The sequence below is a fragment of the Amphibalanus amphitrite genome, unplaced genomic scaffold (assembly GCF_019059575.1).
Source record: "Amphibalanus amphitrite isolate SeventyFive unplaced genomic scaffold, NRLGWU_Aamphi_draft 000046F_arrow, whole genome shotgun sequence".
Lineage (NCBI taxonomy): Eukaryota > Metazoa > Arthropoda > Thecostraca > Balanomorpha > Balanidae > Amphibalanus > Amphibalanus amphitrite.
The window spans coordinates 306,966-586,623 of NW_024881542.1; the positions used below are offsets into that span (position 1 = coordinate 306,966).

The 279,658-nt window shown below is 51.4% G+C and overlaps 10 protein-coding genes, 1 long non-coding RNA gene and 1 other non-coding gene across 36 annotated transcripts; 6 read left to right on the plus strand and 6 right to left on the minus strand.

The window, feature by feature from the left end:
• Window positions 1–4,858: 4,858 nt before the first annotated feature.
• On the plus strand, window positions 4,859–12,884 carry LOC122377501. Of its 3 annotated transcripts, none has more exons than XR_006255886.1 (3): window positions 4,859–5,389; window positions 5,507–12,650; window positions 12,768–12,884. XR_006255886.1 is itself a non-coding variant. In XM_043357567.1 (3 exons), the coding sequence occupies exons 2-3, from the start codon at window positions 6,322–6,324 to the stop codon at window positions 12,067–12,069; spliced, it is 5,148 nt and encodes a 1,715-aa protein (XP_043213502.1). In that variant the 5' UTR covers window positions 4,859–5,389; window positions 5,507–6,321; the 3' UTR covers window positions 12,070–12,884. The 3 variants fall into 3 exon arrangements, 2 of the variants coding, with proteins under 2 accessions (XP_043213502.1, XP_043213501.1); XM_043357567.1 differs by having other exon boundaries at window positions 5,507–8,956; window positions 9,557–12,884; XM_043357566.1 differs by having other exon boundaries at window positions 5,507–12,884.
• Window positions 12,885–12,946: 62 nt separating this feature from the next.
• On the minus strand, window positions 12,947–66,799 carry LOC122377503 (sodium-dependent phosphate transporter 2-like). Of its 5 annotated transcripts, none has more exons than XM_043357571.1 (13): window positions 66,491–66,799; window positions 53,401–53,917; window positions 50,107–50,205; window positions 40,991–41,134; window positions 33,289–33,471; window positions 31,000–31,119; window positions 27,138–27,197; window positions 17,698–17,891; window positions 17,342–17,482; window positions 16,121–16,342; window positions 15,709–15,794; window positions 14,930–15,082; window positions 12,947–14,555 (listed from the first exon to the last, which is right to left on the minus strand). In XM_043357571.1, exons 2-13 carry the CDS (start codon window positions 53,591–53,593, stop codon window positions 14,465–14,467), a joined length of 1,686 nt encoding a protein of 561 aa, XP_043213506.1. In that variant the 5' UTR covers window positions 53,594–53,917; window positions 66,491–66,799; the 3' UTR covers window positions 12,947–14,464. The 5 variants fall into 5 exon arrangements, with proteins under 5 accessions (XP_043213506.1, XP_043213505.1, XP_043213508.1 ...); XM_043357570.1 differs by lacking the exon at window positions 66,491–66,799 and adding an exon at window positions 63,448–63,528; XM_043357573.1 differs by lacking the exon at window positions 27,138–27,197.
• LOC122377504 (deoxynucleoside kinase-like) lies at window positions 63,643–72,755 on the plus strand. Of its 5 annotated transcripts, XM_043357574.1 has the most exons (6): window positions 67,236–67,344; window positions 68,496–68,513; window positions 69,097–69,308; window positions 69,621–69,799; window positions 70,380–71,307; window positions 72,486–72,755. In XM_043357574.1, exons 1-5 carry the CDS (start codon window positions 67,338–67,340, stop codon window positions 70,738–70,740), a joined length of 777 nt encoding a protein of 258 aa, XP_043213509.1. In that variant the 5' UTR covers window positions 67,236–67,337; the 3' UTR covers window positions 70,741–71,307; window positions 72,486–72,755. The 5 variants fall into 5 exon arrangements, with proteins under 5 accessions (XP_043213510.1, XP_043213512.1, XP_043213513.1 ...); XM_043357575.1 differs by lacking the exons at window positions 67,236–67,344; window positions 68,496–68,513 and adding an exon at window positions 63,643–63,746; XM_043357577.1 differs by lacking the exons at window positions 67,236–67,344; window positions 68,496–68,513 and adding an exon at window positions 66,969–67,034.
• Window positions 72,756–73,280: 525 nt separating this feature from the next.
• Window positions 73,281–101,881, plus strand: LOC122377506 (ras-specific guanine nucleotide-releasing factor RalGPS2-like). 12 transcript variants are annotated; one of them, XM_043357581.1, is made up of 14 exons: window positions 73,289–73,356; window positions 76,827–76,952; window positions 77,304–77,448; window positions 82,788–82,878; window positions 85,596–85,812; window positions 86,899–87,062; window positions 88,044–88,186; window positions 94,813–95,038; window positions 95,612–95,773; window positions 97,607–97,690; window positions 98,635–98,784; window positions 99,275–99,457; window positions 99,768–99,889; window positions 100,734–101,881. In XM_043357581.1, exons 2-14 carry the CDS (start codon window positions 76,887–76,889, stop codon window positions 100,856–100,858), a joined length of 1,878 nt encoding a protein of 625 aa, XP_043213516.1. In that variant the 5' UTR covers window positions 73,289–73,356; window positions 76,827–76,886; the 3' UTR covers window positions 100,859–101,881. The 12 variants fall into 12 exon arrangements, with proteins under 12 accessions (XP_043213526.1, XP_043213519.1, XP_043213516.1 ...); XM_043357579.1 differs by having other exon boundaries at window positions 73,295–73,356; window positions 85,566–85,812; XM_043357580.1 differs by lacking the exon at window positions 73,289–73,356 and adding an exon at window positions 74,844–74,916 and having other exon boundaries at window positions 85,566–85,812.
• On the minus strand, window positions 87,949–94,243 carry LOC122377507. Its single transcript, XM_043357592.1, has 3 exons — window positions 93,517–94,243; window positions 90,586–90,675; window positions 87,949–89,813 (listed from the first exon to the last, which is right to left on the minus strand). Exons 1-3 carry the CDS (start codon window positions 93,918–93,920, stop codon window positions 89,702–89,704), a joined length of 606 nt encoding a protein of 201 aa, XP_043213527.1. The 5' UTR covers window positions 93,921–94,243; the 3' UTR covers window positions 87,949–89,701.
• Window positions 99,029–99,101, minus strand: Trnav-cac. The gene has a single exon. It is a non-coding gene; the product is annotated as a tRNA-Val (tRNA).
• Window positions 101,882–102,010: 129 nt separating the features above from the next.
• On the minus strand, window positions 102,011–116,448 carry LOC122377508 (E3 ubiquitin-protein ligase LRSAM1-like). Its single transcript, XM_043357594.1, has 19 exons — window positions 116,416–116,448; window positions 113,888–114,017; window positions 113,510–113,623; window positions 113,225–113,353; window positions 112,801–112,994; window positions 112,374–112,477; window positions 111,945–112,045; window positions 111,021–111,050; window positions 110,237–110,338; window positions 109,708–109,977; window positions 109,394–109,500; window positions 108,307–108,439; window positions 107,961–108,071; window positions 106,934–107,083; window positions 105,958–105,995; window positions 105,611–105,749; window positions 105,079–105,300; window positions 104,776–104,853; window positions 102,011–104,567 (listed from the first exon to the last, which is right to left on the minus strand). The coding sequence occupies exons 2-19, from the start codon at window positions 113,972–113,974 to the stop codon at window positions 104,442–104,444; spliced, it is 2,235 nt and encodes a 744-aa protein (XP_043213529.1). The 5' UTR covers window positions 113,975–114,017; window positions 116,416–116,448; the 3' UTR covers window positions 102,011–104,441.
• A 2,126-nt stretch (window positions 116,449–118,574) lies between these two features.
• LOC122377509 lies at window positions 118,575–121,051 on the plus strand. Its single transcript, XR_006255887.1, has 2 exons — window positions 118,575–119,815; window positions 120,632–121,051. It is a non-coding gene; the product is annotated as an uncharacterized LOC122377509 (long non-coding RNA).
• Window positions 121,052–129,000: 7,949 nt separating this feature from the next.
• On the minus strand, window positions 129,001–221,993 carry LOC122377511 (hormone receptor 4-like). Of its 4 annotated transcripts, none has more exons than XM_043357597.1 (15): window positions 221,823–221,993; window positions 191,207–191,337; window positions 145,739–145,829; window positions 142,072–142,200; window positions 140,976–141,864; window positions 138,887–139,041; window positions 138,367–138,515; window positions 137,608–137,669; window positions 137,124–137,273; window positions 136,261–136,383; window positions 134,659–134,787; window positions 134,258–134,392; window positions 131,196–131,388; window positions 130,576–130,703; window positions 129,001–130,219 (listed from the first exon to the last, which is right to left on the minus strand). In XM_043357597.1, exons 1-15 carry the CDS (start codon window positions 221,849–221,851, stop codon window positions 130,139–130,141), a joined length of 2,574 nt encoding a protein of 857 aa, XP_043213532.1. In that variant the 5' UTR covers window positions 221,852–221,993; the 3' UTR covers window positions 129,001–130,138. The 4 variants fall into 4 exon arrangements, with proteins under 4 accessions (XP_043213532.1, XP_043213531.1, XP_043213533.1 ...); XM_043357596.1 differs by having other exon boundaries at window positions 136,255–136,383; XM_043357598.1 differs by lacking the exons at window positions 191,207–191,337; window positions 221,823–221,993 and adding an exon at window positions 172,337–172,611 and having other exon boundaries at window positions 136,255–136,383.
• LOC122377513 (piggyBac transposable element-derived protein 3-like) lies at window positions 210,813–213,336 on the plus strand. The gene is made up of 2 exons (XM_043357602.1): window positions 210,813–210,892; window positions 211,102–213,336. The coding sequence occupies exons 1-2, from the start codon at window positions 210,876–210,878 to the stop codon at window positions 212,828–212,830; spliced, it is 1,746 nt and encodes a 581-aa protein (XP_043213537.1). The 5' UTR covers window positions 210,813–210,875; the 3' UTR covers window positions 212,831–213,336.
• A 940-nt stretch (window positions 221,994–222,933) lies between the features above and the next one.
• Window positions 222,934–241,469, minus strand: LOC122377510 (mucin-17-like). The gene is made up of 14 exons (XM_043357595.1): window positions 241,367–241,469; window positions 239,452–239,565; window positions 237,660–237,828; window positions 233,995–236,514; window positions 233,392–233,580; window positions 232,871–233,057; window positions 232,501–232,649; window positions 230,026–230,162; window positions 229,536–229,732; window positions 228,933–229,146; window positions 228,540–228,634; window positions 227,338–227,416; window positions 225,479–225,589; window positions 222,934–224,235 (listed from the first exon to the last, which is right to left on the minus strand). The coding sequence occupies exons 1-14, from the start codon at window positions 241,467–241,469 to the stop codon at window positions 224,114–224,116; spliced, it is 4,386 nt and encodes a 1,461-aa protein (XP_043213530.1). The 3' UTR covers window positions 222,934–224,113.
• A 7,562-nt stretch (window positions 241,470–249,031) lies between these two features.
• Window positions 249,032–250,021, plus strand: LOC122377534 (retinol dehydrogenase 5-like). The gene is made up of 2 exons (XM_043357646.1): window positions 249,032–249,448; window positions 249,542–250,021. Exons 1-2 carry the CDS (start codon window positions 249,032–249,034, stop codon window positions 250,019–250,021), a joined length of 897 nt encoding a protein of 298 aa, XP_043213581.1.
• The last annotated feature ends 29,637 nt before the right edge of the window (window positions 250,022–279,658 follow it).

Genomic DNA, 279,658 nt, shown 5'->3' on the forward strand with positions numbered 1-279,658 from the left:
CTTAGACTTTGTAGTTTTCCACTCCCCGTACCTACTCATGCATAAAGTACCTACGAATTATTTTCGCATGATCAATTATGTATATCTTTTCGAACATCGAAATGCATTGAATCATAAAATCGTTGATAATGCTACCTACCTACCTATAAATCAGTGGTCGGCAGGTCCTCCGGGGTCGTGCCCCCTTTTTTGGCGCCAGGCAGGGCCATTACCCCCACCTACCAGACCCCATTGGTGATACAACCAAGGTTACTGAAATTCCATACTTTTCCGTGACTCTTTGGGTACCATATCTACGAGAAACCGCAGGCCCCCTCCCCTGCGGTTCTCGCAAATATCTCAAAAACGTTGGCACGGAGCGCCACCATTTTGGAACATTTTATCATACATCGTTTCTGCACATGTTGTGAATATTTCAGACCAGAGTCACTCAAGGTCAGGTCACCAGATCACTTCAAGTGACCTCACCTCACCTCAGTAAGGACTGCAACGCCTGCTTTAGCTGCATTGAGTGACAGATCTCTTTCAAGCTTTCAGGAATTGATAAAGGCAATAACATGTACAAAATTTGTATCTCGGAGATTTGATGTCGGTGACCAAAGTTCAGGTCAATTTCACGCCCTCTCCCATTATCAATGGGAGAGGGCGCAAGCCGCAAAGTCAATGGTAGAAAATTGAAAGGCGCCTCCTTTGGACCAGTGTCATTCCTAACACTGTGACACTCTTATTTACAAGTAAACATGACCGCTGAACCGGAATATTGCACCCGTAACCCCACTGTATGTCCCTGAGGTCATTTCAGGTCATGAATGGTATCTAACAGCTATTCGCTAATAACTTTGATAAAGGCATCTCAGAGCGATGAAAATGCCTTAGATGTGTTCAGCTCGACGATACGGATCGACTGATGTGCAACAAAACCTTCGATGCTTCTCGACGGGAGGATAACGATGCTGATAAAAGTGAGCTCTTGCAAGTTTTGAGTGAAAAGTTATTTAAGAAAAACTATCAGCAAGCAACGTACATTTTGGCAGTTTTTGTCTCCTGCAGGCTAAACCATCTTCGGTTGAATCTGAGGGCAGGCATCAGAAAAAAAAAAACGTTAAGAGAGCTATCGAATGCGTTTTTCCGCAGCGGTGTAGCTCTATCCTTTCCTGAGCTATAGGCCAGTTTATCGAAAATTGTCAAAGGTTGACCTGGAAATTGGCGAAATTTTACGTTCGATGACCTCTGGTGACCTGACCTTTGATTTGACCTAAAAGGTGACCATAGATTTTCTTCATCATTTCTTATGCTCTTTCGATCGCCGACTACGGCGTTTCGCTAGTGACCCAGGAGCCAAGTTAATAGGGGGTGTTCAACCTCCATCTCCAGCAGGGCGTGGAAATCCAGGAGCCCCAGCGGGGCGCGGGTTAACCCCCATACGTATAGGTGTAGCGGGTATTTTTCGAGAATAGATCACATTAAAAGGGTCGGATCACGAAAAAAACTGTACCATCGAGCCGATCATTTTTATCTGTCCTGAAAATGGCATGACCTTAACCCGAATAACCGTTGATTTGTGAGATCTTTCTTGAGATCATGGCAGGCCACAAAATCTCACCTCAAGAAGTTACAGCAGGACCCGATTAACTCGGCAGTTGTTATTGACCTATGGAAGGTCACCCAATGACCAACGACCTTTAAATTGGGTAGCAGCGGCTGCTTATCTTCACGGGCAACACGCTCAATTTTCTGCAAAGCTCCAGCTCAGAGACCGAGATGCTCAGGTCAAGGTGCAATGGACGACTCCCCTCCCTTGCGTTAGTGACTGTGAAAACGCCAATAGACGAGCGCCGGCTAGTACATGACAGTTACTTTCCACGACTGTACGGAATGGTGAGCAGCTACATGAAAATTGGCATGCGCCAGCTAATCAGTTCATGCTTTGTGCGTTTGACCTCGACTAATCTTTGATTCCTGGGGCACAATAGTTGCGATGTTTGTCCCATCAAGGGAGCCATTAATTCTAAAAAAGATGAGGCTTTCTCAGAGGCCCTCATTACCCCCCGCCGAAGGGCGCCATTACCCCCAAAGGGGGCATGCCCCACCATTTGCCGACCCCTGCTATAAATTGTCCCTAAAAACATTGTGCTACAAGTGCAGCTAAAGCTCTATCATCGTGTTCCTTGCACACTGATCGGCGCTGCTAGCGCTCATTTATCTGCACCCGGCACGATAGGGACCTAAACCGCCTCGCCGTATATCTTCAACCATCAATAGCACGTCACTCTCAACCACTCAGAGTTCCAATAAAGCTGACATCCTTCGCAGCCTTGGCGACATGTCTGGAGCACTTGGCCGGGCATAATATGATCTCCGATAGGTGATCCTCTAGACGAGGGCAGTGGTGGAGAAACAAAGGCGTGTGCGGCGCGTATTCGGCGCTCCTGCGGCGATCGTGACGCAAGTGACCGATGGTGCGGCCACACCTGCGCCGCTGCCGCGAGCTATGGGGCAGGCGGAGCCAGGTGAAGCTATTAGGAACCAGGAGGAACCAGGTGGGAGCCAGTTGGTCTGCTAAGGGGCTGGTGGACCAGCTAAAGCTATTTAGAGCCAAGGGGAGGAGCAAGGTGGGACCCGCGAGAGCCAGGGGAGCTAAGACTAAGAGCCAGGAGGAGTAGAAAGGACTGCCATGCAGTGGGAGTCAGTGGGAGCCAGACGGATCCAAGTGGGAGCTAATATGACACAATGCGAGCCAATTGGGAGCCAGGTGGAGCCAAATGAAGCCATATAGAGCAATTAGAAGCCAGGGGTCATGTGGATTCAGGTGGAGCCAGATGGAGCTATAATGAGCTAGGAGGAGCCAGTGGAAGCCAGAAGGAGCCAAAGAGCCAGGAGGAGCCAGGAGCTACGGTGGTCCTAATAAGGACCGGTTGGAATTATAACAAGTTGTGCGACTTGATCGTCTTCGGTGTCCTACGGGCACAATTTAGGCACTGGCTCCTGCATAAAATATCCTACACCTAAGCAGGATATTCGACACACGATCGGAATTTTTGGCTGCAACATAATTACATTACCTGGGTATATAGGTACCACAATGAATGAAGCTTTTTACATACATCATGCATCACATATTATCCCAGACCTGCCGAAGTTAAAACACATCCTAAATGTATGCACACTGCACAGTGCATATCGTGCCCCGTGGCGTGGAACCAGTTAAATCATCTACTTAAACCACATGAGACGGCATCCCGTGCTGGTGCACTGTACAGTCGGCTTACTTACTGCTCTACGCCTCTCCTCCCGGGCACGTGGGACGGCGCTAATGAAGTACGTTTGTACGGTAGTCACGGCCGTGGGAATAACCAGGGCGAGCCTTATTGTAACTCACGCCCAGACCCGTGACCTTGACATGTCAGCGCAGGCCGAATTCGGGACGGACGTGCAGCAGCTACTGAAACAGAGGCAGTCAGCGCACACCTGGCTCCGAAAGGTACCCAGTGAGTGGCGTGTATTGCCTCGGCAGCCGTGGGAACGTGTCGGCACTCGGGATTGGGAACGAATGAGACGAAGGCTGATTATGTTGTCAAAGTCGGTAAATTGGGCTCGGCGACGGAACAATAGATGGCCATCGATGTCTGTGTGATCAATGATTTTGATTGACTATCGGTGATCGGTAGGTAATGATTTATACGATTAGCTCACTTTTACTTTTAAATTAAGTAGGAAAAAGTGGGTGCTGCTTGATGAGTGCTTACCGTCTTACTATAAAATATCATGCAGCTAAGTACTTATGAAAATGACGCGTCATTATGGAAGTTACAAATACAATAAATAAGGAGACTCGAGCCCCCTGCCCTCCCGGAAGCAAAATTGCGTTCCAGCATCACCGAAGGCCTTCGCTGGGTGTGTTTCGCACTGTGAATAATGTAATTATATAATTCGCGAATGTCTCTCACGACGCAAATAGCCCAGGAAGCGTTTCAGTTTAGGCGCGCTCGGCGCGTATCCTGCGGCCTTGGGGCCAGGTGTGGTTGGGAGCTGGCGACACTTGTGACGTGGGCGGCGCCGGATATACCTAGCTATACGGACACGGATGAAAGGCTGCTGTGAGAGTGTCCGGTTATACGAGGGACGCTGTAAATGAAGGAATGGCTGGGTGGGACGGCTGGATTGGATGGAGCCAAGGCGAGAGGACTAGTCATACAGAGTGGGTATACTATTTCAGTTCGCAGTGATATAGGTGTGATGTTCCGTACATCGTATTCCTTAGGATATGAGAGTGAACTGATTGTGTAGAGATGAACTGGCGATTCAGTACGAATCAGTGTCTCAATAGCTGCCCTCGCCCCTCACAGAAGAATAACATCACGAAAAAAATCAAGATATCAGCCGCACCACACAATGCGGTCATTTCACGTCTGATCGCCCTGCTATTCAGACACATTTCGTAAATTCACAGACGACATGTCTCGGATTCCAAGTTCGGCATCGGCATTTGTCCCCGACGGTGAGCTATTACCACAGCCCAGCCGGGCTTGTGACACATTGTCCCGTCTCGAACCCTCCGAGACGGGAGCTGCCAGAGGGGACAGCCGTACTACTCTGTCCTCGTATGAACCGTCCCCGGACTAGAGGCGCTGTCCCCAAACCACCCCCCGATGATAACCCAGATAGGATCCCAGGCATCACTAGAATTCAGGCGTCACAGTGATATACTCAGTTCGCGGTATCTATAGTAGTCTGTGTGTGACACGTGCAACTCCCCGGACAGGCGACTGAACCGTGTCAACAGGTGACCACAAGGTGATCTTATCTGTCCCCGGTGACCCGCCGTAGCCCGAGGCAGCTACATAGCTCAGGTTGTTGATGCCTGCCACTTGACGGAGCGGTCACGCTACCTTAGCGACACCTGCGCCGAGCGGTTACCGGCGCGGGATGGTGAGGCGGAGGAAGGCACACTTGAGTTCGCGCGGATGACTGCTAGATGGCGCAAGCGTCCTCTTCATTCCTTTACCTTATGCTGGCTCTGCGCGGCGGTAATTTAGTGGCCGCCTCTTTTTCGGGTAGTTTGTTGTCAGCGGGCAGATCAGCTGATTGGTACTTGAGCAGCTCTAGTGCGGTATTTACTTGTTACGCTCGGTTTATGTATGTTTTCTATTTGTACTTAGTTTCGCTGGATTAGGCTAGTACTGGGCTAATATTTCTGTTATCCGTATATCCATTGCTAACGATTACGTGTAAGGGATATGTTCATGCATTGCCTTTTATTTTGCGCGTCCTTAAGTACTTGCGCGTAGCCTCGATTGGCGACCTCTAGGAAGCGGCCATGATCGCTCTTTTGACCGTGATCCTCCGTCGAGGATGGAGCTGTGACGCCTGAGCAGAGGCGATATCGTCGGTAAGGGTTCGATTGTATGCATTTTGGCGATTCTTATGACGATTCGTTGCAAATACGTTGTCGTGTCATTTTCGTGTTATATTTTTCGTGTCGTTATTTTATATTTTGTATTCGCAGAAACCGCTACGTTTCGCATCGTTTCGAGGCAGTGGGATGACCTTGACCTTGGGTCATGCGTTGGTCATGATCTGGATCCCCGCGGCCTAAAGTCCAATACAAGAGAGACGGTGCCAACAGCGCGTTTACGGCAGTCACCCAGAGTGAAGCTCAGGCAGCAATAGTTTCGACGTCGCCTTCCTGGTGGCTTCGGCTCAGCTGATCGTCGATTATTCTCGTCGCCGGGAGCTACGAATTGCGATGCTGGTGTGTGGCCGCCAATGCGGACGCGGTTGCCTGCCGCCGTGGGGACTGGTTCCAGGACGGAGGTTCCAGCATCCTAATGTCCCTGCGGCGGCGGAGGTCCGCGTCTGCTGGCGCCTGCTGTCTGGAGGCAGCTGCTGCTGATGGCAGCCCTTCGTGCTGGATCTGGCAGCCTCAATCATCAGTGAAGAGGTGCCCAGCTGGAGCTGCCACTCACAGTGCAGCAGTGTGATCCGGCCCAGCTCACCCAGCAGTATGAACAGTATGTACCTGGGGCTTGTGTTCGTGGAGTAATGTGCATTGCAGGGAGGCTCTCAGGCTCAGTGCTCAGACAGTTGCATAGGATAGTTGACAACCTCAGACGGGTGAACTTAGTTAGTAAGAATGTGTGCCCTCATATGTGTTATGCTATGTGTAGCAATGAGAGATGATTGATGCTGCGGAGTGCTATATTAAGTGAGGTACACGTTTGCTCAGTGTTACTGGCTGTTTGTAGGTTAAGATAAGCAGAGCCTGCATTTATTTGAATATCCTGTGTTTCCCATACCCTCTGCCTCACGCCTGATCAAGTAATGGATCTTGACAAGCTGTCGAAAGAGGAGCTGGTCAGTGAGCTGAGTAGACGAGGGGAGGATGTGAGAGGAAGGAAGCCAGTCCTGCTGGAGAGGTTGCGTGAGATCTTGAAAGAGGAGCAATACCAGAGTCAGGGAGCCATGAGTCAAGCCAAAGAAGAGAAAGACAACCTACAGGAAGAACATGAGCCAAAGAAGGTAGATGACGACAAGGGTGTTGAGACACAATCAGGATTTGAAGGTGGAGATGCCACAAGTGACAGGCCTGCCTCAAGTGTCAGAACGGCAGCCAGCATGGCCTCTGCCCGGGCCATGGAAAGAGCGAAGCTGGCTGGGCTCTCTGCGAAGAGGCAAGCTCTGAAAAAGAAGCACCTACTTGAAGCACAGGAAGCCGAGCTTCGTCGAATGAGGGAAGAGGTTGAGCTTCAAGCTGAGATTGAGGAGTGTGAAGCCCGAGAGAAGGTGTTTGAAGAAATGATGACTGAAGCACAGATGGAGCAGATGATGTTGCAGCCACTTGAAACCTCGTCTCATCCGTTGGAGAAGGAGCCCAAGGCTGTACTTCAGCTACAGGAAGTTGCAACAAAGCCGCAAGTAACTGTGCAAACAGGGCTAAAAGAAGTTGCAGCAAAGCCGCAAGTAACTGTGAAAACAGGGCAAAAAGAAGTTGCAACAAAGCCGCAAGTAACTGTGCAAGCAGGGCAAAAGGAAGTTGTAGCAAAGCTGATGGAAGTAACTGTGCCAAAGTTGCAAGGAGCTGCAGCTCAACGACAAGAAAAGAAGTCAAATGCTGCATCTCTGTTGCAGGAAGTTGCAGAAAGGCCACAAGATGCGGCACAAGCAAGGACTGCATCACACAAGCAAGAGGTGATTGCAAGGTCACAAGAATCTGCCTATTCACATGAAGCAACAGAGCCCATGAGACATGACATCAGAATGGCAAGAAGGCTCCAGCTGCCTGCACTTGACCTGACTGTGTTCAAGGGAGATTCTTCAAAGTACAAGCCATTCTTGAAAGCCTTCGAGGCGAACATTGCAAGTAATGTGGATTCGGAGGCAGAGAAGCTGTTGTACCTGCTCAAGTTCACGCAAGGAAAACCACATGATATTGTGCAGACATGTGTCCACCTGCCAGAAGAAAGGGGCTACTTGCAAGCAGTCGAACTGCTGAACAGCAGGTACGACACTGGGGTTTATGCAGTGACCAGTCTGATCACCCAGATGCAGAACCTGCCAGCTCTTCGGGCAGATGATGCGGAAGCTCTGGATGACCTCAGCATTTTCCTGAGAGGATGTTTGAATGCCCTTGAGACCCAGCCTCATGGCTTGCGCTCGGTTGATCCTAAAACCATCTGCAAGCTGCTTGAGAAGCTGCCCCACCACATGATTGAGAAGTGGAGACGACTGGTGGATGACATCGAGCACGTGGAGAGACGCCAGGCGAACTTCAGAGACCTGGTTGGGTACATTGAGAAGGAGGCTAGGATAGCCATGAACCCATCCTATGGACGACAGGTCCTGGGATCAAGTGGAAGGCCCAGACTTCATGAAGCCAGGAAGACAGAGCCACGGGCTGTCAGGAAGACAGCTGTGGGCAAGACCCTAGCTGGGAGCATCCAGTCTGTGGGCAATCCAATGAAGTGCTACTTCTGTGAGGGAATGCACAAGACCGAATCCTGCAAGAAACTCCAACAGAAGACACCAGAGGAAAGAACCACATTTGTTAAGCAGAATGGCCTCTGCTTTGCTTGTTTGCAGCATGGGCATCGATCCAGATTCTGCAAAGAAAGAAGAAACTGTGAGAAGTGTGGAAGAAGCCATCCGACAGTGCTCCACATTGACAAGCCAGAGAGCCCTACAGTGACTTCGGGCCACCTGGCACCCAGCAGGACAGGAGGCGGCAAGCTGCAGGTTCTCAAGGTACAGGTATGCTTTGGTGACCTCAAAGTGACCACAAATGCCTTTCTCGACAGCGGAAGCACGCACTCCTTCATATCGAGTCATCTGCTGGATGAGCTGGGATTGAAGCAGCAGAAGAGGACCTCGCTCAAGGTGTCTACCATCAGTGGAGAGCAGACAATGAACAGCAGCATCATCCCTGGACTGCTCATTGAAGACCTGGACCAAGGCAATGTTATGGAGCTGCCCCCGTTGTATGTTCTGAGCCGCATCCCTGTCGTGACTGATGATGTGCCTTCCCAGGAAGACATGCAGAGATGGACGTATCTGCAAGAAGCCGGTGTGACCCTGAGGACGATGGACGCTGGAGAAGAGGTCGGTCTCCTGATTGGAGGCAATGCAGGCGGCGTGATGGAACCGCTGCAAGTCTGCCCCAGCCAACACGGAGGACCGCACGCGATCCTGACCAGGTTCGGCTGGATCCTGGGCGGACTGAAGAACGAGAGAGGCAGATGTCAAGTGAATCGCATCAAAGTAGACATGAATGACCAGATGTCTGAAGAATGGTTTGAAAACAGAGCTGAGACAAGAAAAGGGCTTTCAATAGAAGATCTCAGGTGGTGCAACCAAATGGAAAACGGCTGTATCAAGAAAGAGAAGTACGAGATCACACTGCCATTTCGGGACCAGACGCCTCCTCTCGAGAACAACCGAAGTGTGGCAGAGGGGCGCCTGGAACTGCTGAAGAGGAAGTTGAACAAGGACGAGAAGTACGCGGAGGAGTACATCGCTCGTATGAACAAACTTCTCGAAGATGGGCATGCTGAAGTGGCACCTGAGGCTGCAGACGACTCAAGGAGGTGGTACCTTCCCCACTTTGCGGTGAGGCACCCGACGAAGGACAATCTTCGCGTCGTCTTCGATTGTGCAAGCAAGTATCGAGGCACCAGTCTCAACGATACGCTGCTCCAGGGCCCCGACCTGACCACCCCGTTGGTGGACGTTCTGATTCGTTTTCGTCTTAACCCTTGCGCATTCACCGGAGACATTGAAGCCATGTTTCTGCAGGTCTCCGTTCCAGAAAGTCAGAGGGATTACCTGAGGTTCCTGTGGTGGCCGGAAGGAGTTACCAGCAAGCCTGCTCGCGAGTACCGGATGAAGGTCCACCTGTTCGGAGCGACATCATCGCCCAGCTGCGCCAACCTCGCGCTCCACCGCGCAGCGGAAGACAACAAGTCCCTGTCAAAGGAAGCAAGCAAGACGATACGAAGTAACTTTTATGTTGACGACGTCCTTAAGTCTGTGCAGGACGACGAAGCTGCCATCAAGCTGCTGAAAGAGCTGAAGGAAATGTGTGCTCTTGGGGGATTTAAGCTGACGAAGTTCAACAGCAACAGTGTCAAAGTCCTTCAATCGGTTCCTCAACCGGAGAGAAGCAAGCAGGTGAAGGATCTGGTCCTCGGCTCTGACCCCTTACCGACAGAGCGCGCACTTGGAGTTGTATGGGATCCGAACACAGACACCATCGGCTTCAGCGTGGACATGAAGAAGCTGAATCAGAAGCCGGCCACGAGGAGAGGATATCTGTCTGCTGCAGCTTCTTGCTACGATCCTCTCGGGCTGGTCGCTCCCTGCGTTGTCAGGGCTCGGATGGTCGTCCAGAAGCTGCATCGACTTGGCGGGAGCTGGGATGAAGAAGTCCCGGAGAGTCTGAGAAGGGAGTGGGAAGAATGGCTGCGGGACCTGAGCCACCTGTCGCTCCTGAAGATCCCAAGATGTCTCTCACCTCTGGGGCTCGACGCGGCGCTTGCTGCCGGAGACAAGATCCAGCTTCATCTCTTCGCTGATGCCAGTACGTCAGCGTACGGGGTTGTGACCTATGTATGTTGTGTCGACGAGGAGACTGACCACGCCAGTTGCAGGATTCTGTTTAGCCGGGCGCGACTGGCGCCGATGAGACAGCTCAGCGTTCCCCGTCTGGAGCTAGCTGCGGCGACGCTCGCCGTGAGGAGCAGCGTGGACCTGCGGAGAGCTTTGGACGTGGACGTGGACGTGCACTTCTGGACGGATAGCACAACCGTCCTCAAATACATCAGAAATGAGAAGACAAGGTTTCCTGTGTTCGTCGCGAACCGCCTCTCAGTGATTCACGATGGCTCGACGGTCGAACAGTGGCACTATGTGCCGAGTGAGTTGAACCCAGCGGACCTCGTGTCACGCGGGATGAAGGCCTCATCTCTCATCAACAGCGACCTCTGGAAGTTCGGGCCCAGTTTCCTGAAAGAGGCACAGTGGCCTGTAAACCCCGATGATGAAGAATGTGTGCACGATGCCGATCAGGAGGACGTAAGGGTTGCTGCGATGAAGACGGGCGAGGAGTCGTCACCCATGGAGAAGCTGACTCGGCACTACTCGTCCTGGAGACGCCTGGTCAGGGCCGTTGCCCTGCTTCGTCGGTTGGTTCGTCGGTGGAAGAATGCTACTCGCGGTGCGACACTCAAAGCGTGCCTGACTGTTGCGGAGCTGAAGGCAGCTGAGAGTGCCATCATCCGAGACATACAAGCTCGGCACTTCAGTGAGGAGCTCTGTGACCTGAAGACAGGGAAACCTGTGCGCAAGTCGAGCAAGCTGGCGCGTCTGGATCCATGGCTGGACGGAGACATGATTCGAGTTGGTGGTCGACTGAGCCAGAGTGCTCTCCCATTCGATTCGAAGCATCCTAAGATTCTTCCAAAACGAGATCCTGCGGTGGATTTGATCGTCACTGCAGCCCACGAACAAGCGGGACATGAAGGGAGACAGCATGTTCTGTCGGACCTCAGGGCATCCTACTGGATACTGGGAGCCAACGCGGCGGTGCGTCGCTGCCTCAGTCGCTGCGTCAGCTGCAAGAAACGCTTGAAGCAGCCGGAGCATCAGAAGATGGCAGATCTTCCTGAAGAGCGAACGGAAGTTGGCGGGAAAGCGTTCGCCCACACTGGAGTGGATTACTTCGGTCCTTTTTTCGTGAAGCATGGTCGATCTCAGGTTAAGAAGTATGGCGTCGTGTTCACCTGCTTGACAATACGCGCCGTTCACTTGGAAGTCGCTGACAGTTTGTCTACAGATTCCTTCCTCTGTGCCCTCCGACGTTTTGTGGCACGTCGCGGAGGCGTGCAGTCTCTTCGATCGGATCAGGGGACAAACTTTATCGGAGCGGAGAAGGAACTTAAGGAAGAACTCAAGAAGCTGAAAGAGCGTGACGGTGAGATCCGGGAAGCAGCCCTCCATCTGGGCATCGACTGGCGCTTTCATCCGCCTCACGCCTCTCACTTCGGTGGCGTGTGGGAGCGCCAGATCCGCACCATTAGGAAGATTCTCACCAGTCTACTCACTCAACAGACCTTTTCACATGAGACTCTGCAGACCATGCTGTGCGAGGTGGAGGCGATAATCAATAACCGCCCGCTGACACCCTTTTCAACTGACGCCTTTGACCAGCCGCCTCTAACCCCGAACCACCTCCTGCTTCTCCGGAGTGTCGTGTTTCCTCCGTCGTCTGCAGAGTGGGACCACCGGAGAAGTTGGAAGCAGGCTGGTTACCTCGCGGAGCAGTTCTGGCGGAGGTGGAGAACTGAATATCTCCCTCTGCTGCAAGAGCGAGGCGGACGGACAACGAGAAGTCGTGTCAACATCAAGAAGGGAGATATCGTCCTGATGGTAGACGACACTGTGCCTCGTGGAGTGTGGCCACTGGGCCGCATAGAAGACGCCTTCACGAGCGCTGATGGACGGGTGCGCTCTGTCAGGATTCGCGCCCGCGGCTCCTTCTACGTGAGGCCGGTCACCAAGGTGGTGAAGATTGTTTGAAGAAGTTTAAGTTTGTTTTGACTGAGACGTCAAAAAGGGGCGGGTGTTGATGCCTGCCACTTGACGGAGCGGTCACGCTACCTTAGCGACACCTGCGCCGAGCGGTTACCGGCGCGGGATGGTGAGGCGGAGGAAGGCACACTTGAGTTCGCGCGGATGACTGCTAGATGGCGCAAGCGTCCTCTTCATTCCTTTACCTTATGCTGGCTCTGCGCGGCGGTAATTTAGTGGCCGCCTCTTTTTCGGGTAGTTTGTTGTCAGCGGGCAGATCAGCTGATTGGTACTTGAGCAGCTCTAGTGCGGTATTTACTTGTTACGCTCGGTTTATGTATGTTTTCTATTTGTACTTAGTTTCGCTGGATTAGGCTAGTACTGGGCTAATATTTCTGTTATCCGTATATCCATTGCTAACGATTACGTGTAAGGGATATGTTCATGCATTGCCTTTTATTTTGCGCGTCCTTAAGTACTTGCGCGTAGCCTCGATTGGCGACCTCTAGGAAGCGGCCATGATCGCTCTTTTGACCGTGATCCTCCGTCGAGGATGGAGCTGTGACGCCTGAGCAGAGGCGATATCGTCGGTAAGGGTTCGATTGTATGCATTTTGGCGATTCTTATGACGATTCATTGCAAATACGTTGTCGTGTCATTTTCGTGTTATATTTTTCGTGTCGTTATTTTATATTTTGTATTCGCAGAAACCGCTACGTTTCGCATCGTTTCGAGGCAGTGGGATGACCTTGACCTTGGGTCATGCGTTGGTCATGATCTGGATCCCCGCGGCCTAAAGTCCAATACAAGAGAGACGGTGCCAACAGCGCGTTTACGGCAGTCACCCAGAGTGAAGCTCAGGCAGCAATACAGGTATTCACGCGAAAACGAACGAAATGCTGTATTTTAGCACTCACTTTCCGAAATAAAAACATCGGAACATGTTCAAGAATACACAGACATTGCACCATTGCCCGCAACCGGATTCAGTGACATTTCAGATGAGTCCCTGCGCACTGCCTAAAACGCCAGTAGGTGTCGCGTCGCGAGCAAACTATCATAGAGGTCAGCACCAGCGACCGACCCTTGCGGTACCCAGTTGAGCTGACGGACTACCGAGAGTACCGAGACAGCGTTAGACTGCCGGTCCCAGCGGGACTGGGCCAGTCATTGACAGATCACATGAAGACATTTGACAGGCTGGATGAAGTTACAACTCTATTGTAAGATTGTCGCTCTCAAAGAAAAAGACATAGTCCTGCTTTATCGACGGATTGAACATCAAACGTTTGTGGAGTGGTCCACAATATTAGAATGCGTTGCGAGACCACAATCGTGAAACCATAATTTGATGTGAAACTAGACAAAAAATAAAACGAATTCCAGATTTAGGTACACTCCAGACCACGAATACCTACCGCAACCCACCTCCTGAAAATATTTTTCAACTTCGTTTAGAGATAAGTAAAAAACGCAAGAAAAATAAACCGAAAGGAGACAGGCTCAAACGAGCTACCGATAACATTGAATTGAACCTTTTCATAGTTTTCAAAGTCGACACTCAACGCCAAACTGTCACAGGTGGGTCGCTCAATGTATGTATCTCAGCAGAAAATTAGCTTTCTCGGTCAACACAGCCCACGCCATAAAGTCGCCGGATCCAAACATGTCGGTCCGAACGGTGAGATGCGAGTCTCCATTCAGTCCTCAGTCGGCGATTGTCTGAACAGACACGACCTCTGGCCCACGGCGGACGAGTCGTCTCCCGATACTACGGTCTCTAAGACAGTAACAAACGGTGGCGGCCGGCGGCGAGGGCCGGACAGACACCAGTCACAGCTCTCCGGCCTGGTCGGTCAGCCGCGCGCCCCTCCAGCCGGCCCCTCAGAGACCAGCGCTGGTCCGGGACGTGGCCGCGCGCCCCTCCAGCCGGTCCCTCAGAGACCGGCGCCGGCCCGGGACGCGGCCAGCCCAGCCCAGCACGGCGCAGCAACAACCACCATCGGGTGCTGCCGGACTGACACGGCCCGCGGCACAAACACATGGCGGCGGTAACTCGGAACACAGTCCCAGTCAGAAACGTTGAGCTTTACTACGGACACTGCTGTGGGCGGGCCGGTTCTGTGGGTCGGATGTCTACTCGATGCACGAAAAGTGGAAATTATTGCTGCGCGCGCGCAGGTTTGGGCGTCACTCTCTACAGACCGCGTGTGGGGCGGCCGGCGGCCTCTGTCGCCGGAGGGAGCGGCCTCTCTCGCCGGCCGAGACGGCAGCCGGCGACACTGCTCCGGCCGCGGCCGCGTATCCTTACGAAAATAGTTCATATGCGTGGCGGCGGCGCGGCGCGGCGTCGTTTCTGGTCCTGCCAGCACCGGTGGCGACCGTGACGCCGCCTATACGGCGACTAGAGCGCCACCGCGCGGAAGAGGGCCATCAGAGCGGCGCTGGCAGCCGCCGCGAAAGGCACCGTCACCAGCCAGGCAATGATGATATTTCTGAAACGGAGGAGATACACCGTGAAACGGAATTCCTCCAGCTGACTGACAAGGAAGAAGTGATTTGAATGGTTATGCTTCTGTTTCATTCGATAATACACAATGTTGTTATTTCTGCAGGACCAAATGTGCCTGAGTTTAGTTACGACATAAAATCGCCGTACCAATGACGATACAATTGCCGATAAATCGAACAAGAAACCGAATTAAAGCAAAGCGAATCCCTTTTTTACAATGCTATCATAAAAGCCTCGTGTATCTAAGGAGACACTGGAAACAACTGAAATCCCAGCGCAAATGACAACCCAGGGCTACCAAACTTCAATCTATCGCCTCCCCCAGTCTCCCATCCATCAGGGCACAAACGTACGTACCTGAACACCTTCCAGTCGACGCCGGCGCGTGTGCTGCGCGCCCAGCCGACAAACACCACGCTGCCCACCTTACAGTGGGTGGTGGAGACGGGCAGGCCGATCTTGGAGGCGAACAGCACCGTGAACGCGGCGCCCAGCTCGATCGTGAAACCGCTGCGGGGAAAAACGACAAGTGTCAATTATAGTGAGGACAGAGACAGAGTGAGTGAGCGTTTGATGAGTCGGGTTAATTCAGACAGCAGGTTTATCGCTTACATAAAGCGAACACGGAGCCTGAATAAAGCACAATTCTGCTGAAAAATTTACGCACTGGTAACAAATGCAAGAGCTGCTGCAGCGCAGGTAGAGAAATTCTATTCAGTTACAGAACATGGTCGATCCATCGCTCTAAAACAGTGCGGGCACCAAGCAGTCGGTGATGCTTCAAATACCATTTCCGTATGTGTCCTACGTGTGGCTAGCGACAGTGTGTGCGGAGGGGGAGAGAAGAGGCCACTGGGTGCAGAGCGTCAGCGGTCACTCACCTAGACGGAGTCAGCTGGGTGAGGTCACGGGGGCAGAGGGTCACTCACCTAGACGGAGTCAGCTGGGTGGGGTCAGTGGTCACGGGGCAGAGTGTCACAACTCACCTAGACGGAGTCAGCTGGGTGAGATCACGGGGCAGAGAGTCACAACTCACCTAGACGGAGTCAGCTGGGTGAGATCACGGGGCAGAGAGTCACAACTCACCTAGACGGAGTCAGCTGGGTGAGATCACGGGGCAGAGAGTCACAACTCACCTAGACGGAGTCAGCTGGGTGAGGTCCTCGCCGATCGTCTTGATGACGCGCCGTCCCCAGACCCACAGGCCGACTGAGATGCCCACCTGCCGAACACAGAGAAGCACTGGTCACCGGACTGCAGGTAAAGCATCTTGGTTAAAACGTCCGAAACTCACCATCGGAGGCTGACTTGACAAAGAGGATGTGACAATGCAACCACCGGATGCTGTTACCTGAAGAACTAATCAGAAATAACGTTACAAGCAAGACAAAAAAAAAGTTTTTACAAACCCGTTACAACCATTTCACTCATTTTCCCATCACAAGTCCCTACTTAAGTTCGAAGCCTCTCCTCCGCTGTTCCGCCTTCTCCACCTTAAGTTTCCATCTAAACCCCCACGCCTCCCACCGTGCCAGGCGGACCACTCACGCCTCCGTAGAACAGAATGTAGACGGGCGTCTCGGCCTTCTGCGCCACAGAGCCCTCCATGAAGATGAGCCACACGGCAATCAGCGGCCCGATGGCGTTGCTGACGTCGTTGCCGCCGTGCGCGAAGCTGCCGAACGAGGCCGTCATCACCTGCAGAGCGGCGAACAGGCGCGCCACCTCGGGCGGCTCCGGACGGGAGAGCTCGCGCAGCTCCCGCGCCGCCTGCCGGAGAGAGGGGGAGGGGTTAGAGGGGCGGAGGGAGGAGGTGCCAGGTCACAGCAGGGTTGAGAGAGAAGAGTAGGTCACATTGGGTTCAGGGCACACTCTAAAGTCTATTGCCACATATAACAGTAGTACTACTGTTATCTGTGCTATTGCAGATGATACAGAATACCTACATAGTATACAAGTGCCATCACCAAGACATTGAACTCAATAGACCACCGAACAGATGCAAGCAACTAAACTCTCAGAATTGTGACACTATTCCGAAACATCAGATTAGATACGCCATTCAGTAACGTGTCGAGGTCACTCAGCAATGGTGGCTCACCATGTCCGAAATAGCTCATTATGTAATGTTTCAACCGTAACTGACGCCGCCTGCCAACGGCCGCTTATCTGTCTCCTGTCAATTCACAGCTCGTGTAGCTATTTCTGTGCTGTCAGTAGCGCGCGATACAGGACATTGACAGCAATCGATACCGAAACGCTGGCGATTTAGACATTTCACGGCCAATCAATCACATTACCTCAGTGAAGGCATCTGTCAGCTAGCATCACTCAATATTGGAATTTCACCGTACCGAGTCATCCTTTCACTCAAAAGAAATTCACCAAAGTGCTTCAAAAGAGGGAATGCGAAGCAGACCAGTGTCTGATAGAGCTCAACGGCTAATTGGGTTGGCAATATCGAAAATATGATCAGTTATCACCCACCGGGGAGTCATCCTAGTGACGAATAGCGTGCCAATACGTGCCTGAAGACTACCGACTCTGACAGCTCAGAGCAAAGACTTTTGACAGTTCAATAGCCCAGAATGCCGGCGTCACGTTCTTTTTTACACCTACAGCACATCGCACCTGACAACCGACCATGGTAACAAAAATGACAGTTCTATCCTGACAGAAAACTCGAGTCGACACCACCGATATATCCCTCCACGACCACTGACAGCCGACAGAGAGTGCTCACGGCGGCGGCGCTGGGCGCTGACTCACGGCTATCGGCAGGACGTTGGAGTTTTTCCGGGCGTCCACACCTCCGCCCACCAGAGGTAGCTGGCTGGCGTTGCCCGGGATCGAGCCGCCGTTCTTCACGGGCGCCGAGCCGTTCTCACTGGATACAGCCGACTGGATCGACTGAAAAGGTGTGAGAGGCGAGGGTAGGCGAGGTGAAGCATCTGGGAGGGAGCTGAAGATGACCAGCCGCAGCGAGGCAATTAACATCACGAATCTCGATAAACTGACAGCATATTCAGTCTCTAGGGTCCATCCACATACACCCTTAAACCACTCTTCCCGAAGTACGATCCATCCATCTGGAACCCACCTATCATCCCCCTCCGTCTCCTTACCGGCACCTGTAGAGTGGTGGCCGCGATGTAACCGTTGTTGGCCGCCGTCTCTCCGTTGAAGGCGTAGGTGGCGGCGGCGCCCTGCGGCCGCGCGGCCGCCTCCTCAGAGGGACTCAGTGTCTGACTCAGCTTCTCCATAGAGATGGTCGGCGTCGGACCCTTGGACACGTCCGGGCTGGGCAGCCGAGACGTCTCTGCCGGAACGACCACGGTGGAGTTACGAACTCTGCGTACATAACGATCGTTATAAGAGTCGTACAAGGTCCGGTGTGCTGAATGGGTTCAATGCATAATCACGCCACGCTTTGACAAGCTGTCTTTACGCTGGTTTTGTAACCATAACAACACGCTTTTTGTCGATACCAGGCTTCACACTAGTCAAAGGACCGTATCATAAAAACTACGCCAATGCGGCTGTATAAAAAGCTCATCACCGGACTCAATCTGAGAACAATGTGACGTGAACACACAAAAACGTGTTGAAAAACCACACGGGCTATCGCGCCATCCATTACCGTTTCTCCATATCATCAATCCCAGTCTCCGAACAATTTCCACAACCTGTCACCCTGCCGTCAAACGAGCAAACTGTGGACGCGGATCGCATCAGCCTGGGTCGAACCACGCAGCACGTTGCCATGGCGATACGCTGACACCGGAGACCGACAGACCGGGGCCCCTATACCAGACCGGCCACGTGAGGCGGATAGGGTGACCGCGGTGCCGACGCCGATACCGGCAGACTCGCCGAATGGGGACGACAGGGGCAGATGGCATAGGGTAAGGTGCCTAATTAGCGACCCCCTTAATTTGAACCGTCATTGCTCACGCTCTGTAGGTGCCACTGTGTTACTGGCTTGATTTTTGGAGAGATCGTTCATTTTTCTATTGAAATATAGTCATTTTCTGCCCCAATATTCACTAACTTATTTGTAGTGAGCATTTTGGCAAACCATTGCAAAAAACGCTAATAGGGAACTCTTCCCGATTAGCGACCGGGGAGGGTCGCTAATAAGTCTATGGGTTTCCCCATATTAAAAATGGCTAAAAATGCGACGCCTGAAAAGATGAAATATGATCTCAAAAAAGGTAACCTATACGCAAAGCAATCAATCACTCGAACAGGAACGTTTATCCAACACATTTACGTAAGTAAAAACTGATCACGTGATGCACCGAAGGCGAAAAGAAGGCGGAAACCCAAATTTTGGGGCTATCTTGTATGATATTCGAGATCCGCGCTGAATTCGGCACCCCTGCAGTCGGTGACGACATTTGGCATCCCCTGCCACACATTGTAAGCTTCAGCAACACCTCGTTTTCATTTCTCTCTTTTCCCCTTTCTTTCCCTTCTTGAGCTATTTGCGACCATGTCAGGCGCAAATAGGAAATATGAGTTGCGACACATTTTTAGCCGCCATGCTGTGCACAGTTGAGCGATTCACTATGGGAAAACGGCATATTTACGTCTGGACAACGAGTTGCGTTGGAGAGGCCGGAAATAGTGGCGATTTCAGGACCGCAAGAATGGACCGTCATTGGAATGATTCTTTTTTAAACCGTGCGCTGTTTTCGGCCGGAATTTAATAGTTACTACAAAATATTTTGTAATTACGTTTCCACCAAGAGTGAATGCCATCAGGGCTAAATTTTTAATACTATTGCATTTTGTCAAGAAGCATATAGTGCTGTTATATTGCAGTTTTAGCGCTTTTGTTACAAAATATGAAGCGATTAAGCGTCAGTGTAATTCATCAACAGTGCCAGAAGTTAATTTGAGGGAAAGCTATGCTAATTGCCCTTGTCCATCCACTAAAATTTATAAAATATTTTGCTTTGTGTATTCCAAAAGGAGAGGGAACTATTTCATTTGTGTCTTCATGTCAGAATTGAAGGTGGATCATTAAATTTTCAACGCAGTTTACAAACAAGCATTTCAATTTGGTCTTTCTCGTTTATAAGCAGTGGCTAAGAAAAGGTTGATCAATCCTGAAGTTCAGTCATCGTACCTCAACTTGGCAGCAAGATCCCCCAAGGACAGAGGATTTATTGTATACATGTCCTGTAAATCAAAACAAACAAGCTGAAGCATTTGGTCTTTCTTGTATATAAGCAGTGGCTAAGAAAAGGTTGATCAATCCTGAAGTTCAGTCATCATACCTCACCTTGGCAGCAAGATCCCCCAAGGACAGAGGATATATTGTAAACCTGTCCTGTTAATCAAAACATTTTTGTGCCTGCAAAGGCTTAAGTTATCTGTGGTGTGTTCGGAGTAAGGCTATAAGGCCGTTTTTATTGTATGTTTATATGTGGAGATTGAATATAACTGTGATCCTGTGCTTGTTTGTATACTTACGGTCAAACAGGGAACAGCACATTCACATAACATACTCACCTAGCACCTAACTCATAGCTGTACCGTGCAGGATCTGTACTTGTTCATGTCTCGAGCATTAACAAAGCACTTAAGTAGCTTAGTAATCATTTCCCACATTTTCTGAGCATCTAACATGACATACAGCAGTGCAGAACAGCTTCAGAGAAGAAACACTTTAAATGCACAGACTCGCACCAGCCACCCAATGAGCCAGTTCCTCAGTTGACTGTTTCCCTGGACGCAGCTTGGCAATGTGAGCTAACTTTTGGCAAGTTGAAGGTTAGCAGGTAAGTATAATTAGATAAATAAAAAAGTTAGCAGGTAAGATTGAGTTAGGGTGAGTACCTTCCTATAACTGGGTGCTACTGCCATGCAGGTCTTGGGTAGGCTGCAAATATGTGTGATGATTGAGGTTAGGTCAGCTGTCAGGTTAGTCAGGTTCAGGTATGCTCATTGCTCAGGTCACATTTTTATGGACATTTGGCAAATTAAAAAACTAACAATCTAATCTAAGCTAATCCAACTAAACATACACAACTACTGACTATAGGAACTGAGCACCTACCTACTTGTGCCTACATCTCATACCTGCAAGTCAAAGTAGAGTTCCTTGGTGGAAGATTACCCTCAGTACTTTTTATCCCAGCCCTGTGAAGAAAACTAATACTTCTAAGCTCTGAGTCACTGCTGGCCATGCACATGAAGAAACGCTGAGACTGAGAGCTTTGCCATTGTATATTGGACCAATAATGACTATCACAAATGACTATGAACACATAATATGATCACATCGTTGCATGGATTGTCACATTGACAATTTTACTACAATCCTTTTTTCAAGAAATACAGTGATGATGATTAACATCAAAATCAACATAAAGTGGATTTAGTGATCCAAGCTTTGCTGCTTTCTCCTCCAGTAGCAATGGAACGATCGCATGTTTCATTTGCCAGACACTGAGTACCTGATGCACATTACAATCTGCATAGCATCTAAGCATAGTAAAACTGCCCAAGTCCATTCATTCTAGATTTTAACTTGATAGTTAGCACTAATTTATCTTGCTGTTGTAAGTTATCATTCAATATTCATACCAATACATCAATATGCGCTCATCAGTCAACATTTTCTCATTCTGGCATGATCCTGCTCAGCATGCTCTTCAGTATTGCTCCAAGGTCTGCAATATTATAGCTTGCTTTTGGACAATAAGCTCTTTTAATTTTACTTTTTCTTGCTGATATATGAGCCCGATCAACTAGCGTTTATCAACCAAAATTTCATAACTTGTTCAACTTTGACTTGATATTGATATTGCTCAGTAGTCAGGACCTCTGTCAGCCTCCTGGATACTTCAGATTGTTTTCAGTCAACATGCTTCTTAAATATGATATAAGTCAATCTTAAGGGATTCAAAACATACAACAAAACGACGTACAAGAGCAAGAAAACCACCAGATAAACTAAAAAATGGCCTTGGAACAGAGCCAAGTGGTGCTCCATTTGTTTGTTTACAATGATTGTAGTGCTGATGTATTTTTAGGACTCTGAACGTCGGCTTATAAAAAATGAAACGTTTTTACAAAAGTTGTAAGGCAAGTAATATTTATCTGAAAGAACTAAAATATTCAAAAGCCAAACACTATGACATACATGAATCGGAACGAAAAAGTAACCCAAAAATCCAGCCTAATCACCGGCTCCTAAAACTGCAACACAATCAGCACTTTTCCCCGCAACTCGTTGTCCAGACGTAAATATGCGGGAAAACGGCAATCAATTAAAAAAGGAATGTCGATTAAGAATAAAAAAGGTGCATCATCCTAATGTGCATCACTTTTCGTCAGAGAGGGCCCAAACACACACGTTTTGGATAAGAAACTCGTCATTTTTATTTAAACTCATCTGAAACGCCCCACCAGAAACATCGACGACCGGAAAATAATTTAATTCGATAACCAAAGTATGGCTGACCTTTTGACGATGTTTTTACCCCGTTTTCTCATGCCAGTTTTTCTGTAGGGAGGTAGGTCGCAAATCGGAAAGGGTCGCTAATTAGGCACCTTACCCTATAGTACCGAGTACGGCGGACATATTGACACCAGACGGCTGGGTTCGTCAGCCCATGTGACCAGCTGGGGTAGATGGTGGTTGTTACTAGGCTGGTGCAATACTGGTGCAGCGCTGGCGCTGTTCCACTAATTGAGCGACACTGTTCCATTCACGGTTAATTAACTCGTACGTGTTTTTTCTCCTTTTTTAGTCCCGGCACTCTCGGCGTAGTCGCCGCCAATTCGTTGACGGAGCTCCGTCGGCGATCAAACGATTCAACTCCGATCGAATTAACGAATTGACGTGCCTTGAATTGGGAATTAGATAGGACGGTACTACAATAAAGACTAATGCATATGCGTCACGTCATCTACGAACACCTCGGAGCAGACGACTAACTAAACTTTAAACTGAATGACAATCTGTTTTAGTCATCATTGAAGCTGTCTTCAAGTACATCAGTTCTTTGTGCGTAACGGGCATATCGATCCTTTTCGACCCTGATGCTGTCGAACTGAATAAACCGAGTCCCGAAGATTGTCAATTAATAAATAACGTCCTGTAATGAAGCGTCTAAATTCATTTCTAAAGAAAGCAGCGAGTACTTTTCCGACATGATGAGGCGATTAAAATGATAAATGGCGTGTTAAAACCGGAATCTTCCGTTGCTTATTTATAGAGTGTCGTTCATTCACTCTCTGACGGAAAAGTTTCAGCAGCTCCGTATCTATTGATTCCACGTGCTGACCGCTGACTCAACCCATCCTGTAATTCCATACCGACGCGGACCTCATTCATACCCCCACCTCCTCCCCCATCACTATCGGTCGTCGACAGCACTCTACCACCGCTGACCGCCGAACTGCGACGCATACCAAATCACCCTCGCCGGCCCAGGGCGGATCCACGGCGGCACGGCCCGACGGCCCGACAGGATATTAGCGTCGACACGAACACGACCCGTGTCGCCGGTAATTCAGCCACCGAGCTGAACAAGCATTAGTGGGGACAGACACAGCTGCCGGAAGGGGACCCATGTCAGTCCCACGCACAAGGGGGAAAAGCTCAAATTATTGAGCGCTCAAAAAATTGAGCGGGCCCCATTATGAAGGAATAGGCGAAACGATGGTATTTTACAATGCCTCTAGCGTCACACTACGGCAAATATCGTATCCAAATAAGGTATCAATGGCAAGAGAGAGCAACAAGGTTTCTTCTCGAACACTCGCCGTGATAATTTATATCGGTGTTTTTGGAAAGAAAATGCCCTAAAGACGCTCAACTTTTTGAGCGCCACTTGTCGTTCGGGACCGCGATACTCAATAAATTGAGCGCCACGACAGACGACAGTCAGCTGGCGCTAAAAAAATTGAGTGGCGGCCAGCATCTACACTCAATTTATTGAGCCTTCTCCGTGACAGGTGAAGCCGGTACTGGCTGCCATTTCTGATGTTATGTTCGTTGAAATACGCTGAACTGAGTTGAAACAGAAATGCAGGAAGTTGAATGCTACGTGGTACCTAAACTTTTCACAAACCCATGGCATCATATCACATTTTCCGCTAGTAGTTTTATCGGTCGCCTTTCGGATTCGGCACACCTCAAATAATTATACAGGGCTTGAATAATCCGTATGAATACTGTATTGATATTTTCTGACTGTACTGGGAGAAGGGAATACGTGATTACAGAAAGATATCCACCCACGCTTGAATATTGGAGAATTATACAGGAAAAACTGTATTGCCACGGTTACAACTTACAAGGCCGTTCGGCCGCAAACAAACAAAAATACTATACAATGTGGGTTAGATTCACAAACATCATCAAGTGTGGAACACAGAGACGAGCAAAACAACATCACATTATCGCATGCCAGCCCGACCACATTGGAACCGGGTGACCTGCGACCGGAACCTGCGTCTTGCCAGCATACATCACAAAAGCAGGAGGCAGTGTCGTACTGCTTTGATCCAAAATATGCCATATAACAAATGATATAAACGACCTAAGCTCGGACTAAGCTTATCATTATCAAATCCTTAACATGTAAAAGACGAATGGAAACATCGAGTCTCAGACCAGCAGTAGCAACCATCACAGTAGCAACATCACAAAGAACACGCGGCATTATCAGACAGCCGTTTTGTTATCGGGCTACAGGCGGCGACGGCGTGGTTGCAGGCCAGCTGCGAGGTAGCGGCGTGCGGGCAAAAGGCGCGGGTACACCTCCATGTGGCCGTGCGGACAGTGCGCGGTCGGCGTCGCATAGTGGGCGGCATCGAGCTGTCCCGGGGCCGTCGAAGCCGCACAGGTTGTCGGCGCATGTGGGCGCGCGCGGTCACCACGGCCAGCTGCTCACCGCCAGCAGACTGCGCAGCGTCGCCGCTCCGCCGGCCAGAACACGCAGACAACCCTTCTTGCAGTCGCACAACACGTCGCCAAACTCATTCACCTGCTCCACCATGTTGTTGATGTCACCGAGTCGTTCAAGTTGTGGCTCGTGCCGTCGAGCATGACCTGCCCGATCGGACACGGGTCAGCGGCTTCTGCTCCAGCGAAGTCTTCATCTTGGTGACGTCTTGCTGATCTCCACAAAGGCTGAGCAGATGACCTTACCCACAGGGACGGCCGACGTCCTCGCCAGCGACCGCTTGGTTGTGCAGACCTGCCAGAAAAAGAAAAGCTGTTTGGTGATCTCAAACGATTTTTTTTTTCTTTATGCAGTGGAACAAAATGGAAAACATGTCATACAACAGGAACTAAAAAAAGATGCAGCCTAGGTCGTCTAAGAAATGGGTGCAACATTGATAAAATTCTTCCTTGAATGAATTCTACAAATGCTTTTGATAAAATGTGTGGTGATTATAAGGAGACCACTTTACTATAAAATTGCTCAGGATTCCCTATCTGGACCTGTCAAAAAATCCTGACTGCACACCAAAAATGAGCATTAAATCCGAAACCTCTACCAGGTACCTAGGGATAAATAAATTCTGATTCAGGAAAATATTTCACATCATACAAATAAAAACCTTTACTATATTGAAACTGAAAATGTGATGCCGATCCAGTGACCTAAGGGTCTCAAAGTATAATAATGAATTAATCTATTATAAATTTGGTGGTGACTGCCAACTGGCGTCTGGCAGCCTAGACCTTGAGGCTTGAAAGTGGCCTTCCTTTTCCGTTGACTCCGATCCTCCAGATGGAAATGATGTAAAGGATCATTTTTATCTTATTTCAAATGAGCCAGTCAGCAAAGTGGCTATCCTGTTTCAGCATTCACACACACACACTAGTTGACTGTCAGTCTGTCATGCTGTCAGTGTTGTGAAGTAACGAAGGAGTTGAGTTTTGTTGATTATAAATTGTGATGTTATGTAAAGGACTGGAAAATGAATGTGAAAACTATGGAAACATATTGGCAGAGTATTGTCACTTACTATCAGGACATATGGATAGAGAATACATTCAAATTAATAAGAAATGCCAAATATCAAGGTATTCAATCACTGATAGTGCAGTGGACTATCATATGTTTTAATGTCAATTGTATGAAAGTTAAGACTGAAACTACCTTTTACTTCATCATACCTAATGAAAAATTGTGTGAAGAAAACATTCACAGCCTCTTTGAAGCACTTAGACCACTAAAAAACAAAAATTTTCACGTAAATATGTTGTGTCTCTTTCCCTCAAAACATCATATCGGATGGCGCCACTTTCGTCGACAGTTACTTATCTGCACGCAAATCGAGGAAAACGTGAATTGATTGACGTTTACGTGTTTCCAAATTTAAAATCACAGCATATTCAAACTTTTCAGTGTACCTTTTAACATCTAAATATAACTAAAACGATAAAAACTTACCTTCAACACAAGGACGACGACAACCACGCGACCGGAGACGTCGCGACGAAATAAACAAACGGCGCCGCCAAATGAAAAATATTCTCCGGTATGGGTGATGTGAAATTGAGTCGCAATCATTTTGGGTAGTATGAAAAATGCTCTTTCCAACAGAACCCCAGTAAAAAACGTGAATGGACAAAAAATAACTTTTATTTCGACATAAATATTGGCCTGTTTTTAAGGCATCCTGGTATGCCGTAAGATTTCGACCTAGAAATTGGTGTTCCCCCAATCATTGAAGCTTGAGCAGTGAAAAATATGAAAGCATAATCTGTTTTGCATCATTAGTGATTCTCCTAGGGTGTTGCCATTTCTCCCTAGGTGTTGCGAGTTGCTTTTGCAAAACGTGTTCCTGAAACGGCTCAATTTTTTTAGCCCTCAGCATTACGCCTATGGGAGCCTCTGACGTCACACGCTCAATATTTTGAGCGCTCAATAATTTGAGCTTTTCCCCCTTGTGCGTGGGACTGATGTTAGAAGAGTTGGAGCCAAATTTGGATGGTGAGTGGTGTCCGGGCTGCATTGGAACACAGCATGATTTGGTGATCGTTCTGGGATCCATGCGTTTTTAGTCAGAGGCCCTAACACCAATGCATTATTTACACCAACAGGCCCCGTCACCACCAGCACCACATAATGAACAAGCACCAACTGCAGCGGCCTCTGCCACTGTCGGGTCACTGTCGGCACTGGAATAGGCAGGCCTCCGTTGGGACGTGCACAGTGCACAACATGGGAGAGAGATACACTACTACCAGTCTGTCGGGCGTTTGAAGATCATGAAACCCTTCATAGACGGGAAAGGAATTCGTCCGGTAAGCCTCGATCAGACAGTCAAGCCAGATCATGTAACTTAGATCAGTTCAGAAAGAAGTCAGTGTCGCGTCAGACCTCCTGCCCGACTTCCGGTCACACCCCAAACATCAATATCTCAGAGCAGAGCAGACCGAGCAGCCTACGCTGCGCTGACTAAGCCAGTCCTCGACCAGTACCAACTGAAATTCACGGACGTAAGCGCACACACGCATGCAGAAGTGAGTTAGCAAGCTCCCGGTGTTAGAGAAAGGGCTGAGGGAGTTAGTCCCGCCACCTACCGGGCGAACCCAGCATGAACTGAGCCTCGCGACGCATATCGGCCGTCGACGTCACCGCCGCTGCAACAACAGACACCCTCAGATAACAGTACCGGAACACCTTCACTTCAGTCACCGTAACAACAGACACCCTCAGAAACAGTACCGGAACACCTTCAGTCACCACAACAACAGACACCCTCAGATAGCAGTAACAGAACACCCTCAGTCACCACAACAACAGACGTCCTCAGAGAACAGTGACAGAACACCTTCAGTCACCGTAACAGATCACCCTCAGAACGCAGCTCCGGACAGAGACAGGGACAACATACATCCTCAGATAGCAGCTCCGGACAGCGTGGGGCAGTGATAGCGACAGTAGCAGTGACAGAACAGTGACAGCGGCAGGTCAGGGTCACGGGCGCAGGTAAGGATAGACGCAGTCACCAGACAGGTTACCAATACCCTAAGAGACAGAAATGAGAGGCTAAGGAGTGACGACAGGCATATGACGGCAAAGAATCAACAGGCATGACAGAACGCAGACATCGAATATACAGCGCTGAAAGGAACCAATTTGTAGAAACGGCTTGGTATAGCATAAGTATTGGCTGTCGCAGAAGAGAAACACAACAGAGGCAACATATCATTCCGCTAAGTAACTCGCAAAATACGTTCAATAAGACAGGCAACGTCTCGGCCCGGCCAGCGCCATGATAGACACTTTGTGGCTTCTGCTTGCTCCACACTCATCCGCACAAAAAAAGTTAAGGCTTGCTCCTGCGGCCTCTATAAAATAGGAGCAGGGCTTCATTCGAGCGACGTCAGTCCACTCTTAAAAACATTACACAACTTAACACGAGTCACGAGAAGAGCGAGCATGATCAGCAATTCAGGACCAAAGGAATGTTATATTTACAGACGTAACTATAACCGAACCTAACGCTCAATATTCGGCTCACACACCGACACGCTTCAGGTTTCCAATTAATGACATCGTTATTCCAGAGACATGCTTATTATTCCGGGCGACAAACGGCCCTAAAATGGAAGGGGAATCCCCGCTATCGTACCACCAAATCTGAAATGGGATCTAGTCCTAAATTTAATATTCTGGCCATCCAAAACCAGAACCAGTGGAAGAGGGGCAGCGGCCTCAACATGGGAGATAGTGAGGGCGGTCACCGGTCAGACCCCTGCCAACGGAATCCGACCCCGGCGGCCCCACTGCTCCGCCCGCCCAGCCCCGGCTATCGCCATGTATCGGCTGGCGCGGCCCCCGTCAGCACTGCTGGCAGGGGCGGGGCCGGACAGAGCCTCCCCAGTGACACGGAGCCGCCAGGCAGCTTCCTGCGGAGCGGGGCGCTCAGTCGCCGGGCCGCCGGCGCCTCAGCCGGCCCGATCCGGAACGAACTGGATCCGTGACGTCACCGCATGACGTCATTGTCGGGCAGCCGACGCCGCGGTCGTTGCGAACCGCGAAACAAGTCCGGGAACCAGTGGCGGCCGACGGAGCAGAAACTGGCGAGCGTCGATCGGGGGAAGATCAAACGACGGTGCGCGCCGGGCTCAGGTCGGCCGCCGCTCCTCCGCTGTGTGCCAGCGCGCCGCCGCTCGGTCCAGATGACGTCATCATTACGTCACAAGCCCAGAGGTCACGTCTTCAGTAATCCTCAATCTACGCGAACCGAGCGATCCCAAGCCGTCGGCTCCGGTAAACAATCCCTCCCGTCGCAGCGGTCAAAACAGCCACCTAGTAGTTTATCCCAAAGATCCAGCGGCCGTAGAAACACCAAGTAACATCAATTCGTACTTGGAAATTCGAACAAAGTAACTCCCTTTCAGATTGGTCACTATCGGTTTCCTGTTGGTCGAGTTGAAACGTCACACATGAAAGACGTAGTTCCTGCAGAGACGGACAACCTGGAGGGCGAAGCCGTCTGCGCTGTTGATGACTTCTGCTGACTGCTGCAAGAACATCAGACGTTGGTCGCAGTGACCATTCAGACTGATAAGGCGGATAACGGCATCGAGGAGTGACGGATAAAACAGCGGTGAACAGACTGCGTAGGTAGCGGCCGCGGAGACACACAGACGCAACACCGCTGGTGGTAAAGGTCACAGCCTCTGACCGGGCTCCGTTAGCCGAGACGGCGGCTGCTGACGGAGCTCACGGTGCTGACAGCGCTCACAGTACTGATCCTGCTCACGATGCTGATGTTGCTGACGGTTGTAGTTCCGGTTCATCCGAGGACCGCGGGCCCCCGGAAACCAGTCAGATAACCCGACCAGTCCAGTAACCGAGCCGATCGCAATAGACCAAACAGTCGAGTTGGGCTGGGTGACGCCGGAAACGGGATGTGTTTCTGCCCCTAAACAGTACTGAAACGACGGCGTGCAATGTTCGCTGATGAATAATTCATTGTAGAAACGTTACATAGCACGGACGGGAAGAAGAGTAACTATTAATAGATCGGCTTCCGGAACGCAAACCAAGAAAAGAGCGGTCTTAGAGTCTTAGCGACGGATCAAAAAGTGTCTAGACGCCTAGACTTGGAAAACAAGTTCGGTGCGCCTGTACTGTATATCTTGCATGCAGTCGTGGTCAAAAGGGCAGTCCAAGAAGTGAGGAACATATACACCGTGCGAATACATAATTTTGACTTTTGAACTTCCATATTTCCTGATGATATTCAACTACGTAACTATCTAAGTGGCATGTGTTGCAGAAAAGACCGACAAACTCTGGCTACCGCTAAACTCGTCAGAAAGGGCACATTCTTGTTGCCACATGTCTCATTCTAGCGATACATCCGGGGCTCCTCGGCATTCAGTCAGCGTCAAGGGTCAGATAATATTGACTGCACTATATCCTCCATTCGGGTGCAAATTGAAAGCCACGGAAGAATGACGAGATCACCATTTGACCAGACCACCAAAATTTACCGACTCTCATCTCGGACACAAGAGATAGCTTCATAATAGCCTGATCATGGTCACAAAGCGAGGACCGACCCCGGCGCACAGCCGTATACTGGCGATCGACCGGGTGATTTTCCGCCAACAATACCGGTCAGAGGGCACAGCGTGGTCATCTCCCTCGGGCCGGCGGACACTGGGTGCTCTATTGACCACACACGGACAGTGGGGCAGCCATTGTCGGCAATCAGTGTCAGCAGCCAGAGTAAACAGTCGGTGACATCCAGTCTGTACCGAGCAGCGTAAACGGCGCAGGGTGCCAGTATTGCGGATGGCCAGAGATGTTAAACATTGACATTCGGGATTAAGCATTATTTCAAAGTACGCTTAAGTGAATCAAGTATGCGACGAAGCTTATTTCGAAAAAAATAGAAATATCCGAAATCGATTCCTTTACGGTGACCTTTACCTACTACTATGGTTACTTTCTTGAAAAACCGATAATAACAGGATGAGCGTCAAGCAAACAGCATCGATCCAGCATCACAAGCTGGCGCACGCCTAAACTTCAAACACTTCATTTTGCTGAGTGGCACTATCGAAACACATTACCAAGTGCCCTCAGTACCACGAAAACATTGGTGCATATCATAAATGTGAAAAGCGCACGGCGACCAAAACAGTCCTGCATTTTCATCACATAAAGCAATAGGTACCATGGGAACACAAGCACCACCAAACAGCTCAACAATCACAATCAAAAGCACAACAATCACAACAGTGTGGTGTGTAGCACTCCGTCCTGCCCTGTAATGCCCCGAGTCATCAGCCACTGGATGTAATACAAACAGACACCTCACGGCCCCAGTGTCCCTGGGCGTCTCTCTACCAACCTCCAATCATTCAGCGTCCCAGAGTGTCCCTCTCCCGTCCTCCGACCCTTCCGCGTCCCTCCACCCACCTTTGATTTGTCTCCGGAGTCGCGGCACGAGCAGCAGCTGGACCCCGATAGCCACGATCAGACCGGCAGCTACCGAGATCAGCACCACCGCCCACACGGGCAGCTTGTCCAGGTACAGCACTGCCAACACGCAGACACACGCGCGGTGAGAGGGAGACGGGACTCAGTGGCACTGGCACTGTGACACTCAGTGACACTGGGAGTTTCGTGCGGGAGGAGGTACTGGATCAGGGGGCATCAGACATCAGCTTCAATATTCATATCCCCGTAGGTTTTGGGTAATGGGTAAACAAGTAAAATAAATGCGGCTTTCCTATAGCAAAATTAATCGTACAATCGACAACCAGACATATACACGTTGCACTCCTCCTCAACGCCACTTCTGAACACGACTTCAGTGACGTTCTGAAAAGACACTTAGGCTACATACAGGGTGATTTTTTTTAACTGTTAAAAAGTAAACGTCAATGGTGGTCCCTAAATCGAAAAATCTTGTGCAAAAAAGCAATGCACGTGATAGATAAATCTGGGACATTTTGTATTGTGTCATGATTTGTCCCTTTTAACCGAAGGCCTCGGCCCCAGTGGAGCCTGAAAATGTCCCACCAATCGGGCACGCATGGTCCACCGCCGTTCAGTAAGGAACGACACAAAACGATGATATTGAAGCATTGAGGCAGTTCGAAGCATACGATCATCAAGGGGATACCTCAGAAAGACGTTAAACAATGCACTAACAAGCTTGTAGTCATAAATAACCTTCAAACGGTCCATCTGGCGTATGTGCATCCTCTGAAGAATCAGTCTTCAGGGAGAAACAAAAACAGCGAATCAGACACCACCAGGGCCGCCAGTAGCAAAATCCTCGACCTGCCCTTTCTAGACTTCTAGTTTTTGGACCCAGGTATGGCAGATATAACAAGAAAACATTGGAAATATCTGGCAGAGCTGAAAATGGGTGATAGGAACCTTTTCAGTCCGCCTAATGAGCATGGGAGTCCATGGTGCTGTTCAACACGTGCTCAGGCGGGCTGATTCGTGTCGGTGAGAGAGGGGGGTAACTTCAAGCACAAGTAAAATACACGATGGACGTTCCTTCACATCGTGTCTGCATGAAATCAAAATGTCCCAGAATGCTCGTCATGCTGGTATATAATTTTACAATATATATTTGCATTTTGACGCCACTAAACCTCATTACTTTTTAACAAGTAAAAAAAATCACCCTGTACTTCTAAGCTCGACAGCCAGACACATTTCGTCAACCCCCCATCACGTGACATCCATGTGATCGCCCGATAACAAACAGCTAATCCAGACTGACTGCCGGATCTGCGACGCAAACATCCATGAAGGACATGAACTGCGGAGCCGGGTAACGAGGCAGAGGACAGGAGGAATAGAGAGGGAGGGAGGGACGGTGATAAAATCGGCCTCCCCTGTTCTGGACTGGCCGCCCGTCTGATAACCACTGATAACTGGGGATAACGGTTTGATAACGGCTGATAACGGGGATGGCTGCGTCCAGAGTGGCGCAATTCCAGATCCGGTCGGTTCGGGGCATTATATCGCTACCAGGAACCCCAATAACCTGAGTTTTGTTCCAACAGCCGTGAGGACGCATACACCCACCTAGTGCGCCATCAGCCACTTCCAATAAATACGCGCAGTGCGCAGTGCGCATTTCCAATCCAATAAAACCTCACAGTCTAGGTTACGCAATTAAATTCTGAGGCCGACTAAAGCACTCATTAATCGGTCGAGTGTGAAATACTATCCCCATTGGAACGCAGAAGTCCAGGCAGGTCTCAGCCAGTGGAGCGGACAACACGAGAACGTCGGACTATTTCTGACCGGACAACGAAATCAGTGACTGCCGGCGATCCCAGCCGGAGTCGATATTCACACCGGCTCGGAGGCAGCGAGGCAGGGGTAGGCCAATAACAGGAATAAGTTACCCAATTTGGACGAGTTGATACGATCTACTCAATTACAGCACAATAATGGGTCACACACCTCCAGGCAACGAGGTGTCTGGCATTGAGTTACCATCGATCCTATCCTACGTCTCCCATCCCATCCTATCCTAGGTCGCCCTACCCTAGTCAATCAAGGGGTAGCCAGCCACCAGGCACCAAGACTAATAAACGATCAAAAGCTATGAAAATCCCATCAGTCTTTTTATCACACGATTGGTTGGTTTGGATTGTGAAATCCTGCATCCCTCCCATTGTTCCACCGCCTAGCTGCTGGTCCGTCAGTACGCCCACCCTCTCCTCTAAAACTCACGTGACGGTCCGTCGTGCACCACGCTGAACACGTTGATCAGGATGGTGAAGCCATAGAAGAAGGGCAGCGAGCGCAGGCCAGGCTCGACCGGCTCGGGTCGGCGGAGCACCAGCGTCCGCACGATCAGGAACAGGCAGATGGAGATGATACCCGAGAGAACCGGCGACAGGAACCACGAGGCCACTGAAACAGAGAGACGGCGGTGTCAGGACCCCACGGAAACACAGACAGCAGGGTCACACCACACAGCACCGGAGGCACGGACCAGGCAGCCACTGGAATACAGAGCCACGACGAGGTCAGCATGACGCGGGTGGACACAACACGATGTCCCATCCATGGGCAGGGGGAAAACCCTGGAAAGGCGTAACATGCAGCAGCAGGGGACGCAATATGTAAGTTGATGTAATATGTATTCTACATGACAAAAAGAAGCGAAGGCTTCTAGTCCGTGTTCGGTGTTATATATCCCGAGGAATGCCCTAAAAAAGGTTATCGCCAGTTCCCTGGCAAAGAAAAAACGCTGGTCGGCTGGGCGTTATGAGATATGGCAGGCAATACGCTGAACTGCTATTTCTCACATGCCGGAAAGTTGCCTACAATGCCTATCGATCCTGTCTAATTCCTTTTAGCTAAGGTAAAACAAGCATCGGCGCCACTCCTCACTCCCCAGCCGTCAAGGCTCCTAAGTGAACGGCGAATGCAACGAAAACCCAATGCAATGCAAGAATGCAAAGCACGCAATATATCGGTTGTGACTTAAAGGGAGATTATGACCTTTTTCCACAAAATCTGAGTTAGGACCATTTTCTGACAAAACACAACAAGTTATAATGTAAATTAAAACCATTTTGCTCAATTCGGTACCTTGCCGCAAATATCTCAACTTGAAGTCACGCTAGCGGGGAGCGCTGAAAATGACCGTTGAATAAGTACTTACATCACTTTTTGGTACTTGCATGTAATTTTGTAAAATGAGCGTATTCATTACATTTGATCTTCATCACATCTAGTTAGTTAATGGTCGTCTATAGTGCCTTCAAAAGATATTCATGGTTTGGGGGTGGTTTATGTCTAAATTTACGCAACTATTTTTCCTGTTCATCATCTGTCGCCATATGCTGCTATTTTAGTAGCAACGACTCAATTTTGAATCGGTCCCGCCGACTGCACAATAAAAGAAGATAGATACAACACTTTTGCGGCATCACTGAAAAACTTATGCAGTACTGTTATCAAAATTCACATAACACCGTTCGACAAACCTGAAGTCTTTTTGAAATAAATATGCTTGTATTTTTCGCTTCAGGCTCTGAGGCCAAAATAATGAATTTCGTAGTCGCAATCGCAAGATTTGGCTGCGTTTCTGGCGCTTGCCGTTCATTTGCGGCGCAAAATAATACTTGGAAACAAAGAAGAGTAGGCGCTATGTACCCCCGAATTAGAATCTAATTAATTCTAAACCGAATTAACTCTAATTCAAATTAGAATCCTTACAACCAAGCAACGACAAGGCGATAACATAAACAAAAACCCAAGCGTCGCTGTTTGAAACAAAAGCGCCATATACTGCGACTTTTTTATAGAGAAGGACAACGCATTTCGGTGGGTGTTACAAGTACTGCAAGTACTGCTTCTTTTTTGCAAAAATGAAAAGCTTTTTCACATACGAAAATGTGCTAGGAAATTTTCATATTTTATAGAAACTACAGTAGAAATAGTATAGATGTCGAGTAATTTTTATTTAAGAAAAAAGAAAGCTCATTATCTCCCTTTAATGCATAAACAATAAAGAAAATCAACGCTAAATGACCAATGATTGTGCGTAAGAGACGGTCCGGTCTCATTACTTTCCTCCGCGGGAGACAGCTGCCAGACCAGGACCCATTTGGACGGTTTGTGTAGCGGCGGTTACCACTGCCAACTGACTGATCAGTCAATCGTCTCCAACGAATCCGGATGCATTAGTCAGGCCTCCCCAGACTCAGTGATGGCGTTTGATCTGTGCGAATGTGAGACGCCGGAAACGGACCATAAACCTACTACTACCCGGGTCAATATTATTACCTCAGCTGTACAACGCAAAGTAAATATGTACCGAAGCTTAGGCAATAGTCATTTCGTTTTGTTTTTTCACGGTCACGAGATTTTTCGTCGACCGTCTGGCTTCTTGTGTCCTACGGTTTTTACATTCACCTGTCGTGTCAAGGAAAAGGGTGCAATGCGTGCTCCTGTCGGTACACCTCAATATTTCTACTAAGACAGGCAGACGACAGTCCACACGTAACCCATGAATCACCCCCCACCCCCCCCCCCCGACCTGCGTGGCTCAGTTGGCTCGGGGTCAGCCTCGGCTGGCCAGCAGCCAACTCGAGCGATCGGCCGCGCCGGTACCGGCAAACGGATCAGCCCAGTCGGCCAGGGGGGCTAATTCGCGCATTAGCCGGGCCATTTGGACCAGTGCGACTGAATTGGAACAAGTGTGTCGGTGTGAGCAGGCCTTCACACAGCTGCGGGGCGTGCCGCTACATCTGAGCAGTGATGGGTATTGAGCGTTCGCTGAAGGATGCAGTTTCCGACTAAAGACTTGAATTCATTTAGTTTTAATTACCATCAATTTACCTACGCATCAACTGGAACAAGGTCGATAATCGACAGTCGCTGACTCGCTACCCTTCATTAGCAGAGCTAATATACGCTCAGTAATTCACTGAAGGACTGGGAGTCTGGGACAGGGCAAATAAAAGAGTTCAATTCCGACGTCTGTAACACGTATCTCGGCCAATCTTTTTTACTCCGCCGGCAATAAATCTCACGAAGAATTATGTCATGCTGATGAAGAATTACCTAATCTCTATTTTTACTCTCGCCCTGTTGCCCCTCTGATCGGCTGCCCTTGAGGTCCACTTCGGATCGGGAGTCAAGGGGTCAGGGGGCCAGGGACAGGGACAGATGGTGGTCCGATGGCTGTGACCGCATTCCGACCGACTGCCAGCCCTGTCAGTGATCCCGCCACGTCTGATACTTCTGTCAGACGGTGGCACTATGGAGCGGCTCCGGCAGAGCGAGTCAGATTGTGACAATGTCGCGTTTGCAGTGATTTTTAAGTGTGACAAAATGGACTGTCTCTGCTATCCTTCTGGGAAAACGACGCACTCCCCGGCCCATACGTTGAAATGATGACCCTTGTGCGGCACCAGAGATACATGAATGACATCGAACGAAAATACCTAGGTAACCCACATAAATGTAATATAATTTAGCCTGATAAGAAAGACACCGACACCCGACGGTCACTCACACGAGTCACCTAACTTGGCAGCGAAGTCTCGTCCTTACCGGCCCATCAAATACCAAGGCATTCAACTCGGTCAGTAAGAGGAGTCGTGATATGAACTTCGCTCCATCTTCTCAGTGCGCTGTTCTGGCCAATCACGACTTGTTCTGTTCTTGTCCAGGTCCACGCCAGCCACGCCTTATGGACATGTTGAACGCTGTGATGGACGGTGCCGTTGGCGGTGACGCAGGCGGCGTCGGCACCCCACACGACCTCGTGACCTTCGGAAGGCCACATTCTGGGCATTGGCTGTCGCTCCTGTCAGCCCGGTGCCAGACATTGTCAGTGGGCCCGGCCGACCGTCACCACACCCTGGTGACAGCCTGTCTGCCTTTGGCGGTTAATCCTCTTCGTCTCTCTCCCTCTCCCCTCTCTCTCTCTCTCTCTCTCTCTCTCTCTCTCTCTCTCTCTTCTTCCTCTTAATTTAGTATCTTCACTGCATTCATGCCAAACCACCCCAGGGACCCGTCGCGACTCAACCACTATCAGACGAGCCCCCCCCCCCCATCTCTCAGCTCGAGCACGCCCCTCCCAGTCACCAGACGACCGGCCGGCCTGGGCTCTCGGATCCAGCACGTGGCTGTTGCTGTTGGCACCCGTCGCTGCAGTTCGCGCCCCGGCGTCGGATCCGACGAACAGACCCGCCGAGTGACGCAATAACGGCGACAGACGCCGTGAAGGCTCCCGACGCAACGACACCGACCGACGCAGAGCCGTGAGGGCTCGGGAGCTGCGGCGATTGCAATGACCTCTGCCGCCGCCGACACAGACGACTATGGGACAGGCTGTGACACGGGCCGCGGAGAAAAGTGATCGAAGGTCGGTATGCCGTGGATTCATGAAGACGATCTTACCAGGGGCGGATTTAGACACACTCACTGCCAGACAGCGCACGGGGAATCGAAAAATGAAGAGTACCAATTTTCTTCTTAAAGCTACGCCTTAATCCTCCGCCTCGTCAAAAAAAAAGACCCACCTGTCGCCTTATGTCCATCAAATGTCTATCACTCTATCGGATACATCTACCTCTCTAGCCCTGCAGGGCTAGGCAGGCCAGGGCCCTGGCCGGCTCGGTCTGTCACGCCGTGCACGGCGGTACAGTATGCCAGCGATAGCCAGGCGGCAGGGCGTATAACGGGCCTCGCGATAGAGCCGAGGCGCCCGTGTAATGCGGCACAGCATCAATTCCCGTCGCAGGCGGCTGCTCTGAGGGCATCGGGGATTGGCGTCGAAAGGCCATCGCATTGAGGAGACAACAAGCTCCAAGACAGTCTCAAATAAGTGTCGAACGGAGCGGAATGCAGTCTCAAGTCTGCATTATTATTACATGATGACATTAAGCACCTACCAACTCAGGTATCGCGTAGAATAAGAGGAGACCCGGAGACTCCCCCGAACGAACGGCTGCGTCATCACTGATCCCATTCCGCCCACAGGGAGGAAGGGGCCATCCACACTCCAATGCATACCATCCATATTCCAGACACCAATCTGTCCTATCGCCCCCGACAAGGAGTCCCCTGCTCCCAGTCCAGCCTTTCGTCATCTGGATCAGCGTCGTGTTCCGCGGTCGATTTGCGTGACGCGATGGAGGCTCGGCCCTGTCCGACGGCCGCTCTGATTCTATCACACATGTTTATGTAGAGCGCCGGCACCCCTTCCCGGCGCAGAGTGCGCGTCGTGAGCCGGTCAGCGGCCGCGCCGGCCGATCATCATGCAAAACATGGGTGTTTGACGTCGTTGGCGTCCCTGTCACATTGGCGAGTGTGCCTCAAAGGGGCCGTGGCTAGCACCGAGTGCAGATCTGTCAGCGCAATGCGACCGTTTACAGATGGCGGAGAGTGCTGGCGCTCCATCACTCGGAGAGCGGGGTCGGTCGGTGGATGGACCTGCCGGACAGCGCACGTGCCGAACGACCGTGTGCTGTTTACGGGGCAGACGTAATCGATAGGTACAGGAGCTCCGGTTACCATAATTACAAGTGATAAAGGAGGGCTAATTTACGTAACTATTTGTAAATGATGCATCATGTCTGAAGGGCTTTAGCTCAGAATCATTTAATTTATGATCAACATCACTCATTTATGGCCGGCTGAAGATACAAGTGCAAAAGAAGGGCGATAAATGAAGAGGATAATGAAAAGAATTGCAAGGGACGGGAAAATGGAGACAGCGAAAGTTAAAGATGAAAGAGGGAGCTTCATGAACATCAGGACGCATGGGATGAGCAGAAAAAACACCGTCCTCAGTCGTCCATGACGGCAGCGGCCCCGGGGCGACACGGCGGTGTCGGTAGGCCCCCCGCGCCGCCCTATTCATAGCCCCGGGCGTGTCACCGCCGGAGGCGCAGAGCGGGCGGGTCTCGTCAATAGCCCCGGGCGGTCCGGTCACAGACGGGCGGAGACGAGCCGTCAGTGACCCGTCACCAGCAGACGGATATACGGGATACAGGTGCTGTATGAATGGCCCCGTGCTCAGCGCGCACGTCTGGGCGGTACAGGTAATATTGGCCGGTATTTGGACGATGCCGGCTCCGCAGGGCCCACTGGGAGGCATTGATGTATTGCGATAAGGCCGTTCGCGATGCGACGGACACGTTGATGCAGGGCTGCGGAGTCGGAGTCGGAGTCGGAGTCGGAGTCGGTCGGAGTCGACAGTTGTGACCGGAGTCGGAGTCGGAGTCGGAGTCGATTTTAGAAACCCGAGCCGGAGTCGGAGTCGGAGTCACCGAAAATCTGTCGACTCCGCAGCCCTGCTAGGTCTGCGGAGTCGGAGTTGGGAGTTGGAGTCGGTCGGAGTCGACAATTCTGCCCGGAGTCGGAGTCGGAGTCGGAGCTGGTTTTTGAAAGCCGGAGTCGGAGTCGGAGTCGGAGTCGCCGAAAATCCATCGACTCCGCAGCCCTGCGTTGATGTATGCTAATTTGGACTGGAGCTCGCCAGCTTGATCCCTGATCGATCTACCGAAATGAGCAGTATTCTGCCAATGGGTTCAGCGGGGTTGAACAAGTTACGTTAGCCTTTCATTGGAATGTTACCGTAAAACGGTCGTAAGCGCATACTCCTCGTATAGGGTATTGCCTCGATGCACAAATATGTCCCCCGTCGATAGCATGAGAGTGTGTGAGGAGACATGCCTGCGTAAGCCTGGAGAATCAGGGAACGGACCCGACATGGAGGCCAGTCTATATTTACGAGACTGTCTGGGATATAGAGGATTCTTCATGGCTCCGAGTGGAAGATAAGGATATCTTTTCCAAGCGGGTTACTGAAAAACCGAGCGACGAAGGAGCGAGGTTTTTCTGTAACACGCGAGGAAAAGATATCCGATCTTCCACGAGTGAGCCATGAGGAATCCTATATCTTTCTATGTTGAGGTTTATTCTTAATCAATTAAATATTATATTTAAATGCATTCATCGATGTAAAATAGATTCAGAGGAGTTTGTTCTTATTTCATAAGTTTCATCCATAAACAACCATTGAAAATGTCGTTCGGTTATTGACCCATCATCACATGAACTCTTGATTTTTCGCTATGAACCCTCGAGACCTTATCTTTGCATCTCAGAGGGATGCAGATATAACAAATTCTTATCTTTGCATCTCAGAGGAGTGCGAGATAGAAATATCCCTGCACTGTAGACCCAATGGCAAATAAACCTCAACTAGAAAGATATATAAGGAATACTCCGAACGAAATTACCGTCTGCCTCACTGAATACGATACCTATATAGGGCATGTGCGTCGTAAATGACGCAGGCTGATAAGGGGTAAAATGGACAAGACATCCTTGCCGCTAGCTAACATCGTAGACAGGCAATGCATTAGGTGCGTTGGCCGTCATGGAATTACAATGCGATGGTATACCTCTGAACATGACCTTCACACAGTCAAATACGTTTTATCTCGCCTCATTAGAACGCGTATCAATTATTGAACAAGGTCACTGTCCTGCATAAGTCGCTTAAACATGGATTAACAGTTCATAGCAATAGTTTTTCATGTCCTCGGGACAGTTGTTAATATTAATGCAGTGTAATATCCATGCTTACAGCTAGAGTAAATACGAGGTCATCGCTGCTTGGCCATGATCTATGCGGGTACGTGATTTGCAACGCACAGGCGCACGATAGGGACGATAGTAATGCGCATAGCATCCTGCGATAGCGCGTCCCTAGGTCCGATAGTCTATTGAGCTGTTCAGTCCACCGATATGGTCACGGGTTTATGCAGGTATCCAACAGATGAGCCAGATAGTCACGCATTCCTTCAAACGGACCTGCCTAAGACACATGCTCGCCCTGGCCAGAGCACTCGGGTGCGGCCGGCAGGGGCCACCCTACCTTCAAGCTAAGAGCACTCACCGATTTTGCCGAATGTGCGCCAGTTGACGCCGTCGGCGCCGCGAGCAACCAGCGAGAAGCCGATGGTGGCTCCGACGATGGTGTGTGTGCCCGAGATGGGCAGACGCAGGAACGTGGCCAGCAGGTTCCAGATGGCCGAGCCGCCTGCGGGGCGGGGAGGGAGGAGGTGTCAGAGACGGGAGGTGAAGAGGGGAGACGCTGCGGGCCTTATAAAGAAACATTTACAGAGATGTTTGTAATGAGTCTGAAAAAACAGCAACAGAACACCGTGATTAAAGAGACAGAATGGATGTAAAAATGCATTGAACGAAAACACCCGTGAAAAATCAGGCTGCAGAACAACTACGCAATTCGCATGTCCCTTGCCTCCAACCACCCCGAAAAAAATATATAAATAACGAATAAAAATGACACAGTCACCGACTCATATCAAATGTATAAAAACGACAGCTGGGCTGTCGTTATATCGTGTTCATCAGACAGTCGAACGACACGGCATTTAGCAGCTGATTGGCCGATAGCTGGCTGACTCGGCACATGTATCAGCCTGCGGGCAGGGCGGAACAGACTGACACGCAGACAGATACTGGCCTCGTGTCGGGTTAACACCGAATTCATCAGCGTTCGATCTATGACGTCCGATTCATGAGAGCCGGGCCAAAACTCGGCCGTTGCTAGGCCGTCTCGGAGGCCGTTTTGGCCAGCGATGAAAAGTCTGAGGCCGGTTTTACGTAACCACCAGCTGGTGCCTAGTCCTACTCATCGTAAAGGAACACTCGAACGAGTAGAAACAAACGAGCGAGATTTCAAGAAACTAGAATGATTATTTGAGGAAATAATAGCACCATCTACTATAATCCAACATGACTTGAAGATGCAACATTTACGAGCGAAGACTTAAAAGGCTGGGGAAGACCGCTAAGACAATAAAGTTGGCCCACAACACGGCATGCGCTCGTCACACCGGCTAAATTTGCTCCCATTACGGGTAGATCATGCCAGCTGTAGACTCACACCACGACCCGGCTGAAGTCAGCGGGTCCAGACGTGATGAAACGCCACCCAAACTATTAACCCGCGCCCGGCTGGGGGTCCTGGATTTCCACGCCCTGCTGGGGGGGGGGTGTTTGAACACCCCCCCTTCTAACTCGGCTCCTGGGCCACGTAGCGATACGCGGAAGGCGGCGTTCGAAAGAGCGTCAAAAATAATGAGGAAATCACTTCGGTCAATTTTTTGGTCAGGTCAAAGGTCAGGTCACCAGAGGTCATTGAAGGCAAATTTTCGCCGATTTCCAGGTCGAATGTCGAAAATTTCCAAGAAGCCAACGCATAACTCGGGAACCAATAGAGCTACAGCGCGGCGGAAAAGCGCATTCGATAGCCCTATTAACGCCCTTTCTGAGTAGTTCTCTCAGATTTGACCTAACGTCAACGGTTTTGCCTGCAGGGGGCAAAAACTGCAAAAATAGCCGATTTTTTCGGAAACAGTTTTTCTGCAATAACTTTTGACCCAAGCATTGTACGAGCTTACTTTTACCGGCATCGTGTTCCTCTCGTCAAGACGCATCGAACGAACTATAATTTGACCTTGAAAGGTCAACTTGAAAATTTGACCTCAGGTCAAGGTCATGACCTGACCGGAAAGGGTCATGTTGCATATCAGTCGATCCGTATCGTCGAGCTGAACACATCTAAGGCGTTTTCATCGCTCTAGCATGCCTCTATCAAAAGTTATTTGCGAAAAACTGTTAGATACCATTCGTGACCTAAGATGACCTCAGGGCATAAACAGGGGTCACAGACACCATTTTCATGTTCAGTGTGTCTAAACCACTTGTAATTCAGTGTTTGGGAGTGTTTATAATGTCTTTCGTCCAAAACAGGCGCATTTCAATTTTCTCCCATTGACTTATAATGGTGAGGTCGCAAAATTGACCTGACCTTAGGTCATCGATATCAAAATTCTGAGATAAACATTTTGTACATGCTAATGCTCTTAGCAATCGCTGAAAGTTTCAAAGCGATCGGTCACTCGGTGTAGCTATGACAGACATTGAAACTTTTTATGAGGTGAGGTCACTTCGAGTGACCTGGTGACCTGACCTTGAATGACCTTGGTCTGAAATTTTTACAACATGTGTAGAATTGATGTATGATAAGGTGTACCAAAAACGGCGGCGCCGTTTTTGAGTTATTCGCGAAAAACCTCAGGGGGGGGTGTTCAAACACCCCCCCCCCCCCCCCCAGCAGGGCGCGGGTTAATGTGTCGCCACCCGGGCTATTAAAAGCAGGGGATAAACTAATTAAATAAGACCAACGTGAGCCTTGCGGACCGTAATGACAATTTAGCCACAGCAGATGGGCGGTTGAGACCGGCTTCAATGCGGCGACCATATTCAGGCAGCTGAACTTCAATTTCACGTGAGTCCAGGTTATTGTAATAGTTTTCTTTCACTGCATACACAAAGAAGATGCATTGGAATCCTCACTCAAAAAGATAATTATATCACTTATTGCGTGCGAACTTGAACAATTACTATCGGTAGGCAATAGGCATTATAAAAAGCACGGCACTGATGCAAGTGCATTAGATCTCAATCAAATACAGTCTAGCTCGACATCACTATATGTAGGCGACAGTCGACAGCGTATCTGGGCTGGATATTGAGCATCCACGGGTTCGGGAAGCCTGCACTTTATCAAATACAGCAGGCAGGTCACATGAGCTGCATTGGAGACACGATGTGGGGAAATTTACGGCACCAATCAAACCTAATGACACATCGGAGCTTATGCAAGATGCGAAATGCAGTCAAATACTCTAATCAAAGATAAGAAACAGATCACAATTACCGGGGATTAGATGTGGCTGTCATTCGAGGTAGGCGTGCTGCCTGGATGCATTTCAAACAATTAGCCTAAACAACCAATAACTTGTTCGAATCAATTGCTACGTGACGGTGCACATTAGTCAATTAGCAGAGGCCATTCAGCGGCTAAAATTTCCGATCATGTTCATTGGTCAGTTGGAGATTTCCACTACTGTTGCACGAGCGAGTAGTTTTCCGATTACTCACGCCTTTTTATATTTGATTATCATGTAACACACATTTTATCTAGCAAAACAATAAATTTAACCTATCAGCTATTGTCTTTACTTCTCTTAACAAAAATGGAGCACGATACACTAAACCCGGGACCTTTTAAGTAAATCTGGGGACAACGAATTCCGTAACACCTACCTCACAATAACTCCCCATAAAGAAACACGTCAAGCCTTTTATCAGCTCTCACCAGCCCCTTCATTGTATGTGCTAATTCCTAGAATCTCGTACCCCTATAATGGAATTAGCGTGTAAGTCGGGATGTTTCGTGGGCGTCGATTTGTTTCCCAGTCCCAGCCAGGTGTCTCAATCCCCTTCCCTCGCGTCGAGCCCTACCATCGCCCGGCCGATCAAACGCCCCAAGTTTCTGGCCAGAATGTCAATAAGGATGACCCGTGCTCCGATCGGTCAGTGATCTGTAAGTGATAACGAAGTAGCGGCCCACTCCACACGGAGATCTGAGCGAGACTAAGGAATAAGAGCGTCCCCGCATTCTTCTGAACTCAGAGAACGGGTCAAACTGACGCAAATATCAGATGTTGACCTTTAGACTATCCCAGACTTCCGCGCTGTAGATTTCGAGTGAGCACGAGACTAGCAATTTAATCTCCCAGCCAGGAGCCTGAAACACCTTCCACCCTGCGCCGGGTGTGCCTGTCCACGTGACATCGAGTTGGAGCCGGCGTGAGGAGCACGAGACCGGCGACGGACCACCGCCAGAACACGAGGCCGGCGACTGACCGCCGCCAGATGACAGCCGATGACGGCACTGGATGCCGCGCCCTGGGCCGGCTGGCAGGTGGAGGTCAGAGGCGCCGAATGGGGTGACGCAGGCGGGGACCACCTATTCCGCTGCGCTCGCCGCTTATAGAAATGCTGAGTGGTGGGAGCGGACAGGTGTAGCCACGGACAATGAATAAGGGTGTCCGACAACAAAAGGCTCGGGTCAGTAAGCGTGTGTTATGTGGAGCAACCGTTACCATGGGTTGCTGGCGCTCGCCTCTGGCAGTTCGGTAATTGCGTAGCGACCGACTTCAACGACAATGACTTCCATGTTTTACCGTCATCTTGTTACCAACCGGTTTTGATGAAAGACGGCCGTGAAAGAAGAAACTCCGTGAGGCGATTAGCGTAGTGTAAAAAGCCCTCGTAACCCGTCGTTATTCTTGATGAATGGTGGAGCTACACAAGGTCGATTCAAAAGCCGTGTGGCTTCTTGTTGCCATCCCTTGGCTAGGCCAGGAACATCATTACAGGAAAAGGTGTAGATCTCAATAACACACCTAGTTGTTTAGATAATGTGATAGCTATGATCTAGATGTGATAACATCAGGGATGCGGAGCCGGAGCCGGAGCCGGAGCCGGAGCCGGAGCCGGAGCCGGAGCCGCCGGAGCCGGCATATTTTGCCCGGAGCCGGAGCCGGAGCCGTGAAACAATATAGCCCGGAGCCGGAGCCGGAGCCGGAGCCGCCAAAAAGGGGGCGACTCCGGCTCCTTTTTATTTTTTGAAGAGGAAAAAAATAATTGAACTAGTTCGGTTTGACAGTACAAGGCAGTAAAACATATCGTACTATTGGTCTCAATATAAGTGCCCAGGCGACCTGTAGTTTTGATGCGGTGAATACCCTCACCCTCGCCACAATGCGAGTGGGGGTGGCGCTGGCTGGGAGGAGGGGTGCACTCGGCCCGAGTTGTGGCGAGGGTAAGGGTATTCACCGCATCAAAACTACAGGTCGCCTGGGCCCTTATCTTGAGACCAATAGTACGTCATGGGCCATCAAGTGCATGAAAAAGCCGAATATCCCCAGTATCCCACAGTACGCAATCAACTTCCTGTCTGCTCCTCCCACCCCCCCCCCCCCTCACGTCTACTGCATCCCCAGAACATGAGGACCGGTCATCAGGTGACGGCCATTGTTTTGAAGCCAGTGCAGTGGACTGCGACTCCCAGCACCGTCTCTTCCCACCCACCCCCCCCCCCCACCCCCCAATGCAGCCGAGATGGGTGTCAGCTTACGATGGTTCAGTGAACTCCGATTCGCGGCGACTGCGTTTCCAATGCCATCGCTTCCTAGTCCTTTGTTCTGCCAGTTCTCTCCGAGGTGCGTTTGCGCGGGGACGCGGTGAGCCGGTCATGGCAAGAGTAGGTAACGCGTATAACCAATCCAATTTTTCTTCCACCCGTATTTAATTGATTGCATAGGGGATGTACTGAGTCGGAGCCGGAGCCGCCGGAGCCGGACCATTTTACTCGGAGCCGGAGCCGGAGCCGGAGCCGCCATAACATTTCACCCGGAGCCGGAGCCGGAGCCGATTTTTTTCTCCGGAGCCGGAGCCGGAGCCGGAGCCGTTTGAAATTTCCACGGCTCCGCATCCCTGGATAACATACATAATAATAATGTGGTATTCAAATAAACTAAGACGAAGAATAACCATCAACCTCGAGCAAAGCCAGAATTGAGTGAAATAGCGATATTATAGCAGCCTTTTGGTCCGACGAGTAAATGTGTGGTTATGCGTAGACGTGTGTAATTCTTAGTGCTCTGTTTTTCCTGTGATAAATGGTACACCAAAGTAGACTCCCGCTAACAGAAGAGCTAGTACGTGCACGCAGGTCACCGGAAGGCTAATCTTGGACGGCCTAATCAGGAAGGACGTGGGACGCGTGTCCATTAAGCCGGTTATAGAAACCGAAGGGCCGATTACGTGTAATTCTGGTAGAAGCCGGACATCGCAAGAAGACTACGGGAAATCTGTCCACTACGAACAATACCTATACATATTTCTGCACACATGCATGCATATGTTTGCAGATAAGATGTCCGCTAAATATTTTATCGGAGCATTCAATCACATTCAGCCAAGCTCTACCCGGCCCCGCCAGTAGCGGCGGAGCACCTTCAATTAGGTGTGTGTGTGTGGGGGGGGGGGGGGCACTGCCGACTTTTGGTCCCATTCTTTTCATGCAACGCCCATAGGGATAATGTTAAAATGCCAAAATCAAAGGGGGCACGGTGCCCTCCCCGTTCCGCCGCCTATGGGCCCCGCGGGTGGAAAAACGCATAACCCACAAGTGAAGCGTGTGAACAATATGTATTATCAATAAAACAGGCATCAGGTTGGTTCTGTCAACGCCAGTAGCGCGTTTATATAAGAACATGGTGCAGACTGGATTTTTCTAGCAATGTCCTGCCAAATCTGACAGACCCCATGCCGACGCATGCCGATGAACCAGAGCTGATCGGATCAGGCAGCTCTGGGAAAAGCAAAACTAGGTATAGTTCCTAATTGGTGACGTTTGTCACCGCGTGGTGACGTATAGCGATTAACTGCGGCCACGTCGACTGTTGAAGATTTCCTTGAAATATTTGCCGGTCCAAAAAGATTCGGAAAGCAATTTAATTTGTCAAGCAAGAAATCCCAATGTTAGGTACAAAAAAAAACTTAAAGTACGTTACGAAATCACTAACAAACGAGAAAAAAGAAAGAACAAAAGAAAGGGGGAAGTCGCAAACTGAAGAGAGACAATAAGTGTTCATGAACGAATGGTTTTGAGCTGCGTGAGCTTCTATTATCCGAATGGTATCTTGAAACCCCTTCCCACATCTCAATGCGCTCTGCGGGGGACACCTGATACCCGCCACCCACTAGTGACGTCACACCCACTACCCACTGTCCACCAGTGACGTCACGACAGTCCACCAGTGGCGTCACGACAGTCCACCAGTGACGTCACCACCGTCCACCAGCGCGGCGGCGCAGTTCAGTTGTTATTGACACGGCGCCTGGCACCGCTCCCGGCGTCTGTGCGACAGCCTATCTCACACCACACGCCGCGGAGAAACCGAATATGTCGCCCGAGCCGGGGTCTGGATATACAGAGCGGGTGCTGGCGAGACCAGATGAATGGCAGGTGTGCCCGGCTGCAATGTTGCATGTAAACAGAACGCTCGTCCGATAGGGCGCCGGCGGCAGACGCGCCGGGGTACGGGGAGGGGGGGCAGAGGAGGGGCTGAAGGGTTACTCCCACCGTGCCCGTGCCGCCCCCCCCCCCCTATCCGGGGTTCGTTAGCTAGACACTGACAGGAGACAGCGCCGGTGCCATTGATGCTCTTGGGTGTCGGAAAATACGCAACTCTAACTTTGTAAGTTTATTAACCCGCGCCCGGCTGGGGGTCCTGGATTTCCACGCCCTGCTGGGGGGGGGGGGTGTTTGAACACCCCCCCTTCTAACTCGGCTCCTGGGCCACGTAGCGATACGCGGAAGGCGGCGTTCGAAAGAGCGTCAAAAATAATGACGAAATCACTTCGGTCAATTTTTTGGTCAGGTCAAAGGTCAGGTCACCAGAGGTCATTGAAGGCAAAATTTCGCCGATTTCCAGGTCGAATGTCGACAATTTCCAAGAACCCAACGCATAACTCGGGAACCAATAGAGCTACAGCGCGGCGGAAAAGCGCATTCGATAGCCCTATTAACGCCCTTTCTGAGTAATTCTCTCAGATTTCGTCTAACGTCAACGGTTTTGCCTGCAGGGGGCAAAAACTGCAAAAATAGCCGATTTTTTTCGGAAACAGTTTTTCTGCAATAACTTTTGACCCAAGCCTTGTACGAGCTTACTTTTACCGGCATCGTGTTCCTCTTGTCAAGACGCATCGAATGAACTATAACTTGACCTTGAAAGGTCAACTTGAAAATTTGACCTCAGGTCAAGGTCATGACCTGACCGGAAAGGGTCATGTTGCATATCAGTCGATCCGTATCGTCGAGCTGAACACATCTAAGGCGTTTTCATCGCTCTAGCATGCCTCTATCAAAAGTTATTTGCGAAAAACTGTTAGATACCATTCGTGACCTAAGATGACCTCAGGGCATAAACAGGGGTCACGGACACCATTTTCATGTTCAGTGTGTCTAAACCACTTGTAATTCAGTGTTTGGGAGTGTTTATAATGTCTTTCGTTCAAAGGAGGCGCATTTCAATTTTCTCCCATTGACTTATAATGGGGAGGTCGCAAAATTGACCTGACCTTAGGTCATCGATATCAAAATTCTGAGATATACATTTTGTACATGCTATTGCTCTTAGCAATCGCTGAAAGTTTCAAAGCGATCGGTCACTCGGTGTAGCTATGACAGGCATTGAAACTTTTTATGAGGTGAGGTCACTTCAAGTGACCTGGTGACCTGACCTTGAATGACCTTGGTCTGAAATTTTCACAACATGTGTAGAATTGATGTATGATAAGGTGTACCAAAAACGGCGGCGCTCCGCGCCGCCGTTTTTGAGATATTCGCGAAAAACCACAAGGGGGGGTGTTCAAACACCCCCCCCCCCCCAGCAGGGCGCGGGTTAAAGGGACCCTCCCACCTTCAAAAAAGTTTATGAATTGGCATGAAAGTGATGTCGCTCGGTTCAGAAAGAGCGAAAACGAATATCTACCAAATTTCACCGAAAAATATTCACCGGTTTACAAGATATTAGACTTTTACTTTTGTTTACTTTTTGGGATCTCCGCTGTTCCTAGCGACTTTATTTGGAAGCAATAGTTTGGCAGCTGAAAGTGCGGCACTTGTTGCGCGCAAAGCAGCATATACCACCGCGTGCTACAAAACGTTTTAGTCAAACATTCAAAAATCGTTAGATTTCTGAGCTGACGTCACACATTCAGAGGGGTATTCCTATGCATTAGCCCCTCTGAATCAAAATGCTGCAATTTTGAAATTCAATATTTCCGATTTAAGGCATTTCTCGACGTTGTGAGTGCCGAAACCGGTAATTGTGAGCCAGGGACCCCATTTCGGCTATCTCAACTCAAATCTAATGTTAAGGTGGGAGGGTCCCTTTAAGTGCTGCATCGTAGTCGTTCTTGCTTCTTATTAATCTTACCGTGGGACAGACAGACCAAATAGCATATCTCGGACAAGCGCAGATAAATTTCCTATGAGCTACATCAAGCCCATTCATCGGTAACTTCAAAAGATCGTCCGTAACGTAGCATCGAACGACTTACCTAGAGCAGCCAGTGAGCCCAGCATCAGTTCCTTCTCGTTGTTCTGGTACAGACCGACGTCCAGGATTCCTTTCCTCATTGTTTCCGACACTTTGTACCCTGCGGACAGACAAACAGGTTAGAAACACATCGACCGAGAGAGCGGTCGGAAACTTTTATTGACGGGAACTATGCTAATTGGAGCTCAAACGACCGGGAAGGTCACGCCAAGGTAAAATACTAAGATGGCTATGGAACCAAAACAGTCTATTTAGCGTACAAGTGAGACGACATCCATTGCTAGAAAAGAATCCAAGGTCAACACATTAGCACCAGCTTGAATGAATTTAAAGGTATATGACATACACGCAAGCTAAAATTCAAGTCATTGATAATAACTCGCAATCAATCACCAAATAACAACAGTTTACAAATCGCCATCCAGAACAAAAAGAGAAAAACAATAGAATTGCTATCATTCGTTAAAACGAAAAGAAAAACATTACCATTTACCGCGCCATACAATCTCACATAAAAAACAATCTGGCGCATGTCACTTAGCGCCAGTTTTATGGCGCGCCACCTTTCACCATGCCTTCTAACCTGACCCGTGCCTACCGCCTGGGGCGACAGAAGGTCGGTGCCGCGGTTAGAACAAACGATCGGGAGACTGGGAGCCGGGGTGACGGGGTACGACACGGCTCTCCTGCCCGGCTGGGCGCGAGCCAACAGACGCATCCGCCCGACACCACAGACGGTCTTCTTACGTTCAACATCGGTATGTACGGCAGATTTACGATGGAATGTCAGCGGTGAACTAAAGCAGAGTTCACCTGGGGTAGTGGCGCAACGTTTTCCCGTTTTTTTTTTTTTTTGGCAAGCGCTCCGAAAGGTTTCAGCTAGAAAAAAATACATCTTTTTTAATTCATAAGGTTTCAGGAAGGTCTAATACAATTTCAAAGTCGTTATGACATAAGAAAATCAATCGATCACGCCGAAATCCAAGATCATGTTTCAAAAACGGGATGAACATCTCGCTAAGCATGAGCGACGCATGCATGTCGACACTAGTTTATATCAACAGAGGCTTTCCAGCGTAGCACGACATTGATTTCGACATAAACCAGAGGCTACAGGCGCTTTAAAGAACTGAATTTGTGCATCAGCAAACTCAGATATTTGCAATACAGACTTATTGGAATCGGAGCTTAGGGGTCGAATTATGCAATCAAATTGTGTTTCGCATATTCATGTACCTACTTTTTTTCTTTTTACCAGAGCCCAACTCATGAAGGTAACAACAAGCAAAGTGACAAAAAAAAAATGCGTTTTGATTTGAACGCTTTGGCATCCAAATCGTGAGCATTTCTTTGAATAATCCACGCAGAGCCTTTGGGTACGGGCAGACCCAGTTTGTCCAGCCTTAGCGCTGATGCTCTCAAACCCGTGGCAGTCATGTTGTACTCTGGACTACACCGCCCATGACCTCACTGATTCATAAACAGGGAAGAAGGCTTCACACAGGAATGCAACATGTGCTCAGCTACACGTGGCAGAGTACAAGCTCGACTAAGAACAAAATGACGCAAATTGTGTGCAATTTCTAACGCTGGTAAATCGAAAATAGTTTACCGAGCTGGACCTTGACGAGAATTCGACATTCGGGCAGGTTATGAAGATAGCTTTCAGAAGTCCATGTAAACGGTCCGCACTTACCGAGAAGCCAGCCACGTTCCGGGCTCGGAGTATGCTGGGTCCTTCACAGGTTTATGGGAACTTGGGTATTCAGTACGAGGTCTCCGGCTTTCGGCCAAGGGGCACGGTCCTCGGCTCATACGGCGCCTAATTGGTTCGGGCACTTAGGGTCGGAGATCACTACAGCCATAGTAAATTGGACTGGATGGTATATTATTTAGGCCATCATTACATTTAGGCATATTTAGGCCTATTCACCATAAGCGGCGGTTTAATTTGGCACGCCTAATAAGATTAAAATTCTCAAGACTTGGAAATCAGTGTGATGCAATTTTCAAAAACGGTAACACTTCAGCAGAAGGAGTTGTGAAGAAATCGAAAACAATAATATCAGGGGGCAGTAATCGCCACGCCATGTGTGGATCGCCCACGATCGTAAATACAATATTATACAATCAAATACAAAAACCAGTAAAACGCCTTATGGGCGAAGAACGAGCGAGCGAGATAGTGAGCCCTGCACGTGCGGAAAGGCGAGAGGGTACTTCCAACGGGCTTGTGCAAAGCACCCTTCTAACCGGTCGCTAGCGGTGTGCCAAATTTGAACGCAATCGGCCCAGCCGTTCCTGAGATCTGGAAGCGGCATTCTGCACGTGCGCACGTGCAAAGGGGGTCCAAACTGACTTTTGCACGGCACCCTACTAACTGGTCCCCAACCGTGTACCAAATTTGAGCGCAATCGGCCCAGCCGTTCTCGAGATCTGGGAGCGCCCCCTGCACGTGCGCACGTGCAGTAGCACCCTAACCGCAGCACATGGGAATTCATTGCCTGGTGAGTGCCGACCTGTATGCCAAGTTTCAGCGAAATCGCCCCAGCAATTACCGAGTTATTGAAATGGGAACAAATTTGGCACCTCTTCTTTTTGCATTTTGCACGTGCAGTGGGGGTCACTCACATAGATCAAGAGTATCCGACCTTTGGTAGAAGGGATGCAGCTACCCTATAAAAATTACCGCAAGACAATCGTCCAAGCGGCTGCTGAGACATGAGCCTCTCAAAATCACTACTTTTGCAAAACAGCTTGAACACCCTTGGCTTTTCACGTGGCACGTGCCACGACGGTCACTGAGATGTGTCAAGAGTAGTCAATTACGGGGTAGAAGGGATGGGGCTACCCAGCAAAAAAGACCGCAGGCCAATCGGTTCAGCGGTTGCTGAGATATAAGCCTCTCAAAAGCGTTACAGGCCGGGCCGGGCCGGGCCGGGCCGCTCATACTGAGATTTTTCCGTAATATTGAAAAGACTCGCTTCGCTCGCTGCGCTCGCTCGCTCGTAATAAAGACGCATGTCTGTCCCAAACTTATCACTTTACCGATCAATTTGAAGGACTGCAACGTTTAGAAACGCCTGCTCTTTGAGCACCGGTCTCAAGTTCACTGATGTGACAAAAAGGCCACCATTAAGCTACCTCACGTCCGTGCTAAAAACAAACTGACCTTTACGACGTCCCCTAAGTGCAGCTGTCTACTGTCATTAGTCACGGTCTTCATTCTCCAAATACTCACGCAGTATCCTCCAACTGCCTGGTCAGAAGGTCTGACCCGCGGGGACTGACTGACCTATTAGTATGGCGCCGGCCACTTCGAAAATTGTCGCCAGGATGCAGGCCGTCCTCAGGGAGAGCGCCCGCGAGCCCACCGACGTGCCGAAGCTGTTGGCCACATCGTTGGCTCCGACGCCGAACGCCAGCAGGAACGAGACGACGAAGGCGACGACGACGATCCAGATCACCTCGGACGACCACGGCTCCATGGCGGTGACTTCAGAGACAGGCGCGGAGAGAGGACAGACGGTGAGCCGGGCTCGGTGTTCAGCTACAGGTGACCGCTGGCGGCGCAGGGTGTATCAGAGACTCGCGGTCTGCTGCAGCGGGCGGGTCTCGGTGGTCACGGCACAGCTCTGCATCGTCAGGTCCTAGGCAGTTCCCCACCGCCTTCCCCCAGATCAGCGCTGAGGTGTGGCTGCAGCGATCTCGCGGAGATGAGATCTTCTGAGGACGATTGTCGGCTGATGACGCCGAAGACGGCTGGGTCCTGGCCTGGGCTGGGTTCTGTAGGCTGGGCTCGCTCTAGCCACCTGGAACAGAAGACGGGGAGGGGACACCTGAGCAACCCCCGGCACTCACCGATCAGCATCGCTCCCAGCATCTCTCCGATGGTCGCTATGATGCACGCGTTCCGCAGCGTGATGGCCTTGGCGCCCACGCTCGTGCCGAACACGTTGGCCACATCATTGGCGCCGATGCCGAAGGCAAGGGTGAACGCCACAAGGAACGACGTCACCACCAGCCAGACGAGGCTCGGGTCGTACGGAACGACATCGGACGTGACGTCCGGCGCCACCGAGGGTAGTGCGGAGGTGACGGTCGTCACGGCCTCGGTGACGGCCTCTGTGACGACCTCAGTGACGGCGCTGACAGCCTGTGTCACGGCGGAGGCCATGGCGGCGTGCGCGGGTCGGCGGCAAGTGCGGGTCTCCGGCGGCCGCGCCGGCCGCGCGAGACACCATCCCGAGCGGCCCGTGACGTCAGCAGCCTGTAGCCGGCGGCGGGAGGGCCGGCCTACCGCGGGCGGCACAGGGTATCGGTCTGGGTGGTTCAAAGGGCCGGGTACTGGACTGGGTGGTTCAAAGGACCGGGTACTGGACTGGGCGGCACAAAGGATATAAGCAAGGTCAACCCTAACTGAGAAACGAGTCTTAACTCTATGTAAGGCTCACGCATTGAAGCATTGTAATGTGCTCAATCCATAACCAATATTCAATCATATCCAAACTGATTCCAATCCATACCCATACCGACCAGTGCGTACCTACATACATCCAAGCAGATTGCACAGTCCACACTTATTGACCATGCAGGATAAGCGAAACCCACGCAGGATAGGCGAAAAGCGACCTGCCTGCGCAACTTCCTTCCCTTATCGCATTTAATCAACGCAGCCTGGCGTGGGAGCAGATATTGAAAATTTGCCGGCCAGCCCTGCAGGACGGCAGAAGCGAACTGCTGGTCGGCGCAGAACGCTCATGAAAACGGCCATTCAATAGCAATGGCAGCCGCATGGCCTGCAGACGAGCTTCGTGTGAGACAGCAATGTTTAAACCACACAAACCGTATGAGAGAAAATGAAGTGTCCAGAATACAGTTCTTTAAAATGAAATTAGTGTTTCAATAAAATCCCACTCCACAAAAGCCAAACGCCACTAAAAGCGAGGCATGTTTCCTTGAGCCACTCTCAGGCCTAAATTAACTACATACTACATAGCTGTATAAATTAGCGTAATTTAAGAGGGGGCTTCATTAGGGCCCATGCTGGATCTAAAATTAGAGCCAGAAACCAGCCAGAAAGCAGAAAACAGAAGCCAGAAAGCAACGTCGCGAATGTATGATTTACCTGAGAGAATAATGGGCTTGCGTTTACCATCCGCGAAGCCACTGGGAGTCAATTCCGTAACTTAAAGATTGCTACTGATCAAAGGAAACCCTGCACGCACTTCGGATTTCAGAACAAGTAGAACAGGCGGCCCGAACTCCGAGGCACAGTGAATGGCATCAACCAATATCATTCGACGATCTCAAAAGTCTGATTCCACTTCACGACTGAAGTGTAGAATGTGGATCAAGAACCAAGGTCAACAGCATGTCTTCATTAACTCCCATGTCTCACATAGCTGCATAGCTAACTACACATATCTGTCCTAATTGTGATATCTCGGCGGCGCGGTCGGCGGCTACACGACCGAGCAATGTCATCCGTCATGAGTGGCTGCCTCCCTGACACATCATCGCTGGGCGCCGCGCCGGTCGCCGGGCCCAGTTTACCTTGGCAGTGACACCCAGGTCACGTGACCGGCCACGTCACCGTCCGGCCGCAATGGTCCGACCTTGATCGCCGTCGCCGACGACCCAGGGGCCGGCTGGCGTGAGCTGCGGATGACCCGTGATTGATTCGTGCACGGCCCACGGCCATTCAGAGCGAGCCTCAAGTTAGAACATGGCAAAATGAGTTCGAGCTATAGCCTATAGGTAGGTCTAGAAACTGCACCACTCCTGTATAAAAGTCAACAGGGCTTCTATGAAAAATGTCGGAAAATTGAAGAAAAAATTAAATAGGGCAAGTCAGAAAGTAAAAGGTAGATCGGAAAACAATCATGGGTCCTTCGAATACGTAGCACTGGCAAAGTGCAGCCTTCGGAAAAACTAATGCAAGTAAATTAAAGGCGACACACGAGACCGTACACCTATTACTAATAGTCCGCCAAGCGAGCAGCTTCGGAGACCTTGGGCTCTCGAGCACGTTTCAGCGACGGCGGTCGCTTCTAATCTGGTCTGTTCTCGTCAATGGCAGCACAGAATCAATACACTGTTCACTGACCGCGACAGGAACTGAACCGTACTGTGACACTTATCTCATCAGTTCCCGAATTTAACGGCCTTTTCTCAACCCTGGAGACACGACTGCAGAGCCATCTGAGCAGTAGCGACAAATCGATCCTCCAGGGTCCTCCTCCGCATACTCGTTATTTACAGACCATCCAGCCTACCTTCCCTACTGTGACGGCACCGTCACGAGGCTGCAGAAGAAGGTGTGACTCGTGACAGACGAATGGCGTGATGTAACATGTGACTGTGACGAGTGGGATGTGTCACAGGACACCAGCGCAGAGTGATGTCCTAACATCTGGCTGGCTCGGCATGTGCGGCCTGAACAGAGCCGTGCACATGAAGCAATGATGTCAGGCGGTTTGAACGCGATTCGAGCAACTGGCCCGGGTGACAGAGAAAAAATATACGGACTGGCTGACGGATTGGATGTTTTAGCGAGCGGGTTAAACAGTTAAGAGTCCGGCCAATTAATAAGTGATTCCGAGGCAAGGGTTATCTCATAGCGAGTGATTTCGTAGACCTTTTAGGATCCCATTTCCAGACTTCCCAGACCAAAGGAGCGGAAGAGTTCCAGCCCAGTTTGTAACAGGCCACGAATAGAAAATCAGAACGGGCAGAGGAATCACCTCTCGCCATCCATCTGTTCGCGGTCACGTGGGTCATTCCGGCCCAGCCCCACCCCTCCCCTCCCAGAGCCACGCCACCCTGCCCGCAGTGCAGGGCCTGTTTAGTTCGGCATCACGCCGGGCCGCGGAGCCAGTGTCACGTGCTATAGGGGTCGCGCCTGCGCAGTCCAGCGCCAGCGCGACCCACACCCGTCGCGCCGGCTGCCAGGGGCGGGGAAGGGGAGGAGAGGGGTTGGCTGGGCGCCCGTCACATGGTGTCGGCGTGGCGCGCCCCGCCCCCGCCCCTCCCAGTTTATCATACCCCTGACAGAAAGGCGCTACCGGCAGAGGGGATAGATACGCCAGTCGCCCATTGCCAATATTTTTGCCTTCTAAGCTCGTGAAGTGTGACCTCCTTCGAGCAAAAATGACCCCCTAATTTGATCATAGTTGGACTTCAACCATCTTTATACCTGTTCGCAATGACAAATTCACAAATACAAAATGGACAAAATCATAAGCAAATGTAGGACTGTCCGGTGATTTCAAGTTACTGCCTTGCAATCACTGAAATGCCATAATTTAAATAAATGTTCAGAGGGTCACCAGCCAACCAGCACGTATCTATGGGTCAGAGCCGCACACACCCTGGATTGATGGCAGCGAATCACGCGTAATATTGCTGCAACACCGGCAAATGGACATGTGGGCGGAAAACGCGCACGTACTGCCCACTATTCTGCATTAGCTGCAGCACCCAGTGCAGCGGACGTGCGAGCCAGAGTATCTCTATTTATACTGGCCACCACCGCTGAACGAAAATCAGGCTACGAGTTACGACTGGACAAGCCTCCAGACCTTCGCCTCTACCATTTGAGCACATGCACCTCTATCCCCGAGTCGTTAGACAGCATGCTCCCAGACGCCAACACCTGGGGAGAACTTTAACAGCCCAGCCACCAGCTGTTATGGAGGTCGGAGCCCGGAACAGGGCCTGTCCCCAGCCGACGATCGACCGTGACACTTGGACACAGCCGAGTAGCAGGCGGCTTTGCTTCGGGTTCAACGAACACGTAGAGAGCTCCCAAGGCAAGGTGACGACGCTGTCGCTGCCGGCCTCTGGTGTATAAAGAGGAAGTTGTGAACAAATCACAAGTGGTCTATGCACCATGAGCTGAGAGGCCTATTTACGGAACCAGTGAGAAGTTGAGCCAGCGTTGCGCCACTCCGATCAGAAGTGTTGATGCTAACTCGATGTGACGACTCAGTGCCGGCTCAGCGCGGCGGCGATCACCCGCAACTCCGATTTCACTCCATAGATGGCACTAGTGGTCGGCGCCTGAACGCATACTGCACCGCATAACCTGACCGAATCGACGGCGCGGCAGGAGACCCAAGGACGCTGAACGTCGCGACTTTCGCGACTTTCTGCGAGTGAGGCGGAATGTGCGGTGTTGGGTGGATACGGGAAAGGGCATCAACGACTGAAAATGCACTGTTAGTTAGTTGTGGCCGCAATAGCCAGCATTCTCCACTTACAGCAATGCTGAGAAACAAGTGCTAGGGCCACAATGTTGTACGATTACATAAAGAATATATTTCCAAAATAAAACTGCACAGTGTTTTACTATCGACACCGTGTCCGCCCTAACATACCAGCCGATGCGTCATTCCAACTACCGAGAGAAGCTGCCTGGTGGCGATAAGGCAATGACGGGTTGTAGCGGCGCCCGTCCATCCAAACAGGGTACTTTATCCCGGCAGGACTGGCGGGCCTCTGAGCGCCGAGCACTCCAAACACCCGTGCACGGGGGCAGACGGGGCGGGGTGAGGGGTGGGCGAGGGGCGGGGCGGTCCCGTGAACCCGACCCCGCCCCTCCCGGCTGGACAGAGGAGCGCCCGTCCCAGACCAGACTCCTTCCACTGTCACTGGCCCTAGACCCACTGCGTCCCCCTGTGAGCTGTGCTCATATGTGACCAGACATAGCCCGGGAAATCAGCGGTGCTAGTTGTCCGGGGAGGCAGAGAGAGCTTTGGAGCGTTAAGGGGCATTGTTCCTCATCTGAAAATTGATCTAAGTCTCCTTAATTTGAGGAGACGTTTAAGTCGTATACACCATACATAGTTGAGTAATCGTTCGAGTGTACACCTGCCTGATACTTTTTTGCTTAACTTCGCATCGCAAGCATTTCTTTCATCCCACTTTGCCAAAGCAATTCAAGTTTCAACCAATTTCCGCTTCCTGGCAATGTACAAGCAATAGTTGGTATTGAGTCGCGGCGTTCAACTATTCAAATATCAACCATTGCGCAGGAAACCCAATCCAGTCTGACAAGTGTTAGCTTTGCAATGAAAAGGGGTGGTGCGACTACAAACTGTCTTATCAAAGGTGTCCCATGACGTGTGAAAATCTGTCACATACCAACTGTGACAAGGTCACACTGAGCCAGCATCGGAAAGACCAACCCTCTCCAGGGGGAGTAGAACGCCCCTTTTAACTCGCTGGCTCAGCTCTGTGGCAGGATAAAGTTATCACAACATGGGAGTTGAATCAGTTTACACATGTCTGTCACCGCAGTCCGACCCGGGTTTGCACTGTGGCGTGCAGACGCGAGCACGTGAGACGATAGAGAGACCGCCGGTAACGGTCCAGGGACGATATGGGAGAAGAATGCGACTCCAGTTCGGCGGAGACCCGACTTCCTCGTCACGACCATACCACCCGATCCCGCCCGCTCCGGCTTCTCTACAAGTGCCGAGCCTGCAGATGGTGGGTTCAGGCCCAAAACACGCCCATACACTGTGCACGCCCCAAAGCCGAGCACATGTCTCCTAAATCGAGCTATTAGAGATCGAACCGGATTGCGTTTATCATTTTCAGCTTAGCGTCCGCCCAAAAGTAAGCGATACACAGAACAGCACGAAAGAATCTCAAGTATCCATCACTCGGCCAATTAGAAAGCATAACACATGTCTGTCATGGTTCCTGTCTGGCCATGTTCTGCAAAGTAATTCGCTCAAATAAACAGTCCCCCGGGTACTCGGCTCCGATTCTTCACAGCCACCGCCAGCCGGAGCCGGAGCAGGCAGGCACCTCCTCACGCCACCTTCTACCGCGCCAGACAACGCCGGTCACTGGTCAGCAATGACGTAAGGAGGGTCAGTGAAATGCGCCACGCCATGAGGTCGGCAGGACACATAACCGGTGTCAGACACGTAACTCCACACTGCAGCCACATGGTGGTAGTAGAACATGACAGTGCAGGGCGCTGCGGAAGCAGCAGCAGCGGTGGCGGAGTGTCCCCAGTCGCGCATATGCGCCGTGTCACCCAGCGTTACACTGAGGACACGTCTGTGGCTGCCGCCTGTCATCACTTCCTGGACTGAGTACCCCAGCGCCCATCCCCGCGGGCCCACGGCCGGCCACGGGAGCTGCACGTGATAGTTGAGACCCTGCCGTATGACAGGGATCGCTTCGCCGCCGGGCCGGAAGGGAGTGCCGGGGCGCCGGGCTACCATCGGGGGGTTGAACTGGTGCACGGAACCAAACCGGACCGTACCGGACACAGAGGACGAGACTTTAGCCTGAAACTGAAATGAGCGCCAGGGGGAAGACGCTGCGTGATGTCGAACGCAACAGCCTTCTAAGGGCGTGGGCGCTGGCGCCTGGACACGCTGTGACATTCCGTTTCCCCAGACCCTATTTCCCCTCATATCACGCCCCCGTCGCGTGCGCCGCCGGAAGAGGCGCTACTCGACCCCTGCCGCCCCGAGAGTACAGACCGTGTCACCCCGTCCAGCGTGTGGGGGTGACGCGGTCCTTCCCAGACCAGCAGGGGTTAATGGATACTGTGAATGCACCGACTGCACAAAATACTGCGTCCTCAGACGTAGCTGCCGTATAGGGGAGGAGGGAGAGGCTTGGGGAGAGAGGAAAATGAGGAAGGAAAGAGATGGGGACGGAAGGGGGATTGAAGCGGAAAAGAGATAAAGAAATCGAAATAACTAGAAACGTCCACCGCTAGTTGTATATAATACAAAACGAAAAGAAGGGAAAGGCGCGAGAGTTGTAGCGGAAGGCAATGAAAAAGCGGATGAAAAGATAAAAGAAAGAATCAAGAAAATGAGAAACAAGAGAAGACCATGAATCGGGGACAGAGAGCACAAGGAAGATATGCAACTTCAGACAAGTTCCGAGACGTAGACGTTCCGGCTGCAAAACACCGATACCGGCTTTACCGCTGCCGACGGGGTCTTCACGTCTGAAGACGCGGCGGATCGGGAACAGCGGAATCCCCGCCGGGCCATTCTCCGTCAAACCGTGTCGAGCTGACACAACCGGGGGAGAGCTCGCCGGGGGAGAGCTCACCGGGGGAGAGCTCGCCGGGGGAGAGCTCGCCGGCCGCCCGAGAGAACTGGCGGCGGGGTGTAAAACCCGGCCCGGGGCAGCTGAACTGCTGACCGACCGGGGTGCTCCTCACGTTCCTCGGGGTGTCGGTGACACTTCGAGGAACGCGAGGGGAGTGTCGAGAGAGACCCCAGCGACTATCTGAGGCGCTGACATTCCCCGGCGGGAAACACGCTGTGACACCGATGTCAGTGCAAAACCATCGCACCAGCGACTGGTCCCGATCCGGCAGAAATAACCAAATTAGATCTGCACAGATTTGTCCGTATTTCTAGTCACGTGAAAATATGAGCTTCTCCCCAGCAGACAGGCCTCTACCTATGTCGCTGCAATGGCAAAATAATCCTCAGTGAGGCATTTGTTTGCCTTTGAAGAGGGGCGTAGCAGATTCCAAAGACAAAACGTAGTGATGTCATTGGCGCCGTTACCCATTACAATATGTACACAAAGTGTCGCTTGTTGACCTAAAGCTGAGTGCAACCACTCGGCACTGAGTTATTTCATTGGCCCAATTGCTGTTAGGCCGGCGAGACAATGACGACACTTTGCTTTAATTAATACCATTGCTAAAAATGCATGAAAAATGGTAATCGTGTCCATTAGTTGATATGCAAAGCGGGTAATTTTGTAACCGACGTTTACGCATTTAGCATTACGCATGGGGCAAAGCGAACGACAACATGAAATGCAAAAGTGGAATATTTCCAAGCTTCGATAACGGAACGTGCTCTCTATGTACTTACAATCGTGTGGATGAACATTTTTTTCCAGGGTAAATAGCCCTTTGAAATTATGTTGAATGAATCCAATGAAATATACAAAGTGATTGTGTTTAAAATTCAAAGTTCGTAACAAACACGATGCAAATTTGCATATAATTAAAAAAGACCACAAAGTCATAAATTCAAATTCAGGGGATCTGGTGGCAGATGCGGTATAACCTATGCCAGCGTAGTTTATAGAAAAAAAAACACAATCATACAATATACCAACCTGAACATCAAATATCCACAAATGCATCCATACAAAATACGGAAATGTGATAAGAAATTGTCCACTATGCGCTGCATTGACACGTAGCAGCACTAAGAACCAGTCCAACACTTCGATCTGACACAGGTCAGATCGGGAAGCAACGACAACGCACATTAGACAGGCACCAGAATTGCGTGGTAGTCTGACACCCAATCAGCGGGAGGCAGCACCGTCGCGTCGGCACCAGGACCCCGCCGCGGTGCTGGCAGACGGCCGTCGAATACTGAGGTGAGCCAACTCGGTACTGGGTCAGCACGCCAGGAATGAACGGACGAGCTCCGAGCCACCGCGGCGCACCGCACCGAGGGCAGTGCGCGCGGCATAGAAAACGGCCGCAGGTGCGTCACAGAACGGAACCAATTAGTGACAATCGGTTGAGTTTTAGCTTGATTCACAATCACGACACCAATCCATACAAGTGCTATGGATAAGCAATGCATCAGACGGCATCGTGTATCGAATCACAACCGATCACCCTTTTTGCGACATACCCCTCCCTCCATCAGCCACAGGCATTCCCGATAGACCACCGCGCGGCGACCCGCGCTCAGCACAGGTCAGACGAGACCGGCCACGTGGGCGCTCGACGCATCGATCCCGACACCGCGCCCCGGGCCGACCGGGCGGCACGGAGCGCGTGGCCGCGTGCCACCGCCGCCGCCACCGCCACCGGCCCGCGTCGGGAGCAGCCAGCAATCGGCAGCGACGGCCGTGAGGAGCAGGGAGACGCGGGCACAGGTGCTGGTTTAAACCAGTGAGAGCCGGTATATAGGGGGTCAGATCGATGAGCCATGGGGTCGGCTAAAAGCTGCCATTTGGATGCCGAAGACGGACCATGAAGTCGGTCGCATGAAGAGTCGCACCGGCTCACCCCACGCTATTTTCAGACTAGCTCATGGTCCAACCAAAGACCTTCATGACAAGCGGACATGATGCATTCCACAGAAGCCCGTGAAATTCAAAGACCTAAGGAATCACAAAATGGAAGGAGCGCCACCCGGCGCTGAACCGGCTCCCACGTGGCACCACCCAGCCGGAAGGCCAGATCGAAGGATCGAAACTACCGTTCGAGCAACGGCAACAACAACATACAGGAACATCAGAGCGGCAGCACAGTCACGGAAGTTCCACTAGCACACCGAACTCCCACCCCTGCCGGCCGCCGGCAACTCACCTGATCCCGGCGCGTGTGGTGCTGACCTGACCCGCTGACCGCGCCAGGACCGCGAGTGCCGCCGGCTCCGGCGCACGGCCCCGGCCGCCGGCGCGCGCCTCCCCGCCCCCCACATCGATACCGGCATCCGACGGCGCCTGCGCCGGAGCCGGCCGGCGCGCGCCGCCGGAGAGGGAGGGGCTGATGCAAGGGGGTTACGCCCCGTCTAGGTCGGCGGCGCAGCGGCTGGCGGCGATGGCGGCGGGTCACGACGGGTCGCGGCGCCGCGCCGGTCGGGATGGCAGGCGGCCGAGTGCCAGGTAAGTGGGAGCACAGGTGAGCACCGCCTGATTGGAGTCAGGTGCGGCGGGGGCGGGAGGCAGATCCGTCCGGCAGCCCGGCACGGCGGCCGGTACTTGTGCTTTGTACTTGTGTTACAGCTGAAGCTACGGCCCACGCACACAACAAAATGGACGATAGAATCTGGCCTTCAGAAGAGTGTGTCACTGCAGTCTGGCAAACGCAAGAAAATAGAACGGATTGAAAGCGCAACACTTTATCGATGCATATGACTGACTACACAATTACCTACTCGTCCCAAGAATTCCTTCGCCCAGGAACATTCATCTTGATCTAAAAACGTAAGCGATATACACCTTATATTCAATCACTATATACATATTACAATTTAGTTGACGTGTGCTTCCAAGCGCCTTACCTACTTTCTTCCTTTTTTTCTTCCATTTGCCAGACTATGGTTGCATGAATATGGGACAAAAATCGTTATGAGCTGTTTTCGTCAATAGACGTAATTTTAAATACAGAATTGTTTAACAATCAATGGACGTAAACAGTAAACACCCCTGCTACGAGTGGCATCACAAAGCGCCACTGATGTAAACGCCATATAAATGTGTACTGCGGCACGGCATAGTTTCAGGCGCTGAATTTCACTGCCATCTATCGGCAGTTATAAAAGTACGGGTAGGCTTATGTGGCAGGCGGCAGTGCAGAGTCTCAATAAAATTAACTTATTTGTAGCTTTGTCAACCATCGACACTGGCGAATCCAGAAAGGCGGTCTTTGACGCCGCGTTGGTGGGGCATACCCCCAAAATTGTGCCTCCTAATTCCAAAAAAATTATCGGATTTGAATTCCTTAATCCTTTCACACTACTGCGCAATTTAAACCATTATTATCTTCTGATAAAAGTTGTTAGGTTTTAGCTTTATCCTAGGAAAACCTAAATTTTTCGTCGATTTCGGGCGCCTGAGTTCGCCAGTGACCGTCGAAGCGTAGTTTTAGGCCTTGCTCGAAGTTAAATAGGTATGACCATTTTAACAGGCATGGGTAGTCCGGGGCTGCGGAGTCTATGGACTTTTTTGGTGACTCCGACTCCGACTCCGTCTTAAAAAATCGACTCCGACTCCGACTCCAGCTCCGACTACGGATAACCTATAAGTCCATATGATAAGTAAAGTATGGTAAAGTTCATGTCGGAGATCTTTTTATTTGTCTCGGAGATCTTTTTATTTGTCTGAAACGATCCTCTCGTTTCACCGCCTTACTTTGCAAATATTATTTTAAATAACATGCAGAACTAAAAGCAGATTCTATCGCAGCCGCGACCTTCCGCTTTTTTTCTTTTTGCTGAAAACGCTCGTCCAGAACAGAAGCATCCTTAGCTTCTACAAAATATGCTGTGGAAAGGTCAAAGAACGAGAACAGGTGTAGGACATGGCTTTGGACCATGAGGTGTTAACTCCGACCCCGGAGTCGGAGTCGGTAAGATTCTGGTGACCCCGACACCGACTCCGACTCCGCAGCCCTGGTGGGCACTAAATTGTCAGCAATTGGCATGAGGGCACACGATTGACGGTCAGATAAGGCAGTTGGCACTAAATGTCTTGAGCCATTGACTACCTTCACAGGAATCCTCAGCAGGTCAGGGCCTCAGGCAGGTGCCCAGTGCAATTTTCATGTCTGTTTGACTCGACAGGCCTGGGTCATTCTGAACTCGCTCAAGCACAGTTCCCCTCGGCCCTCGCCACACCGAGGCTATATATTTATGGAAATATAAGTGCTACGGACAAAAGTACGCATCGCAAATGTCACTAATGGCGAATGTACGTCCGCAAGTGTACGCAGGCCAGAAGTACCTATCGCTTTGTTTTGTTTTGTTGCATAGGCGGCGGAACGGGGAGGGCACCGGGGCACCGTGCCCCCCTTTGACTTTGGCATTTTAACACTAGCCCTATGGGTGTTGCATGGAAAGAATGGGACCAAAAGTCGGCAGTGCCCCCCTTTGATTGAAGGTGTTCCGCCGCTACTGTTTTGTTGAGTTAGGCCCTTTCGGTCTGACAAGACCATTTCAGAGGGATGAGAGGAATTAGGGGGAGACATTGGTCTGGACAGGCACCCTGGTGAGTCACCGGGGCTGAGCCGTCCCAAAGGACATGCCGACCAGCACCCCCCCCCCCCCCCCCAGTACTCACTGCACCCGGCTACAGGCCTTGGCTACGGGTGTGCTCCCTTGGGACTTGGGAGCAGCGGTGCCGCTCCAAGGGAGCAGCCCGCATGAGATAAAGTTGCCAGTCCAGCCCGGACCGGAGGTTGCGGCGTGGAGGAGGATTTCAGTATCCTGAGGATAGATACGACGGAACGGGTATGACCTATCGCAAATGCTCGCACCGCGCACGGTATTACAGAAGTAGGAATGGGACAAGGAAGGAATGGGCAACTAAGTAAAGGACCCTAGTTCTTAGCGCCACCTGTCTCATCAATAGGTATATCTTTTGCAGCGCCATCTGTGTACGTAGCAGAGAAGCATCGGCAATCGACCCGAAACATCAAGCCGGCGGGGTGGGAAAGCCCGGATAAGGAGTGTTTTGCCAGAAACGAGAATGATTTATCCTTCCAAAAGTCCATCAATGCAAATTCTCAAGGCCATTTTCTGGGCTCTTGAAATAATAATAATCGTTGCCCCTATCTATTTATACAGAATGATGGAGGCTGAATGTCTGCATTACAACAAATTGAACATAACTCATACAGGAACACTTACCTGAGATGTCAATCTCGTTAAGTCTTGCAGCGTATTCCGGTCATAACTCAAGCCTAGTTTGAGTTCGAGTTGAAGTAAAGCAATGCTGATGCCGCAACAGCAATGCAGAGGCTAAAAGATTGAGATGTTCATATTTCAGTTCCTGGTAGTCACATCCCGATAACTTCGTGTTTTTAAATGTTTTCGTTGCTCGAAAGTTGCAGTATCCCACAAAAGTAACGCTGGTAGAATAATTTATCAACATATCGGCAACAATTTTCGTGAATAATTCGCACGTGTACTTATCCGAATCCGAATCCAACAATAATTAAATATTTACATTACATAAGATACCTGTTCTCACAACAAAGCTACGATTATGGCTCTTAAAAGTTTAGCCAATGAAATCATTGTATATGAATGAATTGAAATTTTGGTCCCTTACGATTGGTCAATCCTAAAATTAGATACCAGATTTTCTGCATTTGAACAGGCTGCTCCTGCGTCACATATGAGATTTTGGCGCCAAAGACCTTAAGGTTGAAGAAATCACGGTGGATGGTGGGTAGGTACAAAAAGAAATATTATTCAGATAAAGTAATCAAGATCTGGATCAAAAAGAAGTGTCGATTTATTCAGAGTTGCATATATGATCATAGCATATTGATGAACAATGGTAAATTTATATGATGGAATTGAAACAAGGTGAAATTGAAATGGCACTGTGGTTCTTGAAATTTCAATTCATCGTTATTTTGAAACAAATTTGAATTTTGTTTTTGTTCAGGAATTATTTATGCATTATTCTTTTCCTGGCTAGTGTCAGCACTCGGCTCACCTGGTTATAAACTCACATGGTTGGGTTCCCATGCCCATTCTCAGTCGGGGAAACTGTGGTCAAATCTTCCATTTTTAGAAAGCCTTCCATTTTTGGAAGGATTTTCTATATATGGGTACGCACCTTCCAAAAATGGGTACGCTGACGACGTCATCGTACCCAAATATAGAAAATGTTGCGCATATGTTGGAACTTACCGATTTCCGCCGAACATGAGGCAAATGCGACTATCGCCCCTGGTCGCTTTCTATTCGCCATAGTGAAGTGTCCATAATCTAGCGTGGATGCCTAAATCCTAGCGTGGATGTATTTTAGGTAATTTTTCAAAGTAATGAGTCGTGGAAAATTGACAAAAATTTACCGACAAACGATGGTTTTATAAGACTTTATCAAACATTTTGTAAGCAAAAAGCATCAAAAACGAAAAGTAAATATCCTTTAAAGTACTTTAGTGACGGGCCATGCTTGTTCGATACCGCCGACTTTATTTACAGTGCGGAATTGTCTGGACAGAGTGCGGCGGTTTCGGGAGTGTAGTGGCGAGTAAAACTTGTATTTGTTGCCGTTTTCTGCATTTATTAGCATATTGTGTGGTTGATTTCAATTTTTTAAGGCTTTTGCCAAACATTTGGGTGGAGGTCTCGTCATTTTTCAATGTTTTTTCCGGAATATGGGACGAATTAAATAGGCGTTGCTGCGCCGTTTTTCGTGTTACTTTCTATCGAAGGAGCATGAATCTTCAATTTATATGAGGAATAGTAAGTTTAATTTAAACCATTTTTTGTCAGGGCTATAGCTGTGTTCCTCCTGGTTGGTTATTGACCAGCTGTTTTCTCTTCTGAATTTCTATGTGTCCTCTAGAAGTAGAAAAAGAGAGCAGTGCGCCAGGACACCATGCTATTATATCACTATGTACATTGACATAGCATGCCTGTATTACCAACACTAGCACTGCTGCTTCTCCTTATATCAATGATCATAAATGGCAAAATCAACTATTAATGTTACACATTTAAAAAGGCCGTAACTTAAATCAAAGAATGTGAATCACAGTTGGGAACACTGAGATTAGACCTTCCAATTTTGGAAGCCTTCCATTTTTGGAAAATGCATACCCATTTATGGAAGGTCCTTCCAAAAATGGAAGGCTTCCAAAAATAGAAGATTTGACCACAGTTTCCCCCACTGTTCTGATCCCAAGACAAGGTTAGGAAATATCGAAGGATGTGCAGCAACCCTGATCAAAGGACACCCAGATAGAAACAGCTCGCATGATTACATTGCGTATTGTGGCTGGAACTAGGCATCTTCAATGTTGCATTCTTGCTCTCTGTAACTTTTATGGTAACTTCAAAAAGTTACCTCTTAGTTGTAAGTACGGAGGTACCTACCTACCTACCGGCAAGAGTATTACCAAGTACTTTGCACCACCAAAGGTACACAGGTACCTACGTAGCAACTTACAACTTAGGGCCCTTGATGGGCCCTTCACAGCTTGATGTAACCTGATGCTATGGCACTGCAGGAGCTGATGTGTGACTTAGGCCCAACCAGGGCTTTTTACTAGCTCTCCAATAGCATTAACTTTAACTACTAGTTTGATGTCACTCAGTGCCAGAACATCTGAGTTTGTTAATGTTTCTATTGGAACCCAATACCATGATATGATACCAGTAGTACCAGGTAGTCATGCTGTGGAGGTACCCAGGAGATGGGCACCTTATCCACCAGGTCATGTGGAGGACTTGAGTTCCCTTCTCCCCCCTCCCCCCCCCCCCACACTCCACAGAGGTGCTGAGGTGGCTGGTGCCCCTGGTTCGCTGGTTTGCCAAGATGCCTGCCCTGCAGCATCCACTAGCTCTAGCACCAAGCAGCAAAAAGGAGCTCATGCTGGACACTGGTCCAAGACCTTTCACAGTTTCAGTGGAGGGAAATGTTGGCAGTGGCAAGTCCACCTTCCTGAAACACTTCAAAGGATTGGAGGGTGTCAATGTTATAGAGGTGGGTCATTGTAACATGATTTTGAGTGTAGTGTTGTTCATATGGCATTGTCTAACAACATCTACTCAGTACTTGACTTCCTTGTGGCTGGCATATACTAAAACACCAGTGCTCATATTTATTCTTAATATAGTTTCAAGACTAAAGAAATGCAAATGGAAGTGAATGTGATAAAGTATTGTGCATTGAATATTCTTTTATACCTTTCGCTTCATGTTCCTTTTGTTTTCAAACTAGAAAATCACACCGTTTTTGCATGCTTCAGATAACAGCAATCGCCAATGACAAAATATGGAGTGCTGGTTTTTACAGGAGCCACTGGAGAAGTGGTGCAACGTAGATGGTCACAACCTGCTGGACAAGCTGTACAAGGACCCAGAGAGATGGAGCTTCCTGTTCCAGTCTTACATTCAGCTCACCAGGCTGCAGATTCATCTGGACAAAACTCCGTGCCGGGTCAAAATCATTGAACGCTCGCTGCCCAACAACAGGTAGGCCGAAGCAATGAAACAACAATCGATTGTATTATATTGTATTGAACAATGATCATGAGCGATCCACATTCTGAAAGTGCGTGGCGATTACTGCTCAGAATCCGTATCCGCGGTTACTAATATAAACATTCCAATGTGATGATCGTCGTGCTACGCATGAGGTATACCTACTCTGAAGTAATATTACATGCTGATTTGGTTGTAATATCAACATCAATAGTATTAAGCTGACAAGTTTTTATTTGGACGTCTATCATCAGTCATCACGTTGACTAATTGCGTTGTTATCAGCCATTGTACTGTGGCTCGGGCCTCGATAGTCCCCTTTATTTAGTTATTATCCAGCGGCCACTGTATTGCCAACACTGAGCGGCGAGCGCTGTATGTTTTATGTACGCAAAAAAATTGAATATGTTAGAAGATCGCATTTTTTATTTCACCGCCCGAGAACGGGTAGTGAACCAAGTGAAACACCCATCGTCGCCGAAATCGTGTTCAGTCACGCTCAGTGATGACTCATCCCCCTCCCCCCCCCCCCACCCACCCCACCCCATCCTGACCGTTCTCCGTCTCGCAGATACTGTTTCGTGGAGAACGCGCTGGATAGTGGCGCCATCTCGGCGGCCGAGCACACCGTACTCGCCGAGTACTACTCGCTGATGGAGCGGCGGCTCGACATCGGCGTCGACCTGATCGTCTACCTGCGCACCACGCCCGAGGTGGTGTTTGAGCGGATGCGGCAGCGCGGCCGCGCAGAGGAGGCGGCCGTGCCGCTCGACTACCTGCGCCGCGTGCACCGCAGCCACGAGCGATGGCTGACGGGCGCGCGGCCGGCCCACTGGCCGCCTGTGCTCTGTATTGACGCCGACCAGGAACTGAAGGAGCTGCTGGCGCTCTACGACAAGAACAAGGAGCGCATCACCGGCGGAAAAGTGTAACGGTCGTGGGGGAGGGGACTGTTTGAGGGCTGTTGACGGTAGGCTGTGGGAGGATGAGCTGCTCGGGGCTGGGTGGGGCGGTAGGGTATGCGAGCGATGTGACTGCTGGAGGGATGGGTGGGAGGACGTGGGCGGGAAACTGAGCGAGTGCCTTGTGCGTGGTGGGAGAGAGGAACCAGAGAGGCAGATTGAAAGGGTTAGACTGGCTTTGTAGAATGTTAAATGCCCGTTATAGAGATGAGACCGAATTAATCGAAGCTTTTTGCTCAAGTTAAGCGTGTGTTTGTGACTTTTCTGGCTTGTGCTTAAGCCACTGTGCCTTGGTGTGTCTTCATAGTGCCGCAGTTCATATCCGAAGTCTGGATGAACGATGCGATAGGGATGGTCCGTTGTCATTGAAACCAGTTCACGATATCCGCTCCCATTTGGCCACTGTGCTTTAGCTTTAAGCTGCTTTTCCTGAGCCGATTGACTTGCGGTTGATTTGAAGAATAGCGCGTTGTGAGGGCCAGATAATCGGCCAGGTCGCACTTTTCCACCGCATTTATGTTATTTCCTCATGTCCTAGTTTAACCCGCGCCCCGTTGGGCTCTGCCGAGCAACGCGCCCGGTTGGGGGGGGGCCATTTTGGCCCCCCCCTAAGATCTCGAGAACCACGCAACATAGCGACAAGCGGTAAACGGCGTTGGATAGCCCCAACGGGGAACTACCTTGTGACCCAATTTTATTGACCTAGGTCAAACCGATGACGTCACAGGTCAGGTCAAAGGTCCAATTTTCACCGTTTACAGGCACTTCAAGAAATGCGTTGTAAAATCGAGTAAAATGCATTTCATTGAAAATCATCGATGGGGAAATGTTCTTCAAACACATATTTTGCTATTTGAGGTCACTGATACCAGGTCAGGTCACAGAGGTCAGGTCACGGGGGGGTCACAATATGAAAGTGTCGTGTGATACATGTTTTATGGTCCATTTTACATGACAAATGCGATTATATGGGTCAGGCAGCCTTTGGGGCCAGCTTAGATCACGTTTTGGCCAAGGTCAGGTCAAGGTCAGGTCAAGGTCAGGTCAAATTAGGTCAAATTTCAAAGTTAATATTTTTGCATAAAATGGGTATCGAATCGATGCAGCTCGTCACGGGGAGTTCAATGGTGGTCTTTGTTTTGCCGTACGTGGTCTAGAATTGCTAAAAATTGAGTTCAAAAATTTGACGTCATCATTTTTGAACAGTTTTTTTCGCTATAACTTGGCCAAAAAACGAGATATCGATCTGAAATTTGGTATGTATATAGAAGAGCGCTGGGACTACCACATATATTCCGGTTTTTTCGAAATTCGAAAAATTTTTGGATTTTTTCCAAGTTTTTCTAAAAAAATCAATTTTTTGAATTTTTTTTGATCAAAAACCAAAAATTTTGAAAATCCGAGATAGCAGTTTTGTAGCGCCGCTTTTTGTCTACTAGACCATATAAAGAACTTTGAAATTGCTTGATAACTGTAGATTTGGTGAGCGTTTCAAGATTGCATGTTTTTTGCCCATTTTTGCTCGAACATGACCTCAGTTTGACCTCAATAACTCCTGACCTAAGGTGACCTAAGACTTGAAATTTGGTGTGAAGGTGTCAAATTGATGCCCGGGAAGGTACTGAAAATTTGGCGGCGCTGCGCGCCGCCGTTTTCTTGCTATTCAGGAAAAACCACAGGGGGGGGCCAAAATGGCCCCCCCCCAACGGGGCGAGGGTTAAGTCAAATAGAGAAGCTTTCTTGATTAGGTTGTTTGTGATTGAATTCGTCATTTAGTGATGAACTGCATTTCTATTTTTTAATCGAATCTTAATCGTTGAACCATGAGCAAAGTTGAACCATGAAATTTGCTCATGGTTGTTTCATAACTCGATATTTGTGAATGCTGTGAGTTCATCGGATTGCGTATAATCAATGGCATGCCTTTATCCTTGAATGCAAATGACATTTTCGTAAATAAAAACAAAAAAGTGCGATTGATCGAAGGACGGTTTCTGTCTCGTTTATGCATGGAATCTTCATGCCACCGCACGGAAGGAAGCTGACGAATCACCAGCCGTCTCAAATATGTTTCTCGTATCGGGCGGCTATCTTTTTGCCGTAATGTTTAACTTTTCTTTATTAGGTTGACTCCCATTTTGTTTAAAGTTTAACCCTGGCGTTGTAAAATCCTAACTGATGGTATTCTTGTTTCAATGATGAGATATGCTACGAGTACGAACTACGAATGCGACATTAGGTGAACCCTCAAACAATTCCTGGAATAGTTGTGCTAGTTTAGATCATATTCGATTCGAGGCAAGATAGCACCATTGGGAGTTGGGAGGCACATTACATTATTCTTGCCATTTGCCAATGAACGTATGCATGCAGTGACTGCGGACGTTATTCGCGTGATGCATGCGATGAAGGAATCCTTAGAGACCGAAGAAGTTTTTCTTGTAGATTTGGTAGCCGAGATGGAATACAATCCTGACGCCAATATTTTGTGGAGACATTTACAACGCAGGCTGCGCGCGTCTCTTGTGTTTGGGGGGTTCGGTTTCAGCGGTTTCAGTTTATGCGCTTGATCACTGGAAAATATTGGTATGTGCGTTAGATTATCACAAATTATTTTTCAATGACTGTTTTGGTGTGTAACTGCTCTCGTTCAGTAGCTTCAAGCTTTATTGCAGCCATGAGCTAGCTGCAGAAGCGTTGCTTTTTTTGTGCACCGACAAGGCCACAGTTCAAGTGCAAGTTCTTACCTCTTCCCTTTTTGTTTGGATATGTACTTGAGTTGAAGGGTGGTTCTGGACAATGCAGGTGGCAGGGGTTGGGGTGGGTGGGTTGGGGTGGGTTGGGCCATTTGGGAGGGGCGGAAGAGGTGCCCTCACTCACGGGGCTCTTAGCAGTTAGCACTTAGCAGTGCGCACATCACTTAATTACTCATGAATAAATAATTGAAATTAAAAAGTTATTGCCTACAGAGCCTTATAATTCATAAGCTACAGGAATTCAAAATAACATAATTTACAAGAGTCACCAATTGTGTTGGGATTGCCAGATACATGCTGTCAGGCCACCTTGACCTGCCCAGAATTGGAATAGCCACCGTGGCAGGGGCATGTACGACAAGGCCATATAATGCCAATCAGAAGTTGGATCAAGTACCTCGAAATGGGCTGCATTGGATAGACCAATGACTGTAATAGACTGTAACATCAGTTGCATGAATAACACACTTTTGGTGAAAAGAAATGTGTAGTTTTATAATTTTTGTTTATCTCAAGAAGCCTGGATGTGTATTATTATTTTTGGGTTTGTTACTTTTCTAACTTTCAAATGGATGAGTTTGCGACTAGCATGCCTACTTGTTTACGTCTCCCCCCCCCCCCCCCCAGTAAGGTGAAGGCAACCAACTTATCATGAGGTGTTTGCCTAGTATCCCAGCATGTTCACTGTTCTTCCATGATCCATCCTGAGCCTTGTTGCTGTCAGCTCTTCCTTTCAAAGAAGAATGCTTGTTTCTTTTTTTTGTAAAAAAATAAGCATTTGTTTGAACATTGGCTAAGGTTCATATGCCCCGAACTAATAAATTCTGAAGCTTGTTGGTATTTTTTTCCAACAAACTTGTAAAAAGTAGATTTTTCATTTGTACTTCCTTCACTCCTCATATAAATTGGTGATCATGTGCAGAATTTTCCCTTTTTCATTAATAGGTACATTACAGTCCAGTCAGTCCAACTCTCACATAGGTAGCAAATGTTGGTTGATATTTGGTGTTGTGTGCTAAGAATCCTAAGAAATTTTCACTTTTTGGTATTTGCTTACAGAGCTTATCTAATATTTTATATGGATACAGTTTATGTAGCTTATTTTGCTTATATTTTTACCTTTAATATTCAGTACTCATATTTGATAATATAGATGCCTACACAAAGTACACAGTACACAAACAAATGCACCATTATGTATTTTACATTCACAAACATTGCTTTGGAGCTGCATTCTTCTTTCTTTAGGGATGGTCAGTGCAATCCGATTTTAACATTTTTATAGCAGCATTTTCAGGTGGCACTGCAATACATCTCTATGACAATTTCTTGAAAACACTGGTATGAATAGAAAAGTACTATCTTTAACTAATGATTATGAGAATAAAGGGTAAGTAGGACATAACTAATGCTTCAGTGGTTACTGAGATAAGGAAATATTTTGAAAGTACTCTAGGCTTTTTATTTAATTGACATTTGTGTTTTATGATGTTAAGGTTTTTTAGGTCAAGACATCTATTGCTTCACTTTGATTCAAACCAGCAATTTATTTAACCTCTATGCATATTTTTTCAACTATTATGTTATCTGCTCCCCAGCCCATACAGGACCCACCATGTGGGCCCAAGATTATTTAACTAATTAATACAGTGGGCCAAGACCCCGGACCCCTTCCTCCCTCCCTGCTCTGATAGCGACCCCTCCTCTGGAGCGGATGTGGCCGCGCCGGGACTACACCGTCGGTCACCGCCGTCTCCGTCCGCGGCTCATATCGGGGTGAAGACTGGGGGGTGAAGCATATCGGGGTGAAGCATCTGCGCAGGTCGAGTGGCCTCACCCCCTCTGACCTCCTCCTCTTGGCGACTGCATCGCCCGATAGTGAGGGATGTGGTGACGGCCGGTAACGGGGAGCGGGCTGGGGTGGGTTGATAGTGGGGTCATGTGACCTTCTGCTGCCTTGGTACGGGAAGGCGTGAGTGATACAAGTGCAACAGCAGCACTGGTCATTTGTTTGTACATGTAGCGGGATTTACCATGCCTTGCGGGTTTTGAAAAATGTCGACGCGCCGAAGTATCGTTATGGTAAGATGAATTGCTCACATAAACTGATGAATTTCCCTCGTGCGTTAAATTGGTCATCTCTTTACAGTGGGCTTATTTTTATATTTGTTTATTGGCTGCAGGAAATAGCAAGCTGGCAGCGATGCCTCGCTAAGACGGACTTGGGATATTTTGTATCGCAACATTGTCATTTCCCGATCATCCACTAGGTGCTACAAAAATAGGGTGGGAAACAGCATGTGCTGAGTCCATTTCAAATGGTCATCTTACATAACATCGGGCCAGCTCCAGAAATGGCACCACTTATGTTGCAAATGGTGGCGTCTCGGGACTTCCGCTAGCCTCTCTGGCGGGAGCTTTGTGCGGAAATGACGATGTTCGTGCCTGGCGCCAGTCAGCGGCCCAGCCTCCGGCAGCCGGAGAGGCAGCGCTCCTCGGAAGTAGTCGATTGGCGGCACTTGCCTCCATTAGCTCTCCATCCGCCGCGGGGCCGGTGACCTTTTCCCTGTCCTGGATGGTGTGGTGTTATTCATTCGCCTGTGGCACGAACCGAGTGCTTCGGATTGTTGATCGTGGTGATGGATCTTCATCGTTATTAATGCTGCCACGTGCGTGTTATCGTTGGCGAGTTGTTGAAAGAGCAGTGTTTTGGGGCGGTAGCTCATCGGACATATGTAGGTCATTTTTCACTCATCCCTGGCTACCGTCACGTGACTGTGATTTCCCCAATAGCTGTCGCCCTCCAAACAGTCGGCTAATACCGCCCCCTGTCAAATCCGGCATCCCATCACGGTCGCCACGATCCTTTACGACCTTCATTTACCTGAGTGGCGGCGGCGGCGGCCCCGCCCGGGCAGTGCCGCTGTCTGTTGCAGTCGGTATCACGGCCGCACATCAGTCTCTAAAGGTCGCCGCGGCCGCCCCGGTCCCGTGACTGTCAACAGGGCCGGGGCGTGGTGCCGGCCGCGCCGCGCGCCGCACACGGCCGGCCGTCAGTAGGTGTCACTGCGCTGGCCGTGTGACTGTGGGACTGGCGCCCTGCGCTCGGACCGCAGGGAGGTGCTGTAGGTAACTGGACAGCGAGGCTTGGTGGTGTCTGGTTGGTGTACGATACCTCGATTTGCGCCTCTCAGTGGTTTCATATGAAGTGTGGAGACTTCTAAAACTGTTCAATAGCCTGACTCTGCTCTCATGTGTCCGACAAAATCAGTCTAACTCGGCCCCTCCGCTCCCCCGCAGGGTGATGGCGGTGCACCTGCGGCAGACCTGAGCCGATGCTGAGAGGGGCGCGCCCTCGGCATGTGGCACTCGGACTTTGCCCGCGAACCGTCCTGCGACAGCCTAGCTACGCTCAAACTATGCGAGGTATGTACTCCTACTCCTAGCATAATTTACTTTTGCGGCACTGTCCTTTCTGGCTAAGCTTAGCTCACCTTTTTCTGAAACGTTTACACTGATCATACCGGTGGCAAGGATACACAGTACATGTTGATAAAGTAGCATTAGGGTGTGGGTTGGGCTAACCTATAATCAATGTCAGCTCTTCTCTCGCGCTTGCCACCCTCCGCTGCCGCTGTAAGCCGTCCACTGTGCGCCGGCGGCTGCGGTGGCTTCTGACGCGCGCCGCTCTCCGCTCTCTGTCTGTCCGCTGCTGGCTGCAACTGGTGACGGGTCTCGGTGTGTGAGAGCTCTCTGTGTGTGTGACCGCGGCGGCAGAGGGATGAGGAGCCCCAACTGGCCGCCGGAGCGCCCGGCTACTCCCAGACTCTGCCGACGCCGCGGCACCGGCAGGCGCGGCAGGCGCTCCAGGGGGCGGAGGAGAGCCGGCACAGTCCCCCGGCAGACCCGGCGCAGAACCAGGGTGAGTGACGGACTGACAGGCCTCCCCGGCCGACCACGACTCAGCTTAGAACCAGGGTAAGTGAGGGTTGCTTCAGCCCCTGGCCGGCCCCGCCGCCGCGGAGAACCAGGGTGAGTGAGCAGCGGCCGCACGTGCGTGCTCGATGGTTCACTCAGGCTGCAAGCTACAACACCTGGTGCGGGCCAGTAAGAGGCTACACTGTATGAAACACTCGGTCTCTTCTTCGCTTCGAACACTCGCCTAATCTCTGATACTGGTCTTCAGGATACCCCAGCTCCCGTCCCCTTGCTGCACACTCGGCTGCCCTACGGCTTATACGTTATGTATGAGTGACGCCTCCGATTAGCCATCGACCCTAGGACAGGCTTCCACCCCCACATCCCTACCCCCCCCCCCCCACTTCCCTACCCCTAAACGTTTCGTGTGTGTGGGTCTGAACGCATACAACGTTCGTCCGACTCCCGACGCGTCCTCTGCTCATTTAATACTTTCCGGCTCCTGGAATTTTAAAGCCTGGGTCGAGCTTTTACCTTCACCTTGGTTAACGCCCATCATGGTCCCACGGTGTCAGCAGGTCAGTGTGCGATGGGTACTGCCGTGTCCCGAGCGGCGGCCTTGTCAATATCACGCTCCCGGAAGTCCAATTTACACAATGTCTCCACGGCGAACCTTCCTTTACGCTTCACGGAAGGCGAGCAAATGACGAGTCTGTCGCGCCAATAACGAGCTCATATCTGCTGACGCGTGTAGCTACTGCTTAGTGCTTATGCGGCGTCGAACACAGCGAATGTCTTATTCCCCGTAGCTTCAGCATGCAGTAGCTGCTTTGTGTGGACATTATCAGCTGTCACCTACGCTCCATCCACATATTTCGTCGGTTAGCTGACCTCACAGCCATTCACACTTCACATGACAGCTCCATTACGCACTCCCCCTGAGCGGTGACTGCGCCTGTTCCCCCCCCCCCCTTCACCTGACCCCACCCGGTGCACGGTGGTCCGACCGATCATTGATCGCGCCAGTGGCCGTGAAACTATCGGTCTCTGTGTGTCACTGACACGGCAAGGCCAGCTCTCCCTCCGGTCTGACACTGAGCAGTCATGGTCAGTGTCGGCGCCTGCGGCCACGGCCAGGCCTGACTGCTGTCATCGTGACTGCTGAGCTACCGTGGCGTGATATATATCAAGCTGACTGCTGAGTGCTGACACTTGACAGTGGTAGCGTGCTTTGAGAGACTAGAGAGTCTGCCTGCATGGTGCTGTATTTGTGGAGTGTAGTGTTATCAGTGTCAGTAGTGATGGTGACTGAAGTATGGGCATGGTATGGGGGTAGGTCTTTATTGCTGGTTGATCTTTATTGCTGGTTGATGGGTACCTACTGATTAGAAGTGTATCGCTTATCGAGTGCAGACATGCGGCTTGAAATGTTCTGGGCTGTCGCTTACGAGGTTGAGTTAGGGTAGAATTACTCTGCTTTCATTGATGTTGCATATTGTTGCTTTTAAGCTGGTTTAGCAATTCTTGAATTGCTGCGAGTGAAAAAAGTAATTCCTATGAGGGTATTTCGTTTTGCGTTTTCCGTTGGAATCATGACGAAGTGTACGAATTTAAACAATTGGGATAGTGCTAAATTTTACCAAGCCTCGAAATTCAAACTGAAGATCGCATGGCACCCCATTTTCAGAGTGTCGACGCCCATTTCTGGGCGACGCAGAGCCATTCTCGTTGTAATATCGTAAATATCTCGGTGACTGAGTTCCGTCGTTGGAACAGTTATCTCTGATCAATTGTTGTCATATCAATATTTTACTTCGAGAGCTCAGTATCATAAACTCGGCTGCGAGAGGAAGCTGTCCAGTCTGCAGTGAACGGCGGTGGTGCTCCGCTGGTGTAGCTAGAAGTTTGTTGAGGTCTCGTAGGTACCTATGCTTAAATGCAATTATTTAAACCCACATGTTGCAAGATTGTGCACCAAGGGTCACACATGTGCGGGTTACATGATTAGTTGTATACCTAAATATCCCAGTTCACACTTCAATCAAGACCTAAAAGGCACATGAACTATAAAAAGCACAAATGACAGCATGCATACCCTCTTGCCAAACGTAAGGTCGTTGGCCAATATACATTCACATAATCAGATGCATTAACTCGTGACATTCAAGCTGCGTTGAACATGGTTGAACCCATTTCCTCACCTTTAGATTCGCTTACGAAATCATGGCTCCCAATCTGGCGTTACAAGCCCACCCTCCACCTACGGGTCAATCCCGTGCAACTCCCGGCGGCAAAGGTCAGCCCGCCGCCCCCGCCTGGCTGCCGGGCGCGATGACCGGTGAAGGCCCTGCCGCCGCCGCCGCCGCCCGCCCGCCAGCCGCGGCGCCCCTCTCAAGGTCTCGTGACGCGTGCCGACGGCGGCACCGAGCCGCCCGGTGCCGCCCCACCAGTCAGTGGAGCTCGCGGCGTCGGCGAGGAGAGACGTGTGTCGGGCGGTGGACGGACGCACGTGCATACGGTGGATACACGGGCGGAGACGGAGACCGGCGGACGTGGAGACGGGAGACGGGGAGGATGATTGTCGACCTGCTGGCCGTGGCACCCGGTGAGCGAGCGGAGAGTCTGGTGGGGCGGTTTGTGGGTGGCTGATTGTGAGCCTGGTGGGCGTAGTTGGATGACTTTGATTCACACTTGGTGGCTTGGCTATGCTTACCTGCTGAGAATTCGTGACTGGGGATGCTTGCGCAGGGATTGGAACGCCAAGCGTTTCCTGCCGGAGCCCGGAGGTAGCACATTTGTACATTTTGCCGGTTTATGGCTGGCGTGGAGTGCAGACAGTGATTTAAACCCAGCGCGCGTGACAGCCGGACCAGTGGCTGTTTTATGGCGGAATATAAATTGCACGACTTGATTGATGCACCGGGACACTCGGCTTCCGAATCACAGCGGCCAAACATCGCGTGAAACTATTCGCCGGCGAGTGGTCATGCAAAGATCGCGTCCTTGAAACTAATGCCAGACACACATATGTCTAGCGGAACGGATGTTGTGTTGGTTTTAAGTCGATTATGCGATGCTCGGCTTGGAAAGCCTCTTTCTGATAGCATGAACTATCGGGTCTAACACGAGGATCCATGAAGTATTTGCGCTGGACGCCATAGTTAGACACAAGTAGATGCCGTCGCGTTTTTGGTTCGGGTTCCCGACTCTAGAGCACGACTTTGCCCCAATTTACGTCATATGAAAACATTGCACGGTTCTGCATTCTCCCTGTATCCCTGTATGGTCATACACGGATGCTCGTGTATTTCCGTGACATGTGAATGATGGCGCGGGGCAGCCGTGCAGACCACTAACTAGCCTCCGAACCGGACTGCGTGGTGCTCGGTTTTTGTTCGCGATTCTTATCGGGCTGTTCGCGGAGGCGATCCGTGGCCCTGTTTACCTGAAGCGTCTGTCGTGCCAAGTAATCGTGCGGTCATCAGAACCAAACTCAGCACTGCTATCAGACTTTTCAGAGAGCGGCACACAATGGAACCTGTGCGGCGCCCGGGCCCGATATGCCTCGATAACCTGTAGGCCACAGAGCATGACGACTTGCGAAAACGTCGGTGGTCGGTTCCTATATAATACCGACGGTGAGCCTTTCTCTGACCTTTGTTATCGTTGTCAATTGTCTGCCTAGGCGTGCGTTTGAAACATGTGATATCAGTCGTAGTCAATTGTCTGCCTGGGCGTGTGTTTGAAACATGTTGTATCAGACTTTGTAACTTAGTAACTCTGTTGACACCCACTAAATTCCGCACGGCGGGCTCATTTTGCAGCAGGACATAGTTCTCTGCTCATTTTCAACAGTATTCGATTACACCGGCTCTCAAGGTCGACGGGAGTGATTCTGCCGTGCCTATTTTTACTCCCCCTGACTGGTGAGCCTTTTCCTGGTAGTGAGCTCCCCTAGTTAACCGCGGTACAGTCGTCATCTTGGCTCGACAGATGCGTGGGCGGTGTGCGGTTCGGTTTCTTCCTCACCCGGCCTGGTTCTGGCCTGTTCGCCCCAGTCATAACCGGGCGGACCAGGTGCTGACTGGCTCGCGGTCTGGCTCCTGCTCCGTGTTTGCACGTGTCTCGGGTAGCCTCTAAAGGGTTAGTCTTTAGCACTCCTCTTTGTTAGCACGTGTCTGGGGTAGTCTCTAACAGGGTGTGTCAATTGTCGCCAGTTGAACACAACGGGTGACGTGCTGACTCTGATTGTGACAATTGTCATCAATTGAGCGGACAAAAACGGCAATTGTGCTGTCAAGCGAGAAAAAGCGTCCTGTCGCCACGTACCCTCTCACCCCTCCGAGGAAAAACTCGAGTAACCATTTCTCCAACCCTACCACTTGCTGTTGCCGCCGCCCCCACGCCGCCCCCGCTGCCCCATCGCCGTTGTCGCGGCTTGTCAATCTCCTGATCAGCCGCCGACTTCGGTGGCCGGCCCCGTCCGTGCGCTCCGCCACATACCGGTCAGCCGACAGACAGAGTGATAGACGGACGGACAGACCGCGCACACGGCGCTAACCGTACCCACTCGCCCGCCGCTCCCTGTCGTCCGATCACAGCCCGCTCCTCTGCAGACGGTGCGGTGAATCACACTGCACCCCGTCCGTTGTCTGTGGCTGCAGAGGAGCCCACACGTGCCTCTTGACTGCCTCCCTGTCCGTCTAACCGACCGCGCGCGGCCCGTGTTCGCTCGTGTTCGCCATCACTCTGCTGCCGATTTGTGCGGCGCAGAGCGCGTGCAGTGGTAGTTGCAACAGGCGAATCGGGTTTGCACAGAAGCGCGCGGTGTGATCAGAGGGATTGCGGGGATTTTGGTGCGGTATTACACGGTTGCTGCTGTATATGGGGTCAGTACGAATGTGGGTGAAGTATCAGGGACGACAGTCTGAATCCGGAGACTTTCGGAGCAGTTTCACCGCGAAGTGTCGATGATTGCAACAACCGTCTGGGAATAATGGGAGTGAGGCGTCCAATGTGATTTGACCATCATCTGATTATGGTCGTCTCGCGATGAAATTCTCAAGTCACGATGACACTGATGTGGCCATGACTGCGATGAACTGGTTATGATAAACACTGCATGCACTGCCTGTGATGATCATATCTGTCACTTGTAAGCCATAATTCGGTCTAGATTTCTCAGACCAAGCCCATGTGAGTCAGGTCGCATTATTCTGTGATTTGCGCTGTCTTACTGCATGTGTCTGGCTTATGAAAGATGCACCCAAGCACAGCTCTCAACCCATGCCGCGTCATCCTAGGTGCGACTTTTGACTTTATCGTTGTTTTTCTGTGTTTCAGGCGGCCGCTATGGGCTGTCTCGGAACAACTCTCGGCGAGGCAGCTGCCGACAGTCGCCTGACGAAAAGGTCACCACCTGCTTCAGCGCTAGGTCAGTCAGGTCGCCGGGTCAGCTCAGTCGGGTCGGTTGGTCAGGTCGGCTATGTGGCCCGGTCAGGTCAGGGCTGTGACCTCCAAGGACAGGCCGCGCTTTCGGGTCAGCTTGAAGGCAGGGTTGGATTATTGAGCTTGATCGCTCATCCAGCGATGTTCATCCTGTTCTTGACATTCCGTGACACCTCATTAATAACATTGGTAACATAAGGTATGGAATATTATCAAGTCCCGATGGCATCATGGAACCTCTCAGCCAGCGACACGGCCTGTTGGGATCTCCGGCTGGCCACCCTATCTGCCGGAACAGACAGGTCTCGGGTCGCCTCGCTCGGCGCGGCGCCCGGTGAGGCCGTGAGCCGCCGTGAGCCGCCGCCCGGCCGTCCAGGCGTCGGGAGGGCGCAGTAACGGCCAGCCGGTCACGGGGAGCGGTGGAACGGTGCCAAACGTCACACTCCGGGTGGAGCCGGCAGAGCTTTCATTGGAGTTTGAACATACTGCAGGGTTTGGAGGATATTGGTAGGATCTGAGCCAGATGGGTGAGAGGAGGTCATGGTTTGTGTAAGGTCAGCGGCCTGGGGGTCATGCTGTGAGGTCGTGAAGGTACTTCACAGAGTATTCGGGTTCGCTGTGATACGGCAATGCAAGTCTGTTTGTTATCAGTCATTAGTTATCGGGTATTTGGCGGCACTCGGTTCATCGCGGTGGTCTTGTTATCACACAAAGTACGTCACCAAGGTCTCGATTGAAGTGGCAAGGCCGTATTCCGACTCCTATCGGCCCACAAAGACCGCGGCGATCACACGCTATCGGGTATTGGCTCATATACCTGACAGGTGTCCTATGGTCTTCGCCTTGGGCCTAGTTACTGATCACTTCATGACGCCACATGACCTTGATATGCGGTGAGCGAGGGACGAAACACACAGGTGTGTTATAACCCTCAGAAGACCCCGCCTCCGCCGCCGAATCGCCCCTGTGCCCTCCGTTCGAACCGATTGGCTTCTGCTTAACGACTGGAACCGATAGGAGTCGTTACGCTTTACGGAGCCCCAGTTACGCTTTACGGAATCTGTGCCGGTCGTAACTGTGTTTTATCAGCCGTTCTGGCCCGGGCTGCTGCGTCGACGGCGCGGTATTCCCTATGAAACATCTGGCAGCACTCAGAGCCACCTGAGCCCGTATTTGGCACGAAAGATGCTTCCGTTGGAAAGGCGTCTGCGAGAGTGTCTTTGAAAGTAGTTCGATATTTACTGTGTAGAGTGGTGAGCGATGAGTTGATCTTACTTCGAATACTTTTGCTCGTATGATTTGATAACTTAGAATCACCGTTCTTTTCCGCAAGTCGGTGTGTTTTCTCGTATTTATTCAAGAGCATCTGTAAAACAAAACTTTGAACTTTGAATAGTGCGGCTGAAGGCTACAAATCTCCAAGCTTCCAGGCTGCTGCATTTCACACACACACGCGGCGCGGGGGCGCAGCGGAATTCCTGGGAGATAAAGCTCCCTGTGTCTGTGGCCGCCGTGGTTTTCCGGCGTGGTTTTCCTGTGTCGGTGCTGGTGTGCCGAGTGGCCCCAGTGGTACTCGGTGCGGCGCCGCTTCCAGAACGAACTCTCCGTCTCTCTGTGGCTTTGGGCGGGGGCGATTTTCCAAGCTGCGGGCGCCTCGGAGCCGCGGATATCCGGCCGGTGACCGCGGCCGCGGAAGTGCGAGCGTCCTCGCGTGTGTGTGGGTGTGGAGTCTGTGCAGTTGAACCTCCCCCGTGGTGTGTAGTCAGTGGTTACAGTCCGCTACCCCAACCACCGCCCGGGGTGAACGGCCGAGGATGCTGCCCGTGCCGCCGACGCTGGCTCAGCGAGCAGCGGTAGCCCGCTCCGCCTCCGTACCCGGCTACTACCGGCCGCTGTCCGTCTGCTGTGACGACGGCACAGAGCCGCTGCTGACCATCACGTAAGCAGCTGGCCAGTGACGTCCGTACCGCGACCGTCGCGCTGGTCAGACCGGTCCGCACGTGATTTGGCTTGCATGCGAGCCGCGCCGGCGTGTCCTTGTACACGACGCGCTGTTGACGGGTTCGTGCTGGTCTTAGGAGGCGGAGGGCGATGCGAGTTATTGTGGGGAGAACGAGTGGTAGATGGCATAGGATGGTTTGATATGTTACCTACCATCGACCAGCTGGTGACTTGTGCCAGATCGTAGATTGTGGTTAATGTTTCGTCTGTGTACAAAGAAAGATGCTTACGATCAAAATCGGTGCATACCTAAACATGTTTGGATATGCACGACTGTCTGGGGCGTCTGTACAGTGCCTCCCAATACGTAGAAGCTTCCAGAAGCTCATTTCAAACCCCAGTTTACTTGCTTCAATCAGACAGCAGATGTCCATTGTAGATTGAGACCCAGGATGTGAGGGCTTGTCGTCTATGCTAACTGCTAGTCTGTGCCTTGTCAATGTGGCGCAAGCCAAATGATTGCGACAGGCTGATGCCGCTACCTAACTGCTGAAATTTGCCAACGAAGTGCATTTTGGATGCAGTTGTGCAGCTAGCCTGTGTTTTTCCCTGTGGTATGCAGATGCAGAAGTATTCGCTAACCCTGTTGTCTGACACACAAAGACCCGGCGTATAATCAAGAGTGCCACGTTATGTCGCGTTACGTTACGTCACGCCCGCCATGTGCCGCAGATCTGTGACGGCCGACCTCCTCTGCGGCAGCCTCCCGCGCGCGGTGGGCGGCGGCGGCGGCGGCAAGCCGGCCTTCCTCGAGGTGCTGACCATTCCGCCCGAGGAGTTCGCCTCCCAGATCACCCGCGCCGACTGGGAGGTCTTCAAACGCATCCAGCCCGACGAGCTGGCCTGCCTGGGCTGGAACCGGCGCGACAAACACATCCTGTCGCCCAACGTCGTCGCGTTCACCCGCCGCTTCAATCAGGTAGAGTTGCGCTGGGGAGTGTGTGTGTGTGGGGGGGGGGCTGGTACAGAGTGATTGGGATATTGGAAATTGGAAAGCAAATGTATGTAGGAAGTTGGGATTGGGTTGCATGGTAAGGAGGTCAGTGAAGCGAGGGTGTCGAGTTCGTGCCATGTTGTTTGCGATGAGACATGGGTCGGTGCGAGGGCTGGGTGCAGAGACCCTGTGCCGTGGGTTTTGAAACGCCAAGCCACTCAGTAACGATCCACCGACTCTCTCTGTGTCTCCAGTGGCCCGCTCCGTTCCGTTGGGCGGGTACCGGTTCACTGCACCCGTTCCTACCACCTAACCAGACCGTCCCATCAGCCCGATCACACCGTATCCCAGCACCTTACCCAGTTCCACCCAAAACCACCCGGCGACAGACTGTCGTACTGAGAACGAGTACCGGATCTACCCCTCCCCCTCCTCTCGTGACGTGAGCACGACCTTTCACACAGCGCCGCTCGTCACGGCGCGGGTTGAATAGGGAACGGTAGGTGTCTGTCGCCGCCAGCCGTCCTGGTTACGGCGGTAGTGTGCTTGGGACCGCTGTGAGCTGTCGGTGGTAATCTGTGGGCCATGAGCTGACCAGAGAGTCGGTGGACACGAGCGGACGGTGGAGGCTTTCGGGGAATTGACGGGTATGGTGCAGATGGGATGTAGTGAGGAGAACCGCAGCTGCAGAGAGGATGCCGGACTGGTGGGATTAGGCTCGCTGTTTCTTTGTGTTTTCTTATTTGGGTGTTGTACTGTATTGTCATCCAATTTAGGAGGATTTACTCTTTTTCTGTGGAGTTTGTGTCGTTTGTGGGCAGTAATAATACCTGCAACTGATGGCTTACTCGCCGTATTTGGTTGATACGACTTGGGTTTCCAATTAAAGAGTCTTTGTTCTTCATTTTCGCTTTCATTAGTGACCATTCCATCAGTCTTTGGTGGCCTGGTGGCCCCTTGTGCAACCACTGACCACTATCGTCTCCAGCTCCACTGATCTTGTATCGCCATGCCATTCTACCCCTTCGAGCTCTCCCTGACCGCCAATCTGACCCTAACTTGCCTCGCCAGGTGAGCTTCTGGACGGTGAAGGAGATCCTGAACGTGCGCAGCGTCAAGCAGCGGGCAGAGGTGCTGGGTCTGTTCATCCGCGTCGCCAAACGACTGCAGGAGCTCAACAACCTGCACGGCCAGTTCGCCATCATCTCGGCCCTGCAGACGGCGCCCATCTACCGGTGAGAGGGGACAGAGGGAGAGAGAGGGAGGGAGGAGGGCTTGCGGCGTACGTTTCTCCAATGGTATTTGTTTGTGTTAGTACTGGTTTAAATCGGTATCATGTGGGTCTGAAGTTGTTTTATATTGGTATTGGCACTCTGGAATCAGCACCTGTTGGATTGCTGGGGTGTTATGTAATGGATTAATTCAGTGTGTAAAGTGTTGTTTGTGGCACATTATTATATCATCATTAATTACCGATGATTCAGCGCTTAGTCCGGTCAGCTGATTTTCATAGTCTGTTGGCATTTTCCCCGTCTTTGTTGCGCCAGCCAGAGTCCTGCCGTCCAAAGGCAAAACCGCATATGTCGGGTCAGGTCATGACCCGACATATGCGTTTTTGCCTTTGGACGGCAGAGTCGGCGATTACACTAGATAAACCCGATTTATTAGGATAATCTCCATGTTAACACGACGGAAATAGGTCTACACGTGGCTTTTGCATGTGAAATCAGCTCCAGTTCTGTTAGTTTTACTGGTCCGCTGAGTGTTGTGCTAACACGAACAAAGCAAGGAAATATGTGAAGGTTATATATGTTTGTGCGTCATTTATAGAAACCTTGTAAGAAGTGGGCGCAATACATTGTACCTAGCGGCGAGCTGGTATCGGTAGCCAACTGAAGCCATAAATGGTGTTGTGTTTCGCGGCCCATTTCTTATGCCGACGTCTGGCTTCCGTTACACCGCGGCTCAGAAACCCAAAACGTCCTATTATTCTGGCACACACAGTTATTGGTAACGGACACCGACCAAGAACTGTGTTTTCGTGGTATATCTACACCAATAAGCTTATGAATTATTTCCTTTTGACCTCAGGTCAATTTTCCTTCTATATCGCACTCAATGGCATGTCGGATTGGTTATATTTATTTCGTAAATTTTCACGTCAATATGTAGTCAATACAATGTGCGTCTTAAAGCAACCTTTCTTTTCCTTTCAGGTTACAAAAGATGTGGGCACATTTGCCCAAGAATGTTCTGCAGAAGTTTGAGAAACAGCGCGAGTTGTTTCTGGATGTCAACAACTGGGAGAAACTCCGCGATCTCTTGTCTCGAGCGAAGCTGCCGTGTATACCTTACCTGGGTAAGTGAACACTCTGCTGTGCCTCTGTGTTGTGCACTAAATAATACACAGTTTGAGACGCGGGGCGAAGAGTCCGCAACCGATTTGAAATATGTTCTTACACTAAGCGTTGGGTGCTTTCAAAGAAACTGTAACCTGCCCATGATCGAATATCGGTGAAGGCAATGCCCAGATTGAGCTATTCAAGGTGCTATCGGTAGCTGTTATTACTGCAAATATCAACACTTCCCACTTTCATCTCCCAACAAATAACCAATCTCCGAAGGCTAGCATGAAACAGCATCAACATGTAGTCTGAATTAATCGATCGTTCCCAATATAGACCCACCTGACGTCTGGGCGACAGCATGATCAATATATCAGCCAATACAGCACGCAGTTTCCGGCCCGCGCCGACCTTTGGCGAACATTTCACTACCTATCGTCTGGGAACGCCCTTCTGCGCTGTACTAGCCAACAACCCTCAGCTCAGCCACGTGTCTGTGCCACCGGCCAACAGTCGGCTCTTACGGCGTCAATGTGTACGATTATTCGCCATCCGGTGGGCCACTTGCCAGCGGTGATTGGCTCAACAGGCCGGCGAGGCACACAGTGCAGCCGGCCGGACGAATTTGACCGTCTGGAGGTCGGCGCAGGCGCAGGGGGTTCATTAGCGTGCGTGGAGGCACGTGTTGGCTGTAAATCGAGCTACAAATTAAGCATCATATCAATTGGCTTGTCATAGTTGAGCCGTTGTGTCACAAATCAATGCATTGCCGTGTCACAACAGACGACATGCCGCGTGTCAGCTCGTTCGAGCACTGTGTCACCATCATTGTGTCAGTGTGTCACGCCCATCACGCCGCCGGCCACTGGGCCGCGCGGCGCGGCGCCGGTTCCCGCTGGTCGGCCGTGCGTTACCACCGCGCCGTGGCCCGGTCATTGTTGACTCGGCGCCGGAGGCCCCTGATGTAATCACTCTTCGCTCCGTGCTCCGCTGTGGTTCCGTGCCGTCGAGCGGTGAGCCGTCACGGGTGAGTGGGCTCACGGGCTGGGCTAACGAGCGGTGGGTGGCGAGAAGGATGGCACAGAGGCGGTGAGGTGTGAGAAGATGGCAGAGAGGCGATGAGGTGTGAGGAGGATGGCAGAGAGGCGGCGAGGTAAGAAGATGGCACCGATGCGCTGAGCTGAGAAGGAAGCCAGAGAGCCGGTGGGGCGTTCCGGCAGCGGCTCGGTAGATGAAGTGATGGGGTCAGTGGGCGACGGTAACTGGAAATCCCACTGATGATGGCTTGCTCAGGCTACTTTGCCTGCACTGAGGCGATGGCATTTCGTCCAGCCTGTCAGCAGCAGCAGCAGCAGCAGCAGCAGCAGCGGTGGTAGCTCGTTACAGCTGTTCCGTCACAGTCGTGTTGACTCACGCCCGTGTTGGCGGGCCGTCACGCCCGTGTTGACGGTCCGTCACGCCCGTGTTGACGGGCTGTCACAGTGGTCCTGCGCTCCGTGACGCCGCTGCTAACGGCCCGTCACAGACGGTCACGGCCGGGTCACGGCGAGCGGTAGCATCAGCAGCAGCGGGGCCGACGGCGCTCCCCACCGGCCCGCGGTGTTACACAGCGACTTGTCGCAGAAACACATCTGCACGTATCTGAAATGTGACGAAAGACGTCATCACTGGCCCGTCATCACTGGTTCTCGGCGTGGCAGTCTTGGAATGCGAGTTGGGGTGGACATTTGATACCAGGAAGAAGGTCGCGCCATAGTACGCAGGACTCTGAGACAAAACATAACAACTCTTGGGTCATGTGACATCAGACGTAAAGCGTAGGGCCGGCGTGGACTGTCCAGCACCAGCTACAGCCAGTCATGAACAGCCGGAGTGGAACAGTCATACACAAACAGCAGGATGAGAGGGAAGGGGCGGTGGTCGCGTCATTCAAAGTCGTACCCTCCGCCCCTCGCATTCCGCCGGCGCCAGACGGCTATCAAAACAGCCGACCGGGACAGTCCAGTCTCCTGCGCCGCCGTTTGTCTCGGTACCGGCGGCGGGCCCTGAACGGGGCGACGTACGACGTACGGCCCTGCTGACCTCTGGGTACAGTCAGCTGCGCACCAGAGCGGCTTTACGCGACTAATTCGGGTGTCTGGCGGTAGACAGAGGAGGACGGGTGGCACGGGGAACGCGGCCTGACTATCGGGCGGGGCGCGTGCGCTGCGGGCTGACTGATGAGATCAACTGGCGGGGTGATCTCAGCCCGCTGCGGAGAAGTTGCAACTGCAAGCTGTTCGCGGGACGATTAGGGCGATTTATGGGTGCCGTAAAGCAGTTGCAGCGCTGCCTATTATCAATCAGAGGAGGTGGATGGGTGATTGATTTGCGAGGTCCCTGTTCTATCTCCGAGTTGTCTCTGTCTACTCACGCGCCGGTGGCGGGGTTTTTGCGGAAATCGGTGCATCCGTTGGAGACGAGGAACTCCACTCCCGCGCCCTCTGGGTCGCCGCTCTGTTGGCTGGGAACAGACACCGGTGAATAGCCATCAGTCAGCTGTTCGGTCACGGCGGGGGACAGGTGATAACTGATGATGATGACTCCAGCTTCTGACGGGAGATTATTGACGCTCGCAAAATGAAGTCGTCATTAGCATTCATTCACCTTTGGTTCGGGCAGCTTTATTTACCAGGATTACTAGCTGCTAGGTCATTCATTCAGCCTGGAAAACGGAAGTTCTTTGACCTTGAGAAGTTCTGGAATGTGCTTTGGCTCCCCTGGGTGTGGAAAAGCGGTCCACATTTGATTACATATTAGCTTTGGGCTTCATTAACCATATTTAAGTCGGGTTAAGCCGTGCTATAACCTAGGCAACGTAACTTAGCTAAGCTCAATTAATACCAGACAGCAGGCTTATTCGATGAAATCCCGACTAAGGCAAGTTAAAACCAGCTTTTCATGGCTTGACCTAATCAGACCTTGTATACCATTGGTCGATGTGGGCCGCGCTAAGACGCGCGCGGCGCCACGTGGCTGTCCGCGACCACATGCATGCACACAGCACGTGTATGTATGGGTCTTCCCGCTGCTTTATAGCCCCGTACCCCCGTAATGTGTCCGTCTGGCGTCTGCCCGGTTCTCCTGCGACATACCACGCTAGCTACGTCGGCGCCGCAAAAACCCCGTGTTTTGGTCATCGCCCCGTGCCGCCGGCCTACGTACGCAGTTCTTGTGTTGTGTTTATAACGGCGGCGGGACCGACCACGTGACCGGTCCGTGCTTTCCGTGTCTGGTACCATCTCCGCCGCCCCCGCCCCCGCCCCCGCCGCGGGCCGCCCACGGTGGCTCCGAGATGTCCGATCGGTCTTCCCCGAGTCCGTTCCTCCCCGAGTGTGTCCCGTCATCACCCCAGCTATCAGAGTCTGGGCCAGCTGCGGCCGGCTGCAGCGGTGCCGTCAGAGACGGTAGGCGGGAAGAGTAGGCGGTGATAGGGGCCGTGGGACGTACCGGGGATGGACTGGGCTCCCAGCGCAGGATGCTGTGGTATGTGTTGTGACCGAGGCAGTTATAATGACGCGCTGGAGGCGTCGGGTGTCGCGCCGCGACACAAACCGATGTGATCTGACCGATACCTGGCACTGATCGTCGCCTGCGTCACAAACGGGCGTCACTGGCGGGCGTCAACCCGCCACCCCGTCACGGCCGGTCAGTGGGGTGTTTATACCGTGCCCAAACAGTGACGTGACGCCCCCGTGGCCCGTGCCGCCCCGTACCAGGCCGGGTTGGATGACCGGGCATCGCGAGCGGACTTCGGGCGCGAGGGCTTTTGTAGATGTGAACGCTCCAGAGATTGCATCGTTTGATGTGTGATGAGTTTCAGCGAGTAGTGTTAACTAAATATCGCTAAACACTAGTGTGATTTCGTCTGAGACTGGATATTGATGGGATTACCACCTTCTTGAATCAATGTTGTGGCCAAACATGCCTCGCCTTGACCTTTGGGTCTAAGGTGTTCACGTTTTTTTTTTAGGTCAAAAGTCAATGTTTTCTGGTGTGTGGGTTGATGCAGGAAGTTGTCTTAGAATCAGATCATGGCTCCGAATTTATTGGCCCAATATTGCTTTAACTCTAACTCAGATGTGAAAACGTGTAATTGCTAATCCTGTTGCTTCCTCCTGGGCATTGGAAAAGTCTGGGAACTTTTGGAAAACCCACACAGAAACGAACCCACGAGTGGGTTATCCCAGACCTAATGGCTTTTACTAATTACAGCCCACCTCAAAGAGGCGCGATGTGTTCCCACATGGCTCGATGGGCGTCGAATCAGTCCGCGCACTGCGACACCAATATTGATGGTCCCGAAATGGCGCTTACAGGACTTGTTTGATGCTAAACTTTTATTTCGTTGGAACATTGTTGAATGCTGCTTTTCGGTATATGAAGTTCATGAATAACGTAATGTTGCGCTTTATCTGTACCTAGTCATATGAGAGTAGAGAGTATGACACCTGGGTCTTGCTAAATTTGCCGATGTTTGATTTTATGCATTGATTTGGTCCCACAGAAGATCAGCATGACGTGATATTGAAGGAAGAGATGGCACCGTACAGTCCACAGCAGAAGTAATGTGCGACTTCAGTCATGGGTTTGTTCGGCTTCTGAAGCCGAAACAAACGATTACCCAGACTACAATTTAATTTGAATGTAGCTTATATGTATCGTCACCCTTGCAGCTGCAACTTTTTCTGTTGACGTCTTCTCTTCAATCACCCCGCATTAAAAAATCGCCGGTCAAAGCCATCCGTTTAGATTGGTAAAACCGCACATTACTTTAGCGGTGGACTGTACATCTAAAATGCGTCCTAGAGACCCGTCCTTGGGTCGCAGACTCGCATTCCACATTCCCAATCTGTATTTGCATTATGTGGCGTCAGTTGATGCATGGTTAGGTTAGGTATCTACGTGACATTCTTGAGTTCCAATGTCATTGATAAACAGACGATTTTTGCCTTGAATGTGACTGTTGCCGTGGGTACCGATGGTTTATATGTAAGATGGTCTGTTTCCTTGAAATAGCTCTGAGTACAGAGATTCTTTGCTGGTTTCGAAATGGCCATATTGCATGGCGTCTGTAAGCACTTAGAATGACGCCACATTCCATAATAAATTATCATGAGAAAGAAGACCGTTTAAGTGTAAGTCTCCCCCCCCCCCACACACACACACAACTGTTCATCGTTTTTCCGCTGTGGCCCCTCACCTGGTCCTGTTTTCCCCTTCTGTGGCCCCTCACCTGGTCCTGGTTTTCTCCTGTGTGCTCCCCTCACCTGGTTCTGGTTTCTCCTCCGCCCCGGTCCCTCACCTGGTCCTGGTTTTTCCGCTGCACCCTCTGCGCGTGCGGAACCTGTCGGCCACGCCGGGCCGGGTGCTCTCCCAGCGCTCGATGGTTTTCATGCAGAAGTCGTCCATGTGTCGCGGGCACAGGTAGCGGTAGTCGAGCCGCTGACCGCGCGGGATCGAGATCCAGCCGCTGTCCGTGCAGTGGTCGTCCGGATCGGTCGACTCGCCCGTGCACTGGAAACAGTGCAGGTTCTCCAGGCCGGGCTGCGTCTCCGAGGGCAGAGTGCCGTTACCGATCGGTGGGGACGGGGAGGTAGTGGGAGGTTCGGCAGAGGGGGTGGTCGGGACGGGGGAGGTGGGTTTTGTGAGGAGGCTCAGAAAGACGAGAAAGAGGATTGGGAATGAGAGGCAGAGGGCAGATCGCATCGTGGTGGCTTGGAATGTGGCTAAGGTGAACTATGGACGGACGCTGCACCGATGTGGGCTGTTATGATATTTACTGAGAAAGCTAAGGCACTCTTGCTGAGGAGTGCTCACTTCTAATGCAGAAAACTCTTCTTAAAAGTGTTTAATTTTACGGTCTAGCTAAGTGAGTGTAGTCGACTGCTTGATGGCGTCACTTTTGTCTCTTCTATTTATTTTCAATAAGCATTGCTGTTACAGAACATGATTTTTATTCTACGAAGCCTACACCATAAATATTCCTCACGTGTTTATCTTCCTCGCATGCTATGGCCTTCAACCATGCTCACGATTTCGTAGCCGGCTTCCAGAATGGCTGACGCGTGGAAAGACCCAGCGCCATAGCTGGTCCGCCGTGCAGAAATGCCACAGTGTGTTATATAAACATTAAACAAAGTGTGTGTGTCCTGTGGGTTGTTCTGGACCAGCGTCTGTTTTATGGGTGGATTTCCATCTTGCGGTGCCGCATACCGCAATTGAGCCTGACTCGGCTTCAATTACATGGAATGGCGATTATATGGCTACTGAGCATAATTACTAATCAAGCTCATCCGTATATGTTTTAGCTTTACGTAGAATCATTCTTTATATAATCATCTTTATATATGATGGGCCCTGCAGGTCTGTACGTGACTTGGATCGCGTACAATCACCTCACTGCATTGAGTTTGTTTGACGCCTTCTATCCTCTTCTCTCTGATCCACAGGCCTGTACCTGACGGACCTGGTGTATTATCACCCCCAGTTATAGACTAACCCCTCCCCCTTCCCCCCACAGGTTTGTACCTGACCGACCTGGTGTACGTGGACATGGCGTCCTCCCACTTATAGAATAACACCCTCCTTCTCCCCACAGGTCTGTACCTGACCGACCTGGTGTACGTGGACATGGCGCACCCGCAGTCGGGCGGACTCGAGTCGTCTCAGCGGCGGAACCTGATGAACAACATCCTGCGCACGATCTCCGAGTTCCAGCAGTCGGACTTTTCGCACCTGCCGTTCAACCCCCGTGTCAGCAGCTACCTGGCCTCCATACGCTACATCGACGAACTGCAGAAGTTCATCGACGAGGACAACTACAAGTGAGTGGGAACGGCGATAGAGGCTGTTGGAAAGTTTTGTTTGCTTAAAATGTTGAGATATTTCGTGGCGTTGTAAGATTATATGTTGGCTAGCTGCAATGCGTCATTAGAGGTTATTTCATATGTTGTTGACCGTTAGTCGTGCGTTGTTTTGAAATATACTCTACTCGTCTCTATAGGTGTTGAGCCGTAGAATATGTTTCGGGAGGTTTGCACGTCGAGCAGACGTCATTAAAGTGTTACAGTTCGGCTGCCAGCCACAAAGCGCTGTGATACCATCGGTCCGACATTTCCTGCTCGTTTCACCGAACGCGATGTGTTGCATCAGCATACGTCCGTCTACCAGCAGTATTTTCGCGCACGAACGTACACACATGAATAGCGCATTAGTTGAAAGTTTGTCTAAAAGTGAATTTTAAATCATTTGTTTCTGGCCTCATAGTATTAGACATGTTATTACACAAATGGAACAACCCTCACTCTGTGTACTCTCCTTAGACTCTCTCTCTCTGCAGCTGGAGCCGCAGGCCCAGTCCCCAGTGTCTCACTGACACTCCGTGTTACTCTCCACAGACTTTCCCTGCAGCTGGAGCCGCAGGCCCAGTCGCCGGCCCAGTCCAGCTCGAGCCGCGAGTCGGCTGAGGAGAGGGACCGGGTGGCGGCGGCCGTACCGCCCTCTCCGGCCCGGCAGACCGCCGTCCAGGCACACCGCAGGGCCTGCAGTCTCGGGGTGAAGTGAGTACAGGAGGGGCAGGGACAGGGGTGAGTCTGACAGGTGTGTTATGGGTGAGATAGGTGAGATAGGTGCGAAGGTGATTGAGGTGTTCAAGTGTGGTGACTTAGTGATGAAGATTTAAAGATAGGTGGTGACGACGCCAAAGGCCAGGACGTGCTGACGCGGTGTGCTGGTCGTTGTGTTGTTTTATGCGTGTCTTGTATGTATAAGTTTGTGAAACATTCAGAAATGCTGGTTCAAGCGGGATTGCCATTTTCAACAACTGAATGCTGCATACCAAATCCAATGTACACTATGGAGCTGACTGAAGGCAGCTAATCAGTATATGACCCGTAACCCGCGCATCTTAATCTCGCTGCCTGCAGCATAGGCCGCGATTTGCAGTATCTAGCCCTGGACACGGGCAGGTTTGTAATGAGTGGCACAGATGTTATTGCTGTTGCACAGTCTTCACCACCGCACCGAAGCCTCCAATGAGCAGTATGCAATTTGCATCTTGTGCAAATGCACGACGTGAGAAAAATTAGACAAATCCCTTTTTGCGAATGCCAAGAATCTAATGTGAGGAATTCGAGGCATGACCGGCCGCTATCTGGACTGAGTTGTATGTGCATTCCACCTGAGTCATTCCACTGGGAACAGTCACTGTTGTAACCGACTGGGAGCTGCACCAGCCAGCACTGCCGTGTCGCCTCGCACCTGGGTGTCAGAGCGTGAATGGGAGGCTGATATGAGGACCGGAAGTCGCCCGTGAGCTGGGGACCACGAGTCATCGAAGAACGGTGACTGGCCTGAGAGGATGTCTGAATATCTCTCGAACAATATAATCGGTGGAGCTTCTTGCCTTTGAGAGAAGATTGACGGTGCATTGTAAGAACAAAAGTTGAAGCGTAGGCCAAGTGCGTAAGACTTAAATGATGTTGTAGTTTGTTGCGTTGACCCAGCAAGTGCAGTGATCAGAGCGCCGCATCCCGACCCCAGCATCGATAAGTAATGCATCTATATTGAGATGCCAAGATCAGTGGACTTTTACTTCGAAACATACAGACTTACATGTCCGGTAGTCAGCACTCGCCGTTCGGTCTCCAGCGGTTTTGCCCGCCTGACATTTCCGGTTCACTCGGCTCCAGTCACGCCGTCTATTGTTATCCGAAGTCACCCTTTGTGTGAGTGGGTGGGGTGGAATAAACACGTAGCCAACAGTCGTGGCCACCGGTTATCCGTGCGTGCCTACTGTGGTGACGAGAGGGGCGCCTCCAGCAGCGGCGACCTCACAAACGGCGGCGGTTGTAAACGGTCGGACGGCGTATGATTCACTGTGACACCGGGGGTGCATAGAGTGAGCTGTTGGGGATGCTAGGGGATTTTCTGCAGCTCGTTCGAGGCCGTGTGTTTGGTGGGAGATTATAAACCTTTTTTGATCGGAAACTGTGTCGGTGAGATCGGATGACTAAATTGTGTGTCGGCTGTAGCGTCTGTTCGGACCGTCCAAAAGTACCATTTTCCTAACCGTATGTTTCTGTAACTGTAGAACTTCCCTAGCCCTCGTAATCTGTGCCGTACTTCTCGTGTCCTTAGTGCTGCAACTCTCGTGTCCCCTGTGCCGTAACCCCGGACTGCCCTGCTCCACAACTCCGACTGTCCACTGTCCCATGCCCCGTGTCTCCCGTGTCTTGTTTCCTGAAACATGTGCGGCAGTAATCCCCACGTCTCCCATGCCCCGTGTGCCGTCTAACCCGTGCTCCATGTGTCCTCTAACTGTGCCCCGTGTGTACTCTAACCCGTGTTCCGTGTGTAACCCGTGTGTAACACCGGTCCGCCGTCCGACGCAGAGCGCGCAGTATGAGTCTCCCTCGGAACAGTTCGCGCCACCTTCCGGCCTGCGTGTGCGGCCAAAACCACCACATGGGTCCCGGGTGAGTGGCGCCCCTCAGCTCTGCCCGCTCCGCCCCTCTGCCCCCCTCCGCCCCTCTGCTCGACTCTGTGCCATGCCAGGAACCCGCCAGTGGCCGCGGTGGCGGGCTGCGTAGAGGAAAACGGCGTGCAGTGCTCGGGTGGTACCCGAGAGAAGCTTGGTTTGCGGATTAGAGGCAGGCTGGCTCCGACTGATTTTATTTTGTACTGCTAGCGCGATCCTTTCCGTTGTTACGCTGCGTTACGTTATTTTTATGATGCGTTGCGTGGCTGGGAGACGTTTCGCTGCGATGTTGGTGTTGGTAGTTATGCAGATATGCCAAGGGACTGACTGAAATGCACGTGGCGACCTCTATCCGGCATGGATGGAAAATCTGAACAAATAGCGCTGTTTTGTAATTAAGCAGACATATCGATGAAAGATCAACAACTATGTGTACATGGGCTTTGTACATTATTCGCTGCACGCACCCACGCTATTTCCGATCTTTGTGTTCGTTTATTTGTTTGGTTTTTATTTGCAGTTGATGTTGTTCTTGACGTTAAAGTTTGCATTGCATCTACGCATGTTGACTTGCGAGCTCTTGCTCTGGTTCCGTAAATGTTTCAGAAATGTTTGCAGTTTCAATTTTGATTTTACCTGTGTGACTTACTCCCCACCATGTTTCCACTCATGTCCTTCCCAAACCCAAAATGCCACTTTTCTTAAATGATCCGTCAGCCAGAATCGCCGTTTCCGCTGTCATATCTCAAGCATTTTACTTTTTATCTATATTCGATTGATTAAAAAAACATCCATCTATAGCCAGGTCTCTCCTCAAATATCGAACAACCCAAGGCGAACAACCCACGACTCCCCTCCCCTCTACCCCACCTCCCACTCTCTCCCAGCACCCCCTGTCACCTCCCTCACGCACTAACTGTGGCCGGTGGCCGGTGGCGACAGTCTGCCGGACAGCACTGCGCGCGCCCAGCGACACCTGCTGGACGACTCCGTGCTCAGCACCGCTGACGGCATGTGCACCTCGCTCTACCTGCCCGACGGCGGCGCCGGAGGTACCGCAGACGACGACGTCACAGCCACGCTGCCCATGCTGTGAGTGGGTGATCGAGGCGTCCGGTGGGGACTGAAAGTGGGTGGGGTAATGGGCTCTTCCATAGTTGTTTGCGACCCAAGCATGCACCTGCTCTTTTTATTTTCTTCTTTCGCTTCAGTTATGTTACTCTACTTCAGTTACTAACTTATGTTGAGGGGGTAAGAGAGTCAGAGGGGCTGAAATGTGCTCTACGAAGTGTCAAAAACTCCTTGTTTGCGCCCACCTCAGCTGGGTGCAAGACATTGTTCCCGCCCGGGATCGAACCGGGGACCTTCCGCGTGTGAAGCGGACGTGATAACCACTACACTACGGAAACCACTGATGTTTGGCGGCTCAGCACAGCTTCATATACAAGGAGGTATGACGCTACGGACTACACTACAAAAACCACTACACTACGGAAAAAAAAAACTGATCGTTGGTGGCTCAGCACGGCTACATATACGAGGAGCTCTGATGACCTGACCCGACCCTGTGACCTGTTTCCAGGGACAGTGAGGAGGATGGGTGTCTGGGGATGGAGGCAGGCGCCGTCTGCACCCTGCAGGGCTGCCTGCGGCGCAAAACGCTGCTCAAATCGGGCCGCCGGCCGCCGGTGGCCACCTGGCAGCGATACTGGGTACAGCTCTGGTCCCAGAGTCTAGTCTACTTCAGCTGCAAAAAGATCAAATGGTGAGCGAGTGTCTTCCATCCCAACTCTGAGAGCTATGGTGGGGGTTTGTAGGAAATGGTCGCGAGTTGATTGTAAAACCATAAAACGAACTCTTTGTAGCGCGTGGAGGCGTGGCTTCTCGCGTTTTCTCGGTGCCCCTGGTCCCAAGCTCATGCAATATATTTTGGCGTCTGCGAATGCCACGCACTATTTCGCACTAGAGGGATTCGTCCAGTAGGAGTAAATGGGAGTGTCGCTTCGCTTATTGGGCCCGTGAGTTTCGTGGCATCGGGCGGCATTCTGACCTTCCACTCCCCTGTATGCCGCCAGTACGGAGCGCAGCGACTTCAAGTCGGAGCCGAGCAAGATGCACACGGTGCGCCACTGGTCTGTTCACGTGGACGACGTCTCGTGGCTGAGGGACACGTTCATCCTGCAGAACCCCGCCTCCGGTCAGTCAACTGTATGTCTGTCTGTCTGTCTGTCTGTCTGTCTGTCTGCAGTGTCCCAAAATATTTCGATTTGGGTGGGAAACGACATCCAAATAAAAATCATTTTGCACTCTCATCTCTAATATTTAAGAGCGATTTTCCACTCCCAGCTTTACTGAGAATAAGCATTTGCATTGGGCATTTTACATATTACATTTTACCTCATTATATAGAAATGTATGCCATTAATCTCTTTTCCACTCTTTTTGGGCCCTATTTGACTGGTGAATTTTCCACTCTTTTTGGGCCCTATTTGACTGGTGAATTTTCCACTCTTATCCCCCTTTTGGGAGAGGAATTTTCCCTCTGACACCCAAGCCGAAACACAATTTTGAGACACTGTCTGTCTGTCTGTCTGTCTGTCTGTCTGACTGACTGACTGACTGTTTGTGTTTTACGACTCTGTCAATATTGATCGTGCCTCGTTATTGCCTTTCGTCTATTTCTGTTATATCTTCCCCATCCTCTTCATTTGCTCGTTTGGCGCTACACCGCAGGCTGTCATTTCATTATCACCCACACAAACATCCAGTGTCAGTTAAGGTGATCCGGGGTAAGGCGGCTCGATTTTTCGATCATTCCGTGGTGAAGTCCCCGGGGTTCCAAGTTGGCGTACTATACAACGTACTTTGCTGTCCCCACTGACCGCCAGTGTTGTCTCCAATGAACACCTGCCTCCCTTATTGGATTGGCTTCAAGCGATTCAATCACACAGTTCATTAGTCGGTTCGTTGGATCACCACTCGTGAACAAACCCGACAGCGTGCCACAATTTTAACCTCTCTCTCCCTCTCTATCTCTCCAGGCGACATGTACAAATTCCGGGCGTGCAGCCAGTCCAAGGCCGAGGAGTGGGTCAAACACCTGCACGACGCGGCGGTCGGCGTGCGCGTCCAGCCGCTGCCCGCCAACCTGATGAGCTTCGAATGACCCGACGCCATGGCCCCGGCGTGGCCCGGCCGGCCGGCCGACCACGCCTGGTGGTGAGAGAAGAGACCGGAGACAGGGAGAGACGCCAGGAGAGACGGGAGACACCCGGGGAGAGACGGGAGACGTTAGGGAGAGATAGACGGCATACGAGGAGCGGCAGGCAACGAGCGGGCGCGGGCCCCCGGCACGGCTCGACGGGGTACGATATTCTAGTCCTTAGCAGCAATGCTCAAAGTAGCGAGAGGTGGATGCTAGAGACCTCTCTCGTGGTGAGAGGAACGCGAGCCGTGAGTGCGAGAGAGCGTGCGTTGTGCGAGGCCGCGAGTGGTGTGCGTTTTGTACGTGCGTCCGTGCCGCCGCCGCTGCTGCTGTGTTCGTCCGGTCGCTTGTTTTTTGTGCAGCGTTTCCGATGCCAATCGCAGATCAGGCCATGAGATTGTCCGCAATAAGCTGCCGTTCGCTGCCGCCGAGTTCGCTGGCTGAAGACTGCTGACGTCACACAGTGACGTCATACTGACGTTACGTTACGTCACGCGGGCGTTATGTGACGCCCCCGCCATCCAGCTGTAACGTGCCCAGTGGGTACCTCCTGTCCCAGTCCCCTGAGGTACTCTGGGATATCCCAGAGTACAGCTAACACCGGCCCCAGCCCTCTCAGTTTCCCTAAAGTGTTCACTAACTACCGCGCTGTTCTCACCAATTACGGCAGTGATCCCCCGCTCCCCCCCCCCCGTCCCCAACCCAAGTGTTCGTCTGGTATGTGACCGGCGATATTTGTATGATCTCATTTTACCAATGTGAAGCGTCTCTTGCCGATTGTTTGCTGTATATTGATGTGCCTTTGTAGCGACAGAGTGCTCTGCCGTCATTGATAACGCGAGTAGGTGACCGTGTGCGCTGATTACGTCATTGATGACGTCATATGACGTCACCGTCATGCTGACTGTAGTCCGCCGCCGCCCGCCCGCTGAACAGTGAACCGTGTGTTCTGGTTTCTACAGAATACATGTCCTGCTTGCCAGAGACCGCGGCGTTTGGGCTCGGCGACAGCAGTTAGAAGTGCAGTGAAGTGGCTGGGATTCGGAATATCAATGTTATAGGGTAAAAGGGCACACTGCCAATCGTCGTTCTGAGGTCCGAAAGTCTCGAGAATGAGAGTACGTGGCGAAGTGCCGTGTATTGAATCTGCAGCAATGTCGGAACACTCGGTAACATACCGGACGACGTACCGTCAGCGGTGGAACCGGTACGGAGCACTCGGTACTGCAGCATGAGTACCACGACACATAGTACAGAGTACTCGGTACCCCTCGTACCGCGCAGCACTTACCACACATAGTACCGCAGTACCAGTCGCAGGCAGCGAGCGAGTAGCGAGCACAAGGTCACTGCGCTGCACTCGGAGCACAACACTCGATACAAGTTACCGCCACTGAACCCCCGGCGTCCCAGACGTGATCACCAGGTGCCACCGCGCGCCCACGACAGTTCAAATCAACACCAGCCGCGCGGCACCACGCGGGCGGGCGGGCGGTAAACACCAGCACTAAATCACCACCCAGCAGTGAACGGGCGGGCAGCGATCGCTCCTCACGTGCTGAGCACGACTATGGCACACGCCAAATTGCACTGTGTGGAAATCGATGTGAAACACCCAACAAAGTTAGTCAAATCTGCACAACACGCGTATCCACCTCACCATTATGAGATATGGCAAATAGCTGAGTGGTATGGCAGCTGCTGCTACATGATAGCAACAAAGTTTATCGTCAGATGTCCGCGAAAAACGCGAAAAGCTAACCCATACGCTTTAGCCGATGAGAAGAGGCGGGACCTAACTCCTAACAGCTGTTCTGTTCATCGGCGCTATCACGCAGTCTTGCGTGCTATTGTGGTTGGATTAGGGGAGCTGAGTTTATGAGCACGCAGGGATGAATATTGAATATATCCGCTACTGGCAAGCAAAGATACTGGCTTCCATTCGGTTCAGGGCACACCATCATCACTTAATTCTGGACCTACGACACAGATAAGGCGGTAAGTGGACTGAATAGACTACGCTACTGCTACCAGAGTATATGGAACACTCTGCTACTACCTGCCCATGCATTGATCGGTCGAATCAGTCGTAGAAAAATAGGCACCGTGGGCAGCGCCAGTCCCCGTTCACAGAAAGGGAGACCAACCCAGTGGAAACGGCGATGACAATGAAAGTGACCTCAGCTGCACCTTCGGTCACAGGCTACTGATCCCGGCGAATCGCGTGCAAAAGACGTCGACAATGCAACAGACGTGCATGCTGCATGTGCACTGTGCATTTACCTAGCTAGGTGCAAAGTGCGGATAAGATAAATACCTATGAATTCATGCATGCAATATTGTATATTTCATGCAGCCCCCGCCGGATTTCTTCACTGTTGCCTAAGCTACTATACATAGTTCAGCAGCAGCCAGGCATGCAAACGCGCCAACCACAACAGCAGCTATATGCATTCAGAATCCCTAGACAAAGACTACTCGACTATGACTGGCATCGTAACTGCTCACTAATAAAACTACCGAGTACCGGCATTGGTACACATTTTCCCAGATACCAATCCCCTCTCATGCATCGCGCCCCGTTTAGCAATGGTCCCCGTGGCCACACCATGCGGATAGTTGTTTACAATGCCAGTTTCTCTATACATTCGCGACTAGAATATGATTCAACACAGGAGGAAATCTTTCAATTCCTCTGGACTTGGAAAAGCCGGGTGTGCCAAGCTTGTGGTAAAGTTAAAAAAGCAATAATATAACACGTGCCGCTATAGGGTGTTCAATGTCACTTTCAAAATCGCGCACCTAACGCTAAATCAAAATAATAACAATAATTATCATCTTTATCGATTAGTTTGGTATCACAGGGAACGGCAACATTCACAGTTTATTTAGTTACGGAATTATGCCATTGCGTTTAACGCTTGGTATTCTATCGTACTGTTAGCTAGGGGTAACATTATACCGTTCACTATTACAGTAAAACAAATTCAACATTATAAGGACTACGGAGTATTGAATAGTAAATGAGCCTGAACTCAAACGAGTCAAACTCGGCAATCGGTCTGGTTCAGGCTTCCTGGACCTACAGTCCTTCCATAGTCCCTGACTTAGATCACTGCATACACCACACAGAAACGATTACAAAAAGTATTCAGTCAAAACTGTGACGCCTATTGACTGATAACGGCCATTTATCAACTGGCATCCATCTGTGACTGTCTGTAGCAATAATCTCAACTATGTTGAGGTTAACTCCTTGACTTTCTCTAAATTATCATTCCTCTTGACAAGAACGGCGTTGCTCGCCACGCCGATTGTGGATTGCTCTTGATCGTCAATACATACATACATTGTTTTATGGGTGCCCAGCTTTACCGAGACTCGGCTCAAAAGCAAGGTCCTGGCCAATGCAAATAATCCGCTTTTCATCCTGCCATCCCTGTAATGCTGACTGGAACAGCTGTCTAGCCCCCCAGTATAGCCCCCGGTCGCTCAGTCCCCGCCCTGCCTACCCCTGGCCGCCGGCCGGCTCGTCCCCTGTCCGTCAGAGGACGGTGGTGATGACCAGTTTCTGCATCACCACCTGGCGACACATGGGACAGCTGCTCAGCGGCCCGGCGCACTGGCGACACACGCACAGGTGGCCGCAGTTGAGGAATATCACCTCCGTCTGCGAAGAGAGAGACAGGGAAGGGATGGTTAGAACCTCAGACGAAAGACAAGCAGTTGATATTACCTCAAGCGGCAACAGCGCATAAAATTATGTCCACTCCGTAGGCAATTTGACGGCACGGGCATCATTCTTTCTAAAAGTGAAACATCACAGACAGTTTATGCGGCTGAAGTGAGCGCAGTGGCCCATGACCGAACGATCTTACCTTGTGGTCCATACAGACGACACACTCTAGCTCTGTGTGCGTTGTCCGTGGCATGGATGAAGGTCCAGCCATGGCACCCTGCAATAAAATGGATCGATAGAAGTTACATAACAAAGATATCACGAAAAAAACAGCAAAGACACGATGAACATGTAGCAATCATCAGCAAGATGGACTTGTAACAACCATCCGTAAGAAAAACGACAATGAGTCGAATAGACCAATAACCCCTTCATGCAGCTCTGTATCCCATCCCTCACACTTCATCCCTCCGCTAGACCCACTCCGCCCTCTGCCCCTCACCTCCTCTGGCTCTGGCGCGGAGGGCGCCGGCCGCTCCGCCTCCCCCTCCTCTGCCAGTTTATCCTCGGGCTCCATCTCTGTCCCCCCGGCGGCGGCCGGCGCGGGCTGCAGGTCCCCGGCCGGCGCGGACGGCGGGCGGGGACTCATGTCCGCGCCCTCCTCCCTCACCAGCTCGGTCTGCCGTAGGATGGCCGCCCGAGTCGACAGGTCCGTCACACCCAGCTGAAACGGCAGGGGTCAGGCGGTCAGGGGAGGGGCATAAATTCGGTCATCGATAACATAGGTAACATCTTTCATGTAGTTGTGTAGCTATTCACGCATGATGTCATGTGATCCATGAATTAGTTTATTTACTACAATTCAGCTGATCGTTCAGCATGGGTAGGCCCGATCTACGATCATTGCAGGATCAAATATAAACAGGGAGGACGGACCATGTGGTTGGAGTTTGGGCATCAGACTTGAGTAGACACTAGACAATCCCCATAGATAGCTGCCTCCCACCCCGCCGATACGCCGCGTCCCCTCTCACCTCCAGCAGGTCTGTGTCGTCCATGTAGAGCACCTGCTTCAGCGTCAGGCCGCTGTTGGCGAACATGGTCAGGTACTCCTCGGCGCCGGCCGACTGCAGCAGCTTCTTCAGCGGCGGCTCCAGCTTGTCCTCCAGACGCCTGAATCAAGTCATGGAAAGGTTAGATGATTATGGGTGATAAATACGAGTAACTTTGATGTAATAGGAGACTAAAAAGCGAAGAATTCAAGGTCGTGTGTTCAGTATGGCGGTGTGGGCCTCTTCAAAGGTTCGAATCACAAGAAATGACGCAAGGCGCAGTAAAGTAATGTAAATGCACGTAAGGTATCGCAGTAGTAATGGCTCACCTGATGCGCTCAGGTTTACTGTCCAAAAGGCGCTGGTACTGTGAACAAGACAGAGTAAAATAGTCAACTTCTTATTTACTGCATGCTTGACGCACCGGGTAAATCAGTCAGGATTCAACAGCGGTTGGCAAGAGCTCCTTTGGCAGGTTTTAGACTTTTCCGTCGTCAACTGTCACGCCCCAGCTAAATGCTTAGCTCTAACGTCCCGCCCCACCCGAGACAAAATATGAAAATAAATCAATGCAGCGAACCATCGATTGGCTAAACATTACATCAAACGTCTCACTTACCTTTATCGTAATTGTGCTCATGCTCGTGTAACAACTGCTTCGCAAAGCTAACTGAATAAACTCGAAACAATCATGGATGATATTGAGGTGATCAGGCGGGTACCTGTCCTAGTCTGTTCGTCTGATATCAACATTCAACATATTTTGTGTACACAGCCGATACACCAATAACCAAGTCGCACTGCTATGAGTGACAACACATTGTTCACATCTACCTAGACGCGTCGTGTCAGCTTTCAGGCTGGGTAATGACGCTAATTCTAACACCCATACACTCGCGAGTCGAAACACCGAACATCCAACAGGTAAACAATCGCACTGACGACAGTATACAGAGTACCTGGACCAGCCAATAGACCTTCATTCCCGCCTGGAGGTAGGGTGAAACGGCGGAGCCGGGGAGGGAGGGTCAAACGGGAGGTAAAGCACTGAAAGCAGGGATGGAGCTACACGCTGATATAATAACTGACTCGCTGATGGCTGGAGCCTGGGGTACTGTCAGGGCAGCGCAAACAGCAGCTAGGGTCGGGCAAGAGTGAGCAATGAGCCAAGGGTAATCTGTCTCCGCGCGGTATTGCTGACCAAAACGTGAGCCCATGCAGTTGGGTAAAACGGATTTCTAGAGCATCTCGGGAAAATGGAACGATTCGAGCTCCAAACCATACAGAATAACATGCGGCGCGTACCTGCACGAGCCAGTAGTGTTCGACCTCTCCGAGCCGCTGTTCGTCCAGTTCGGCCAGCCGCTTCTGCAGCTCGCGCTCCCGGGCGGCCTGCTGCTCCAGCAGCTGAACCAGCAGTGTCGTCAGCTGGTGCCGCTTCTCAGACAGACGCGACTGGAGGTCAGAGGGGTCAGACGGGGTCAGCAAGGGTCAGAAGGATCAGCAGCTGGTGACGCTTCTCAGAGAGACGAAACTGGGGTCACAAAGGGGTCAGAGGTCACAGAGGTCACAGAGGGGTCACAGAGGGATCAGAGGGGTCAGCAGCTGGTGACGCTTCTCAGAGAGACGAGACTGGGGGGTAAGAGGTCACAGAGGTCAAAGAGGGGTCAGAGAGGTCACAGAGGTCACAGAGGGGTCAGACAGGGTCAGAGGGGTCAGCAGCTGGTGACGCTTCTCAGACAGACGAGACTGAGGGTCAGAAGGGTCAGCGGGATTCAGCAGGGGTCGCAAACGTCAGCGTATCTGTAATATCTCAGAAGAGGGTCGAATAAGGCATGCAGGCTAAAGGGCATAAAGGTGAACTGCTATTTGTCGGAAAGCTTTGAAGGTAAAACAATAAATGAAGGGAAGGCATGTGAGCTACTGCAGCACTTTGTAACCGACTTTCAGGGAACGCTTTCAGGGAACAAAAGAAGATCGTACAACAGTTCTTCGTTAGTATAAGGAGCACGATGTTCATGTCATCCCAAGTTTGCATTGCGGAGCACTTATGCCAAAACAGTGTTACACCAGTAAGACAGGCAATTCCTATTGTCCTGAGTGACACGCGTTAAGCGCTACAATGTTGTATGGACAGACCCACGGACTCATGACGTTTCACTTAGCCAATTGTGTCACGCGACCAACCACACTGGTACACCATACACCGCTATCTAATTAGTGACGATAGCCAATCCTCACCACGTTAATCAAAATGTCATGAAGCCCTATTAAACACTCCGGACCCATCCTTTCCGTACAATGACATGACAGCTCAGGTTACGCCACTGACCAGCTCGGACTCTTTGGTAGCGTCTCGCTGGTTGGCCTCCACCATGGTCAGTCGCATCAGCGCGTCCTCCGCCTCCGAGATCTGGTGCAGAATCTGCAGACGACTCGAGTCCTGAAAAACAACGGTACTCCATTGATAAATTGGAATTTGACGCTTTTTGTGTTATTTTCTTCTTCTTTTGTAACCGCTCCAAAATATATAAAATACGCGCGACACCGCAGCAAGTGAAATGAATCAGTGAACGCAGTAAAATGAATTAGTCTCAGCTCAAGTCGGATAAGACTGAAGACCAATTACATATTCATCATCCTCCCTTTTAGGCCGGGTTTAGTCGACCGTGTCGTACCTGTTGGAGGTAGAGGTTGAAGAAGGCCTGCCGCTGGAAGGTCTCGTCCTTGAGCAGCTGCTGGATGCGCGCCTCCTGCTCCGACCCCTTCACCTCTAGCAGCTGGCCCAGCTGCTCGTTCATCCGCTGGTCTCTGGCGAGACGGACGCGCGGAGCGGTGGTTATATACGGGCGAAATTACGACGGACCAAGGTTTGCTGTCGAGCAGCCAGCTTCACATTGGCTGTAGGGATTTGAGTTTGCCAAAACGATGTCTCAACTCCCAAGTTAGATTAGAGCACCACAATTTTTTTCAGCTATTTAGCACTGTGCTTTCCTAATTTAGCTTGTTTAGAGATGATACCTTACAGTCTATTCGGGTGTCAAAGCAAGCATCAGAGATCATCAGATATTGGTAAACATCAGGGCCCTGTTAGTGTTCATGAAGTCTGCGGTCGCTGCGGCCGGCCGCAGGTTCTAAGCCCCGCCCATTTTTGAAACGTCATCACCCACAGTCGGCCGCAGCAGCGTTCCATGAACAGCGTCTGCTGCCGAAATAGTTTCCGATAATTGTTTACGACTGACGTACACCGCTAGCTAATTTGTTTACAAAATCGTCTCCATGACAACACGGCTTGCGCCAATTTGACTTCAGTGCGCCAAGTTCAGTGCAATTAGTTTTCTTGCGGCTCGGCGGCCGCTGGATTGCGGCCGCAGAGATCGCAGGGGCCGCAGCATGGTGACGTCATACATTTGTCATACTACATGAGCCCCGCCCCTTTTCGTGACGTAACGACCCGGCTGACCGCAGCGACCGCCGGGGTTCATGAACAGGGCCCTGAGATGGGTCTGCTGACGAGCCACGAGTGTGCCTCCCCGGTCTCGCGACTCACTGCGAGAGGGCCTCCTAGATGGTCCTGCTGGTACTCACTGGGTACTCCTGATAGTACTCACTGCCAGAGGGCCTCCTGGATGGTCCTGTCCCAGCCCTGCTGGTACTCACTGGGGGAACGTCTCCTGCTGGTACTCACTGTGAGATGGCCTCCTGAATGGTCCTGTCCCAGCCCAGCTGGTACTCACTGGGGGAACGTCTCCTGCTGGTACTCACTGTGAGATCGCCTCCCGGATGGTCCTGTCGCGGCCCTGCTGATACTCGTGCAGCTGGTTCTCCATCGCCATTTTCTCTCTCATCATCTTCTCCATCGAGTCCATCACCTGAAACACAAACACGGGCGAGTGAGGTGAGCACTAAAGGCATCACAAGGTAGTCGTACGATCGAAACAGACACAAGTCTTATGGCAGCTTACGTATTTATGTCTCGGGTTGGTAAACTCGTTCAGTCATTCACTTGCATTTCCCTGCCACTCAAGCATCCCTCAGCCCTACCCCAACTCCAGCCGGTGTCTCCATCGTTCACTCACGTCGTGTTTTCGGAGCGCGTCGCACTCCTCCTGTCTGACGGTGACCAGCTGCTCGAGCTCCTTCCGGTCCATCTCGAGCCGGGCGAGCACGGCGGCCGGGTCGCGCAGCCGGGCCGCCGCCGCCGCCACCTCAGCCGTGCTGCGGTCCGCCTCGCTCTCCAGCTGCGCCACCGACTCGAGGATGCGCCGCTGGTCTCTGGTGCGCTGTTGGGCGGCGCGCGCCACGTCCGCGTCCAGCCGCGCCTGCTCCTCGACCAGCTCACCCAGCAGCTGAACGGGGCGGGGAGGGGTCAGCGGCAGAGCGGGGCGGGGAGGGGGTCAGCGGCACAGCGGGGCGGGGACGGGTCAGCGGCACGGGGGCGGGGACGGGTCAGCGGCACAGGGTCGGAATGGAACAGTCGGAAGCATTTGCGGCTTCAAACTCACGGCTCGTCCTAAAAAAAAATGCATAACATTTTCATTGAATCTTCAATCTCAACAGCCCACAGTCTTATACGAGATCCTGTGATCGCCAGCGTCCTATACCGACCTGTTTTTTGAACTCCTCCTGTTGTCCGATGCGGCGTCCCTCGCGCGATATGGACTCGTTCAGTTCCCGCTCCAGCGCCAGCAGCTCCAGACGCTTGTTCTCCTAACAGAGACCACCAGAGTCGGTGTGATTAAAAAATAAACGAGGCGTAACGTTAAAGCCAGGTTTATCGTCGTTGGTAAAGTGGTTTTTATCTTTTATCACCCTTGCAGAACATCTACCTTTTTCAATGATAGAGAAACTTAAAGGGACCCTCCCACCTTAACATTAGTTTTGAGTTGAGATAGCCAAGTTTGCGGCCAGGCTCAGAAACCACCATTTATCTTGGTCGCAACCCCCGCAGCTTTATGGTGTTCAAGAAATTTCTTCCCTTTACTTGCAGGGTGGGACCAGCGTGGTCCCTATCTCTTAACCATTACGGGAATCTGATGACGTCATCAGGCTTTCGAACGTCCGTTAAATGTTTGACTAAAACGTTTTGTAGCACGCGGTGGTATATGCTGCTTTGCGCGCAACAAATGCCGCACTTTCAAATAAAGTCGCTAGGAACAGCGGAGATCCCAAAAAGTAAACAAAAGTAAAAGTCTAATATCTTGAAAACTGGTGAATATTTTTCGATGAAATTTGGTAGATATTCGTTTTTGCTCTTTCTGAACCGAGCGACATCACTTTCATGCCAATTCATTAACTTTTTTGAAGGTGGGAGGGTCCCTTTAAGTACAAAATTGATGACCGATACGATTAGATTAATAAGAAATCTTTCTAAAACGGTACTTTATCTCACCTTTACTTTGTCATAGATATTCATCTTCTCCTGAAATAAACACAAAGGTTGGCCTTTATCATCTAGAAAACATAAAACCATGCATTCCTGCCTCAAAACACAACAAATGCATAAGCATCCAGCATCGTGACAATTTCCATTTCGGGCGCTCAGATTTCACGAGTCACCGGCGCCCGTGCATCCAGTATGCGTCACGATATTTCACAACAGACGTTCCTGACGCTGACGCATGTACATTCCTGACCAATGCCAAGCACGGCCCATTGATCCAACAGTACAACTCACACAATATTCACAATCACACTGTGCATCTGACGCTGATACAGCTTCACAGCTGAGCCTTGCTCATTCGTGGTGCGTGCAGACACTACGTGACAAACCCCCGGTGTTATAACAAACATCACATTACATCGTGATTGCGAGGTGTTTGGCCATGCCCAGCGCCCGTTCCATCGCCCAGGCAGCAGAGCTAAAGCCGCCTGTCCGGCCTGTCACAGTGCAGCTGTGCTCAACAAGTTAGTCACATGCAGTGCTAACCGGTTCACGCGACGCAAGATTTCCCTAGGAGGTGTTAGTTTGCAACTTTTCATCTTGGTGACGGATAAATCCGAAGAAGTGCTAAGAATTGTTTACGGGTTTATATATTCACCTTATCAGACCTGTCAGATCTCAGGCGGTACAGACTCTGTCTCACCTTTAAACTCGCCTCAGACCGTTCAGGCCGTCTGTAGAAGACCGTGGGCTGGCCGCACAGACTCCAGCTCACCTTTTAACTCACCTTCGGTCTCCGGACCATATTCTGTATGAGCCCATGAGCTGATGGGATGGACTCCACCGACTCCATTACACCATTACACTCACTTCCAGACCGTCCAGGCCGTCCGTGTAAGACTTTGAGCTGATCTATCTCACCATTACACTCACCTCCAGACCGTCCATGCCATCTGTATAGGACTGTGAGTTGGTCGGCGGCAGACTGGCGGCAGTGTCGTCGTCCACCGGACCCGTGTGCTCCACACCCGCCTCTGGATAGGAGAGACGAGACCGAACGGCCGGTCAGCTGAGCGGGCTCTCGTGTATGGTAACATGGTCAGACCTCGTTCCCACGGTGATTGTGTGATATTATATGATGCATGCTAGAAAATCACGCTACAAAAGCAGGATGTTGGTCATGATATCGACGATCGACGCATTAATTTCGACTGCATCACAAAAAAAATACTCACTAAATTCAAGACGCATTTCACAATTCGATAAAAACAGGTTACGTTTTCTTATCCGTCAATTACTGGGATGAGTAAAACAATAGCAAACATTGTCGGTAGTATCCCCTCCAGCCGACCACGTACCCACCTTTGCAGAGGAACTCGATGACTGCGTCTGAGCCCTGGGACACCACCTCCGGCGGGGGAGACGTCAGTGACTCGTTGTCCTCCACGTGCAGCTCGGACATGCGACTGTAATAAACAGACACGTATTTAACACAAACAAGTAACAACAAACGAACCCCCTGGGCAGCGCTATATTCCAGCTTTGAACATCGTCAAACACATACAGAAAGTCGCCAGGTACCTCAGTTCATCGCTCAACATAATAAAATCCCGTTACGCCATCGTCTAAATACCTGTGCCACGCCCTCGGTCGCAAAATCATTTCAGTATTCAGTTGTCTCCACCTTGAGACACCCAAAATAGTTCCCACCTTTACCAACCCAGACCATTCACGTATTCACGGCACAGTCTCCGCCCTCAAACATTACATGACAACCCGGACAACTCACGCTATGTTCCGCAGCGCCGGCAGTGTCTCCAGCTGGTTCTTCCTCAGGTCAAGCGCTGTGAGTAGCGGCAGCTGGCCGACCGCCTCCGGCACCCCGCGCAGAGCGTTATCGTGACAGATGAGCTGTCGCAGCTGCTGCAGCTGACCCAGCGCCGGCGGCAGGTGCTTCAGGGAGTTGTTCGACAGGTTCAGCACCTGAGAAGTCGAGCAGTGCTAGTTAGGTGATGATGCCAATGGATGGGATAACCTATCGTGACGTCCCTTGATTTAAAGATCGATGTTCCGCGATAATCGATGAAACGATGATAGGTATGATAATCAGTGGATCCTAGCCTTGCCCATCACAAGAAAAGCCAATCAGCTCGATTTTATCGCCCTGTTGATCTGAAAAGCAGACCTCATCTCTGGCTGAGTGACATGCCCACCTGGAGTCTGCCCAGTGACGCGATTCCGGGCGACAGCACGCTGAGGCAGTTGTTGTCCAGACGCAGGACCTGCAGCAGGACGAGATCCGCCAGCTGCCCGCCGCCCTCCAGCGATGTCAGCAGGTTGTCCTGGAAAGGGAATACAGGATCGTAATGATAGCAAATGCTAAAGACTAGCTTTTATAAGATGTGCACAAGATGTGTCCTGTGATCGTTATGTCATTTTCAGTGGCTACAAAGACGACATTGCACCCATGGACAAGTTCTCAGATGTGGTTAGCTTACCTGCAAGAGAAGCTGCTGTTTTCTGAGCACCTTGCATTTTGCATAGGTTCCTGATGGCACATTGCGCATCAGGCATGTGGAGAGATCGTAGACGGGCTCAGGAGTCTCATCGGCCTGTGGTGGGTGGCAGTGGGAGTTACATTTGTGTGATATGGACTGTGGGAGCTGGGGTATAATACTACACCCATCATTCATTCCTCTGATCTTATCTAGAAGTAGGTGATACCCTCTGAGCACTCTCATGGAAGATATGTCTCACCTGGACAGGGGAAAAACACTTAATGAATCAGTTCAAATATTAGATGAAGGCATTTGCAAGTAAACAACTTATATAAACAATGCACAAAGCAAGTTCAAGACCCAAGCAGGCATATTTACCACACATATCTTCCTCTGCAGCTTCGCACGGGCTTCACTGTCAGAGAGTGAAGACTTTCTCCTCTTCTTAGAGACATTACTGCCCATGTTATAAGGTATTGCACTTGGTCACAACTGCTGAATAACTATGCTGAAATGCAAACACTTAATTAGCTACAAACCACAACACTCCATCATTAGCATAACTGATAACAGGAAAACTGCATGTTAACAAATAAGCTTGGCACAATACCCCTTATGCAATGGTATGATGGTACCTACCTACCAAGACACAACAGCATGAATACAAACTCCTAGCATTTGGTCAACAAGTCAAGCAAGAGCAAACATCACATAAATTACATGTTAATTTTATCCACAGTGATAACTCAAGGAAAGGTTGGGTACCTAAGGTTAGCTTAGGTGAGCTTGGGTTGTTGGGTTCAGTCAGGTTAAGATAGGCTAGGTAAAATTTGGCTGGTTTTGTTACCAATTGTGGTAATCTCAATCTACAGCACAATCTACAGCATCTACAGCATATGATGGGTGGTTCTCCTTTTTGCACCATGCTGTGACATCTACTGAACTTTTTAGAAACAAGTGACTGTTTTGACAATTTTATACATCAATTTATTTTTCCTGAACATATGGCTTAATCTAAATCCAATAACGCGTTTTTCTGCAGTGTGCTTGAGGCAATTGTTACTCCAGCTTGTTTAAAGGAAATATACCACTTTTAACATGGGGTTTTGAGCTGGAATATCAAATTTGTAGCTTGAACTGAGACTAGCAAAATCAGGAGCTTTTATGGCCCAGCAATCTCCCTAGGCAGATATTTTATTTCTGGATCCAAAAAGAATGCCTTATGCAGAACTGCGGAGCCTTGTAGAAGAATGTCATGAATGCAGCCATCTACCGCAGATGCCAAGCTCAGCCAATCAGCGTTTAGTTTGTTTAGTTTGCTTTTCACTATCTACCTACGTAATATGATTGGTCAGCACTGATAAGCTTCTGCAACAAACACTATTTCAGTAGGCGGAACTATGGTCAAGCGTACCCATTTTCGGGAACGCATTTTCGTTCCCATGTTTGGGAACGATAAACCCAAATATGGGAACGCCATGTAGACATTATTTAAAACAAGAAAAAGAGCCGTTAAATGACGTCCAAAAAATATAAAACGATCGTGAACCGCCTGATATTTGTCTCAATATTGTTGGGAAAGAGTTTGATATTGTAAGGCCCATCGTAGTTTCAACTCGTTCCCCTATTTCTAATTAAGCAGTCCATCATCCGGGCCGCGAGTCCAAATTTGGGAACGCTCTCGTACACTGGCGCTGCAAGCGTTCCTTATTATGGGAACGGCGTACCCAATATTGGGAACGATTTCACCGACGCCTTTCAGGGGCTCTTTTCAGTAACAAGCATCACGTCCAACGCCGCAAATCATTGTTAACACAACAATCATCAGATGACCTTTCCGGAAAGACCGTCGCATGCTTCGCCCGGTCTTCTGCGCTTTTATTCCCGTCGATCTCGCAGCGGGCACGCCCCCCTCTGCAGGATTACGTAATTCACAACGCTCAGCGATGTTCAACAAGGTCTTCCATACCTATATCCACCGTCCGCGCCGAGGGTGGAGACATGTCAAGCACCTGTCTGTTTATCACCGATAGTTGACGAGCACAAGGAAGTATCCAAAAATGGGAACGCTGAATATGTTACACCCTCAAAACACCTAGTCCCAATGAAAATCTAGTTTTTTCCTTTCTTAATGAGTGTAAGTGGCAAAAGGCCTGGTAGGATGGGCACGAGGAATGATCAAAATCAGCATAAAAATTAGAAATAAGCCACACAGAGCGACCTATATAAGAGAAATCCCCCAAAACGATCATGCTTAGAAACACGGAAGACAAAAACCACGCTCATGACGCTCCTTATAAAACAACGCTAAACAGCTAGCATCTAAATAAAATATGTCTTTCCGGGCTGATAAAATACAGCTGAATAATTTTAAACCACTGAAACTGAGTTTACAACAGTAGTTCGGTAAAATCACTGACGTTCCACGCGGTCGTGCGCCCCGACACCAAAAGTCAACAATATTACCTCGGGACTGTCCGCGTGTTCGCTTGCATATGTCAGCATCTGGTGTCGCTAGTATGAAACTTCATAACCAGGCGAAAATTATTATACTTGACCTCAAAATGTAAAAACGCTTCATTTTCCTTAAAATTGCATGTTAAATGTAGTATAACCCATGTTTTCACCATTCCGTCATTTCAAAAAATCATTAAAAATATCATTCGACGGTCAATTTCCTTGTTCAACGGTCAGATTAAAGATAATTTTATAGAGATTCAGTAGATGCTTAAATTAGCGTGCACTTTTTTGAGACGTGGTGCACTTATGAGTTTTAGTGGGCGTAGGGCCGAAAAATTACCTTCCGTTCTCATAAATGGGAACGCCCGTTCCCATATTTGGGAAATCCGTTCCCAAAAATGGAAACGTTCCTATATTTGGGTACTAATGACCATAGTTCCACCTACTGATTTAGCCTCTTGGAAAAAAGATGAAATCAGTTGGGCAAACTACGGGGAGGTAATCACGAACTTGATTAAGGACGCCATTTAATTGCGTCCCAGAAAAGCTATTTCTGGCACCTAAAAGCTGACTCGCCCCAAAATTGGTCCTCAGCACCTATTTGGTGGATACCAGCACCAATCATGGAAAATGACCTTAATTAGCTGTTTCTGGCACCTATTCATCGGTACGCCTTACTCTTTTTCCTGAATCTGGCACCTAAATGCTGAGCGTAGCACCAATCTAGTAGAAAAATGAACTACTGGCTGGTAGAATCATGTTGTTCTGGTATAATGACCCCTGGAGTCTAGCCTAAAGGTTGCCAGTGCAGCTACACTCTAAGGCAGCCCCGTAGTGATCTCAGCATTGTATATGACGTTTAAGTAAGCAAATAATATTGATTTGTTTGAAAAAAACAATATCATTTAAATATTTAAAAGTATTTATTTGTAATGGTTCAAGGGAAACATTTTTGTGAGTAATTGTCTCGATTTTGACCATTAAAGGAAGGGTGCCACCTTCCGAAATTTTTGTTCTATGAATCTATTTTACTTATTTGAATTTTTAGACGTGGTTAGCGCGTCCACAATATACAAAAAACCGAAACATTGCATTTAATACATTGGCCAAAAAAAAGATCGTTGTTTATATCACCACTACAACTCAAGGTCGTTTGATGTGGCAGCTAGGACGGCTGGCATATCCTGTTGTCATGGCAACATATCATTCTGCCATTTGCATTGATGGCGCAACTGAGACAAAAAGATGAACAAATAAAAAGGAAGAAGATAACATGATTTGAACTAAGTTGTAGTAAGTAAGTTGAACTAAGTAAGATACGTCAAAAGAACATCAAATAAGTCGAGTAAAGGTTTTTCCTTTACAATGCTTAAGAGATCTATGGAACCCTTCACCCTTCATGCAACTTACTAGAAAAACTTCCCAATTAAAATTTTTAAACTTAAGTGTATACCATAAAGAAAAAATATACCCTTTCAAAATGATAAAACATGCTTCAAAAGTATAACTTTTATACATACCTTTGCTGATTTCATGTTTTATAAAATACCCTTAACACGACGAGGAAATAGTGCTGAAGATTTTTGCCTGCCCGAATGCTGGCAGCAAAACTCGGAAATGATAACTTCACGTGCGGATTCAATGCTGACCGTCTCGAGCATAGGTAAGTGAAGCCGGTTTTTAGGTTCATGTGAGGCTAATCTTGTAAAAACTGCGTTGTGTCCAAAAGGTGGCACCCTTCCTTTAAAACGGGTATTGTATTTTTTGACGTCATCAAATAGCTCCAAAAAAGAAATGTAATGTTTTCATTCCGTTCAAGGCCGCTGAAGAAACGCGGGATCTTGCACGTGGGACATTGTCCGTTGTTTGCCGCGCAGAGTTGTGCCGTGGTTGTGCCTTTTTCATCCGTTTCTTACTTATGTCATATGTGTGCATGAAGCTTTGATTTTGTTTTTGGTTATTGTGTGGCCGGTCAGTCAAACGCCCCTGTAGAAACCGGATGCTGCGTTTGATCGAGATGGGGTCAGACGATGATTGCAGAAAGCTAATAATATTGAAAAGAGGGCCGGTTGCGTGGCATGTCTGTTCAGAGTTGACATTTTGCTTTACTCCAGTTTATGACCTGAGAGCCTGGCTGGAAGTGACGGATCCAAACTTTTCACGAAAATGGCTGAGGGTGCAATAATCTCTAGTCTCTACATAGCGGGCTGGTATAGGAGCGTCTTGCTATGCTGCACCATAGCTGGCTAGTGATTCTCTTTTGGCTAGAAATGGCATTAATCATTATCTCCACTGGCGAAAATGGCACTTGACATCACCGAACGCAACGTTCATGTTGTTAGGATACATAAAATCAGGAAGGAAGATTACGCGAATTAGGTAGGCAAACGTGGAATAAAATAGGTGCTGGATGTTTTGGTTTTGGTGCTGAATCAGCAAACAGCAAATACGGAGTTCAACTAGACGATCTGGCAACTTTAGGCTGTGTGGAAGCAATTAGGTGCCAGATTCAGATATTAGGGTCGAATAAGCATTTTGGGGCTGATCAGCAATTAGGTGCCAGAAACAGCTTTTTAGGGACCAGAAACAAATATTCCCCCTTGATTAATCAAGTTCATGATTATGACGTCATGAAAATGGGGCGTGGCATGACCATATAAGGAGTTGTAATCAAGATTTTGATTACTTTTCGTGCACCGAACTATTCAAGTGTTTCGTTTCGATTGTTATAATGTCCATATCGACACGATTTTTTACCAGGTGAAACGCAATATTCTATTCTCCCGAAATGATATGGACCGGTAGCAGTGGGATATGTACTTTAGCTCATATGGCGAAAGATAAACTGCTAGCCTAACTTTTTCAGAAAAGTGATATTTTTTAAAGCCCTTTTTAGGCGGATATTATTCTTTTATCCACATTTTTACGTTTCTAATTTAAAAATAAATCATTGAACATTCATTTTACACACGTCTTAAATTGGTCGTAATAAAGATTTCTTCGAAAAGGCACCGTCGCCTATTAGCACGCCGCCATTTGTCGTGTTGTCGGTGTGTGGGTGAGGCCGGAAATTGGCGCCGAATTATTGGTAATTTGGTTCTTATAGGTAAAATTAGCATTTTTTAAATAATTTAGATCATGTTTGTAAATTTGAATAGCCTCAACCTTCATGTGCGTCGGTATAAATGTTGAAATATCGCGATAGAATTTATGATGATTTTGTAGGCTATCATGGCGCATGCTTTCCGCGGTATAATATTTTAATTATTTACGAAATGTATTGCTATTTACAGGGTTATAGTTTATTTTAAAGTAAATAATAGGCCTATTTTGTTGTTTGGGGCAATTGTTGATTAGAGAGGCACATTTAACTGCCCACAGTAGCTAGAAATGTTATGGCCTGGCAGGTTGTGCGAAAGTTTGCAGTGTGGCCATATCATTTATTCAGTCAATTGTCTGTGCAAGCAGGGACCAATAGGATATATCTTCTAGTTTTTAATGAAAAGTTAAATTTGGGCTTATGCTAGGTTATTCATACTTGCATTCTAAGTGGCTTTGTCATGGATTCATAGAACAATAATAGAAGTGGTGACTGCAAATGTGTCTGTTTTTCCACAGCTCATCAAAGCACCACCTCCTCGCTGTAGCAGTGGGCGTCGCCGTCACCACAGTATTGTTCAGGAAGCTCGTGATAATGGTACCTATGGTCTCACGTTGAGGAACGCTCAATCAAAAAATGATATGATGAATTTCTTTGGATTAAGCGGACTAAGTACAGCTACATTTGTATTATGTGCATCGCTCATGCAAGACAGCAGGCCAGGATGCAGGGACACACAGCTGCAGGTATGTATGAATTGTTTTTGCAATAGATGGTTGTAGTGTTTTGTTTTGTCGCTGGTGTGTCACGTTCAGTTTTGTGCATCACGTTCAGACACTACAGTGGTCCAGTCCAGTGTACATTTTGCACACTCAAGCTGGGCATGCTGAAAATAATTCGCTGGAGCTCCTTTAGTGTAATCTCATGAAGTTGCCTGGCACAACTTGAGAACTTTGCGAGCTCACATGACTCATCCCCAGTTTTGTCCTGACACAGCCCAATCTAATCCTTTTTCAAGATACAGGCATTGTCTAATGTTTTCAAAACAATTTATTCTAATCTAAATGCAGAAACTTCTTCACTAATGCATGTGTAATTTGTACCTACATTTTCCAAACTGCTGAGTCTGAGGCATTGTACATTATTTTCACATCATGTGCCAAAATGTAGTACCTATCAGTGCCCTGCGCCAACTCATCAGGTCCATGTCTTGTCTTGTTTGCCTTGTTACATCCGCCTACCTCTCCTCCATCATTTCTTCCTTCCATCTTTCCTTGCTTCCTTCCTCACTCCCTCCCCTCTCCTCTCCTCTCCTCTCCTCGTGTCTCCTCTCCTCTCTCCCCTCCCCTCCCCTCCCCTCCCTCCCTCCCTCCCTCTCTCCCTCCCTCCCTCCCTCCCTCCCTCCCTCCCTCTCTCTCTCTCTCTCTCTCTCTCTCTCTCTCTCTCTCTCTCTCTCTCTCTCTCCCCTTTACTCTTTCCCTCCTTCTCTCCTATTCTTTCTCCTCCATTTTCTCCCAAGCAATGTTAAGTGTACCTATAATTTGGTTATGAACATTTTGCAGGGGATGAGCTGGAGAACCTGCATCGCATTCTCCAAGAGACGACGGAAGCCAACGGAGGCCCGCAAAACTTTCCATCCCATAATCGTGAATGGAGAGCTGGGCGGGGAAGACGCGGTATTCGTCGAGGCCCAGGAGGTGGTATCGGCGCCACCAGACCAAGCATTCCTGCTGTGGCAGGCCACCTTTTGGATTTTTAACATCAAAACTCCTAAAGACATGGTCAATCTGAATTGGTTTCTGAGAACCAAAGTGTTTGGTGGGGTGAAGGCCGATGTGCCGCCATCAGCGGCGGCCATTGCGACCGTGAAGCAAGTGGAGTGAGATCCCCGTAGAGCATGCCGCTGCGGGGTGTCGGAAGCGTTTGCCAATTCTTTGAGCCTTCCACTGGCAGGACTATAAATACACATTTCTTGAAATATATCTTTGATCTGTGCTTGGTTACACGGGCTCTGGGTTGTGACGCTATTCGTCCAATATATGTGGTCGACGGTCGTATGCAGATTATCATTTGAGCTGACTTATGGTCAGGCCGCTTATCGCGGACAGCGGTGTTCTTGCTCGGGGTGGTCTTTTTTTCAGCTCCGTGTTCGGCAATGTGAGCGAGCAAGCGCGAGAAGAGGTGTGCTCGTGCACAAGTTCACATGTGTGTGCCACATCCCTAACTCGTCTAAAGCTTACAGCTATTGAGTCTCTAGCCACCCACCAAAATTGAAAAACAATCGGTGACGCCGTTCCGGAGATACAGAAATAAGGTGCGCGTGTGCAAATATATCCTATCCCCGATTCGTCCAAAGCTTATAGCTAATCCGCTTCCAGCCACACACAAAATTTGAACAGGCTCGGTCAAGTCATTCATGAGAAACATTAACTGCAACATAAATTCCATCCCACCAAAACTGATTGATTTTGTCTATTATATACACCATTACCATTGTATCTTTTAATTAGCTGCATTGTTCAACGGTCACCAGTAGCACGATCAGCGCGATCAAAATCGTGATTAGCCAGCTGAATGCGAAATCAAGATCATGATTAGCCAGCTGGCTGCGTAATCAAGAAGTTGATCATCGGACTCCCGGGACGACGCCTCGTAATCAAGTTGTTGATTACGTTTTGGTTGCAATCTACCGCCTCACGATTTTCAACTTGAATCATTCAAAGATTACACTTGTAGAGTGACTTCTTCTCTATCGGTCTTAAAATTTTCGTGCATCTCCGTAGACCCTGAATCGAGATTCGGCCGTTTTCGTGACGGGCTGCAAACATGACCAAATATGGGCATAAAATAATCATGAACTTGATTAATCAAGTTCTTGATTACCTCCCCGTAGTTTGCCCAACTGAAATATAGTTTATCCTGTGAAAATATTCTAAAAATTCACATTTGTAAATATAAAGTTGGTCGGAGAGGCCGACGTAGGTAACCTAGCGTTTTCATTGCAGTTAAAGGTATTATCAGGGTTTTTTCCGAAATTTCGGAGTTACTCAGTGAAACGTGTAGAAGAAGGTGGCTGAGGCCCCAATCCGAAGTCATTCGTCTCAAAATTGCCTAATTTCCAAATGGTGGGCCTCCAAAGTTGATCCGTCTGCCAGCCAGTACCTGGAGGAGGCAGTACCAAGTACTCGGATACATTTCCCTATAAGTCCATAGGCTTAACACTAGCTAGAGACTTCTAGAGATATTTTTTATGCCAGATAAGGCCGTCGCATACCAGATAAGGCCGCAACGGCCGTTCAACGTAGGTGAGACTAAATGCTTACTTCGAAATCTAAGCTGCGTTGCGGCATTGGCGGTTATGTGCGGCGTGTATGCCGCATGATTAGTAAGCGGCGACCACTAAATTAAAAACTCAATAGCTTTGACCTGTTTTTAATGGATAACACTGCATACCAAAAATGTCCATCGCTCTCGTCATAGGATATTTAGATTTAAATAACTAACTTATCTACATCATTGTTTTGAACCAAATTAATACTCAGCCGCGAACGTATAAGGTATAACCCCTTGCCGTTTCGCTCCTGATCAAGCTAGAGCTTCGCGGAAAAAACGAGCGTGTTGCCCGTGACGAGAGAAAGCCGATGATACCCAATTTTAAGGTCCTAGGTCATCGGTTGACCTTCCAGGTCAGGTCAATGACCCAAAAGGCGGGAAAATTGGGACCTGTTAGAACGTCGTAGTGTGGCTGCTATGGGGTTTTTCGGGGTGCTGATCACGAATATCATGCTAGTTTTGATCACAGATGATGGCTTCATTCATTTAGGCCAGGTCGGGTTAGGTCAGGTCAGGTCAACCAGTAGAGGTCCTGCCAGGTATTTGTAGTAGGTGTCAACCGCCTCTGACAGCCTCGTAACATGTTACGAAGGCACCAAAACTACTTTGTAAACGTTCATGTGGTTGCTTAATTCGAATTCAGCTCGAAAAAACTGACCTAGAAACATGTCAAACTCGAAAAAGTGAACCGAGGTCACCAAAGGTCAATGACCTGACCTGACCTTCAGGTGACCTTGACACCCACCCTAATGCATGGGGGCAACATCATATCACATGTTTGAACGCTTGAAACCACGAAAAGACTGCAAACGCGCTGCTAATGCGAGCCGACATACGCTGAATCGCGGTTCCGGCCAAACATGGTCTCGAAAAGTAGGTCACAGGTCAAAGGTCATTTGGGTCAGGGTCATGAAATTTTCAGGATGGGTGTTAAATTGATCAATGCGAGGGTACTGAAAGTTTCGTCGCGATCAGCCGCTTTTTAAGCGAGTTATTCGTGAAAAACCTTAGGGGGGTTGCATCAACCCCCCCCCCTGTGCGGGCGAGGTCATGTTTTGATAGCAAGACTGAAACAGACTTTTTTGGGTAGCCAGGAAATCGCATGCCAGAGCCTATTCAAATTCTTTTATCGGCCTTTATATGCACCAGTCGCATACAGGTACGGGATTTAGCATACGATTTCCAGACAATCGAAAGACTGTTTGGAGACAACAAAGGAAGGAATGAGTGAGTTAAGTTGAAAGTATTTATTTGGTTCAAAATGATGATGCAGATAACCTAGTTATTTAAAGCTAAATATCTTATGACGAGAGCGGTTGGCATTTTTGGTATGCAGTGTTATTCATTGAGAACCGGTCGGAGCGTTTGAGTCTTTAATTTAGTGGTCGCCGCTTACTAATCATGCGGCATACACGCCGCACATAAACGCCAATGCCGCAACGCAGCTTAGATTTCGAAGTAAGCATTTAGTCCCACCCTTCAACGTTACGTGGGGAAATGGGAGAAATCTAAAGACTTTTTTTCTCTGACGTCTCCACTCCAATATCTCTAGCGCAACTGGCAAGCGTTGTTAGCATTGGCTCGTGTCGTCGTAAATAAGATTTGTTTGACGGATATTCCGTAAGTTGAGTGTGTTGTTGTAATTTCTGAGTCTGTATGAGTTGGACGGAATGGCGCCATCCCGCCATGTGCGAAATCTGTGCGAAACAAAGCTGTTCCTATTCATATTTGAATGTTCAAGACTTGTGGGCTTTGTAGCCAGTGCGTGTAGCTTCTAGATATCCTGTGGGTTATCAAAATAATTAAAAAATTATGTTGTGTGCTTTCAAACTAAGCTCATCCCGAGTGTAATTCAAGAATGTCTTAGTTCAAGCAATTAAACTTGAAAGTGATATAGCTCCAGCAATGAAGAAGCTTGGATGGAACGTTGAATCAAAGTTACCTACCTATCATTTGTAATGTTAATGCTAAGTGCTGAACGTTACCAATTATTTGAGACATCCGTTGTAAGATGTATGACGCAGATCAACTTTGATCAAGTGAAGAAAATAGATTTCAGATGAAATAATGTCAATGTTCAAGGCTGAGCGACTGGCAGATTTCGGAGTGAGCACGAGTGGCCTTGAGACATTCTGTTTCTGTAGGTACTCAAAATAAATAAATTATCATGTTGTGTGCTTTGAGGTTAAGTGTTATCAGTGGAGCTTCATGGTTGTGCTTTGTTGTTGGTGTATGGGCATATTTTGAGCACATTGCAGCATGATATTGGTGGTGTGGTGTAAAGCAACTGATCTCCGCAGACTTTGCACTTACTTGCAAAGCCTGCGGACTGACTTTGCAGACTGGCTGACAATGAGCAATGCATTGCTAATGCATTGCTGACTGATATCATTTGTTCTGTGTTTGTAGCACAAAGTACAGAAGTGGCACATACATTGTTACTTTGAAAACCTGATGTGAATTTGATGTAGAAAATTGGTGGCTGACGTTGAGTCCTTACGTATTGTGAGTAGTGTACAGCTGGTGCATTGAGCACAGACTTGAGACCAGTGACGTTTGTATCAGTAGACTGTGTTTGAGTCTACTTATATGGGTAGTCATAAAGCAGGCGTCACACTTCTTTTTGCAACCAAGGAGAAGCGTTATACCCAGAGTTGCTTTGTCATCCAACCTTACCCAACCAAACCTAACCTAACCTACAGCGCCTCTCTTCGTTCGTTCATGGTTGCAAAAAAAAAACAAGTGTGACGCCTGCTATACTACTACCCTTATATGGCCTTGGTTTGAGTGTGGTGACCGAGTAAGCTGGTGTGTATAGCCATGCAATAAGTGTTTTGAAATATATTTTTGGGACAGTATTGAAATGGTGTGTTTTGGCCATCTGGCATGGATGATGGAAAGCCACTAACTCAACTTTAGGAACGCTTCTTCATTATGCTCATCTAAGGCACAATCATCTATTTTCTCTTCGCAAGGATTGATTACTAATTCACTGTCAATTATAACCTGGTCCAGAAGGTTTCGCTGGGCCACACGGTTCATACAGATTCATCCACAGTGCTCAGCAGTGCATGTTTTCAGATTTCAACAGACTGTAATTTTTTCTGTATGTACATATGCATCATGCAAGGGTACAACAGATGCGGTATTTGGTAAGCAGTTGGCAGCAAGGTGGTGTTTGTACTTATTGGCAGAACCAGTTGAGCAGGACTAAAACTATCCTAGTTTCTCTCCATTTTACTCAGATCCGTCTCAACACATTGAACATATTGAAAGCGTCCATCCATGAAGATGTCTGCATGTATACTTATTTCCGAGAAGGCACGCTCGTCGCTCATCCATTGCCGAGCACGCACGTGCGTGCCCATCGCCGGCGCGCATTAGCGCGCGTCCATGGCTGGGGCGCACGCGCGCGGCCATGGCCGGCATGCACGCGCGCGCGCCCATCGTCGGCACGCAAGCGCGCGCGCGTCCATAGCCGGCGCGCGCGCCGCGTCCTTACCCGGCGAGAACGCCGCGTCCGTACCCGGCGCGCACCCGCGCGCGTCCACAGCCGGCACTGACAGACCCTGACCGACGGGCGTGCTGCCGTCGGCGGTCCTGACAGATGGGCGGCGGGCCCGGCTCCCGCAGCTCCGGCAGCGGGCGGCAGCCATGGTCGGCATACACGCGCGCGCGCCCATCGGCGGTACGCAAGCGCGCGCGCGCGCCCATCGTCGGCACGCAAGCGCGCGCGCGTCCATAGCCGGCGCGCACCCGCGCGCGTCCATAGCCGGCGCGCACCCGCGCGCGTCCATAGCCGGCGCGCACCCGTACCTGGCGCGCACCCGCGCGCGTCTGTACCCGGCCCGCACCCGCGCGCGTCCACTGCCGGCACTGACAGACCCTGACAGACGGGCGTGCTGCCGTCGGCGGTCCTGACAGATGGGCGGCGGGCCCGGCTCCCGCAGCTCCGGCAGCGGGCGGCAGCTCCGGTGACTGTTCCGGCAGCTCCGGCAGCGAGCGGCGTCTCCGGCAGCGCTCAGCAGCGGCGCCAAGCAGCAGCAGCGGCTGAGCCAACAGGCGGCCGCGGAGGCACGCCCCCCCCGGCCCCCCTTTGCACATTGTTCGTCCATGGAGATGTCTGCAAGCACGACCATTGTTGAGAAGGCACGTGCATCCATGGCTGAGCACTGAGCAGGCACGTGCGACCCCTTTGCACATTGTTCATCCATACATATCAATATAATTTACCTTATTGATTAGTGTGAGTCTTGCAAAATCTTAAACTCAGAAATACCACAAGGCAGGCTGCCTGGGTGAGTTGCTAATATGAACATAATGAACATTATACATTAGTGCAGTACCTATAAGTATCCATGCTGTGTGAAGGACTTGGCCCTCATGTTCATTCGTTTGGTGATTGCACATGGTGGCATGTGTACCAATTGTTCTCCCTAACCCTTCTTACAACTTTGACTAGCAAGTAGAAGCTGGCAAAATGCAAGGAGCTTACAAAGCATGCTTATATGTAGATAACTGAGGATGATTCTCTCAATTGAAGCATGATCCACACTCAGCAGCTTCTTCTGTTCTGTTCCACAAACTAAAACTGAAATGACTCAATTTTCCTAAAAATATATTCATTTATCACTCATAAACAACAAAAATATACATTAAGTAGGTACCAGGGCAATAAAAAACATACAAGTTACATATTTTTTTCATGTACAGTCCTTTCACAGCAACAATATGTAGAAACGCACCAACACGTTCACGGAGAGCCCACCCATAACAAACTATAGTTGAAGCCGGGGCTCTGCTGCAGCAGCAGGGGTGACGTACAGGGCACAGAGGTCATGTCACATCATGTTGTACAACCTGTTGTTCGAAAAAAAACAGATCAACATTGATTTTGAAAAACTGTAGCGCTTTCTTCAGTCACTTAGGTAAGCTTTCTCGCAAGACGTCTTGCGAGAAAGCTTATACGTTACATTAGATTCACCACTCTTGACAAAATAATCAGATTGAAACTTAGCTCTTGTGCCTGATGCACTTACATTTCAATTTATTGAAATAAAACACTCAAATTTACCCTTGAAAATTGTTGACATTTAAATGATATTAACATCAAGATTTTGATGATCAGCAAACAAGCTATTCAAATCACACCCATATAATAATTTTGGCAATGTTGATAACTCTTGCTGTCTTATTGAAAAGCAAATCTTCAATTTGTTCATATCCAAATCCAATGCCAAGCACTGAAATCTTGTTGCAAGGCCCTAAAAACAACAGACAAAAACAAAACAGTCTTGTGGAAATCGCCAGTGCGGTGCGGCGGCCTTGGCGAAATTTCCCAAGGCTGCTCTTTGTTTACATTTTAGCGATGGGCCAACTTGGCCGCCCAAGTACTTGTTTTGCGTGAGTAAGTACAATTTTGTCAATTTTGAAACGGCTATATCTCGCAAATTTTGGTACCGATTTACATTTTATGCATATCTTTAGAATCGGCAGAGTCTGGGGAGTTCATTGATTGGAAATTTATGCCGATTCCTTTCAATTTTTAAACCCTGATAATCCCTTTAAAGTGGTATGATTTTTTGTAATCAGATTTTTCTAGCAGCCATATTGATATAAGATCAATGGTAATTGCTAAATGAATATCCAGTAAACAGAACAATAGAAAATACTTAAGTCTTAATTTCAACGAATAAAACCCAGTGCAACCAACTTATACAAAAAAGCAATTATGACTAATAATCGGAATTTAATTTACCTTTCATTAGCAAAAGGCATTGCATAACAAAGCCAATAAAGTAGTGTTCTATTTTTGGCACTACTGGAATTCAAGTAGCAGCTAGCGCAGATAGATAAATTAGAAGGGCGAACAGCTCTTTGTAATTAGATTGTTTTTAGGTATCTGGGGGTAAAAAATTAAAAAATGAACAAATCTGAACATAAAAAGAACGAAATAATAAGGATATATTAAAATACAAAATTTGCTGTTAGCGCATAAGCAGTTCATTTAATGTTTTTCAATCACGTATTGAACACATTAGTGCGCAGTAATTGAAACACTTATTGTGTCATCAATGACGCAAAAGGGACAAAACATTAACCGAAGTGGTAGCATAACGCCCGTAAATTAAAGATGGTGAGCAAGAATGTCAAACAAATCCATCAAAACGCAACAACGGGGATACAGGATAGGAAGGTTTAGTGAAAGGATGCTTCTAAAATACTTAACATACTCAACATTTTGACACTCAACACCCAAAAATTTGTGATGAACTGTCCAATAGCACCAAATGAGCATCCAACTTACCAGAGGTCGCAGAAGCCAAGATTGCAGAAGCATGTGGCCAAAATTACTTTATTAATAGGCAGCCGTCGTAATTATTACACCTAACCCAAGGCCGTACCTATATACCTATTACCTAACCGAAGGGCTACTAATGAGGCCAGCATGCATCGCATGACAAGAACTATAATGCATCCGATCCTGACCACCCGTTGCCTCCATGTCTTCCAACACACTAAATATCATTGATTCAAAAGCACTCAATTCGCCAAGTTCACATTTCCTTCATTATTCCCAGTGTCCAAAGGTCCAACGTCGTCAATATTTTTTAGTGGTATATTTCCTCTTTTGCGTAGGAACATACATAAATGCACACAATCATTGAATATAAACATACATCACGATGCTGTACAAAATTGTGTCGCGTCCACGTAACAATAAAAAGTTACAATCACCACAGCGAATGGGTACAAAATTAGAAAGAAATGATCGGATACTCGTAGAAAACGTGTTTGGCCCACCGACCTGGGCGCACTTGCAACCGCACACTGCCGCCGCCCTAGATTGTGGTAACTCAAACTTTGGTCTCGTCACACTGGTAACTAAAGTTGACGGCTGCCCACTCACATTCACTCGGAACACGCCCAAAACGCAGCCAAAACGCTACCGCCACGACCGTTGTACTTGAATAAGAATAAAGAATAAAAATAATGGGTGGCAAGCCACCGCTCGCCCCTCGGAGCGAGATGACCCCCAACACACACGGCACTTAGACAAGCCTAGTACACACGCTGTACACGCTAGGGGCGCCCGCACTCGGCACGGCGCCCCCTCTCGCTCCTCTAGACATAACACTCGTGATAAATACTCGATATTTCAGCTACTCCGGCGTGCTATGTACACTCCCGACCGTACCGGCAACAGAACGCAGATCAACCGGGAACAAACAACAACATAACCGAGCAACAATTTCCACACCCGACGCCTGGCAATTCGCGCGTGCGTCGGAGTCGGCGCCGGAGAGGGTTGGTAACGCGTCCACCGCGGGACAACTCAACACGAATTTCCGAGGCCGCTCCCGTGACTGGGGCGGCCGACTAGTATAAAACATGGCAGAGGACCACAGCGCGGTACGGTAACTCGTGAGGACATCCGCTCCACAATTGACTAGTCCGGCGGCGGCCGGGGCGGCGCCGTTTTGATTCGGAGCTGCGCGCCGCCCCGCTATTGCTGCCGGAGACCGGGGGCCGGGCGGCGCCACCTCCACCTCGGAGCGCCGCCGCCCGCGCCGCCCGTCCGTATGGAGACAGTCTTCATTCTGTGCGGTCAGCGGCGCGCTGTCGCCCCTTTCTCTCCCTCTCGCTCTGCTTTCGCTCCCTTTCGCTCGTTGCGTTCGCTCTCAGCGTGAGTGAGGCGGCGTGCTAGGCGCCAGTGTGTGTTCGGGGCCCGCCAACTACCGCTGGATGGTGGAGTTCAGCAGGAACGGAACGTAGAACATCTTGCTCTCCAGGAGCAGCGCCGCCGCCTCCCGAATCTGACGGAGAACACAGAGAGGTCCGTATCAGTCATCACATAGCCAGGTGGATTGGAGACAGACACAGCGAGGTCCCTTGGATTATTAACGTCGCATCTATCGGTGTGATAAGTGGATATTTAGGTACTATCCTATAACAGAACAAACAACCGGAAAATACTTAAGGAAATTTCTATATTCAAACCAATAGCAGTCACTCCTAGGCACCCAGTATGTCAAGGGCGAACGAATTAAAACAGTCACGTTTTTCACGTCGCTTTCCGACATCGTATAACAGGGTAAAACCTACTTCGATCCACCCGATGACCTTACTGACACTGGGCCACCACCAACCCCGTTATATCCGTCATTCTCACCTCCGGGAGACGGGCGAGCAGCTGCTGGAAGCGAGTCGGCTGTTCAGGAAACTCGTGCATCACGTACGAGCGCAGACAGTTGCGGTAGCGCTCCTCGATCCGCTCTGAGTTGGCGTATAAAGACGACGCTGTGGGGGAACGGGCCCGGTCAGAGGGGTAAAACAGGGACAGAGGGGCACGAAGGGGTAAACATGGGGTAAAAGGCTAGGAGTAAAGCAGCACGGATGGGAAAATGGGGCTAGAATATAGAGGACATGGAGCGCCGAAACAGGGGCTAGAGGGACATGGACGGCTCTAAATTTTAACAAGAGTGTCAGGTCCAGAGAAAACTGTGGTAGGTCGGGTAGGCGAACGCCTTTAATTGGATGGCTCCAAGCTCCAACGGTATACCGATTTAGACGGTTAGTTTCCGGAGGATTCCTCACAGATATTCTAGGAGATAGCTAAAATAGAGTTTGAACTGATGCAGCCATTTTTAGCCCCAGTTCCGACGGAGATAATGAGAATTTTCAGCCAAGTAAAGTGCAGCGGCGAACTGCAGCAAACTGCCAAACTAACGTCCCGACGCTAAGGTCAGAGCGCTACACCGGCATTCCCCCGGGCTCCGTCCGAATACTCACAGTCATTGAGCAGCGCGATGACCTTGAGACAGACGTACTCCTGCATGGTGATGCCGAGGCTGCGCAGCATCACCGTCACCAGGGTGATCTTCTCGATCATGACGCCCACCTCGCGCCGCAGCTGCTCCATCGAGATCGCTTCGTTCATCATGTTCGAGAGACAGGTCTGCAGCGTGCTCAGACTGGTGGCCACCTGGCGGTCGGAGGGAGAGACACTGGTCAGACACGGAAGCAGTGACCGTGTGAGACTCGGGGCGGCGCTGTGTGTCCCGGCCACAGCACTGCCGGGCGATCGTGACCGACGGCGGAAAACGCAGCAAAACAAACAGGCGCGCGCGGCAGAGTTCCTGTCGAATAGGGTGTCCCAAATTTCACGAAGTTTTCCAATTCACTTAGGATACACCGGGATCCCGTTCCTTGGTTCATTTGAACCTCACACACCAATTTATAGAGTAAACTACCGGTAAACAAGGTTGCCGCTAGTGCTCTGAAGTTTTATTTGCATTTTGGTGTTATATGATAGTGCAGCGTTGTAGTCTCCGAATGCAAAATGGGAAATATGTGTAAGCAACGTAGCAATATTACCTTCTTCGATGCTCAGTGATGCTCAGATCCCACGCACATTGCACAATGATGAAAATCCGGGTTTATGTACGCATACATACGTGTGAAACTGTGTGTGTGCGTGCCCGTATGCCTCTGTGCGTGTGTGTATATGTGTGTGTGTGTGTGCGCGCGCGCGCACGACTGCGTGCGTGCCTGCCGGATAGAAGGCAATGCCAGTTTTAATCTTGGTGTGGGTGATTTCATGTGCCGCTGATTTCGTTTAGGAGTAAGCGATCAAATAAAGGTCTTAGGTTAGTGCTTCAAATGTCTCGCTTCAGATCGAACCGTCTGCGGCAATGGCACACCACATAAACGCAGATTGAACAGAATCAAATTTACATTGCAGCTATGGGTATTAAGTTCACCATACCCTGTCCTGAGACCGTCCACGCGTAGTAACATCACCGTACCCTGCTCTGAGATCCGTCTAAACAAACATCATGCCTTGCTCTTAAAACCGTCTGAAACATCGTACCCTATTCTGAGCTGCGTCTAAAACATCGTACCCCATTCTGAGATCCGTCTTAAACATCGTACACTGCTCTGAGATCCGTAAACAGCGTCGTGCCCGGCTATGAGATCCGTCTAAAATATCGTACCCTGCTCTGAGATTCGTCTAAAACATCGTATCCTATTCTGAGATCCGTCTTAAACATCGTACACTGCTCTGAGGTCCGTCTAAAACATCCTACACTGTTCTAAGGCCCATCTACACTCTACAGTCTACACATAACGTCATCGCACCCTGTTTAATATCTGTCTACCACTACAGACCCATGTAACGTCCTTCTTCGTGTGACCGTAAAGCGACCTGTGCCATGCCACCACCTGGGCCAGCGCCTGCAGCTGGTCCTCATCTTTCGTTCTGTCCATCATCTCCTGTGCCAGCTTCACTCCGCGATCCGCTCCATCATTCACAACTGCCAGGCTGTTGACGTATTTGTGAACTGCGTTGTAACCTGAGATACTTTTGCATTTTTTGACAGGCTCTTGCAACCATTCGAGGGCGCACTCATTCTGGATGAGTGCGCCCTCGAATGGTTGCACCGGGCACCCGGCTATGAGAATCATAGGCACTCATCCATAATCCCTCAAATGGTTGCAAAAGCCTGTCAAAAATGGAAAAGTATCTCAGGTTACAACGCAGTTCACAAATACGTCAACAGCCTGGCAGTTGTGAATGATGGAGCGGATCGCGGAGTGAAGCTGGCACAGGAGATGATGGACAGAACGAAAGATGAGGACCAGCTGCAGGCGCTGGCCCAGGTGGTGGCATGGCACAGGTCGCTTTACGGTCACACGAAGAAGGACGTTACATGGGTCTGTAGTGGTAGACAGATATTAAACAGGGTGCGATGACGTTACGTGTAGACTGTAGAGTGTAAATGGACCTCAGAGCAGTGTACGATGTTTAAGACGGATCTCAGAATGGGGTACGATGTTTTAGACGCAGCTCAGAATAGGGTACGATGTTTCAGACGGTTTTCAGAGCAAGGCATGATGTTTGTTTAGACGGATCTCGGAGCAGGGTACGGTGATGTTACGCGTGGGCGGTCTCAGGACAGGGTGCGGTGAACTTAATACCCATAGCTGCAATGTAAATTTGATTCTGTCGAATCTGCGTTTATGTGGTGTGCCATTGCCGCAGACGGTTCGATCTGAAGCGAGACATTTGAAGCACTAACTTGAGACCTTTATTTGATCACTTACTCCTAAACGAAATCAGCGGCACATGAAATCACCCACACCAAGATTAAAACTGGCATTGCCTTCTATCCGGCAGGCACGCACGCAGTCGTGCGCGCGCGCGCACACACACATATACACACACGCACAGAGGCATATAGGGGCACGCACACACACAGTTTCACACGTATGCATGCGTACATAAACCCGGATTTTCATCATTGTGCAATGTGCGTGAGATCTGAGCATCACTGAGCATCGAAGAAGGTAATATTGCTACGTTGCTTACACATATTTCCCATTTTGCATTCGGAGAGTACAACGCTGCACTATCATATAACACCAAAATGCAAATAAAACTTCAGAGCACTAGCGGCAACCTTGTTTACCGGTAGTTTACTCTATAAATTGGTGTGTGAGGTTCAAATGAACCAGGGAACGGGATCCCGGTGTATCCTAAGTGAATTGGAAAGCTTCGTGAAATTTGGGACACCCTACTGTCGAAGGCATTCTACACTACCGGATAAAATGTGGATCATAGCTGACGGACAACGCTCGAGTAAGTCGCCAGAGACGACATGGAAACCACCCGGAAAATCGGCCGGTCATATTGTCACCGGGCGACGCGCCGAGGGTACGTTGACCTTTTGATCGGCTTATATAACCACGCAGAGCCGACTGCAGAAGCCGGGTCCGGCCGCCGCCGACTGTGTGAGCTCTGCCGCCGACTGTGTGAGCTCGGCGGTGAGTTTAAACTCGTCCTAACTCACCTCCTGCTGAAACTCGGTCTGAGTGTGGTCCGCGGTGATGGTGAGCGCCGGTCGCAGGCCGCGGATCGCCTGGTAGGAGCACGTCGTCAGCACCAGCAGCTCGTGCCACTTGCTCGTCAGAAGCTGAGTGTGAACCTGGTGAAAAGGCGGACCTTACGTCAGCCGGGCGGGGGCGAAATGGTTCAGCGAATCTCAGCTGATGCACGGATATGGACACCGGTCCCGTTCTAATGCGCCGTTTCATGTGGAAAGCTGAATTTGAGCGAAAGATGCACTTTCTGTCTTGGAAAATTGGCTGCATTTACTTATAGCGTGGCAATGCATCTGAATAATCGAAAGCAGCACTTCGACACGTGAATCGGAAATGGATGGGTTCGTCGAACTGGACGGCTGGTACTCACCTGCACGGGAATCTCTAAGTAAAAAGGCAACTGTTTCGTCCACTGCACCAGCTTGTAGACTATGGAGTCTCCGATATGACACAATTTCTGTGAGATGTCCGACTTGTTGTCGAAGATTTCGTTTAGGTTCTGCGGAAGAAGAGAAAACATTCGTCAGTTTCACTCGCGGAAACCATCTCTCCATCGCTCAGCATCGACTTCTCCAAACCCCACGCAGCTCCGTCTTCCCGCTAATTTTACGGGTGACCTGTTCTAGAAACTAATCGCCTTGCCCAGATACTCAGCTGCCGGATCTAGAAGCAGCGAGCGACATCGACAGGCCTCCTCCGCGCACACAGCAGTGACGTCATATCGACGTCACAGCTGCGTCAGAGGTGCGTCAGCGCTCCGACGACCGGCGGCGGCGGCGCACGCAACATCCGCTCCCCCCCCCCTCCTCCCCTCCTCCCCGGCGACTGCGTTTGTGGCCGGCCGGCCGGCACGTGTCGTGCGGCGCACAGAGACGACCACTGACCGCTACTGTGGCGCCGGTCACATGTGTGTTACCAGGCCGGTCGGAATACAGCCGGCCGCTCCGACCGGAACGTGAGAGACCCGACACGAACAAACGTCCGTAGTAACGGGCACTGAGTGCCACACGTGACATTGGCATTCGTCGGCGAACGAGAACGATGTAAATGCTTGATTCAATGGGAAAAGCAGCGCCTATTTGCACTGAAACTCGTGAGGAAACTTCCCGTCGAATAAGCTCAACACGAATTCAAGCACCGTAAACATCTAAACCAAACAATGTCAGAAAACATTCAAGGTTCCGCTCAGTCATGCTCTCACACAGCACAGAGACCTATAGGGCGCCGGCACCAAAGCACAGTGTGAACGGGCCCTTATCCGACACGGCGGCCGTATGTCGCCGGCCGTGCATACACCGTGTAAACCCACATGCCGCCGCGGCCACTCGGAGGTTAGTAGGCGTGCCGTGTTCAGGTAAAAGGGGGAGAGTCGTCCGCGCGGCTCCGGGGCCAGTGTGTGCCGGTGGGGAGGGCAGTTCACCGTACAGAACAAAGAAACTGACGCGATCGTCTTGGCAAAACGAACCACCCAAGTTAAAGATTTTTAATGCGAGCAATAAAGACGCATATGTACAATGGAATAATTTGAAATAAAGAAAATGAACTTTTCCATACAAAGAAGTGCAATTTCTAGCATACAGAAGCAATAACAACACTTATTTAACATTAAAAAACTTTTTCTTGGTGACCGGTTTTGAGTGTATTTTCTGGTAAACACACTCCACAATCACGATGAATTGAAACAGTTAACGAGCTAAATGTGCAACGAACTATATTACAAAATATGAACTAAAGGGATAACCGAAAGCAGTTGCAAAAGCAAAGTGTAAAGGTGTAAACCACCACCACCAAAGCAGCACCCAAGCACCGCAAGAGCCGGGGACGGGCAGGGGTCGGGGGGGGGGTCTAAACAGGGGTGCGTGGCCACAGGCGGCCCGCCGGGTCGGAGTGGGGGGGGGGGGTCGGGGTGGCTGGCTGCCCACTAACATAGCACGAGTACCGAGCGAAGCGTCTGGGTTTACAGTACCTTTACCGTGGCGATGTCCTCGAAGTTATCACAGTCGATGAGGGTGCGGACGAGCGACGCGGTGGCCTCGTAGGGCAGAGAGCGGGACGAGCTGACGGCGCTCTCCATCCGGTGTCGCAGGTGGTCCACCTGACGGGCGGGGTGGAACGTCAGCGGGGAGAACACAGAGGGCACAGACGGTCAGCAGGGCGAGCACATTGTCATAATGAGGGTTAGAGGAGATAGGACAGGGGGCACGCGGGGGCGCACAGGGTCAGCAGAGCGCAGAGGTGGCCCCCATGGTCATGGAAGGAGGGCACAGAGGTGGTAGGGTCGCGGAGGTTAAATGAAAGGTCTAATGCGAATCACGTGATGTTCCGGAAGCTATTGAATCTCGATTCAGGTTGCACAAGGTCTTAGTTTGAAATATGGAAGATTTCGTCATAGACTATCCAGCAGACATTAGATGTTGGTATAATAAATGGAAGATTCAGCGGAAACAGGAATGCTCCGATGAGCCTGTTCATCCATTTTCGCACGCAATGTGGGAGCCAGACTATAAATAATGGTAAAACTGGTCATCACGTGAATTTCGCCACCGACCCAGGTAAGGCGCAGATCCGGTTTGGCAACCGAAACTGCGCCCGAGTGGAAAAAGAACGAACGGATATCAGCCCCGATCAATAGCACAATAGCAGCGCACTGCAAGAAACTCGCCGATCCGATGAACTGACTGGGGAGAATGCATTCATGACGGATTACAGACACCGCTGCACAGGTGCGGGCACAAAGCTCCAAACAGGAAACGCTAGAAAACTCCCCGGGAACAGTTAGTGACCCGAATCCGGCCGGCCGGAGGTCACTGACCCCGCCGTGTCGCGGTCACTGACCTCTGTCGGGTTGGTGAGCGCCGTTTTTAGAATGTTGCCGGCAGCGAAAAGGCCGGGCGGCACGGAAGTTTGCATCTCTAACGCCTTGGGCTTGCAGTCAGTCTTCATTGTGCCGTTCAGCTGCTTCTTTTTATGTTTCTTGTACTTGACCTGGCGGCACATACAGGGAAACGGTCAGCGCGCCGTCACTAGAGCTGATGACCTGATACGGCAGGGTTCAATGCACTCACTCAGCCCGACGACTAGTGAAACATGAGAGATTAGCTGATATGGTCGGTGTCAAAAACCCGAGCGAGCTGTAGGACATGCCGCGTGAAGCAATGATCAGCCAATTCATCAGAACTACCGCGCCCGACGAACCTTAGTTTGGCTGACAAAGTACATTGTCTCGACTGATACAAAGCAACAGGCCGTGACTTTTATCCAGCTCGATAACAAGTGCGTGCTCCCTTCTTACACCAAACCGCGCAGATCCGTATCATACCTTGTAAAGGTTGTAGACGGCACCCGAGTTCCGTCCACCAGGCATTCGGTCCTCTCGAACCGCTGCAAAAATAAAAACACCAACCGCAGTCAGCCAACGCCATACCGGACCGGCCAGTCAGCCCCGCTCGACCAATTACACATGCGCTAATGCACTCTGCTGAATGCGGCCGCCCGCAAAAATCCCACCCGGATAACAGTGACTGGCCTGCCGGTCGGCCCGGCAGCGGGACCATACCGGCAGCATCAATGGCGGCGACCGCTTATTTAGGGCGGGCGGCAGCCGATCGGCGCCGCACAAAAGTCAAAGTCAAGGTTATCTGGGGAATCTCGCGTGTGAGACTGGGCCGGGCGGGCCGAACTCGACCGCAGCGATCAGCCGGCCCATCGGCGGGCCTTGTCGGGAGGGCTCGGGGCGCCGCCGGTCGCCGAATCGCTACCGAAATACACAGCGGCAGGGTTCAGCCACCGCGCCGCCGCCCCGGCTGGCCCAGTGAGGCCCAATCGCGGTGAACTTATCCAGACTGACGGTCCCGTATTGGTAAACGGAGTGGGTGAACTTCAGCTAATAGTATTGAGGAACGCCCAAGACAAGGCTCAGCGGACCTTCATTGCGTCAAAGCTGCCCTTGTGACGGCACCTCCACCTCCTTCCAGTACCAGCAAAAGCGGCCTACTAGAACCCCTATTATCTTCCTTATCCACCACATTCATTCAGAACCCAAGATGACTCAGCACGAACGTCCCAGTTCGACACTCACCTGCGAGAACCATGCCCATCTTGAGACACTTTTGGAAGCGGCAGAACTGACAGCGGTTGCGCTGCGCCTTGGTGATCTCACAGTTGCCGTCTGCCACACACGTGTACACCCGCTTGTTCTGCACGGTCCGCTTGAAGAAGCCCTTGCATCTGAAACGGAAGCACGCAGTCAGTGATGAACGCGTCAGAGCTGAGAGGAGCAGTGCAGGGTAGCTGCAAATTCCATCTCAGAAGCTGACGAATTCAGGGTCGATGGGTTCAAAAGATGACAAGGCGAACGACGCTCATCCGCCGATTGTTAGAAGTGACACAATCTTTCTGATGTTCAAGTCAAGGTGTTCCGCAGAAAGCCGCACAGCACTGGCGACGCAAAACACAAACAAAGCCGCTTATGCCGTCGCGCGGAGGCCACCGTCAGGGCCGCGGCGGCCCCTGAACTGCGCCCCCGGCGGCCCCTGAACTGCGCCCCCGGCGGCTCCCCGAGGCTCCCCAGCTCCGCCCCTGCGTCACCCCGCACTCACCCCTCGCAGGTGATGATACCGTAGTGCAGACCGGTGGCCTTGTCGTCACAGATCATGCAGATCATCGGGTGCTCGTCGTTGTCGTCGTAGTGCTGCATCGACGTCGACGGCTCCGGCGCGGAGCGCTGTGCCCAGCTGGTGGTCAGGTTTAACGCCTGCGGACGGCACGGTCGGGGTCAACATCAGCATATGGTCGGCGGTGAACACATTCTGCGGTCAGGCCGAGTAGACTAGTTGGGGAGGGAGTGTGGTCAGACAGGTGGACGCGACGGACCATCACGCAAGGCACTGGGATAATCCTCCGCCAGAGTTCAAGTGCATTGACTCGGGGTTGACCATGAAGACTACTCAGTGCCAGTCATACACTACGCTGCTCACTTTCTAGCAATCAAGTACGTTTCGTCAGTACTGCCCTGGCGTTTACGAGTGTATCGCGCACATCTGGTGGCGTCGCTGATCCGAATGCAGCGGCGCCGCGTCTGAGCGATCATCTCTGCCCAATGTCACCACTCGGCTCGTGCTGACCGGATCATCTCCAGCGAAGGTGCCGCGGTCGGTAGACCCAGCGTGTCCAGCTGTGGGCCAGCACCCGGCCAAGGTCTGCGGCGTTTTCCCAACACACCAAGGTCTGTGGGTGTTTCTCAACACGGCGGCGCGTCTTCGACCAGATAATCAAAGACACGTCGGAGAACCAAGGTGACCGTGTTGGCTAATGTGCCGTCGGTCCGGTACGATAGAGCGACGCTGCTGCAGCGGCCCACAGCACGGCCGGCCGGTCGGCGGCGGGGCGCCCGGCGCTAACCGGGTCACAGGTCGGGGCGAGCGGGCCGCGGCCGCGCGGCGCGGCTCTGCTAGCTCGCGCGCCGCCGCCGCCGCCGCCGCGGTCATTGACCTTTGCCGAGACAGGAATATAACCAGCGAGTCGGCAGCGCGGCCGCGGGCGGCGCGGAAGCTGCACAGACGGGCCGCGAAAGTGGGTCTGCCCGTCAGCATACAGCACGTGCCGAGTCGGCCGCGGAGAGGAGGGGAGGGGAGGGGAGCGGAGCGGAGTGCAGAGAAGGAGCGGGGAGGGCGAGAGGCCCGGCCGTGTGGGTGTGGGATTTTGTCGCGTTCGACTCCCCGCCGCGGTTAGGTGGCCTTCCCGTGCAGGCTGCGGTCTGTCGGCCTTGTTTGCACGCTGGAACGACAGCCGGTAATCCGCCACGGGAGCAGATGCCAGCAAACGAGCCACGAACGACCGAGATTGAAGTGGAGGGAGAGACGGGACGGAGACTGCGGGTCGCTTGAGCAACTGAGCCTTGACGAGACGCTTTTTACCTCGCGACTCGCTTAGGTCATGAGGATTGCCAGAGGCTGCTTGACGGCAGCTTAGTGAAAAAGCGTCAGACGAGTTGGCAGACTTTGACCGGAGATCCGTTATGACAGCTGTCGCCTCAGACGAGCGGCCATATGACAGCTGCGCCGTTTGCAGATTTCAGACGCACGCTTCGCGACAGGTGGTATGTTGGCTGTCGCGCCCGTCATTAGCATCCCTGCACCCACGGAGGGTCCCGCCCGAGCTCAGCCCGCCCCCGCGCACGTCAGTCCCATTTCGCCCATAGTGAGGTGACCGACCCCGGGTCGCGGCGGTAAAACAGCCGACAGGAGAGGAGAGAAACGCGCCGCCCGGCCGCAGTGCCGATCGCTTCCGCGTCCGCCCGTCGCCGGGCATGGGAAAATGAAAGTAGCCGGCCACGGCAGCCGACAGCCCTCGGACTGCACGACCCGCGCCGGAGAAACTCTGTGAAAGTTCGCGCCATGCGCACCGCACCGTGCCCCGGGTGGGGGTACCAGGGCCGCGCGTGACACTCGATATCATCGGACGGGTCAGGTCAGGTCGGCTACGTCACCTGCCGCGTCAACCGAACCCAAGTGACGGTCACTCCCCGAGCCAAGGGCAGTACCTCCCTAGTGAAAGTCGCTCTTCAGCGAAAGCCCTCCCGAAAGTTCCTCCCAAGGGAAAGTTGCGCGTTGCGAAAACCCCTCTCGCTCGCTCATGATCCCTCTCCCTCCCGATCCCCTCCCACTCTCTGCCGTGCAGCACACTCACCTGAGTCTGGCCCCAGAACTTGGACATGTCGAGCGCCTCGCTGGTCGGCTGGGACCGCGAGGGGGCCGCCGACGGCGACAGCTCGTGCGCCGCTGAGACGGTCGGCGCCGGCGCCGGCGGCGTCGGCGTGATGACGGACGGGTGGTATGGAGATCGGGGGGACGGCGACATGGTCACCGAGCTGGTGGGCGACAGGTGCGGCGGCGTGTGCGCCGACGAGGCCGAGGAGAGCCGGCGCTCCTGGCCCAGGCTGAGCAGGCTGTCCACAGAGAGGCGCACCATCTGCTCCTCGCTGTAGGAGAGCGGCACCGACGGCGCCGGCGCCGGCGCCGGCGGCGTGCTCGGCTCCGGGCACGTCCACACCATTGTCCGCACGCCGCCGTGCTCGCCCATGATCACCTGCGGCGTGCGCAGCCGCGGCTGCTCGCTGGCCGCCGGCGCCGGCGGCGGCGGCAGCGGCAGCGGCGGCGCGCCGTTGCTCGGTCGCAGGCCGTTGAGCCGGTAGGCGGTGGCCGCCATGTGGCTCCAGTAGGCGGCTGACACGGGCGCCTCGGCCGGGGACGGGGAGCTGGCCGGCCGCAGCGGCTCGGCCGGGAACCGGGCGTGCGCCGCCGGGTGGATGCGCGGGCTGGCCGCCGCCGGCTGCGGCCGCGGGCTCAGCTGGTGCGGCGACGGCGAGCCGGTGACGAAGCCGCGGCTGGCGGGCCGCTCGTCGGCGCCGGCGGGCCCGCGGCTGGCCGGCCGGCCGGCGCCGTTGGTCGGCTTGGTGCGGTGCTGGTCGGGCCGCGCCGTCATGCCCGGCTCGGGCAGCTCGGTCTGATCGGACGGCGCCGGCGCCAGACACGAGACGGGCGACGAGCGGGAGACGGCCGCCGGCTCCGGGGTCTCCCTGCAACAGCGCCGGCGCCGGTCAGCGCCGCTAGTTTCACTCCACCAGCACACACAGACACCGGCGGGAGCTCCGTACACAAGACGTCACACCGGTTCAAGAAATTCGACAAATGTTACACATGCTAATTCTTACACACTTATGCTTCAGCTCTTTACATCTCCCAACCCCTTCCATCCTCTTTGACGCCCAGTTCCACCGACTGACCTGTCTTTGGCCGGTGAGACGGGCGCGTCGCTGTGCAGGTGGGGCGAGGAGGCGCCGCCACCCGCCGAATGGCCGCTGTCGGGAGAGCTGGTCGACGTATCCGCCAGACTCTCGCCGTCGCTGCTACACCTGCACGAACAGATGTCAGGTCAGAGGCGGAATACGCTATAATTTCACATTTAACACGCATGAATCGATGAAATATCGGATAAATCAGAAGTGAGAGTCAAACATATCGACAAAACCATCAGAAAAGACGCACATTTGAGGATTATTCCACACTTACGACAGTGAACCTATCACTGGTGAAGCATACATGAGCTAATTCCGGCGCACGAGATACAATTGACGGTCAGACCACACAGGAACTCCCCAAATATGGCGCTGCACTGATCTCGCAACTCGCCCACAAGTCACGACACACGCAACACAGCCGTCCACGCAACGATGCACAGATCACCTTGAAAACCACAAATGGCCGCGACTGCTCTGCCGACTCACTACCGACTTGTACCCAACGCTGTTGCCACCCTGTGATAAGGCATCGACTGGAGACATTTTCGCCACGAGGAAGGGCAACACGAGGCTCCGGCGTTGCCTGTGAGGACGTCGCACGTGACGATGACACGGCCAGACCGCTAGGTCCGCTGTCATTCCCTGTCGAGTGCCGTGACAGGCCGGTGGCTCGTGAAAAAGTGCCGGCTGGCAGCCTTTTTACGCCGACAAAGGCAATAACCGATGGCATCGGTCGTCGCCCGCCAACGGTACCGGCTTTTTCAGCCGAGCGGCCCGCTGGCCAGCCGTTTTCCTCATTCCCACCCTACTTGCCGCGCAAAACTCTGCGGCGGGCTGCCCCAGCAAGGTCGACGGAGGGGCCGAGAGCGGCGCGAGGACAAACAGCCCAGACAGACGCTCGTCCCGGCTCGGTTTTCCGACATACTTGCAGTCGGTTATAAGTTAGGTACTCTTTTCCGGAGTGCGAGGCATTCCGTCCGACGGGCATTCGACTGGTTCCGGTGCCCTTGGAGCGTCGATGGTCGCCCCCAGACACGTGTTCTATTCAACTGACAACCGAGATCAGCTCACGCAAAGGTGGCCGCGGAGACCGGCCTCTGCCGCCCACCGCGGTCATCCTCGACCGGAGAGCCGGCACACACTGGGCGCCAGCAGCCGAGGTAGCACTGCAGGCAGGGCTCGATCGTGGCGCTGGGTACAGCGCTGCAGTGCATGAGTTTCCACTTATAACCAGACCATCTGGACAGCAGCAAACAACAGGCTACGCTCCAAACCTGCAGAGGGAAACAAATGTTTAAACGGAGAAGCAACAATCGGAACAGAGTCGGGTATAATCCCGGTGAGACTCCGTCTGTTGCAGCGTGGAGTCGCCGCTGCAGGAATCATTGTCCGCATGACGAGCTGTTAGCAGTATATCGACCGGGGGACGCGAGCCGCCACCCCGGAGTGACTCACAGCCCGTGACCCCTTTCTGGCTGGGCTCACTGTCTGAATACCACGGCGACTACGGCAGCCACGGAAAGACCACAGCCGTATTCCTGCGCCTATCAGTGCCGTGCTGCCGACCAGATCGACACCGTTCGTCATTGCAGTCGCTGATATACCTACGAGTATACCGCCTCCCACATTTCAGCGGCACGCTCCCACGCCGAGATAGTCTCTGAACATCTCTCAGCTCACTCCGACGCACCGACATTACCCCGTGCCGTCGCCCCGGAAGCACCACCAATCACCGTCGCAGTTCGCACGGACGTTCGGCGACCGCAGGCACCTGTGTGACCGACCGACCGGCGGCGCCCCGGGGAGCCCGCTGACGAATTGGGGACAAAGGTCGAGAGCCATTGAACTCGCGGCTGATTGAACAGCGGGTCTATGGGATCGAGCAGGCTCGCACAAAGACAGCTTCCAGGAAACCACACGCAAGATGTTCCCGGGATTTGTACAAAGAACCCATTTGGAGGGTTGAAATGAAGATTTAAATGTCAGATTGGACAAAGATGGCCATCATACCTGTCTAAAGATATGAAAAGCTTTATGAAACATTATGCAATTTGGGCATGCTGGGTTCAGATCACCCGTCCCTCGTTCTGAGGTGCAGGAACGCACAAAGCCCACACACAGACGACGGCATTGCAGTCAAGAAGCCGGCAGACAACCATTCACTCCGGAACTCTTTCATGCACTCGCATCAACGCTCAGGTCAACACTCACAAGGACCACGCACTCCCGTCACTTCAGCACCCACACACAGATACACATGCATCACTCACGCACACTAAGTGATCAGCACGGTTCAACTCACAGAGACACTCTCTCAGGCACCCGCACTCCACGGCACCCACTGGCACTCTGACCGGGACACTCACACCAGGGCACCCAGGCGCCACATCGCCGGCAGTGACCTCCCTGCAGCACGGCTGCACCTTGCAGGCGGAGGATGGCCTTCGGTCACTCACGCACAGTGCGCCAAATGGTACTGGTGACCTCTGGCGCACACCAGGGTCTGCTCTCCACCCAGCTCAGCACGGCACGGCACGGCACGGCACGGTGCACGTCCGCTGCGCGCGCCGGACAGCGCCGTTTTGGCACTGACCGCCGGCCGTGCGGCAGGCAGAGCGTCCCTGAGGCCTCACCCGAGCAGTCGGCCGGCCGCGACCCCCGGAACTGGGGCAACGACCGCCCCCGCCCCCGCCACCGCCCGCGCCCCCGCCCGCGGACACTCACATGAACATCGCCTCCGGCGCGCACGCGCAGTCGCCAGGCTCACGCACAGTCGGAACCGCCGCAACCGCCGCCGCCGCCGCGCCGGGCGCCGTCGCCGCTCCGACCGCCACGGCGCCGGTCATGAAAATGGCGAAGGTAAAAGTGAAACGGCGCCGCCGCGTTGCGTCACGGACCGTACGAAAGCGGCGCGGCCATCTGCAGGGGCTCTGCAGCGTGCAGCGTGCAGCAGCGCCGCCGGGTCGCAGCCCGGCAGACGCCGTCGGGACGGCTTAGAGGTCACGCCATCCCTGCGAGAGGGGCGCGCCCGGCGACTGGGCCGCAACGCCCCGAACCGAGGGGGGCGCTCACTTCCCGATCACCATCGTATCATTTGCATGTTGCCCGTCTCTTTCTGCGGCAGCTGCGCGGGTATCCCGAGCCTTCGGTCCATCCGGCGGCGCGCGCCAGACCCCTCGCCGTCTCCGCGCGGCCGCCCTCTGTCTCTCATCGGCTGGCGACGGCCCAGATCGCGGCGCGGCGCGGCGCACGCACGCGGAAGTCGGCCGGTGGCACGCGCTCTCGGCCCGCGCACACGCACGCCCAAGATAAACATAACGGCGCGCGGGCGGCGAGGGGCTGGATTCTGGGTCAGGCGCGCGCAGCGGCCGCTCCTCCGCGCCGCCCGGCCGCCGGTGTCATTGAACTTGCGGCCGTTGGCAGCGGCGGCGAGGCCGCACGAGCCCAGATCGACCGCGTCCGCAGCGCTATGCAAACTTCTGCATGGCCTGTGCGTGTGCGTGCGCCGACGGCGGCCAATGAGAGAGCTCGGAGGAGGTCAGGAGGGGGCCGGGGGAGGGGCCGGGCAGGAACTGCGCAGCTGGACCGCCGGCGGCGCCCAGGGACGTCTCCTTGGGCCGGCGCGGGTCACCGCCCGGGGGCAACGGCTCACCTTGAGTCCACCTTCCGGCGCTTCAGCTTGAGATCTTGGAAGAGGCTCATACGGCTGGCGTCGTACGGCAGCACGGGCACCGTCATCATGCCTGCAACAGCGGAGAGCGGGGCGTCAGCGGGCGCCGGCGGCTCCGAGAAACCGCGCCAGTTTCTCCGGGAGATGACCACAAGGAGGCGCTAGGAGCGCTGCCAAGTAACACCTCATACGGAGCAGCGACTCCATGAGTGGTGAGATTTTCCCACTACTCCCTTGCGGCGCCTGAAAGTCACTGTGAAAACATCCCCAACTTCCGTTGCGGGTGGGACGTGTGCTGGCCCTCTGGGGTGGGGAAGGGTTGGACGGGGAAGGAGGGAGGGTTGTGCGGCTCACAAGTCGCCCAGCGGCTGCAGACAGTAGCAGCTTGCTGGTGCATTACTCATGCAGCCGGCTGACGCGGGGCGGCGGAGCGCGACCCAGTTACCGGCTGTCGGGGCCCTCCCGCTGCCCGAGGCCACCAGATGGCGGCGCGGGTTCACTGTCCCGCCGCCAGTGGGACTGTCACCCTCCCGCAGTCCCCACCCTCAGCTCCCTCACTGCGGCGGCATTTGGATCGGAAACTGCGTACCCATGATACCATGACCCACTCACGGGTCAGCCGCGAGGGACATTGACATTCACCGGTGACTCAATTCACCGATGTCATCACCGCCCATCACCGCCCATCACCGGTCGTCGTCACCGAGCTTTTACCGAGCGGTGACCGGCGGCCGGCCGTCGCCGTCACATAAAACACGTCGCGGCCGCGCGGCGCTGCACTTTCTCTTTTAGTCGCCGTCAGTGGACCGGCCGGGCGGCGCGCGGCCACCGACCCCGGCGCCGCAGCCCTGACCCGAATCAGCGCCGTGGCGTACCCGCTCCTCCTGCGGTCGTCGACCATCCGATGACACCGCCGCGCCGCCGCGCCATGACAGTTGCGCGTCGGTCGGGCACAGACCGTGGTCGGGCGGGGAGCTTCGAGAAGCATCGGTCGGGGGGCAGCGAGGACCGCAAATGGGTGCAGGGACATTGGACAGTGTCCCGCGGTGCTGCTAGCATCTGAGGGCTAGAACTGTTGTGGGCCGGTGTAAAAAAGGGCGCTCGTACCGTTCGTTTGCCCCCGTGTTTTCCTTGTGAACGCTAGCGTGCAGACAAAGGGCGAATCTGTGGTTTAGTACAAGTGGATGATGTATGGCGGTGGCGCGGATTACGGCGCGGATTATTTGGCGGTAAATTTAGCCCGCTATGCACAACTATATTACATCAGTCTTTTAGATGAGACGTTTGTCGATATGCTATGCAACTTACGGTAAACGAACAACAAGAATACCAAACAATGCTAGGTCATCATAAAACACTTTTCAGCTGAAACTTTAGTAGGTATTGAGCAGGGCCTCGTCTAAGGAATTTTCACTGGGGGGGGGGGGCAGAGCCTGAAGGAGCCAAACCTAGGGTACCCCCAAATCCTGTTTTCTCACCGGATTTAGACCACTTGTTTTTCATCACAGCCCTGACACCATGATTTTTTTTTTAACTAAAGGAAAAAATAATAGGGCATCCGACCCATGGTGTTGAGCGTTTTTGAGTGGCAGTGCCTTGTCTAAGGAATTTACATGCCGAGCCTTATGTCGGGGGCCCACACGCATAGACTGAGCGCTTGACTCTGAGCTCTGCCGAGTTCTGAGGGCTAACACCAGCTTCTGGACCCACGCCGGCCTCTATGGTAGCCCACACTGGCTTTATATGATCCATACCAGGCTTTAAGGATCAAGCTGAGTGGAGACAGTATTTTCCCACTAGGGCCCCCTCAGACGAGTGTAATGCGTACGTATCAACTTGGAGACTGATGGCTTCTCAGGTGGATTCTCCGTAAGTCGTAATCGCCGTGGATCTCCGACACAACCTTAAGGTTGTCAGAGGCTATAAATTAAACAAAAAATGAAGATTTCCCCGTGTAGTAGTGCAATTTGAGGCCCGTTGGGACCCTACAGGCTGGTATTTGGCTGGCATTTGCCCACCGGGACTCCACGCCAACTTCTTTAGATAATCCAGCGACAGACCACCAATCTGCGCCTACGTACGACCACCACGGGATCCTGCTTCATTACGACTAGGAGCTACTCTAGCCGCACACCGGTGACCGTCCAGAAGAGGACGACGATAGGCAAAAACAAGAGATTGACGCCCCGAGGACAGAAACAACAGATTGATACGTAAAGGAGAATTTTTTGTCGGTAGAGCGTTGGACTCCGCGTGGTGAGGGCATGCGTCCCGGTTATAACAGTACGGGTTCGAAGCGCGACAGAGTCGCTTGATGTTTATGAGCCTCCTGACAGGTATGGTTGCGGTTGGTGGCAGGCCGTAACCAGTCGAAGTCAGTGAGGGGACCGGCCGTGCGCGGCTATGTGCATACGTAAAACTTTGGGCTCTAAATTCTGCCTTAGATCAGGAATTGCGCGATCGGAGGGTAGAGGGCAGGGCCAACGCAACAAGATCTGCTTAGCGGGGCTCTGTCCTTGTGAATCCTTCCATTCAAAAGGTTCGGACTAAATTTATAAAAAAGAATATCCGAGACACGGAGTTGGGCGCCTGAAAAGACGAAATGTAACGTATTGCTGAGCGAAAAAAAAAAAATGGTTAAGGTCAGATAAACAAAATAAACACTTGATAACAGTCCTAAGTAATCAGCTAGGTATCAATGTGCTCACATTGCATTCATGTTTCGTTTACACATTTGCTTTTATGTGCACTGACGCCTCGACCTAAAAATTCGTTTGCCTTTTGGCTATTGCCGGCCCCCCCAGTAGTGACTTTTTGCCCTGACTGGGGGGGCCAGGCCGATGACTGCGGGGGTTTGGCCCCCCCAGTTAACATGTTAGACGAGGCCTTGGTATTGAGAGCTGATACCTACCTACAAGAATGTTTATTCATAGAATAATTAGAACTACACAGACCAAGTGATCGAAGAATCAAATAGAATTATTACATTCGCTTACCTTGTGTACTTGGCAATATTCAGTAATAAAAGCGGACGAAATTCCACACTAAACAAATAACATTTTACCAGCATTTTACGGCCATGAAACTCAAAACTGATTCTGCTTCGGCGACATTTTAGGCCGAGCACTTTTGATAACTTGCAAGATCGTAAAATTGTACCAGATGTTAACACAAAGCCAAGTCACTAAGCCCATTATGATCTAAATTTAGCAGTCGTCCCATTTAGTCTTCATTTCGTCCACCAACAGCCGAGGCCGCCGAGGCTTGGCCGAGGCTAAGCAAATCTTCACTAGACCTGCGCGCCTCTGGCGGTTACTCAGTGAACCAAAGCTGTTGAACTCTGCCGTTAGGTGGCAGGAGTGTGCCGTTGCACTGTGGCACGGGTGAACGGGCGATCACTGACCCCGGGTGTGGAGTAACGCTGAAGCAACACCGCCGGGCAACAGAGCACGGCCTTAGAAACGTGTTGAGACGGGTGGAATGACTAAGGGACAATGGGTAATTTAGACTGAAATGAAGACCCGCAGCTCAAAAGCACTGATGTTTCGGCAAGCCAGGCAGCAACGTTTAGGTAGGTGCTCGCACGACACATTACGGCATCGATATTGACGATCAGCATTCAGTAAACGGACCGATTGAACAGCTAGTGACAGATAATGTTTGGTTACCGTTGAATGCTTTTGCTCAATGTAAACCGTAAGCTCGAGAGGAGACGTGGGAACTGCAGGAATGTCTCCCGATTGTTCCTGGCCGAACCGTTGGGACGGCAGCCGTAACCCTCATTATCTGCCAACAAACAGCGGCCAAACGGCGCGCCGGCGGAGCATCCGTTACCTACCGCGCCCGGCAGCCGGGCTGGCGGCGCGTCCCACGAGCCAACGCACCATGACCGACGGCCGCGCTAAACGGTCAGGGCCGGCGGACCGGTGCACCGGGCCGCGGTCACTGACCGCTGGCGACCCTGACATTGACACCGCGCGGCCACTGCCGGCTCCGAGCCCGGCCGGTCCTCACTCCGCTACTGCGCACTGCTCAGGATTGGGAAATCACCCCCAGAGGTTTGCCAATCTATTATGCGCCGGTGCATTGGCCCCAATGCACGAATATTGAAACAATTTTGTCGGGTTGAACTTATATCGGTCAATCGCATACCACTTGTAGGCGAATCGTGATTGAGAACAAAACTACGCAGTACCTATGCATACCGCGGAGAATATGACATAAACGAAACTGGCATCGTTCAATGTTTGTTTCCGCATTCTGACCTCTATCAGACCCTCCAGCCAGCGGCGTTTAACATGTCATCAGCTGACAGCCCGTGACATACCTGACAGATCCAGCGGCTGCATGAACACTCGTTTTCCACACAGCGCCAGGGCTGCTCACTTTGGCACACAGTTTGACGGCTAAATCTCGCCACACACCTCACAGCCTCCGGCTATCACCTCCGGGTCCGATCACAACCCGGGTAACTCCGCGCGGGCACTCAGTGAAGGCACTCTGTGCGGACACTCTGCGGTCACTCCGGCGCAGGTCGGGTCACTCCTCCGCGTCTCGGCGTGGCCGCTCTGAGCTCGCCGCGGCCGCCACGCACGTCCGTCCAGCACGGCCGCCCGGCACTGACGGAGCGCTCCGAGTCCGGCCGCGACCGTGGCGCCGACGGCCCGCGGGTCAACGGCCCGGTCGGCCGGCCGGCCAGCGCAGCGGTCCGACCGGCGACACCTGAGCCACTGCAGCCCCGCCCCGCGGCGCCGCGCCGGCCACAGGGGGACAACCCCCGAGCACAGGGTCCCAGACACGTGCGGGAGAGGAGGGTGGAGTGTTCCAATCCAGCTCGTGCGTCTGATGGTCACCGGCGAGAGGTCACGGATAAGATCGTAGTTGGTATCCACTCGGCGCGCTGGTGACTCGCTATTTCAACACGCCTGTTCGAAAACTATCGAACTTGAACTTCAAGCGTCGGAGCCCCACAGTGGCGTGGTGTGGGGTCATGACCAACTGATAGGGCTACCACCTGGCCGAGAGCGCCCCTCCCGCACCCCTCCCCTACATGATATGCACCTCGGTACACCCACCCACGGATAGAGCCACGCCCGGGGACCTCATACCGTGTGTGAACGCCCGGCCCGGCCCGGTGGCGGGTATAGTCGGTGGGCATGGCGGAAAATTACGCCAGGCCAGAGGTCGACAGCGGGCCTGTTGCCAGGTCCCTTGACGGAATGTCAGACATCTGACATCATGGGTCACATCGGACGGACGACGTCCACCGCCGCTGTCCGGCATAGTCCGAACGATACAAATATGCAAGTAATGCACGCAAATGAGTCATTTGATATGAGCAGTAGCCTACTACTCATATTGATCATCCTATACTGCCAGTGGGAGATCAAATATTTACCTAAGTAATTAGATGCCAGAAATGAATAAGCCGGCAACCCAGCTCAAAGCTAGAAGCAGGCTAAAATTATAGCAGCCTTAAAACTAAATCCAAAAGTGCAAAAGATCATTTGTATGTATAGTCAGAAAAGGTATCTGCATATTGTTTTGGCCCTGACATCAAAGTTATCAAAAAGTTAATGAAAATAATCATTCTTATACCTAATTCTAAGGGTGCATCTGATTTTCATTAGCGATCACCGTAAGTGAAGCACAAAACCTTTTTAGGCACCAAATTCAAAACTTCGTAAATTAGGGGATTGAATTTTAACGGATGGTGGATGGATCACAAATAATTGATCATGTGGATTATCATTCGCATTTTTCCTTGGAACCAAGCTGTAGGTACATTACAACTGGCGAAACATTATTAGCGTGTACATTGAACACGAAAGGACCTTTTTTCGTTCTCGGATAAAAAATTTTGTTTGAAATCGTTTGATAAACTAACAATTTAATAATCCATGAAACACTTCTGACGATTACACCTAGGTATGAAACGATGCTCGATTTGAAACCGACTGGTAGTTTTTACAAACAATGAAATGAGTACAACAAAAATATCGACATTTCTTTTATGAATTCGGATGGAATTAGGTTTATATACAATATGCTTTGCGCATAATTATTTTCCCACAAGGACCACGCCTTATTCGTTAGCCCTTTTGCTGCCTTTCAAACAAACGCCTGAAGGTATACTGTATCGCACGACAATTCTAGTTCTAAAGCTGCCGCTAGATGTCAGAAGTATAAACGCCTAAAGGTATGCTGTGCCGCATAGCCCTCTTCCAGTTCTAAATCATGCCGCTAGATGGCAGATGTCAAACGCCTGAATGTAGGCTGTGCCGCACGATAACGTGCGGAACAGGAAATCTATTGAACGTCTGGAAAGCATTGATGATTGTTGATTCGTAAGGGCATAGGTAATTCGGGCGTTATTGATCAATTCCAATATGTGCTCGCAACATTTTTGCTCAGTCAGGATCAAGGCCGTGGAGAGTCGGGGTCGAGGCCGTAGGTAGGTATAGGATAAGCCTAGAGGCAAGCGCACCGAAGGGTTAGATTTATAATTTTAGCACAGGTACTAATTTTAGCCACGAATTGGTTCTGTTCGTTAATAGGAAACTGGAAAGTCTTTAGAGCATTTGGAGTGATTGAAAATAGCTTAATGATTTCGAATCGTGGGCCAGATAGGTATGAAAAACCAGCTCACTGCAGTCTCGCAACCTCCGACGCGAATAGCCTCCGCGGCTCCTTCCTTCACCTTCACCGCTCAGCGGTGCCCTTCAATAAGATCCGAGTGTCGTAAGAGCCTGTCCAGATTGCGCCGTTCTCGGGCTGACCGGCCGACCTTCCGACCGCTACGCACTGCGCGTGCCACGCTCAGTGACCCTGCCACGTGCGGCGCGAGTCACACGTGCGTCCAGCCGAGATGGTCCCCGCCGCACGTTACCACCCGGCGAATGGTCGATTGCGCCGCACGGTCCGACTCCGAGTCAGTTCAGTTCGCCGCCACCAGGCCGGCGGCGGCGCGGCGCCGTCACCCCGCCGCCAAAGGTCAAGTTCAGCGGTCGGCGGCGGCGGCCCCGGCCCCGGCCCCGGCCCCGGTCCCGTTACATTCGCTGCTGGCGGAGTGGGGAGCGCGCCGGCCGCGCCGCCGCGGTCGGTCGTTGACCCCGCAGTGCCGGTCGCGATCGACCGTCGTCGTCCGGCGCGGACGGCCGGCAGGGGCGGCGGAGGCGGGTCCGGGGCGGTCCGCCAGGCCCACCAGCGGACAACGTCTTCAGAATACTCCCCTGGGAACGGTATATCGAACGCTGAAGCGCCCCAGACGAGTTGAGCTGTGCCCACCGGGGCCGGGCCGCTGGCGCCGCCGCCGGCCGCTCGGTTACGGCGCGGCGGCGCGGCTGGCCGCCCGTCAGCGTGACGTAGCGCTGACGTCACTGTGACGTCACCAGTCGGCCGGGAGCGTAGCTCTTCCTCTCAGGGTCAGTGACACACACGCGCTTCCGTGCGCCCGGCAACACAACAAGGGGAGAGGGCCGGGCGCGGAAGTAAACACGCCAAAGTAACGGTACCCGCGCGCCGAGGGGAGAGGGTGTGTCATGGTCGGGGAGAGCGATAGGGGCGAGCTACCCTTCCGCGCGCCGGCCGGCCCGCTAGCCGACCCGCTTACTGGCGCGCAAACAAACAACAGGGAGCGGGCGGCGGGCTGCGGGGCCGGGCGCCGACCCGTTCACCGGTCCCCAGTCGCTCCCGACGAGACATGCAGACCGTCGTGTCGTGGCCGACGCTCTCCATGATCCCGCCCGGCAACGTCGGTCGTCGGCCGGCCGGGGTCGATGACACGGCCGGCTGTGCCGTGCCGCTGCACGCCGGTGTCCCCACGGCCGGCCGGACGGAGTGCCGGAGCAATCACAGCTGTGCACGGCCATGTGGGGCGCGGCCGATCGAGAAGATACGACTGCCCCCGCACCCCACCCCGCCCCGCCCCACCCGCCCCCGCCCCTGCCCCCGCCCCCGCCGTTGGTCTGTGACTCTGCAGCCAGTGTGTTTGACCTCAGCAAAGCGCACCGACCCCAGCGCTCGATCGTTTCACCATAAAGGCCACAATGGCTCATGGCGAGGGGAGTTAGGGTGGAGGCCGACATATCTAGGTTAACGAGCCGACAGAAATATTTCCATGTTTGGTGCGAACTATAGAGTATGAAAGGGTGCGGAATACGAGAACAAGAACGGTTCCCGTGTTCCATCAGCTGCAAAGACCATTTAATTGATAATAGACTTAATCGTATGCATAACGACTGTTGCGATATGAGGGCGCGGACCATTTGAGGCTGAGGGCCATTGTAGGTAAGTATATACCAAGTATATAACATCTACCAAGTACATAACGTAAGTATATAACATCAACTTGGATACCTATATAATTTACATAGAAGCGAGCATTAAGCTATTCTGAAAGTATCGCGTACTGTTTCGCGCGAAAACCATAATATTAGTAACTTGCATTTCAACATGACGACTATGACGACTATAATTCATTCGGTCTTCTCGAATAGAAAGGCGCTGCAAATCAGTTTACCGTTATAACGTAACATCCGTCTCATGTTCCACCGATCTCGTTTTCACCACCCATGGCAACACATACCACGTCATTGATGTGTGAAAAGGAAAAGAAACCTGGAAGTAGTGGCATACCAGTCGGCTGCAGGTTCCACGTTTCCACGCGGCGCGCCGGCTCAGGTGTTGGGGGCAACGACCCGGGAAGTCACTCGGAAAACGTCCCGGCCATGTGGCGATACGGCGACAGAAAGAAACGCTGCCAGTTCAGCCGGGTGACTGTGGCGCTTTAGGAGGCTCACGCGGCAGCTAGAGATAGATGGGATTAGCGTCTGTGCAGAAGGTATGACTCTGAGGTCACGGACCACGGTTCGCGGCTCACGGTTAACGGGTTTACATCACGGAGACGGGGGCAGGGTAGTGGGAATTTAGCCGTCACCGAGCTGGTAGACCAGTGGCGTTTGGACGGGGATGGTTAGGAGAGTCGTGTTGGACATGGCTTGTGAAACCAGTAGGAGTCGTTGACACCGATTTTAGCATATGGCGTTGGCCGGGCTGAGTGGCCTGACTGATCCGGCGGTGAGCTGACCGGCTGACCCGCGGGCCTCCGGACCCGGACCGGAGCCCCCGGAGCCGGCCCGGAGCCTCCGGAGGTCGGTATACCCGCCGAGCGCCGGTCCGGTTACACCGGTTCACGGCTCTGGGTCAGCAGTGCGACCTCGGACCGGCGCCGACCGGTACTCGGTGCTGTTTACCCGAGTCGGGCGCGCCTTCCAGCGCCACCGCGTAATAGACCGGCCAAATCGGCCCAAACCAGTCCCGCCGCCCGCGGCGGATCGCCAGCGAGCGCTCAGCGCAGCCTGCCCGGCCGCCCGGCCAGTTCCGTTTCACCACGCGCCCCCGGGGTATGTGGATTCAGGGTTGGGGCCATGGCGTCGGCTCCAAAAGAAAGCCATGTCAGGGACAATAAAACGTTGAACCCGGCCCCAATGGCGCGCGGCTTTCACCGAGACGCAGCAGGAAGAGCCGTATTGGCGCCGGTGAAAGTAGTCGCGCCGCTAGTTTTTCCGGGCCTGCGCAGCTGGACAAAACGAAGCGCGTCTGGGGGCGGCGGCGGCGGCTCCCGGCCACCCTGGCGGGCCCGAGGACCCACCGAGCCCGTCAGCGTCTCAGACGAACCCCGTGGGGTCCGGCGAGGGTCGCGCCCGGTCCGCGGCGCCCCAGACGCCGCAGCTGCCGGCGCCGCGCTGCGGGATGGTCCACCGATATGTAGGCCACTCATGGCGCGCCGGTCATAAAAACTGGTCCCGGTCCCGACCCACGTGGACCGCGGACCATCGCCGGGGGAGGGGGGAGGGTGACCTACAACCGGACACACCTTGACAGGAGCGGCAGAGCTGGGGTCACACTGCCGCCCGCCGCCGGGTCAGAGCGCAGCGCTCCGCGAAACGATCACAGGGGAGGCTCGCACCGGCTCATGATTCACCCCGTGTCCCGTGAGTAGGCGCGGAGGTCAGTGTCCTATTTCGCCACGGATTTCGAGGAAAGTGGCCAGCGAGTGTCCGTAGGAGCCATATTGTATGTCGCGTTGCAGAAATAAGTGTGTCACATGTGACATGCGTTATGTAATTTTCGATGGCGCACGTCATGAATGCGTGTATCAAGCAATAGAAAGTTGTCCGGTTGCACCTGGTTAATGCATAGGATTTGCCAATTAGCACCGCTGCCAGTGTGCCAGCTATGTTTGGACATGACTGCAGTGTGCAGGAAGAGAGGCGGCCCGACAAAAGTCCGGCAGGCGAATGGCTGAGTCACAACGGTGGTTTATATAACTGCACTTTGACAGTGGGTGAGAGTCGGCGTCTCACTTCATGGAAATGTTTCGTGCGTAATTGCGCCGTAAAATAGAATGTGGAGCAGGTAGGCAAAATGTGCACGTAACAATTCCTTTGATCAGACTTTTAAATTACCTTTAATAGGTTTGTGCAAAAAGACAGATCTAAGTAACAAAATGAAAATAGGTAGCCAATGGGTCGCATTTTAGTCAAGAAATAGGTATGTAGAAGCGTTATGAGCATTCATCAATGGGTGAATTCTACTAAATGACTAATAGGTACAACCCACACAAATTTCAAAAGCCGCTCAATTCTCTTACAAACTATACAAGCCTTCATGTTTGAATAAAGGAATCTTTCGGACCAAGTCACGGCCAAGGGTGCAGTTTTGTCTCGTCAAACAAACACCTTCTTTCTATGAGTCACCACGGTCGTGTTTATGCGAAAACGGCGGGCGACAGACAACTCACAGCTCAGGATGAGTCAGCGATCGGCCAGTCATCTTAGCCTCTCCCCAACCCACCTGTATGACCCACTCCACCGCGCCCACTCCTGAGGAGCTATTAAAGCGGAGGTTCCACCTGCAATCTGCATACAATCTCCAATTTCCCATCCCCACCCCTCACTACCCACCCCTGGGAATCTGCTGGAGCCGGACCGTTGTCCGTGAAACCCTCCCCTCCCCTCGCCCGACAGTGTTCCAGGCGAGCTCCTCCGCCCATGACCGGAGGGGAGGCGGGCCGACCGCGGCGGCCGCGGCCGCGTGCGCCGTTAGTTCCTGGCGCCGCCGGCGACGGCCGCCGCTCCGGAGAAAGTGAAACGCGGTCGTCGGCCGCGGCGGGGTCGACGGCCGCGGCCCGCTCCGTAAAAAGTGAAACGGCCACGGCGCAGGGACGACCGTGGCGGCGGCGGCGCGGCGGAGTTTCACCGCCGGCCAACGACGCGGCTCGCAGGCCGTCCAGTCGCCACCGCTTTCTATTCGAGACCTTTCGCTGCCGGGTCTGTGTTGGCCCTCCATGGCCAGCCGATGGCCAGGGTTGACTGCCGGCTGGGCCGGGTCGGGGTGGATCGGGCTGGGGGTTATAGAAGAGGGCTCGACTTGCAAGGGCAGCCGGTGCCGCGCGATAACGCCACCGCGCTGGTATGATCGGGAACAGGTTATGGCGTACCAGAAACGGAAGCTGCAGCTGCAGCCGTGAGGTCCACCGGCCGGCTGAAGGCTGGTGGGTGTTTGTTGCCGCCTATTGTAGCGCATCCGAGTCTCAGAAAACGCCACAAAAACATCAGCCGGCCCTGACACAACGCAGACTTTGGACACGTCCGCGCCGACTGTATAAACAAGACGGCCGAAGATCGTAAATCGTAAATATTTTCTGTTTTGAATGGTGAATACCACAAACAGAGCCCAAGCGATACATACATGACTTTGCAATCAGCAATTCAGCCTGCAAACTGTATTCTATATTTAACTGGTGGTGAATGCATTGCGTAGTTGAATGCAAGTGTGGTCGTTTTCCATTACAACTTCTTGGAAATCGGAGCATCATAAAGTGAGCACGCGACATAAATTGTCAATTAACATTCATCGCATGTTTCCAGTGTCCTGGCCCCTCACCTGCTGAAAACGAGCTGCCGAGGGACGTGAGCGACTCAGGAACCCTCCAGTGAACGACCGGATGCTTACCTGTAAGGAAAGAAAAAACAGTGGTTAGTGGCGGCGCACATATGACTCGACGCATACCTTTCAGCTATTTTACTTTGTTCGTGTAAATTATAACTCTAGGACATCGATTAGGATATGACCGTGTTCTTGGCCGACCATATCTTACCAACTTTTCCTAAAGCACAAAGTATATTTAAAACTTTATCGCCCAGTTATGTATTCTTTTTAACCTTCCAGGTAAGCACGATATAACGGGGATAACGGACACCATCATCGGCCAAAAGTTTCCACCCGAGCACCTCATCTTCACGACCCTCCCTCGCTCCCGTAAGCCCCGCCCTTCCGTTTGACATTAGATCCCCCGCAATATCCCGAAATAACCGCGACCCGGAGCGTCGCCGTGAGCGATTCTCATTCGGGTCAAGCTCTGGGAGCGCGGGTGACGTTCTCTGGGCCACACCCGCGGCCATTACCTTGTCTTCTGCGTCATCACCTCGCGGGCACCCCAAGAACTGCCTCCCGCACCGCAGTACAACGCCCTGCGCCACGGCACGTCGCAGCGCGCCGCCCCACGCCGCGCCGGCGCTGCACAAGGCATTTCCGGCGCGCTCACGAACCTTGGTCGGCTGACAAAAACGCACCGTGGCCGCGCCATTTCACAATGTGCGGCACGGCGGTCCCTCTCTAACGGTTCGCCGTCATTACGGGCCAGCAGGGACGCGGGAGGGTGGTCCCCGGAGACTGGGACGCAAGGAGGTCACCACCAGACCAGGGAAGGGAGGGGACGGGACACCGGGAGGAGGGGAGGGGGAGAGGGAAGGGCAGAGAAAGGGAGAGGAGGGCGGAGACATTGACGTAAAAGAATGAGTGGGAGTGATACTGTGTTAGAGTGATACTGTGAAGATGAGCGTTTTTAAAGCGAAGATAGGAAGCATTTCGATCGGTGAATAGATCGCGAAACAACACGAGATAATTGCAATTTATCTTCCGCGTTCGAAACCACTGTCGCTCCAGCTCTTGGAAGGTGATCTGTGGCTGGAGATTGGAGAATGGGCGTGGCCGCGCATCTCACATCTGCGCGATGGCACACTTCGGGCCGCTTTTTCGCACCGCGTCCCAGCCAGCATCGCTGCAATCAATCTGGGCGAATTCTCGAGTTGGGGATGATCTACCAATTAGCGGCGTTTCTGTGGCGTTTTTACCCCGCTACTATGTAGGCCACCGCTGATGGTGGATTACTGTAGGCAGTGGCAAAAACGGACCGACAAAAACAGAGGCCGAGCAGGTTTTATCGAGCATGTGCCGTCCAGGTGGGCTTTGTTTGAGCTCGTGCCAGCGCCCAGCCACAATGTGGCACATGCCCGATATAAATGGCGTTAATCCAATCCCCTTTTTGTTCTTACTCTCCCTTTGGACTAGGACAGCCCACAGTATTGAAGTGGGACTAAGTGGCACCTAGAAACTCTAATAAAAACCGAAGGGACCTCACAACCCATCAGCGATATATCTTTACAACTCGGTCTCCCTGGGATTTTATCAGCTTTACGAAAAGAAAGTAGCAAGACCATTGAGTTGCCATTGAGGAATATAAAAAACTCGGCAAATGGTGGACAGCCTACGTGAGTGAAAATCCCAGCCGGGATAAAAAGGGGACAATGTTGTAGATTGACACATCTGGCTTAGCTGAGAGCGGTTGTCAAAGCCCTGATCTGCGTGTTCCTCCCTCGTACTATTGGAGCAGGAAGTGCCGTATTCCGATGGGAGGGGCTCGTCCGGAAGTCAGAGCAGCTCCAGGAAGACGGGGCGGGGAAGGGAGGGGAGCTGTAGTCACAAGGTCAGCCGGCCGGTGCCGACCCGAAGCCAGGGTGACCCGGTGCTGGACGGTCAAGGTGAGATCATCGGACGGAAGGCTGTTCAACCAGCTGCGTTCAGCGTCAGAGGCAGACGGTCAAGCTGACAGCAGGCCGGCCGGCAGCGAGACCCAGGCAGCCGACCCGCCCGCCCGACCGACCGGGCGACCGACCGACCATCGCGGGGTCACCGGAGACGCCCGAGGTCATCGGGAACAGTCACCGGGCTGTGTCACGGTCACACCAACGGAGATGGCTCCAGTGACAACGTGGTATGTTAATTACCGGTCGAACGCGTCAAGGCCAGGGTCAAGTCTCTGTTCCAGGTCTCAGCGACCACCGTATCACGGCCTGCCCAGCAGAACGCCGCAAACAATACACATGGTTGACCTTGAGCGATTCCCTCCGTGGACCAGTGTCTCATGCTATCGTGACCACAAAACCACACACAATAAACGTGCGACATTTAGGAAGAATATCAAGCCATCGCAAGGCTAACAATGATGCGTGCAACCAACGTACAGCCGTGGTGACCACTATCTTACGTAATGGCGACGGTACAATGCGCCCGTTATCCAGTTTATCAGTTTAAAGAAACACCGCGTCGCATTCTGTGCACAATGACGTGTCGACCCCGCCCCATCTAACCGTGACCCCGAAACTGCAGATAGGTTGCCCCACCCTGGCCTCTTTGATAGCCGCGTTCTGACTAAGCACAGTGACAATCGGTGCACTACGAGATCCCGGTGCTTTACCCGTGGTGCGCCGCCGCTCGAGTCGACGCTGGCCGCCACTCGAGGCAACAGCCGACGAGGGGTCACTGGGGTCATCGGCACTGGTGCTCCGCCCGTAAACCACAGGCCGCGCGGCCAGCCGGCCGACGGCCCGTTCCGCTGTCTGAGGCATGGCGATCGGACTGACGCGCCTCGGCCTGTTGTCTGTCTCTGTGTGTTTCTCTTGGAAGAATGGGCTAGATCATGTATATTGGTCGGGTGAATATGAACGTTAAACTGGCCCACCCGTTCGCTCGATGAGTCAGCCAGCCGTCTCCTGATTGGCTGTGTAGCTGACTCCCTGACTCACGCCACACCCGTTCACGGCCGACCGGTCCGATCTCCGTACGTGGGGTGCCCGCGGGTCGATCAGCACCCGCGCGTCCTTCCCAGAGGCCGGCCGGTCGGCTCCGGCTGACTGCTCCGCCCTCCAAACGGCGTCATCTACTCACCCACGGATTGGCACCTCTCGAGGTCGGCTCCTCCCTCGCCTAGACCGCGGCGGAGGCGGGGGACACGGACGTTAGACGTCCGGCCACGCAGAGCACGCATACCTGAGCACGACGGCAAAACACGGAGACCGCCGGCTCCGTCACAAAGACAAGGTCTCGGCGCTGTCGGCACGATCGGCCCCGCCCTGCTGCGTTCTGCTGCGGGCGTTTGATACGCTCAGCTAGACCGGACCACACCTGTTTGCTCGGTAGGACACGGCTCTGCCCGGTGCCCGAGACTGCGCCCTGCCTCCGCCGCGCCGCGCGCTGGACCTCCCGTGCCGCCCTTCACACCCCAGGCCAGATCACAGTTGCATCAGCCGAGCCTGGAACATTACAGTCCCGGCAGCCTCGAGCCGTCCGCGGCAATGCCGGGCCGTAAGCGAAATGAGCCGGGCATTGGGATCAGACTTCGCAGCACACGTAATTACTCACTGGTAGTGTCGCCAGACCAATCCTTGCCGTCACGGTCATCACCACTAACGTCACGCGTCACCAGCACCGTCACCAAACCGTCACCACCACCACCGCCACCACCAACGCTGTCTCTGGCGCCTCTGTGACCGCGAGCGCGGACCTTGGACGGTACGGCCGGTCCTGTGCTCCGTCACGGCCACAACCGGTGACGATGAACTTGAAAAGGTCAGGCGGTGCGACCCCGGTGCCGCCGCGTACTCCGGCGTTGCCATGGAAACAGAGCATGACGTGACAGTCCTGCGCCTCTGCAGCGACTTACGCATCCATATATTGTCACGTGCCGTAATAATAGCATGGCCGAGGGAGGCCGTACACACGCGGGGGGCCGGCCTGGTGCGTAGGTAGGTGCTCGGGGGAGGGGAGGCGTGGGTGTATTGATGCGCCACATGTGCGTGTGGCCACAGCACAACGTCGTCGGTTCGGGAGAAACCTCATCGGAAAACTACGCATCACGTTCGGCGCAGAAAGGAAGGGACGCAGAAGGGAAGGTTCGACAAGGCCGCAACTCTCATGAATGACGCAGTTGGATCTACCCTGATAAGCCTCGACTCGTCCAGGTCAGAGGGAACAGGACAGGGTGATGAATTTCACCTTCGTTTTCACACCACCTCTGCTTTGTCACGCGTCACATGTTCCACAGCTCGCTGACTTCACGCTCTCCACCAGGTCTGCTGGTCTGGAGCGTCTCGCCCGGCTTCCCTTACCGCTGCTCCCCGGCTCCCTTACTGCTGCTCCCCGGCTCCCTCGGCGCTGCTCCCCGTCTCCCTCTGCGCTGCTCCCCGGCTCCCTCTCTGCGACCCGTTGCTTTCCCACCGTGCACGCAGGGCCGGGTGACAAAAACGGAGGCGCCGCGGCTCACAAAGAGGCCCGCAGTGCGTCCAGCAGCCACCAGGAAGCGGCCGAGCGGCCCGGCGATGACTCGGCGCCGCCGTGATGTTTGTCTGATTGCATGCGAAAACAGACGGGGATGCCGAAAACAGACGGCAGGGTTTCACGTCCCCCAGGCGGGGAGTTGACAGCGCGGGGCGGGGGCTGTTGAAGCATTGTGAAACGGAGGGACGGAGGGAGCTCTTCTGGGAGTTTGGCAGCTAAAGTGAGCGAGGAAGCCAGCATAAGCTGATCTACAGACTACCTACTGTGGCTGACAACAGAGATGTGATAAAGCATTCTACTTCACTATACAATTACATTTTACAAGGTACCTATCATCATTGTAAGATTCTCGTCATCGTTCAAAAATGAAAGAACGTAATTTCAACGGATTCGGAACTATAACACTGCTGAAAAGTTCGCATAGATAAAACACCCCTGCGTGGTTCATTCAATCGGTTCTTGAAACACAAACTTCTGCATTCTTAGAAAACTTCGCAGTAGAACCAAAACCATTATCGATCCATCCGCCTCCACCTTTGGAACGTTGAAGGAGGCAGTAGGACAGGACCTCATTCATTCACAGCATGGCATCGTAATTTAACAGCCTTGAGAGAGCGTACGACGCTGACCAGTAGGCCGGCGCGGTGGTGGTAGGCCTTGAACCAAAATATCGTCACTTCCACTATGGGCGTCGCGTCCTGAAGACACGGCTCGGTGTCCACCCGCCCGGATACTGACAGATTCGGAGAAGACGCTCACCGGATACGAGGAAGCAGTTTGAACCAGTGACTGTGTGCGTTCAGGGAAACAGCCAAAAGCCGCTTATCTGCCACCACATGGCGCAGAATCCAACCGACAGATAATCTGATATAAGGGACTACATATACGGTGCTGGGATTAGTGGAAGTCATTGTAGCAGACCTAGTTATATTTTCAGCGTCGCTATGAAAATGTCTAGCTGGTGAACACCATTCCAGTTAAATGTCGGCTCCTTGTTCCGTTTCCGACCCAGTTTGAACTCGTATCCCCGTTAGCCAGCGCCAGACCGGCAGCACACCGTCCGTCGTCGCTGTCTGCCCCGAACAATAGCCCTTCTTTCCCCCTAAAACGACCCAGAAAAAAATCAAAAGAAAGCAAATCATTGGCGAGACGCCAGGTGCGCATTTTTTGTCGCACGGTGGTGGCGACCCTCTCGCAACGTACGCAGTAAAAGGGAAAGTCAGACGGTCTTACCCGACCCAGACATTGAGCTATTTATGTCGGCTGGCCGTGGACGTCGGCCGGGTTAGGATGTTGTAACACCAGCGTCGAATGGTAGTAGGCGGGTCTCGGAGCCAGACCGGGAGCGTGGAGCATTTGTCAGCGCTAAGGCGGCTCATGGCTGACAGTTTTATTGGGGCGCTAATCGCCTTCACCAGCTCTATGGTTCCTATGGGGAAGACGAGGCGGAGACGTCGGCCGTACCGTCTTCAGACGTGGACAGAGGCACCGGGAGTTCCGGGCCACTGTTCGGTGGACATCTGTGGCCATCGACGACTGGGGTCCGTTCGTTCTTCGGCTCGACACATCCGTTTGAACAAGAGGGAGCAGACATATCACATCAGAAGATGTGAGCAATGCAGAATGGAGTATTATCAAGAGTATACAAGAACTTCCATTTTTCCTTTACAAACTGTTCTATAAAACAAAGGTAACAATGATAAGTGATAAGCAAAAGGCGTCTTTTAGGTGTCTTCAGTTTCGATTAGCCTATTTCTAAGCCTCAAATCCATCCACATTTCGTTGTTCGATTTTTGCCACAAAGACAAGGAATCTGAAATCATTTGGCCGTCTAGCTGGAGAGAGTAACGGAGCGAGGAGAGAGAAAGAGAGACGAGGACGGAGAGCCGGAGGGAGGGTTGCCTTGTGCGGCGCGAAGGCCACGTTTTGCAGCCGTTTTTCTGGTCAGTTGAGAAACAGCACATTCAGCCAGCTGCGTCCCGGCACCGAGGGCGAACAACGACCGAGCGGCGAGCAGTCAGCGGCGGCGGGCCGATCGGGCTGCTGGAGCAGTCACCAGCCCGGCAGATCGGGCTGCTGGAGCACTCAGTCAGCGGCCGGCGGGCAGATCGGGCTGCTGGCCGGAGCAGTCAGCGGCGGCGGCAGATCGGGCTGCTGGAGCAGTCAGCGGCGGCGGGCAGATCGGGCTGCTGGAGCAGTCACCGGCCCGGCAGATCGGGCTGCTGGAGCAGTCAGCGGCGGGCAGACTGAGGCTGCTGGAGCAGTCAGCGACGGGAAGATCAGGCTGCTGGAGCAGTCAGCGGCGGGAAGATCAGGCTGCTGGAGCAGTCAGCGGCGGGAAGATCAGGCTGCTGGAGCAGTCAGCGGCGGGAAGATCAGGCTGCTGGAGCAGTCAGCGGCGGGCAGATTAGAACTGCTGGACAATGTGGAGGGCAAGGGAATACACACGCAAATAGTGCTTCTCATATTACTTCCTACATCATTATTTCATTAACTACAAATGTCGGCGACTTCGTGAGGCGTGATGCTCTTTCTGTTGATGAAGATAAGGGCTTGAACAGGCTTAAAACAAAGCAATTTCAACCGCATGTTTGTGTAAGCGTGCCAGGACCGTCGGCCGATGGTCACTTTCCGGTGTCAGTGTCTGTGTCAGACACATCACCATCCGGTGTCAGCAGTGTCAGTGTCGGGCGCGGCGCCGAAGTGTCCTTCGCGGGGCGGGCCGCCGTCACGGTGCCGCCGGCCAGAACGTCACAAACACCAGCATGTTGCACGCGCCAAACTGGGCCAACAACGACAAAAACCGGCGCACTTCCGACACGACGCAATGGCCGGCAAGGCCAGCACATGTCAGCCGCGGTGCAGGCAAAAACGGCGCGGCGCGGCGGCGCGCGACCACCGGCTGTGCGCCGCTTCTGCCGCGCCGCCGCCGCCGCCGCCGCCCCACCGAGCCGCTGTCATCTCGACCGACCGCCACTTCCGGGCGGCACGCACATTCCGGAAGCACGGCGGTGTCGTGAGGCGCGATCGATTCTCCGCCGCGGGGTGGGATGACACATGCCTCCCACTGCACCGCTGGCAGCGGGTCAATAGTGCCTCGCTGACACCCTCGCGGCCCGCCTCCCCTGCCGCCTCCCCGCGTCATCCCGTTAGAGGGCGGCCGCGCCGCGCGCTCCCCTCCCGCAGCTCGAAGGCCTCCCCCGGGCTCGCGGCGCGGCCAAGTGCGTCGTTAGGAGCGGGAGCGGAGATTGCAATTTCGGCGCAGCGCGCCTGCGCAGTCGGCCCCGTCCATTGCAGCCGTTCAGAGCAATCAATAGCGCTTGCATCAGTTTCGACGCACATCTGGCGAGTCACAGGACCGGCTTCCGAAAATGGGAAGAGCGATAACACGCGACGAGGTGAAGCCAAACCGCAGAGTAGCATTAGACAGACCATTTATGCCAGGGGTCGGCAAATGGTGGGGCATGCCCCCTTTGGGGGTAATGGCGCCCTTCGGCGGGGGGTAATGAGGGCCTCTGAGAAAGCCTCATCTTTTTTTAGAATTAATGGCTCCCTTGATGGGACAGACATCGCAACTGTTGTGCCCCAGGATTCAAAAATTAGTCGAGGGCAAACGCACAAAGCATGAACTGATCGCATGCCAATTTTCATGTACATAGCTGCTCACCATTCCGTACAGCCGTGGAAAGTAACTGTCATGTATTAGCCGGCGCTCGCCTGTTGGCGTTTTCACAGTCACTAAAGCAAGGGAGAGGAGTTGTCCATTGCACCCTGACCCGTGCATCTCGGCCTCTGAGCTGGAGCTTTGCAGAAAAATTGAGCGTGCTGCCCGTGAAGATAGGCAGCCGCTACTACCCAATTTAAAGGTCCTTGGTCATTTGGTGACCTTCCAGAGGTCAATGACAAGTCCCGAGTAAATCGGCTCTTGCTGTAGCTTCTTGAAGTGAGATTTTGTGGACTGCCATGATCTCAAGAAAGATCTCACAAATCAACGGTTATTCGGGTTAAGGTCATGCCATTTTCAGGACAGATAAAAATGATCGGCTCGAGGGTACAGTTTTTATGATCCGACCCTTTTAACGTGATCTATTCCCGAAAAATACACGCTACCCCTATTCGTATGGGGGTTAACCCGCGCCCTGATGGGGCTCCTGGGTATCCACGCCCTGCTGGAGGTGGAAGTTGAACCCCCTCCCCCCTACTAATTTGGCTCCTGGGTCACTAGCGAACCGCCGTAGTCGGCGTTCGAAAGAGAGTAAGACATGATGGAGGAAAACTATGGCCACTTTTTAGGTCAAGTCAAAAGTCAGCTCACCATAGGTCATCGAACGTAAAATTTCGCCAATTTCCAGGTCAACCTTTGACAATTTTCGACAAACTGGCCTATAGCTCAGGAAAGGATAGAGCTACAGAGCTGCGGAAAAACGCATTCGATAGCTCTCTTAACGTTTTTTTTTTCTGAATGACGCCCTCAGATTTAACCTAAGAATAACGATTTAGCCTGCGGAGACAAAAAAGGCTAAAATGTACGTTGTTTGCTGATAAAATGTACGTTGTTTGCTGATAGTTTTTCTTCAGTAGCGTTTCACTCAGAACTTGCAAGAGCTCACTTTTATCAGCATCGTGCTCCCCCCGTCGAGAAGCATCGAAGGTCTTGTTGCACATCAGGTGATCCGTGTCGTCGAGCTATACACATCTAAGGTAATTTCATCGCTCTGGCATGCCTTTATCAAAAGTTATTGGCGAAAAACTATTAGATACCGTTCACGACCTGAAATGACCTCAGGGACATACAGCGGGGTTACGGGTGCAGTTTTCCGGCTCAGTGGTCATGTTTACTTGTGATTCAGTGCTTCACAGTGCTAGGAATGACACTCATCCAAAAGAGGCGTCTTTCAATTTCTACCATTGACTTTGCGACCTCTCCCATTGATAACGAGAGAGGGCGTGAAAGTGAGCTGACCTTTGGTCACCTACATCAAATATCCGAGATACAAATTTTGTACATGTTTTGTTGCCTTTGTCAATTCCTGAAAGTTTGAAAGAGATCTGTTACTCTGTGTAGCTACAACAGGCGTTACAGTCTTTACTGAGGTGAGGTCACTTGACGTGATCTGGTGACCTGACTTTGAGCGACTTTGGTCTGAAATTTTCACAACATGTGCAGACAAAATGCATGACAAAATGTGACAAAATGGTGGCGCTCAACTTTTTTTTTAGATATTTGCGAGAAACCGCAGGGGGGGGGGTGAGCCTGTGGTTTCTCGCAGATATGGTACCCAAAGAGTCGCGGAAAAGTATGGAATTTTAGTAACCATGGTTATATCACCAATGGGGTCTGGCAGGTGGGGGTAATGGCGCTAGCTGGCGCATGGGTGTAGGAGCGCCAAAAATATTGGTGAAGGATGCCACCTGAACCTTATGAAAAGGGACAGGACCGTGCCAACCAACACGCACAGTGCAAGCGGGGGGGGGGCAAATTTCGCCAACCCCTTGTTTTTCGCAGATATCTTACGCCCTTATCATCCCATTAACGTCAAATTTTCAATGCCTGCCTAAAATTGAATTGTGCATCTTGCCATGACAGCAAGATGTAAATCAGGGCCTCGGCTAAGGAATTTTGACTACTGTGGCAAATGGTCAAAGTGTGTTAACCCGCGCCCTGCTGGGAGGGGGGGGGAGGTTTTTGAACACTTCCCCCCCCCCCTGCGGTTTTTCGTGGATATCTGAAAAACGGCGGCACCTTATCATCTATCAATTTTATACATTTTGTGAAAATTTCAGACCAGGGTCCTTCAAGGTCAGGTCACCAGGTCGCTACATGTGACCTCACCTCATAAACACATCATAAAGTGTTTCAATGTATGCCATAGCTACACCAAGCGACGGATCGCTTTGAAGCTTTCAGCAATTGATAAGTGCAACAGTATGTACAAAATTCGGAATTTTCATATCGGTGACCTAAGGTCGGGTCAATTTTGCGACCTCTCTAGGTATTATAAGTCAATGGGAGAAAATTCAAAACCGTCTTTTTCGGACGAAAGTCATTCTAAACACTCTCAAACACTAAATTACAAGTAACTTTGACACACTGAACATGAAAACGGCACCCGTGACCCCTGTTTATGCCCGTAAGGTCATCTCAGGTCACGAATGGTATCTAACAGTTTTTTGCGACTAACTTTTGAAAGAGGCATGCTAGAGCGATGAAAACGCCTTATATATATATATATATATATATATATATATATATATATATATATATATATATATATATATATATATATATATATATGTTCAGCTCGACGATACAGATCCACTAATATGCAACATGACAATGTCCGGTCAAATCATGACTTTGACCAGAGGTCAAATTTTTAAGTTGAACTTTCAATGTCAAATTATAGTTCATTCGATGCGTCTTGACAAGAGGAACACGATGTCGGTAAAAGAAAGCTCGTGCAAGGCTTGAGTCAAAAGTTATTGCAGAAAAACTGTTCCCGAAAAATCTTCTATTTTGGCAGTTTTTGCCCCCTGCAGGCAAAACCGTTGACGTTAGGTCAAATCTGAGAGAATTACTCAGAAAGGGCGTTAATAGGGCTATCGAATGCGCTTTTCCGTGGCGCTGTAGCTCTATTGGTTCCCGAGCTATGCGTTGGCTTCTTGGAAACTGTCGACATTCGACCTGGAAATCGGCGAAATTTTGCCTTCAATGACCTCTGGTGTCCTGACCTTTGACCTGACCAAAAAAGCGACCGAAGTGATTTCGTCATTATTTTTGGCCCTCTTTCGAACGCCGCCTTCCGCGTATCGCTACGTGGCCCAGGAGCCGAGTTAGAAGGGGGGGGGGTGTTCAAACACCCCCCCCCCCCAGCAGGGCGTGGAAATCCAGGACCCCCAGCCGGGCGCGGGTTAAAAAAGACATTTGATCAACCGTCGAATCCAGTAGTTCTAAGCATAGGTAGGTGAAGACCCTCCCTTGCATTGTCCAAGATTGGTGAAGGATCCTTCACCAATCTGAAACTTTGGTGAAAGGTATCCTTCACCAAAGAGATACGTTGCTACACCTATGAGCTGGCGCCAAAAAAGGGGGCACGACCCCGGAGGACCTGCCGACCACTGATTTATGCTGACCGCATACAATGCAAATTAAAAGATTTTTGTCGACAGATCCGGTTGAATGAGGCACTAATGTCTAGCTTCCATATTGGTTTACCGGCTGATAACCAGCGCACGAACAAGAAATTAAACTGAGTAGGTAAATTTGAAAGGACTCCGCAAATATATACCCCCCCCCCCCCCCTCTGTTGCGGTCAGACTGCCAAAGCAATCAAGAATCTCGGCGTGCGTGCGGCCACAAGGGCGGTATCCACTCACGCTGGGTCGCTGCGGCCACAGTGACCTCCGTGCAAGACAGGCGTGCAAGGCCAACAATTGGTGCAAAAACCCACCCGGCTATTCACGACGAACCAGGAAACGTTTTTGTCCGCAAATCATGAAGGAATAAACAAGTCAAGGGTTGCAAGTCGCTTCACGGCGGCCCAGTGCGTGCGGCTCGGCTGGAAGCACAAGGTCTCGAGATAGCCGTCTTCCAGTGTCGGAGGGCGTCAGGCCGCCGCTACTTTGGCCTTGCAGCTCGCCGCCGAGCAGCCTTGATTTGCAGCTCGGGCGGGTTGTGTCCCTTCCATTCACGGGGCACAGCGGCCGGTCGTGCGCCGCGCGCCAGGTCAGCTGGATCCCGGCTGTCGAGCCGTGTCTGGCGCCGTGCCGTACCGCTCCAGCTCAGGGGCGGTGGTCGGCCTACGGTCCGGTCATGTCGTGACCCTCGACCCTCGCCCCGACCCAGCTAACGGGACCGAGAGCGGGCCACGCGGGAAAAACGCCCGCCGCCCGCCCGCTCGCCCGCGCCGGTCGGCGGTCGGCGGCGGCGGCCCGCTGGCCTACTTGCGAGGGTCGGTGCGGAGGTCGGCCGTTCCCCCGCCCGCCGCGGCCGGCCATGCTCAGCTGAGGGCTCACAAAGACGCGTCAGAGCCGCCAGATAGCTCCGAGATGGTCGCGCAGTGAGGAGCCAGAGCGGCGGCCCGCGGCGCAGCTGGCCGGCCAGGGGAGCCAGGGACGCCGGAGATGGGGCATGGGGTACGAACTCGCCATCACCAGCTCGCCGGCATACCGGCGCGGGTCTGTACCAACCAGCTGGGGCCGTCAGTGCAGGGTACGGCCGCCCCCGCCCCCGCCCCGCCCCGCCCCCGCCCCCGCCCCCGCCCGAGGACGGTGGAAACTCCCCCGGTGGCCGTACGCGGACCGGGTCGATGGCGCCCCCACCCCACCCCCACCCCCACCCCGGCCACTACGCCGTGGGTTTCCCCGTGCGTCAAACCGGGGTATCTGGGAACGTCTCACAGCCAACACACAGTGAAACGTCTTCCGAAAACAAGTCCGAAATTGGGCAACACAGCACTTACGCGCGGTGCCTTCATAGAATCTCACAAGTGAAAGGCATCTGGCGAACTCATGATGCACCGGTGAGCCGGTCGGCCGGCCGACTGCCGGTCAGGGTGGCGGTAAATTCCATTCAAACTTGGTGTCGCTGTAGGCCGATACAGCCCAGCGGGAGGCGGTGTGCCCGTCAGCCCAGCAGCCCGGATACAGGGCAGACGGACGCTCGCAGCCGTTGAAAATAGCACACGGGCTACGTCATGACTCGGACTTTGAACCCGCGCCGCCGCGGCTGCAGACTCGCCCGGGGGGGGGGGGGAGGGGGCGGACAGCCAGGACTGCAGGACGGCACCGCTCCTCAAATCAAACAGTCCTTGTGCTATCGGAGGGTGCAGCAGAGCACGGCCATCGCTCAGGTCAGCCAGTCCAACCGCGATGGCGGATCCAGAAAGACGGCGATGGGCGTGGCCAGCGAATATGTCTATCAAGAATTCCCAAAATTCGAAATTTCGCTCCATTTGGCCAGATCCATGCTACCAAATGTTTCGTGAAAGAGTTATTTAAAAGGGATTCATTCCCTATTTGCCTTTGTTTGATTCACCGAGGTATCTTCAACCTGCACTCACATCTTGCCGTCTCTGAACATCCGGTTCACACCGCTGAACCAATCCCCCTCCGCACGTCATCTCAGCAGCTCGGCTGGCCGCGTCCCTCCCCACCTGTGGTGACCCCTGACCCGCGCCGGCGAGCCAGCTGAGCGGCCGGCTGGCCCCGCCCCTTGACCTCATGACCCGGGCTGAACGAGGTTGACCCGGTCCCCGCCGCGGCTGGGGTTAACGCCCGACCGGAGCCGGCCGGACGGGTGGAAGACCCGAAGTGTTCCAGATGGGTGAGCCGGGAGACTTGTGATCCGGTGTGCGTATGTTGGGGATATTGCATAATGTAGCAGCACACAGTGCGTTTAAGGATACACATAACAGTGTAAGCCAATCGAAGAAATAAAAAGAGATCGGTATCAAATATAGGTCAATTGTAGAGATGGCGGCTCAGATGAGTTTCGAAATGTAGCTGGCACAGCTTGACAAAGGCAACTGCTGCTCTTGTAAACACGCATGATGCACATTGGGTACGTTTACAACTGTATGATATCGATACAACCGCGAGCGTGTGATTTTTTAAATGGTTAGTTGATAGTTCATAGAAACCAACATCCGGCAGGTGGGTGAAAAATACCCAACTGATATCATTATTGCTGTTCATGTCTAGTCCTCACCGGGAATGAAAAAAAAGAAGGCGCTTGTACTCTAGCATCCTGGCAATTTTGTTTCCAATGGCAGATTCCTGATGATGATGTCAGAGTCAAATACCTAGAGAGGGGTCAATGAAAATCAATTTAATGACTATTTATAATGCAAATAATTTCCGCAAGCCAATCTCGAATAAAACACCTACATCCGCAAATTCAACAAGTCAGCATCTAAGAGCTATCCAAGTTATCCCGCGGGCACAGCTTCTGAGCAGTGTGCATAACAATTCCTCGCAAGAACTCTGCACCAAAGAACAGCATCCGGCAGGGTCAACAACTGAAATAGAGCAAGCTCCGGCGATGTGGAATGTTTTCCACTGCACATACCTATACATAGACAGACCGTTTGCACTGAGTGCCCGGAGTTCTCTGCTCACCTGGGACATAGCGCGCCAGCGTCTCATCCGAATGCAGCTCCCCGGGCCTCTGGACTTTGATATAGCCCTCCATGGTCTCAGCCGAGACCGTTCTCTGTCCGCAGTCGTTCTCCGCGGTCCACATGAACTGTGCGCGCTGCTGGCCGGCCGGTGACCGCTGGCGGTCGGCCACTCGCTCGGCCGGTCGGGTTCACTGTCCGCCGCTCGGCGCCGGCACTGGGTCACTGAGCAGGTGCGATCGCTCGCCGCCGCCGCGCCGCCGCAGCCCTCCGCGCGCCGCGCTCACAGCAGAAGTGGGCCAGCCGCGCGGCCGGCCGCCGCCGCCGCCGCCGAGCCGAGATGTGACGTCATAAGGTCACTGGCGTGACGTCACGGCGACCGACACCGGGCCGATCCCGACCTGCCCCACGCACCAACTTTCCCGTGAGCGTCGATGTCGGCGGCAGTTGGTGGCAGTCGGGCGGGAGCGGGGGCGGGGGCGGCCGTGTCGGTGGCAGGTCACGGGCGGGGGCGGGGGCGGGGGCGGCCGGTCATGCGGTCCGCACTCCGCGGTATGCTGGATAAAAATAAGCCACGGTCGGTGACGGGCGTGCTGCGGCGCGCCGTCGGCATCCGGCGAACATCTGTGCCCATCTGAGGTCGGCGTGCACACACAGCCCTGAGGCCAGCCCCCGCTCTGAATCCTGCACCTCGCACCGGCGACCCTGAGAGCTCAACATTACTCAGCGGCTGGCGGCACGGGGTCGGCGCACCGGCGGGATTCTTGGGATGAATCCCAGTTCTCTGCTGCGCGGCGCGGCCATCAGATCGGACTGCTGGTTTGGCACGGCTCTAAGGCCACTGTGCAGAGAGGAGCAGCTGCGGCGCTGGCCGGCTGGCCCCGCTCCAGGCGCCGGTCATCCAGAGCTCTGGAGCTGGCACGTCGGCACTCACCAGCTGCCCGACCAGCTGCCCTCAGCCCCTCTCCCCCCCCCCCTCCAGCCACGTCACCCACCAGCCCTGTCACCGGTGACACCAGCAAGTCAATGGAGCTGCTGGGGGGTGTAGAAAATGTTCTGAACGTCACTGCGACAGTGCACTACTGAGACCAGACGCAGTGGTCCTCACGACTAGCCGGGTAAACCCAGGGGCAGTACGGGTAACAGCGGCTTCGGACCGTGACATAAGCCAGAGGTCTACACTCTATCCGTGGTAATGGCTGCGGCTACCAGTGACAGCCATGGACACTTATCATTTCGACCACCGTCACTAGCCGAGCCGGTTAACTTAATTCAATTATTTTATCAAAAAGAAAGTCACTACTTGAGATGAAACGGACATTGACATTGGCCGGACAACGTGTGCCTTACGTTACGGTACAATTCGCGACATGTGCGGATACGGTTAATCCATACTTGACCTAAAACGAAAAGAACGATGAAACATAAAAATATAAGCCGTTGGGTCACGGTAAATTCGACCAATTCCCAAACAAAGCCTTACCACCAACAAAAAGGGCAAAAGTATCCAAGCAAACGGGTAGATGCCTTGGGCGTGAAATCTTCTTCGATAACGGAAGCACTGTTCAAATTAGCATCTTAATAAGTAAAAATATAAGAAGTGTTATAGGTTAGAAAATTTACATTTACAACAAATACATTTACACTTACAAATTTGCATTTACAACATTAAATCAGATACTCCTAGCTCAATGTTCCAAAGATTTTTCGACCAAAAACAATCAAATATCAGAAAATAAACGTTCCCTTCGTGAGAAAGTGAAAATGTTTCTTCAATTACAAATCACTATGAGCTGTACGATTCTCCGAATTTACTACATGCCCATCTGCCGCTCGTGTTGTGAGGGCCACCCGACAAAAGGAAAGCTGCAGGTAATCGGTAAAGAATACACAGCAGTCGTGCAGTCGCTGCTCCAATGTGACCGCTCGCAGTGAAAGCTGCAGCTGCTGGTATCTCTCGGTTCAACGACCGGGCGGTGAACACGGCTCTTCCGTGCCCGGCCATGGAATGCCACCTTCAGACAGAGCCACAACGCAAATATTCGGCAGATTAGCAACCGCAACAGCAAGGTGCGAACCAGAAACGAAACGGATGGTGCACAGTTTTGTCTCGATAATTTGTAGTTTGGGTGAAAGATGATCATAAAGCTCTCGACGGCAAGTTATTTGCAAACTGTTGTTTTAAATCACTTTCGCCAGTCGCAATGAAGAGCTGTAGCGATTTGTTGTTTGCGGTAAATAAATCCTCAATGGTACTAGTATCATACTTTCACAGCTGAATTTATCCCACGCAGTTCTTCAGAATCCAGAGAAACCTTCAGCAATTAATTTACTACCGGTACGCCTATATGTTGCAACAAACACATGCACGTATACGTGCATCTGTTTGCATCTGAATCGTATACGTGCGATTCAGATGAATACTATAGTATTCATCTGAATCGCACACCCATCTACGAGAAGCGGTAGAATTGCGCCACCAGGCCATGCCCAGCCCGGTCGGTGGCACCGTCACCCGCACCTTCCGAGAAAGCGGCCCGGCTGCGTCATCCGCCGCGCACGATGACGCGGTTTCACTTTCGGTGGCGCGCCGAGGTCCGGTAGCGGTCGACGGCGGCGGCGGCGGCGGCGCGACGGAAGCGGTAGAGAAGGTCGGGACCTGGCCTCGACCGACGGAAAGGCAGTCTTGCTGCAGAGATCAACGTCCAGAAGTACAGAGAGGGAAGCAGGGCGGGTTCTGTCAATTCACCCTCTCACCGCACACAGAAGAGGAAGGGGAGGGGCGAGGGTGGCCCCCGAAGGAAGGGAGGGGATAGCAGCAGGGGTGGGTGGTCCGCGGGACGCACAGATGGCGACCCAGTCTGTCCTGAAGTCAGCGACGTCCCTGTTATAAACATAACTGGTGTTGGGTGTTCACTAGTTGGATTTGTTGTTGAGACACAGAATGAAGGTCTCGTCCTAAATTTGGGGCCCTTTGTTTGGTCGGCATGGTCATATTTAGACAAAGAAATTTGTGTTGGACTGAAGTCCGGATGTAAATTGTCTTCTGAAAACATGGATCATAATTTATGCCATACCATAAGATGTCATTCTTAGGTACATCTTAGTTTTGGCATATTGCAAGCAAAAATACGAGACGGAAAGTGGCATGTACGTACCTAGGTAGCTTGCGCAAAAATAATTTTGCGACAATACTTTTGATCCGATGGTACAGGCTGAATTAAATAGTTTGTATGCAATCATGGCGATTAATCGTAAAAGACGAGCATAACTAAAAATGCTCAACAGTAAAAGTAGATGCATTTAAAGGACGATAGGCAGGTAAAGTGATACGTTTACGGTTCATTCGCGGAATGCTGTCCGAGTGCAATTCACGGTCGAGAGCCCTTCTCTAACTCTCGGAACCTAAGTCGGAATTAGGTATGGTACCAGGTAGGTACACAGTTCTTGTCGCCTGTGCTTTTTCCCGAAACGGAAGATGGGAGTTGGGACCGAGCTTTTATGGAAAATTCACAGCGAGGGCCATCTTCGCTGTTTTATTTTGTTTTCATTGATAAAAATATCAAATAACTGTTGGTCTTGTCAAGAAAACAAAACATCTAAAAGCGAGCATGGTATATAAAACCAATAATATGGTTTTATAACTGTAGCATGTCAGGTAAACTATTCCCTTGTTACACATATGTACCATATTGTCTCGCGATTTCAATGGGAGGTTTCGACACGCAATAATAAATCTCGAGTTGATAAAACGTCTTCTTCAGTTGATGGCATCAGTTGTTGCAGCACACTTCAATGTTACCGCCACATGTGTCTCAACGAGCCGGAAGTTGACATTAACTGCGCCACAATCGCCGTGCAATAGTCCGATAACGCATTATCATTTCGTCCATACGAAGGAATGTCTCGGAATCCTGGTCAGCTCTGAAGAGAGCAAACATCACGAGCTGTGGGAAATCCCATGCCGTGCAGCCAGTCGCTGAAACCACTACCGGTGTATGATCGCAGGATCACAGCCAAAAACCGTGTAAACCGCGCTCGGTCCGTGTCCCTGCAGCCGGTTGAACGACCCGGCTCCATCTGTCAGTGCCCGAAACATCACACCTCCTCCACAACAGAGGGGCCCGTCACACCGCACTCCCCGTCACCAAACCCCATTGACTACCCCCGAGATCACTTCCGCACCGCACACACCCCGCCCCTGCCCCGTGGCCGGCGTCAACATAACGGAACCGGAACCGGCGAGGCCGGTCACTCACCTCGCTCCGGGCCGTTGACACTGGTCGACTGGGCCGGGCCGCCGCCGGCCGGGCCGCGGCCGTTCATTGCAGCGCCGCCGCACGCACCCGGTCACTCGCAGCACGCACTGCACCACGCACCGGCGCCGCCTTTTTCAGCGTGTCATGCGAGTGTGTGGCCGACCAGTGGCAGCCGCCCGGCCCGGTCGCACACTGGCGGCGCGCGGGTCAACAACCGGAGCGCCGCGAGGGGAGCGGCCGCGCTCCTCCCTCCCCGCACAGCCGCTAGAGCGGCCGCATCGAGCATCGACAAAGCCCGGCCAGCCGACGAAACACCCACAATATTGAGGTCACTACGCTGCAAATAGTGCAAGGGTGGCATTTGTGTGGCTAGGGTGTACTATTGTATCGCTGTCAAGTATTTATGCGCCACTGTTCCGTTCACGGTGACCGCCGGGCTTCTGGGTTCGATATCCTGCAGCTCTAGTGCGTACCCAACACTCCGGGCGCTGCGTGAGCGCATCTAAATGCGGAAGTCTTGCGTCAGCTGACGAGGACGTGTGTGTGTGTGTGAATGGATATTGATGCGGGCCGCAGAGTAAGGGGAGAGCGGTGAGGGACGCGTCCCTGGGGCCATGAGGTCCAACGGGGCGATGAGTGACAAGCGGCGTCTTTTACAGAGGGGTCCGGCGAACAAATGGGGCACGCGTTACACTGGTTCAGCTCAAGCGGACGTGCGGAGCGGGTTTTTGACCGTCCCTCCTCGCCGGTACATCGGGAGAGCATTTCGGTACAACTCCGACCCCAGGCAGCGCTGACAGGAGATTCATCTCGGCGGGCGGCAGCGCGTCCGTTTTGGGCGCGACCCGGGCTTCCGGGGGTCAGCGCTCAGCCGGCGGGGTCGCCGGCCGCCGCGGGCGCCCCAGCGCCACCTGTGCGCCCCCCCCCCCCTCCTACCCGGCGCCCGCGGGCAGGTAGCGAGCACGCCATGGGCGGCGGTCAACGCTCCTGCACGCGGGTCGTCGACCGCGACGGCAGCCCGTCGGCGGCGGCGGGGGTGGCCGGCCATCGACCGGCTGAGACGGCCGGGCGCGCCAGAAGGGGTGACGCGCGCGTAACGGGCCCATCGACCCGCTGGCTGCGCACGCATGTGCGTGCGGCGGCGCGCCGCGCCGGGGCGGGGCAGCATAACGGGATCAGCGAACGGCCTCGGCGCCCGGTGCACCGGGCGCCGAGGCCGTTCGGCCCTGGCCACCGCGGTGGCCAGGGCCGCGGCGCGGAGGGACGGGGAGGGGCAGGGTGGGACTGGGCAGTGGGGGGGGGGGGGGGGGGGCGGGCGGATGCTGTACCAGATAGATGAAGGCGTAAACACGCCGGATGTAGACCGCTGACGAACAGATACGGCGAGTAACAGTTCGAAACAGATCACAGCGCGATTCGGTCGGGGTGGGAGAAAACGAACAAGTTATCCTATGTTCTGCTCGCACCAACGTATGTACTCAAATTACGTCATTAAGCTCAAAAGCCAAACATAGCAGAGGCAACGCGCTAAGGCCCCGGAAATTAGCTCAATGAAGGGCAAGTTGCGCGAATTATGAAGCTACTTATCTTATATAAGAATACCAAAGATAGCCTGAACGCTCATTTTCCAGCGATTTGACAAGGCTTTGACGAAAACGGGAGAAAATGAGCCCCGAAACTCACCCATCGTTCCACTCTCTTCCGAGTGATAATGTTACAGATATCACAGTATCGACATCTGAGAAGCGTTTTATCTATAACAATAATGAACAATTAATATCGATAATAAGCAGTTGGTGCCCTTTTGTGGGAGGATCATTACGGAATAAAATCAACGCCTCCGTGCGCTCGATAACTTGTATCTGACCAAGGCCGTATCTGACGATGGTATAGCTATATCAACTAACCATATTGCTCGTATTTACATACATAGTGAAGTAAATTGATATACTTTAGAAAGCTTCGTAAAGAAAGCTGCAACTAGAAAATTGACAAAACCTGAGAAAATCGATTTTTCTCAAATAATGAATAAATGCCTCTTAACGAAACAAAGAAGGGGAAAACTAGCAGAAAAAGACAAATTAAAAACAGTTAACTCACCTTTATGATGCCGTATTTAAAGATGCGCCAATGAGCTACTCTGCAGACTAGAGAGGAGCGGAGCCGCCCCTCTCAGAGGCCATCACCGGGCTTCTCGCCCTCTTTCCGCCACCCTTTTCAAGTGACGCGCAAATTGGACAGCTCCTTGAAACGCCGGATGGCAACAGCTGTTTGGCTGAGTTTTTGCAAGGAGCGCGTGCGGCCTATGCGGTAGGTGCGCTGTGCCCATTCTATCAATCATAGCTCACGCGCATGTTGTTCCGAGTGTGGGTGAGCCAGCGCCCGTCTCCCCCGAGTCGACAATCGGGCACCCCAGACGAGGAACTGACGTGACATCACAAAAACGTCTCGCCGGTCGGGCGACCCGTCTCTCTGAGCGGGAGGGGGGGGCTGTCGTACAGCCGGGAGTTCGCCCGACACGGTAAACAGGTCACACCGATCGGGTGTTCTACCAGGCCGATCAGATAGCTCCGGCCAGTTTTGGGTCATTGCAGATCTATGCAGGGAGGAGGACAGCGCTCACTTGGCTACTGATCCTATAACCTCAGTGTTCCCACCTGCACCAGGTGTCGACGTGTGCCACTGCACCATAAAACTGCATACACTCGATCTGCTGTGCATGGATTGTGCACACTGGACGGCCGGCAGCTGAGAGAACGTCTGTTCATAGCAGGGGGATGGCTTATACATATATTCAGCGACTTCCATAAGCGGATCCTGAAAGGCAGTCCACTTACTTCGGGACATATTTTCATTGAATTTATCTTAATCTAATGATTTAATGTTTGTTCGACTTAAAATAACTAGGCACCAAATATTTTTGAGCAGCCTTCTGTCGGCAATATCTCAGTTCATCATAGGAAATATACCAAAGATGACTGCAAAAACAATTGTTTGAAACTATACGCCGAGCTTAAGCTGGCATTTTCCCATCCGGACACCCTGTCGTCAGCGACAACCGCCGCCTACGATCGAACGTCACTGACGCCATACGTCCGCCACATGCCCCTGACGCACTGCACAGTGACTGGCGTATGTAGCCGTGTGCAGTGTGCAGGAATACATACACACGCCACCAGCCGCTGCCCCTGCTTGCAGTAGCAACAGAACAGCCGCAGCCGCAGCAGCAGCCGGGATAGAGTACACACTGTGGCGCTCGGGCTCCTGGCACCAGCGAGTCATTGACCCTCAGTTGCATCATTCGATAGGCGTGCACAGTTGCACAATGCACAGGGCCCTGCTGCCCCTGACGGCAAGGCCACCGGCGACCACGTCACCGCACGCTACGGTAGAGCATCTGACGGGTTACAACTCACGGGGACAGTGGGCAATAATTTGTGGATGAGCAGCACATTTTTGCGACATCGTTAGGGTTATGGGTTTCGCCGTTATCGGCGTCGATTTTCGCTAATGAATTCGACCATGAGCGTTTGACAGTAAGTGGCGTGTGGAGTGGTCTTAATTGCGGAAAAAAATTCCCGCCACGTGTGTAGCATATTCCCAGTTCGCCCCATTTACAGCGCGTGCCCCCATAAAACATGGCTTATTTGAAACTATCAGGGGTCGCGGCGGCGAGGGGAGGCTTTTTAGCGGACAGGGGTGCGGGCTAACGTCGAAAATCCCCCGAGCGACATGGAGGGCACGATTGTTTGGGCGGCCGTGCCAGTCATCGAGCAAATCGACCGCGAGGGGAGAGGTCACCTCTCCATCAACGTCACCGTTCTCCTCGAGTCGGGGCGGCGCGCACGAGCGCGAGCCTTAAACAGAACGCACTCAAAACTTTTTTACTACCACCTGGAGGGTTCATTTTCATCAAACCAGCAAGATAAGAGTATATTGAAAGGGTAACTCTTTGCTACCATTATGTGCATGGTAACGGTACGTGGTTAATATGAACTTATTCGCCAGCGAAGAGTATTATTACCATGTAAATATAAATATTACTCTCGCGATCCAGAACATCACAAAAACTCTTTCCTTCTGGGTATCGTGACTCGTGTACAGATAGTCGTTTCATGCGTGGATCTTGTTTACCCTCGTGAAGATGATATTTGAAATGGAATCACTCAGCCAATCAGAAACGAGATCGGCCGTTTGCGGTTTGAAGGCCGCGCGCATCTGTCAGTTTTCGGCCGTTGGTCTCCGAGAGAGGGTGTGAGCAGTGTCGGTGCCGCGCGGCGTGGCCGTTGGTGATTGTGCTTGTGTGCTGTTCATCGCCTATAGAGCCTCTGTGGACATTTTATTGTAAGTACCGATGTGATAGAGCATTGCATGCCGTTGAGTAGTGCTAATTTGACCTGGTTAACAGGACCCCGTGCACGGCCACGTGGCCTAGGTTGTGAGTACGTACATTAATTTTGTTGTGATGCTACAAGTTTATGCATTTTGTTGGTGACTTTGAAAAAGCCTTGCACTGTAGTGATCCAGTCTCATTATCTCACGCAGACGGGCGACTGCACCCAGGAACGCCGTCGCTCTCTTCAAATATTGTGCGCTGTGCCTTATCCAATATGAGGGCGCTGAATGTCTTGTTATATTCACATTCAAAGTGCATTCAAGTTGTATCGTGGTGTTTATTTACCGCTTGTGCATTGCTGAACGCTTCGTATAAATTCGTATGCATAAGTGAAGAGTCTCACAATGTTCATGGCTGGTGTGCCCCTCGTATTGTTTGTACGGAAGCCAAATATACATTGTTGCTCTTGAAGCATGTTTTTTTAGTTGGTGAGCTCCGGTTAACAGAAGCTTCGTGAAGCTTCTGAAGCAAGCGTCTGTGAGTCTGTTACCATCCTCTGGGGGGGTTTACACTAAAGGAAAGAGTAAACATTACCATGTGACAAAGGGTAGGCCAGAAGAATATACTCTCTGTAGGAGGGTAAAGCACAGAGTAGATGATGCGTTACTCCCTAGAAAAGGCTTCCGTTTAAGATTTACCCTTTCAAAGAGTGTAACCCAAAAAATGTTACACTCTAGACAAGAGTAAATCAAAAGAGTTTACCATTCAGAAGATGGTAAAAAACGTCTGTGTGTCATGTTACCCCTCCCTGGCGAGTTTACTCTTCATGAAAGAGTAAAATTTACCATCTGGAAGGTGGTAAAAAACGTCTGTGTGTCAAGCTACCATGCTATGGCGGGTTTACCCTTCAGGAAATGGTAAAAAAGTTTTCAGTGCGAGCCGAGCCGCGTATGCAAATGCGTCAGCGCCGCCATTCGGGGGCGCGGCCGCCGGGGGACGAAAATAATAAATGAGGAAGTGATCTAAGCGCGTTCGATCCGACTGGTAGCACTCAAATTACGTCAGTTGTGTCCATGTGCTGAATACGCACAGCAGAATCAATACTACGGGGAGAACTGCAGGGCCGAGGACAGGCGGTACAGGACAGAAACTATCGACTATACGCCGTCGACAGAGATAAATCCATCAATACCGAATGAGAGCAAATACTGACAGCGAGGCATTAACGGAACGATGTCGGCCCCTCTCATGCGTCGGCAAAACGCACCATCATGTAGTTAATATTTGGGGGAAGTAGCTGTGGGCAGCTCAGCGGGCACGCGCCCTGTTCCACAGCACGTGTCGAGGTGCACCCGTGCAGAAGATTGCTGGGAGCGCGGCCCGGTGTCCCTCACTGGGCCATTATTCATGGCAGCCTTCGGTTTCACACACTGATCACCCGCGGTCATCTGACCATCGCTCCGCATCATCGGGGTCCGGATACCATCCGCAACGGAGGTCGGAACAGTCGCTACTCGCTCACCGGATTCGAGCGACTTAATTTCAAACAAACTTTCAACAGACAGCGTATCGGCCAGATACGATGACGTCAATAATTTTGAAACTCTGGAGCGAAAACGTCAGGTGTTTCAAACTTCCCAGCTACATCAGCCTGCGCAAATTTGCTCACGCAGAGCCACTTGGATTTTGAGGGCATCGCCCTCGGCGCGAGGTTAGGGTGCCCCATTGGGGTCACGCCACGCACCCACTATCGGTCGGACGCGCCAATGTGCACACCGATAGCGCACGCAGCGCCACGCACACGCGCAGGGCTCTCATTCGCTGCGAACTGGGACACGATTGACTGGTGGGTGCCGGCCTTCCGGACGGCGATACTGCGGTCACTGCCCCCCACCGGCGCCCCCCCCCCCCACCCGTCCGCCCCGGGCCTCCAGACTGGGTGTGTGTGGGGGGGGGGGGGCGGGCTTGTGGGTGTGTCGCGCCAGATCGATTGTGTACATAGCGGGCCGCCAGCCCTTGGAAGGGGGAGGTTAATGAACAACACGGGGCAGTCGTGGGGGTGTCACTCGGCGGACTTCCAGGTCATGTACGGAAGGCACGCCGTGGCAGGCTATAGTGGTTTGATGACCGTTTCGCCGAAATACGACCGGAAATGTCATTCGTGACCTGTTTCAGGGCATATGCTCCACCGGCGGTCACCCAGTGCACAGTTACTCATCCATTCAGCTCTTGAGGATTCAGAGGATTCACGTAGATCCACAGCGTCGAACAGCCTAATGGCGTACAGCTATATTTAGTTTTCGCATAAAAGTTCATAAGGCAGTAGGCACAAAGTATTGAGCTGCTGGTGAGAGGCATGTTCCAATATGTGATGGGTTCAGGCTGCAGGGAGTAACTCTGTGGTGATTGAGGTACTGCCTGCTACTAGAGCATGCTGCATGCCGGCGAGAGAAGCAGCCTCGTACACAATTCACGAGGCCGAAGATCGTAAACACCACCCGGGCGATGAGTCACCGGCGCTCCGCTGCAGCCGCGGCCTCCCCGAGGACAGCAGCCGCGGCCTCCTCGAGGACAGCAGCCGTGGCCTCCCGAGGACAGCAGCCGTGGCCTCCTCGAGGACAGGGCCACAGCGCGATGGAGACGGCGCACGCACACGCGTGGGGCTGCCCCTCCCCTCCCGGCCTCCCCCGCCGGGGAGGAGGAAGCTCCTCTGCGCTGGGGGAGCTCCTGGAGCGGAAGGCCGCGACTCGACCGCGGCCGGCCGCCGGCAGAAGGGGTGCGCCGCGAATCAATGCAGCCAGAGGCGGCCGCGCGGCCCGGGCCGACCCTAAACCCCGCCCGGAAGTGCGAGCGGCGCGCGGCGCGCTATTGATCGCAGTGGGACAGGTCGTTGCTCCCAGCTGCTCCCCACCACGGCCGGGCAGCAAGCAGCAGAGGTCGGGTCGCCGCGCCGCCGCCGGCACCCTCGGCCGGCAGTGGCGGATTGCGGTCAGCGATGGCGGCGGCGGCGGCGACTGCGAGGGGTTCCCGGAACATGAGGGCGGTGTGTGAGGGGCGACCTGGCTGCCCAGGTGGGGGACGGGTCGAATGTAGGCCAGACAGGCCGATGGCCCGACCCGTGCCGCCCCCGGCGCGCACCGTTCATGGAACGTCCGGTCGAACGGTGCCGCCGCTGTTATGCCCAGCAGGAAACTCCGCCCATTGAAAAGGCCACGGGCCGGGCCCAATCAGGGTAAAGGTGTCCGAGCGGGACCTCAGGGAAGCTCCGAATGGATGTTGCTTCTAAAGAAAGCACTCTTTGGGTGTCCCAGGCCATGATGCACGCCACTGTAGTAGACGAGTGACGACGTCGGTGGATTTTCTGCGTTGCTCCTCCATCATATAACGCACGATTGACCAGCATGAAACGTTTCATGCGGATCGGAAACTTCATAATCGAAAACAACCCCATGACCTTCTGAGCCATTGCACAATCGGCTGCAGTTGAAATTACCCACCGAACATTTTCAGGCATTGCAGACAATGGCATGCTTCATTCTGTCCGCACATTTTCTAAACGTTCCAATTCAATAACAAGTTATCACAATGTGCGACTTACATTGACGATAAAAATACTAGAAACCAACCATAGCCGCATACCATGTCGAAACTGGAAACCCATCTTTCCTGCTTCATCCGACCGGAACATTTGCACCGCATATCGCCATCCCGTCCAGTCATTAGACAAAGCCGGACGTTCAGGGTGACAATAGGATTAATCGCCGGGTCGATCGGCAGCCGCGCCTGATCCCATCAGACTGCTAAGCGATGACTCGCTAATCCCGGCGGGTAGACAGCAGGACAGAGAGGAAACGCTGCGTCCCCGGACACCCCGGCCAGGGGAGCCTTATTGGCTTACAGACGTCTGACCGCCCCATGTAGAGCGTTCAACAGTTGACAGCTCCCCTCGCGGAAACGCGGCCGAAATGTCCCGGCAACTGAGGCAGTTACAACTGCCGACAGATCCAGGGTAAACGCTGAGAATGCGCAGACGGACGCGGGTGAGAAAGCTCAGTCATGTAGGTACTTCATTGTACTCGAACTAAAATGATCCCAATTTTGACGTGACCTAAAAACCGATGTCTATTTTTGCATTTGAAACAGACAAGACCCTAGTTGTGCTGAGTCACGCTACCATAACCTACTCCCTATGTCAAAAGATTAAAATTGCACGCTGCTAATTAAAATACTGCCCCACCATGACGGTTTTTCACCCCATTAATCAACGCCATAATTTCCACCTAATAAACCGCACGCATTCGACGCCATCTTGGATTTCTTCCTCACTTCCTCCCCTCCCCTCCACCCTTCCCGCTCGCTCCCCTCCGCCACGCACACCCTCGCAGGCCGGCTGACATCTCTGCCAGCCCACCCTCCTGCGTGCGGAACAAACAAATGCCGAGCGCGCGGGGCGCCTAACGGTTCACCCGGCCGTCGTGGGAAGGCAGGCCGCGCGCCGCCGGCGCCGGCAGGACGGGGTCGGCCCACAGGCCGGGTCTCGGTCTGCCGCACGTTCCCCTGCCGAGGAGCGGCTGTCGGCGCGCAGGGCCGTGCAGGCCGACCTTGCTGCCAGTCAGTCTGCGGCGCGCCGGTCAGTTTCGTGATAAACAGGTAGGCCTGGCGTGCGTCGCAGACCACTTCCTCGTGTCCATCATGCAGGGGCAGTATTGTTATGCTGCGAGCCGGCGCGGCGGCGCACTGGCGGCGGCCCTGGCCGCCGGCGGTCCAAGGTCCGAGAGCCGCCGCGCCGAGGCCTGGAGAGCCAGCGGCCCCGGCGGCTCGAGTGGGGCCGTTCTCGACCGCTCGCCTCCGCACGCATGTGCGTGAGAGAGGCAGGAGTGAGCAAACAGGCGCGACAGCGGTACTGAGGCGAAACTGGGTCGCAGCCTTGCGACAGCGATGGCCGCGCCGCATGGCGCCGGGCGAGGCACGTGACTGTCACGAGGGCGGGCTCCTGGTCCTCACAAACTCACGCTGAAAGTCGATCGACCGCGAGCACGCACACGCGCAGGACACGCGCTTTAGGTCACGCAAGCTGGAAGCAGACGTAGCTCCGAGTCAGTGAAAACTACGGCACTAGACTCTGATGTAACGGCGTTCTGACCATGGGATGAAGGCTGAAATGGACAGCAGATCCGGCACGGAACACCGGATATCACCCAGATTGCCGGTTTCAGGACGTCCCAGCCCTTCTCCGCCACACAGACATGGCCTGAAGGATAGCCCGGTTGCGAAACGGCGCTGGAATGTCGTGGAACAACGGGTGTCCCTCTGGCTAAACGGGGTCAGTTTTTATTGAGGATGCAATGACGTAGGGTGAAAGGGAACTCAAACACGTACACGTGGGAACAGACTTCTTTCCAGAGAAACTCAGCGACCGGTGCATTTTTATCAACGGTAAATTTTCTATCGGACGGCTAAATCCACCCCTTCCCAAAATCTCGCGTTGCCGCTTTGAAGAAACGTCAAAAGCCTAGACGACCACACAAATAATTCTTGAAAGCTTTCCGGTTTTAGGATGTCGGCAAGGGCATCGCTAAACCTGCTATTGATGGCCAAAGCCTTCTCCCCTTTCGGGAGCACATTCTAATGGAAATGCACTTAGGAAGGGTTGAAACTCCCAACACTGCTCCAAGCCTGGAGGAAGACATTTTTTTCGGAGACGGCGTCCAGTGACGTCTATTCGCCAGCATTCCTTCCCAGTCGCTTCCCCTGACTCGTCGTATCGCATTGTAACCGTTCTTACACAATAGCGAATGACCGTGCTACAGTTTGGATCAGACAATGACGAGACGAGCTGTCTGTTGGCGTCAGAATTAAATCAAGAAGTACAGTTAGTTAGGTACCGAATTCTAATGGCGGCGAACACAGTCTATGATCACAGTTTCGGACATGCTAGCAAGGAGCTTAGGTAATAATGCGATCGGCAGACTTTCCAGGCGATTACAGCGTAAATATTTCTTGAACGAAAAGGAACAAAGATGCGTGCAATTATAAACTTCTGGAAAGAAGTCTGTTTAGAAGTACATTATTTAATGCTTACGTTGTTGTATGTGCAATGTGCATTTCCAATCTCGCACATATAATTACTGAAAATGATTTATCAACAATTATTATAAAAATCAAACATATTAATGCTTCACTACATGCAAATAACCTTTCATACAAATGCAAGGTATCACCCGAAGCACTCGACGGTTCCGCTATCGGTGACCGTTATTCATCCATTGGGGGTTCAGAAGTGCAGGAGCGGCCCCGGTGCTGACGACCTGACGGGGTCAGAGTCCGCCCCTGACGGCTGGTCCCGTGTACTCTGAGCTCGCGGCTCTGAAGTACCGGCGTGCTCTCGACCGCGTTTGGTGTAGTAGCCGTTCGGTCTACATACGGTGGGGCGTCCGAGTGTCAATGGGATGACGAGGGACATCACAACAGCCTACTGATATTGGCGAATAACGAGGTTCATGGCAGCTTACAAGTGCAAAAAAAAAATGCTGTAAGTACAGCAATAGACAACTCTTCGACTATTTTACCTACTGACTCGTTCAACGCATCTACAGCTGGAGATCTTCCGTTTCAAAGTAATCACGCTTACAATAATGAAAATCTTATGCATTGTCGCCATACAACAGATATCACCGTACAGTGCATAATGTCACGGGAATCACGGTGAGGTGTCACGCGTGTCACTGCAAGGCGTCACGACAGGTGACCAGCCAGCCAGGTGTCGATGGCAGCTGGAGCGCAGTTCGGGATGACACGACACCCCAGCCGCCCGCACCGGGTCCAGGGCCGGCAGTGAGGTCTGCCGTATTGTCCATTCCACCAGTGGCTGATACCCATCAGACCCACCTCAGCTCCCGCTGTCAAACTCCGATCCATATCCGCGTTTCGCTCCACTGAGTCCGCGCTTGATTTATTTGCTCCGTTTTGTGATTGCGCATCGATTCCCACCGCCGGACTGCGTCTAATTTGCGTTTGGAGCCGGCTATTCAGCGTCGGCAATTATGCGTGGGTGAAAAATCGACCCACGTGCGTAATGCACCCTAATGAGCGACAGCTAAATAGTGCAGAAGCTGGAGATATAATTGGTAGATCGGGGGCGGGCGGACGGACGGACGGCGGACGGCGGGCGGGCGGGCGGTCCAAGGTGGCCGATGGGTCGGGCGCATCCAGCGTGACCCCCATTTAGACGCCGTGTCTATTCTGGTCAGACCATTGATTAGCCCGGCTGGTGGAGCGGCGCGTGCCGTCCCAGTGGACAGGCCAGCGCCGCAGATGAATTGGGGGCGGCCCGGCTGCAGCTGGTGGCCACTGGCGCTGGTGACGTATTCAAATAGAGTCCGACAGCCGAGGTCAAACGACGCACGGCCAGGGAGGGGAGCCCCCTCCCTCACAGACCCTCCACTGACTGGAGGGGATGGAAGGCCAGGGAAGGAGGGACCGGGACTGACACAGACAGAACTGACCAGTGCTGGTGTATTATAAATGAACAGAATAGCGTCGAATGAATAGAATGTGACTCATGTTATCCCTGAAAGTACATTTTTACAACCCACCCACTGATAATGATAAATATGCGCACATATTCCGGGGAAAGACTGAATAATTATGTTTTAAACGTTGCCAAGATTGAGGCATGACTGCTGAAACTACGGCCCGACTCTGACTCATACGACCAACAAAACCAGGCTCCCAGCTGAGGGCTGAGGGCTGACGGCTGACGACTGCTGACTGCTGACGCTGACTGCAGCAGTCGACTGAGTGACGGTTACTAACGTCAAATACTGCACGCATATTTCTGCAACACGTCGGCCGTATCGACGAAACCGTTAGGCGTCTGTGCACAAACAGTTCCGGCATCGAAAACTAGCCATTATCTTACCGAGACTTTGACGGAGATGTTTGAAATTCCCCGACAGAGATGCTGGCAAAAACGCATCGACGCAACGAGAATGACCATCACATTACAAACAACTGCCGGTATCCTGTGCCGAGGCTGCATAATTACCGGGCTGGGTACGGCATCTCACCCTCCTGATTGTTGCAGTCAACATGGGACAAAAACAGAGCGCTGTTTTGCCGGAGCCAAAGGACAGCCTCAGGAACTGGCATTAAGGCCACATCACCGGCCTTGGCAGTCGGAAAATCGCCCCTCGTGATGACTGATTAGGAAGGCGCGCTATCCACCAGCAGGCTGACCACGAAGGGCAATGCAAAAAGCCCGCTTTCAAGGCTTCTGCAAGGCCAACACACGGCTGCAAAGTCAGATGCCTCGACCAGGGCAATGAATACAAAGAGTGTTTCTAAAAAGACAACGCTTTGTAATTGTGGATCAAAGTACCTACGTACGCACATGCAAGCACGTTGCACAACGTTGTCCGACTTACAGGACCATTGGAGAACATTTCCTTACACTGGACCCACAAAAAATCATTGGCGAAACAAAGTTATTTTTACCAGTTATATGTGTGTGAAGTGGCGGTGCATGCCGGCGGACTGTCCGCTATTGCCTCACACCATAGCGCCAGTTCACGCTCGGCCTGATATCGTGGCCCAGGTGATTAACCTGAACGCACGCCCGCTCCGCCGCGCCGCCGCTGCGTTGGGCACAACCTTTCACGTCCATCACCGTGAGCCGTCATCTCTGACGTGCAGTGGCAACACGCCCCGTCAGACTGATAGCCATCGGCCGCACCGTGTGCAGGCGTGCTGTCACATGTGCCACGCGAATAGCGCAAATAGCAGAGTTTGCGTAAATTGAGTTGTTGGTCGCTTGTGCAGAGCTTACTTACCACATCGGTAAAAATCCCAACCTCGTATAAAAAACTCAATGCCGGAATAAAGAAATAATTATGCACTGCAGTCACTGATGAAAAGTGCGTTTATAACTATTTTACCCTTAGGTACATTAAAAAAATGTTTGGCTACTTCTCTGAGCATGGTCCATAAAAACATTCTGACAAGTTCCTTTAAACTTTCAATCACTATCTTACCCAAGCCGAAAGTCATGATATGATCTTATTATATGTCTACGTTAGTGACGTCTAATCCGGAAAATTCGGAAACCGATACCAAAGCAAATACCAACCAAAACAATAGGAAAATACCGAAAACCAAACCAAATTTTAAAACTGATAGAAATACCAACTTTTTACTAAATTCGTAGCATCTTATGCATTAGTGAAGCAATTCCTTATACCAACAAAATACCAAATGCATAAGGTTTGAAATACCAAATACCAGCTTGGTATCGGTTTGGTATCGGTATACCAAAAAGTTGGTATCCGATTGACATCACTAGTCTACGTAACCTCCAGCCACCTACCGGCTACCGTTTTATGTCCCAGGTCAGGTCACATCACCCCTGCACCCTTCCCAGCAACAAGGCGGGTCTGTGAGCGTGCGTACCTAATCAGCGATTTGATTAAACCACTGCCGGCGTGTCACTCGCTCTCCGGGTGCGCCATCCCACGACCTACGGTAAAAAACCGCCAGCTGCACGCACCGGCCACGCCGCCGCTCCGCCGCCAGGGTCGCGACACATTCCGCACGCTCGCACAATGATTCCCTGTTAAATGAGCGGGTTGATGGCTTTACAGCGCAGATAAGCCCGGGACGTCGGGCTATTTCGGCCGGCCGCGGAGGGTTGGTAAGACGACTGAGAGGCGACATTAATGAAAGGTCACTCAGCCCACCCAGGATTACTTGGTGTCGCAACGGGAGGTGTGAAACTACACGCAGATCACCGAGCGCACTGGTTACAGGGTGTTCTTAAAAGACCAAGTAAAATCCGAGCATGATCCAGGCAATGTTACAACTATGCTTCACGTTGTTGAAAGGCCATGTCCTTGAGCTTCATTTCCATGTGTTGAAACTTGAAGACATTCCAGACCATCATTTAATCGCTAGCATTTTTCTTCTTGTTCTTCTAAGCACGTGTTTTGAAATGCTGATAATACCTATCGAGACTCGTGTTCACTAAGGTTATACTGCAGTGCAGTGCCGCCGCGGCGCTAGCGCCTGAATGCAGACTGTGCCGGAGAGCACGTCACTGAATACATACTGCGCCGCAATGCACCAACCATCCACTCCAGCGACTAGCCATAACCAACAGCGGCAATAAGGCCTGTGGTACGGTTGTAATGGATGGGTCTAACGAGACCCTGCAATCGCTTGATAAATGTGATGCATGTGTAGTGGAGGCATGCTTGTAGCATGTCCTGCAGGCCGTCCTTACCTGCTGGCAGTTTGCCTTGCTGTGAAAGGGCGGCCGATATTTTGACCTGTTGCGCCAGGTCAGACGGCATCTTGACGTGCTGGATCAGCTCCGTCGGTATCTTGAAATGCTTCTCCTCCTCCGGTGCATCGCTGAAACGAAAAACAAGAATTTTCAGCTTATGGGCGATCATGACATTCTAGGTCGAATGCGCAAGGAGTCATTATCATTTGATGCTTTAAAGGCATTGAAATGATAAATTAATGCACCATTGTTTGTAATATAAAGGGAAAAGGGATATTGGACATTGTTATGAAAATTTCAGCTAAACGGATTGCATTTCATAAAAAAACTATGAAAGGGCTGCTACAGCACGTATCGCTTTACGAGTAGGTTGCACTGGCCTGGGCCCTATCCCGGATGTCTTTTTTATGAATTAGCCATCTGACTCAGTTACGCTTTTTCCGGGTCTGCTCTGTCCTGCTCCGCTCGGTCCCCTGTTCTGACGAACACGCCAGCCCTGCTGAGTCATCTAGGCGTTCCCGGCGCGGCGCGGCGAAGAAAGTGAGACGGTGCGCCATCGCTCGCCGCCGCTGCGCCGCGTCGCCGCACTTTCGCCGGTGCCCGATAAAACCTAAGGCCAATGCCTAGCTGACCCAGTTAGAGTTTGTTCGCACCACCAGGGGCGGCGGGGCGTCGGGGCGGCGGACGCCAGGGGCGGCAGGGACGGCAAGGGCGGCGAGGCGGCAGGGGCGGCGGGGGCGTCAGACGCCAGGGGCGGCGGGGCGTCGGACGCCAAGGGCGGCAGGGGCGACTGGGGCGGCAGGGGCGGCAGGGGCGGCGGGGGAGGCAGGGGCGTCAGACGCCAGGGGCGGCAGGGGCGGCGAGGCGGCAGGGGCGGCAAGGGCGGCGGGGGAGGCAGGGACGGCAGGGACGGCAGGGACGGCAGGGGCGGCAGGGGCGGCGCGGCGTCGGACGCCAGGAGCGGCAGGGGCGGCAGGGGAGGTAGGGGCGGCAGGGGCGGCAGGGGCGGCGGGGGAGGCAGGGACGGCAGGGACGGCAGGGGCGGCAGGGGCGGCGCGGCGTCGGACGCCAGGAGCGGCAGGGGCGGCAGGGGAGGTAGGGGCGGCAGGGGAGGCAGGGGCGGCAGGGGCGGCATGGATGGGCGGGGAGACAATGGTGGTGATTAACCTTAGGCGGGGAATGCAGTAGACAGGAGTAAATGATAAACGCCACGTTTATATCGTGCGTACGTTTACATACATTAACATGCCCGTATAAAAGTTATATCATTTCATAATTGTATCCATTAAAAGATGCCAAAATAAGCATAAATGCCGAATCATTAAATGATCTCGACAAATAGACAGATGGGAAACTGAAACATATTTAACGTGTATAAAATATGGCAGCGTTTATCGCCCGCATCATAACTTGCCTTTTGTTTTTGCTTCAGAGAGCAGAAGCCAGAAGCATGGCAAGGTAACAATAACATGACACGGAGATGACTAAGAAGTGACATAAGACACATAGTCATTTCACTGGCATTCTACTAAATTAGAGGAAAATGGTTTAACTGCCGACGACATCATGCAATATTGGTTTGCAGTTTTCACAAGGCCTTGAGTGATTCTGAGTACCACAACACAGTAGTACTACGAGTTACGACAAAAGTATCGTAAGTGGGACAGTCGGCTTAGCCACCTCACAAAGACATGAAATCACCCACGGTGTATTAAAGACTGGCCACCGAACTCGCAAAAAAACAGAGAGGTCTCTCGTTCGACCTTATGTCGTATCGACCTCCCGTGTTGGGGGACGGTGAGATGCGTCAGCCCTTCCACGGAAATTCCTCTGATGGGGTCGCGCTGCGTCAAGGCTGAATCACAGCCATGCGCCGCGCCCAGCTGTGTTGCGCCGGGTTCGGCGCGCAGTTATGCACGCGGTCATGGCTCGGAGCTCTGTGACCGACCTTCACTTGGGCAGGGGCAGGGCTGTAGGGACAGGGCTGCGTCGCAGGCTGCGGCAGGGTCACAGGAGAAGGGGAATGGTGACCGTTGCACGGTCTCTGGCGGCTCTGTGCCGTGGCACGGCCAGGCGGGTCAGGGGTCACAAAACGTGACCGAAGGCAGGCGCAAAAAGGGCAGGCAGAGGAAGAAAAGGTGGAGAGAGGAGAAAAGGATAAAAGTGCTGGTTTTACAATATATGTTTGAAAATCTCGATGAAAATATGTGTACGGTATGTACACGATGGTGTAATTATCGAGGGTAAAAACTGACGCCTTACAGTGTTCAAACAAAATATTGTCAACAACGGACAGTCGTAAAACAAACGAGATATAGATAATATTATGATTGGGCGGATAATGAATAATTGGATAAAAATAGCACTTAAAAGCAGCAGTGACCACTGACCAAGACTGTTGCAGCCAGGATTGGAGCGGCGGCGGCGAAGGAGCGGCCGGGTCGGGGACACCGGGAGGAGCGGTGATGTCATGGAAGACGACATCGCCTCTGTCACCGCAGCGCCACTGAGTTGTCACCAGGGTCGGCGGGTGGGTGGGGAGGAGATATCGGAGTCCCGCCGGGCCGGGCTGACCCGGCCGGCCTCGGGCGTCGTCCACGGCCGCCGGAGCCGCCGCCGAGGCCTCCGTCAAGGCCGGCGACCTGACCATCGAGTGGCCGCGGAGATCCGCCGCCCGCAGCCAACCGGGTCAGGGCCGGAGCTGCAGCATTGCAGAACGACGGCCAACGAACCGGCCGCTCCGGAGTGGCGCAACGGCACAACAAGTCGCGCCGCGCCGAGACGGCCGTGCGCGGCGGCCGGCGTGGCCGCTCGGACCCCGCGCAAGGTCGCGGGGTTCCGCTCGGGTCGCGCCGCAGGGACCCGCCGGGCCCGCCGCGACGGTCGGGGTCGCGCCGGGGTCACACAAAGTCTGACCATGTCGGCACGTGCCGGTCGGTGCCAGGAGCTGGCTCAGGAAAGGCCGTGTCAGATCATTATTGCCCCCGGTACAGCCCGCAGAGGCATGCCGACCGTTCCAGTACTGCACATTTGAATAGATGTGGTAATGGAAACGTGTTGAGAAATTGTGCCATGTGACAGGAGCAGAGGGGCTGTAGATATTCAAAGTATACATTTTCGCATTGAATGGATAATTTACATAGTTTCATCAGTCACATGGACACCTGGACAGCCGGTCAGCAGCTAGAGCATGTTCCCGAATTTGTGCATTTTTACCCAGCCATCGACATAAATCACAACGTAGGATGGACCTGTGTGCGTATGAACTTTAAATGTACAATTGCTGTTTCCGTTTCTCTAGATAGAATTATTGTTGCAAGCAATCTACGGAGTTCACTCAGAATAAGACCGGGTCAACTATCTAGCAAACAACCATTCAGAATCAGAATCAATCAGAATCGAAGTCTGCTCTTATATGGACGCCCAAACGTAATGCTGGATTGACCTGTGACCTTCAGATTGCATATACAGCGGCGCATTCCCAGACGGATCCACGTATAAACAAAATTATAGATGCTCGGCTGCTTCTAAGTGGAATAGCTTCCAGACATTTGCTCCAGTCGATGATCAGCGATTAATTGCTATGACATTACGGAACATAGTTATTGGGGTAAAGTAAAGAAACACCGCTTGATAGCAGAGGCAAACGATTAAAAGATAGCATTCAGACTATGTGACTGGTGATGACAATGATTCACTACCGGCTGGAAGCAACAGTGCCACAACGTGAGGAATCAATAGTAGTGAAAAATGCTACCATACAGGCCGGTAAGTATATTATTCGCATTGTTTCATTATTGCTGAGCTTGCAATTAATATCATAATAAAGAATCGATCGCTGTCAAACGGCCAACTCACAATTTAATATGTATTGCTCGTTATTGGTCGCTAAAAAAGATGAAGCATGCGGACGATGCCAAAAAAAAACTTTGCGACGAAAGGGCAGTGTGGAAGCCAGAAGAACAAAATAGGTATTTCGGATAGTGGACGAGCATTTGATAATGATGATGGATGCACTCGATGGTCACACAACGCAAACGTCAAATGAAGAGGACGTTGAAAACTAAGGACTCGGGTCCACCAATCAGCGCCCCTGAGTTAGGCACCCTCCCATGGTCGTCGGTAGGCGGCCAGGCCCATGACGTACAGTCTCTGAGGACCTCGGGAGCGGCGCGGCTGTGAAAGTGCCGCTCCCCCACCTCCGGCAGCACCGTCGGCCGTGCACTTGACAATGAGTGAAACCGCTGCCGCCGCTCGCGGCCGGGGCCCGTGAAAGTCAGCCGCGCGGGCCGACCAGTCACCATGCCGAGCGCCGCTTTCTTTCCGCCCGGTCACTGACATGAGCGCCGAGTTCTGGGTCATGGCTCATGACGGATTCATGATGACAGAGAAACACACCTGTGGAATGGTGGGGTATCCCGAGCAGGTCAAAATGTAGGTCTGTTCATCATGGCCGATCGATGATCAACGGATTTTAAGAATCATAAGCACGGGCGTCCCTAGGACCGGATCAGCGTAACGAGGTCAGACGGCAGGCCTGCAGGTGGCTAACCCGTTCACCGGATGAGTTAGCCACCATGAATGAACGTTCGCCGAATCCTAACGGTGTTCACCGCAGCTACGGGCCGCGGTAATGACCTCCCAGCCGCCGCTGTCGTCGGTGCCGAGAAAACGCTCACCGTCCGCACTGTGCGGCGGCAGACGGCGCCTGAATAGGTGTCACCACCTGCGCTCAACACCGACAGGGTACGCCAGCTCGCAGCTCTGACCAGCTCGGTGAATTTCTCGGAACGCCGCCACAGCTGTCAGCTGCAGCCCCGAGTAACGGCCCGGTCGAGGCCGCAGCTCAGGCACACGTGACGTAATGTTTGGTGAGCTTCTCACACAGCGGCGGAGCGGTGCTAACCGGCCTCAGTGAGAGAGCTGTAGTGCCGCGTGACGTTCTATCTGGGCCACGACAGAGACAGAGACACCGGACACAGACAGAGACACTGGGACAGAGACAGAGACACCGGACAGCCGGTACTTCCGAACGTAGTACGTCGACCAACGCGCTGAGCGAGACCCTATCTTCTGATCCCATCAGGAAAACGTACGTACGAGCGCAGCCAACCGGATGTAAAAAAGCGGCTCCAACTGCTTAAACTTGCTGGTGGGTTTCCTACTGTATCTACAGCTTTGTTTCCAGTTGACAAATGATCAGAATATGATGTATTACAAATCAATGTCTAGCTAAGTACGCACGAGACTCAAGATAGATAGCTATGGTATAAATAGCCTGTTCTGACAATAGACCTTCCTTGCCAATGCGGACGGCGACTCTCTATTCCTTCCGTTTGCTAACAGGTTTAATGACCTACTGATACCAAGGCCAAGTGCGTGCTTACGAGCGCGCGGACGTGCGTGAAAACTGGTGAAGTGTTCAGATTGCGTTACAGATACTGTTCCAAACAGTTCTAAAGTGAGCGACGTGACTTGCAGATCAATGCTGGATAACGATGACAGATTGCATAACGGCTAAGTATAGTATGATGACGAAGACTATGATTGTTGTTTTGCAGTGCACCGCTATACGGCGCGGGATGACGAGACATAATCTGACAATGTAACTAATTGCATTGTGTGGCATCAGCCTGCGGGTCTCGCACCTTGTGGTGTGCTCAGCGGAAATGATGAGCCTAGCACCTAGCTCACCGACATGGTTAGGACTAGATAGTTAGAACTAAGGCATCTAAGAAGTGGCAGGTGTGCTAGATACGCACACGGCACAGCAATAACCCAAATTTTAAATGGTCTGCTCTATTATTTACGAACGACCATAGTGAATAAGAATGCCGAACGTCCCTGCGTTTACGACTTCCTTTGCTTTCACTAAGGAGCGACCAGTCGCTCGTGCTTGTTCCGGAGCCATTCTAAGACGTCTCGCCCCCAGCCGAGGCCAGTGCTGCGTCCCCCCCCCCACCTCCCCCCCACCTGACCCTGGCCTCGCGGATCCGTTCAACTCTGACCAGCTATCCTATAGAAGCAGACTTGCCGCGCGTTCCGGCCACGTGTGTGTGACGCAGGTGCTGGGGCGTCTTTGGACTTTCTCAGCGGGGGGCAGCACTGCCCAATCACATCTCTCGCCGCGACCCTGAGCCCATGGGCGCCCTTTCAGCGCCCTTTCAGCGCCCTTTCAGCGCCCCTCAAGGTGGTCCCCGGCTCAATTCACGGCCTATCACCTGCCGAGAGGTGCACTGGGCGGGCGGCGTCTCCGGTCCGCGAGAGACAAGACAACGGCACCGCTGGACGGACCCCGGAGTGACCTATATTGGACCTGCGGTATAGATCTGGGAGGAAGGAAGACTGGGAGGGCTTGGAAGACCCTTTTGCACTGCCATAGAGGGAGGATTATGGATAATGAATAGAGCTTCCTGAGTCTTTTGTGAAGCATATATTTTCTACCTCGACCACGTTTGGACGAAAAACAGACGCACACTCACGGGCGTCACGGGAAAGTCGGAACTAATAACTGGGTAGAGGCTATCGTTCTATTTTCTACTAAGGGTGAATTTCATAAACAGAGACAAACCACTACAATATTTATGCAATAGATATGGACTGCATATTGACCAGGAAAAAAGTAAAACTACATTCTGTACCTTTTCACCAAGTAACCTATACAATTTCTAATGCTGTTACTCAGTGCCGCAGTGAAATCTAATCTCGGTTGCTATAGGCCGTGCAGCTGGCGTCATGACCTTCCCGGAGGCGGTATATAGGTCGACCTCCGGATCTCGGAAGGGCTGGCTACCTTGTCTGCTCGGTGTGCTGTGTTCTAGGTCGGTCCGCTCCTGACTGTAGTAAGTTATGAAGGCTGTTTGCGGAACCCGGGCTCAGGCCCAGAGGACGGCTGGCACGCAAGGCGGGGAACTCTGCAGAACAGGACGGAGGGACGAAAACGGCGCAGCTCGGCGAAGGAGACGATAATGCCGCAGTAGTGAATATGATGGATGTCAGAGGCGCGATTGTGGTATAGAGTCTGGACAAGTGTAGCTGAAAGGTGGCGCCGGCTGCCGCATGCCAGCATAGAGGGTGTTGTTGTTCATGTGTCAGTGGCACATATAGTTAAGACTTGCCGATAAACATCAACATAAAATAAATACATTTCCTTGGTAATAATCAGAAGATCGATAGCATGACGGATTTATGTAAATTTTCTTTTTGTTTCGGACTTTCAGTACTTCACTTAACTCACAGCGGAACTCGGAAACTCATCATCCGTTTATGTAATCATGTAACAACAACATACGGAAGAACATCAACAAAGTTGAAAGTTGCATAAAGCCAACACATCCGGAACACCGGGAGTACATCCTGACTAGCTGCGAGTCTGAAGAACTTTCATACTTGCCCAGCTTCCTCCTTTTAGCTCGCAAATTGTTTTGGGAAGTTATTTGACGAGCCCTCAATCGTTGATCAATGCGTAGTTAACTCAGAAGTATGTGACGCATGGTTACAAAATAAGATATATGTAGAAAAGGTACATAAAAGTGAGAAAAATAGTGCGAGAAATAGTTTATCTTTGTTATGATCAGTTCAAAATTTCAACGTTGGCCTTAGGGACATCTTTGGTCATTTCGCAACACATCCGTCTTAAAAAAATGGATCAACAGTGCGCTGTTTTGTGAATATTTGAAACGATATACCTATGTATCGGTTATTTCTTCCTTACCGTTCGGCCCACATTGACAAGGGAGAGCCAACGCTCTGCTCCCTCCCAGTTCACCGATCCCAGCCACAGTTTTGTCAGCACACTGCGCGTCCGGTACCCAAACTCACAGCCCAGCTAAACAGCACGTCATCATGGGCAGAGCGGGCGGCCGGCCGGCATCCTATCCATCAGCCGTACATAATGACTGGTGATTGGCTGTCGAAGCGCTCCCGACCGCTCCCTGGCACGTGCCGTCGTGCGGCACGGCCTTGGTGCGCGGCGCCGCCACCTGCAGCTGTCATCGCCGGCAGATGACGCCGATGACGCCCCTAGAGCCCTAACGAGCCGATGACGCCCGCTGCTCGTCATCGGCGGCACCCCCGCTCGGATGACGACCGCACGCACGTTGTCGCGTGCCAGCTCGTTAGCGTGTCGCGGGAGGTATGTGAAAAGGCGGATCAGCTGACTCAAAGTCCTCTCTCGGCGTTACATAATTTGTAGCACTGTCACAATTGAATTTCACGCAAATTGAAATATCCGATTGCCACAGATTTATGCATTGTTGATAGCTTACGAGCAGCCGATTTTACGATAACCTCGTATTGCACACTAATCCTGTCCCCACAAGGATAACGGTTTCAGGCGCGGATTTTGATGACGGCCGGCTGGGCAGCTGCTGGCGGTGACACGGGCCCGGTGGCGGCGCCGGCCGCGCCGAGTGCGCCGAGTGCCGGATGCCGGTCCCCTGCCGACAGCTGTCTGACATGCAAGATGACGTCACCGACAGGAACTGGGTCAGAGGTCGGCCGGAGCGACCAGACGCAGCTCCGGCGGCGGCGGGAGGGTCCAAACCTCCCGGCCGACTCGGCCGTCACGCCACAGACGACACAGATTCACCCAGACGGCCTGTGACGGCCAGACGAGACGGATGAGACGAGACGGGCCAACGAGGCCGCGGTGGAGTCACCCAGTCACAGATGCTGCACCGGAGCGGCCGAGCTCAAAGAGCGGGTCAAACCGCAAACGGGACGAGCTGCGGTCGCCTGTCGTCTGGCTGGCTGGTCGGCCAGGCACCGCATCAGACAGCCCGGCGGCGGCGGGGACAGGGGCGGGGTCGTGACCTCGATCGGGGTCAGACGGCTGCAAGTCGCAGTTCGGGATGGCGTCGTTCTGAGATAGTCTGCTCCACATTGGTAACTGAAGGGGAGATGCTTCTCTGCAGAGTGCATTCATGGCAGACAGGGTGCGGTGCAGTAGTGTTTCGGGGTTCACGAGTACCGATGAAGGATAATAAACAAATCCCTAGCCAACGCTACCAAAAAGCAAATGTATGACGTCTGGGATCCAATGCTCCAAACGAATGTTGCGTCTTCACGCGGTCTCCAAGTCATTGCCGTCTAATAACTGATACCTAGCGAGAGCGAGGGGCTGGCGCTTCTAGCTATTGCTGAGCAACACAGCAAACATTATTGCATAGCTGAAGTCCCCAATGTCACGTCAATATTCAGCGGAAAACTACACCCCTGACGTATGTACGTACCCTCCGCCAGCCAGCCGCCTTACGCAGAGTTCACGTATTTCGCCGCTAGATGACACTAGTGAAAACGCCTGAAAGCATACTGTACCGCAATGCTCCCGCTCCGCTCCGATGGCGTAAGTGCGTCCGGCAGAAACTGAAAACGTTGAGTTAGGGAAAGATGGACAGGCAAAGAAAGAGAGAGAGAGAGAGAGAGAGAGAGAGAGAGAGAGAGAGAGAGAGAGAGAGAAAGAGAAAGAGAAAGAGAGAGAGAGAGAGAGAGAGAGAGAGAGAGAGAGAGAGAGAGAGAGAGAGAGAGAGAGAGAGAGAGAGAGAGAGAGAGAAAGAAAGAAAGATAAAGAAGGGAAGGAGGGAGAACGTGCACGATGAGGAAGCAATGGTGGGTGGAGATCGATCACAAGACTGGGTCATCCGTACATGGAACGGAAACGTCAAGAAGCATAACTACTCAGGGAAGCCAGAAATTGAAAGTAAGTGGTTAATTAAGCTGTTCAAATGACTATCTGGTTCGAATAACGCCTCTCCAACATTACCGCTTACATCTCCCACCCACGGTCATGCTCCCACCAAACCAAGGTCAGAGTACGCAGTGCGCAGTCATCAGACGGGGGGAGCGCAGGCAGCAGCCAGCAGCAGCCCAGGCGGAAATTACCACTCAATATGAGAGCCTGCAAGTCAGTCGGATGACGTCCTGCGCGCTGCAGCCCTGCAGCGGCAGATGGCACCCTGTTCCCCCCCGCCGCACGCGCAGACCCCCCCCCCCCCCCGCCGCAGGCTCTGATAACCTCTGACCCCGGCTGCGAGCGTCGACCCGTGCAGATCACGTGACCGGCCGCCGGGGACCGAGCCGAGGTCACGTGACTCCATGCTGCTGCAGCGTCACTGGCGCCGTGGGGAGGGGAAGGGGAGGAGGGGGAGGGAGCCACAGACCCCGGGGCGGCGATCGGTCTGCGCATGGATTTCAGGAACCGGGCCGTCACCTGGTCTTTGTGCAAACTGCGCCCGGTGCGAACCTCACCAGCACTAGAGCAATCGATGTGCACCGGGCCCAGTGAGCCTGCAGATAGCGGGCCCGGCTGAGGTGATGTCCCGCCCCGCCCCGTCCCCCCCTCCCCCAGCCCCAGGGTGTTACAGTGGCCCCAGTAATCGGTCAGAGCCGCTGACTCATGACAAATCAATGGCAACTGCCACTATCAGCCACCCACGCCCGGCACGGTATACGCCAAACCGTAAACGGACGGCCGCGGGAGCCACCACGCACCCGCGCTGCACCTGAGCCAGGGCCTCGGCTAACATGTTAACTACTGGGGCAAATGCCCCAGTAGAGTCAAATAATGCCCCAGTAGTGGTCAGGTTTTGCCCAACCTCTACAAAATGATAATATCTTAATATTAGCGTACATTCTTTCACTCGGGAGCGGTTGAAGACGTTTGTGGCAAAAATCATGGGCGGCGGAAGAGAGGGTGCATGGTGTGCAGCTGCACCCTCAATTACTATCCAAAAACATAGGCGTGCATTGCCAAACATACCTTTTTGCACCTCCATAATCCATAAGCTACCCTTCGTTCGAAAAAGCGTCAAAAATAATGATGAATGAAACTACTTCGGTCACTTTTTTGGTCAGTCAAAGGTCAGGTCATGGGGGTCATTGAAGGCCAAATTTCGCCGAATTTCAGGTCGAATATCGACAATTTGCAAGATGCCGACGTATGACTCGGGAACCAATAGAGCTACAGCGCTGCGGAAAAGCGCATTTGATAGCCATATTAGCGTTTTTTTTTCTGAGTATTTCTCTCAGATTTGACCTATCACCTAACGTCAACGGTTTTGCTTGCAGGGGGCAGAAACTTCCAAAATAGACAAATTTTTCGGGAAGTTTTTTTTTTCAAAATCGAATTTGACTCAAGCCTTGCACGAGCTTTCTTTTACCGACATCGTGTTCCTCTCGTCAAGACGCATCGAATTATAATTTGATCTTGAAAGGTCAACTTGAAAATTTGACCTCAGGTCAAGTTCTTGATCTGACCGGAAATTGTCATGTTGCATATCAGTGGATCCGTATCGTCGAGCTGAACACATATAAGGCGTTTTCATCGCTCTAGCATGCCTCTTTCAAAAGTTAGTCGCGAAGAACTGTTAGATACCATTTGTGACCTGAAATGACCTAAGAGGTATAAACACGGTCATGGATGGCATTTTCATGTTCAGTGTTAAAATTACTTGTAATTCAGTGTTTGAGAGTGTTAAGAATGACTTTCGTCCAAGAGAGGCGGTTTTAAATTTTCTCCCATTGACTTATAATACCCAGAAGACGCAAAATTGACCTGAGGTCACCGATATGAAAAATGCCGATATAAATTTTGTACATACTGTTGCTACTTGCTAGAGCACTTCATGGGCCGGATAGCTCCGTTATCCATGCTAAATCCATGGACCGGATAGGATTGGATCCCAAATTTGAAAAAAAATAGATCGGATATGGGAATTGAAGGTTGAAAACGGATAAGAACAGATAAAATTATAGCATTCGATATTCATGTAAAAAATTAACTGAACTTGTCAAACAGCAGCAGAGGTATTTATTGATTTAGCTACATGCGATTTATAAGCATGCCTTTGTGAACCGTGACTCGTGAGTCTGTGAGATATATGGTTATCTGGTCCCTTACAGTGAATTTGTGATAGTCAACAACCAGTTTTGGTGAAACGGATTATTATGGATATTTGGATGGCTGAAATATGTCATGGGCCATGGGCCATGGGCGGGTCGGATTCTGAAATTCAAAGAAAGGCAGATACGATGCTTATCAATCGCTGAAAGTTTCAAAGCGATCGGTCATTCGGTGTAGCTATGGCATACATTGAAACATTTTATGAGGTCACTTGAAGTGACCTGGTGACCTGACCTTGAATGATCTTGGTCTGAACTTATTACAACATGTGTAGAATTGGTGGAGGATAAGGTGTGGCGCTCCGCGCCGCCGTTTTTGAGATATCCGCGGAAAACCGCAGTGGGGGGAGGGGGGGGGTGTTCAAACACCCCCACCCCCCAGCAGGGCGCAGGTTAACACACTTCGACCATTCGCCCCAGTAGTCAAAATTCCTTAGCCGAGGCCCTGACCTGAGCAGTTGCACATGCCTATTGCCTACATGCATTCGTACCATACATCGATATACTGAAAACTGATTTTCGCAAGGCGTAAGAATACCGAGAGGCGGCAGGCGCAAAATGTCATTATTTGTCGCAAAAGGAAAAGTTGTGGGAAGGCGTAGGACCGGATGTAGGTATAAAGAGGAGAAGTTGCATTCAAAGGCGGCAACCACCACACACACTGTCTATCGAACCCTCGCGGCACGCATCGCCCTCTAGCCCATTTCAATAACGGGCCGTCCACTTTTTACCACACCGAGTTTGATCAGACTTTTTCGTCGCCGACCACGCCGCCGCCCGCCAAGGCCCCTCCCTTGTCAATTTTATTCTCGAACGCGCGTTTTTGCGAACCGCCTTTTTGCAACGCGTGGCCCACATTTGGTCAAAACGGCGCCACCTCACCCAAAGAGGGCGCCATACGGTCACGAGATAAAAAATCGCTCAGTGGGGGTTGCCGGTTGGGGGGTTGGGAGGCGTTTTTTACCATGCCACCAGTTTTTTTTTTGCGTAACCTCGTATAGGTCGTGCTGCATTGATTTTATCGTGTGTATTCTTTATACTCCAGGTCACAAAAGGTCAAGTGTTCTTGAAATGCTGCGCCGAAGGCGCGCGAAATTTTTGAAAACAACCTTTTCCTCCGCTTTTTAGGCACGCCTTTTATACGATCACTGTTCAAAGCTCCTCTCGCTCTTTTACCAAATTTGAAGGTGTAAAAAATACCTAAGGTTTGGTCGGGCCGCTGCCACACAAACTGTACAGAAAGCTTGGCTCATGGGTGTCGATGTATAAAAGTTTATTGGCGGTGGCATATCTACGCACCAGATCACCGTATCGGATTGATACCGGAGCGCGAGATGCGTAAACATCATCCAAATTACCTCAGACCAGCCTTCATAGCCTTCTCACAGATGCATACAGTGTACCCACATAACCAGTTTCAATCACCGAAACTTCAGATGCCTGCTGTTGCGCCCGAACCTGTTGACAATACTTAATCGTAATCCATATAGATGCCATGATGCACGTAAAGTAGGATCAATCCGTTAAGACCAAAGACGTGTTTTATGCATCGTAGAGCGTAGATAGTTTTGGTAGGTATAGATACTTCATTCATTGTGCTGAATGCACGTTCATTTGTGGCAGTTTTCACAGGCAAGACATCAACTATGTGCAATAGAACGACTAAGTTGAAAAACATGCCAAAGGAGTAAATAAATGATAGGAGGGCAGCGATCAACGGATGTTGCCAATAGGTAGAAGGGCTGCGATCCACAGGAGGGCACTAATAGGTAGAAGAGCCCCGATCAACATCCCGAGTTTCGACAGTAGGGCACCGATAGGTAGGAAGTTGGCGAGCAGCAGGAGGGCGCCAATGGATAGAAGGGCAGCGATCAACAGGAGGGCACCAATAGGTAGGAGGGCGCCGATCAACAATCAACAGGAGGGCGCCACGAAGTAAGAGGGTGGCGAGGAACAGGAGAGCACCAATAGGAGGGTGGCGATCAACAAGAGGTCGCCAATAGGTGGGAGGGCGGTCATCAACTGGAAGTCGCCAATGAGCGGAAGGGTGACGATTAAAATGGGGGTGGCAATGGTGAGGAGGGCGCCTTTGTTCAAGAGGATGACACGAACAGGAGGGCGTCTGTGCGGAGGGCGCTGGTCAACAGGAAGGTGCCAGTGGATAGGAGGGCGGTGATCAACAGGAGGGTGCCAGTGGTTAGGAGGGCGGCGATCTACACGAGGGCGCCAATAGGAGAAGGGCCCCGATTAACATTCAACAGGAAGGACTAGGGAACCAATAGGTAGGAGGGCGGCACTGAACAAGAGGGTGCCAAAAGGGAGAAAGGCGGCCTTCAAAATTTCACATGAGGGCTCAATAGGTAGGAGAGCGCCAATAATTATGAGGACGCCGATCAGCAGAAGGGCGGCAATGTGTAGCAGGGTGGCGACCTACAGGAGGGCGCCTTCGGGTGAGAGGGCGCTTATTTACAGGACAGCGGCTTACATAGGCGACCACCGTTACGCTTAGAGAGCTACAGCCTACAAATGTGGTTGGAGGGCGCCCGAGGGAGCCCTCCAACCGTATTTGGAGGGCGTATTTGGAATGGGCGTCCTCCGAGGGCGCCCTCCATCCGTATTTTCCCTGTAAACACATTCGCGATTGGAGGGCGCCCTCCAGTCGCGATTGTTTTTCGATTCGATTATATCACAATTGCATTTGCGATTGGAGGGCGCCTTCGGCGCCCTCCAATCGCAAAGGGCGCCTTCGGCGCCCAAGGGGGGGGCCATGGCCCAGTGGCCCCCCCTGCCTACGCCCCTGATTAAACGTGACACTCAGTAAACAGGAAACGCCGCCCGGCTCGGTCGCAGGGGCGAGGCGGCGGCGGAGGCTCGGCGGCGGCGGCTCGGCTGAGGTCGGTAGGTGGCGCCACTGGACGGGCGACTCGACACTGTATGGGGTGGGACTAAATGCTTACTTCGAAATCTAAGCTGCGTTGCGGCATTGGCGGTTATGTGCGGCGTGTATGCCGCATGATTAGTAAGCGGCGACCACTAAATTAAAGACTCAAACGCTCCGACCGGTTCTCAATGAATAACACTGCATACCAAAAATGTCAACCGCTCTCGTCATAAGATATTTAGCTTTAAATAACTAGGTTATCTACATCATCATTTTGAACCAAATAAATACTTTCAACTTAACTCACTCATTCCTTCCTTTGTTGGCTCCAAACAGTCTTTCGATTGTCTGGAAATCGTAGGCTAAATCCCGTACCTGTATGCGACTGGTGCATATAAAGGCCGATAAAAGAATTTGAATAGGCTCTGGCATGCGATTTCCTGGCTACCCAAAAAAGTATGTTTCAGTCTTGCTATCAAAACATGACCTCGCCCGCACAGGGGGGGGGGGGGGTTGATGCAACCCCCTAAGGTTTTTCGCGAATAACTCGCTTAAAAAGCGGCTGATCGCGACGAAACTTTCAGTACATTGATCAATTTAACACCCACTCTGAAAATTTCATGACCCTGACCCAAATGACCTTTGACCTGTGACCTACTTTTCGAGACCATGTTTGGCCGGAACCGCGATTCAGCGTATGTCGGCTCGCATTAGCAGCGCGTTTGCAGTCTTTTCGTGGTTTCAAGCGTTCAAACATGTGATATGATGTTTCCCCCATGCATTAGGGTGGGTGTCAAGGTCACCTGAAGGTCAGGTCAGGTCATTGACCTTTGGTGACCTCGGTTCACTTTTTCGAGTTTGACATGTTTCTAGGCCAGTTTTTTCGAGCTGAATTCGAATTAAGCAACCACATGAACGTTTACAAAGTAGTTTTGGTGCCTTCGTAACATGTTACGAGGCTGTCAGAGGCGGTTGACACCTACTACAAATACCTGGCAGGACCTCTACTGGTTGACCTGACCTGACCTAACCCGACCTGGCCTAAATGAATGAAGACATCATCTGTGATCAAAACCAGCATGGTATTCGTGATCAGCACCCCGAAAAAACCCATAGCAGCCACACTACGACGTTCTAACAGGTCCCAATTTTCCCGCCTTTTGGGTCATTGACCTGACCTGGAAGGTCAACCGATGACCTAGGACCTTAAAATTGGGTATCATCGGCTTTCTCTCGTCACGGGCAACACGCTCGTTTTTTCCGCGAAGCTCTAGCTTGATCAGGAGCGAAACGGCAAGGGCTTATACCTTATACGTTCGCGGCTGAGAATGAATTTGGTTCAAAACAATGATGTAGATAAGTTAGTTATTTAAATATAAATATCCTATGACGAGAGCGATGGACATTTTTGGTATGCAGTGTTATCCATTGAAAACAGGTCAAAGCTATTGAGTTTTTAATTTAGTGGTCGCCGCTTACTAATCATGCGGCATACACGCCGCACATAACCGCCAATGCCGCAACGCAGCTTAGATTTCGAAGTAAGCATTTAGTCTCACCCCACTGTATGTATGTACGGGGTATGTACCGCCGGGTACGGACAGATTGACTCAGACGTGACTGAAATGTGACCGGGACTCAGCCGAACTGAACTTTTGAGTGGGTGATAATGCAAAATGGCATGCAAAGGGTTTACAAGAATTTTGATAATGTAACATTTTAATCAACGATGATATGTAAGCATGCAATAGGTACCCAACTATTCAACAGTTTAAGTAGAAATTTAATTCATTTTTTTTAGAGGTTTGAAAGGCCAGCTAGAGCTCCAAGCTAGAGCCTGGTGGGAATCCAAAGGCGCATTCAGGGGTGAGGGGATCACAGGCTTATGGCTCGCAGTGACCGAAAAAGGTGAAAATTACCGTTCTTTTCTAAAGACAATTTTAACAGGGACTTTTACAATTTATTAGAGCGTTCAATAAAATGTTTTTTTTTTACAGATTTGCTTTTTATGCAAGAAATTGAATTTCATTTCATTTCACAATGAGATCTTCCGTCGACGATCTGTATAAATAAATCTATATTACTATTTGAGGAGGGTGCGTCTGTCCGTTACCGAGGTCCCGACTTGGTGGTGCTTTGCGTGGACTACAGGCCAGACCGTTGCACCTAGCCCGGTGAAATTTGCACAACTTATAGATCAAGGATGCGCGACGTGCCTTTGAGGGGTCTCAGCTCGATCGGATTGATAGGGAGCGCGTGGCGCGTGCTCAAAAAGTGCAAATTCGCGTCATAGACTTTACATGTATAAATCGGCGTGCGAAATCGGGCGAAAACGGCTAATTTTGGCCGACACGGGTCCGGTCCCGGTGCAATATCTTGGTGACCAGGGGTCCGACCGGCACGGGGAAAACAGCATCGTGTACAGAATTGAACGGGCTATTGAATGGTGTGCAATGCAGATGATAGCACGCGCCACGTGCACCGGAGAGGGCACTTTTATTTGAAAAATTGCGGTTTTTGAGGGATTTTGGAATTAATTTTATTTTTAGGTGACCGCTAAATGGAGCGAGTTGAATCAACGCCTATTTGCAAGAGAAAGGTACCGCCTCTCATATAAAAATTGTGAAAAGCTGATTGATCCAAATCAAGGTGGTGCAAATCACAGGAGAAAATGGTGTTTGTCAATTTTGTGCCACTTTATTAATTACACGGGGTTTGCTGCATAACCTGATACCTTTGGCAATTGAATATGGTACCATTGGATAGAACATTCAATTCTGTCCAATATTCACTCTTCATTTTTGCATGATTAGCAACAGTATCCTTAAAAATGTAAATGTTCCAAACCATTACATTGTCATTTTTAGCGAAATTCATCGATGGTTCTCAAAAGACTTCACGCCAGTTTCCGAATTATTCTTAAAGGAAATAGTTCACTTTCACGAAATTATTTTTTTTGCAACAGATTTATGATTTTTTATGTTCAAAATAATCAGCAAAGAAAATAAAACCTTTTTATAACAAAAGATTATTTTCTATATTTTGATATAGGAAGAACTTTTCAGTTTCTGTAAGGCACTAGCGATCCAGTATGAAAAGAGCATGGGTCCCGAAAATTCTTCAGAAACAGAGAAATTATCGCAGCCACCGGCATTTGGGCGATCTGCTCGATCTGATAATGTTCCCCTGAATGTCCTAATTGATCAGTACGAGAATTTCTCTAGAGTTCTTGTAGATAATTTCTCTACTTTCTGAAGAATTTTCGGGACCCATGCTCTTTTCATACTGGATGGAAATATATGCAAGGCACACATCCTCAACGCAAGACACCTTTGAAATAGAATATCTTTGCCTAGGGTGATCGTTGGGCTGTAAAAGCTCCTGATTTATGCTCGTCTCAGCCCAAGCTACGGAACTGCTATTCCAGTTCAAAACCCATGTTAAAAAGTGAACTATTTCCTTTAAGTAGAACGCATGATAATACGACACGGGCACCTCGATGCGATGTATCTTTTTTGTTTTATTACAAAATGCTTGGCCATCAAAAAGCAATCGAACGAAATAGATACCAGCCGAATCGACACAGACCAATCCAATACCCACGGGTCAAAAATAACCCTTCTTCGCGTTGCGGAGCACGCGGGTAACCCTAGTAAATACCTATGCAGATACACCATCTGCTCAATAAGGCACAAGAAAGCGTTGCCCGAACGCGTTGAGTAATTAAAGCATAGGAAAGCGAAGCCCGAGCGTATTGAGGAATTTTAAATTAACCCATTAGTGCCCATAGCCATATATATATTTCGCAAATTTATGAATTTTTTCCTCAAAAGTGTGGGTGTTTTTCATGAAAGTATATAGGGTGAATAGGTCAAAAACGCCCCCATTAAGCGCGAAACCTTCTGACACTCAACCCAACACAGATTACTTAAACCTTTGGGCACCATCATGTAGCTCATTCTTTTTACTACGCTTTGAGACCAAGAAAAGACACCTGCGTGTGGTATTTCACCCCCCTTAAAGGTTTTCGCATACCCTTACAAAAGGGCGTTTTGCCCCATACCCTGGGTAATACGCCCACACCCATGTGCAAAGCGCCCCCACCCCATCCATCAACAGAAATTGATGAACATGGCAGAACTTGACGTCATTCTAACGTCATTTGTGGTCAACCTATCATAGCCTTTGGAATAAAATTTTGTTGCAATGTGTAAAATGGATGCCCGGAGGAGTCCTAAAAATTTGGTGACGATATCTGCAGTCGTTTAGGATATATCAGCAAAAAAGGACAGGGAGAAGCCTTTTCGGCCCCGACCTACAGGGCGCTACCCTGCACTCTCACCACCGTGCAAAACGCCCCCCTTTCAGAAAACTGGGGGCGTCTTGCCCCATGCATCGAGTAGGCGTCTTTCCCCATCCGCTCCATATCCGGTCAACAAAATATTGATAAAAAACGCGCCACTAACGCCGCAGCATAATACATTCAACAGAATGACAATAAAACGCAGTTTTGAATGATGTGCACAATAGCAAGTTTTGTGATATAAAGAGGGCATCAAAATATTAGGAATCTTCTGTAAAAACAACAAAAACAACACCCAAAACCAACATCAGCACCTACCCACGCTGCTCCTCAAGACGCAGAACCGGAAATAGAGACCTACGTAAACAAGCAGCTGACTGTTCTGAAAGACAGGATAAAACACCTATCCGTCGATAAGAAGTACGATTTTTTTAGGGGAGGCGTTTAACCCAGGGGTGCGTTTTCCCCACAGTTACCCTACGCCCCATATATAAATAAGCATTTTTAAAGGACTTGATGTGCGGTTGCTGCTGCTGCGCCATTTTCTCTGTTCTGCTTGACAGTCGCGAAACTACGTCAACATGCCGAAAAAACGCCGGTGAGTGTATTTAGTTATTTAGCTGTTCTAATTAAATAAATTTCACAGACATGTTTCTTTGAACTGCCCTTAAGACCCCTGAAACGAATAAAATAGCCTCGTTGAAGATTTGCCGCAGCATGACGCTCTTCTGTACGGGTCAATATATTTATGGCCATGGGCGTTTGGGTGGTCGAAAATGTGCGTTGCAGTCTGCTATCATTTTCCAGGTTTGGAAAGCTGATTGATCTCCTGGATGAAGTTGATGAGAGTGGCGAGAGTCCGGCCACTGTCTTCCTGTGTCCTCCTAACGTGCGTGAGGACAGCGACGCCGACTCGGGAGACGAGGACGGAGGCGGTACCATCGACAACCTCAACCGCAACCTGCTGCAAGCAGATGCTGAACTCGTCGGCCAAGAGGACGGTTCTGACGACGAAGCTGCTGAATCGGTCGCCCCAACCAGCCACAGGTGGGGCAAACGAGAGGTCGCTTCATTTCTGAAGGAGCGAGAGGAAGCTTGCCCATACCCACAGGTGAACTTTTCGAACAAGACACCCGTTGAAGTACTGAGCTTCTTCTTGGATGACGAGTTCTATGCGCAACTCCTTCAGGAGACACGCCGATATATCCAGTGGAGAGGGAAGAATGTCCAGGAGCCCTCCATCGCCGAGCTGAAGGCTGTCATGGCGATCCTGTACTTCTCGGGATACCACAACGTGCCGAACCGCCGGGCCTTCTGGTCGACAGACCCTGACCTGCACGTGGAATTCGTCTCCCGGATCATCTCGAGGAACCGCTTTGACGACATCCTTTCGGTCCTCCACTTCGCTGACAACCAGCGTCTCGACCCCAGTGACAAGATGGCCAAGCTGCGACCTCTCTTCAACAGCATGCAAGACAAGTTCTTGCGAGCTTTTCAGAGACCGCCATCTTCCACAGAACTGGACGTGGATGAGAGCATGATTCCCTACTATGGCCGTCACGGGTGCAAACAGTTCCTGAGAGGGAAGCCCATACGGTTTGGGTTCAAGGCGTGGTGCCTTAACAGCCCAGATGGGTATCTACTGACCTTCGAAGTGTACCAAGGTGCCAGCGGAACTGCTCAGCGTCCAGACTATGAGGCCGCCTTCGGGAAATGTGGATCAGCAGTGAAGATCCTCATAGACAGAATGCCGAAGGAGATGCGCATGGACGCACTGCACATCTTTACGGACAACCTCTTCACCAGCCTTCCTCTGATGATGGCGCTGAAGGAGGAGGGAATCGGGCACACGGGAACCATCCGCCAGAACCGCCTCCGAGGATGTCCGCTGAGCTCGGTGGCAGCGATGAAGAAGGCTCCCAGGGGAGACACCTCTGTCGCCGTGGAAACGAAGCAGGGCATCAACCTCGTCAGGTGGAAGGATAACAGCGTGGTGACCGTAGCATCTACGGTAAGCTCGTCCCGAACTGTGGCTGAAGTTCAAAGATGGTCGCGACGAGAGAAGAAGAGGATCAAGGTAGCTCAGCCACAGATGATTCAGGACTACAACTGCGCCATGGGCGGTACCGACCGCATGGACCAGAACATCGGCGCGTACCGCATCGCGATCCGACAGAAGAAGTTCTGGTGGTGCATCTTCTGCTGGCTTCTGGGGGCCGCGATGCAGAACGCCTGGCTGCTCTACCGTCAGCATCATCCAGGCGAGAATCAGATCAACTTCATCCGAGCCATCGTCCGGTATCACCTGGCAGAGACGACGAAGCCACCATCTGGACGTCCAAGTTCCGCGTCGAGTCAGCATCGCGTCCCAGCCAGCATCCGCTACGATGGTATCAACCACCTGGTCGTTCCTCTTGCCAAGCAGGGAACGTGTGCAAACAAGGAGGGAAAGTGCAAGAGCCACCCGAAGACCGCCTGTCGCAAGTGCCAGGTGCCGCTGTGCGTGGCGTGCTTCGTGCCGTTCCATGCGACCTGAGAGTAAGAACATGCTGTACACCATGGGGAAATTTGGGCTAGTTGGGCCAACACTGTTGGATACGGTGAGATGGGTGAAAGTTTGCAAGCGCCGTCTAGATCCCGGAGGGATGTTTTGTTTTCAGCGTTTGCTGTAAGCTGTGTCACTGTCCAATGCACTTCGATGTTTGTGAGTCAGGTAGTGCATTGACTCATCATCGTAATTGATTGTTGACCGCTGACACTATCAATCATCACGATCATTCGCCTGATCTCATAATATGTTCACATGTTGGTAGTGGCAAGTGCCTATCAGCATACACATCTAAGAATATACATTGGTTCTCAAAAGTTTCTTTTGAATTGCGCTTTGTGGCAATATTTCGACTACCCAGGTGCCCATAGCCATATATTTATTGACCCCCCTGGCGACAAATTGGGGGGGATAAAAAACAAGAAAATCATCCTAAGCTAATACACTCGATAAAGAAGCTAGTATTTTGTGCAAAAAAGTTTGAAATTTTGACTAAAAATAAGTTGGGCACTAATGGGTTAAGCTTAAAGGAAATAGTTCACTTTCACGAAATTATTTTTTTTGCAATGGATTTATGATTTTTTATGTTCAAAATGATCAGCAAAGAAAATAAAACCTATTTATTACAAAAGATTATTTTCTATATTTTGATATAGGAAGAACTTTTCAGTTTCTGTAAGGCACAGGCGATCCAGTATGAAAAGAGCATGGGTCCCGAAAATTCTTCAGAAACTAGAGAAATTATAGCGGCCACCGGCATTTGGGCGATCTGCTGCTGCTGAATGTCCTTATTGACCAGTACGAGAATTTCTCTAGAGTTCTCGTAGATAATTTCTCTACTTTCTGAAGAATTTTCGGTACCCATGCTCTTTTCATACTGGATGCGAATATATGCAAGGCACCTTTTTCGGGACGAGAAATAGAATATCTTTGCCTAGGGTGATCGTTGGGCTGTAAAAGCTCCTGATTTATGCTCGTCTCAGCCCAGGCTACGGAACTGCTATTCCAGTTCAAAACCCATGTTAAAAAGTGAACTATTTCCTTTAACCTTTTTGATGGCTATGTTCACTCGCAGTGTTAGAAGACGTTTTTTACCAGGAATAAGCCAGCCGACATGGCCGATATCGCAATCCAAACAAAGAAGGCAAATGACGCATGTGAACCGAGTGAAGCCGTTTGACCAGCTGTCCCAGGGCACCTGCGTCACAGAGCCAGCATTAGCGCCGTCACGGTCTCGAGGTGTCGGTGTGACAGCCGCTGTGAAGGGCCGTTGACCTCTGCCGTTGAACGGAGCACAGTGCAGACTCAGCAGTGGTCACCCGACACCGCCTCAGCGCTGGGGGCGCTCAGCTGCCCCCCCCCCACCGGCGGGTCACTGTCCTTTCCGATCAGCCCCCCGGGGGGGGGGGGGGGGGCTCCGGTTCATGCTCGACCTTGGGCGACGACCCCCCAGTCCTGAACCCCTGACCCAGCCCAGTCCGCGGCCGTTCCTCCCGTCTTGATAGATCGTGATCGTGTCGTCACTCCCAGGCTGGCCGCTGCCAGAACAGACCCGCAGCCGATCACCGCTGAGGGGGGGGGGGGGGATCTGTGTCGTCTATTCATGATCATTGCATATGCGACACGGCGTGCGCACTGCTTACTTCGCACTGCTCACGGAACGACCAAACATGGACCCTCCCCACCGCTGCACGAATTTACAATCCGACGTAGTTATCTGATTAGAAATGTGTCGAAACGGCACAAACCGATCGTGGTATGAGACTGAGCCCACTCACTGCTGGACAACCTCAGCGCGAAGGTCAGCCGCCGGGGTCATTGACCCTGAACTGGGACAGCGCAGCCGGTCGAACGGGTCGGCCGGGCCGTCGGGTTCGAGGTCGCCAAGGGGCCCGCCGTTGACGGCACTGATTCTCATCCAAACACGGCTGGACCGTGTGCCTGATGGAATTACAGACACACTGACAAACTGAATCGTCTTCAGTAAGCGGTAGGCAGATAGTTTTCAATGGACCATTCATTACCATGTATGTATGTACAAATTCGTGATAGCATTCTGGAAGTTGAGATAATTGCAACATCGTTCTTCTTGCGCTGGATAATGAGTAAGGTTATATCCTTCAATCACATTTTATTGATGGAATTTAAGCACGAACCTATTCTTTGTTGCTATCAGTTGGTGATTGGTTGTTGAATCACACTTAAGTTACTCGAAATATGTTTGCATGCAACAAAATATCCAATGTCTTTCAGTACAACAAAAATGAATTCATGAGCATTCTTTCTTCTCGTACCTAACATAAACCGGCCCAAGCATATTTCAAACCTCCAATTGTTCTACTTCTGGCTGAGCTGCAGTGCTGTTGCCAGGCCACGGAGACGGTCGCTCGCCTCCCCCTCTCCCCCTCCTCCGAACCCCCCCCCCCCCATGCAGGGTAATCCCCGGGCCGGCCGGTGTCAGAGCGCGTGAGCCGAGATCAAAACTGCGCCACTGTCTCAGCCAATCAGCGTAAAGCGCGCCCTCTCACAGGGGGCAGGCATGTCAGTTGAGACGCGCGAAGCAACAAGTCGCGGGAGAAGAAGGAGAGGAGGTGGACGTGGCATATTTGATTAGATAAGGTGTGGAAGATATTCTTGCGAGGCAAAGGTAAGGAACTCGGGAAATGTTGTTGGTAAATATTTACTTTAGGACCGGCACACTTTTTCAAAGGGAAATTTTCGACAATCTTCCATTATTTGACATCCTAAATCAAGAAATGATACTTACATGTCACCAAAACTGCAAAAAGTCACACAAAAACTTGATAAAATCCAGCCATCTCACCCCGCGTCACGTAACGTACACCGACGAAATAATACGAATGCGGCGATTAGGATATAAACAACGTGTTTGCGCGGTTGCTATTTGCGAAAAGGAAAAATGTGTGCATGTTAAATTCAATGAAAATGACGTCATAAAAAATTGGGTGATATGGGGTAGGATAGCAAATTAAACACGGAAAAAATTATCAGAACATAACCTAACCTTACCTAACCTGACCTACTGATATTTGCCTACCCGGGGATAAGGAAAAAGTTGCTCGCATGAATAGATTGCAAGCAATGGTAGGCCAAATATTTTTAGGTTAAGTGATTGTGCATTAGGCTTCAGGCCTTCGGCCTGAAGCCAAATACACAACCACTTAACCTAAAAATATTTGACCTACCATTGCCTGTAATCTCTCCTAAGGCATTGCCTTCGGCACTGCCGCTGCTTCGCGACGAGAAATTTCATGACGTCACTTTCCTCACAGTTGAATAGTATCGTTAATATGTATTCACTGAACCTTGGAGCACAGTGCGTGGCTGGAGCACAGTGCGTGGCTGGTGGGGTACGCAGTCGGTGGGGGTCTACGGCGGTGACGGTAAATGTTGTATTGGTGCATTTAAACTTGCTTGTGCCATGAATGACTATCAGCTATGAAATTAAAAGGTCAAATTATGTAATGTGATATGCTTCTTACTATCACTTGGGGTTCGCGACGAAAGTAAAGGCTGCCGGTCCTAAAGTAAATAAATACCATGTTGTTTTTGTTTGCAATGTTGTTTTTCGTAGCAATACGCGTAAATTGGTTGACTGCGGTCATGCAGGAAGTAGCGTGTTGGTGCTGCCGAGTGTGGTGATTTCAGTTGGGCAAACTAGGCTTCTGGAATAAAAAAAAAAATGGAGGCATCAAAAAATTGATTCTTCATGACCATATTTGGGCATAAATGTAGACCATTTCTAAATCACCATTCATCTAAAAATAAGCCAGTGTTGCAAGAAGGAACATGCCTAATATTGAACAGAAATGTTGCAACCCTCCACTGAGCACAATAATATTGCTTTAATCATAGTAATCTGACTTCTAAAGGGTTGAGAAAGTCAATCAATAAATTGACTCACTTTGAACAGATAATCAAAATATTGATTCCTCGCTCAGCTGGCTAAACATTATTTTGATTCACTTCACTGGTAATGTTAACAGGCAACAATGGCTGGTAAGAATACAGCATTTATCTTGCTATCATTCCCATTTAGTGTTATCCTCAGCACCACAACAGATACCTATAGCATTGTTGTACTTTACATTCACCCCCCCCCCCCCATCTTGCCATTTCAATTTCATCTAGCCATTTTACATAAATACTTCTTGTCAAGTATGCAATTTATGATACAAAAATAAAATACTGTGTGATTTTCCCAAAACATCTTTTACGTGATGGACAGTGGGTCTTTTCTCCATTCACAAGGCCAAAGGGACAATAACTTAGTTTTGAGGTAACGCTTTTTGCATAGCATGCCTACTAGAGCACTTCACAGATAGGCTTTTTAGGATCCGGCCCGGCCCATATCCGGCAAGTCATATCCAGATCCGCCCATTATCCGCCTTTCTTTGAATATCAGAATCCGGCCCACCCATGGCCCGTATTGCAGCCAAACTTCCAAAAAATATCCGTAATAATCCGTTTCACCAATAACTGGTTTCACCCAAAACTGGACTAACAAATTCAATCTAAAGGGACCAGACAGCCATACATCTCACAGACCATCATGGTTCCAAAAACCATGCTCATAAACCTAAAACCACATGAAAATCACCACATTGGTAAACTAGGTATCAATTTTTAACTTCAATGTTGAATGTTAAAATTTTGATCCGTTTTGATCCGGGTTCAACCTTCAATTCCCAAATCCGGCCCGCCCATATCCGTTCTTTTTTAACAAATTTAGAATCCAATCCTATCCGGTCCGCGGATTTATCCGTGGATAACGGATTTATCCGGCCCATGAAGTGCTCCAATGCCTACCACATTTTTCTACCTATTAGGTCGTTCAATAAGTAACGAACAATTGGTCATAACTTCTTTATTTCTTTATTTAACACTTTCAAACTTTCGCAGATTATAGATCAGACATTTCTGGATGCAGCCTATGCCTCAAACCAGTCGCCGCCCGCCTGCACACACTTCTCCCAGCGTTCCGGCCAACGCCGGAATTCCGCCTGGAAAAACGCGTTTTCCGTCTTTTTCACCCAGTTCATGACAGCGCACATGGCTTCAGCGTCGGTCTCGAAGTGTTCACCATGGAGGCCATCCTTTAGGGGACCAAAGAGGTGAAAATCTGAAGGAGCCAGGTCCGGACTGTAGGGCGGCTGGGGCATGATATTCAGCCCTGTCACGCGATCTCCTCGCGCGTGGCGTGAGACAAGTGCGGTCGGGCGTTGTCATGGTGTATGGTGATGTTGTTGACATCCGAGCCGCGCCTCTTCTTCAGGATTGCTTTTCTCAGTCTCCTGCAGGACTGTGATGTAGCGGCCCGCTGTCCATAGTCCGCCCATGTTCAAGAAAGCCCACCAGGATGACACCATGACAACGCCCGACGCACTTGTCTCACGCCACACGCGAGGAGATCGCGAGACAGGGCTGAATATCATGCCCAAGCCGCCCTACAGTCCGGACCTGGCTCCTTCAGATTTTCACCACTTTGGTCCCCTGAAGGATGGCCTCCGTGGTGAACACTTCGAGACCGACGCTGAAGTCAGGTGCGCTGTCAAGAACTGGGTGAAAAGACGGAAAACGCGTTTTTCCGGGCGGAATTCCGGCGTTGGCCGGAACGCTGGGAGAAGTGTGTGCAGGCGGGCGGCGACTGGTTTGAGGCAAATGTTACATTCAGAAACATTTGATCTATAATCTGTGAAAGTTTGAAAGTGTTATATAAAGAAATAAAGAAGTTATGACCGATTGTTCGTTACTTATTGAACGACCTAATATTTAAAGAAAAACCTCACCGTCATTGGCCTTTTTCAACCGTAACGATGCATTTGAAGTCAAAAGTGTACCCAAATGAATAAAAAAATTGATTCCATGCCCATATTTGGTCATGGCTCCTCCCACCAGAATCAAATTATTGATGCCTCCATATTTTGATTCCAGAAGTCTAGTTTGCCCAACTGATTTATTTTGGGGGCCGGCAGGTCAACGCCATCCACTCGCTTGTGGTGGTGTCCTGTGTGACAAACGCCACCCACTGATCAACATCTCTGTTTCATGTTCAACTCGATGAATATGAACAAAGGTGGCCTTCAGAAGGAGCGACTTGCATTGATCCCGAGCTGACTGCCAGTCGTCAAAGGTGATGTACCGAGCTGAACAAGCGACTTTATTTCAGTCTTTCAGTCTCAAGATGACTAAATTAATGCATGTTTGCATGTGGCGTAGGTATGTAGCAGAACTATCACACGGTCATTCTGGCTCCCTTTCTTCAAGAACCGTTATGATGTTGATGTCGACAAAAAGTTAGCATCTGAGTATCAGCATCTGATTGCAATTGCACACCGCCTTGCCCTACGGTTCATGATCATGAGGAATGATCAGGGGATAGATATCCTCCGGTCCGCCTCGTGAAGTCGTACAACTGGTATGTGTGAGTTATATGGGTATGTGTGAGTAATGGCGGATAATTGGAGATTTCAACACCAGTTGCTGGGCAAAGGATGGAAATGGTTTCATAATTAAGCATTCACTAATAATGCCATGGGGAAAATCGAACTGGGATTACTGCCGCAAACTGACAATTAGCGTGTCCTCCGATCAACTCCCCTTCTCATTTGGCTGTGAAAAGGCCGTCAACACCCGGACTTGTCTTTGCCTCCAGCTGTGGTGTGAGCCACCACCAAACGGCTTATTCTTATGCCTGCTTCAATTTCCAAAGTATCAGATATTATTTTCGATTAAAACAAATAAATTCATGATGCGAAGCGAAGATATTTATGGTAAAAGAGGTTCGGTGTTGATTTGGTCAAATAAGGTGCATTCGCCAGATAGCCTGCCGTGAAAACGGCTATTACCTATGAGCTTTCATGGTCACGGGAAGAGCTCTGGTTAAAACGCGTGATCTATACCTACTGGTCGAAGAATGTGACGGTCGCGGTTTGCTTCAGACTCTGAGCTAATATGTTGGTCAGTCATGTCTCAGTATACTATAAGCCAGACCAGAAAAAGCGCAGCGTTGCATGCAGTCATGGGCATGCGGCAGGTCAATGACTCTCGGTGGAGGTGCTGACCGCTGCCGAGCCGTGGTCTCGGGGACTTCACAGAGGCTTCATGTTAAAAAACTGTGTCCCATGGGCCCCAGTCTCGGGTTCATATGTGACATGACTCGGTCTCCGCTAGTCAAACACGTGCGGTAATGAGCGTGACCCTGCCGCTGAACCGCTGAGGAGTGGGGTCTGACACGACACGATGTGCACCGTGAGGCGTGCTCGGGAAACGGGTTACTGCTGTGGACTGCGAACACAGGCGGGTGCGACTGTATCTATCGCGGGACTCCCCTGCTCGGGCACAGCGCCGGACATTGACTCCTCGGTGGCGGGCGGACGGTCTACCGACCTCGTCTGACGCGACCCGACCTTGAGCTCGGCCCGGCCGCGGTCACGGCTCCAGTGCCGGCCTCGCTAACGGTGCCGTCCCGCCCCGCCGCCGTTTTCGTCGCTCATTCATCGCCGGCGACCACGCCGCCGCCGCCCGCCGCCCGCGCCCCGGCCGGCCGGCCGGAGCGTAGAGTCTTCCCGCCCGCCGCCGCGCCGGCCGGTCGGTCGGTCGTTGACCCCAGCGGCGGCCGCTCGGCGCGTTGGCGGCGGCCGGCCGGCCGGACGGCGGACAGAGGGCGACCACTCCAGGTACGGGAGACGGCAGAGCGCCGCCGCCGGACACGACGGCCCCGGGGTGCCAATAGGTCAGCTGCCGTCGGCGCGGCCTACGTCGAGCCCGCGACCGCCCCGGGCTAGAGATGCTATGGATACCGACCGGTTCCGGCGAAATTCCTCGCGGCGGCTCCCGACTCAACAGACGGGTCGGCCGCGTCTCGTGGCCCGCCTGGCAACGGCTCCACCGCCGCTGTCGCCGCCGCCACTGTCTAGACGGCTACGTCATGAGCGCCCGTCATCTTTCGCCTCTTGGCACTGCCCGAACTGCCCACAATGCGCAGAGCCGGGCTGACAGGTGCGTGTGGCCTCGCTGTAGGCACAGGTTCCCCGAACCACGCCGGCCACTGGCGGCGAAAGGGCAGGATAACCGCGATCGAAGCAGCTGCCACCAATCTCCGGGAACGACGGACGTTCACCCCACCATGATGCATGCAACGAATCGTTTTTGAAATTGACCGTCGTCCGAGCGGCATTCGGTGAATGGTCCGTGGCACTGTGCCGGTTCCCAGTTCCCACCCGTTCGCCCCGGCCGAGCGTGGCGGCCGGCGCACCGTTAGCTCTGAGCGCCGGCCGGCCGAGAAATGGCAATGACCTTCGGCCCGGCCGGCGGACGGCGCCGACGGAGGGGCGCCGGGTCACCGCTGACGCCGCCGCCGGCGAAATAGACGTCCCCTTCCCCCCGTCACGTGCCGCCCACAGAAAACACGGCGCTGCGGGCCGGCGGAGCGGCGGCCCGTTTTTCAGCGGCGCGCAGTTCCGCGTGGCGGCGGCCGTTGACCTGCACGCACATGGTCCGGAAGCGCGCCGTGTCTGTGCCACCTGAGCGGCTCCTCCCTCCTCGTGTCGATCCAGCGTTCCCGAGGGTGGCGATCGCTGACAGTGCGCATTGGCCAGCCGGCAGCCGGCCAGCCTGCAGATGCGCTCAGCTTTCCGACAACCGCGGTGCAACGGCCGAGGACGGGTTCAACAACCTGCCGGGAACCCGGTGAACCCGTCCAGAGGGGAGGGGAGGGGCGCACCGTATACCGGCGACTGACGACTTCGTTCCGATCTGGTCTGACTGCGTTCGAAAGGCTTGGTCGCAGGATATGGTGGGGGAGATGAGTGGTCCGTTTGAAGAGCCACGTGACCTTTGACCCTGGGTCGCCGAGGTGAGGACGGCGGGTCCGAGGTCAGGGCTCAGTATCTGGTGGCGGCGGTGACCGGCGCGGATCGGAGGAGGTTCTGGAGCCGTCCGGGACGGTGTGACTCACGTTTTCGCTGGCTCTGCGCTGTCGGCCATGGTCGGAGCGGGGCTGTCGGCGGGCACATAGGTGCCGGGCCCGGCCGCTGGCTGCTCCCGGGGTGTGGCCGTGGCCGCAGTCTCTGCTCCGCTCTCGCTCGCTATCACACAGCTCGCTCGCTGGCTGTCACTGGCGGCGCTCGCCTCACGCTGGCACGCTACACTGGTACTGGCGGCCGGCGGCTCATGGGCGGCGGGCTGCTGCCGGGCGGCGGCGGGCGCGGGCACTGCCGCCGCCGCCGACCGGCATAACGTAACGCGCCGCCCCGCCGCCGTGGCCGGGGTCAACGACCGCGCGCGCCGGCCGCCGACCAACGAGCAGCGCCGGCCGACTACGGCCCGGCACGGCGGCACGGCACGCCGGGCGGCGCGCGGCGGCCCGCTCCGGTCACGGCCGATGTCAAGGTGATCGGCGTCTGATGTCGCCCCGTGTGTGATCAGGAAATTGGCGGCTGTTCGATAGCAGGATGACTTGCACAATCTTCAGAGGTTTGGCTAACCGTCAGCAGACCGTCACTTGTTCACGTGGCTTCCAGACGGCGGGGGTGGCGACTGGCGACCCTGGGTCACCGCACAGGTCAGAGGTCGCGGATTGGCGGAGGAGGGCGCCGATAACTCGCGATCCTTCCTCCGATGCAGCCAGAGGAGAAATGACGCACCCGGCGGACCGCCGTCTACCAACCTTTGTCCAACATTGCAGAGCAAAAACGACGTATCCAGACAAGGCCAAAACCGGGTTCTTGTTCGGTTAAGTCGTAATTACTTTTGTTTCGGTTTTTCGCAGAGGTCGATAGGTGTCTGGTACAAAGACTATTGATCCTCTCAGCAAACATGGTCACTGGTCAGTTGACAGACGAGTTCGCGAACCACCCAGAACACACGGCTTATTGGTGATCCGGAGCTTAGCTTAGCCTAAGCCCATATTCTTTTGTTTGAGGTAAATGACAACTTATTGTTAATTAAAAGAAAACCCTTTGCTAGCAAGTAGCTACACTGCATTTGTCAGAACCGAAACTGGTTTGAATGATTGTGATGAATGAAATTGAGGTGCTGTTCTCCGATTTCAACTTCACTTAAAGGCACATAGTATAAAAATGTATTATGAACATTCTTCTTCTCAGTACAAGCATTATGACACATCTTCAAAATGCACAAACACAGCATGCAGAAACAAGTCTAGGAGAGTTACACTTTTTCCAGCGGCAGTGTCTTTCGAAAAAAAAAAACAGTACCCATATAAGGTCACACAACACAACAATGCATTACAATTTACAACTGCTTAAAACTGATCTGTCGTCTTCTCTGCCTTCTCACTGGAAAACACACTCGATAGGTATCCAACTTTTCTAGATGGCATAAAGTGGAACGCTAAGCTGCTCATTAAAGCACGAGATCAACATTAACGGTGCATGCCTCTGCTACATCGCTTTAGTTGCCCAGGGGATATAGCTATAGCAATCGGCAAACAACGAACGACGTTTAAAGTGTGGACATTTGGCTTGTTGTCAGCAATCAGTTACCATGCTTCATGCCCTAGCTGGTCTTACCAAATAATTATAGCAGACCTTGGACAGTTGTACCCTAACACACAAAAAGGCTCACAGTTTTGTATACGCCCGATATTATTCGGGAGAGACCGTTCCGTGTTATCCGTAGGTACTCCAATGCGGGACTTTGTCTTCAGATAAATCGCGATGACAGCAGCCTGGGACATACATATGTTATCCCTAGCCTTCCACTTATGCAATTTGACGGTATTCTACTCTAATCGGCCTTGGTAAACATTGCAAACATCGAAAAAAATTCCTCTTGAACGGCATAAGCGACACGCCTGTCGGTATTGCGAGCAACAGCTTCACGATAAAACGATCCCACCAGCTAACATTGGGTTATTACACAGAACACTTTGCTCCAACAGTGAACACTTCTTTGGCATTGCTACCCATGCTAAGTATTGCACCATGACATGACTCGGTGTAATAAATTCCCCGCCTGATGGGTAGACCTTGCTTTGTCATTCACTGCCCACATCAACATCCTACGTTACGGGTTCCGTTGGAGTCAATCCATCTCCGCCATTCCCCCGTATCCGACCTTTGACCTTTGTCTGACCCGGTCCGTGCAGCCCTCCCCTCACGGCGTCGGACGCGGCATGCTGACCGGACGCCGGGCCCCCACGCCGTCCCCATTCAGCAGGTTCGTCCACCACTGGACGGCGTGTGGGGAGCGGTGGGTGGACGGATCGCGAGGCGTGCTCATTGGTCACGGGCCCCGGTGTCTGACCGGGCGTGACCCCGCCGGCGCGCAGCCTTGGGACAGTCCCTGACAGTGGTCCAGGCGGCAGGGCGTCACGTTCCGGCCTCCGAGCACCGTCAGAGGTACACCTGTCAGAGGAGGAACTCGTTGTCAGTGAGACCCGACCTTGCGAGTTCGCTATGTAAATTCTGGTTACCGAAAAGTAATTCACACGTTCCGTCGAGTTTCCATCCTCAGGATGCTGAAATCCTTCTCCACGCCGCAACCCTCAGTCCGGGCTGGACAGACACCTATATCTCATGCGGGCTGCTCCCTTGGCACCGCTGCTCCCGAGGTAGCACACCCGTAGCCGGGTGCAGTGAGTGCTTGTGGGGCTGGTAGTGGTCAGTGGTCGGCCTGTCCGTTCGGACGGGCTCAGCCCGGCGACTCACTAGGGTGCCTGCCCAGACCAATGCCTCCCCCTAATTCCGATCATCCTTCCGGCTCTGAAATGGTCTTGTCACACCGAAAGGGCCTAACCCAACAAAAAAGTAATTGAGACAAACAGCTGAACAGTTGCGAGCTATCAGCTAAGGCTAGCTTGCTACCAATGAAAATGCAATTCAGGCCCAAGATCAGCTGGTTCAAGCATCAATTTCCTCGACTGGATAGTGGGTTTGCATATTTTGTCCCGAGCGACCGCGACAAAACCGCCGGGGGGGGGGGGGGAGCAGGCCCCAACTTTCCCCCCTCTGTCGGGAGGATTACTCGACTTCATGTTTTTTTTTTTTTTTAGCCGAGAATGACCACAGTAAAGCAACACATAATGATGAAATGCTATTTTGGGAACTTCCTGTCACTATAACGGTGAAAATGAGCAGAATCTCTCCTCATTGACCTGTAATGGTGAGCTGACTAAGCTAATATTGATCTGTAATTAGCATATTTACAGCTTTGTATGTCGTTCAGCATTACGAATGACGCCATAGGCCAGTGGTACATACACATGATCTGATCCGAGAGTGAAAGGTGGAGAAGTTCTAGATTCAAAACTTGTCCCTTATTGTAGTATTACACTCCACTTTCCTTCAATCGAAGAACCATTCATAATAAGCAATAACAAAATTTAAATATATGAATAGTTAGTTATGTCTTTGGTCGATTTTTGTAAAGTTAGCATAACTATTGACGCTGATAATTGCTAACCGTCAGTTACTTAGGCGCCTGGGTGATCCGTATGAGCACCCCTTTTCCACCCATTCTGTACGACCCAAGAACCCCTCACCCACCTCTGTAGAACCCTCAACTACCTCTGTAGGACCCCTCACCCGCCTATGCAGGGCATCTAGATTCTAGAACCCCTCACCCAGCCCTAAAGGACCCCCCACCTACCTCTGTAGGACCCCAGGCCGAGGCGCAGGTCGAACACACAGCCCCTGTAGCCGGGGTACGAGCCCAGGTCGGCCGGTAGCGCCGCGTGGTCCTGTGTACCGCTATATCCACCTGCAGGGGACACCGGACGGCGCGGTCATTGGGCGGGTCAAAGGTCACATGAATCACATCGACAGGGCGGTGCACTGCTTCGGAATGTAGCTGTCATATTCGGCCCGTATTCGGGGTTGGAGTTGACGTTACGGATGTCATATGACATTTGGCGTTAACCCGCGCCCCGCTGGGCTATTCAGCCATACGCGCCCTGCTGGGGGGGGGGGCAGATTCTGCCCCCCCCTGTCTAACTTCCGAACCGATGGTCGTAGAAAGACGGGGAAAACGGCAATCGAAAGCTCTCAACAAGGCGGATCTTAAGAGCCCAAATTTTTTTGCTTAAGTAGGTCAGAGGTCAGGTCAAGGTCAGGTCAAGGGTACAAAATGCAAGTTTCTACAGTATCGGCCTTGCACCGTAGTTGCCGAAGAATGGACTGAGACTGATTGCCCAAAACGTGTTCTTAGACTACCAAGACAATATTCGTTGCACACAATGTCATTCAAAGGTCAAGGTCAAGGTCAGGTCAGGTCAGGTCAGGTCAGGTCAGTTCAGGTCACCAAAAACAAAATATAGAAAAGGGCATGTGCGACACATGTTTTATGGGTCATTTTACTCATGGAATTCAATAGGCACATTCACTAAGTGATATGGACCACCTCTTGATGAATTTCAGGTCGAGGTCAGGTCAAGGTCAGGTCAAGTGAGGTCAAATTTCGAAGTTGGTTGTTAAGGCCTAAAAAGGTGTCTATCCGATGCAGTTTTTCACGGCGAATCGAATGGTGCTATTTTTGTTTCCGTACGAGGTCTAGAACTTCCAAAAAAATCATTTCTCAAAATTTTTGTGTGTCGTGACGTCATAAAATTTTGAATAACTCCCACATTTTTGAACCGATTCTTCTAAAAATTGGTATGTAGGTGCACATAGACCACTTCTTTGACATATATTCCGGTTTTTTCGATAAACTCAAAATTTTGGATTTTATAAATATTTTCCCAAAAAAGTCAGTTTTTTGGAAAAAATTTGGCCAAAATCCAAAATTTTCAAAAAACCGAGATAGCCATTTGATAGACAAAGTAGAATGACGTATAACCTTTTTTGTTACGTCTTGATTCCTTTAAAAATGAAGATGTTAGCGGCGTTTGAAATTTTGCCGTTTTTGAGGCGAAAATGGCGAACATGACGTCACTAAAACGTCAATTTCTCAAAAATTTTCCGACGGATTTCGCTCAAATTTTCAGGGAACGTGTCAAATTGATGTATGATAAGGTACTGAAAGTTTGACGTTGCTGGCGTAACGCGTTTAGAAGTTATTGGCGAAAAACGGGAGGGGGGCAGATTCTGCCCCCCCCCCCCCAGCGGGGCGCGGGTTAAGTAACTGGTGAATGGCGCGCAATGCTGTCAAATAAGTAGTTCATAGCATTAACATGATGATGATTTAATCTCTTTATGATCTTTCACTAGAAAATTTTTGTCATCCACGTCCGCGCTTTGAAGCTTTCCGAGCTGCTCGCCACTAGGTTGTCCGAACGATCCAAGCAGTTGCAGCTGGTTCAAACGGCCCGAATCTCGTCATTTGGTCCATTGACGTCGTCAGTCATTCAGTGACACCGGCGGGGCGGAGCGGCTGTGACACCTCCGCCCGTTCAAATACGGAGTTACCCTCTGAATGTCTCACCCTCCCCCCTCCCCGCCCTCCCGCGCGGCGCCGGTCATTGACCCGGAGCCGGAGTCAGCCGGCTGGCCGTAGGTACCCCGCTTACTGACCTATATGCAGCACGTTGCGCACGTCCAGCTTTGTGTAGTCGCCCGGCGCCCGGGCGGTCACCACGCGCTGGGCGTTCACCTGGCGGGTCATGACCGGTCAGAGAGGGTCGCTCGGCGAGTCTCACCGCCATGGACTATTGTAACTTATTTGAGAGGAAGGAGGTGCACGATTCAATCGGACAAATGGTTATCTGATGCAGCTGTGCAACAAAATCGTGAGCATTGAACGTTGGTGGCAATGTTGTAATGTAAGTTTATCGATAAATAATCAACAAGTCATGTTTGATAGCCCCCATTTCCGTCAAACTTGCATCAGAACTAACTACAAGGGAGCGGCTGCTCCGTTTTGGGACATTGCACTCCGTAGCACCGTGCACGGGTCATTGGCCGCCGCTCCTACGGCCCTACCACCGTGTGTAGAGACGGCTAACCGACCTGTGGATCTTACATTTACATTTATTTATACATGCAACAGCATTCCGTACGATTGATGGTTTCTCACCCGAGGTTTGAGATGAACGAACGTCGAACATGTTGCTATGGCAATGAGACAGATGCAAATACAAATAGCTGTGTACAAATAGCAGATACAAATAGCTGTGTTTGAAAAGTGTCAGCAGTGAAAGCGTATGTAGTGTATACCTACTGTAAGCTTGAAACCGGCCTATGGGCCCTTCATGTAAAATATTGGCTGCAGCCTGCAATACCTACATCTCGGATATGCCGATCTTCTCTTCACGCATAATCGCTCCGTGGGTTAAACCGACCCCAACCTACCTGTGCTAAAACCCGTGAGCGAGACCCGCACAAGGCGCCTGATCCCCAGACCCCCAGACCCCGTGTCCATACCCGTAGGCTAGCTATAAGACGCTCACATACGTCAGACTCCCTCCCCATACCTGTAGCTATAAGACGCGCACATACCGTCAGACCCCGTCCCCATACCTGTAGCCAGACGCGCTGGGCCCTGCGGCCGACCCCGTCCCCATACCTGTAGCCAGACGCGCACATACCACATCCCCATACCTGTAGCCAGACGAGGCACATACCGTCAGACCCCGTCCTCATACCTGGAGCCAGACGCGCACATACCGTCAGACCCCGTCCCCATACCTGTAGCTATAAGACGCACACATACCGTCAGACCGCGTCCCCATACCTGTAGCCAGACCCGCACATACCGTCAGACCCCGTTCCCATACCTGGAGCCAGACGCGCTGGGCCCTGCGGCCGACCCGCACCGTTTGAACGGTCATCTCGGGGTCCAGCGGCGCCTCCGACATCAGACGCTTGCTGCCTGCATGTGATCGGGGAGGAACGGGGTGTGATGTGATGTGACTTATCAACGGATAGTTCATTTATGAATCCTGATTCCTGGGTCACTACCTTGACCCCTTCATAAGATCATATTTTAAATGCTCATTCGGTAAAATTTAATGCTAATGTGCTTTGAACAGTGCTATGTCAAATCTGTGCCACACGGATACACATTTTCAATTTCATAAATGCCAGCACATTAGCTGTGCAACGCAACTAATACGAGCATTGAGCATTGAGCAGACTCCAAACTCCTGTCGATGGCGCGGACCACGCACCTGAGCCCAGGTGCCACGTCACGGTGACGTAGCCTCGACTGAGGATGACGGCGAAAAAGTCGCCGCCGGCGTCCCTCCACGGCCGCTCGGGCTCCGTTCCGACCTCCAGCGCGGTCGTATTTGTGTTTGACGGAGGTGGCATCGCAGCGGCGACCTCGGTGTCCGAGACTGTGCTCGAAGACTCGTCCAGCATGACTGTCAGGTTTTGACGTTCCTGAGAGGTGTGAAGAGAAGCGCATTGGTCCTCATGGTCGTCATGAGCGTGACGAAATAATTACATTGTTTCCAATGCCATACACAATGGGATCGGTGAAAATGAGTAGGTATTTGTCTATTGCTACTCAACATGGTCCCTGCAACTTTTTCATTTCAACGTTTGGAATATGGAACAAGTGACAAAGAATTAAGCTATTTGGACTTCATTCACATCTTTGATGTGTAAATTGTTATGTCATGTGTATTCTACCTGCTGCGGCCCAACGGAAAACGGCTTCGTCACCGACCGGACCCAGTGCAGCAGGCGCTGCACAGGCGCTGCATTGCCCGGCCAAGGGCTAACTATACCTGCGCGCCATCTACCTTTGCGCCAGTGCTGCCACCTACCATGGCTGTCTCCGGCCGCTCTGACTCCGTGTCCATAAGAAGGGCGAGCAGTGAAGTCTGTTCCGTCTGGTTTGTGGCCAGATGGAAGAACATCCAGAACTGATGGCGTAGACTGCCGGTGACGTCAAGAGCCAGGTGGGAGGAGAGACCGCCGGTGGAGCCGTGAAACTGGTACCGGGCTCCGGGGTATGTCGTCTCTGTGGGCCGGGGGGGGGGGGGGGTAGGGGGTAGGTGGCGTTTGTGTCGATCTGGTGTTTATTTTGCGAATGTCTATGTCAGAAGACCAACTTACTACTGAACAATGGTAAAAGGAAACGTTCTCTCATAGCCAGGCGATGCATATCAATTTGATCTCTCAATTGAAGATGGGACACGGTAAATTATCTCGGGAACATGATTTTGCGATATGATGAGGTCCAAGTCAGCTAAAGGCTCATAAATCTTTTTAGACTGGGCCAAAGAGAGAAAATGGTCCACTCGTCTCTCTCACCCGTCTGACAGCAGGGCCCGGTCCTTCCGAGCGGACACAGGCAGATGGACTGCCCGGTGGAGAGGAGGGCGCACTGTGCGCCGGGACCGCACGGCGCCGGGTCGCAGGGGGCGAGCTCGCACCGTGCGCCGCTGAAACTGAACACCCACACGGGTACAGTCAGTCTAGACTGAGTGGCCTGGGAGTTAGAAGGGAGGATGAACAGGAAATCCTCTGTTAGTTTATTTGGCTATTTCTTTTTCTAAAGTAGTTCACTCATAGTCTGGCTGGCCTCCTTTTGCTGAACGACGAAGCATGCAGCGGCGTATTTAGAAAATCGCGAAGGGGGGGGCCAAGGGTTTGGAGGGCGCCACCTCACCCAAGGAGGGCGCCATACGGTCGCGAGATAAAAAAATCGCTCAGCGGGGTGGGTGGGGGGTGGGGGGTTGGGAGGCGTTCTTTACCATGCCACCAGTTTTTTTTTTTGCGTAACCTCGTATAGGTCGTGCTGCATTGATTTTGCATCGTGTGTATTCTTTATACTCCAGGTCATAAAAGGTCAAGTGTTCTTGAAATGCTGCGCCGAAGGCGCGCGAAATTTTTGAAAACAACCTTTTCCTCCGCTTTTTAGGCACGCCTTTTATACGATCACCGTTCAAAGCTCCTCTCGCTCTTTTACCAAATTTGAAGGTGTAAAAAATACCAAAGGTTTGGTCGGGCCGCTGCCACACAAACTGTATAGAAAGCTTGGCTCATGGGTGTCGATGTATAAAAGTTTATTGGCGGTGGCATATCTACGCACCAGATCACCGTATCGGATTGATACCGGAGCGCGAGATGCGTAAACATCATCCAAGTTACCTCAGACCAGCCTTCATAGCCTTCTCACAGATGCATACAGTGTACCCACATAACCAGTTTCAATCACCGAAACTTCAGATGCCTGCTGTTGCGGCCGAACCTGTTGACAATACTTAATCGTAATCCATATAGATGCCATGATGCACGTAAAGTAGGATCAATCCGTTAAGACCAAAGACGTGTTTTATGCATCGTAGAGCGTAGATAGTTTTGGTAGGTATAGGTACTTCATTCATTGTGCTGAATGCACGTTCATTTGTGGCAGTTTTCACAGGCAAGACATCAACTATGTGCAATAGAACGACTAAGTTGAAAAACATGCCAAAGGAGTAAATAAATGATAAGAGGGCAGCGATCAACGGATGTTGCCAATAGGTAGAAGGGCTGCGATCCACAGGAGGGCGCTAATAGGTAGGAGAGCCCCGATCAACATCCCGAGTTTCGATAGTAGGGCACTGATAGGTAGGAAGTTGGCGAGCAGCAGGAGGGCGCCAATGGATAGAAGGGCAGCGATCAACAGGAGGGCACCAATAGGTAGGAGGGCCCCGATCAACAATCAATAGGAGGGCGCCACCAGGTAAGAGGGTGGCGAGGAACAGGAGAGCACCAATAGGAGGGTGGCGATCAACAAGAGGTCGCCAATAGGTGGGAGGGCGGTCATCAACTGGAAGTCGTTAATGAGCGGAAGGGTGACGATTAAAATGGGGGTGGCAATGGTGAGGAGGGCGCCTTTGCTCAAGAGGATGACACGAACAGGAGGGCGTCTGTGCGGAGGGCGCTGGTCAACAGGAAGGTACCAGTGGATAGGAGGGCGGTGATCAACAGGAGGGTGCCAGTGGTTAGGAGGGCGGCGATCAACACGAGTGCGCCAATAAGAGAAGGGCCCCGATTAACATTCAACAGGAAGGACTAGGGAACCAATAGGTAGGAGGGCGGCACTGAACAATAGGGTGCCAAAAAGGAGAAAGGCGGCCTTGAAAATTTCACATGAGGGCGCAATAGGTAGGAGAGCGCCAATAATTATGAGGACGCCGATCAGCAGAAGGGCGGCAATATGTAGCAGGGTGGCGACCTACAGGAGGGCGCCTTCGGATGAGAGGGCGCTTATTTACGGGACAGCGGCTTACATAGGCGACCACCGTTACGCTTAGAGAGCTACAGCCTACAAATGTGGTTGGAGGGCGCCCGAGGGAGCCCTCCAACCGTATTTGGAGGGCGTATTTGGAATGGGCGTCCTCCGAGGGCGCCCTCCATCCGTATTTTCCCTGTAAACACATTCGCGATTGGAGGGCGCCCTCCAGTCGCGATTGTTTTTCGATTCGATTATATCACAATTGCATTTGCGATTGGAGGGCGCCTTCGGCGCCCTCCAATCGCAAAGGGCGCCTTCGGCGCCCAAGGGGGGGGGGCCATGGCCCAGTGGCCCCCCCCTGCCTACGCCCCTGGAAGCATGCGTTCTCTTGACCCAAAGCCTAGATAATCGGGTTCGGGGTCTAGGCTATGTCCATTCCACAAATCTTTCCTACCGAGCCCAGCATCCGACTCAGAGTCGGTCTAAGGTGAAATCCATGGACGAATTTAAGATGAGATTCAGGCGGTGAACTGAAATCGGCTCCGCCGCCGGGGGACGCTCACCCGGGCTGGCACTGGCAGCGGACCTCCATCCAGGTGACCTGGTGACAGGTGCTGTTGTGCCGGCAGCCGGCCTCGTCACACGGCGAGCGCGACTCGCCCACGCTGTCGGCCACGATCAGCGACAGCTCGTCGAACCGCTGGCCGTTCACCTGCGAGGGCAGGCAGAGAACATGGGAGGGAGAATGTGGTAAAGAAAATTCATTTATCTTTTTTGTCCAATAATTGCCTGTTATGGAACAGACGAAACCGGCAGTTCTGTAAAGGTCGTTTTCATTTTACAATACAAGACCTGCACCGTGAAAAGGTGTTACGTCAACTCAATATGATAATTTTCACGGCGCGGATGTTCAGAACTCCATGAAGCCCAGACCTGCAGCTGGAGCAGAAATCCGCCGAAGCCCGGCTCTCGGGGCGGGCTGCCGACCACTAGCGCCACCCTGCGATCCAGCGGCCGATCGGCGAACTGCTGAGCTACGGTCACAGGGGAGCCCTCGAGGCGCATGGCCGCGCGGCAGGTGGCCGCCGCCCCGGCCGACCGTCCAGGTATCCAGCGCAGCCTGAGGGTGGAGAGGATAATATATAGTCCAATAGCAGCATTTTGGCTATCGCCGAAAAAAAACTCCTAAAAAATGAGTCAATGAGCCGTGACAAAAGCCGGCGCAAGTTGGCAATAAAATGTGGCTTTCCACCAAGCAATGATGAACTAACGTTATGTTATATTTTTCGTGGTTCTCACATCATGATAAAATATGTGGGAGGTTGATGCTGACGTGACTGTTGCCTCCCAATGATCACTAAATATGATTTTACTTCCTCAAATTTAACCGAATTATTTAGCTCAGGAGGAGTGAGGGTAACATTGGACCTAACTCCCCGGCCCTTTTCACTCACACGAAGTGCACGGTGACCTGTCGTCCCGTGTTGACCTTGGCCTGAGTCTCGATGAACGAGGTGGCCTGTCGGCCGGAGCAGGCGAACGCGAGCCTTAGGAGGCCACCGGAGAGGAAGAGCCGATACCAGGGCGGCACGCCAGTGGGCAGCGAGCTGAGCACGACGCCGTCCTCCGACAGCGTGGCGAAACTGGAGAATAAGAGAAAGAGGCGGGGGCGGGGAGTAAGTGTGTGAGCGGGCTGAGCCTCGGAGAGGTAGGAGGCTCGACTGAGATTGATAGTTAAGAGATCTTCTGCAGATAGATATGGGAATGCGAACGTCGAGTGCAAAATAACATCAACTACCGAATATGGGCTGTTATTAACTGCAGTCTGCAGTTGCAAAGATACTGTAAGAGGTATCAAAGTACGTTGTCTGCGCCGTCAACCCTTCATATCAAAGTCAAATACTAAGGGTAAATTCATGCATTGCCTTTATAATGACTACCTACTCGAATGTTTCATTATCCTCTTCTATGGCGCGTTTGACTACGCCCGGCCTGAGAGAATAGGATACGTGACGACCTGGCATGAACATTGAAAGCACACAAGTTCTTCCACTAACCTGATTTTAAGCCTGACCCTCTTTGCGTCTTCTGTGAACGAGTTTGCCGCACTGCCGCTCTCATCTCTTTGTTTGTCCATCTCCGGCTGTACGTCCTCAGACTTCCTCTCCTCCTCTTGATGATGGTCCGCCACCGGCGCCGCCGTCGACTCGGTGTCCCCGAGGAACTGCCTCTCGTCACTGAGCACCTCCTCCAGGAGGTCCGTGTCTGTGTACTCCTCGGGATCCTCGATGGGCTCGTCGGCACCGTTACTCTCCAGGAGGAGGTAGGTGTCGGGGAAGAAGCGGATCGGCAGCAGGTCCGACGTGGCGCCTTCAGCTGACGGTGGTGCTGCCTCAGTTGCTGGAGCGCGTGTCAATGGAGATGGCCCTCCAGTCACTGTGGCTGTTGGAATCGTCTTTTCCGTTGTCGTGGCTGTTGGAAACGGTGCCGAGGTAGTTGCATTTTCAGGTAGCAGTGACGTTTGATGAGTGGTGTTCTGTTTTTCTTCGGCTGACGGAGTTGATGTCATCGTTAGGATTGGTTCAGTGTTTGGCTCAGTTGTGATGTCCATTGTTTCCGTTGAAGATAATGTCTCTGTAACACCGGCATCAGGCAGTGTGGAAGGCTCGCTAGCCACATCTGTGGTAACATCATACGCAACAGTTAATGACGTTTTATCGTCATCGGGCAACGTCGATGTTTCCTTGGTGGTGGACTCGGATAAAGTGTGTGATTCCTCCGTCGCGGGATCGAACTGTGTGGACGCTTCTGTGGAAGCTACCTCGGCTTCCGTGGACGTATATTCTGTGCTGGAATAAGGTGTCGTAAACACTTCCGTTGTTGTGGAGATTGTGAATCCCGATTCCGCGATGGCGGATTCAGCGGTGACAGTCACATGTTCTTGCTCGGTAGTGGAAGTATACGATGCTGATGATGCTGTCGTGCTTTCTGCGACAGATACGTCTGTCGCGTTTGTCACGTTTAGGAGTTCAGTTGTGGCATACGCTGCCGTAGAAGGCAGATCCGTCCTTCCTTCTGGTGTGACAACAGAACTCTCTGCAGATTCCGTTGATGTCGACGAACTTGTTCCCTCGACTTCAAGCGATGTTTCTTCGGTGACCGACTCAGTTGAAAGCGTTGAAGTGCCAGCGATGGACTCTGGTGTTGCCTCGGTTTCCACAACAGGGAAATAAGAAGTTGTGGTCTGTTCCCTTGCGTTAAAATCAGTTGTGGATACGATAGCTGTGCTGACATCGGATGATGTGGAAGTTCCTCCCGGCGTGGCAGTTCCTAAACTTGTCAATGCCTCCTCGGTGGTTGTCTGATCGACCTCAGTTGTACTTCTTCCACGTTCTTCTGATGGCTCTTGTGAAAATGTATGCAAAGTTGCGAAGGCCTCTGTGGAAATAGCTACATCAGACGTAGATGTTTCCTCAGTTTGCGTTGACATCGTTACTGGCCAAGTGGTTGAAGAGTCCGTAGTGTAAGGCGACGTATCCTGAGCTGATGTACTTGTAGACTGCGATTGCGTCTCTTCAGTGGTCGAGATGTATGGGGTTTGAGTTGACAAATCATCATCTCTGGTAAAGTTCTCGCTTTGGGTAGAGATCCATTCTGTATATGAAGGAGTGGATTCAGTTTGCGTGCCAGTCTCATCGGCCTGTGTGGATATCTCATCAGTTTGCGTAAAAGCGTCATCGACCCGGGCCGACGTTTCCTCAGTGGATCCCATACCATCACCATCAGTAGTGGTTTTTCCGTCTGTAGAATAAGTATCCGTGGAGCTCCTTACTTGGTCTTCAGGCGGAATAACCAGGCTCGTAGTGACCAGCTGGGAGGACGCCACCGGTACTGGTGTGGGGGTGACGGGAGTGACCTCCGATGATCGCACGGGAGTGGACATGATCCCCGGTGGGCCAGGGGAGCTGGAGACGGTCGGAGGCAGTGTACTGGCAATGGAAGGCGATGCCGACTCCGGCAGTGGCAGTGTGGGTGAAGTGAGCTCTGGTTTTGGCACTGTCTGCAGAGGCGTGCCTTCAACGGGCGACGTCTGCGGGGCTTCCCCCGGCTCGCGCGGCGGGCTGAAGGCATCCCAGTCGACCTCTGAAGGCTGGGAAATCGTCACGACAGCAGTCGCTCCATCGCCTTCCCACGCAGAGAACGCAGGTGGAGGCGTCGACATCGCCTCCGCTCCCGGCTGCGTCGTCTCAAACGATGGCGAAATCCACGGTTCTGTCGTCGCCGTCACACTTTCGCGGAATTCCTCCGTGGCGTCGGCTGGCCCGTCGTACGCGACGCTGGCGGTGGCCTCGACGTACTCTGTGGCGACGACGGAGGTGTGGAAGACAGTGCTGTAGCCGACGGTGACCACCAGGTGCGGGAGGAGGCCGGCCACGCGCGGCTCGCTGTGCTCCGGCGCCACGCAGAAGGTGTCGTTCTCGGAGGAGAGGCACTGGCAGTAGCGGCCGGACGCTGCCGGCGGACACTGACACTGGAACGAGTCGACGGCGTCCACACAGGTGCCTCCGTGCAGACACCTGGCAAAGACGGACAGAGGGTGGAGTCACAGGGCGGCAGCGCGGGGAGAGGTTGGGCTCAAAGAGGCGGTGATATATTCAGGGATAACCGCTGAGGATAACGGGATCTCTAATGCATGATATATGCAAATGCCTTTTGCACCGTCCTTTCACAATGTTTCTAATAAGTGTTTGTCACTAACATTATTTTATTTGGTAGCTTTTATATCTCTTAAACGTTTACACAGTCAAACGGCTGATGATTTAATGTTCATTTGCGATAAAAATGTCTTAAAGGGACAGTATCACCATTTTGATGAAATTTGACATTGCATAGGCCCCACCTTTCTGGTCCGGGAACTGAAGACCGATCCTCGAAGCTCCACACTGTTATCCCGCTATCGCCGCTCAAAGTACGAAAGGTGTACCACACTTTGAATCGTGCTTCACTATCTTCACTGTTTAAATGTTTGCGCCGTTTTGAATTGACCGCCAGTAATAAAACTTTTACCCTGGTCATTTCATCAAATTTTATAAAGCCAAAACGTTTTTCGCACTTATTCATCACCGTTAAATTCATTAAATAGTCGTAGGCAATTTCCGCTGTTTCCTTCGGATTCTAGCGGCTCAACAAAGGAATTCCTCCAGCTTGAATCACAATCTCCCTCCAATGTATGACGTTTATCACGTGATTGTCACGTGATATTTTCTCCCATTGTCAATTGTCACGTCCAATTGTCACTCCCTCCAATTGTCACGTTATATTTTTATAGGCAATACCTAAGGCTACCTCTCCCTAAGGACAACTCAATCAGAAGAACGACCGCGTAAGCGTAGAGTCAATAATGTATTATCTGCGCCAGTTCTGTAGTAATTTTGCATGCTTCCAAACTGGCGGCCATGCTTGTATAGTGGTGGTTCGCTCATGAAAATGAATCATGAAAATGAAATGTGGTTGCAATATTTTTCACCGAGTTCGGTCCTCAAACTATGTTTTTCTGATTCAGAAAAATAAGAAATGCTAGTAAAAAAAAAATCAGCTCCATACATGGATTTTTTTTTCGATGATACTGTCCCTTTAAATATGCCTAAGATTATGACACATCCTCCCGCTGATAACCGAAGGACAAACATCTTTCTTCAATAATCGGAGTGGCTGCTCCCACCTGGGCTCGGGTAGGCAGTCGTTGTACCGTCTCTGGCAGCGCTCTCCATGGAAGTCGGGGCGACACAGGCAGGCCTCGCCGGCCTCTGTCAGCACGCAGAGGCCGTCGTTCTCACACACATTGACTTCGCAGTTCTGCAGCGCCGTCTGGCACAGCCGCCCCGAGAACCCTGGCCGGCACAGCTCAGCAGAGTTAGCGGAACACAGTGTCCGGTGGCTCTCTTTGGAGTCGCATTGGTGTGATGAGGGAGATTAAGTGAATGCCATGCCACACACCGTATTTCCTCCTAAGCTTTTAACGTTTCCCGATAGGTATATTTGTAGTGGCTACAGCAGACTTGTAAACAAGCGAGTTCTTTCACAAATTCTTTTACAAATTCAATATGTGACTGTCTCGTCGATGACCCTTTATGCATCAATGGCAGCGATAATTTGTGTATTTTTTTTTAACAATCGAATGCTCTAGAAAAAGATTCCCCGTAAAGTGGCAATGCATTTATTTGTACATCTTTCGCGAAAATGCCCCCTTTGCGCTGTTTTCAAGCTGTTGATTTTACTGCCCATTATATGATCCCGAATGGTGGACGGTTCTGCGTATTTATCTGAGAAATACCTTGGGATAAAACAAACCATAACGCGACTATGAATCATGAGTGCATTGTAAATCAATGCTGACTAAGTAATTCATTGAACCTCCTCAGATATGCGACGAAAGCGCAATCGGCAACAGCCGGTAGCCCGGCCCGCCGCTACCTTCCGTCTGAGTCATATTTGTATCATAACATAGTTCAATGGCGTGCGTGTCGGCATGACTCACACATGCTCGTCATAGTGCTAGTGCACTTCAGAAATGCGTAGAGTGGCCATTTGATATAGGTATTAGGTATATATGTATGTAGTTGCATCAGATGCCCTTGCCATTCTTATGGAGATATTTTGGCACGGCGATACGAATCTCAATAGTTTAGGGGATGTTTTGCCGGATTATTCACGTCACACTCAACATGCCAACAGGATTACAAACTACAACCGTTCACTAGTGTCGCAGAGAGTCACGTGGTGGTGGCACCATCGACATTACACTGGCATGGCACTGACGTGTCAAAGTTTATCTCTTGATCAAATAACGGTATGTGAAACGTCCTTGAAACATATGTATGGCACCACCGGACATTAAGCAAATGTGCTGCTCATTTGGTGAGGTGTTAGACGACGCATGTAATTGGCATTGGAAAACAAAAATTCGTTTGTTACCCTGCTATACCGCAAAGTAGTATACTTCCAATCATATGCTAGTAGGTACCGGATAAGTGCATAAGTAATGCTTATTTATTTTCCTCTTAGCAATAGTGCTAAAACAAGATGCCTGCATATGCGAACCCATGAGCTGTGCTGCCGGTATTTTTAACAATTGTTTACTTTATAATGCCTTTTAGTGTTTAAGAATTGCTTTGAAAGTTTCCTTATATCTGTACTTGGAAATGCATTTAATTTAATCATTTCCTGATGTGCCTAGTGTTTAGTCTCGTTAACTGTAAAGGCGACCAGGGCCTCGTTTCATAAAGCGAGTCCGTAACTTACGGCGGTTTTTGGTCTTGTATTGCAAGCGCATGTGAAGCGATGACGATAGTTTAAATCGTTGAATTTATTTATATAGCAAACAAGAACAGAAAGGGGAAGGCGAAATACATTTATCGCTTCACATGCGCTTGCGATACAAGCCCAAAAAACGGCGTAAGTTACGGACTCGCTTTATGAAACGAGGCCCAGCGCCCATCACACGGTTTTCTCACCGGGCTGGCAGACACACTGGAAGGCGTTGATGTGATCGATGCAGGTGCCACCGTTCAGGCACGGAAAGGAGGCGCATTCGTTGACGTCGATCAGACACGTGGCGCCGGTGTACCCTGCCGGATAAAACACAAAGAATGGCAAAAACATGACATTAAAGACAATTACATGATCATCATACTGAACCAAATCCATATTGCGCATTGTTTTTGAAAATATCGCGTCTTGAAAGTAATCCTCGTTCCTCTCTTTGTTTCAACACATGCTGCTGCGTTTAACCCTCGCCCGTATGGGGGGGAGGGAGTCGAAGAGACCCCCTCGGTTTTTCGCGAATAGCTCGCGTAAAAAGCGCCTGATCGCGACGAAACTCTCAGTACCTTCGAGTTGATTAATTTTACACCTACCCTGAAAATTTCATGACCCGGCCTCAAATGACCTGTGACCTGTGACCTACTTTTCGAGACCATGTTTTGCCGGAATCGCGATTCGGCGTATGTCGGCTCGCATTAGCCGCGCGTTTGCAGTCTTTTCGTGGTTTCAAGCTTTCACACATGTGATGTCATGTTGCCCCCATGCATTAGGGTGGGTGTCAAGGTCACCTTAAGGTCAGGGTAGGTCATTGACCTTTGATGACTTAGGTTCACTTTTCGAGTTTTGCATGTTTCTGGGCCAGTTTTTGGAGCTGAATTCGAATTTAGCAACCATATGAGCATTTACGAAGCAGTTTTGGTGCCTTCGTAGCATGTTACGAAGCTGTCAGAGGCGGTTTTGACACGTACTACGAATACCCGGCAGGACCCCTAACTGGTTGACACTTGACTTGACCTGACCTGACCCGACCTGGCCTAAATGCATGAAGACGTCATCTGTGATCGAAACTAACATGATATTCGTGATCAGCTCCTCGAATACCCTATATCAGTGACACACGACTTTCTAACAGGTCCCGATTTTCCCGACTTTTGGGTCATTGACCTGACATGGAAGGTCAACCAATGACCTAGGACCTTAAAGTTGGGTATCATCGGCTTCCTCTCGTCACGGGCAACACGTTCTTTCTCTCTGCGAAGCTCTAGCTCAATCAGGGCCAAAACGGCAGGGGGGGGGGGGGCAACGCCGTCCCCCCCTTATACGTTTGCGGCTGGAAAAACACCAATACGGGCGAGGGTTTAATGACTCTTTGTTTATAACCTTTGATTATTTTTCAATATTCATAATTCCTCAATGTTGTGACCTATATTATTAACGTGCCTCTCTCGTAAACGATTTCTCCGGATGTCCTTGATCAGGCTATTTTTGTCACTGGACACTGGACAGGAACAGAGGTTTGCATGTATCTGTAAACTTACTTCCTGACGCACCATGACTCAGCCTAGAGGCCACATGTGGAAAATGAAACGCAATAGGAAATAACGTCAATAAATGCTTAGAATTTATGCGGGATGCAGCGCAGTACTTTCTCTTAGCTGCAACGTCCATGCCGCTCCTACCTTTCCCCGAGATATAGGTTTGGTTGGAAAATGATCGACGAAACACTCATCAGCACTCAGCAGCAGCACTCGGCACTCATCAGAAGTCGACACAGACAAGGGGTTGTTGTCGATTGTCGTCGACCATCGTGGAAGAAGCTCCCAAATGTGGTTGTTCCGCCCGCTGAGTTCCTTTGTATTTCCATATGGTGTCGCGCGGCGGCAGTCTCCGACCCATCAGTAGCGCTGGTGTCAAGGGCTAGCTGCCCCTTGAAGGCCCATTGCGAGGTCGAGGGCTAGTTGCTCCATGTAGGTCAGGGGTAGTTGTCCTGCTCTGGCCTGTTTCCCTCCTGCGGTGAGGTCACTGGCTTTCAATCTCGCTGGGCCCGTCCCTCCCCGTCCCTCCCCGTCCCTCTCTGTCCGTGCTCCTCTGTTCCCCTATACGGACCTGGCCGGCACTGGCAGTGGTAAGTGTTGGCCGGTCCGTCCACACACCGCCCACCGTTGTGACACCGGGTGTACGGCGGCTGCACGTGGACGCACACGCTCATGTCCTCTTCACAGCGGAGCCCTGCGAACAGACCAACGCAAATTGGGTGTCAAGTGGAGGCAGGTCTAAGCAATGGACGCTTTGTTTACTAGAATGGCCGGGTGTGAATAGGAAGCAGGCTTTGGTGTGTAATGTCCGAGCCGACGCTGCAATTGATCAATGGATTCCGCAGTTAGCTTTGTTTACGGCATTGATGACAACAATGTCAAACATGTATGCCTATCCTACATCCATGTCAAGTGTTGAATATAGTTTGTCAATAAGGACACGATAGCAGGTGATCTAATCGTGGGTATGCGCTGAATGTGGCGTGATGTCTCGACTGGCTACCTGACTGCGCTATCTTTGAAAATTGACGTCAATGCAACTGTTTTGTAGGTGGTACAAGGACACAGGAAACCACCGGAAGGGCCATTTATATTTTTGAATAGAAGCATGCGGTATGTGTCATATCTGAAACTGGTAGCTGGGGATTGACGCTCTCAAACACTTGAGAACTTTAGAACACTTGAGCAACGTACTATCATGAGCTGTCTCCGGGAGCCCGGCATGCCTGTGCCGCCGTTTTATCTCGGTATGATCACTATGAAGGGGTGTTGTATGACGGGTGTAGTATCCGGGAGACCAGCCAGGACGCCATTCTCACCTCTGAATCCGGGGGGACAGAGGCAGGCGACCAGCCCGTGGTGCGTGAACACACACGAGGCGCCGTTCAGACAGCCTGCCTCCTGACAGCCGCGCACCTGACTCTGACAGCTGTCACCTGCGGGACCGGCAGACAGGACAGTCAGACACTGGAGTAACTGTCACACAGGACAGTCAGACACTAAGAGGGGGACTGTCATACGGGGCAGTCAGACACTGGAGTGACCGGCAGACAGGACATTCAGACACTTGAGGGACAATTTCCAATTTATTGAAATGGTTGAGGGGCCGACACTGGCAGATCTCGCCAACCTACCTACCCCTATTTTTCTCCTCGGATTTCGCCACTGTATTTTGAGGTATATAAAAAATATGGGGAAAATATGAAAAAAAAATGATATAATCAAATCAAATAGGCACTAGCAGAGAAAGCCTCTGCACAAGCCAACTAAATAGATGCTCACTGAGAAATATCTATAACATCTGTATACCGTTATCAGATAATTGAAACACGGTCATTCAGCTCCAGCTTCCAGTCCCGGCGTCCAGCTGCGGTGCCCAATTCAAAACAATTTCGACCTCCCACAGAACTCCGAGCAGAAGCCCAATAGCTCGACACGGTTTCCCACTTTGCCAAATTCGCCGTTATTATGGTAGTACGTAGTGAAATAATTGATCATCTAAATCGAGGAAAAAGTTGACAAACATGGAAATTAATGTATCTCGAAGCACGAAGTCACTGAAAGCAAGAATATAACGCTGCACATGGGCGGATCCAGGGGGGAGGGGCATAGGGGCCATGGCCCCCTTTGGCGCTGGAAGGGGAGCCAACATATCTTTTGGCCCCCTTTCATCCGTGTTGTTTCTCACAGCCGGCTAATTTTTCAGAATTATTTTCACCATTTTCATCGACGCTAAGGCCGAACATTAACTTTTTTTGCTAGTAATATGAACAGGCCTCACTATATGAATATGAACAATATGAACACACAATATGAACAATATGCACAATATGAACGCACGAACACAATTTGGCTTGCTGGCAACCAGCTTATGCAGCACAGACGGCTTGATTTTCGACTATGCCCGTTTGGCTGTAACTGCAGGGTGCCGAGGCTGGCCGCCGGCTTTTATTTGTCTATTTCCTGCTGGAAGGTAGCCCAAAGATCCTCGCTAAGGGTCCGGATGATAGCCGGTTAATTTCTTCCGAACTCCGGCAGGCTCGATTCGCACAACCGCCTGGACCTTGGCAGAGCAATGAGCTGGCGCGCCGTCCTGCATGGAAATGCATGTTGGCCTGTCATCGACCGTCGAGGCCATGTGTCGACTCAGAACTGAGCCGCTGGAGGCCATTGTCGGTAATGAGCCTCAGCGAACTCTTCTAATATGTAGCGTCTCATGGTCCTGTCTGGAGATGAGATAGTCCTTGAGCGTGATCAGCTTGGCCAAATTATTCACCAAGTGGGCACTCTTCCGGGCCGCCATTTCAATGCGATTTCTGCCCCGGGCGAAATGGTGGGCGAATGCCCGTCTCGGACTATCAGCAACACTGACAGCAGCCGTATGCTTATCCCACCACTGCGGGACTGTGCAGGCAGATGTCCCAACTGACCAGCAATTACACGTTGTGTTATTTTGGCCTCGAGCATGTCGACTGTCTGGTTCAGCTCCCCGAGATAGAAATTTCTTTCCTTCATTTAGCCTTCATTTTGCAACGCGGCCATTTGGGTGTTTGCATTTGGGTGGGCAATCTGTGTATGCATAACTGGCCGTAGTTCGGTGACCCATGACCCAAGGTTCGGTCACGACCTCATGTTCCGCGGCCAAGGACCGTGCAATCTTTGCCAAAATCTTTATCAAAAATATTTATCCCTTAGGGGTAGAAACGATTAGAAACCGGATAAGTGTTGTCCTAGGTAGGTAGAGTCCTAGGTATATGTCAACACATTTCGAAACACCGGCGCATAACTCAAAAACCTATAGAGCTGCTGCAGCGCCGCAGAAAAACGCATTCGATAGCCCTTTCGACGCTTTTTCTAAAGACAGTGCTCATATTTGACCTCAGGTCAACGGTTTACCCGCCGGAGGCAAAAATTGAAAATTGCTGCTTTTACGAACAATATTTTTATTTTTATTTTTTTTTTTGACTCAAGAAACGTCGAGATCTCTTGTAGAGATGGCTCGAATGAACTATAATTTGGACTTAAAAGGTATTTTGAAAATTTGATCTTGGGTCAAGGCAATGACCTGATCGGAAAAGGTCATTTTGCATATCAGTAGATCCGTATTGTCGACCTGAACACATCGAATGTGTTTGCATTGCTCTAGCATGTCTCCATAAAAAGTTGTTGTCAAAAAACTGCTGGGGGCCTTTGATGACCTGATATGACCCCAGGGAAATAGAGGGGTCATGGTTGTAATTTTTCGATTTAGGGTGTCTATTTTACCTGTAACCCGATGTTTGAGTGTTTGGAAGAATTGGAGGATGAAAAGCATGCGATAGCATGCTAGCATGCTATCGCATGCTTTTGCATCCGGAAATTCCCTCTGGTGGGTCGCCGAAAAAAAGTTCGGCTGAGCCTGGTTGTCAGTATGTATGTGAGTTTGTCCAAGCTTTTTTGGACCTAAAGTCAAAATGGGTGGACCGATCGGGACGAAAGTGGTACCGTTCGACTCGTCTCCGGCGAGGTAAACTTCAAATGCTGGCCTCGGCTCGCTCAGTGCTTCGTGGCACATGCTTGTATGCTCGTGCGAGGTAAAGAAAGATTACTTATGTATATTTGCCATTATCTTGTTTTCATCTTAATGCTTGGAAGAAAATATGTGATAAACAATGGCATGCCCTGTGGCTGCAATCGACAAGTAGCATTTTACATTCCGTGCTGAATGCCACTTAACGACCTAATTAGTGATATAGCCGATAACGTTATGCATCGCTGGCATCAACCGTGTAATCTCTCATCAGTGAAAGCCGTTTTCTGTTTAGGTCACGTGTGTAAAATGTCGGCCGTCGGAGGGACCAATAAAGAAGTGAAATATTAATGGTCGCGTGTTGGTGGCACGGGGACCGTGATGTCAGATTCCGCAACTTTCCACAACATCGACCGCCGCTGGGCCGCCGCGCTGCTCGTGGAAAAATTGCAATGCCGCAGATGATAGGTATGGAACATCAGTCACGACATCCTTCTGTTTAAATCGTCATCTGGCTCACCCGTTAGTTTTTATTTGAGCACTTGCTGGAAGACTAAGGTTTTGCTTTGTTTGATTTTTTGCTCATGATCTTTTTTTTTAAGTTTCAAACGCTATAGACTCAATAATCAATATGCTTGATGTATGCCTAATGCCTATTATGTAATGATAAACTGCGGAATGGTTCGGTTCCCAGAGGTCTGGATCATTTCACACAGCACGCGCACATTGCATTTCTGCCTGCCGTCGTGCGGCGGGACAGCGATCTGTTCTTCAGGCTGTCATCCTCCCAGGTCTCTCATAGCTTGTTCCGTCGCTCGGCGAGGGGTGGTGCCTGTCACGACCGGCCCGCTGACGGCCTGTTGGGTCGATGGGGCCGCCTCTGACCTGGACCGCAAAATGAACACCAACGCAGTCCCCCCCCCCTCCCGCTGCCAGCCCCATAGCCAGGGCAGCGATGTGCGAGCTCACGCACCCGACTCTGATTCGGTGGCACATATTCGGACAGCCGCCTCGGTTTGACCGATTTCGAGACAGACATGGTGGCGTGATAGGAATAAAAAAGCTGCTTTCGTGGAATACCTACACCAATGCCTACACTCAAGAAAATATGAGCGCTCAGCATTGTTGTAGGTACAACAGTACTTCTGATAATCTTGTCGAACTTACATAATGAATCATAGGCCTTTGTATACCGGTCTCTATGCCGGCGTAAGTGTGTGCAGAGGTCTATGGATAACTAAAGTCCGAATGAATGAATGAATGAATGAATGAATGAATGAATGAATGAATGAATGAATGAATGAATGAATGAATGAATGAATGAATGAATGCTTACTTACTGGTGTAGCCGGGGGATGGGGTGGAAGATCAGATCACAGGTCACTGCCCTGTGTAGCCGGGAGCGCAGGTCACAGGTCACTGACCTGTGTAGCCGGGGGCGCAGGTCACAGGTCACTGACCTGTGTAGCCGGGGGCGCAGGTCACAGGTCACTGACCTGTGTAGCCGGGGGCGCAGTCGCAGGAGAAGCCGCCGACCCGGTCGGAGCAGGTGCCGCCGTGCTGACAGGGCGCTGACAGGCAGTCGTCAGCGTCTGTCTCGCAGTACAAACCCGTGTAGCCGTCCTCGCAGAAACATTGGCCGCTGCCGACACAGGGGCACCGGGACCGGGTCACCGTGGCACCAGTCGTGGGGACTTTGGTTACCAGGTCACTGACTGCCGAGTCGCAGTGTAGTCCTGGCTATTTGTTTTGATGTACGATGTCGAAAACGTACTGAAAAATGAAAAATCGATAAAGGTGAAATATTGACTACAAAGCAAATATTTTTGCTATTTTTGTAGATATCGGACTAAAACTTCCTAGAGTAGATCATCAATATGTGTCAGTGTTTATCATATATTCCGCTTTTTCGAAAGGTCAAAAACTTATGATTAAATACTCAAAAAAATTAATTTTAAGGATTTTTTATGTTGAATCAAAATATGCAAAATATTGAAAATTTGAAATAGCAATTTAATAGCCCTGTGTATTTTGAGTCCTCCCATGCAATGAAATTGATTTTAGTTTAAAAACTAAGCTCTTGAGAACGATTGCCGTACTTCATAACTTTGCATCAAAATCGACCGAACATGACGGCACTCTGACGTCATTTTCGGACGACCCATGGTAGCTGCAAAAGTTTCTTTTAGACACAATGTGTAAAAGTGATGCAGTCGAAGGTACCGCAAGTTTCGTGTTGATACGTCCAGGGGTTTAGAAGATATTTCAGAAAAACGGGAGCGGGCTCTGTAGAGCCCCTCCCCCCAGTCATGTTCGGATTAACTGTTTACTCAGCGCTATGATTACTGCATTGCTTCCGTCCAGTCATCCTTGGTAGTCCCGTTGTCATGGGTTATGATAATAATGCGTTTACTATTATCTAAATCTGATATCTTAATCTGAGATAGGTATAACAAACGCTAGGAGCAGGTGAAATCCTCCCTCTTAGGTTGTAATCTATAGGCATTGGTGAGTCATAAACATGAATCATGTTTCCGTGTTATGAGTAAGAACATAGCCCGACGGAGAGCGCAAGTTGGCATGTTCTGGCTTAGATCTCACCCGTAGCCAGGCCGGAGTCGATGGGTATTGGATGACCGACTCTGACTCCGCGGCCCTGACTCTCACCCGTTGCCGGTCTGTGGGTTTTAGGCAACTCCGACTCCGACTCCTTATCCCTGGCTCTCACCCGTTGCCGGAGTCGATACAGATGCCGTGCAGACAGTGCTGCGCGGGACACAGCTGCCGGAGGCTGCAGCTGCTGTTGCGGCGATCCTGCTGCAGCGGCACGTGGCGCTGCTGCCGGTGCCGGCCCTGCTGCTGCGGCAGCGGCTGGACACCAGCCGTCAGCAGCAGCAGCAGCAGCAGCACCGTCAGCAGCCGTGCCGCCGCGGCCGGCCACCCGCGCCGCGCGCTCATCGCCAGGTCATGACCCCGGCCGGGTCAGGTCGCCGACGGCAGCGCCACCTGGAATCATAACAGATGCGGTTGCGGGCGTCAATGGCGTAGTAATGAAACGACTAAACCATCATTTTCTTGCTATGAAACACAATCAGTCGAACTTTGTGACCTATAAAATATGAGTTGTTCCCGATGTTCCAGTGCAACCTGCTTATTACAATATGCCAGTGTGGAAAGGAATACCTAATTAACCACTTAACCAACCGTGATTGATAGCACGCTTCGGGGTTATTCCTCGTCATCTAAATGCTCATCATATTATTCCACATCCCATTATCTTATTGATACATATATTGTAACATTTTATTTGTTCTTTTTTTACCTCGCTCACATATCCCAGAGTTTTTCACTTATAGATCAAGGTCATTGTAACTCAGAGCTCGTTGCAATGTCGAAGTAGCGTTGGCGACGCATTCCAGTTGCTCCTGTTTGATCACCATCGCCACTGCTTTATGAGGTCATTTTTCATTCCGCCCGGCATGCTGCGTGCTCGGCCCGGGGGGTCGCTACTCGCTGGCTGGCCGGTCCATTGGACACCAGTCAGTGGTCCACTGTAGCTGGCGCGCCGCCAACTCGGACGTTGTCATCCAGACGGTGCGATGGTATCACACCTGGACAAGGGCGCGCCCAGGCCGGTCACAGGGTAGGCGCCGGACGTGACCTGCCCCAGGGGCGTCCCAACAGGGCGGGTGGCTCAGTTTTGGGGTGATAGTGACAGGTTCTTCCTCCGTTCTGCCTCTGTAATGATGTGCTCGTTAGTAATGCGAGTGAATATCCAGCGGAGGAAACAGCCGATCGTTAATTTATGCGCGACGGGGCGGTGGCCTCCGCCGACTGCCGCTGAGGGCAGGACCACGCAGCATCGGGGCTGGTCATTTGAGGCGACCCTGCGAGGGTGGACGCACCTCTGGGTGGACTCCAGTGGTCCTTGGAGATCGGTTGGCTCCGCCGCTGTCATTTGGACACCATAGGGGCCTCAGCAGCGGCCTGCCGGCCCCAGATCGGGACTCGTAGTCCCCTCGATCGGCTGTGTCGTTAGATCCGCGTGCTGAGCTATCGGCCAGGTAGTATAGGATAGCTGTGGTGTTTGGTGTGATCGGTGAAGCGGAGCAGTGGATACACGACCTTCCGGAGCTGCACCGCGGACGGCCTCGAAGTGACTCGGATAGTGAGACCGCGGGGTGCGGTGCAGCCCGGGAACCAGCCGAGACGCCGCGCCCGGCGGACATGGTCCCCCTGTGGTTGACCGCGCTGGCCGTGGCGGCGCTGGCAGTGCTCGCCCTGCGCCGCCGCCGCCGACTGCCCGCCGACGGCCGCGTCGTCTACATCATCGGTGCCGACACGGGCTTCGGCTTCTCGAGCGCGCAGCACCTGCAGCGCGCCGGCTGCCGCGTGCTGGCCGGCTGTCTGCACGCGGACGGCGAGGGGGCGCGGCTGCTGGGCCAGGCCGGCTGCCAGGTGATCCCTGTGGACGTGCGCGACCCCGACTCTGTGACGGCGGCGGCCGCCGAGGCGGCGCGGCTCGCCGGCGACGCCCGGCTCTGGGCGGTCATCTACAACGCCGGCGTGCTGGTGCTGGGCCACGTGGCCTGGCTGACGGAGCACCAGGCGCGACACATGTTCGACGTGAACGTGCTGGGCGCGGTGCGGGCGGCGCGCGCCTCGCTGCCGGCGCTGGCGCGGCCCGGCGGCCGGCTCCTGCTGGTCGGCAGTCCGTGCGGCAGCATTCCCTGCCAGGAGGTGGCCGTGTACGCGGCCTCCAAGGCGGCGCTGGCCGCGCTGGCCGCCGGCCTGCAGATGGAGGTGCGCGCCAGCGGCCTGCACGTGGCCCTGGTCACGCCCGGCGACATGGCCACCGCCACCAACATCCTGGGCGGCCAGGCGGAGCACGTCCAGCTGATGTGGCAGCACATGGACGCCGACACACGCCGCCGGGACGGCGCCGTGTTCGCCGCGTTCCGCGCGCGTTTGGCCGGCCTGGGCCCGCGGCCGCCGGCCGTGCTGGGCACGCCGCGTCTACGGCGCGCCGTGCTGCGTGCCGTGCTGGACGTGTGGCCGCTGCGGCACTACACGGCCGTGGAGTTGGGCACGCAGCTGTGGCTGGCGCTGAGCTGGCTGCTGCCGCGGCGACTGCAGGAGTGGCTGGTGGACGCCCGACTGCACTACGCCCTGCACCGGCTTGACTGGGACTGGCTCGACCTCAACAACCTCATCTAGCACTGACTGACGCGCTCAGCAACTAGTAACTACTGAGGTAGTTAATCTATAGATCGCCGCCTTAGTTTAGACTTGCCTCCCATCTTCACCATGTACTCTGTTTACCATTCTTGCCCATAGGAACAGTTGTGCATCAGTTGTCCCAGCTCAGGAGCCGGAAAAAACGTGAGACGGGTCAGGCCATTCCCATGTATCGCTGACATGACACGCTCTGAACACACAGGCGTGTATTGTAAATTGAGCGTGTATATACACGCGCTTGCACAGTATAATATGGATGCGTGCTGTATACGTGTTACAGTTTAAAAGTATGCGAAATCCGTTAGGTTGCAACGTAACTAGTTACGTTGCAAACTAACTGACCGTTCAGTTTACGCACAGTTGCATATGTTCTTCTCTGTGCGTGCGTGTGTCGGTGTGGGCCGGACGGCCGCGCTGGCTCAATGGCGTGCCGTGTGGGTCGCGGCTGCGCGCGGTGGTCCCCTGTAGTTCGCAGTCTGGTCCGACACCGTGTGACGCTGAGTCACGGCAGAGTTGAAAACGGAACGGGAGCTGGCGAGGGATGCGGACGGTCAGCATTAGCAGGCCCGGCCCCGGAACATATCCGCGGCCGAGCGAGCCTTCCGGGACGCGCCGGGGATATACGAGTGTGCGACTAACCCGGGTACACATTGATGTTAGAGTGACGAGATAATTCTGATACTAAGAACTACAAGTAAGTCATAGTTGTAGTTGTAAGTCATAGTTGTGCGCAATACACCGAGAGTATGGAAAATCCTTGGGAAAATCCATGTGTTAAAGGGAGATAATGACCTTTTTCCACAAAATCTGAGTTAGGACCATTTTCTGACAAAACACAACAAGTTATAATGTAAATTAAAACCATTTTGCTCAATTCGGTACCTTGCCGCAAATATCTCAACTTGAAGTCACGTTAGCGGGGAGCGCTGAAAATGACCGTTGAATAAGTACTTACATCACTTTTTGGTACTTGCATGTAATTTTGTAAAATGAGCGTATTCCTTACATTTGATCTTCATCACATCTAGTTAGTTAATGGTCGTCTATAGTGCCTTCAAAAGATATTCATGGTTTGGGGGTGGTTTATGTCTAAATTTACGCAACTATTTTTCCTGTTCATCATCTGACGCCATATGCTGCTATTTTAGTAGCATAGCAACGACTCAATTTTGAATCGGTCCCGCCGACTGCACAATAAAAGAAGATAGATACATCACTTTTGCGGCATCACTGAAAAACTTATGCAGTACTGTTATCAAAATTATCATAACACCGTTCGACAAACCTGAAGTCTTTTTGAAATAAATATGCTTGTATTTTTCGCTTCAGGCTCTGACGCCAAAATAATGAATTTCGTAGTCGCAATCGCAAGACTTGGCTGCGTTTCTGGCGCATGCCGCTCATTTGTGGCGCAAAATAATGTAAACAGTGTCATTTCTCTAGGCACTATGTACCCCCGAATTAGAATCTAATTAATTCTAAACCGAATTAACTCTAATTCAAATTAGAATCCTTACAACCAAGCAACGACAAGGCGATAACATAAACAAAAACCCAAGCGTCGCTGTTTGAAACAAAAGCGCCATATACTGCGACTTTTTATAGAGAAGGACAACGCATTTCGGTGGGTGTTACAAGTACTGCAAGTACTGCTTCTTTTTTGCAAAAATAAAAACCTTTTTCACATACGAAAATGTGCTAGGAAATTTTCATATTTTATAGAAACTACAGTAGAAATAGTATAGATGTCGAGTAATTTTTATTTAAGAAAAAAGAAAGCTCATTATCTCCCTTTAACCCGCGCCCCGTTGGGGTCTGCCGAGCAACGCGCCCTGCTGGGGGGGGGGGCAATTCCCCCCCCTAAGATCTCGAGAACCACGCAACATAGCGACAAGCGGCAAACGGTGCTGGATAGCCCTATCAGGGAACTACCTTGTGACCCAATTTCATTGACCTAGGTCAAACCGATGACGTCACAGGTCAGGTCAAAGGTCGAATTTTCACCGTTTACAGTCATTTCAAGAAATGCGTTGTAAAATCGAGTAAAATGCATTTCATTGAAAATCATGGATGGGGGAATGTTCGTCAAACACATATATTGCTATTTGAGGTCACAGAGGTCAGGTCACTGAGGGTCACAATATGAAAATATCATGTGATGCATGTTTTATGGTCCATTTTATATGCCAAATACGATTATGTGGGTCAGACTGCCTTTGGGGTCAGCTAAGATTATGTTGTGGTGAAGGTCAGGTCAAATTAGGTCAAATTTCAAAGTTGATATTTTTGCATAAAATGGGTATCGATTCGATGCAGCTCGTCACGGGGAGTTCAATGGTGGTTGGTCTTTGTTTTGCGCTACGTGGTCTAGAATTGCTAAAAATTGAGTTAAAAATTTGACGTCATCAATTTTGAACAGTTTTTTTTTCGCTATAACTTGGCCAAAAAAGGAGGCATCGATCTGAAATCGATCGATCGATCGCATACTAACTGTAACATGTATATAGAGCAGCGCAGGAATTATCACATATGTACATTCCGGTTTTTTTGAAATTCGGAAACATTTGTAGATTTTGTGAGCGTTTCAAGATTTCATGTTTTTTTGCTCATTTTGCTCGAACATGACCTCAGTTTGACCTCAATGACTCCTGACTTAAGGTGACCAAGACTTGCAATTTTGTGTGAAGGTGTCAAGTTGATGCCCGGGAAGGTACTAAAAATTTGGCGGCGCTGGGCGCCGCCGTTTTCTTGTTATTCAGGAAAAACAGGGGGGGGGGCTAAATTGCCCCCCCCCAGCGGGGCGAAGGTTAAAGAAAATTACACCTTCAATGCGCCTACGAGCGTTAGGTATACCTACCTAACCATTTTTACTTCTATTTGAGGCTTTCAGCTCTTACAAAGCAATCTATCTATATTATCAGTGTGTGCATATACATATTGTTACGAGCGAGCGTGAAGCGCGAAGCGAGTCATTTCGAAATAACGGAAAAATATCAGTTTGAGCGGCCCGGCCCGGCCTGGCCTGTAACACTTTTGAGAGGCTTAACCCGCGCACCGACGGGGGGGGGGGCGGATATCCGCCCCCCCCTGAGGTTTTTCGCGAATAGCGGGAAAACCGCGGCGCTACGCGCGCGAAATTTGGTACGACTATTCCCTCATCAATTTTACACATGGTGTGCAAGTTTGAACCTCCTACCTTTTAAGGTCAGGTCACCAGGTCACTTTGAATGACCCAACTTCAAGTCACTTTTTTGCAACTTTGTCACCGTGCCAGAGCTACAGTAGATGTCGGAGGCCTTTGAAAGTCGCAGGATGTGATTAAGTCATTAGTAGCTACAATTTGTTTATCTCGGAATTTTGATATCGGTGATCTAAGGTCAGGTCAATTTCGCGACCTCCCCATTATAAGTCAATGGGGGAAAAATCAACTCCCTATTTTTACCACTAAAACGGGTCGGAATGGCCCCATATACCATACATGACTTCATATACGATCAACCTTCACTACCTTGAGGTCTGTTTTGCGGGTTCCGGACAAAAAGTCAAATGATAAAAGGTAAAAGGATGATTAGTCAACAGACATTACGTCAAAAGCAAGAAGTCAAAAATCTTAAAAGTCAACAGGTAAAAGGTCAACAAAGAGGAAAGTCAAAAGGCAAAAAGTCAAAAAGGATAAAACGTCAAAAGATAAAAAGTGAAATTGCCAAAAAGTCAATGAATAAAAAGTCAACTAGCATAGAAGTCAAAAGACAAAAAGTCAAATGGACATAAGGTCAAAAGACGAAAAGTAAAAACGGCAAAAAGTCAAATTGCCAAAAAGTAAAAAGGACAAAAGTCGAAAGACAAAAAGTGAACAGGACATTAAGTCAAAATCCAAAAAACCAAAAGGACAGAAAGTCAAAAGGACAAAAAGTCAAAAAACAAGTCAACCGGGCATGAAGTCAAAATAAAAAGTCAAAAGGTTAAAAAGTCAAAAAGACATACAGTCAAAGTCCAAAAAGTCAAAAGGACAAAAAATCAAAGGGCCAAAAGTCCAAAGGACAAAAAGTGAAGAGGACAAAGGTCAAAAGACGAAAAGTCAACAGGACATAAAGTCAAATTACGAAAAATCCAAAGGAAAAAAGCCAAAATCCAAAAACTTAAAAGGACAAGTCAAAGAGCCAAAGTCAATGACACCTGGATCATCAGTCATTAGGTACATACATGACATAACATTTACAAACAGCTGTACACAATCAAGCAGGATGCTGCACAATATAACCTGCATCTTGCCTGCATCATTGGACATTGAAGCGAGACTGCCTCCATTGCGCGACTGATGGGGATTCCCATGGCCCGCAACCGCGACTCAGCTGGTCACACGGGCATGCTTAGCTGAAATCTGACACACATCCGTTGACACTTACGTGCTAGGTGGGAGCTCGCTCGCATCGTAAGGTTGTCATGAGGCAGCGTTACATGATCCTTCGTGACAACTGGCTGTCCCAGGCGCAGTTTACTGGAATTATTTCAACAAATATAGTAACCCGGAATGTTATCGATACGAAAGGTTCGCTTGTTCAAATTTCCTATATTGTGTAGGGAGACGTTTCTCACCAATTGATTCCGTCACGGGTTCTATTAGCGATTTCACACTTTTATTATATGTAGTTCAAGCGTATTGTATGGTACAGTTGGTACAGTCCACAGCAGAAGTAATGTGGGGTTTCAGTCATGGGTATGTTCTGCTTCTGAAGCTTAGGAACGATTAGCCAGACTACAATGAAACTTTGAATGTAGCTTATATGTATCGTCACCCTTGCAGCTGCAACTTTAGCTATTGACATCTCCTTTTCAATCACTTCGCATTAAACAATCGCCAGTCAAAGCCAACCGTTGAGTTTGGTAAAACCCTACATTACTTTAGCGGTGGGCTGTACAATAGTAAAGCGCGTCGTTTCTTTTAGATAGGTGGAAGTTGGAACGAGAGGCAATTGTGTGATTGTCGGATTGTCCTGCCTTGAAAGGAACGCTCATATCAGCATCAACATACCCAATTTTAAGGTCCTAGGTCATCGAGTGACCCTCCAGGTCAGGTCAATGACCCGAAAACCGGGAAAATCGGGACCTGTTAGAAAGTCGTAAAGTGTGGCTGTTATGTGGTTTTCCGGGGTGCTGATCACGAATATCGTGTTAGTTTTGATCAGAGATGATGTTTTGAAGCATTAAGACCAGGTCGGGTCAGGTCAGGTCAGGTCAACCGGTAGGGGTTGTGACGGGTATTCGTAATACGTGTCAACCGCCTTTGACAGCTTCGTAACATGTTACGAAGGCACCAAAACTACTTCGTAATTGTTCAAATGGTTGCTAAATTCGAATTCAGCTCCACAAACTAGAAACAAGTAAAACCCGACAAAGTGAACCGAGGTCACCCGAGGTCACCAAAGGTCAATGACCTGACCTGACCTTCAACTGACCTTGACACCCACCCTAATGTATGGGAGCAACATCAAATCACATGTTTGAACGTTTGAAACCACGAAAAGCTTGCAAACGTGCGGCTAATGCGATTCGACATACGCCGAATCGCGATTCCGGCCAAACATGGTCTCGGAAAAGAGGTCACAGGCCAAAGGTAATTTGGGTCAGGGTCATGAAATTGTTAGGGTAGGTGTAAAATTGATCAATGCGAGGGTACTGAAAGTTTCGTCGCGATCGGCCGCTTTTTACGCGAGTTATTCGCGAAAACCTTAGGGGGGGTTGCGTCAACCCTCCCCCCTGTGCCGGCGAGGGTTAATATTCACGGACTGCATACAATTAAGGTGACCAATCTTCATCAAAATGTAAAGGTCAATTAAGTTATCGAGATGCGATTGCTAAAAACACAATTTTTTAGGACCTCGGAGCTGTGACGTCCAAACAGAGGTGACAAGGATAGCGCATTGTGGTCACCAGTTACTGTCCCTCTCCTTCATCTTCGCCTCCGCCCTACGTCTCCTTCTCGGAACTGCCCCCCCCCCCCCGCCACCAGCAGGCACAGTACGCCAACTTTATAGATAAGTTCACATTCTCAATATACTTTTTAAAGCAAAGTAAAAATAGGTAGCAGCGTTCTTATCGGTAGTGTCGGGGCACGTACGGGGACGCGCCGAGACGCGCTATGCGGTGCAGCCGGCGCCCAGCGGGCGGCGGCCGGGGATCAGGTGGCCCGGCGTGGGTCAGTCGCCGACCGGAGACGCGGGCTGCGGGGTACTTGTACATACCGACTTAGTTAACGACTGCTGTTGAAGACTACTGTTTGCTGTTGACTTCATTTTGCGCATCACCTTTTCGCGCACCTATTAACTATTTGCTTGTTGACTTTTTGTGTGTTGACTTTTAGCGTGTTGACTTTTAAGCATGTTGACTTTTAGCGTGTTGACTTTTAGCATGTTGACCTTTCGCGTGTTGACTTTTAGCGTGTTGACTTTTAGGCGTGTTGACTTTTAGCGTGTTGACTTTTAGGCGTGTTGACTTTTAGCGTCTTGACTTTTTGCGTGTTGACTTTTTGCGCGTTGACATTTTGCGTATTGACTTTATGCGTGTTGACTTTTAGCGTGTTGACTTTTAGCGCGTTGACTTTTTGACATGTCGGCTTTTTGTCTCTTTGACATTATGTCTTTTGACTTCTTGCGTGTTGACTTTTAGCTTGTTGACTTCTGGCGTGTTGACTTTTTGGCAGGTTGACTTTTTGTTCATTTGACATTTTGTCCTTTGACTTCTTGCGATGTTGACTTTCTGTCTGTTGACTTAATGTCCTTTGACTTTTTATCCGTTTACTTTTAACGTTTTGACTTTTCATCCGGGAATCCTGTTTTGCTGTTGGGCAGCTGTGAGGTCATGTGACGTCATCAAAGGTCACCAAAGGTTTTTGGCCAATAACTCCGTATAGGAACAAGATACAGCCGCGTGGATGGTCTCATTGTGTTCAGCTCGTCAAGACGCATCGAATGGTATACATGATGACCTCAAGGTCACGTGACCTGAGGTCAACCTTTGACCTTGACCTTTCGAGGTCAACATATATATCATTCGATGCGGATTGACGAGAGGATCACGATGATGCCCTTAGTTTGTTCCTATCTTGACGAATCCGAAAGTTATTCGAGAAAAACTCTCCATATCTAGCGCCGCCATTTTGACTTTTTCGACCCCTGTGACGCCATCTTTGACCTGACCTGAAAATGACCTTCGTAAAAAATTGTAGATCTTGACCGTGCGTATCCGATGCCGTTTACCGCTTGTCGCTATCTTGCTTCGTTCTCGAGATCTCAGGGGGGGGGGGGGGGCGGTCATCCGCCCCCCCGTCGTTGCGGAGTTGGCGCAGACCCCCGTCGGTGCGCGGGTTAAAACTCAGCAACCGCTGCACTGGGCCGATTGACCTGCGGTCTTTTTTTGTTATGTAGCCCAATCCCTTCTACCCTGTAACTGACTACTCTTAATGCATCTACATGCGCGTGTAAAATGCAACAAGAAGAGGTGTCAAATTTGTTCCCATTATAATAACTCGGCAATTAGGTACCGGGCGATTTCGCTGAAGCTTGGCATGTAGGTAGGCACCCAGCAGGCAATGCATTCTCATGTGTTACGGTTCGGGTGCTACTGCACGTGCGCACGTGCAGGGGGCGCTTCCAGATCTCGAGAACGGCTGGACCGATTGCACTCAAATTTGGTATGTGGTTAGACAGTAGGGTGCCGTGCGAAAGTCACTTCGCAGTTCGCACCCATGGTTTGCACGTGCTCACATGCAGGGTGCCGCTTCCAAATCTCATGACCAACTGGGCCGATTGCCTCCAAATTTGGCACACCGCTAGTGACCGGTTAGTAGGGTGCCGTGCACAAGCCAGTTGGAAGTACTCTCTCACCCTTCCGCACGTGCAGGGTTCACTCTCGCTCGCTCGTTCTTCACTCAAAAGGCGTACCTAATACTGGTATACTAGTAGGTGTGTCATACCAATACCTTTTCTCTCATATCAAGTGTTCCCGCTGGTTTTCCTTGTCCCTGTGCCTAATGAAACCCTGTGATACCTTGATTTTTTTTCTTCTAAATATGAAATATTCGAGCCATGCGCCTTTCGAATCAAATTTCAGATTATCGGCTGCGCCCGGCGTTGCAGTCTTCAATTATCGATACTTTATAGTTCTAATATCACTAATGAATCGGGAAGCAATACGTGCTTTTTCCTTATCTTGTCAGACAAGATAAGGAAAAAATCTCGTACCATTGACGTACCAATGGTACCTATGGTACCACGTACGCACCATAGTTACCATTGACGTCAAGACAAGACTTGTCTTGACGTCAGTGGTACCTACTGCCACATTCCTCGCCATCGAGGCGCAATAGAGTGGCATCCATGCCTAATTCAATATACCCTGGCATCCATGTGCTGTTGTTTCCTAAATACATATACCGACAAGTACTCATTCGTGCAGCGGTAATCGTGGCGCCACGGGACCTAGCTCGATAATAGCCGTTTTCACGACGGCCATCTGGTCAGGGGCCCGGGAACGATTTTCAAGTTGGGGGGGGGGGGGGGCGAGCCTAAAATCCTGACATGATGCATATGAAGCAGTGGCGTAGCTAGGGGTCTAAGGGGACACGTACCCCCCATCGGGTTCAAAGGGACCCTCGGGTCCGAGAGGCCCTGCGGCGCCATTTGGCCGCTGAGGGTTAACGAAAGCCATGTTTCAACTCGGAAGGGCCCATGGGGCTCGTTAGAGCACCTCATGGGCCCTAAATAACCACACTAAGATCTCCATAAGGGCCCCACGCCGGCTTCTGAGGGCCTCTTGTAGATTTTAAGGGCCACTAAGTGGTCTCCAGAGGCCCGTTTCTGGCCTCTGAGAGTTCTTACCGGCCTATGAGGGGCCAGTTCTAGGGGCATTTCCCGCATGTGATGGTCACACACTTATTTTTCTGAGGGCCCCATAACGGCAACTGTGGGGCCCTCATCGGCGCTTATGAGGGCCCACACCGGTGTCTCTGAGCGTTTCACACCCCCAGGCCCCAACTCGGAGTGTCTACGCTTACAGTCTACACCAGTGCCTATTAAAGCCCTATATCGGCGGCTCTGAGGACCCAACAGTCAACACCTGCGCATCCTCCAACGAAGTTTATTTGGGGCCTCTGAATATACGACTTCGAAATTAATCGATTCTACAAAACCTTTTACTTTCATCTATATGCATACATTTAACAGTAACTCCAGACTAGACTGGTTTGGCTGGCCCTAAATAAGCTTCGTGTGACTATTAACTTTGCATCTCGACTAGGGCGAGCGGCGAAAACAACCACGACCCTGAGTGGGACCCGAAAGGCTAAACGCTGGACGGGATTAACCCGCGAGGAGAATGAAACGCCGGGACCAGAAAGCGGCCTCATTTCCAGCACTGCGGCTCCACCACCCACTGGTGACTTTTGAGGGCCCCACACCGGTGACTCTGAGCCCTGACGGCCCCACCGGCGTCTGACAGTACCATGCTGGTCTCTAAGGGCCCCACAATACTTCTTCTGCCGGCCTAAGGGCCCCTTGCCGGTCACTGAGAACCCCTGCCGGCTTGTAGAGGGTTCGCGTCAGCAGCTCTAAAGACCCCACACCCGTGTTTAACGGCTCCACACCAGCGTCTATGAGGGCCCACAGCAACGCCTGTAAGGACCCTCACCGGCGCTTCTGAGAGAATCACACTAGCACCTCCGAGCGCCTTCACCGGCACCTGCATGGCGGCCCCACACCAGTGCCTCTAAAGGCCCCTTACCGGCGGCTCTGAGGGCCCTACGCCGATGATGCTGAGGGTGCTACCGATAACCGAAGGCAGCACACAGGCCCTAGTGTCGCTGAGCTTTGATCCCATACCGGCCTTCCGAGGGCGCCACGTCGGTGTACTCATTGCCCCACACCCCTCCCTCACACCGTCCCGGAGCGGGTAAACTGTGTTATACCTATTGCAACGATTTTACTATCGTTGTACGTTATGTATTCCTCAAAGTTGACTCAAAATAATCCAGTATATGTAAAATCTGGCCTGCCAAACTTATGGCCAAGGCCAGGCCCAAACCAAAGTGGGATGACAAAAGCAGATGTTGTCAATTTCAAATCGATACTGCTGTATGCAGCAGAAACCATTCAGATGGCTAGGAAAACGCCGTGTGTTGATGTTTAGATGTATAAAGGAAACAAGAAGGAAAGAAGTCCGGAAAAGGGAGGAAAGATCCTTTCACGCTGCCTCAAAGTTGAGGGGGCGCCGCCCCCTCGGCTCTCAAGTGGGGGGGGGGGGGGCAAGCGCCCCCGCTGCCCCCCCTGTTCCCGGGTCTATGCATCTGGTACACATTTGGTGCGCATCTGGTACAGATTAGGTGCAGATTTGGTCAAATCAGGTTCAGTGTGTCTCTTAGCAGCTATCAGCTAGGGTTGCACTAATTGCTTATATGCCTGCTTTGTCATATTATTAGAGAGCATCATCGATTAAAACACTGAAATAAATTCATAAAATGAAGATTTTTGCTGCAAAAGAAATTAGGTGCAGATTTGGTCAAATTAGGTGCATTCGCCGGATAGCCTGTCGTGAAAACGGCTAATACTGCGCGATGCCCAATCTTAGGTATGAAAATCTCCCGATAACCAATCTCTGTATCCGTCTTACGATAATATATGTAAATTGGTGCGTCACCGTCGTGTGGTGCCTGACTCATTCGTGTCGAGGTTAGATAGCTCTGATGATCCTAATTCCTAAATTCCGGGAAAAGTTGGCAATGAAGTTGCAGTCTCATCATCCATAGACCTCTGTATACCGAGGTCTATGGATGTACATATACCGGTATACAGAGGTTAAATACATTTAAAGACATGATGTGGAGATGAATTGTGAATTAAAATGAAATCGGACTTACTCCACAAGAGTTCGTTGGGTCGGAGCTTTCGAATTGTATTACAATTCTTCGTCAGCGAGAGTCGTATCGGATGTTAAGCGGCCTCATTTCCAGCACTGCGGCTCCACCACCCACTGGTGACTTTTGAGGGCCCCACACCGGTGGGGCCCACCGGTGGGGCCATATGCGTGTGCCTAGCATTCCAACGGACGGTATGCGTGTACCTTCGATTCGATCTTAACATCCGATACGACTCTCGCTGACGAAGAATTGTAATACAATTCGAAAGCTCCGACCCAACGAACTCTTGTGGAGTAAGTCCGATTTCATTTTAATTCACGGTATACAGAGGTATATGCATCATCTCATGAAACCTTCAAAATAATACCCTGTGCTGAGAGGACGAGTGTTTCTACTTTCTCTGTTATTCTGTCGTGGCAAATACAGCCATGGACGCAAGATACGTGCAATTACCATTTGCCTAGCATTCCAACGGACGGTATGCGTGTACCTATTTATAGGAGAGCTGATTGTCCTCATTTTCTGAGCTAATCGTGGCCACCCCGCCTATATATAGACGGACAGACGCGGACGACAGCTCGTGGGATGGTGGCACCGGAAGTCAAATACATATAGGCGTCGATTGGAACTCGGATCTTCGGAGCTCGGATTTTATCCCAATGTCCTATTAAGGGCATTCCAAACAAAATGAAAAGCTTATTTCTAGTTTCTGAAATTAACTAGCACCACTATATTCCACAAATCTCATTCAGGTTTGTGACAGTTTTCGAACAAATCACGCTTTGGGCGTATTTCGGCCAAAAAGGAGCCCGGGTTCTGGACATTGTTAAGGACATTGAACTTGTGTTTTCTGAAACTTGTAAGGCTGTAAGACTACATAGAACCGAACTCGAGTACGGTATCCTAATCACTGAAGCACCATCTCGCATATCATTGAATCATGTTATTACGGAGCGAGCGAAGCGAGCGGAGTCTTTCCTTAGATTAACGGAAATTTCTTAGTATGAGCGGCCGGCCGGCCGGCCGGCCGGCCGTGCGGACGCTTTTGCGAGGCTTATATCTCAGCAACCACTTGACCGATTTACACGCGGTAATTTTTGTAGGGTAGCTTCATTCCTTCTACCAAGTATTGGACTATTCCCGATGCATGTGGATGACCCCGTATGCACGTGCCACGTGCAAAACGAAGAGGTGTCAGTTTTGTAATTGTTGCAATATCTCGGTAACTACTTGGCCGATTGCGCTGAAAGTTGGCATGTAGGTAGGCACCCACTAGGCACTGCATATCCATGTGCCAGAGTTGGGGTGCTGCTGCACGTGCGCACGTGCAGGGGTCGTTTCCAGATCTCGAGAACGGCTGGACCGATGGCGCTCAAATTTGGTACACGGTTAGGGACCAGTTAGTAGGGTGCCGTTCACAAGTCAGTTGGGACCCATTTTGCACGTGCGCACGTGCAGGGTGCCGCTCCCAGATCTCGAGAACGGCTGGGCCGATTGTGCTCAAATTTGGCACATCGCTAGAAACCGGTCAGTAGGGTGCCGTGCACAAGTCAGTTGGAGGTACATACCTACTCGAAATTTCGCACGTGCAAGACTCGCCCCCTCGCTCGCTCCGTTAGTCGCCCCAAAATGCGTTATACTGGTTTATTATGTGGTCATGTACACTGTACACTGTACAGGTATAATATTTAAGATCACAAACCTGTAGGTAATTATGCATTTGAGTCGGCCACTCAAACCACTCAGAGTTATCAAATGTGCGGTTTCCCTATCTTAGATGAAGGTCGGAAGTGCTTCTCTATACGTGCATGACTGGGCTACTGCAGGAAAGTACTCTTTGAGGGAACACCCTGACACGCCTGTAAATCTTCTGTTTTCCTGGTTGGTGAGTGAGAGCAGTGCCCTGCATAATAACCGCACATCATTGTAAGTAGGTGACTTCATACGGCGACTGAATTCACCCAGGGACTTCCCGGGCTCGTTATGTGATTATGTAGTGGTCGCGTGATTTGTAAAAAAAACTCCCATGTCCCAAGTCACGTCCTCCTTAGCGTGGCCTTTCACAGCCTGGCGCAAACCTCGACCAAGTTTAATCCACGCCCCGCTGGGGGGGGGGGGGTAAAATCTGCCCTCTCCCGTTTTTCGCTAATAACTTCTAAACGCGTTACACCAGCGACGTCAAACTTTTGATACCTTATCAATTATCATACATTAATTTCACACGTTCCCTGAAAATTGGAGCGGAATCCGTCGTTTTTTTTTTTAGAAAATGACATTTCAGTAAGGTCATGTCACGCGATTTTTGCTTCAAAAACTGCAAAACTTCAAACGTCGCTAACATCTTTATTTTTAAAGGAACCAAAACGTAACAACTAGGTTATACGGGATTCTACTTTTTCTATCAAATGGTTATCTCGTGTTTTTTTTTAATTTTTGAATTAGGCCCAATAATTTTCAAAAACTGACTTTTTGTGGAAATCATTATAAAATCCAAAATTTTGAGTTTATCGGAAAAAACGAAATATATGCTACAAAAATGGTTTATGTGCACCTACATACTAATTTTTAGAAGAATGGGTTCAAAAATGGGGGAGTTATTAAACTTTTAATGACGTCACGACACAAAATTTTTCCAAAAGCGATTTTTGAAGTTCTAGACCTTGTACAAAAACAGAAATTGCACCATTCGATTCGCCGTGAAAAATTGCATCAGATAGACATTTTTTTAGGTCTTAACCCGCGCCCTGGTGGGGTCTGTTTATAACGCGACCTGGTGGGGGGGGGCTATTTTTTGCCCCCCTCGTATCTCCGAAACTACTGGACGGATCCGCAAAATTCAAACGGCGTTCGAAAGGCCTGTCAAATTTGTCGAGGAAAACCAAATTTCATTGACCTCGGGGTCACCGATGACGTCACAGGTCAGGTCAAAGATGAAATGTTTCACCGTTCACGGGTCTTCTAGGGAATGCGCTATAACACCGAGGAAAACGCATTTTGTCGAGAATCAGCGATAGGGCGTCAGTTGCCTAGTAGATATATTACTATTAGAGGTCACTGACAATACCAGGTCAGGTCACAGGTCAGGTCACCAAGGGTCACAGGTCAGGTCACATGAGCCCAACTTTACTAAGGTTGTGTGATGCATGTTTTATGGCCAATTTTTCATTTCCAACTCAATGGTATTGGTTATAAGACTATCAGGTACGGCTTAGGTCACTTTCTGGTGAAGTTCAGGTCAAGGTCAGGTCAAGGTCAGGCCAAAAAAGGTCAAATTTTAAAATTGATAGTTTTGCATAAAATGGGTATTGCTTCGATGCAGCTTGTCACGGGGAGTCTAATGGTGGTCTTTGTTTTGCGCTACGGGGTCTAGAATTGCTAAAAATTGAGTTTGAAAATTTGACGTCATCAATTTTGAACAGTTTTTTCGCTATAACTTCGCCAAAAAAAGAGGTATCGATCTCAAATTTGGTATGTGGATGGAAGGAGGTAAGGACTATCACATATATTCCGGTTTTTGCGAAATTCAAAAAACTTTTTGGATTTTTCGATTATTATATGCAAAAAATTTATTTTTTGATTTTTGGGGGTCAAAATCCAAAAATTTCAAAAATCCGAGATAGCAGTTTTGTAGCCCTGTTGATTCTACAGCTTTTATGTCTTTATCATTTTTCTGTATTTGCAAAGCTATAGGCCTGACAGCTCTTCCCGCGAAACCCTTTTTTGGGTCGAAAACGGCAGAACATGACGTCACTCTGACGTCATTTCCGGCCAACCTATCATAGCCTTTGGAAAAATGTTTGGTCACAATGTGTAAAATTGATGTCCGGGAGGGTACTGAAAGTTTGGTGACGATCGGCGCAGCGGTTCTGGAGATATATCAAAAAGTCTGGAGGGGGGGCAAAAAATAGCCCCCCCCCCCACCAGGGCGCCGGTTAACCCGCGCACCGACGGGGGTCTGCGCCAACTTCGCACCGACGGGGGGGGGGGCGGATGACCGCCCCCCCCTGAGATCTCGAGAACGAAGCAAGATAGCGACAAGTGGTAAACGGCATCGGATACGCACGGCAAAGATCTACAATTTTTACTAAGGTCATTTTCAGGTCAGGTCAAAGATGACGTCACAGGGGTCGAAAAATTAAAAATGGCGGCGCTAGAAATGGAGAGTTTTTCTCGAATAACTTTCGAATTAGTCAAGATAGGAACAAACTAAGGGCATCATCGTGATCCTCTCGTCAATCCGCATCGAATGATATATATGTTGACCTCGAAAGGTCAAGGTCAAAGGTTGACCTCAGGTCACGTGACCTCGAGGTCATCATGTATATCATTCGATGCGTCTTGACGAGCTGAACACAATGAGACCATCCACGCGTCTGTATCTTGTTCCTGTACGGAGTTATTGGCCAAAAACCTTTGGTGACCTTTGATGACGTCACATGACCTCACAGCTGCCCAACAGCAAAACAGACCTCAAGGTAGTGAAGGATGATCGTATGTGAAGTCATGTATGGTATATGGGGCCATTCCGACCCGTTTTAGTGGTAAAAACAGGGAGTTGATTTTTCCCCCATTGACTTATAATGGGGAGGTCGCGAAATTGACCTGACCTTAGGTCACCGATATCAAAATTCCGAGATAAACAAATTGTAGCTACTAATGACCTAATAATATCCTGCGACTTTCAAAGGCCTCCCACATCTACTGTAGCTCTGGCACGGTGACAAAGTTGCAAAAAAGTGACTTGAGGTTGGGTCATTCAAAGTGACCTGGTGACCTGACCTTAAAAGGTACGAGGTTCAAACTTGCACACCATGTGTAAAATTGATAAGTATAGTCATACCAAGTTTCGCGGCGCTACGCGCCGCGGTTTTCCCGCTATTCGCGAAAAACCTCAGGGGGGGGGGAGCGGATATCCGCCCCCCCCCGTCGGTGCGCGGGTTAACAATCAACTTCAAAATTTGGCCTCACTTGACCTGACCTTTTCCTGGCCGGCCTCGACCTGAAATCCATCCAGAAGTGGTCCATATCACTAATTGAGTGTACTAATTGACTTATATGAATAAAATGACCCATAAAACATGCGTCGCAGCTCGGAAATGCCCTTTTCTATATATTTCGTTTTTGGTGACCTAACCTGACCTTGACCTTGACCTTTGCATGACCTTGTATGCAACGAATCTTGTCTTGGTAGTCTAAGAACACGTTTTGGGCAATCAGTCTCAGTCCATTCTTCGGCAACTACGTTGCAAGGCCTATACTGTAGAAACTTGCATTTTGTACCCTTGACCTGACCTTGACCTGAGCTCTGACCTACTTAAGCAAAAAAGAAAAAAAATATGGCTCCTACGATCCGCCTTGTTGAGAGTTTTCGATAGCCGTTCTTCCCGGCTTTTTACGACCATCTACGACTTTCGAATTTCTACGACTTTCATCGGTTCGGAAGTTTGACAGGGGGCAGAATATGCCCCCACCCCCAGCAGGGTGCGCATGGCTGAATAGCCCAGCGGGGCGCGGGTTAATCGGTTGGTGTGAATCTGGTAAGGTGATATTATGAATACCAGGTGTCTTACTTACTTGACTTTGCTCAAGAGCTGGTTTTGCCACTCGCTGGTTGGTGCCGCTGGGCTCACATCAGCTCGGCTGTGACCAAACCTGGGACGCGCTCGGTGTCCTAAGTCGCCACCCTCGGCAGTGACCTGGTCCAGGTCAGCTGGGCGTGGTCAGTTCAGCTGGGCAGCCAATGGGTGACGACACACAGTTTCCGAACCTGTCGGTTAGAGCCCGCCCGCAGAGACTGCGCCTGTCAGCTGGGAGCTAACCGCCGCCGACCACAAGGTGTCCGGGTCGCCGCCGAGGTCGCCGTGAGCGGGTGTCGGTCCGCCTGGAGCTCTGCTGAGGGCTCCTGCTCTGCTGTAGCTCTGAGCTCTGCTGCTGGTCACTGGTTGGATACAGCCGGAGCGGCGGCACACGTGCCCCGGCCGGTGCGATCAATGTGCCAGGGTGGGCCGGCTGCCACCCACCACCCCGTGCGCCAGCCCCCCGACCGGTCGCCATGGTTACCGGACAAACAAACCAGACCGCTCGTCAGCCTCCGGGCGCGGGCTCATCGCAGCAATCCGAGCACCGGGTCTCAGAGAGCAGAACAAATGCCAACGAAAGAGCCATTACATTATATAGACAAACAAACTGCAATGTCCAGACATGGTGTGCACGCTTTTCAACCATGGAGATTGAGAAGCAAGGATTAGAAATAGCACATCCCGTCCCATTAGCTGTTAAATATGAGGTTATCCTAACTGGGGTGAGAGGGTCACGCTAACCGCGGGTGCACCGTGTTACCATCTACCGGCGGTACGTTAAACTTTCTATTCGAATATCACCGGTAAACCGGGCACGGGCAAGGCGGGGTGGTGGGTCCGTGGTGTCATTCGTAACAATCGCTGCGTGTAACGGCGCACCCGGGCCGATAGAGCCACAGTCATTCATCTATTCGAACATGATTTCTAAAAAAAAAAAAACATGTCCTCGTGAGGTGATCTTCGATATTTATTTGTCTGGGATGAAAGGCATTAACAAATAAGACTACGAAGTTGAACAGGAGCATCGCAAAATGACGCACGCATGCCATTGACATTGTGCACTTGTGATAAGCACGCTACATCCTGCCCTCTGCGATACATATATAAGCCGGCGCGCTGCGGCGGTGCTATCATTGTCCGGTCGTGAGCCGCCGCCGAGAGCCGACACCGAGCAGCTGCAGCGGCCGTCCCCGTCTGACCGAGAGCCCGCTACCGACCCGTCCAAGATGCGTGTCCTCCTCTGCCTGCTGCTGGTGGCCGTGCTGGTCCAACTGGCTGAGCCCGCGTGGAGATCGAGAGGCGCAAGAGGTGAGAACTGAGAACCAACAGCGTCTGCCCATGCTTGTTTGTTTGCTTTTAGGCTTGTGTGAACTGTGAAGTCTATCATGTTGTATTTCAGCATGTGCAAAATAGGTTCAACCAGCAGTTTAATTAAGTCACAAAGTTTCAATTGATAAGAGGATGATTATTGGCTGTCGGTCTGGTTGGGTAGGACCATTTTATTTAATTAATTTATTTGCACATTGCAGGTTTCAAGAAAGTCTGGTCTGGTCGGAAAGCGAAACCTCAGACACCAACGAGCCGGAAGACCGCTGGCGACTCGTCACGGGGAGGAGATGGCGTCCAGCAGGGGCAGCAGGCGCCTTCATCTGTAGGCTGGAGGATATTGTCGTCCGCCAAGGACATGACCAAAAAAGTAGGCGTGGTCGCTGGGGAGGCTGCCGTTGCTGGTGTCGTAAACGTGGGTATTAACAAGGCCTTCGCTGGTGGCCAGGAGCCGGCGGCCCCTCCGCCCGCTCCCGCATCTGCGGGATCCCCTCAGTCCGCTCCTTCCGGATCATCTCAGTCCGCACGTTCCGGGGTTATACCGTCGATTGTGGCGACATCTGTGTCATCTTCAGCAGGCACTACAGCGCCTCTGGTGGCGGGATTGTCATCTGGTGTTGCGCTGTTTCTGCTGTCGTTGGTGGGATGGTGAGCGCTCGCGCCATGGTGGGATGGATGAGCTGTATGGCAGAGTGGGAAATCGCCCTGCCATGTTGTTGTTGATACTAAAGTTGTTCATCGTAATACGATGTTTTGAAGTCCGTAATAGTTATTTGTTGCTGTATTTAGTGTTATGAATAGGTAGGTATAATTACCTATGTGTTCGCTCATAACATGTTACAAAAATCAACAAAGTTACGTGTTGCATACCGCAAAAATTGTATTTTGATATGGTTATGATCTACTATTACTTGTTTGAATAGATGTGTCTGTTCTGAAATATGTTTTGATTTAGAGTATGCTTTTATATTGCGCATTGTCTACGACCATTACATACCTATCTATGTACTTACCTGCATATGTATGTATAATGTGATTATGTGCCTGCATGTTACCATGAAGAAAATATACCTATTTTTGTTTTTTTTTTGTAACACATTCAATGTAAAGCTATGGTATCTTGCATTGTTACATGAACAGTAACACGTGCTCTGATGCAAATTACGTATCTCATCGATCAATGTTTTTTTTTTTTGCTCCCCAGCCTAAAGCCAGTCGCTGCACTGCGTATACAATTTAGCTATGGATGCGTACGGACGGACCCCGAGGGGCGGGTCCTTGGAGAGGGTCAGGGCTTGAGGGTTATTATCCACCCCCAAAGGCTCCGGTAGCTCTATGATACCAACACCAAAACAGCAGGGTGACGTGCAGTCGGAGAGCTCTTGGTACGATAGCACAGGGAGCCGCTTTTGCTGCTACCTACAGGGCGGACAGAGCTGTCTCCCACCCTGTTCAGTGACAACCACGGGTCCACGCAAACATCAACCCTAAACATCTCCGGTCGTGACCTCAGCACATAACGTCAGTCTCCAACAGTCAACCCAACCCCGGGTGCCGGCGTCCGGACATATATTATATAGCCGTTTTCACGACTGGCTATCCGGCGAATGCACCTAATTTGACCAAATCTGCACTTAGTCTCTTTTGCATCAAATATCTTCATTTTATGATTTTTTTTCAGTTTAATCGATGATACCCTCTGATAATATGACAAAGCAGGCATATGTATAAGCAATTAGTGCAACCCTAGCTGATTACTACTAAGAGATACACTGAAACTAATTTGACCAAATCTGCACCTAATCTGCACTAAATGTGTACCAGATGGCCGTCGTGAAAACGGCTATTACGACTTAATTTTTCCTATATGTATTTCAATGGTTACCGAGGAGCGATGGCAGAGTCAGAGCGAGTTTACCTGCAGGTTAGCCTGCGCCCTGCTGGGAGGGGGGAGGCATGACCTTGACCTGAGGTCAAATTTTCAAAATTACCTTCCAAGTTCCAAGGTAAACTTATAGTTCACTCGACGCGTCTCGACGAGAGGAACACGACGCTGACAAAAGTAATGTCGTTTCTTTCGAGTCAAAAGTTATTACCGAAAATAGTTTTTCGTGAAAACTGCTATCTATTTTTAGAGTACTGGCCCTCTGGAGGCTAAACCGTTGACCTGTGGTCAAAACTGAGAGCAATAGTCAGAAAGGCCTGTGCAAGAGCTATCGAATGCCCTATTCCCGCGGCGCTGTAGCTCAATTGGTTCCCGAGTTATGCGTTGGGTGTTTTCGAAAATTGTTGAATTATATAAAATTTGACCTTCGATGACCTCTGGTGACCTGACCTTTGACCTGACCTTAAAATTGACCGAAGTATTTCCGTCATTATTTTTGACGCTCTTTCGAATTCAGCTTACCGCATCTCGCTATGTGGCCAAGGTGCCAAGCTGGACGGGCGTTTTCACGCCCTCCTCCCCCCCCCCTCCCCAGCAATCCACGGAAAACTCGGATCCACCATCACGGCGTGGGTTAAGATATGGACTACGTTTCCATTACACGCTTAAATCTGGCGAAATTTCACTTTCGTTTTTCTCGGATGCATACAACCCACCTTATGCATAAAATGAGCGTATATATAGCTTAAGCTACCACTTGATCCTATATGTACAGTTTTTACCCTCGCTGGCACAGGGGGAAGGGTTGATCCCCTAAGGTTTTTCGCAAATAACTCGCGTAAAAAAACGGCCGATCGCGACGAAACTTTCGGTACCCTCGCTTTGATCAATTTTTCACATACTCTTAAAATTTCATGAACCTGACGCAATGACCTTTGACCTGTGACCTATTTCTCGAGGCCATGTTTGGCCGGAATTGCGATTCGGCGTATGCCGGCTCGCATTAGCCGCACGTTTGTAAGCTTTTCGTAGTTTCAAACGTTCAAACATGTGATTTGCTGTTGCTCCCATGCATTAGGGTGGATGTCAAGGTCACCTGACGGTCGGACAGGTCATTGACCTTTGGTGACCTCGGTACACTTTTTCGAGTTTTATATGCTTCTAGGCCAGTTTTTGGAGCTGAATTCGAATTTAGCAACCATTTAAACATTTGCGAAATAGTTTTGGTGCCCTCGTAACATGTTACGAAGCTACCAGAGACGGTTGACACGTACTACGAATACCCGTCACGACCCCTTCCGGTTGACCTGACCTGACCTGACCCGACCTGGTCTAAATGCTTAAAGAGATCATCTGTGATCAAAAGTAACACGATATTCGTGATCAGCACCCCGGAAAACCCCACAGTAGCCACACTTTACGACTTTCTAACAGGTCCCGATTTTCCCGACTTTTGGGTCATTGACCTGACCTGGAAGGTTAACCGATGACCTAGGACCTTAAAATCGGGTATCATCGGCTTCCTCTCGTGACGGGCATTACGCTCGTTTTTTTCCGCGAAGCTCTAGCTCGATCAGGGGCCAAACGCGAGGGGGGTCGTACTACCCTTCCCCCCTTGTGCCGTCGAAGGACGCAAAATGGCATGTGCCGGCGAGGGTTAACCAACCATCGCTAATCGCATGTGTAGGGGGGGGGGGAGGTCGGATGGATCCCCCATTGTTTTTCGCGAATAACCCGCGCAAAAAGCGGCCGATCGCGACGAAACGTTCAGTATCCTCGAGTTAATCAATTATTCACTACTCTAAAAGTTTAATGACCCTGACCCAAATGACCTTTGACCTGTGACCTGATTCTCGAGACCATGTTCGGCGGGAATCGCGATTGGGCGTATGCCAGCTCACATTATCCGCGCGTTTCCAGTCTTTTTGTGATTGTAAACGTCCAAACATGTGAAATGATGTTCGTCCCATGCATCACGGTGAATTTTGAGGTCACCTGAAGGTCAGGTCAGGTCATTGACCTTTGATGACCTCTGTTCCCTTTTTCGAGTTTTCATATACCTACCTAGGACAGTTTTCGTTCTGATCTCGAATTTAGCATGCATTTCAATATTTACGAAGTAGTTTTAGTGCCTGCGTAACATGTTACGACGCCGTCAGTGGTAGTTGGCACCTACTATGGATAGCCGATAGGACGCCTACCGGTTGACCTGACCTGACCTGACCTGACCCGACCTGGCCTAAATGCATGAAGACATCATCTGTGATCAACATTAACATGATATTCGTGATCAGCACCCCGAAAAACCCCATACCAGCTCTCTTCACGAAGTTCTGGCAGGTCCCGATTTTCCCGAATTTTGAGTCATTGACCTGACCTGGAAGGTCAACCAATGACCTAGGACCTTAAAATTGGGTATCATCGGCTTCCTCTCGTCACGGGCAAAACGCTGTTTTTTCGCGAAGCTCTAGCTCACTCAGGGGCCGAACGGCAGGGGGTCCAACTGACCCCCTCCCCTACACATTATAGACGCTGGCAAACGCCGCACACATGCGAGGATTAAATGGTATCTCAATGATATGGTTGAGAAAATATATTTTGCAAAATCGGATTCACTTGTGTCATGGAAACGTAGTCATGATTGAGAAAAGTAGTGCGTATAAAGGATACCTTAGAACTACCTATCTTTACCTACATAAACAAAAGTTTTTCTTCTCTCAAGAAGGCATGAGGCGATCATTATTTACATATTTTTTCCTGAGTTTGTAATCGAACAACATTGTATCTGACCATGCCAGCACCTGTAAACATTCGATATAGATGTGCATAGTGCAATTTGCATAATATATTTTTCATGAAGAGTCGCACATTCACTACAGGCAAACTTCTCAGCAATTGCTAAGGAGATGAGTGCACAATGGTTTGATGACAACAATTCACATTCACCTACGCATGGTAGGCGTGAACATCTCGGCAAGAACGGGTACATTCAAATACATCTCGCACACGGTGAGCGAGTTACAAGTGACACTAATGTAGGTACAATATAATAAATAATGAACAAAACACCCCATCACAGCAGACGACTCAATGGGCTAATGAGTTTCGAAATGCACAACACAAGTACGCCGCCTAAAACACGACGATGATAACATCAACATGTCAGACTAGGAACATGTCTGGCTAGGCTACCTGTACTTAACCATGCGCATGAAGAGATGAAAAGAAGAGGATCACTGCTGCTGGGCAGCTGTCACCAATGGACGCCCAGTCGGAGCACCAGCGCGGCCAGCGCTGACACTGCGGCGGCCAGCGGCGCGGGGGAGCCCGCGCTGGATGAGGCGGCCACAACCGGCAGGGGGACGACCACCGGCGGCGGCGGCGCGCTGGCTGCCGCAGGTGACTTCTGACCCGGTCTCGGCATGACCAGGTCCACGATCTCGACAATTACATCTTTGGCCAATGTTGCCGCTTCTTTGATCACGCCAGTCACAAACTTTTTGACGCCGAGGAGAGCTGTGAACAACGGACACCCAAACAAGCTTGTCAGCCTCCTGCCCGTGATTATTATAGAAAAAAAAAAACTAATCAAAACCCTTGTGCCTGAACCTTAATAATAATTCCGGACGGTTTGATTTTCACGCAGGCCAGTAATGTGCGAACGGTTAAGAAGCTATTATCTTGAAATATCACACTTAAACCTTTTCAACTCGGTGTCACCGATTTACAACTATTATAGATATTTGGAGATCCGTGTGTTCCAGGACACATCAACTAACCTTTCCGCTTCGGAGCGGGCTCGGCCAGTTGGACCAGCGCGGCCACCAGCACCAGGCAGAGAAGGACACGCATCTTGGACGGGTCGGTAGCGGGCTCTCGGTCAGACGGGGACGGCCGCTGCAGCTGCTCGGTGTCGGCTCTCGGCGGCGGCTCACGACCGGACAATGATAACACCGGTGCAGCGCGCCGGCTTATATATCGCAGACGGCAGAATGCTGCGTACTTATATCAAGTATACAATATCAATGGCATGTGTGTGTCATTTGGCAAGGCTCCTGTTCAACATACCCCAGTCTTATCCGCTAATGCCTTTTATCCCAGACGTCAGTGAAATAGATATCAATGATCACCTCACGAGAATTAGCAATACACCTAATTAACCTTTATGTATTGTTTGTATGTAATGTAATAATGTATGTATGTATGCATGTATTATCGCAGGTGCAGATCCAGGAAACTCCAAGGGGAGGGTCATGGATCGAAGTGGTTCCCCTCTGTAACCAAAATTAAAAAGAAAACTCAACGGATTTCGGCCACTTTTTTAATTTTAGTGGTGTCCCATTTTCAGTATTATTTATTACTATCATTATTTATTATTATTATTATTATTATTATTATTATTATTATTATTATTATTATTATTATTATTATTCTAGATAACACGAATCATGTTATATGTTATTATTATTTTCGGTCAGTAGGCCGCAGGTGTCCCTGACAGGTTTGGTTTGTGGTGCCCTTGGAAGGACTGTGGTGCCTCAGACAGGCCCAAGGTGCCCCTGGAAGGACTGTGGTGCCCCCGACAGGCCGGTGGTGTCCCTGACAGGCCCAAGGTGCTCCTGGAAGGACTGTGGTGCCCCTGGGTCCTGATAAGCCTGAGGTGCCCTGACAGGCCTGTGGTGTCCCTGGCGGGCTTGTGGTGCCCCTGCTAGGCCTGTGGTGCCCCTGGCGGGCTTGTGGTGCCCCTGGCAGGCCGCTGGTGACAGTCTGTGAGCTGAGCTGTGACAGCTATAAGATATGTTTCCTTGTTTGCCTGAGAAAAGGTGGGAAATCTAATGCCTATATGAAACAAATATATAAAAGATAGCGAGTTGAGTCTAGCATTGGTGAACTGGCGGACTGGCGAGTTGATCTAACAATGTTCGTGTCTGTTTGTTGCCTGCAGGGCGATCAGCAATGGCAGCCCAAGCTCCGCCCGGCGCTGCGGCCGCTGCCAGCGGCGTCTCCGAGGTCATGGAGGCGCTGTCGCTGGACGACAACACGGCAGCCGTGGGGACGGTTAACCTCCTGGATCGTCTCCCAGCTGAGTTGCTTACGATGGTGGTTGAACGACTAGACGAATTCTCCGCGATAAGTATGGCATGCGTGTCGACCCGCTGTCGTGATGCTGTGGAGCTACAACTTGGTCGATGCCGCAGGCTCTACATCGATGGCTTTAAGCATTGGGACGCGATAGACAGTGACGTGCTGTCGTCATTGCTGTCACGGATGACCGGTCTACGAGAACTGCGTGTCAGTGTATCCTCACATACGCGCGCCCGGGCATCGCTCATGGAGACAGTGGCTGTAGCCTCGGGCCACTGGACGGCACTGGAAGAACTGGATCTCGACTACATGGACGTACCAATGATACCAGAGTGGATTCAGCGACTTTGTACCAACTGCAGCCGTGTCACCGGGGTTCGAATAGGCCTCTGTATCGGTGACCGGTGTGTTCAGGCCGTGGTGTCTTCACTCCCCGGACTGCGAGAACTCAACATCCGCGCAGGATCATGTATGGACCCTGGTTTTGGTTTTGGGGAATATCGGCGATATCGGTCACCAAACCAGCTGCTGTCAGCGATGGCGCGCTGCACCCAGTTGGAGTCGCTCGACTTGTCACACGATGTACCGCTAAGCCATGTCCTGCCGCGTTGTGGTCTGCCGGCACTGCGTGATCTGTCGGTGGCTTTCACCGACATATCTGACGAAGACATGGCACTCGTGATCAGCCACCGGGGGTTGGAGTCGCTCAGTCTGGTCCGAAGTGGTCCGTCGAAAAGAGGCATGGCAATGCTAAGCGGTCTGCCAGCGCTGAAAGAGCTGAACATCTTCACACCAGATCATGTTGTCTGTGACGGTGTACTGGACCGACTCGGCTCGGCACCTGCCCTAAATAGTCTGTGTTTGGGAGACTATTATGATCGGCCACGGGTGACTGCAGAAGGGCTTGTGCGTCTGGTGCGAAACTGCCGCACACTGACAAAGCTTACGCTAGCTTACCGGGATACGGAGGAAACATTTGCCTGCGGACCAGACGTCGAAGAGCCAGAGCTGCTCCAAAAGCTGCGAGCACATCTGGCTCGTTAGCCAGGTGTTCGGGGACGGATGTTGCCTTTCTACGGGACCCATGAGCAGGCCCGTGCGGCGTGACCCCGGGGGACCTGGACTGCCCTGTGCGGCGTGACCCCGGGGGACCTGGACTGCCCTGTGTGGCGTGACCGCGGGGACCTGGACTGCCCTGTGCGGCGTGACCCCGGGGGACCTAGACTGCCCTGTGTGGCGTGACCGCGGGGGGCCTGGACTGTCACGGATGACCCCGGATCGGTCGGCGGCAGTTGCTCGAAGTCGTGGGCTGGACCTCAAGATTAGAGATTCCATAACCTACCTGCAGGGACGGCGTTACTTTTCGTTTTTTTATGATAAGCTTGTGTGTCGAAGAAATTTGATATACCCGTTTGAGTGGCAGCGATATTATCCTTGGTAAGCGGTTGTGCGCTATATTTCAAGCTTGACGGTATGTTTTGCGATGTATGACATGCTTCGTAAAATACGTTCAATACCTTGAATCTTCGGGGCTCAGAGTATCCGTTCAGAGTTTGCTTTTTTAAAATATATATTACACTGATGTTTGAATTAGATGCTACTGAACCTTTGAAACCGAGAAAAAATGGTCCGTGCTCGCTTCTCTGATGTTTTCAAAGCTAAGAATGCAATAAACCTTCAAGGAGTGTAATTCGAAGTGTGTCATTATTGGGTTTTCTTAGCACTAATATCAGTGTTAGTTTCGATTCACGCCGATCACAATTGCCAACTCTCGGCTTTGATCCAAACTCGAATGAGTTCAAGATTTTATTACACAAAGCAAGTCATAGGTACAGCCCACCGCTAAAGTAATGTAGGGTTTTACCAATCTCAACGGTTGGCTTTGACTGGCGATTGTTTAACCCTCGCCGGACCTATTGGTTTTCTACATACGCGCCGGCCGAGGGGGGGGGGGGCGGGTACGACCCCCCCCCCCTCGCCGTTTCGCCCCTGGTAGAGCTAGCGCGTCGCGGAAAAAACGAGCGTGTGCGCCGTTACGAGATGCAGAGATTGGTACCCGATTTTAAGGTCCTAGGTCAACCGGTGACCTCTGAGGTCAGGTCAAGTGCCCCAAGGTACGGTTCAGTTTTTGGTGAATAACTTCGCAAAAAACGGCCGCAGAGCGCCGATTTTGGCAGCATCGTGTTCGTCTCGCTCAGGCGCGTCGAATGATATACTTTTTGTCTGGGTCAGGTCAACTTGGGGTGTTGACCTCAGGTCAAGGTCAGGTCAGCACCCCCAGGTCACGAAGTTGGTCGAAAGAGGTCAAGTCGCATATCATTCGATTCGGCAGGTCTTCCTGAGTCCATTGGTGGCTTTCCCGACTCGCTAGCTCAATTTGATCAAGAGTTATTGACGAAAAACTAATATGACCTTGATGACGTCATAAATGACGTCACGCAAGGTCAACATTGTAAAAGTGACGCATCTAACCTTGCAAGGAGTGCATCAAATCACGATTCTGTGTGCTTGAGATAGTTGGAGATCGTTCCCGGCGCCAGAATAGCAGTTTTCATTTTTCCCCATTGACTTATAATGGTGAGGTCACGAAAATGACCTGACCTCATATGACCTTAAGGAAAAATCCGAGATATACAAGTTGTGGGACTCATAATGGATACTAGATCCTGCAAGTTTCATTTCCCTGTGACATCTCCTCTGGCAGTGAGGGCGTTGCGAAGTTGCGACATCTGAAGACCGTGCAGAGGTTCACTTATGACGTCATAGGTCAGTGACCTGACCTGACCCAAAAATGCGGTTGGTGTCAAAAGATCCGGCTTGGATCAAAGGTCAGGTATGCCAAGTTTCAGCTCTCTATCGCCAGCGCGTTCGGAGCTATCGCGAAAAAACCCTATGGGGGGGGGGGCGGCACCCGCCCCCCCCCCCCTCGGCCGGCGAGGGTTAATGCGGAGTGATCGAAAAGAAGATGTCAATAGCTTAAGTTGCAGCTGCAAGGGTGACGATACATATAAGCTACATTCAAAGTTTCATTGTAGTCTGGCTAATCCTTCCTAAGCTTCAGAAGCAGAACATACCCATGACTGAAACCCCACATTACTTCTGCTGTGGACTGTACATCAGACCAGTATGGTAGGTGGAAGCCCATCAACTAGCATGGACGGCGACACAAGTATGGCGCTAGATCTGGGTCAGACATAATGTCGCGATCTTCGGTAACAGTATAATTTTCTTTCATTTCATTGAATATTTGCCTATATCTTTGCAACGAATTGGACAATGATCTTCCTTTTCTCTCTGAGGACTGCGATTTTCCTACCTCCGTCACATCAATAGAAAGCAATTCTAACAACAGATCAGAGCTCTGCGATTGAGGCGATTCGGGAGATATGTACTGCTGGTACTGCTCTGGCTCAGAGTCTACTTCTGGAGCTTGCTGTTCGAAACGAGACACATACACATCACCATCGCCACAATCATCAGCTGCCGGGGCCAGTAAAACGGATGCAGCGTTGCCACGAACAACGGCCAATGACAACCGCTGCCACAGCCATGCCTGCTCCCGACGGTCCCCGGTGTTTGCGGCCATGCGCGCACCCAATTCCTTCACAAAGGCTCTGGTCGAGGGACCACAGGCACCTGTCGTCTCAAATGCCACTGGTTGGAACATATAACGTGTGGTAAACTTCTCGTATTTGCGACATTTGCGCGTTTCAGCGTCCTTAGCTGCAGCGCCGGCTGAGGTGGCGGCTGACGGGAGGTGAGATTCTGCAAACGTATTAACGCAAGTTGCGTCCCAAATCATTGCCTTCCCTTCAGCGAATGGGAACACCGTCATACCATCGGGCCATTTGCCGTCGCCGCGGTCGATGCCGGTTGGCTCTAGAATCGCTGGAATGCAAGCGGTCTGCAGAGCGCGCCTGACCACATCGTTGAGTGCAGTATGGCGGGGGTGACGTCCCGCACTCAGACGACAGGTCAGGGCATGATGACCTCTGCTGTCCGCTCGCGCTCCACATCGGCACTGGTGGGGCTGGCAAACATCGGCTCCCACACGCAGGGCAACAGCGATGCGGAGCGTCTCGGGGTCCAGTAGCGTGCCGAGGGCTGCAGAGGGGACGGCATGCAGCCAGGAGCCGCTCTCCGGCGCAGCTGCGGATAGGACTCTGGCTTGATCCAACTGGTTCCCGGAGGACAGCAGTGACTTCTGAGTCTGTTCTGTCAGCACAGAATCCCATGCGCGTTGGCTGCAAACAGCGTCACCAGTTGGAGGAGCTGCGTTGTCGGCTGCACGGATCCAGGCGTTAACGGTTTGGTCACGTTCCTTGGCCATGCTGGTATGGAGCTCTCCTGGCAGTATTGTTGTCAACAACGGCAAGCAGTGATTCAAGGAGGCAGCAAAGCTGGGCAGCGCGAGGTCTTGTGCGCGTCGTAGGCCCACGCCACCAAACCTAGTCGGTAAGCTAGCCTGTTTCCAGGTCTTGTCGTCGAAGTGAACGTTAGTGATGGTTGATGTTGTCACCCTCAATTTTTCGTCCAGTGGTTTTAGCAGTTCCGGTTGGCGGTAAAAGGGGGATACGCGCAGCAAATATTGCAACTTGGGCATCCAAATGCAGTTTCTTAACAGAAATAGAGCAGAATGACTGTCAATGTATTGTAGACGACCGGCCATTCTGTCAAATTCCTCGTACTTCTTGGTAATGACGGCTTCAGCAGCTTCGTCAGTCACAGGCGCTCCTAGCATTATGGCCTCTGATTCTTCTGTGACTGTCGCACCTGGGATGAGCCGGTGTAGTTGAAAAACATTACCTTCGCGCTTCTTCTTCGAACATGCC

What these genes read in the sequence shown, in the direction of transcription:
- LOC122377501 (XM_043357566.1), top strand. Translation starts at nt 6,322, where the DNA reads ATGGATCTTGACAAGCTGTCGAAAGAGGAGCTGGTCAGTGAGCTGAGT.
- LOC122377503 (XM_043357568.1), bottom strand. Translation starts at nt 54,282, where the DNA reads ATGGCCTCCGCCGTGACACAGGCTGTCAGCGCCGTCACTGAGGTCGTC. An exon ending in GCGCACATTCGGCAAAATCG is followed by an intron (nt 33,472 to 40,990) that starts GTGAGTGCTCTT and finishes TCTCTGTTTCAG; the next exon opens with TGGCCTCGTGGTTCCTGTCG. An exon ending in CCACCACTCTACAGGTGCCG is followed by an intron (nt 17,483 to 17,697) that starts GTAAGGAGACGG and finishes ACACCTTTTCAG; the next exon opens with TCGATCCAGTCGGCTGTATC.
- LOC122377504 (XM_043357574.1), top strand. An exon ending in AGGGTGTCAATGTTATAGAG is followed by an intron (nt 69,309 to 69,620) that starts GTGGGTCATTGT and finishes TGGTTTTTACAG; the next exon opens with GAGCCACTGGAGAAGTGGTG. An exon ending in CGCTCGCTGCCCAACAACAG is followed by an intron (nt 69,800 to 70,379) that starts GTAGGCCGAAGC and finishes TCCGTCTCGCAG; the next exon opens with ATACTGTTTCGTGGAGAACG.
- LOC122377506 (XM_043357579.1), top strand. Translation starts at nt 76,887, where the DNA reads ATGTGGCACTCGGACTTTGCCCGCGAACCGTCCTGCGACAGCCTAGCT. An exon ending in ATCGACGAGGACAACTACAA is followed by an intron (nt 95,039 to 95,611) that starts GTGAGTGGGAAC and finishes TACTCTCCACAG; the next exon opens with ACTTTCCCTGCAGCTGGAGC. An exon ending in AACCACCACATGGGTCCCGG is followed by an intron (nt 97,691 to 98,634) that starts GTGAGTGGCGCC and finishes CGGTGGCGACAG; the next exon opens with TCTGCCGGACAGCACTGCGC.
- LOC122377507 (XM_043357592.1), bottom strand. Translation starts at nt 93,920, where the DNA reads ATGCGATCTGCCCTCTGCCTCTCATTCCCAATCCTCTTTCTCGTCTTT. An exon ending in AGCGGAAAAACCAGGACCAG is followed by an intron (nt 90,676 to 93,516) that starts GTGAGGGACCGG and finishes GTCTGTTCCCAG; the next exon opens with CCAACAGAGCGGCGACCCAG. An exon ending in AAAAACCCCGCCACCGGCGC is followed by an intron (nt 89,814 to 90,585) that starts GTGAGTAGACAG and finishes GTCACATTTCAG; the next exon opens with ATACGTGCAGATGTGTTTCT.
- LOC122377508 (XM_043357594.1), bottom strand. Translation starts at nt 113,974, where the DNA reads ATGGGCAGTAATGTCTCTAAGAAGAGGAGAAAGTCTTCACTCTCTGAC. An exon ending in AACACTACTGGCTCGTGCAG is followed by an intron (nt 105,996 to 106,933) that starts GTACGCGCCGCA and finishes TCTTGTTCACAG; the next exon opens with TACCAGCGCCTTTTGGACAG. An exon ending in CCGCGCCAGAGCCAGAGGAG is followed by an intron (nt 104,854 to 105,078) that starts GTGAGGGGCAGA and finishes ATTTTATTGCAG; the next exon opens with GGTGCCATGGCTGGACCTTC.
- LOC122377511 (XM_043357596.1), bottom strand. Translation starts at nt 221,851, where the DNA reads ATGGCCGACAGCGCAGAGCCAGCGAAAAC. An exon ending in AGCGCAGAGCCAGCGAAAAC is followed by an intron (nt 191,338 to 221,822) that starts GTGAGTCACACC and finishes TTTTCGTTTCAG; the next exon opens with CGATGCACCGGAGGAGGAGA. An exon ending in TGCTCGCCCGTCTCCCGGAG is followed by an intron (nt 130,220 to 130,575) that starts GTGAGAATGACG and finishes GTTCTCCGTCAG; the next exon opens with ATTCGGGAGGCGGCGGCGCT.
- LOC122377510 (XM_043357595.1), bottom strand. Translation starts at nt 241,469, where the DNA reads ATGAGCGTGTGCGTCCACGTGCAGCCGCCGTACACCCGGTGTCACAAC. An exon ending in CGCTGCCAGTGCCAGCCCGG is followed by an intron (nt 230,163 to 232,500) that starts GTGAGCGTCCCC and finishes GTGGGTGTTCAG; the next exon opens with TTTCAGCGGCGCACGGTGCG. An exon ending in GCGCAACGTGCTGCATATAG is followed by an intron (nt 225,590 to 227,337) that starts GTCAGTAAGCGG and finishes TGTCCCCTGCAG; the next exon opens with GTGGATATAGCGGTACACAG.
- LOC122377534 (XM_043357646.1), top strand. Translation starts at nt 249,032, where the DNA reads ATGGTCCCCCTGTGGTTGACCGCGCTGGCCGTGGCGGCGCTGGCAGTG. An exon ending in ACGTGAACGTGCTGGGCGCG is followed by an intron (nt 249,449 to 249,541) that starts GTGCGGGCGGCG and finishes ATTCCCTGCCAG; the next exon opens with GAGGTGGCCGTGTACGCGGC.